We start from the raw sequence: 288358 nt of genomic DNA, 5'->3' as shown, positions 1-288358 counted from the left end.
CTTAATAATGAAAGAAAATACTTTTTCTCTAAGATAAAGAACAAAGAAAGATGTCCACTAAAATCACTCTTTTTTTCCTCTTTTTTATTTTTTTAAAAAATTTTTTTATTGAATTCATCGGGTGACATTGGTTAATGAAACTATATAGGTTTCAGGTGTACGATTCTGTAATACATCATCTGAATATTGTATTGTGCATTCACCACCCCAAGTCAAGTCTAGTTCCGTCACCATTCATCCCCCCTTTACTTGCTCCTGCCTCCCCACCCGCTTCCCCTGTGGTAATCCCCATGCTGTTGTCTGTGTCTATGAGTTTTTTTCTTTGCTTAATCTTTTCACCTTTGTCACCCAGCCCACTAACCCCCACCCCTTTGACAGATGTCAGTCCATTCTTTGTATCTATGAATCTGTTTCTATTTCATTCATCAGATTCCACATATCGGTGAAATGATATGGTACTTGTCTTTCTCTGACTGGCTTATTTCACTTAATATAATAATCTCCAAGTCCATCCATGCTGTCACAAAAGATAAGATTTTCTTCCTTTTTGTGACTAAGTAGTATTCCATTATAAAAATGTACTATAACTTTCTTTATTCACTTATCTACTGATGGGCACTTAGGCTGCTTCCAAATCTTGGATATTATAAATAACACTGCGATGAACACAGGGGTGCAATACCAATCTTGTTCAACATAGTGTTGGAAGTTTTAGCCAGTACAACAATGCAAGAAAAGAAAAGAAAATTTATAAAGACCATAAAAGAATACATAAAACTATTCTTATTTTCAAAAGGCATAATTTTCAGCATGGTAAAATCTCAAGAAATGTGAAAAAAAAACCTTCTAGACCTAACAGAGTCACAGGATACAAAATAAACAAACTACCCTCAATCATATTTCTATATGCTAGCAATGAACACATGAACATTTAAATTAAAAATAGAGTCCATTACAGTCATTCTAATAAAATGAAATACTTAGGTGTAAATCTAACAATACATATACAAAACTTATATAATAAAAATCACATAACACCAGTAAAAGAAATCAAAGAAGATCTAAATAAATGAAAAGGAATACCATGCTCATGGATTAGAAGACCCAATACAGTCAAGATGTCAATTGTCTCCAAATTGATCCAGTGGCTAATTGAAATTCTGAACAAATCTCAGGAAGATTATTTTGTAGATACATGATAATTTTTAAATTAAATGGAAAGGCAAAGAAACTAGAATAGTAACACAATTTTGAATAAGAAAAATAAAATAGGAGGTTCAGTTTAGCTAATTTTAAGATGTAATATAGCTACAATAACAAAGACCGTGACTATTTGTACAAGGATAGACATCCAGATCAATAAAACAGCATAGAGAACCTAGAGATAGATCCACACAACATACTTAATTGGTATTTCACAAAGATGCAAAAACAATTCAATGGAAAAAAGATAGCTTTTTCAAAAAAAATGATGCTGGATAGATTAGACATCTGTAGAGGAAGGAAGGAAGGAAGGAAGGAAGGAAGGAAGGAAGGAAGGAAGGAAGGAAGGAAGGAAGGAAGGAAGGAATATTTAATACTTACATGAAAATTAACTCAAAATTGGTCACAGACTTAAATGTAAAACATAAAACTTAGTAAAGTAAAGGGTTTTGGGGAAATCTTTGGAATAGAGGACTTATGTAAAGAGTATGTAGACAATATCAAAGGCATGAGTCATAAAAGGAAAATTTGATAAATGGGACTTCATCAAAATTTAAAACTTTTGCTTTGTAAAAGTTCCTTTCAAGAGTATGAAAAGACAAACTACAAACTGGGGAGGGTGGGGGTATGTTTGCAAACTACAAATTCTAAAGAGGACTAGTATCTAATATATATATATTTATATATATACATATAGATATATATCTGTCAAAATGCAACAGTGAAAAAAAAAACAGAAATGGTAAATAGAAAATTTAAAAAGAAGTAAAACCCATGAAGAAATACTTTACTGGAGAAGATATACTAATGGCAAGTAAGTACATGAAAAGATGTTCAACTCCACAGAATTATGCTGAATGAAAAGAAAAAAAAAAAAAGCCAAACCCAAAATGTTACTACTGGCCTGACCAGGTGGTGGCGCAGTGGATAGAGCATTATGTGGAGGACCCAGGTTCGAGACCCCGAGGTCTCCAGCTTGAGCGTGGGCTCATCTGGTTTGAGCAAGGCTCACCAGCTTAAGCCCAAGGTCGCTGGCTTGAGCAAGGGGTCACTCAGTCTGCTGTAACCCCCCCAGTCAAGGCACATATGAGAAATCAATCAATGAACAATTAAGGAACTGCAACAAAGAGTTGATGTTTCTTATCTCTCTCCCTTCCTGTCTGTCTGTCTGTCTGTATCTGTCCCTCTCTCTGACTCTCTCTCTGTCTCTGCCACAAAAAAAGAAAAAAAATGTTACTACTATAGGTTTCTATTTATATAACATTCTTGAAGTGACATAATTATAGAAATGCAGAATGATTAAAGATTGCCAGGGTGTAAGCAGGGAATGGGGCAGAGGGAAGCACTTGTGGCTATAGAAGAGCAACCGAGAGATCCTTATGGTTATAGAAATCTTCTGTTTCTTGACTAGTTCAATGTCAATACTGTATCCTGATTATATCTTACCATAGTTTTACAAGATGTCACCATTTGGAACAGCTGGGTAAAAAAATACGTAGCAATGCTATGTATTATTTCTTACAACTGCATGTGAATCCACAGTTATCTCAAAATTCAAAGTATAGTTAAAAAAAGTTTTAATAAGTAAATAAAAATAAAAGGTACAGCATTTAAAGAAAATACCAGAGGAAGTAAACAAAATAGATTAAGTGTCACCTCTGTTAACTGTAATATACAAGGGTGGGCAAAAGTAGGCTTACAGTTGTGAGTGACATTTTTTTTGAGTTAATAAAACTATGGTAATAATCATAACCTGCATATTATGAGCAACTGCAAACCTACTTTTGCCCACCACCCCCCCCCCATGGTTTCTACCTTTTGTTTTATTTTCAAACTACTAAACCTCTTTATTTTTCAGGATAAAACAAGAAGACACAGTAAGAGGGAGATTTTTGAAAGAGCTTGCAGACCAGTTGGTTCATTATAACATGGGAAAAGTTGAAAGTTATAGTACCCGTAAGATGTACATGAAAGTGAGAAAATAAACCAGTGAGCCAGTCAAAGTAAAGATATCTCACCCAACCTGGTAATTACATTTGGCCTATGAGCCTGCAAGACGTTCAGGAGATGTTTATGACAGGCAAAAACAAACAAAAAACAGGAAACAAATACATTTTTAATGGCGAGAAAAAAGAGCCCCAGTTTCAGATTGTATTTGATTTTCAAAGTCTTCTCTTCTTGGCCTTCACGTTTTCTGAGCATGATGGTTTTGCAATTGGAACCTATCGGTTGATTATCAAGATTATTGTACACAAAAGTAAAACTGGGCTTTCAGGTCCAGAAAATGCTTTGCTTACAAAGAAAGATTTAAAAACTTTTATAGTCAGCCTTGGGACAATATTACTATTGGACTATAAAAAATATATATCACCATGTATTTCCCAGCCACTCCAATTTTAGATATGATGCATCTGATAAAACTTGTCTTAAGTGTGTATCAATCATTAGTCACAACACATTGTTTTATTTGTGACTTTGCTGAAGTTGAAAATATTTCTCGCAGGTCAACGGTGCAGCATTCATTCGCATCACATCTTTGTGATGGAATATTCTCTCAGAATCCAGATGAAGCCAGAAAGAAGGGCATCTATAAATTCCTTCCCAAAGACATCGTGAAAAACAAAATGTCATTAAAGAAAAGCCAAATATTTCTTTAAAAGCAAGAAAATAGTCACTATCTTAACAGATAACAATTACGAACTCAGCCCCAGCACAGGGAACAAGGTAAATGGTAGAAGAAAATATATTTTCAGTAACATTTTGATTCTATAGAGATGAGACAGGCAAGTGCAAACCAGTTTCATTTCTAGCCTTAATCTGGCCTTTGAAGAAAGGAAATAATTTTAGTCACTCTTTCTTAGGTTTAGGTTTGGTCTGAATTATATTTTTGCTCCATTTTGTGATGGTCAACTAGTTTGTATTTTCTATTTCAAAGGAATTAAAAAAAAAACTGTCATTGTCTTAAAATAATTGTTCTATAACTGCTATCTATGATTTATTATATGCTTTTAATGCTTTACTTCATTTGTCATATATCAATCTAATGGCAATTGGATTGGATTTTTTTTTTTTACATATGTGGGGCATTTAATATGAATCAAGAGAAATGTCTCTTCATGTGGTAGGACTAGATAAAACTGAACGTTAGTTGGCCTGACTCATGGCCACTTGCTTTTTTTTTTAATTTTTAAATTTATTTATCCATTTTAGGGAGAGAGGAAGGGGAGAGACAGAGAGAGAGAGAGACAAAAACATTAATCTATTTATGTGCCCTGACCAGGGATTGAACCAGCAACCTTTGCATATAGGGACTATGTTCTAACCAAGCAAACAATCTGGCCAAGGCCCATTCACTATTAAAACCCATAGTAGAGAATCCATGTTCCTTGTCCCTTCACATAGTTTGAAATAAATGGAGACTAATAAACAAAGGATGAAAATGGAATCAGCTTGGACTTTTGCCCTGCACCTGCTACGTGAGTAAAAAGAAAATTTGGTCATGATTCAGATCCTTTTTTAAATGCCATTTTATCAGTGAGTGTTATTTTGAGCTGGAATTTAATAAAATTTTGTGAAAAACACATAAACATGTATAGTTTACTTGTTTCCCACCCAAAAGAAGTCCATCAGGAAGCAATTGAGAGCTGCTAAGGGAGTACCAGATTCCTTATACTTTTCATGTATCATTGTCCCTGATACACGACTTTCATGGCTGCATTAGGGTTCTCCAGGGAAACAGAAGTCACAGGATGTATGTATAATCTGTAGGAGGGGGGACATTTTAAGGAACTGGCTCACGTGATTGTGGAAGCCAGCAAGTCCAAAATCTGTAGGGTAGGCTAGCAGGCTGCAGACCCAGGAAAGAGTTAACATTTCAGTGTGAGTCCAACAGCAGACTGCAGGCAGAATTTCCTCTACTTTGAGGCACACCAGATTTTTTTCTCTTAAGTCCTTCAACAGATTGGATAAGGCCCACCCATATCATAGAGGGAAAGCTACTTTACTCAGTCTACTGACTTAAATGTTGCTATTATCTAAAAAATACTTTCACAGCAACACCTAGACTAGTGCTTAATCAAATATCTGGGTACTGTGTCCTATAAAAGTTGACACATAAAATTAACCACTACAACAGTATAGTGAACATAGAAGGCTGCTGAAACTCAGTCACCACGCCTCCTAAGTAGCAGGAAGGGGTAATAGGCAAAGGCAAAGGGCATACAATAGTGTCTATTTCTCTTAAAGAATTTTCCTGGCAAACCAAATCAACAAGTACTTACATCTCAGTGGCCACACCTCATTGCAAATGGTCTGAAAATTGTAATATTTCAGTTAGGTAAACTAGCAGTTAGCCAAAGTAAATAATTCAGGACCCAGAGTGAATCTTTGTATTTATTCTGCTTGAGGTCGGTAGCACTTTTGTATCTGTGCCTTGATATCTTCCATCAGTTTCAGAGAACTCTGATCATTATTTAAATCCTTTTTTTGTTTAGTATTACAACCCAGTAGCAAGGTACCTGCTGCTGTGCAGGGACCACTTTTACTTGTGGAACTGAAATGATAGGATCATCACTTCTGATATAGATGGAACAATAACCAAATCTGATGCTTTGGGACAGCTAGGTGAAGACTGGACTCATCGGGGTATCGCAAAGCTCTACCATGTCATCAATGAGAGTGGCTACAAGTTTCTGTACTGCTCTGCTCGTTCCATCAGCATGGCTGATGTGACTCGTGGCAAGGGCACGATCTTGCCCTGGGGTCTTCGGATGCTGTCCCCCAGAAGTTTGTTCTCTGTCTTGTACAGGGAAGTGACAGGAGATCAACCAGAGAAATACAAAATTGAGGGGTCTAAATGATATGCAGCATCTGTTTGCTCCATCTAAGCAGCCTTCCTGTGATGCCTTTGGAAACTGTCCAGATGATGTCTGTGGTTACACACAAGTTGGAGTTCCAGATTGCAGAATATTCACTGTGAACCCCAACGTGGAATTAGTACGAGAGAGGTCCAAAGGAAATAAGTCATCATATCACAGACTGAGCGAGCTCCTGGAGCACAGGTTTTCACTTCTCAGTAAGAAACAGAATTCTGCCTTTCTATGCTCAGAGTCCCACAGCTTCTGCTCCTGGTGAGATCCAACCCCCAAATGGACCTGGATAATCTGGCCTGAGGCAGCTGCTCCTAAAAGTCCTCAGTCTCTCTTCTTGCAGCTAGAGAAGGTGACCTGTCCTTCTGCTGGAGAGAGGACACTGAGCTCCCCTCCCAGCCACAGGGGCTGGGCAAGACCTGTGTTGACAGCCAGGCACCAGAGGGACAAGGAGAGCTCCTGGAGCTGGAACTGCCACCTCCCTCACCGTCAGGGCTGGGCGGAGCTGCAGCTCAGCGCCCCAGCCAGGAGAAGCGAGGGGAGCTTGGCCTGGGACCTGGTGTTGGAGGCCTGGGTTCCTGTCACTGGTTGGTTCTCCCACGCACTCTGCGTCAAGTCGTGTGCTGCGCGTTTCTTTAGTTGCATAATTTAAATGGAAGGAAAAGGAAGCTAAATAAGAGTGAAAGAGAATATTGGACAAAGTTATAATTTCAAAAATATATATATTTCCTTCTATCAAACAAGTTGGAGTAGATTCGTATCTACTAAATGCTTTCTAAAATCATACTTTTGGGAAAGGATAGAGTCTGGAACAATTGTTACCATTGTAATGAATAATTATAATAATCAGTTTATCATTAAACCACTTTATAACAAGATATCTAAACTGCAACAGGTGGATTGCTCATTTTAATCAAAAGAAAAAATACACAAGTAAATACTGCTTTTGCCCTATTCCCTCCCCCCTCCGGCCTCCAGCCACACATGGTGGACCCTTTCACTAGGTCCCAGGGTCGCTTGTATTGGGTTTTGTTTGTTTTTTTTATATATTGTTTTCTCTCAATTCTTCAGTCTGAATATTTTTTTCTGATCTAGCTTCCAGTTTCTTAACCTTTTCTTTGCTCTTACTAATGTACCCTTAAACCCATCTGTTGAATTCTTAATTTCAATTCTTGAAACTTTAAGATGTAAAACTACTGTTCAGCTTTCTCACATGGTTTCCAATTATCTGTTGAAGTTTTCCATTTTGCCATCTAATCTTTCAAACATATGTTAAAGCCTGTGTCTGCTACCTCAAATATCAGGATATTTTGTCAGTTTGTATATATCATCTAATGGGTTTTTTTCTTGATTTTTGATCATTTGGTCTTGTCTGCTAGTATTCCTGTTAGACTTTTATCGCATGCAAGACATTGAGAAGAGAACGCGATGGAGACAATTCCTTTTTGAAGTCCTATCTGGCTCTCTCCTCCCCCTTCAGTTTGGAGCCATGCTGCCTGGATATGATCCCAGCTCCAGGATCATATCCTCAGTTTCCTCATCTGTAAAATGAAGAGAATATAATACCCACTTCATAGGGTTGTTCTAAGGACTAAATGAGGGATTCACGCAAAGTTCTTAGAACAGGACCTTATGCATATAGTATATGCTCATGAATGTTAGCTGTCACAATCACACCTCCAGGCCTCATCCTGGTTGTTAGTTTCCCCTTTAAGCCTTCCCTAACCCTTCGAGCCTTAGATTAGGCTCCATCTTGGATGTTTCTACAACACCTCACCACGTAATGCCTGAGGTGGCTTGTTACACTTGTCCACGTTCCTGCCCTCCCCCAACTGTAATTTCTTTATTCACCTTTGGATCGTCAGTGTTTAGAGCAATATTTAGTATATAATGAGCGCTCAATAAACATTTAGTAAACTAAGTTATTATTTTAGTTTATGTTCATCCAAGAGTCAGGAGGCTGATTTAAAAGGAGAACTCTGAGTTTGCTGTAGAGCTCCCACTGGCACGTACAGCTCTTGTGCAAGCGATAAAGACATCCCACTAACCGAATACACTGAAAAGCAAAGTGCATCCCTGCTGGGTGGGTGATATTCCAAGCTGCTGCAGCCCCATGCCAGGGCACCCAGTTTGGCCAGTCTAGCTCTGGCTGAACTTTCAGCCCTGCGGTGATAATTCGAAGCTCTGTCTGATATTATAGTCATACAGAGATGGTTTACCTTTGCTTCTAGCAGGTAGTCATAGTAAGAACAGGTCACTTCAACCCATCGACTCAAGAGTTGAGCTAGCATGAAAAAGAATTTTGTTTTCTGTAAGCGTTGTCTATTTTATTCTGACTCTTGGGTTGCAATCTTTTGGGGATCCCAAATGAAAACCTGGAATGTTTACGAGAAACCCTCCCCCTGGGTGGGCCCTAGTTTCCAACGTTGTTCCTTCAGCTGTATACCAGTGGAAACTCAGCCTCTCAGCCACCATTTTCTGTTCCGCTTCTTTGCGTCCTGTCCTCCACTTGTGAATCAACCAGTGCCCGGAGGGGTATATCGGCAACAAGAAGTTGGATTCGTTTTTGTGTTTTTCTTCTCTCCAACATCTTGGCCCCTCAAAACTTCTCTGTCTTGGCAACTCCCAAATGCCTTTAAAGATATATATATATATATATATATATATATATATATATATATATTTCAATTTATCTATCATTCCAAATTATTGTCAGCTGAAGAACCGATCTTCAGTCTGGCATTACCAGACCTGTTCTGATGATTTTTGATGAATTGCCCTAGAGTAAGTCATAATCTCTCATAACCTACATTTGTCAAATTCTTCCACTGATCGCCAAATATTCATCTCAGTTTGTGCAATTTAAATAGCTTGTCCCTTATGCTGCAAGAAGTTTAAGACATTGAGACTTTTCTTTTCTTTTTTTTTTTTTTAGTTAATAGAGAACAAGAGGTGTTACATGTATGCTAAATTGTTACAGTACAATAGCCTACCTGAATTCATTTTCAAATAAGTCATTTTATCCTAAATCTAACCTTTCACTTTAGTTTGTGTCTGAGAACCCCATTTTGTTCCACGGACATGTTTACATTTTAGCAATGTGTAGATTCAAAGTCTGATACTTCCAAAGCAGTGCTCAGAACTTCATTTATCCAGACCTTCTCCCACACAGAGCACTGTGCTTTGGTTGTAAGAAACGATTACAGAACCACAGAGCTTTAGATCTGAAAGCACCTTAGAGATAATCTAAGTAGACTCATTTATTTCACAGATGACTCATTGGCTCCATAACAATAACTTTGGCTTTTTAACTCCCATTCAGTTGTCTTATCATGATGAAGTGCTAGTTGTTGGTAAAAAAAAAAAAAAGAGAGAGAGAGAGAGAGAGAGAGATTCCTTCCCAGCTCTCTCTCCTCTTCCACTATAGACTCAAACCTTTGAAAGATTTTACTAAATATGTACTTCTGAAATGACCATTCATATAATTCTAACATAAGAAAAGTATAATTTTTCCATCATGCTTTCTAAAATAGTGAACATAGTTCAAAAGAAAATTCATTACTATCTTCAGAAAACTAGTAGTATAGAAGATTGTCCCTTTTCACCAGAACTATACAATCTTTATGTAGAAAGACATATAACTGAATTGTCATACTCTAGTGCAATATATTATGGATATGATATATGCTACACATAAATCACATGTAGTTAAGTAACACATCATGTAGCTGAGTATATGATTAAGGTGGTCATGTTACATCTGCCTCCCCTGATACACTACTAGGAGCTCCTTAAGAGCAGGAATTCTAGTTTTTCATTGTCAGCCTCAACTTGAGGTCTGCAACATAGAAAAATGTTAAATGAATGAGATCTTCCGAATCTATGTATATAACTGGTCAAGACAATAACTATTTTAAGTATTTATAGGAGGATAGAAAAATTTGAACTGAGATCACTGAGTAAAAACATCAGGAAGATGCAGGTTGGGGTAGATTGCTGTTAACATCTGAGCTAAAGGGGTGGGATTTAGGTAGCCTGCAATGTGGGGTAAGTTGTTGTATCAGTTTCCAATTGCTGCTGAAACAAATCACCACATAGTTCAATGCTTAAAACAACACAAATGTATTTTCTTATGGTCCTGAGGTCAGAAGTCTGAAATGAGTGTTACAGGGTTAAAGTCAATGGATTAGCAGAGTATTGGTCTTTCTAGAGACTACAGGAGAGAATGTTCCTGGTCTGGTCCATCTTCTAGGGCAGGGGTCCCCAAACTACGGCCCGCGGGCCACATGTGGCCCCCTGAGGCCATTTATCCGGCCCCCACTGCACTTCCAGAAGGGACACCTCTTTAATTGGTGGTCAATGAAAGGAGCACATTGACCATCTCATTAGCCAAAAGCAGGCCCATAGTTCCCATTGAAATACTGGTCAGTTTCTTGATTTAAATTTACTTGTTTTTTATTTTAAATACTGTATTTGTTCCAGTTTTGTTTTTTACTTTAAAATAAGATATGTGCAGTGTGCATAGGGATTTGTTCATAGTTTTTTTTTATAGTCTGGCCCTCCAACAGTCTGAGGGACAGTGAACTGGCCCCCTGTGTAAAAAGTTTGGGGACCTCTGTTCTAGGGCCACCTGAAATCTTGGTTGGTGGCCCCTTCCTCTATCTCCAGAGCACATCATGTAAACTTCTGCCTCTGTCATCACATCTCCTTTATTGACCTTTGATTTCTTGCTTCTCTCTTATAAGGACCATTGGGTCCATCCAGATAATCTAGGATCATTGCCCCATCTCAAGATCCTTAATCATACCTGCAAAGTCCCTTTGCCAGGTAAGTTACCATATTTGCAGGTTCTGAGGTTTGGGTTGTGAACTTATTTCAAGGTCCATTATTTACTCTACCACAGATGTTTCAAACAAAGGTCCAATGCAGTGGTTCTCAGAGTGTGGTCCCTGAACCAGCAGTAGCAGCATTACCTGGTAAATTTGTTAGAAATGCAAATTCTCAAGCCTCCTCCCAGACCTACTGAATCAGGAACACTGGGAAGGCCCAGCAACGTGGAGTGCCGTAACATGCAGCCCAGGTGACGCTAACGCACAACGAACCACTCTGAGAGCCACTGCCCTAGTGTTTGGAGGAAAAGCCAGCAGGTTCAGAGGGCTGTGAATCGATGGGCATCACAAGGATAGAGGGTTCTAGAACGTAAGAACACCGAGACTACACAGATGGAATCAGAGAGCCTGGAACCTCAAGTGAAGGATCATATCACAGGCAAATTTCTGTCCCCAGATATGGATTTAATGACCTTCTGAAGGCATTTCACAAAATGAATTGCTTAACTGAATATCATCACTGATTTCATGAGGCATAAAATTAATCTGTTCAGGTTCACAAATTTAACAGCTTGACCTAGAAAATTTTTTCTTACTTTGAAAAATGGAAACCAAAACTTTATTATAGGGCTTTCCAGATTAAAGACATACTTCCTTACACACTAAAAGTAAATAAAACATAAAAACAATCAAAAGACTAGCTAATAAAGTTTTAGTTTCAGAAAGTCTTCCTTAAATTAGCTATAGCAGTAGCTGCAATTTATCAGTAACTTTACCACCTTCATTTTTTCCCTCGGACAAGCAGCACAGTGAGGAATTTTTAACAACAGTGTTATCTCTAGAAGGCTAGGCCCTCCGAAGCATCGCAGGTGACTTCCCAGGAGGGTTGATTAAGAGCAGAGGACAATTGCTTTTGCAAAGGCAGAGAAATGGAGCCATTTAGAATTGTGCTCTCTTAGAGGCAAACAGGAAACAGGAAACTTTCTGTCAGCCATTCTTACCCTGCCCCCAGAGCAGGAAAAGCAGTAGGAGGAGCCATATCAGTTACTTTGACCTATCCCAGGAAATGGAGTGGTTTACTCAGTCTATAGGCCTGGACCGGTAAGGACAGAGCAGAAAGCTTCTGCAACACACGGAACTCTCCCACACGTCAGATGACACCCATTCAGTGTTGATACTAAGGAAGTAAAAAGGAATGTCTACTGAAAACACATTAAATAGGTTTTAAACAAAAAGGGAGATAATAGCTTTGCCAAACAGCAGTAAACAAGCAGGCGAAAAGCTACATTTTGTCTTCAAAAGTTTTTTGTTCAGCTCAAAACTCCACTGGGTGGACACCATCCTAAATCACCATAGTATTCAACAATAAGAACTCAAAACAAGCATAAAAAGTAAGATTAATTACAGAAACCCTTAGCAAACAAAATAAGAATAAGAGTAGCTAGCCCATGCTTTCATACACTCACACACACACACACACACACACACACACTGCTGTACCTAACCTCCACAACTTGTGTTAGCATTTTTTCACAATATTTGACAATATTCCAGAATAAACTTAAGTTTAGAAGTAGAAAAGCATCATGTTGAACAGGTCAAATTGTATCAATACATAAATTTTCCCACTGTCTGACCAGTGGTGGCACAGTGGATAGAGCATTGACCTGGGACACTGAGGTCCCAAGTTCAAAACGAGGTTGCTGGCTTGAGCGCAGGCTCAACAGCTTGAGTGGGTTGCTGGCTTCAGCGGTGGATCATTGACATGATCCCATGGTCACTGGCTTGAGCCCAAATGTTACTGGCTTGAGGGGCAAGGTCACTAGTTTGAGCCCAAGGTCACTGGTTTGAGCAAGGGGTCACTGGCTCAACTGGATCCCCCTAGTCTAGGCACATATGAGAAGCAACCAATGAACAATTCAAGTGTCGCAATTACAAACTGATGCTTCTCATCATTCTCCCTTCCTGTCTCTCTCTCTCTCTCTCTCTCTCTGTCTCTCTCTTACACACACAGAGAGAACAAACAAACAAATAAGTAAATAAAAAAAACAAATAAAAAATAAATATCACAATTAAACATTTTAAAACGTCTCTTCAGGGCACTGAAAAGGTTCTATATAAGATCTATATTAAACAGATATAGCATAAAGGTTCTGTGCTTTGTAATCATGTGTGTAGAACAAAAAGGAGCAAAACTGAAGTCATGTATTTGGGGCTTTTAACTAACTTGAACTCTGGTTCTGACTGCTGCCAAGGTAAGCCAACTGATCATCTGATTTCAGGTGGTTCCAAATGTGTTCCTCCTCCACACTTCTCCATCAGCAATGGCATCAGCAACCGAGTCACCAGAAGAAGAGCACTTAGAGATATTCTTTTTTTTTTTTGTACTTTTTCTGAAGCTGGAAACGGGGAGAGACAGTCAGACAGACTCCCGCATGCGCCCGACCGGGATCCGCCCGACCGGGATCCACCCGGCACGCCCACCAGGGGTGATGCTCTGCCCACCAGGGGGTGATGCTCTGCCCCTCCGGGGTGTTGCTCTGTTGCGACCAGAGCCACTCTAGCGCCTGGGGCAGAGGCCAAGGAGCCATCCCCAGCGCCCAGGCCATCTTTGCTCCAATGGAGCCTTGGCTGCGGGAGGGGAAGAGAGAGACAGAGAGGAAGGGGGGGGGGTGGAGAAGCAAATGGGCGCTTCTCCTATGTGCCCTGGCCAGGAATCGAACCCGGGTCCCCCGCACGCCAGGCCGACACTCTACCGCTGAGCCAACTGGCCAGGGCACTTAGAGATATTCTTGTCTTTATTCTTTCCTTTTCCCTCTCCCCCATCCTTCACACACACAGCTTCAGTCACTTGAGACCCCTTCCCATTCTACCTCTAACATGCCTTCACCTCTGCCCCCCCTCCTACTGCCTGACTTTTGGCCCCAATCAACTCTCTTTCTGGACCACTAACCCTGCCTCTTGACTCATGTCCAAACACTTGAAACCTTGATCAGAAGGCCTGAACCCCCTCAATGCAGTAGGACAAATGTCCCTCATATGTGCATCTCATTCCTCTGCGAAGAATTAACGGTTCCCTCATCGATGTTACAGTATCACTTTCTTTTATTTTTTTCACTTTCTTTCATTTTTAACATAATTATTGCATAAAATTATTTTATTGAGACATAACTTGTATACAGTAAAGGGCACAAATCTTATCTATACAGCTTAATTTTTATAGATGTACACACCTGTAACTGCCACCCATATCAAGATATCAAACATTTCAGCAGCTCAGCAAACTCTCTTGTACCCTATCCTAATCAGTGCTTTGTCACCCAAAGATAACCATTATTTTAACTTCTATCATAATAAATGAATTTGCCTGTTCTTAAACTTTATACAAATGGAATTCCACAGTATGTACTCTTTTGTTTAGTATTCTATTCTATGAATATAACACAATGTGTCTATTCTTCTGTGAATAGACACTTGGATTGCTTCAATTCAGGGGCTATTACTATGAATAAAGCTGCCATGAAAATTCTTATACATATCTTTTCTGTGGACACACGCACTCATTCCCATTGGGTATACACCCAGAAGTGGAACAGCTAGGTCATGGGGTATATGTGTATGTTTCACTTGAGCATGCATTGCTAAACTGTTTTTCAGAGTGGTCGCACTTATCACTTTCTACATCTCTGAATTATTCCAATAGTTGTGCTCTTGTATTGTTAGTTTTTGTGTGTTCATTCCCCAACCACACCTGAGCTCTTAGAACACAGATTTCTATGTTGCCTTACCCCATATGTGTATTGTAGTTATAATTAAATATTTATATTACATACAAGTAAAAGATTAAATGCATTATGGAGCAAAGTGAGGGAAGCGAGCTTAAGACTTTTATGTTTACCTTTCTTCTAGACCCAGCCCGGGGGTGACACATGCCTATCTTAGCCCTGTCAACACCTCAGTCACTCAAAGCGAGGTGGAATATTCAGATCAGTTCCCAACATTCCCCAGGCCCCGATGAATTAATTGCCCAAACGCTCAGTCATGTCTCTCTGCCTGGCACTACTGGGTTTCAAATTTGCTGATCAGCATCTGGTTAATCATTAAACTGCTGGAAAATTAATAGGCTTGAAAACCTCCAAAGTTCAACTCCTTTTTCCCCCTGTAACTTCGTGCATTCTCATTCTGAAACGTGCTGAGGAAACCGTGCTCATTAACTCTCCATCCTGCCTTCCAAAGCGGGATCAATTAGGGCCGAAGTTCCCCGCCCCAAGCAACACCCCAAAGGATGAATGTCCCTTGATCTGTTTGTGCAGATGGAGGGTGTTACTTACACAAACACGTGGAGAGAAGATAGGATTACGGAGGAAGTCCTCCCGAGTCCTCCAGCTCTCCCTGAAAGTGAATTTCTTGTCCTTTCTGTTTTCCTTCTGAGTTTTAAATGTGTCAGTGTTTTTATATGTATTTCAGAGGTGTCATGGCACCAACCACTTTCTGCTCCTTTTCACAGGGACTATTTTCTGTGTTTTGATGTCACTTCTAATAAAACGTTGCCTCCAGACAGTGTCAGCGATCACATCCAAAAAAAGCCCTCTGCAGGACTGATACCGTAGCCCTCCCTAAGCTAACAGATAAAACCCCCCGAGATAAAGTTTTCTAAAACTATGCAAAATGAAAAATATATATGTTGCTATTATTTTTCTTTTACCCCAAGAGGTAAAATTCAAATGTCCTTCTAATTTTAAAGAAAGATTTTCTTTCAACCGAGAGAAGTGTCACGCGTCTGACCAAGTGACTTGCTGTTGTTATCCTATTCAACAGGACAGGTTTCAGGGGAAAATATCTAACCTGGGCAGACAACTGTTCTGTGATGTAGAGGCACCTCATTCCTCCACCTGAAGAGATGCTTCTAAAACAAGTCCACTAATAAGTAGTTTTGAACACCCTAAGGCTTTGCACCAGCCTCCACCACCTGCCTCCCCCTTTCAAAATCAGTTAAGAAGAGGACTGCTATTTTTTTTTCACTTTTTTTTTATTTTTTTATTTTTATTTATTTATTTTTTTTAATAATTTTTTATTAATGGTAATGGGATGACATTAATAAATCAGGGTACATATATTCAAAGAAAACATGTCTAGGTTATTTTGTCATTAAATTATGTTGCATACCCCTCGCCCAAAGTCAGATTGTCCTCCGCCACCCTCTATCTAGTTCTCTGTGCCCCTCCCCCTCCCCCTAACTCTCTCCCTCCCTCCCTCCTATGTCCTCCCTCCCCCCACCCCTGGTAACCACCACACTCTTGTCCATGTCTCTTAGTCTCGTTTTTATGTTCCACCAATGTATGGAATCATGTAGTTCTTGTTTTTTTCTGATTTACTTATTTCACTCCTTATAATGTTATCAAGATCCCACCATTTTGCTGTAAATGATCTGATGTCATCATTTCTTATGGCTGAGTAGTATTCCATAGTGTATATGTGCCACATCTTCTTTATCCAGTCGTCTATTGACGGGCTTTTTGGTTGTTTCCATGTCTTGGCCACTGTGAACAGTGCTGCAATGAACATGGGGCTACATGTGTCTTTACGTATCAATGTTTCTGAGGTTTTGGGGTATATACCCAGTAGAGGGATTGCTGGGTCATAAGGTAGTTCTATTTGCAGCTCTTTGAGGAACCACCATACTTTCCTCCATAATGGTTGTACTACTTTACAGTCCCACCAACAGTGAATGAGGGTTCCTTTTTCTCCACAGCCTCTCCAACATTTGCTATTCCCCGTCTTGTTGATAATAGCTAATCTAACAGGGGTGAGGTGGTATCTCATTGTAGTTTTGATTTGCATTTCTCTAATAACTAATGAAACTGAGCATCTTTTCATATATCTGTTGGCCATTTGTATCTCTTCCTGGGATAAGTGTCTGTTCATGTCCTCTTCCCTTTTTTTTTTTTGGATTGTTTGTTTGTTTGTTGTTGAGTTTTATGAGTTCTTTGTAAATTTTGGATATTAGGCCCTTATCTGAGCTGTTGTTTGAAAATATCATTTCCCATTTAGTTGGCTGTCTGTTTATTTTGATATCAGTTTCTCTTGCTGAGCAAAAACTTTTTATTCTGATGTAGTCCCATTCATTTATCTTTGCCTTCACTTCTCTTGCCATTGGAGTCAAGTTCATAAAATGTTCTTTAAAACCCAGGTCCATGATTTTAGTACCTATGTCTTCTTCTATGTACTTTATTGTTTCAGGTCTTATATTTAGGTCTTTGATCCATTTTGAATTAATTTTAGTACACGGGGACAGGCTGTAGTCGAGTTTCATTCTTTTGCATGTGGCTTTCCAGTTTTCCCAACACCATTTGTTGAAGAGGCTTTCTTTTCTCCATTGTGTGTTGTTGGCCCCTTTATCAAAGATTATTTGACCATATATATGTGCGAGGACTGCTATTTAAACCTGACAAACATTGTCATTCATCCTGGGCCGGGGTCAGGTTACCATTGGCAGAGCGGTAATAATCTGGCTGTTTCTTTATAATAACCTCAGGCAGTGTTTGTCCTGTGACATTTTTTTGTAGGTTTTACAAATGTCCCAGCCAATTTCCTCGGCCAGGTCTCTGTGTCACTAACCCCTCAGGATTCCCAGGAATGATGGCATGTAGTCTTCAACTCAAATATGCCTTTTTATTTAAATATCCAAAAACGTGGCAATGGAAATACAGATTTGGGGGCTGCATTAATTATCATTTTATAAAAAAAAATAGGTAATTCATAGTTGTCTGAATGTTTCCTACAACTTCTAGCCCAAGGAATCCCCTCTGTAACCTCTTTTTATCTTAGATCTTGTCTCCCCTCACCTCTCCCTTTTGTACTTTCTCCTGTTTTCCCCCTCTCTTCTTTTCTCCTCCAGCACGTGTGTGCACACGCGTGTGTGCACACGCATGTGTGCGCACACACGCACACACACACGCACACACTTACACACACCCACACACACCCCTCAGGATATATATCTGAACAAGCTCAGGGTACACAATTGTTCAGTCTAACCCAGCACATTGGTCTCTTGTGAGTACCCAGCAAGAACAACCTTTGCTGCGTTCTCCTGTCCCTGCCAGGCCCACGGTACAGGGGGACAGCCAAGTTCACACTGTCATCCTCCAGGACCACGGTACAAGGGGACAGCCGAGTTCACACTGTCATCCAACGGCTCAGCCATGGAATAGTTACCATTCAACCAGGCACCATATTTTAAAAAATAAATTTGACATAGAAAGGTTAAAGTAATAATAACAATACTAACAATAAGACTGACAGTGATAATTAGAACAAATTACACATAATCTTACCGCAGTGACGCTAATTTTATTTTGTATACTTAATTTAACAAAATCGAATATACTGCATGTGTATGTTGATTTTTACATTTATCTTTTTCTACCTAATATTGCGCTAAACATTTTCCCATGTTTCCACATAGTTTTAACATTTCACTTGTATAATGGCTGCTCAATCTTTTTTACCTAATATTCACTTAATTATGTCACCACTAATATCAACTGGCTATCTTAATCTATCCTAAGACTACACTAAGTTGCACCATTGATATCCAATAAAAGTAAATATGTCAAACTATTAATAAGTGGTGGCTCTGGGGGGATAAGACATTGAGTAGTTTTTCTTTCTGTTTTTGTACTTCTCAAGTTTTTTCAAATGAACATGTCCTTTTTAACTTAAGACTCTGTTTAATAATAATAATGGTAATAACTATCACTTAACCAGTAACTATTTTATAGAAGGTACTTTTCTAAATCCTTTATATAATACACAACTTTATAACATTTAATCCTTATAATAATCCTAAAAAGTAAATACCATTACCATCTCATTTTACAGATGAGGAAAGTGAAGCACAGAATAATTATGATATTTACCCAAAGTTACAGATCTAATAATTAGAGTAACAAGAATTTTAACTCTGGCAGTATAACTCCAGAGCCTATACTCCAACCTATATGCTATATTTAAAAAATATAGTATGTTTTCTAAATATGGTTAAGTTCTTACCGTTTTGAAATAGTCCACTGACCAAATGACCAAATTCAAGTTTCAGTGAGACTGTTATGCTTTTGATACTTTGAAATTGCTATGTGCCCAATATAGCACCATCTCTAGCATCATTGCCACCACCACCACTATCACTATCAACTCAGATACCACCATCATTTCAAAACCTTTATTAAGGTTTTAGTGTACGCAGAACACTGTACTAGGCACTTGGAGAAATACAAAGTACAGGAAACCCATGTTCTTTATTCCTGAGAATATCAGAGCTAGTCTGAGAACAATTTCAAAATGAAAGAGAGTAAGTACCCACAGAACTTAAAAAACTTACATAAATACCTGGAAATTATGGGCAAAACATAAAAACTTTCTCTACCTGAAATACAAAGGTAATTGAAGATAGTGCACAGTGGAAGGCTTTTATTTATTTAGGACAATAGCTTCGGTTCCCCTTTCCACCCCACATATACAGACATAAAGTTTTACAAAGGAAAAAAATGAAGATTAAAGTCAGCTGTACATATTACACTATTATTGTATGGTATTTTCAGCCTGGATCACATAATTCCTTAGTTCTTATGTCAAATTAAAAATAACTATTTTCATATGTAATGTGTAATTGTATGCCACAAATTTATGAAATAAGATTCAGACCCTTTATTTTCCAAAAAATTTCTGAACACTATTAGTAACAGGAAGATCTTAGTTCTCATCGTCAGATGCTAATTGCATAGATATTAAGCAGACTGCAAATCTAAAATTAAATGAGGGCTCTGCCAGTTTCTTCAAACGAATGTGCTCAGCCTTCAGCACTCGTCTTACATTTTGAAACCTACCTGATTTATTTGGTATAATATGCTAATGGTACATACACATACATTTTGAAAACTAAAAACCTGCTACTTGCACTAATTAGACTTTTTAAAAAGATTTTAAATATGTACATTTACCTTCAAATGTTTACTAGAACCATACTAATTAAAGTCAGGCTTAGAAAATGTCCTGAGAAAACGATGTTAGCTGATAATACAAATAATCTATAAGTAGTATATACATTGTATATAAAATGTTTCTCTGAAACACCTGGAGGTACTTAATTACGATGTGTGCTCTCAAGCACTTTAAAGGTTTTCCTGGCATCTTGTTTAGCTTATTAAATTATTTATAATCCTTTTCTTTTTTTCATAGCTACAGAAGTAGATTTCCATGAGTTCGGAATCCATGGTGTCCAATCAATGAGAATGTTTCCAACTTAGAGTAAAACTCCAATCAGATAACACTGCTCCGTCATTTCTCAACTCTGACTTTGTAGATATCTTCCGCCCTAGTTCTAGTGAAACATCCCTGAGTGAGGCTCTTCTTTGGAACAGATTTCTTTTCTTTTTATATCAGGTCAGTATTTCTTTCAGTTTTCCTAACATTTCATTTTTTGCTGTGACTTTAATTTTCATCAATCTATATAGCCAGATTCTCATTTATTTCACTTATAAATCCCTCCAAAAAATGTGTTTTATGCTTTATATATATTAAAATATAGTGATACCTTTAAGTAGTTTCCTTTCTGTGAAAAAAATAAAAGGATTTTCACATGTATTTATTTTTAGAATAACTTCTAAGCTTTAAAAGTCCGGGGAATATTATTTTCCTTATGGAAATAAACCTAAAAAATAAGAACAAACAAACAAAAAAAACCCTCCTATATTCATAATTATCTCTCAACTAAAGTCTATACTGTGTTACCTAGTTCCCCAGTTGATCCGTAACTGGACCCCTGATCTGCCTTCCTAGTCTTACCTTCTACTCCATCTCAAAACTATTCTCTTATGTACTTAAGTTCAATTTGTTATTCCAGGGTCCTCACCTGTTAAATGGGTTAATAACCTTTATTTCTAGTTGTTGCTATGTTAACTAAGCATGAGCTCACCTAGCATCGAAGCTAGCACTTGGTAAATGTTTAAAAAATGGGAGGAGGCATAGAAGTCATACAGAGTTGGGCCTAATCTCAGCGAACTGCGCATGGTAACATCATTCCTCTCTCTGAGTCTCCGTTTCCTTATCTATAAAGTAGACTTACACTATTAGATAGGATCAACACATAGCACCTGGCAGAGAGGAGCTTCCAAGTAGACACATGTTGCGAATAAATAAACAAACATTACTATTCTTCATAAAAAAACAAGAGACATAAATACAGGTTTCCAGAGATTCACTTTCAATCCATGGAGACCAGTTCACCTCTCTAAACCAGAGAACATGTGCTCTTAGAAGGTAGAGGCAAAGCAACTTCATTGAAATTGCTTTCCAAAATGTATTCCAGAGCTCAGCTCTGCTCAGAACAGCTGATCTAAAGTCTGGCTGCCTGTGAGAGCCGAGTTTGGACACAGTGAAAAATGAACAGTGAGGTACGTTGGCAAAAGCTGGCTTGGCCAATTACCTGAGACAATAATCAGACACAGATTACTCCGTTTATGAAGTTTCCTAGGGCAGTTGTTACCTTGAACAGACTCTGGGATACGGACTTTCCACCCTAGGTCGCCTTCCCATGGAGAGTGGGGGATGACAAATAAAAGGCACCACCTTATTTTTGTGTGTGTTTTTTAAAATAAATATAAACATTACATTCGCCTGTTTTAAAGTTTTGAGTCAGGAACATAAGAGTTTACGTAATAAATACAACAGAGTCTTAAAATGGAAACTTAAACCCCCCTTAGAGTTTGAGAGGCAGACATTATATAAGAAGCAGAGGGAAGAATAAACAGCAAGTTAACTGAGGAAGGAAAGGGTCAGAGAAAAAAACAGAAACCATCTGAGGGGAGGAGAAAGAGAGACCAAATGAGGAAAAAGGATAAAAGAAATGACCACGGAGCCTCAGAGGAAAGAATTAATTCATAGGAGAAAGAGGCAAAGTTCAGATGCTGAGGACTCAGATCCAACAGGGGAAGGAAAGACATTAACTTACTGAGTACCCGGGACCCCGAACAGGGCACTTTCCCCTGGATAATTTTGACTCCTCTATTTCTTTTTTTTTTTTTTTTACTTTTTTAAAAATTTTTATTTAGAAAATTAAATTTAACAGAGTGACATTGATCAATAAGAGTACATAAGTTTCAGGTAAACATTTCTATAGCATTTGAACTGTTGATTATGTTGTATACCCATCACCCAAAGTCAAACCATTTTCCATCACTTTATATTCATCTCTCTTTATACCCCTCTCCCCCACCTCCCCCTCATTCCCCCTCCCCCTGGTAACCACTTCACTTTTATCTATGTCCATGAGTCTCAATTTTATATCCCACCTCTGTGTGAAGGCATACAGTTCTTAGCTTTTTCTGATTTACTTATTCACTCAGGATAATATTCTCAAGGTCCATCCATGTTGTCATAAATGCCACTATGTCATCATTTCTTATGGCTGAGTAGTATTCCATTCTTATAGGTACCATACCTTCTTTATTCAGTCCTCTATTGAGGGACACTTTGGTTGTTTCCATGTCTTGGATACTGTGAATAATGCTGAAGTGAACATGGGGATGCATGTGTCTTTACATACCAATGTTTTCGAGTTTGGGGAGTATATACCCAGTAGAGGGATTGCTGGGTCATATGGTAGTTCTATTCTTAATTTTTTGAGGAACCACCATACTTTCTTCCATGATAATTGTACTAGTTTGCATTCCCACCAGCAGTGAAGGAGGGTTCCTTTATCTCCACAGCTGCTCCAACACTTGTTGTTATGTGTCTTATTGATAATGGCCAATCTAAGAGGTATTGAGGTGATATCTCATTGTAGTTTTGATTTTTATTTCTCAAATAGCTAGTGAAGATGAGTCCATTTGTATGTCCTCTTGGGAGAAGTGTCTGTTCAGGTCCTTTTCCCAGTTTTTAATTGGACTGTTTGCTTGTTTGTTGCTGAGTTTTGTGAGTTCTTTATATATTTTGGATATTAACCCCTTATTGGAGCTATTGTTTGAAAATATCATCTCCTCTATTTCAGATGAGGAAAATAAACAGTGACTCAATGGGCTTGTCATTATATATATATATAAAAACATATTCAGGCAAGTCTCTAACAATATCAGAAACAAACAAACAAACAAAAAAGACAAAGAACTACCTTATTACCATTATTGCATTTGACCCTCATTTGTGGTCTTTATCTCCTTAGCAGAATGTCAGTGACAAGGTTTCTAATCAAATACAGTTGTGGGAGTTAATGCCTCAGCTCTCCCACCTGTAGGTAAAAACAAGGGCAATTTCTTATTCATCATCGTACTCTAGAACAGTGGCTTGTACCTTACAGATAACTTACAAAAGTTAGTTGAATTTAATTAAATAGGTTATACATTACTGAAGAATGTTCATATTAAATTTTTTATAACCACAAATGAAGATTTAAGGCCTTCAATATTGCAAGCTCTCGCTTTTTAATCAAGTACCCCAGAAAATATCCAACCTCCTCTTCTGCTTTTGGCTTCCTTTCCTGAGTTGTTGATGCCATCTGAATGAAGAAAGCTAACTTAGTTCTTCTTATAAGAAAATAGATGGAGCCTGACCCGTGGCGGCGCAGTGAATAAAGCGTCGACCTGGAATGCTGAGGTCGCCGGTTCAAAACCCTGGACTTGCCTGGTCAAAGCACATACGGGAGTTGATGCTTCCTGCTCCTCCCCCTCTTTCCTCTCTCTCTCTCTCTCTCTCTCTCTCTTTCTTTCTCCTTTCTCTCTAATAAAAATGAATAAAAAACAAAAACAAACAAAAAAAGAAAATAGAGGAGAATGACCCTCCTTGACCATTTTATTATCTAAACCCCACATTGTATATAGTGTTTGCTATCTTTGGTTACTTCCTTATGAGACTGTGTCAGCTTCTTCAAAATAAACTCTCTGTTCTATAACTTTTTCTTTCCATGTATCTCTGGGGAAGGCCTTACAAACTCTAGGGTTTCAATAAATGCTTCGTTGATACTAAAAGTCTAACATAAAGTTTAGAAATACCCTCTTTAGGTACACTTTAAAAAAATTAAATTATCACCCTCATTCTTCAAGTATTATTGGAAGTCAACCTGTTTTAAACTAAAGGAAAGACCTGGGAAGATTATTGATAAAACAGTCTTGAGTCCCTTTTATTGTCCTAGTTCAGGCTCTCCTTATCTCTTGTTTGGATAAGATTCTTACCTGGTTTCCCTAGCCACAATTTTTTTTCTTCAACTCACCGTCTACACTGCTGCCAGAATGGTGTCCGTAACATACAACCTTGGTTAGGCCACAGTTCCCCTCAGAAAACTTTAATGGGTCTTTCTTGCTTGCATTACCAAGTTTCAATGTCCTTGATGCAATATTTAAGACCTTCCAAAGTCCAACATCAGCTTATTTTTTCAACCTCAACATTTTAGCTCTATTCATCCACCCCCCCATTCCAAGCTCAAGTGATCACTGACTGAGTAGACAACGCATTTTCAAGCCTCACTATCATGATCATTCCATTTCCTCATCTTAGAAGCTTGCCTTGCTCTCCATCTTTCATCTACCAAAGTCGAACTCATTCTCTAAGACCCACATCTCAGTAAAACCACCTCAGAGATCCCCAAGTAGAATTAATTATTTCTTTTCTGGGTTCCCATGGTACTGTCACCTCTAATAAATGCTCATTTTCTATGTCGTTCTGTAACAGTTGGTTGTCTAAGGGTTGTCTTTGCTACTAGCCCAGAAGCTCCTGGAAAGCAGGCATCAGATATTTGTTATTCATATTTGTTTCCTTCACAGTGGTGAGCCCAGGGTCTTGTACAGGGTAGGAGATTGATAAATAAAGAATAGATGAATGAGCAAATGATATAACGTACTCAGTGAGCCATCAGCAGTTTCTTAATCAGTGAACTGAGATATTAAAATTTTTAATTAGAACACTTGCCTCGGCCCCTTTAGGGCTGAGAAACAAATAGATGAGCTTAACCGTAAATACATGTTTTGCTCAAAGTAAGGAAAGGGTGTCACCTGGTGAAGATGAGGGCTCATCCCTGTGACTGGGCCCCTTAAATATTTAATGAAAGCAGTCTGCTTTCACCTCCATTTGCTTCTACCTTGTACTGTGGTTGCCCTTGGCCCAATTTGGTCAGTGTCCGGCACATGAAAGGTGCTTAATAAACACTGGCCCCCAACCCCAGCCTGGACCTGAAGCCCAGTCAGTAGTGACTCTCAAACCAAAGGTTCTGTGTGAAGGGCTCAAGGGTTTTCACAACAGGTCAGGGCCCCAGTGCCAGGCACCATTGCAGCCGCAACTTAGCCCAAAGAGAGGCTGGACAGAAATGAAAGCATTACAAAAGCGGTGGAGATCACAGAGGATATTAGGACAGGCAGGCAGAGAGAGCAGAGGTTAACAGATTCCTCTGTGATGGCTGATGAGCTGTGAAAACTTCCCCTTAAAGGCTGACTCTGTGCCTGGCTCCTGAGATACCCTATGGCAGTGGTCCCCAACCTTTTTTGGGCCACAGACTGGTTTAATGTCAGAAAATATTTTCACGGACCGGCCTTTAGGGTGGGACGGATAAATGTATCACATGACCGAGAAAGCGTCAAGAATGAGTTTTAGATGAATGTAACAGAGGGAATCTGGTCATTTTTAAAAAATAAAACATTGTTCAGACTTAAATATAAATAAAACGGAAATAATGTAAGTTATTTATTCTTTCTCTGCGGTCCGGTACCAAATGGCCCACGGACCGGTATCGGTCTGCGGCCCGGGGGTTGGGGACCACTGCCCTATGGCATCTGGTGACTTCTGGAAAACCAAGGACTTGTATCTCAGCTTAAGCAAAGCCATCCCTTGTTAGAAGCAAATGTATTCAAAGTCATGAGGGAAATTAAGTTCATTTTCAACCACCCACCATATCCTGCTCATGTGACTTTTGGGGAGCAAACAGGGAGTGAAGGGGAAGGTTGGAGAAATGGAAGGACTTTATCCTCCTTACTGTGTTAACGTATTGTGATGCTTTTAGTTGTATTTATTTTAACAATCTTAAAATCAGTGTGACATAAGAGAAGATTTCTAACTGACCAATGCCAAGTGAAATCGCAATCATACTAAGATGGGTAGGTGATTCTCAGCCATATGGCACTATGTACAAGAAGCTTACCCCCTCTGCCCAGGGCAGAATATAAAAAGAAAAGATAACTTCTGTTCTGGACTGTAGAATTTTGACTATAAGTAATTAAGTTCCCAAGAAACAAACACCCTATTAAACAGCCCCATGGCTCCCTGCTTCCTTAAAACAGGCCTGGAAAATAGATCTTCATGAGACAGCAGAAAGGAAGACGCTTAACAGAACTAATGATCAAAGTATCTGGCTGCCTGTTTGGGGAAAGTCTCTGGGCTGTGTTTATCAACTCCCAGCCCCTCTTCCTCCTAAACACAGAAGAAAAACAAAGTGGAATCTTGAAGTGCATTTCAGAAAACTCCATTCAAATTTCAGGATGAAAATCAGAGACTGTCAGAGCCATAGAAATAAACAAGCGCCTCGGTTACGGGGGATGCTGACATACATCACAGGAAATGCCAAGGACGAGACCTGCGACGTGGGGGGAAACATGGCCTCTTACATGTTTTTAACTGACTCTTCCTCCAAATCTTTCAGAGCTATAATTATATCATATATTTAGATGAGTGTTCTCCTTCTCATTAAGAAAGATAAGTCATCTAAAAAAAAAAAAACCATAAGAGGTAACCGGGGGAGGTAAGGTCTCTAAGATTTATGTGTAATCCATGTTTGATGCACAGAAGAGGGAGACTTTCCTGGCTGGGGGAGTGGAGGTGACTTCACTGAGTGAGTGGAGGTGGGGGCATGTGGACTGTGTCTTCAAGGATTTTGACAAGCAGAGATGAAAGTGAAGGGCACTCAAGGAAAACAAAGCAATGGGAATAAAGGTATGGAGGCAGCTAGCTCAGTCTGGTTGGTGGGTCAGATTCATGAGCTATAAGGGTAATGCAAAATTGGAATGGAAGGAAAGCTGAGACCAGATCACAAAAGGCCTTGAGCTCAGTGAGCCTGGGGGGCAAGAAGCTCAGTCTACACTTGGTAAGACTACACAAGGCCTTGAGCTCAGTGAGCCTGGAGGACGAGAAGCTCAGTCTACACTTGGTTAAGACTACACAAGGCCTTGAGCTCAGTGAGCCTGGAGGGCAAGAAGCTCAGTCTACACTTGGTAAGCAATAGAGAGTCATTGAAAGTTTGTGGGTAGTAATGTTATCCAAGTGATGACTTATTTTTTTGATTGGTTGTTTATTTTCCAGGTGAGAAGGCAGGGGATAGATTAGAGCAAAGAGGAGACTGAGGACGGAAAACCATATGGGAGAATATTGCAATAATCTGGGGAAAGAGGATGATGGTTTGAATTAGTGCAATAGAAACATCTATCATACTACATTGACATTGAAGGTCTAAAACAGGCAAAGAGCCATTAAGAGTGATTAAATCAGGCAAGCATGTCAGTATGAGCATCTCAAATAGGGATGGCAGTGGGCTCCAAAATGTGTTCATAGAACTAAAGGCAAAGTCCACAGTGATTGGTCTTCCAAAAGGCTGACATGGCTATTCACGAAAGGGCCATTCCCACTCCTGCGGGACTCTCTGCTCCACAGGCTTGGAACAGCAACCTCACATAGAAAATACAATAAATGTATTTTAAAACAGACGACTAAATAGAGAACTGTTCTACAACTCACAAAAGGAGAACTATCATGACTTATAATACCTCTTAAAACTATAAACCTCACTAACAAAGAAAAATAAATAAAAGGATAACACTTCTTACCTATTCAATTTTTAAAGATTTTCAAAACTTTTAATAGGTTAATGAGAGTACAATCATTGGTTAATGAGAGTATCTATCAAAAATCTTAAAATTGTTCTTATTCTTTGGGTCAATACTTTAATTTGTAGGAAATGGTGCTAAGGAAATAATCATTGATATTTATAAATATCGAGTTTGTTGTTTGTTTATATTATTGAAAACTAAAAGTAGCCCAAAAGTCTATAATTAGAAATTTTTTAAATTACTTTTGGTTCATCTGTACAATAAAATAGTATGTTGCCATTTAAAAGTATGTTGCAAAGCATTATTTAGTGACTTGGCAATTGGCTCATTTTATATTAATTGGAAAATTAGTGAGCAGAATAATAAATGAAATACATATCTTTTGAAAAACATAATGATATATGATTGAAAAACTATCTACCATATACTAAAGTTAGCTATGCTTATCTTTGAGTGGTAAGGTAATTAGTGATAGTTATTCATTTTTATTGATAAATCTTTTTGACAAAGTTTCTTAGAAAAACATTTACTACATAATAAGAAAATGAGGTATTTTTAAAACAGAACTTTTTAATGGGCCTTATTGCTCTAATTATTGTAAAAAATATGTTGAGCACCTACTATGATCCAATGATGGAAAAGTAGTCAATATTCCTGCTGTCATGAGACTTAAAATTTGGGTTTCATTTTTATTGCTCAGTCAGTGGGGAAGGTATGTGCCTTTCTACCAAGACTCCTTTGATTGCAAGCAACAATATCCAGTTCAAATTTGTTTGAGAAAAAAAGAAAATTTAAGAGTTCATGAAACCAAAGGCCATGAGTAACCGACTTCACACTTAGCTAAATTAGTTGGAATCTTCAGAACTTGATAACCCACGAAATTGCAACCTACTTTCCTCTGTGATTGCTCCATTATCAGTCAGGCCCTCCTGATAGTGTCAAGATGGTTGTCAACAACTCCAGACTTATAACCAATGTCCTTAAAAACCCCAGCAGAAATACAAATATTGTCTTTCTGATGGTTAAAAAAATACGAAGAAGAAGAAGAATTAAGTTCAGTTGGTTTTGACAGGGTCATGAGCCCATCCCTGAACCACTCACCGTGGCCTGAAACTGTAGTGCTCTGACAGGCCAGTCCTAGGTCAGCCACCCTGAGCATGAGCTAAGAGTGGAGGAGAGATTTGCCCCAAGGAAAATCATAAGGCTGTTACCAAAAAACAAAAAACAAAAAAAAAAAGATAGATGCTGAGAACCCCAAAATGCTGAGATGTCCGCACTAGTCTTACATCAGAGCACAGTCATCAGGCAAACAAGCTGGAGTCCTGGCTTCAAGCACGAAACTTAACCCAAAGACTAAGCTGCATTTTGACACTATATTTAATGTAAGCAGATGATGTGAATGTCACCAAGCAAATTCACTTTTAGACTCATATCAATCTAATTGTATACATACCTTGAAAGTGTACTTATATGTATACGTTGTCATATGAACTCTGATCTTATACATATTACAAGCCACCACTTAGCAGCAAGACCAAGGATCAGACCTTGACTTCTCTTTCTTCCAAGAGTTTCTGCTTCACCTTGCAGATTCTTACCCCATATAATCCCAGCCAACAAGAACTCTTCAGACTTTTAGGATTTCACTGTGAACAAAGCACACTTAAAACCTTATAGATCAGCTCATAAACACCTCAGTATTGTTCTGGCCAAAGATGAAACAGTGCCTATCCATAGGAATAAATAGCTAGTTAACAACATCTGACCCCATTTACCCCAAGGCTCACTGGAAGTTCTTTTAATAATTATTTTTCGTAAGTATTTTAACATTTTAAGACTCACACTTGGTAGTAGGAAATCAGGCTTGCGAAATATATTTACGGTAGAATATCTGCCATTCCATACCTAGTTCTATCCTCTGTGCACCTCATCTCTCCATAAGTGGGAACAATGTTCAATCCTAGGACTTGGGTACATGGGCAGCACTGGGTGGGGGGGTAAGATGAAGACCTAGTAATTAGGATTAGGGTGCAAGGTCAGAAGTGGTCCAACAGAAAGTCTGATTTGATGCTGAGTGAATGAGTCTAAGTCGTTACCCTTAATAGCTTCCTTTCCACCTGTGCACTTGGTCAAAGACCCTATAAGCAGCTGCGTCTCCGATTCTATGGCTCAGGGACTTCCTCCAGGTTCTACCTCCCATTCTTTACTTTGAACCTTATTGTTTCGGTCTGGTTTCCCTAATTCCTTCCTGTTTCCTTGAATCTGGATTTTCCCTCTTTGTCTATTCCCTTTGGGTTGCTAACTGGGCTCTTGGCTTATTTCACTTCATCTTGGACCTTTAGCAGTACGCTCTGCAGCCCTGGACGGTCCTGCTTACCCTTTCCTGTACCTCACTGCACAATTCAGCTGGGCAGAGGGCAGCCTGTGTTCAGTAGCCTGGCCTCGTGTTTGTCGCAGAGGAGAAACTAGACATGGGGTTCTGCTGGATGGACTTTCTGGAGTCCTTTTAGTTCAAGATGAGAACTGAATCTAGGCTGGGTGGGGGAACTTGGTCACAAACACTAACTGAGCACCTACTCTGTGCTAAGGATACCATAGGTAAGAGAATGAGATCTCTGATATCATGGAGCTTATATTCTAAAATGAGGGTAGCAAACACAAATATATAAACAATTAGACAAAATAGTAATAATTACAAGTCAAACTAAGATTGTGCTATAATGAAAATAAAGGAAAGACACTGTGAGGGGAGATATGAGTGAGAAAAAGGAGCTGGCCTCAGGAAAATATGGAGAAAGAGAGTTTGGAAGGAGAGGGAGCAACAGATATATAAAGGCAGGAATGAGCTTGGCACCTTCCAGAGATAGAAAAAAGGACCAGCGGGGCTGGAGCCCAGAAAATCAACAAAGAAATAATTTGCTTTTTAACATAAAAGGGGGCTTAAAAATTCAGCTGAAGAACGTGCCAATTTTTCTTTCCAAAGCAACCAGAAACGTGACATAAATATGATGCACATTTGTACTTGTTTGTGTGGTCACAAATCTTATTGGCAGTGCTGATAAATAAATGTAGAACCAGTTGAGGTCTCCTTAACGCCTATCACAACTGTGAACACGGCCTTAGATAACATTGTTTTGTCACTTTTCACTCCCACCAGCCATGAAGACAGATAAATGGCTTCCTGACAAATGGCCCTACTTCGCAGGGCCCGGGACTCTGAAGGAAGGCGACGTGAGCCGTGGAACATTTCTCAGGGTGAGCTCCTGGAAGGGCTCACGGCCACGAGCTCGCTGAGTCTGCTTCAGAAGGTGCCGCGGCTTTACTTTTTCTGAAAAAGTAGATTACGCTTGCAGCTCATTAAAATTTCAAAAGGCTTATGAAATAGATTCCAGACTAACTATGTGCCATTGTAGTTTGCAGCAGAAAATACCTGATCGTGGAAATAACAGGGATATCAAGTGAAAGATGCCTTATGGTTTGCTTGTGTCTAGCCACGGTGCCCTGGAAAAGGCAAAAAAAAATGTGTCTTTTCTGGGAATTGATTCACACCCCAGTAATAGTCTTTCTAGGGGTAACAGTTAAAGAGGGTTACATAGTGTCCCCCCCAAAAAACTATGTCCATCCAGAACTTCAGAATGTAGCTTTATTTGGAAATGAAGTCTTTGCTGATGTAGTTAAAGTCATACTGGATCAGGGTGGACATTGACTTCAATGACTTGAGACTCAGACACAGAGAACACAGGGAAGTGGGTCATATAAAGACAGAGACAGGCCCTGGCCGGTTGGCTCAGCGGTAGAGTGTTGGCCTGGCGTGCGGGGGACCTGGGTTCGATTCCCGGCCAGGGCACATAGGAGAAGCGCCCATTTGCTTCTCCACCCTCACCCCCTCCTTCCTCTCTGTCTCTCTCTTCCCCTCCCGCAGCCAAGGCTCCATTGGAGCAAAGATGGCCCGGGCGCTGGGGATGGCTCCTTGGCCTCTGCCCCAGGCGCTAGAGTGGCTCTGGTCGAGGCAGAGCGACGCCCCAGAGGGGCAGAGCATCGCCCCCTGGTGGGCAGAGCGTCGCCCCTGGTGGGCGTGCCGGGTGGATCCCGGTCAGGCGCATGCGGGAGTCTGTCTGACTGTCTCTCCCCGTTTCCAGCTTCAGAAAAGAAAAAAAAAAAAAAAAAGAGAGACAGATTGGAAAGATGCAGCTACAAGCCACGGAACCCCAAGGATGGCTGGGAACCACCAGAAAGAAGCAGAGGGAGAAAGAATTCTTCCCCAGAGCCTTCAGACGGAGTGTGGCCATGCCAATACCTTGATTTCAGAATTCTAGCGTCCAGCACTGTACAAAATACCTTCACATTGTTTTAATCGGCCAAGTTTGCAGTACTGTGTTATTGCAGTACCTGGGAAACTGACACACAGCCGTGGGTGCCTTGTGTCCGGCACCGGAAGAGAAGGAAACCACCGGATGACGGGACTCACCAGCATCTACACCAGCAAAGTGAAAAACTTGAGTAGTTATTTTGAATTTGACCATCGACACTTTGGGCATAGGGGCTTGAATTAAAAGTTGGGGCTTTGGAATTAGAAAGTTTTAACTCTGTCATTTACCTTGTATAAATTACTCGGCTCCAAGCTCCAGCTTTTCACATACTTCATTAGGTGGATATGAAATTTAAGAGGGGAAACCTCTGTGAAGAGCTTAGTACATACCTGTCCCATACAAATAAACCCTACCAAGGGTAGCTGCTTTACCATTATTATATTATCATCACTCCTCCACCATCAGAAATACCTCCCATTTCTGGAAGAAGGAAAGAGTGTTTGTAGTCAAATGGGTTTCAGCATCTATTCCTCTTCTGTCCTATGTTCAGCTAATACTCAGTGGGACCAGTTTATAAACTAAAAACACTACATGTTCACCAATTCTGAATGAGAGTCAGCCTTGCTATCTGCACAGTGATTCCAGACTTCTCAAAAAACTATAAGGTCTACTGGAAAGTTCTGTCCATTTCTATCACAACAAGCTTCAACACGTAAGGACATGTTTATTTGGTGCATGTGTGCCTCTCTATTTTTATCACTTAATGTATACATACTGATGTAGCAAATTAACTAAAACAAAGTTGATTCACGTTAGTCTTATGTGTGAAGCGATAGTGTACCCATGGCTACTGATAAAGTTCATTTACGCCACTGTAATTTTTATGAATTTCAACAAGGAAGAAATGCTACAGAAGCATGTCTGTCGCATCCACCATATTCCCCGGACTTAGCACCCTCCGACTATCACTTGTTTTTGTCCTTACAAAATTTTTTGAAGGGCAAAAAATTCAAAAATGAAGAAGATATCAAACAAGCACTGGTTTGATTTTTTGCATCAAAAGATAAAACATTTTTCAAAAATGGGATATACAAATTGCCCTCATGCTGGCAAGAAATCATTAATAATAATGATTTAATAAAGTTATATTATTTAATAAAGTTTATTGATGGTAAGAAAAATTTGTATTTTGTTTTATTCCAAAACGGACAGAACTTTCCGGTAGACCTTATACTTCTAAACAATTTCATTTGATCCTCGGTCAGGGCACACATGGGAAGCAACCAAAAGATGAGCCACTGAGTGGAACAACAAATACTTCCCATTACCCTCCCCTCTATCTCCCTACTTCTCTCTGTCTCTCTTTAAAAAAAAAAAAAAAATCAATGAAAATTAATCCCTGGCCGGATAGTTCGGTTGGTCGCACAGAAGCTGCTGGTTCAATCCCTGGTCAGGACACATACAGGAGCAGCTCAATGTTCCTGTTTCTCTTTCTCTCTCTCCCCCTGCCTCTCTCCAAAATGAATAAACAAACAAACAAATAAACAAACAAATAATTTCTTGCTTGTCTCAGAATATAAATATTTTTAAATGTGTTTTAAGGACGTTATAAGTATTTTCAATGACACAATTCAGAGCTCGCCATATGCCAGGCACTTCCTAAATGTTTTCTCGCTTGGACCTTACCACAACTCTTCAAACCAAGCTGTAACAACCTTGTTTTATAAATGAGGAGGCTGAGGCCCAGAGAAGATCTCGAGGATTCCGGACTGACTCAAAATTAACATAAGAGATAAAAACAGTGTTGAAGAAGGGAAGGAGGGAAGCAGGAATGTTGTTGCAAGTACAGTTGACCTTTGAACCACGCATGTTTGAATTTATATGTGAGTCCACTTATACATGGATTATTTTCAATAAATACCTGTACTGTTTTCTGCCGGCGGCTGGGAGTCCACGGATGCGGCGGGGTGGGGAGTGGGGAGCACTGTGTGCACCGATCTACACCATTTTTTCTAGAGGACTTGAGCATCCATGGATTTTTGTATCCATGGCAGGGGTTGTGGATCCTGGAACCTATTCCCCACAGATACTGAAGGACAACTTAGGTTTTAGGGGAGTCAAAATGTGGATTTTCAACTGTGCCAAGTGTCTGAGCCTCTAACCCCCAAGTTGTTCAAGGGTCAATTGTACTCAGCTTTCAAAAAGGTAGACTGAAATACTGACTGGGGAGCCAGAACTAGGCATCAGGAGGCCTGCCTGGGGGAGGCGCCATTTCCACTGGGCTTCGGGCTCCCGACCTGTGAAGTAAGGACTAGATGAGCTATGATCATGCTTTCAGCTGTTATTCAAAATCAAAAATGTTAAACATCAAAATCATGCGATTACAATTTTATGATAATGTGGTATCATTTATTTTAGTCTTTTTTAGCAATGTGATGTGGAAAAAATGATTAAAGATGTTGATGTTGAAATTTTCCAAGCAAATTTATAATATTTACAATACAGTATTGTAAGTTTAGTTTTCATAGCACTGATCTTGCTGTAGTTGGCTTATATCAAAACAAAAGTTGGAGCATTTCTCATGAAAATCATGCTTTTTTATGTAGGAAAGTCTGAGTAATAACAATAGTGAAAATAATAATGCTTCACATTTAAATAATATCTTTGATCTGAGGCCTTCCTGTATGATACTTTTGTAAGCCATGTGTGTTATTATTTGGGGGTGGCAGGTAGGTCACATTAAAGTATGAGGCTGTCTAGACCACCGACCAATATTATAGGAGTGCCTCAAAGTAACACAGTGACATTTAATAAATAATAAATAATAATAAACAGCTTTTTGCTTCAATTGTACCTCCCATCCCAGAAGTACTAAACCTTTTGATTTTAAATAATGTTTCATCACCTTGTGTGTTTTACAGTCAGAAAAACTGAATCAAGGCAGACAAAGAAAAATCCAGATATTGTAATGTTTAATAGTAAGAGTAGCAAGTGTTTATTAGGTGTCTACTCTGGTCTGGGCATCATCCTAAGTGCTTAACTGGTGTTAACGCATGTGAGCCTTACAGCCCTACGAGGAAGGTTGTGACATCTCTAGTTCACAGATGAGGAAACTGCGGCACAGAGAAGGCAGTAACTGTGTTTAGAGCCGACTGCTAGTCACTCACAAGCTGGAGCTCAGCTCCAGCAGTCTGGCTCCAGAGCACACAATCCATCCTCTGGGAAACTGAGGTTAATCAAAGTAGCAACCGAACACTTGCAAAGAATTCTCATTTACTTACAACACCATGATAACTGCCATCAGCTTACCCACTCCAGAAGGAAATAGATAGCGTACTATCAGTATCATTGACTGGCTCAATCAGTTTCCTTCGTTTCCTTCCCCTTTAGTGAGTACCACGCTGAAGACCCCACTGAAGCCACATTAATCTTTTGTATCTAATATTAAATGATTTGCCTGACCTGTGGTGGCACAGTGGATAAAGCGTCGACCTGGAATGCTGAGGTTGCTGGTTTGAAACCCCGGGCTTGCCTGGTGAAGGCACATATGGGCGTTGATGCTTCCTGCTCCTCCTCCTGCCCTTTTCTCTAGCTCTCTCCCCCACCTATTCATTTATTTTCTAAAATGAATAAAATTAAAAAAAATAATATTAAATGATTTGGCAGTCATAAATCTTATCCTCACGTCTTTGCAAGAAAGAGCAAAGGGTATATACCAGCCTTTATTTCTGAGCAGATTGTTTCATATCAAATATTTCATCTCCTTTCAATATATAATCCAATCACTTCCAAATCCCCATTATTATTTTCATCATATATTCATGCATTGTAAGGAAGCTTTTTAAAAAAAGAAACACCTGAAAAAAAAAAAACTTCGGTATTGGACAAAATCTATTCTGAACCATTTATTGCTATTTTTTATTCCTTAGACTTACTCTAGGTCACATTGGTTAAAATTGCTCTCATCTGTGAAACATTTGAAATCCCTTGATTCAGAGGCACACTGGTCAAACTTGAGTGTGGGTGAGTTATTTTAGCAGACATTACCATACTCCTACGAAGTCACCTCCAGCCCCACAGGAAGACAGAGAGACCTTGATGTGGCTGGCGGTAATGGCCGCTCTGTAATTACTCTTTGTGAAACGTGTAAGGACGCAGCATTTAGCCGCAAAGCAAGCTTCTGGATGATTTAATTTTTAAAAATTTATTTGATCATTTATTTCTTTATTCCATGCCTTGCTCCACCAAGGATTCAAAGTCCATACTTTTTCTTTAAGGTATGCTGCTTAGGAGTCTATATCTTCCAAGTGACAGATTTATTCATAGCTGCAGGCAGTGCTCTCCGCATATTTCTGACTTTCCTCCATTCTCGTGTCAGGTAAGAACTTAGATCCAAAAATATACAAATATTCCTCCCTTTGCAGCTCGTACTCCCCACTCCCAACCAATTTCTTAGAGATCTCTTTAAAGGAGTCCAGAAATTAAATTTAGAACTATCAGGCATAAGAAAAAAAAGGTGTGTGGGGGGTGTATGGGAAGGTTATTTAGTATAGAAATTGGCTTTATCTCTCATGCATTTGCTTCTTATTATTAAGGAATCCATGAGGCCCACCTTCTCCCTATCTGCCAAAAAAGGCTGACATCAGTTTGACGCAAAGTTATCAAGGGGTCTGAGAGGAGGAGGGGATATGGGTGGGGGGTGGACACGCAGACTCCCAGAGCCCGGTCATGTCATAAGCATTCTTTCCAAAGGAAACCAGGCTAAAAGGCTGATAAACCCCAATCTCTTTTCACAGCTTGCCTTCAGAGACCCTTAATGTAACTCCCTCATTTGTTCATCAGCACTTTATGAGAAAATAAACAAAAACATGGTCTGTTTCCTCATTGTCAGCACATCAGAACACTTCCTGCTCAGAAAGGCCACCATCCCACCCTAAGAATCAGAGGTTCACTCTCTGGTTTGCCTTGACTTTTTAATAGCTTATTTTGTAAGCTGAATTCCAAGGCTAATCAAATCTGAAGCCCCCTCAGGGTGGATTGGATGTCTTAGACCCCAGCCAGTACTTATCAGGGCAGGAGGCTTCTCTAGAAGAACCGGTGAGTGGCCTACCCTGAAACCATGGAGATTGCTTCTTTTTCCTGCATTCTTATTTAACTTAAAAAAAGGGGGTACACCAAATAAAAGGACAAATACTTCAGATACTTAACTTTTCACCAAATCATCAATTCTATTGGCTACCACAAATTCTATAACTGTTATAACATTTTCAAATCAATTCAGTCTTTCTAGATTCTTTACTAAATTTGACTGCAGAGAAGAGGGAAGCAAGGAAGAAAGGAAAAAAAGAGAGAAAGAAAGAAAGAAAGAAAGAAAGAAAGAAAGAAAGAAAGAAAGAAAGAGAGAGGGAGGAAGAAAGAGAGAGAGAAAGAAAGAAAGAAAGAAAGAAAGAAAGAAAGAAAGAAAGAAAGAAAGAAAAGTATAAAAGAGTAAATAATGGCAAATATAAGAACTGGAGGGTCATGATTCCTGTGTTTAAATTCTCACCTGGCTCAATGGTGCACTGAGATGGGCCTAGTGTTGGTATTTCCATTTTAGAAAAGATGTGAACACTTGAAGAGAAAAAACATGGACCCAGAGCCTAGCTGGAGGACATAGGGAGGGTTTTGGATGGACATTGGAATGTTTTAATAGCTCAGAGGTACGGCAGGTACTCACCATGCCAACTCTTAGGAGTCTAGCATTTAATATACACAAATAGTATGAAGCTGTGGTTATAGGCACAGGCTCTGGAGCCTGACTTATTGGAGTCATGGCATAACCCCAGCACGTGTTCTTTCTCTGAGAACTTAGACAAGTTCTTTAAACACTAAGCCTCTGTGTGTGCCTTATTCTGTGGTGATGGTGATGAAGTGAGGAAAAAAGCAGAGGCCTGTGCCGTTGGGCTCAAGAAATGTTAACTGTTGAGTATCAGATGCCCTTCATAAACTCCAACATTTCTCACCCTGTGCAGATTATGGGCATAATCTTAAGGTGCTGGTCTTTTAAAGAAGAAGAAGGAGGAAAAGGAGGAGGAGGAGGAGGAGAAGAAGAAAGAAAATACAGACATAATGAAAACTAACTTTAACATATTCACTAAGGAGTAGAATTCAATATAAGTTGCATCTTTCTTAGAACCCATGCAACAAGAGCTTTATCGTCACAAACCAAGGCCCCATGTGGAAACAAAGCAAACTCCTAGCATGAGCCTGGAGCATTCTTTGGAACCAAAATCCTAGGGGAATAACTGACTATTGCCACTAACTGTGATTATGCAGTCTTGGGCAAGGCACTTAAACTATCACTGTTCCCACTGAAAAAAAGAATGAGTTGGGTAAAAAGGTATCAAAGACTTCTGAGAGTCTTATTTCACCCTAACATTGTACAATCTACTTAATGCCAGGAACTGTCTTAAGAAGAATAAAACCAGAGAATAATAGTTATAGCCTCCAGACTGTCACCCTCTAGGATAGGCAATGTAGCACTGTATCATTTAGACTCCTACGAATATGCTATTGTTGAATGTTTTTAGTCTTGACTCCCCGACTAGATTAAAAACTCCTTGAAGACAGAAATCATGCATCATTCTTCTCATTCTTCTTGTCCCTGCCCATTATTTAACACATAGTAGCCATCAGAATGTGAGCCTAATTCCAAAAGCCATATACACCCATTCATATCATGACTTCGTAGTCATGCTTGGTATTTGTTGATCAATCACAGCAACTTAACCCAAAATAGGCATCAAGGAGAATAGCCAGGCATGTGACTCAATAAAGCATGTTTCTAGGCTTTCATTCATTTACAAATACATATTTAATAACTATGATGTACCAAGAACTGTGCTAGATTAAGGGTACTCTCCACTACCATCACAATCCTGGTTCTCACACAGGCAACATTTGAGGCGCAAATGTGTACCAGTGAAGTGTAACTAGAAACTGAGCTGGGCCGACAGCTCTTTTTTTCCCCAAAACATGCCTCCTCTCTTGCAGATGAAGGAGCTTCCCAGTTCATCCCTGGATGTATTTATCATGTCAACAGACGTGATTTTTACTAAGTCGAAAAAAACAACATGTATTTATAGGGCTTTGTATAGGTCTAAATCTAGAGTTTATTAACAGTATTTTGGCCCTTCTTAAGGAGGAAATATTATACTGTAGAATGGAGATTCCTTTTCCAACAAACCTTCTGAAGTTACCATTTCCTCCTCCTGTTTCTGGTCCTAAGGACGTCAGCAAAGCATTCTGTGGCCTGTAGATTATCTGTAAACCAACTGACAGGTATCCAGTACAGACCATGCGAGGACATTCCTTTGCCCCTATTGTTCCTCTCAGATGATGCTGTGAAAAGTAAAAGTTCATCAGATGCTGACCGGGTTCATGATAGACCCTCACTGTGAATTCCTAAGGCTGAAAGGCCCTTTGCGATTTATCACTCCTCCCGCTTATCAGAGTGACTTTCCTCCATTTAAATAGCAGCCTGGACCCCTCCTGTGGCTCCATCCCAGTTGCTAAGGTTCTCTAAATGCTAATCAGGAGATAGAGAACACTGTGATCTTGTAAAGTGCTCATCCAGCAATTCAGTAAAAACAGTGTAAACATCATGCCTGGATGGTTACCTGCATTTGTTGGTCAAGGACCAACGCAGAAATGCCCACCACAGAGGTTATGTCTGCCACTACAAAGAGAAATGGAATATTCAAACATTTTTCAAATAATAATAATAAAACCAAGACACTTATGTTAATGGTTACTTGTGACCTAAAGAGGAGGGGAATTGAAATGATAAAGCTCACAGATCTAAGGCTTATGTAGAGAGATATAACCTGTTCTGCGAAAAGTATTTGGGGTAGGAATATATGAACATTTTCAATGTGAATAATGGCATCTGGGTGCTTAGTTAATGAAAAAGATAATCAACAATTCTACGTCTGACAGTGTGTTTTAGAAAGTTGCTGTGATATTATAGATAGAAAATCTACTTGGAGTCCCTGGCCGGATGGAAAGTTGTCCCAGTGCAGTGAGGTCATGGGTTCATCCCTAGTCAGGGTACATGCGAGAAGCAACGAATGAGTGCACAGCTAAACAGGATAACTAAGTAGAACAATGAGTTAATGCTTCTCTCTCTCTCTCTCTCTCTCTCATCAATGGAAAAAGGGAAAAAAGGAAAGGAAAAGAAAGGAAAGGGAAAAGGGAAGGGAAGAGAAGGGAGGAGAGGGAAGGGAAGGGAAGGGAAGGGAAGGGAAGGGAAGGGAAGGGAAGAGAAGAGAAGGGAAGGGAAGGGAAAAAAATCAACTTGAAATTGAGAGGTCTTCAATCAGCATTTATAGAGAGCCTTCCTAGCTCTATCCCAAAATACAGTGAGTGAACATTATAAAGTCACACCTCCTTCTTACAGTTTACTTTGTAGAGTTATCCATGAAAAGATCCAGGTTGAATGAGTTTTTTTAAGGTTCTGAGTCATCACTCATATTTATACAAGTATATAAGATAATGAACCAACAGATTATTTCACTCAAAAGCTAGTAGGGAATTCAAATTCTGTGTGATAACTTCCTAAAAGAAAATCCCCAGCTAATTTTAGATCTATATAGAGTGTCACAGAATCTCAGAGCTGGAAGCATCCTCAAGAAGTCACTAAATGAAGTAACTTTTGGCAAATATCCAATATATAAGTAAATAAACCTAAACAGAACAATTAATGTTCAGCACTAATCAAATAAGGAATCATAAGAGACATGAAACTGTGCAGAAATCGAGATGAGATTGCTCACAGAAGGAAACAACAAAGATAAGATATTGAGCCAGGATTACAAAATCAGAGTTAACCTCAAAACCATCAGAGAACTATATCCTCTGGGGAGTGCTGGTGATTTCATTACAGCATAAGTTCTTTTAAATTTTTATTCATTAGTGTCAAGTCTGGTTTTAATATTAATTGTTAAGGGTCAAGTTCAGACACAAAAAGGCATAGGCATGCGAGTAGATACAACCCAATGTGTTTATCTTTTCAGCACACACTTTCTGCTGCAGGCGTGTGCCAGATGTAGCAGCAGCTGTAGGAAGTTGTTTATCTACCCCCTTGACCTTTGGTGAAGTGTTAGGAGATGGTAAAAATCGTGTTTTTAAATTATAGGCTTCTCTCAAACTAGCATTTTGTTAGTAGTAGTCAAAATACATCAATACAGGCATAAGAATTTCAAGAAGATAGGATTGTGTCCCAATGATATCTGTAAAAACATATTTCTGCAATGGTCTACAATGCCACAGACTCTCTGCTTATTTCCAAACTCACTTCATCCATTCAACATTCAGTAAATATTTATTGCACTTCTTCTGGGTGCAGGGCACGGCTAAAAAGTGCAAGTCAAATGAATCCTAGTATCTGTCACATTTGTATCTTGCCAGAATCTTTACAAATGTCAGTAGTGCTTTGCAAATTTATCCTTTAAAATTTTTTAAATCTATTAATATTCTCAGAATAAGAGATGGTTCCAAATCATTAGGCATACTAATTAAGGAAACATTATTTGGGAGGGGTGGTTCATAGCCAAATGTAAAATTGTCGGAGGAAAATGCCCCATCTTTCTTGCAGAGAAGACAGGTTTAGTGGACCTGTAGGGCCACACAGCTTCTGTGGCTCGCTGATGGGCTCACCACTCAGGTCTGTAGGGATTACATTAAATGCAAGTGGGATTAATCTATCAACCTAATCACTCATGAGAAATAATAACAATGTCATTAGCTAAGTTTCCAAAACAGCCCAGTTCCTGCTTGAAAGTCAATCCCTCAGAAGCAGGCTAAGACTGATTTTTGTTATGACATTCGGATGAAGTCACAAAGGTTCCCTTGGTCTTTCTCTGTCAACGTCAACGTCCCCTGGGGAAACCAGTGTGGTGATATCAAAAAATAACAAAGGGGAACGAGTTATGGTCTCCGAAGAGAAAGATACAAACAATAATTATTTTTAAGAAACCCAGTTAGTTTCTTATTTTGATCCAGAAAAAATATTAGAAAATATTTTATTTCTTTCCCCAAAAAGTTAGTGTATAATCAAAATCAAAATGTATTCTCATACATCTTTAAATCGCATTTATTGACTGTTCAGCATTCTCTTAACCTGATAAAACATTTCTAATCTTGGACATTTACTTTTAGTTATATTTAGACATATTTATTATAGGTATAATTCAGTTATACAGGCATAAATGAATTCTTTGAAATGCTAAAGAACTGAAAACTGACACAAAGTTTTCTTTCTCTCTAAGATGTATTTTTTTCCTTCTCTTTATTCCTTTTAAAACAACCATGAAAAATTTTAGTTACAGGGAAGTAACAAAATAGTGTGTAAATTTTATGCATTGTTTTTTATATATATACATGTGCCTGAATGTGTGTGTTTGCTAACAGTACAAAGATTGACAGACATGACCCTTTGCCTTCAAGGAGCTCTTAATTTAGTAGTTATACTTTAGAACTGATTCATTTGGCATATCTTTGTTTTTATAGTTAAAGATCATTCATTCACTGTTCAATTATATCTTATAAAATTTTGAATTTTCAGCTTCCACAACTGGCTCTTTCATTTCTTCTTCAATGTATACCCTGAAAGTAGCCCATAAACTCTCTCTGAGCCTCAACTATGCACTATCACTTCAACTTGCCTTAGAGAGAGGACATGTCTTGAAAATAAACAATTTTCAAACATTCTATTGTAACAGCAACCTGTTCCACTAATTTTCCCATCATGCAAATTGCATATACTTACTCTGCGAGAATGACTATAGTAGGACTAAAAGAAGCAAGAAAAAATTCTGAAAATATTTACAGATACCAAAGAACAAGACAACCATTCAATCATTTAATAAATATGAATTAAATGTCTATCTAGTGCTAGCTGTTATGACAGAAAATTGTTTCCAAATGTCTTTTCCACTCACTTCAGAGACATAGTGAATCATGATGTCCAAGTCTTGGCCATGGTCATAGAAAAACAACCCAAATCTCTTTCCTAAGACATTTTTGGTAAGATTCCTATAAGAGAGTGCTGTAGGGTAAAATTTTGAGTGTTACTGAAGGCAAAAATATGTGTATTATTTGAGTTATATGTAGACAGTTTATTTGGTGTGATATACACAAATATGGTGTGATTTTAGAAAAAAAAGTGAATTGTCTCTATGACACCAAGAGCATAAACAACAAAAGAAGAAATAGATAAACCACGTCAAAATTAAAAACATCTGTGCCAAAGAAACAATCAACAGAGTGAAAAGGCAAGCCAGGAAAAGAAAGAAAATACTTGAAAATCATGGATCTGATAAGAGGTTAATACCTAGAATAAAGAAATCCTAAAATTTAACAACAAAAAAACAAACAACCCAATTTAAAAATGAGCAAAAACATGAGTAGATATTTCTTCAAAAAGGATATAAAAAATGGCTAATAACACATGAAAATATGTTCAACATCACGAATCAATAGGGAAATGTAAATCAAAACCACAATGAAATATCACTGCACACCCATTAGCATGGTTATTATCAAATAAACAGAAAATAACAAATGTTGCTAAGGATGTGAAGAAATTAGAATCTTTGTGCACTTTTGGTGGAAATGTCAAGTGGTATATCCACTATAGAAAACAACATGGTGGTTTCTCAAAAAATTAAAAATAGAACTACTATATAATCCAGCAATTCCAGCTCTGGCTGAGTAGCTCAGTTGATTACAGCATCATTTCAATATGCCAAGGTTTCAGGTTCGATCCCCGGTCAGGGTACATACAAGAATTAACAAATGAGTGCATAAATAAGTGGAACAACAAATTGATGTTTCTCTTTCTCTCTCTCCTCCTTCTTTTCTCTCTAAAATCAATCAATAAAAAAATAATAATAATCTAAAAATTCTACTTCTTGATATATATACATAGAAAGATTTATTTTGAAAAATCAGTTTACATGATTTCAGGGTCTGGCATGTCAAATCTATAGAACAGGCTAACAGCTGAAATTTTCAACAAGAGTTGATGTTGCAGTCTTGAATCCAAAAGATATAAACTGAGACCAGGTTTCTATGTTACAGTGTAGAGGCATAATTTCTCCCTCTTCAGGGGACCTCAGTGTTTGCTTTAATAGCCTTCAATTAATTAGATGAGAACCACCCGTGTTATGAAAGGCAATCTGCTTTACTCAAAGTCTGCTGACATAAAATGCTTATCTCATCTAAATGAAAATGTTAATGGCAATCTCATGTAAATACCTTCACAGCAACATCTAGACTGGTGTTTGACCAAACAACTGGTACCATAGCCTAGCTAGTTGACACATAAAATTAGCCATCTAGCAATAATATAGATTTTCTTTACAACAAGCATACCTCTATTTGTGTAAGTAGAATTTTTAATTCTAAGTAGTCACCTTGGGAAGTTATACACTTATTCCATTGATGCTTTCTTTGTTCTCTTTTGAAAAGTCTCTTTCTGTGCCAGCCACAGAGCCAGTCCTAAAGTAAAAAAAATAAATAAATCCTTTTGCTTATAGTAACTTTTTAAATTAGCCAAAATGCTATTAATCAGTGTATTTAATTTTAATTTTTTAAAAATCTAATTCATGGCCCTGGCCAGTTGGCTCAGCAGTAGGACATCGGTCCAGTGTATGGAAGTCCCAGGTTTAATTCCCAGTCAGGGCACACAGAAGAAGCAACCATCTGCTTCTCCACCCCTCCCCTCCCCTCTATCTCTTTCTCCCTCTATCTTCCCCTCTGCAGCCATGGCTCAAATGGTTCTAGCATAGTGGGTTCTAGGTGCTGAGGATGGTTCCATGACCTTGGCCTCTGGTGTTAATATAACTTAGTTGCTGAGCAACAGAGCTGAGGCCCAGCCAGGCAGAGTATCACCTGGTAGGGGCTTGCTGGGTGGATTCTGGTCAGAGCACATGTGGGAATCTGTCTCTGCCTCCCTACCTCTGAGTTAATTTTTAAAAAAATCTAATTCACTCTCAGAGTTAAAAATTTACCACCTTTGAGAATCTTTAAAAATATCTGTCACTAGGCCCTGGCTGGTTGGCTCAGCGGTAGAGCGTCGGCCTGGCGTGCGGGGGACCCGGGTTCGATTCCCGGCCAGGGCACATAGGAGAGGCGCCCATTTGCTTCTCCACCCCCACCCTCTCCTTCCTCTCTGTCTCTCTCTTCCCCTCCCGCAGCCAAGGCTCCATTGGAGCAAAGATGGCCGGGGCGCTGGGGATGGCTCCTTGACCTCTGCCCCAGGTGCTAGAGTGGCTCTGGTAGCGGCAGAGCGACGCCTCGGAGGAGCAGAGCATCGCCCCCTGGTGGGCAGAGCGTCGCCCCTGGTGGGCGTGCCGGGTGGACCCCGGTCGGGCGCATGCGGGAGTCTGTCTGACTGTCTTTCCCCGTTTCCAGCTTCAGAAAAGTACAAAAAAGGAAAAAAAATTAAAAAAAAAATATATCTGTCACTAGAAACCATTGCACCAGCAGTATTTCAAAAACTGATCTAAATGTCACCATCATTAGATTTAGCATGACACTCCCAAAGGTGAATGCTTTCAAAAAACTGTCCTCACTTTTCGAGATGTGTAAGCTCGAGTCATTTATAGTTAAACCTTTAAGCTAAGTGGTCGCTGTGACATTGTAGCATGGGGAATTGTGTTGTGAAGGTATATTATATTATCATGATAAATACAAAAGATCTCAATCATATAGTTCATGATAGGGAAAAAATATATACAGGAAGAGATACAGAGAATGGACGATGGTCGCCAGAGAGAAGGGGGTTGGGGGACTGGGTGAAAAAGGTGAAGGGATTAAGAAGAGAAAATTGGTAGTTACAGAACAGTCATGGGTTATAAAGTACAACAAAGAGAATATAGCCAATAATATTGTAATAACTATGTATGGTGTCGTTGGGTACTAGAGATATCAGGGGAGCACTTCTCAAAACGTATGACTGTCTAACCACTATGCTGGACACCTGGAATTAATACAAAATAACATTGAATGTAAACTAATTGAAAAATAAAACTTGGAAAATAAAAGAAATTATAGTATTACCTTAAACATGGGTAGAATACTGTATAGCTGTCTATAATGGTATAAGTAGAGACAAAAATATGTATAGATAATTTTTAGGCAAAATTCCTAAAACTTGTATGCAATATTTTGTGTGCATGTTCACTTTTCTAGGGTGAGGGGCCCTAATTTGACACAACATGTTATAACACTGCTCCAAAATTTAGGACACCATGTAGAAGAAGAATATTTAGTTTAATGGAAAAATGTCCAAGTTTTATTGCTGAGTGAAAAGGTAAGTGATAAAAATCATGTGTGATATGCTATATTTAAAATACTTTTATGTATGCTTAGTAAATAATAAGGGAAAATATATACCAAAATATTTTTCAGGAATAATCTCTATGTAGTGAGAGTACAAACAAATTTTTGTTGTTGTTGTCTTACTTTGCTTGTCTGTATTTTCTTGGTTTTATACAATAATATATATTGTTTTCATGAAGGAAAAAGAATAATAGAAATTTAAGTTGTAAATGAAAAGTTGAAGAATTATTTATCAGTGTGTCATCAAGACAGTTCAAATTAGAATACATGAGTTCTGATAGCAGTCAACTGACCCTGTTTGATATTAATAATAGCTATAACAGTAAGCAATTATGATAGTAATAATAAACTACTTTAGAACAACCTGTGCAGATGATCCCCAGTTTCCTCATGTATAAATCAGAGTAATATTATGAAGTAACATCATTCTCTATGGCACTGAGTTATTGAAATGATTAGAAGAAGTAACACAAACAGAGCGTTTATCATAGTAGCTGACACACAATAAGTCCTCAGCAAATGTTATTAAGATTATTTGGTATAAGCCATTAGTTCATTTTAGTTTTGAAGGTCAGAGAAATTAGATGTATTATATTATATATCCTATGACAATCTTTGTCTCATGGGCAGTAATAATATCTCAAATGTTATTACTCTCAGACTCAAAAGCTCCTCTGAAGTAAGTGCACATTAATACCACTGCTTGCCAAAGATGACCCAGTCCTGTGTGATAACCACTACACTGAGATAACACGCAGATTTACTTTACCGATCACCCATTCTCAAGTTTGCCCCTCTGACAGAAAGACATGCTTGGATTTTCCCACATAGTTTGTGACATCTGTTCTTCATGGATTATTATTATCACCATGAAAAATAATAACAATGAGGCCCTGGCCGGTTGGCTCAGTGGTAGAGCATCAGCCTGGCATGCAGGAGTCCCGGGTTCGATTCCCGGCCAGGGCACACAGGAGAGGCTCCCATCAGCTTCTCCACCCCCCCTCTCCTTTCTCTCTATCTCTCTCTTCCCCTCCCGCAGCCAAGGCTCCATTGGAGCAAAGTTGGCCCGGGCGCTGAGGATGGCTCTGTGGCCTCTGCCTCAGGTGCTAGAATGGCTCTGGATGCAACAGAGAGACGCCCCAGATGGGCAGAGCATCGCCCCCTGGTGGGCGTGCCGGGTGGATCTTGGTCGGGCGCATGCGGGAGTCTGTCTGACTGCCTCCCGTTTCCAGCTTTGGAAAAATGAAAAAAACAAACAAACAAACAAAAAATAATGATATGTTTTTACCTGAAACCTTATTCTTTAGGTATTTTTACTTAGTTTTTTTAGCTTCAGCTAAACATTTAAAATGTAAACTGTATTCATTTTTTGTTCTCTTTATCCATTAATTTTGCCACTGCTGAGTTATCACTTGAAACTTCAGAGAATGAGGGACAAGGCATTATGGAAGAGGGGAGAAGAAAAATGGTTTAAAACAAGGAAAAACAGTAGAAATATAAGAAAATAGGAAGCCAGTATATTCTACAATCACCAAAAGGTAGGAAGGGAATAGTCAGGCGGTGACAATGGAAGCTTCCAAAAGCAGAACTGCAAACTCTCCTCTTGACCGCTAAGGATTAGAAAATGAAAGATGGGCATAGATAAGCCCAGCTTTTTCCTATACATTTCACAGATTGACAGTTTCAGATTTCACCAGGCTAGACCAGACTGTGCTAGTTAGTCTCTAGACACTGGGTGGGAAGACTTCCTTCCAAATTAAGAAGAAAAAAATAAAGGAAATCTCATTATGTTCAGTCTTTAAGCTCTTGGGTAAAACTGTTGTTCAAACATGCTTATTCCTGATAAGGAAATCAATTTGATTAGAAGTGCACTAAGACCACAATCTCTTTTCTCCTACAGCTAGTGAGTAGTTGTGAGTAATGATTTTTCCATTAAATCAACACAGCTTGATTACAGCAACTAACTCACGCATAAGCCTTATATGATATTAAATAAATTATTGATTTCAAAATCTATTATTTAAAATCTGGAGTTTCAAATCTTTTATTCCAAATATATCATATTCCACCCTCACAGATCACCAAGAATTCAGAAGTACTGATCACCTCTGACAAAATGCAACACAATGATATGAATACCAAGCTTAGATAATTTTTCACAAACTAAGAGTCAGGACCCAGCCTTTGTTCGAGGCCACATTTTACCCAGCCCTCTCTCACAGACATGAAGGTAACTCACTGGATAAGAAAAGTGGGCTTTGCCTCCCAGAAATGGAAGGGGAAGAGAGAAGAAGCTAGAACAACAGAGGTTGATAACAATTTTGACAATGTAAACTCCTAATAAAAGTCAACTTGCTGAGCAGAGGAATCCACAGATGGTTTGAGCAATTGGCAGATGTGTATCACTCTTCCATTCCATCATCAGGCATTAATTGTATGCCTACTGTATGCCCAGCTCACCTGGAGCTGAGCAGATCTAACTGCACTTTCAGGAACCCTGAGGAAGACCAGTGTGGTACCAGTTACAAGTTTGATTCCTAATAACTGGTCCCCCCTCTATGAAAATGGATTCTTTCTGCTTTACAAAATGACTCAGAAAATAGGTAATTTCCCCCAATCTTTCAGATGATAAAATGCACTTCAAGATTTCTGTGATTTAAGCTTTTTTCAGATATAAATTGAAGACCTAAACCACATATTTTTGTATTGAGCCCTAAAGAAAAATAAGTTAAGTGAAATACGGTAATATTCTTCTCCCTCTCTACCTCACTCCAACATGCAGATTCCTACTAGACACACATTCCCGACATGAGTCACCTGGCCCTCTCTCTAAAACATGTCCTGACTGAACAGAGCAAATACAGGGGGAGGTGGGTTAGGTTTAACCTAACATCGTTGCTCAGAAAGCTGAAGTTTTCCTGTAATTTTGTGTTTGAAGCTTGGGCTATAAAGAAATGAGTATGGGAGGAGATCGAATTCGCAGTGGTCATGGCATAACCCAGGTGCCTGATCACTCTCCCAGAATTATCATAATCACAGGAACTGTAAAGCCATAGAGAACTGTTTGCTCTCCGTGTATGCTGCCATTTCAACAAACCCCAGTATGTGTTCGGTTCCCTTTGATGGAAACAGCGAAATGCCCTTAGCCAGCACAAGTCACTAGGAGGCCGCAGAGGACAATTTAAGTGTCGGTTTTCATTTTCATCCCAATGACCCTCATTCTCGTCATCCTGGCCTTCAAGCAAGGAAAAGCAATTCCCTAGAGGAAACTGAAGGAAAATCAAAACTGATAAGGCACTTGAAGAAGAAATAAAAGTGGGTGAATAGAAGGTTCAGAGCCCCACAACCCCAAAAATAAACAGGTCGGCTCAGAAAATCTGCCCTTCGTTTGCAATGTGTGGCAGAATGAAAAAAAAGCAGCTTGGCCACAAAGCTGGCATGACTTCGCTTCCAAGAGAGCTGGCAGGTTAGATTGGGGGCAAAGAGACTAAAACAAAAATAAAGAAAAATGTTAATAAGCAATTGTGTTTTCGGAGAAACTTTATTCAATTCCAGACAACCACCAATGTCAATAACTATTATCATAGCTAACAGTTAGTCAGTGCTTGTAAATGCCAGGTACCGCATTAAGCCCTTTATATGGATCATGTATTTAATTCTCACAAAAATCCTATAAGAAGTGTATCATTATTATCCGATTTCACAGATAAGCACACTGAGATGCACAGATGCAAAGGTACTTACATGAGGTCAGAAGGCTAGTAAGTTTCAGGTTCTAACTCCAAAGCCTCACTGGTCAACTCTAGCCTAGGAGTCTGGCCTCTTCCCAGAGAAATTATTCTACTTATCTATTGCCATCTAACTGTAACAACCAACTCTAAACCTAATGGCTTAGAGTTTTAATTTCTCTCTTATGGTTCTTTGGTTTGAGTGAGCTCAGTGAGGCAGTTCTTGCTTAAGGTCTCTCATGTAGCTACAATCATATATCTATGACAACTGGACAAAAAGTTATGTGAGGGCATGACTGGGCTGGCCTGAATGTCCAAGATGGTGCATTCACATGGTTGTGGAAATGCTAGGTGTCAGCTGGGAACCCAGGTGGGACTACCAACCAGGGCACCAACACATGGCCATCCATGTGATGGTGGCTTCCCATGGCTCAGCAGACGGGTTCCGAGAGGGAGCATTCTGAGAAGGACACATCCTAAAGACAGACAAACCCAAGCAGTGGCCACAAGGTTTCTATTAACCTCGTTTCAGCATCATTTCTACCAAATTCTATTGGTCAACAGTGAGTCACAGGTACAACCACATCGAAGTGGAGGAGACTATCAAGGGCATAAATTCCAAGAGGTGTTGGTTTGATCTCTGGAGAGCAACTACATAGTTGTATTTGTGAAGCACAAATCTTTATGCCAGAGAGGGATGCCGGCCCCTCAGGAGGCTCTGAGAATGACGACGTTCTTACGAAAACATTCAGCCATTTCACTACGAAGGGCGATTCTGAAAACAACGACAAGGAAAGCAGATGCCAGTTATAGACAGATACAAATTTAAATCTAGTCCTTCCCTGTGACCTGTGTAGAACCAACCACTGATTGCGCACAAATAATGGACTTTCAGCACCTTTTCCAAATCCCTGCCTTAAAGGTACTCCTCTGAAGGCTTCATATATATTGTGGAATACATGCGATTTCTTTTTTTTTTTTTTCACTTATTCTCCCTCTATAGAGCCCACTGAATTAGAGGCATTACGGTATAAATAGAAAGAGAGTGGGTGTTTTTGAAATCAAATAGGCCTGAATTCAAATTCAGACTCTACCAGGACTCCGAGTCCTTAGGTAAGACTTAACCTTTTCGACATTCTGTTTCCTCACCTAAAGAACAGGAATACTAATATCTGCATCTCCAGTTTAGTATATATCTGTGTCTCTGTTATTGATATACATAGTTATTATATAGATTTAATTCAGTATTACAATGCAATATACACATTCTATTTCCTATATAGCTCATAGCACTTAAGAGAAAAATAAAAACAACTAAGTCTCCCTTGTATCTCACTTTATAAAGAAGAAAACCAGGGAAGAATTAAATTACTTGTTGAGAAAAAAAAAAATTACTTGTTGAGAACTTTAGCAGATCAGCAACCTCAAAGCTCTCGCCCTTTGGAACCATCCCTGGCTCGGGAGGGGCCTCTGTCCAGCAAGGCCCTGCATCTAGGAATGTATGTATGGTCCTCAGAGTTCTATACCGAGGCAGGAAAAACATGTGAGATAGGAATGGGGGTAAGAAACAACGGCATAGTATGAAGATTATTCTCATTGCACAGTATGTGTCTCAGAATAGATATATAGTAATACTTGTTGAGTAGGTGAGAGGGAGGGTGAATGAACAGACAGACAGACAGATGGGTAGGTTTTAGTTGCAAATTTTTTTCCTCATGCTGATGGCAGGAGATGGACTCTCACTTCTACCTCAGGAAGTTCCCAGCCATTCCATACTCCTTAAACAGAGATAGAGAAAAGACCATCTCTCCCTTCCCTGTTAGTGTTCTTTCTCTCTCAGTTTGTTTTCTCAACCTGCACTCCCCACCACCACCACCTGCCATAGAATATCTAAAGGGAAAAATCAACAGCCAAGGGAGACAATTGTGAGCTCCTAGCCTATGAAGGGGAAACTTCCCTTTCTTCTTCAGTTACTTCTGACAATGTGGTCGTATCCTTCAGTTTCTAGCATCACAACTAGTGTCAAGACTCCAGAAGTTTTCCCCCGGTATGCTGTTCCTGTGTCAGAGAAGGTTGAGTTGGACTTTTCCTTTTGCCCTGGAATAAGGTCAAGAACTATTCCAAACTGAGGACACGGGAACCTAAATACACCACATTTTAAAGTGAGCCACAACACGAGGACTTTCTGAAAATCGGCAAAAGCAGCCCTGCCACAATCACCACCGCTGCAATCACCCTACCCCCACATACACCAAAACTTTTTCCAGTATAAGCTAGAAAGGAAACAGAAGAGTTAGTTGTAGTTGAGAGCTCTGAGCCTCCTGCGGCCCTGGTGACACATTTTACACAAGACTGGAGAGATGTGACTTCCCCACCCCTCACAAAGGCAAAAGGGGGACAGCACTGCAGGGTCATCACTTTTACAGACTGAGGGCATCTGAAAAAAGAAGCAACTGGCACCTCACCCTTAGATGGATGCTCACTGAATCGTACAATCTGAAGTCCCATATTGGCGTTCCCATGTAAAGTGTGGTAAGATGTCTCCTAGTAGTGTTAAACATGCTTCTCCTGGAGTTTGGAGATAGCCATGAATGTGCACCCTGGTGTCTGCTATTCTTCTGGGAATGTATGAAGGCAGAATCCTGCTGATTAGCTCTTGGAAGAAAATAGAGACAACAACCGATTAGAGGGTGAACTAAAAAACTCCATGGGACATGGAGTCAGAGACAAGGAGTTAGAAGGAGCAGAATTTGGAGGCTGCCCAAGGGACTTTCAGGGGAAAGGAATGAACCCCCCCCCCATTTACTCCAAGGCTACCTCTTCTCCAGAGTAAGTGTTGGAGACATGGATCACTGGTGGGAGCAAAGAAAGTCACTGATGGCAGAAAGGAAGATGCAGCTACCCTCTCTAAAGTGGTTCTCAGTGAGAGAGAGGTCCAGAGGAAGATAAACACTATCCCTATAAATTCAACCACACTGTCTTTACAGAGACTAACACACGGCAGCAGAAAGATCTAAACGAAAGCAGACCCAGCCAAAGGACAGCCAGGGAGTCCTTTCCACCCTTGACTCTAGCCCAGCAATCTAAAATCTTGCTCTTCCATTCCTTCTCCCTGGCCCCACCTGAGGAAGGTTCTAATGGTTCTCCACCAAAGCAGAATTGCTCCCCAATGAGGGGCATTAGGAATGGTGGGAATGCAGTTGGTTATCATAAAGACTGAAAGGTGCTATGAGAATTTATGTTGGGGATGGAGGTAAAGAAATTTTAAATATTCTCAAATGTGCAGAGCAGTTCTACCCTAAGAATTGTCCCATTCAAAATGGGACATAAGCCCTGGCCAGTTGGCTCAGTGGTAGAACATCGGCCTGGCATGTGGAAGTCCCAGGCTCAATTCCAGTCAGGACACACAGGAGAAGCAACCATTTGCTTCTCCACCACTCCTCCCCCCCGTTCTCTCTCTCTCTCTCTCTCTCTCTCTCTCTCTCTTTCCCCCCACCCCCCATGCCTCCCCTCCTGCAGCCATGGCTCGAATTGTTTGAGTAATTTGGCCTAGGGTGCTGAGGATGGCTCCATGGCCTTACCTCAGGTGCTGAGATGGATCCAGTTGCAACGGAGCAGCAGCCCCAGATGGGCAGAGCATTGCCCCCTAGTGGGCTTGATCCCAGTTGGGCCACATGCAGGTATCTGTCTCTCTGCCACTCCACCCCTCACTTAATAAATAAATAAATAAATAAATAAATAAATAAAGCCTGACCTGTAGTGGCGCAGTGGATAAAGCGTCGACCTGGAAATGCTGAGGTTGCCGGTTCGAAACCCTGGGCTTGCCTGGTCAAGGCACATATGGGAGTTGATGCTTCCAGCTCCTCCCCCTTCTCTCTCTCTGTCTCTCTCTCTCCTCTCTCTCTCTCTCTCCTCTCTAAAAATGAATAAATAAATTAAAAAAAGATTCAGATTTTTTAAAAAATTAAATAAATAAATACATAAATAAATAAAGGACATAATGGCACTCTCCCCCCCCCCCCCACGTCATCACAGAAACAGAAGCGTAGACCCAGGAGACAGAGAAGGTGTGTTCACAGGGTAGATTATTTCTCCTCCATCTCCTCACCTCTTGCTTATCATTCCCCTCTCTATTCTAAGGTGCTGGATTTGAGGAAAAGAGAAAAGGCAGTTTATACACACCAGATGTCCCAGACCTCTTACGTCAAAAGCTGTGGTTTGAAAGCAGAAAGAGATTAAATTTAAATTGAATCTGAGATTGACAATTTAAACCAAAATGACCTGAAATTTTTATAACTGAAAGAGAATAGAAAGTTACCAAACATGTGAAATGGAAATGAAGTGGGAATTCAACTGAACACTATAAAATCAAAAACTGGAAAAAAATAATAAATACAAGCATTTCATATTTATACCCTCCCTTAGCTAAAACGCCACACTTACCGCCTCCATGAGGGGCAGTAGGGCCATGGTTTTCAAACACTCCAAGGAAGGAAGGTCACAGAGAATGTTTCTGTCTGCTTTGCTGACCACTGCAGATAAGCAGCTGCTGCTCACCCACTTGGAAACATTACATCCTGCTTCCGCCCAGGGTCCCGGTGGAGCCCAGAGGCTGCATGGCAGGGCTGTAGAAATTGGACAGAAAGCTCATCGGAAGCCTAGCAGGGGTTCTGGCCCGTGGGCACAGATGCGACACTCCTGTTGAAAGGTAACAGTGGGTAAGTAATAATCACGAGGGGGCTTTTCCTCTCCTCCTGCCTTGGTGGATGCCTGGTATCAGAACCCACTGCCAAATGACCCCAGAGGGAAAATGCCCAGGTCACGGCAAGCTGGCCCAGGATGAGGAGGACCTGGGGAGCCTCTGCCTCGGATGCATATCGGAATTAGCTCTGAACGTCCACCTCTGCATCCAGCTTGGGCCGTCTCGGCTCACACAAAACACACAGCTCCAACTCCATTTCTCCTTAGAACTGATTCCTCCTACCTCCCTGCCTTCCCATCCTCTAATCCACATTCAGAGAAACAAGTCGTTGGAAATGCCCCCACTCATACCACATTAAAAATACCTCACCAGATAAAAAAAATACCAGTTGGCGTAGACTTTTGGAAGACAATTCAGCAATATCTATTAAGATTTCAAATGTGTCTGACCTGTGGTGATGCAGTGAATAAAGCGACGACCTGGAACGCTGAGGTCGCCAGTTTAAAACCCTGGGCTTGCCTGGTCAAGACATATGGGAGTTGATGCTTCCTGCTCCTCCCCTCTTCTCTCTCTCTCTCTCTCCCCTTTCTAAAATGAATAAATAAAATCTTTAAAAAATTTTTTCAGATGTGCTTACCCTCTGACCCAGCAATTCTTCCTAGTCATTTATCTGTAGGCTCATCATTCATGGCTGTGCTCCCAGTGCCTGGAGCCCTAGAACACTACGAGGTATATAGTGGGTGTGCGATAAAAATGTGCTCAATGATTAAACGAATGAATATGCAGTTTTAAAAGATAAATTGACAAGCAGACTAACACATAAATTGTAATTTCATCTAGATTTAGACAAAGCATAAATTAATATTTTTTCTGCTGTTTTAAAGTTTTCTGTCAACCTTTTCATTTCACAAGACAGTATTGGAAGTGCAGTATGCTGTCTGTGCACAGTCCCTCTCTCACCTTATTTTATTCTAATGTGCCCCTTTTCCCCTTCATATCCTTCATATCCCCACTTCCATTTTCTGCCCCACTTTAATGTTCATAGTAAATGTCTTTGCATCTGTTTGTATGATTGAAAATAGTGTTTTTATGTATGTATTTTTGTGTTACATAAGTAATAGTACATATAAATCTCACTCAATTTCTTGCCCTTCTCACTACATTTTTAAGATCAATCCATATTAAAGCATGGCTACATCTAGTTCATTGAATTGTTACTGCTTTGGTTTACTTATCCATTCCCATTGTGATGAACAAGTCCCTCCCATCTTCCTACCATCACAAATTGCATTGCAATTGCCTGACCAGGTGGTGGCGCAAGGGATAGAGCATCGGACTAGGACGCTGAGGACCCAGTTTGGAAACCCAAGGTCGCCGGCTTGAGCGTGGACTCATCTGGCTTGAGCATAGCTCACCAGCTTGAGCACACAGTCGCGGGCTTGAGCATGGGATCATAAACGTGACCCCATGGTCGTTGGCTTGAAGCCCAAGGTTGCTGGCTTGAGTCCAAGGTCGCTGGCTTGAGCAAGGGGTCACTCACTCTGCTGCAGACCCCTGGTCAAGGCGTGTATGAGAAAGCAATCAATGAACAACTGAGATGCCGCAATGCAATGAAGAATTCATGCTTCTCATCTCTCTCCCTTCCAGCTTATCATTCTCTGTTGTTCTAAAACAAACAAACAAATTCTCCTATGTGACACCTTTCAGACTTGTGCAAGAGTTTCTCTGGGGCATATGACTAGCAAATGGATTGTGGGTAAGAAAGGATAAGGATCCTTCTCAATTTCACTAATGAGCAACAGCATGCTGTCCAGAATGGCTGCACCAACCCACACTCCCACCAACAGCACAAGAGGGTTTCTCTTTACCCATGTGGAATTCTTTGACTGACAGTTGGAATTATCAAACCTTGCAATCTTTTGTAATTATCATTGTAAAGTGGTATTTCATGGCTTAATTTGCTTTTTTTATTTCAGCAAGATTCATGTTCTTTTGTATGTTGCTCTGCTTTTTCTTTCTGAAAGATCTAAAAAAAATTTTATCTTTGTCTTTGAGGATCTTTATTTTTACTTTAATATATATAATTCATGGGTGTCGTAGTGTCAATGATCTTGAAGAATGATAAGTGGCTGAGATTATCCATAAATTTGTAATGGAGACTAGATCTGAGTGGTCATTCATCTTCTATTCAAACTGCTCAAGTAATGCCATAATCCCTTCTAAAATACCTTCGTCTAGCAATAACCTAGTCTCTGCTTGAAATGTCCAGTTCCTCACTCTGTTATATTGATGGACACTTCAGCTGCTATTCTCATCTTCCTCATGTTGAGTTTAAATATTTGTCCTGGCCCTGGCCGGTTGGCTCAGCGGTAGAGCGTCGGCCTAGCGTGCGGAGGACCCGGGTTCGATCCCGGCCAGGGCACATAGGAGAAGCGCCCATTTGCTTCTCCACCCCTCCGCTGCACTTTCCTCTCTGTCTCTCTCTTCCCCTCCCGCAGCCAAGGCTCCATTGGAGCAAAGATGGCCCGGGCGCTGGGCATGGCTCTGTGGCCTCTGCCTCAGGCGCTAGAGTGGCTCTGGTTGCAATATGGCGACGCCCAGGATGGGCAGAGCATCGCCCCCTGGGGGGCAGAGCACCGCCCCTGGTGGGCGTGCCGGGTGGATCCCGGTCGGGCCATGCGGGAGTCTGTCTGACTGTCTCTCCCTGTTTCCAGCTTCAGAAAAATGAAAAAAAAAAAAAATAATAAATAAATAAATAAATAAATAAATAAATAAATAAATAAATATTTGTCCTAGACAGACTGACACACAGTAAGTCTCAAAAAATAAATGCTTTCTTCTCTTCCCATCTGTTCTCCATGCACTGTGTTGGGCTACAAATCCTCATATGAGCCGAGCCCTTTAAATATCTGAACACCATCTCTCTCTAGTGTTCTCTTCTTCTAGCTTACTATCTCCTGCTCACAACACACCTCACACGTCGAATTTTCTAAACCACTCAATGTCCTATTTGTCCTCTGATCTGAAAGCTTTCAAGTATAATTTAAAATGTGGTGACCAAAATTTGGACATCCAGATAAATTTTAAACAATACAAAGCCCAGTAGGTCTGTGATGTCCTATGATCTTTCCGTGATTCTATTATGCAAACTAAGGACACTTTCCCTTCTTAGTAGTAGCGGCTGCCTGACGGCTCAGTGAACTGAGGTCAGCTCAATCCCTCAGGCCTTTTTCATGTGAACGGTTGCTTCTACCAGTGGAATTCATTTGGGAGACTGCTTGGATGGTTCAGAGCACAAAATAAAGTCAAAATCTATGGCTCAACCTGCCTTTCAAGTGCTCTACTCTGATTTAGTTGATTTAACTCTTAATTTTTCTTTCTTCTTTCTTCCATTCAACTGCTGTATGATCGATCAGACTTAAGAACTGGATAGACCAAGGTTCAAATTCTCTGCCTCTTCCTAATTCTGTGAACTTGGGAAAATTATTTATTCTCTCTGAACTTGTGTTGCTTTGACTGTCCGCTCAGAAGCCCCTCAGCACGCTAGTTGCTTTCTCCTGACTTTTCCCTTTCCTTCCTGAGCTTCAAAGGAGAAAATGAAGCACCCAATTCTTCCTGGAAATATCTGGATTCCTGATTCCCACAACAAAATGTGATTACCTGCCCCATATCTCCTCAACTGTATGCTCTCTGGTACCAACCCCATTAATCGATCCAACACTGTGCAGGAAGAAGTCACAGTGAATCAGGTGTTCCTTTTCCAGGTAACATTTGCAGCTTCACAGAAGTTTCTCAGACTTTCAATGTTTTAATGCTTTTGGGAACAAAGTCAGAATGTAGAGCACAAAGTCAGACAAAGGGGATTCTCCACACCTTAGCAGTTTGCTGTTGTCACAGCATGACAATGACATGCCTCAGGGAAGAGGCAGAGATGGGGGCATCAGCCAAGAGCCACTCTAGTCCAGTAGCCTCTCCAGCAATGAAGAACCTTGCATGGTTCACAGGGGTCCAGAGGTTTTTACACCACATATTTTTGTTCCAGCCACATGATTACAATCATACTTGAAGTCCCCTTGCACATTATCAAGAATTTTTGAAGGTATGAGAGGACCACAGCAAATAGTTTTTGTGGTCCTCACCACTCTTTCCATGTCATCTGATTTCAACACAGCTATGATGGGCTGCTTTGGGTAAAACACCAGACTTCAACTCAAGCTCCTACCAAAGTATCTCTAGCTTTTCTGCTCATGTATATACTCTAAAACCAAGAAACTCTACTGAGCCTGCATGTAGATACCACCCAGAAGAGAAAGAGAATGAACATCCCCCCCCACCCCAACATACCTTCGCCCAATGAGTAGGAGAGTTGGTGGATAAATGTTCAACTTCCTGCCCATTGGAAAAATTCTGAAGTGCCTTCTCTAAATTCCTTCACAGCCCCAAAGTTCACTGCAGCAACCAGATCAACAAAATAGCTTTACTGGATTTTCTTCCTTCCCTCTCTCCTCTTCCAACTTCCTCATTGTGCTTCCTAGGGTTACTTCCTCAAAACCACTGGCACCCTGGTTTGTTTTCAGACTTTGCCACCAGAGATATCCAACCAAGGTTTTATATCAGTTAGAGAAATCATGACTTTTTTCCTTTCTTTTAATATGATACCACTTTATTTTCAGACTGATGTAGCCTGAGAGATATAGAAACTTCTTGAATAATACCGGTGACACTTGGTTATTTTCCAACTCAGTAGAATGGCTACCAATAGAATTAACTGTTCTTTCTGCTGTAATCTTTAGCATGTCATACATACTTTTATTACGCACTTAGTACATTGTGAAACAACTATTTGTTAAACATCTGGCTCCTTTTAGATCATGGAAAGCTATATCTGATTCCATTTTGGATCTTTAGTGCCTAACCCAGCACCTGGCATATAATAATGTGTTCAAAAAGTATTGGTGAATTAATCAGTTCCAAAAGATAGTGAGGGGGCTTTCAGGTCAAGACAATAAGCTAAAAATATTTATTTCTTCTCCCCCTTGGACTCTATTAAAATGACAAGGAAACATATTAAAATGACATACATTCTCAATAACCAAAGAACACTGCAAAGCCTAGGAGCACCCAGGACAGTTCAGCATATTTCTAGAAGATGAAAAAAAAAAAAATACATGAAAATCTGGTGACTGACGGAGAGAAAAAAAAAGCTACAATTTGGGATTTATGCTTCCTCAGAGGTGGGAGCAATCTTTCTGGAAGAATTCCAAGAAGACTCTGGATTCAGTGATGGCAGGTACAAAGATAGGGAAGTGAGAAGTGCCACTAGAAATGAGGTGTAACTAAAGATCAACAGAACAATAGAACGATTAACACATCCCCCTACTCTTCCACTCCTTGCCAGAGAGCTGCCTATAGCTAAACTCAGGCAAAAATCTGAGCATTCTGTCAAGAAAATTGAACAAATAGGGGAGAATTAAGTTGACTACTGCAAGCACCAGTGCTCCAGAATAAAAGCTGACAAATTGCGTGTGCCTTCCACTCCTGAATTGGCCAGCTCTCTAGGGACTCATACAAAAGCAAAACATGACAATCAAGAAGCCATGCTAAAATAAAAGGTGCTCCCAGACAGCCTTTCAGTCCACACATTTGAGGAGAGCCTATAAGATAAAAGAGAAATATTAAGGCAGAGAGAGAGAGAGAGAAAGAGAGAGAAGAAAAAGAAGAAGAAGAGGAGGAGGAGGAGGAGGAGGAGAGAAAACCCAGTACAAAAAGAGGAGGTCTTTTGTGAGTGTGTGTTGGGTTTTTTTTGTTTGTTGTTGTTGTTTTTAGAGACAGAGAAAGAGAGAGAAACAGGGACAGACAGACAGGAACGGAGAGATGAGAAGCATCAATCATTAGTTTTTGTTGCAACACCTTAGTTGTTCACTGATTGCTTTCTCATATGTGCCTTGACCATGGGCCTTCAGCAGACCGAGTAACCCCTTGCTCGAGCCAGTGACTTTGGGCTCAAGCCGGTGAGCTTTTGCTTAAACCAGATGAGCCCGTGCTTAAGCTGGCGACCTCGGGGTCTCGAACCTGGGTCTTCCGCATCCCAGTCTGACACTCTATCCACTGCGCCACTGCCTGGTCAGGCAGTGTGTGTGGTTTTTTTGAGACCATTTTTTAGTTGTTGACATATTTTAGATTTTAGAAGATACTGTATTTTCTAAACATAACAAGAAAAAGATGTTATTAAAAAAACAGTACAATCAGAGAATATAGAAAGTTAAATACAGGTGTTGGTAGGCATACCTGCAGAAAATTCTCAAGAGGTAGAGAAAACTTTCAGAAGGTATTTCAGACACACATAAAATATACATGAAATGTGAATATATATGAAAGAAAATATGAGACATAGAGATCAATCCAGAATGTCTACCATTCGATGAATATCAGTTCCAGAAAAAAAGAACATATAATATAGAGGGATATAATTATTAAAGAAAACAATATTAAAAATGAATACTAAAGAAGAAAACCTTTGTAAATAAGAAAGACATAACTATTTGTACTGAAAGGAGTATGATGTTCTGTGAAGGATGAGTGAAAAAAAGCTTGACAGCTAGAAATAGTCACATCAAAATTTTAAACTATCTATATATAAATTTCAGAGAGAAAAAGCAGGTCACTTATAAAAGAATGAGAACCAAACTAGTATCAGATTTCTCATCAGTATTACCGGATGCTAAAAAACAGTAGAGTAAAGCCTTCCAATTTCTGAGGGAAATGTATTTTCAACCTAGATTTTTATACCAAGCCAAATAATCAGGAAGAAGAATAAAAGCCATATTCAGTCATCCAATGATACACCAAAGATAAGAACATTTTTTCTTCAGAAGTAGTTTCAAGTATACTCCTATAAAATAAGAAATAAAAATGAGAAAAAGGTTTAAATTTGTTTTTGAAGTTGAATATAGAGGTATAACTACATTGAGAAGAAAAGCATGCATTAAGTAGGTAGTGAAAGTGAACTAAAAAGTATTATCAATAGAAAGTGCTGGCCCTGGTTGGCTGGCTCAGTGGATAGAGTGTCAGCCCAGCATATGGACATCTCATGACTGAGTCCCAGTCAAGGCATACAAGAGAAGCAACCATCTGCTTCTTTCCTCCTCCCTCTCCTTCTTCTCTTCCTCTTCCTTTTCCACAGTCAGTGGCTCAATTGGTTCAAGCATCAACCCCAGGTGCTAAAGATAGCTCAGTTGGCCCCAACACATCAGCCTCAGGTGCTAAAAAATAGCTCAGCTGATTCAAGCATCAACGGGAGTTGCCAGGTGTATCCCAGTACTGGTTTATATATTTACTTTTATTGTTATTTTAGACCGTAATTTTTCTACTGAAAAAAAAAAAGTTTGCTGTAAAACAATGTGCTATGTTATGTTGGAAGCAGCCTCATACTCCTCATGTTTACTATGTCTCTTGATTGCATCACTTTCTCTTGTGCTTGATTTTATCTCATGTTGTTTAGTAGTGACATGCTTTGCAGGCTTGTAGCCTAGGAGCAATAGGTTACATCATACAGCTCATGTGTGTAGGACTGTACCATCTAGATTTGCGTAAGTACACTCGATGATGTTTACACAGCAATGAGATAACCCAAAGGTGCATTCTTCAGAATGTGTTCCCATCAGCAATCAGAGTCCATGATAGCATGCAATAACAATTAGTGGACTTTTTATTGTACTTCCTTTTTCTAATTTAAGTATAATCGGTATACAATATATTTATTCTATTAGTTTCAGATATACAATATAATGATTTTACATTTTTTCTTAGCTTGTGAGCAGAATTTTTTCTGAGTGCTCAGAATAAAAACACCTATTCTCTATCATGTGATTACTAACTAAAGGCAGGAAGAAAAGGACGCAGACATTTCACATGTATTCTGTGCCAGACACTTACAGTTAACTCATTTAATGCTCACAACAAACCCTCGATGGATGAATGTTTGACCAATGAGGTAAATGAGGCTCAGAGACATCAAATAACTTGTCTAAGTTCATGTATCCGGTAAGGGTAGAACAGAGACTTGAACTCATGACTCCAGAGTCTATACTCTTTCCACCAGACCTCCCAGGATGTCAACCAGACCTCTGCCACCTCCCAGAGTGCCCTAGTTGGGGAATCTGGAGACAAGGGTTTAATTCCTGGTTTGAACACCAAGTAATTTAGGTCAATTTATCCTTTTAAGGGTTTTACTGACTCCACTCAAAATATGACTGTACTTTGCATGGCATCATAAGAACACAGAAAGAATGAACTCATGTTTATAAAGTACTATGGAAAGCCTAAATATAGTCTTATTTTTAAATATTCTTTTATGCAGATAAAAATTATACTTTCAAAAAGGCATTTGAGGACCCCAAACTAAGATTAGATTTCTTGTCTTTATTTCTTCACTAACCAGACACCAAATAATGTCTTTCCAAGCGACATAGATAATGTTTTCTTGGAGCCTAGAAAATAAATGTCAATACTTGTGGTAGTTTCTGAGAATTTAAGAGTGCTAGCCCCAGAATAAATATATATTGGGGGGAGAGGTAATACAACCCAGACCAATAAATATTCATCAAAAATGCTCACATAGAAAACCTATGGGAATCTAAGTGTGCTGATTAAAAGGAAAGAAAGTAACTTGATGCTAAGATGGAGTAGTGATGGGACTTTAACAACAGGCCCTCCTGACTGCCTGCTATGAGACTGTTCACCATAGTCCAAAAGTCAGGACCAGGCAGAAGACTCATATGCTCCTACTGGCACGGAAGCACGCTCCAAGTGTCTAAAACAGTCTCCCGTTACTTTCCCCATACTTCTAACTGAGGGAGGAGCACCTCAGCCATACAGACACGATCCCTGAAGTCCTCACCTTGTCTTCATCTTGTCCCTTTCTCTCACCAACCTAACCCCGACCCTCAGAACCTATTCATTCTATGTCCCCGGCATCTTTTTAACCTGGGCTTTATTAACTCATTCATTCTACAAATATGTACTGACCACTGTTTCTGGGCCTGACCCTGGGCTTGGAAGTATTGTGAATACAAAGAGAAATAAACAGAAGCTGGCCCTGGCCAGTTGGCTCAATGGTAGAGCATCAGCCTGGCGTGCAGGAGTCCCGGGTTCTATTCCCAGCCAGGGCACACAGGAGAGGCGCCCATCTGCTTCTCCACCCCCCCCTCCTTCCTCTCTGTCTCTCTCTTCCCCTCCTGCAGCCAAGGCTCCATTGGAGCAAAGTTGGCCCGGGCGCTGAAGATGGCTCTATGGCCTCTGCCTCAGGCGCTAGAGTGGCTCTGGTTGCAGCAGAGCAACGCCCCAGATAGGCAAAGCATCGCCCCCTGGTGGGCATGCTACGTATATCCCGGTCCAGCGCATGCGGGAGTCTGACTGCCTCCCCGTTTCCAACTTGAGAAAAATACAAAATACAAAAAAAAAAGAAAAGAAAAAAAAGAAAGAAATAAATAAACAGAAGCCAAGGGCTGTACAGCGGAGGGGCCTTTGCACTCCCACTGCCCCTGCCTTTAGTCACCCTAGTCCTCTTCCTTGGATTATTGTGGGAGCTTCTTAAGCATTTTTCCAACCTTTTCCCCCTGCAACCCATCCCTTACCATAACACGTCACGGGATTAGGTCAAGTTGCTTTTCAAGGCCTGTAGAATAAAGTCTGTGACTGTCCCCAAACAATCTTTATTTCATTGTCTCCCAATAATATTCTCACAGCAGGCTTTCTGACTACTGCCCCAAAACTCTGTGCTCCCTGGTGCTCTGTGGCCCTGGTCCTGCAGCTGGCCCTCACCCTGATCCCCTGGCAAATATCTTCCTTTACCTTCGCAATTGGAAGTAACCGTTTTTCCCTCTCCCTGTCTTTGTCCTTGCATTTGATGTCTGGTTGTTGTTTATGTAGCTCAGGCTGGTTTAAGCCCAGTCCATCTTTACTCCAGGATCTAGACAGGGCCTGGGAAAGTCTGGAGGGTTCCTGGGGTGGGTCTACCAAGGTTCTACTTGCATGAGGGTCTGAGAAGCCAGCTGGGAAATGAACTCATCTTGAGAGAAAAGAGGGCCAAGTCACACAAATATGTTTCAAGGATAGTCAGCCAGTGTCCAAGGAAGGTCTCATCTTGATACAGTATAGTGTCTACTATTCAACTGTCCTTGGCCAAGTTCACAGGGATGCGTGCTTGAGTCCTGTTGTCACCCATTTGCACACACGAAAACATTCAGTGAGTGTGTGTTCTGGGCCAGGCTCTGGACTAGCCACTGGGGATATTCAGGTGAGCAGGGCAGACCCATTCTCTGACCATAGGAGTTTCACTTAAAGCTTACTGGGGATTCTAAAGAGAGGAAAGCTGCAATCTAAAAAATGAGTGGTCTCTGTTTGTTTTCTTTTTTTATATATAATTAAAATTTTTACATTTGTAACCTGAACCCCCAAACCACTGAGAGAATAAGAGGCAGCTCTGCTTTGTGGGCTATGTGTGAGAGTGTAACAGGGTTAGGGAGAAAGGTTGCTGTTCCTTCTTGCTGTGCAAGTTGGGAGAGGTTGAGGCAAGAATTTGCTCCACAGGCTGCGAGCTGTGTTTCGAGCTGGCCCAGCCAGACAAAAAAACAGGACATGACATCATCGTTTACAGTATCAGAGCATCTGGGATGACCAGCTTCCACCTCCGCAGTGTGAGCAGGGGATAGACAGACAGCATGGGGCCAGAGGAGCTGCACTAGGCAGGGCTGGGCCTGGAAGTCCTAAAATTCTGTGCTGGTCAGGACTCTATTTCTGCTTCAGGATAATCACTTAGGGAAAACAGCATCTTTTCATTTCTCATCCATCAGTTTATCCTTTCTCTAAGGGCAGGAACTGTGTCTTATTGTTTAGGGAATCAAATCAGTAGCTAGACAAAAGTAGGCATGGGACAAAGTTTTGTTGAATTAAAGTGAATATGAAGAAATAGGGATACAAAGGCCTAGAGGACGAGATATAAAGACTACTTACAATTAGGTAGGTTGCTCTCCCTTAGATGAAAACACAAATTCTGCACTCATAATTTATTTCACTTTGGAGGCTTAAGGCAGAATTTAAATAGAGTTCATCGGTTACTGGTCATTTTATATTAGTTCTTTGTTGTTATTACAAGTATAATACATTCTCACAGTGAAAAAATAAAAAGTCTGATGTAGGATGGAGAGGGGAAAATAAACGTGAATATCACACAAACACAGGGTAGTATATTCAACACTGGATTAGGATGTGGTTATATCATTTGGAAGTTCCAGAACAATCTTTCTCCTCCTGCTTCTCTATACTTCACGTATAACAGTTCTCCCATCACCTGAGACAGAAATGGAAATAAGAACAATGTGATAAAGTGACTTTCTCACAATCCCACAAGCCAGTTGGTTTCCAAAACCCAGACTAGTGACAGAGTCAGCCTGATTTCCAGACAAACTGATTCAAACATCACTGGTTTAACATCCAAAGCCGTGGCCCTTTCTGAAGTCACTCATCACAAATCCCAGCCGTAACCTGCTGGAATGTGTCAATGAGAGGAAAGGTAGCAGCAATAGCCACGCCAGTCAGCAGGGACTCCCAAGTTCATTTTCCATTCTTGTTTTCTGGGGAAGCAACAAAAGAAAAAAATTTTTGTTTGTTTGTATTTTTCTGAAGCTGGAAACGGGGAGGCAGTCAGACAGACTCCCGCATGCGCCCGACCAGGATCCACCCGGCACGCCCACCAGGGGGCGATGCTCTGCCCTGCAGGAGGGGAAGAGAGAGACAGAAAGGAAGGAGAGGGGGAGGGATGGAGAAGCAGATGGGCGCCTCTCCTGTGTGCCCTGGCCGGGAATCGAACCCGGGTCCCCCGCACGCCAGGCCGACGCTCTACCACTGAGCCAACCGGCCAGGGCCAACAAAAGAAAATTTTAAACTGTAAAGTGGACTACGTGTGTTTTCATTTATTGTCTTCTCATACAATGATGGAGGGAAAAGGGTGCTGTAGCAAAAACAGAACAAGGAGACAGAAGTGCTGGACCTGCACACTACTTAGCAGTAGCTGGGTGACCTGGAAGGAGAGAAACAATAGTTCCTACCCTGCCTATCTCACGAAGCTGTTGTAAAGATAGATGAGTTTCTGTTTTTTGAAAATTCTGAAAAGTGACAAAATTGGAAGGTGCGAAGCCTGCATTGGTCTCCAGAAAGGGTGTCAGATATTTTTCCCTGTATTCCCCCCACGTGCTCCACCCTAACCCTGTCCCGCACTGCTTGCTGCCGTCACTGCATCCTCCCTCCAGCAGGACTCTCTTACTTCTGGAGAAGCAGCCTGGTACTGGAGGATCACTCAGCACGAAGTCAAGAGCTGACTATAATCAAGAGAGAAAGGCAGGTGGGAGAAATGGAGACACATGAGAGAAACACATTTGTTTTCGTGGTTCTGCCTGGAAGGCAGTGGTGAGATTCAGCCAGTTTGCACCTACTGGACAGAACTGATACCTAATTTTTAGTTGAGTTTGGTGACCTGGTTGTTAAAATGGCACTTGTAATCAGGGTGCTCTCTAAGGTGGGCGCATAGGCAGCCGCCCAATGTGGAAATCACAAATTTACATTTCTTATTCTTTGTTAATGTTCATCTGCTCAACAGCATATGCTAAGCAGCTGTAGTAATGTTCATTCCGTCCACAGGTAAAAAAAAAAAATTGCAAGTGAGGACACCAACCAAGAAGCAATATGGAAATATCTTAAATAACAGTTTTATTGGGGGTTTTTTTTGTCAGGTGTTACTTAATATTTTTATATTAATATTTAAAATTTTTCTTATAACAATCTAGTTTTGTGTATCTTTTATTGTTCTTATCTAAGTACTAAATGTATGAAATAATAAACTACCTTTCAGAATATCATTTTTTTATACTTAAAATGGTCATTAAGGCAGAGAACCAGTTGTTAAATTATTTGAATTTAAATTACAGCACTGCTGTAAGGCCCAAATGAAGGTGAGTATAATATCAAAAAATCTCTGGCAGCTGGAGCTAAGGTTGTGTGGGGTGGGGGGGAGAGAGGGGGGAAGGTTCGGGATATTTGCTATCATAACAAAGAAAACAGAGAGGAAGTTTTCCCAAGAAAAACTCGGGTGGATGTAACGCACTGGCCTAGAGACAGACTACAAGGGTCATTTGGTAGCTCTGTTACCTTAAACAAATGAAACTCCTTCTGTGCCTCAGTTTTCTGCTCTGCCAAAGGAAGAATATAATCATGGCACCTACTCCATAAAGCTGTTTTGAAGATTCAGTGAATGAATATGGGTACAGTACTTAGCAATGACGTGAAGCAAGTAAGTGACGTGAATGTTGCTGGTGGCAATGGTGATAATGGTGATGGTGACAGTGATCATGGTGATGATGGTGGTGGTGGTGACAGAGCAGAGAAAGAAGTGTTCCAGGAAAAGGCGGAAGGCCTCTGCTTTCTGCAGCCTGCACTGAAGGAAACCAGGTGTCTCAGTCCATTTGGGCTGCTCTACAGAAATACCACTGGTGGTATAGACTGGGTGGCTCAAACAGCAAACATTTATTTCTCACAATTCTGGAGACTGAAAGTCCAAAACTAAGACATGAGAAGATTTGGTGTCTGTTGACAGCCCACTTTAGGGAAGCTTACTTCATAGACGAGCACCTTTTCATGTGTCCTCACATGGTACAAAGGGTGAGGGCGCTCTCTACAATCTCTTTGATAAGGACACTAATCCCATTCATGAATGCCCCACCTCCCAAAGACCCCATCTCCCAGTATCATCACATTGGGAGTTAGAGTTTCAACATATAATTTGGGGAGACACTAACATTTAGTATTGCCCCAGGCTTCTCCAGGGTCAGCAAGAGCCCAGGTTATAGAAATAGCATCATCCTTAGACTGTGGACTTCTCACAACTTTATTCAGATACACTGAGAAGTCCTATCAACTTCTATTAAAACTCTGAGAAAAGAAAGAGTCCCTTCCATCACACACAAGCATGAGTGCAGATGAGTATGGCACCGAGAAGAGCCTCTGGGACAATGCAAAGCCAGGGCCAGGAAAGAAAATGAGGCAAGACATGGAGAGCCAGGGCAGAGTGATTCCCCTGCCTCTCTTCCCTGAAGAGGTCACTGAGTTCATAGTGAGGAGAGACAAGTTAATACCAGACCCATACTCTCCACATACTTAACATTGGGCCTCTCTTTTATTGGGACATTTGCTTGAGCTAACAGTTTAGTAAAATGTTTATAAGCTCATCTCACAGTTTTCATTTGTCAATGAATTGTCATTTGTTCATTCAGCAGATATTGATGGATTGTTACAGAATTCCACACCCTGTGCTCAGGAATGAGTCCAGAGCCTTCAGCTTAACAGGGGAGACAGAGTAGCCAATAAGAGTTACAGTCAGACTCAAGGTCCAGGTGAGTCCTCAGTACTCGGGGCTAGGGAAGCCCTGGGATGGTTCGAAGAGTATGAACGTGAAGGGCCCTGAGGTCTTGTTATGGAGTTTACATTTTAATCTAAGGACAATAAGAGGCATGGAAAGATAAATCAAGTTAAAGGGTCTTCCAGTTTGTTACAAATGCTCGCTCTGTAGGTGAAGCTGAAATATCTCATCCAGATTCTGGTACCAGAATGAACAAAATAAACCATCCCCCTTGCAAAATTACTACCACTCAAGGGGTTTTTGTGGAGGATGGATGCTCAGAGTTACATTATCCTCACCCAATGGCTAAGCCAGGGGTCCCCAAACTATGGCCCCCTGAGGCCGTTTATCCGGTCCCCGCTGCACTTCCAGAAGGGGCACCTCATTCATTGGTGGTCAGTGAGAGGAGCATAGTTTCCATTGAAATACTGGTCAGTTTGTTGATTTAAATTTACTTGTTCTTTATTTTAAATATTGTATTTGTTCCCGTTTTGTTTTTTTACTTTAAAATAAGATATGTGCAGTGTGCATAGGGATTTGTTCATAGTTTTTTTTATAGTCCGGCCCTCCAACAGTCTGAGGGACAGTGAACTGGCCCCCTGTGTAAAAAGTTTGGGGACCCCTGGGCTAAGCAATGGCCTTCTGAACTCCCAGTCCCACATAGAGGTAAGATAGACTGAAACCGAGAAATCCTCTTTTTAAAAACAGGAATCACATTCAGGCAAACAGCACTTTCATTTACAGTAAGATCCCCAAGATTAGCCCCCTGATAAGATCAGAAGTGCCCAAGGCCAGGGCTTTGCCAGTTGATTACAAATATTTTAAAGGCAAAAGGAAGGAATCTGAGTCATTTTAGTGGTAAAAATAGAGTATGCTGGATGGTAGCCAGCCACCCATTGTAGCCATCAAAGACACTGCTCTCTCTGTGTCTAAGGGATAATGTCAAAACCCAGGCGAGAGTTGTTCCTTCTCTAAAACTTTATGAGAAACTTTTCTCAGCGGCAGCTACAGAGTTTCCACAAAGGAGGCGCGGAGGGCCAAACCACCTGCTTGGAAGAGATTTGTCCTGAAGCTGCTTTTGTTTTCATTCAGATTGTATGTTTGCTTGTAATGGCTTGGAGATTAAAGACAGGGGGTTAAAATACTCCTGAACTATCTATCTACCCTTCTGTCATGCAACCACTGCCCAACAACAAATGGGATGTGTTTCACTAAAGGTAATTAACCTATGAGATTGGTAAATATGGCTGCTGGGCAATCAAGGCCACACTACCGGGAGGAAACGTGACCGTGCCTCAGTTGTCTTGCCCACTGATACCCTCTTTGCATTCTGTGGAGATAATTTTTGCATCTAGGAATGAAATGGAAGAATAAGTGCTGTTACTTGTGGGTATGACATCTAGTCGGAACTAAATAAATGTGAGGTGTAATCAGAGGAGCACTGAGAGATCTCCCTGAATTTCTTTCTAACCCCTTCACCCTGTCTGCTGCTGGAAATTCCCACATTTTTTTTTCTTCTTTCTCTTTTATTTACTTTTTTTGAGTGAAGACATCAAAAGCTACTAAGAAAATGCACATTTTCTCTGGGAGGGGTAGCACATTAAGTCATTAATAATAACAATTACTCAATGACTTCATCTAGTTATCCAGCCAGTTACTGGGCAGTTTCCCAATAGTAACGATGCCTTTTGATCCTGGAGAGAAGGCCAGGGATGTCTGTATGAAGGAGTCTGGGTGTGGGCCCAGGAAGGCATTAAAAAAAACCTTACTGCTTCCCCATTTTTCTGGGACTGGTCTGGTCTCACTGTTTGAGTGGTTTGGGCTCAGATCATGAAAATTAATCTGGCTGTAGCTAATTGCTTTATTGTAAACTTCAGGCCATGTGAAGAGACCGGATTAAGTGCCTAGGTTACACGTTCACCAGCTATGTAAATTTATGTTTTATTTAAACTCTTAGAGCCTCAGTGTCTCATTTAAAAAAATGTGGAAATACTATGGAATACTATTCAGCCATAAGAAATGATGACATCGGAACATTTACAGCAAAATGGTGGGATCTTGATAACATGATACGAAGCGAAATAAGTAAATCAGAAAAAACCAGGAACTGCATTATTCCATATGTAGGTGGGACATAAAAGTGAAACTGAGAGACATTGATAAGGGTGTGGTGGTTACAGGGGGGAGGGGGGAATGGGAGAGGGAAAGGGGGAGGGGGAGGGGCACAGAGAGAACAAGATAGAGGGTGACGGAGGACAATCTGACTTTGGGTGATGGGTATGCAACATGATTGAACGGCAAGATACCCTGGACTTGTTATCTTTGAATATATGTATCCTGATTTATTGATGTCACCCCATTAAAAAAATAAAATTATTTTAAAAAAAAATAAAATAAATGTGGAAATAATAATAAAGACCTCACTTAGCTCCGAGAGCTCTTGTGAAAATTGAGTAAATGAATGAATGTGAGAATGCTTTGCAAATAAAACGATTATTCAAAGGATCATGTTTGATCCAGAAATAACCCTCCTTACTATTTACCCAAATGAGTTCGGTCCACAGAAAAGCCTGCATATAAATTGGCAATTACAAAATTGCCAATATATGGAAGAACAAATATGTCCTTCAATAGGTGAATGGATAAGCAAAATGTGGTACACCTATACAGCGAAATATTATTCAACAATATAAAGCAGGGGTCGGGAACCTATGGCTCACGAGCCAGATGTGGCTCTTTTGATGGCTGCACCTGGCTCGCAGACAAATCTTTAATAAAAATAATAATATTAAAAATATAAAACATTCTCATGTATTACAATCCATTCATTTCCTACCGCTCATGTTCATGGTTGCGGTTGGCTGGAGCCAATCACAGCTGTCCTCCGGGATGACACCAAATTTTTATTGGATAATGCATAACGTACACGGGTCGTTGTATAGCTCTCATGGAATTACATTTTAAGATATGTGGCGTTCATGGCTCTTTCAGCCAAAAAGGTTGCCAATCCCTGATATAAAGGAATGCGTTATTAAGCCGTCTAAAGACAGGGATGAGCCGTAAAAGCATATGACTACATGCAAGAAGCCAATCTGAAAATGGTATATACTATGTGATTCCAACTAGCTAGCATTCTGAAAATGGCAAAAGTAGGGAAACAGTGAAAAAGACCAGTGATTGCAAGGGGTGTGGAGGTAAGGGAGGATGAATTGGTGGAGCACAGATGGTTTTTAGGGCGCTAAATTACTCTGTATGATAGTGTAATGGTGGGTACATGTCAAAACCCATAGAATATACATTTGTCAGCATCCACAAAATGTACAACACAAAGAATGAAAACTATGAACTACAGTTACTAAAACTGTATCAAGGGACCATATTACCCCTGATGGATCCCTTCAGTGACACTCTACTGCACACCAAATAAAGCTCATACTTTGCATAACAACATCCAAAATCTTCCATTATTTGGTCTCTCGCTCTACCCATCCTGGATTACTAGGAGTTCCCTAAATAAACTGTCAGATTTATCCGCTGTTTTCACCTGTCCAATAGCCACTTTTCCTTCTGCTAACGCCAGCCATTTTCCAACAGCAAACTGTCCTAATGCAGGCTCTGCTCAGTCTATCTGGTTTGGTTGGGGCTGCCCCGCCACATTGGTATTCTGGGTTGGGCGTGTGATTCAAGTCAGTCCAAACAGCAAATTTAAAGTTACCTTTCCATGGAGCAAGCTCAGAAACTAGGTTGAAACCTGAGTGTTCACGACTGTCTCTGCCACCCTCTGTAAAGATCCTGCCTAAATGAAGCCGACAGAGAAGAAAGCATTGCCCAGAAAAGGCAAGAAGGCCAGGCCGAATGGCATGCTTTGCACACCTGGATCCAGTTGACTCCACAGCTGCCAGGCATCCCCCATAGACTTTACAACTGTGCCAGCCAACAAATTTGCTCTTTATGCTGAAGCTCCCTTGAACTGGCATTTTCTTACAACCAAGATTCAATGTTTTTTGTGTGTTTCATTCTGGTTCTCTTCCTCACCACATACTCTTCGTCTGCTAAACACTTTCTCTTGCTCCTCAAGAGTCAGTTCTAGCAACACCTCTATAAACCCTTCTAGAGCAGTTCTCATCCTCACTCTAGTTAGGAAAGGTCCTTCTCTTCTTGGAGACCCACAATACTCTGTAGTGACTTCCAACAAAGTATATATACCATCTGTTCTGTATGAACACATTGATTTCAAATGCATGTTTGCCTAAATATGTTGATGGGGTCATCTCCTTTGGAGAGTAGAAAACCAAAAAATCCCAAGTATTCATGAAAATATACATTTATAGTAGTTAAAGTAAATTTGAATATATCCCTGTGTTTAACATAATGTCATCAAACACATTAAACCATGAAAACTAATGTTTATAAGGATATGTAATAATGTGGAGAATTACTACAATGAAAAGAGAAATAAGGCATAAGACCAAACTGTAAACACAGTATGATCTCAAGTATATAAAAAAGATTGGGAAAAAAAAACAACAGTCATGACAAAATGCTATCATGTATTAAGCACTTTCTGCGTGCCAGGCACTGGCATGTATTTCCTTATTGAATCCCCAAGAACCCTATGATGTAAGTATAATTGTTATTTCAAATTTATTAATGAGAAGAGACTTGAGGAATTTAATCAACTTTCCCAGAATTTCCCAGAACACCAACTCAAGTAGGTAAATCTGAAACCGACAGCCACGCCAATTGTGCTATGCCACCAGCAAACTTATTCACCAAGTATGTGAATGATTTTAAAAATACTTTCCTGCTTTTCTTTAGTTTCTAAATTTTCTAAAAGTAGTATATATTACCTTTCCAATTAAAAACATACACACAAAATATTTTTTTGCAGAAGAAACAAGTATCGAGACACAAACAAAATGTTTTGCTTTTTCTTAAGATGGAGTGCTAGAGCGACACGGCAGAGCCTCAAAGAAGAGCCAGTGGAAGAGAGCTGACAGCTGAGTGGGGTTATAATTCTCAAATTTCTTCATTCACCTTTCAACGAGGTCCCATCGCCAGAAACTTTGAGAGTCTCGAGTACTTAACCTTTGGGGGGGTCATGACTCCTCTGAGACTCTGTTGAAAGCCACGGACGGGGTCTCTTCTTAAAGACAATGCAAACAGCACATGCGTGCATCACACATGCACACATTTTGCACACAATTTCAGGAGACTGACAGATACAACCACACCCCTGGATGTGCCCCTAGTAAAGGGCCCTTGATATAAAGTAACAACAGAAGAAGTCAACTTTGGTCTGATTTGTTGAAGCTCAGCTCCGTCTCTGGCGTTATAGCCTACACGATAAACTACAGATGGCAGCTTTTGCCAAAATGCTTTACGGTCAGTAGGAATGTGCTCTGAGGTCTTTATTGGTGGGAAGAAGCATTTCAGTGGATTTTATCAACATTCTTGTCTGATTCCTTGATAAGAGCCTGAGGATGACTCAGAGGAAAACTAACAGGCCTACATGGATATGAACTATTGAGGAAAGTCATGAAAACAACACGAGGGAACTCCCAGGAGTGTATTACTTTACAGTTAGAAAACATTTCATACCCTTGATCTCAGTTGCCCCCCACCCCAGCTCTACAAAGAGAGGGTCATTATCCTACTTTACATATAACCCAGGTTTCTATTCTCAACTTCATCTCTAAGAGCTGACTATATTTTGGTCAAACCTCAAACTTTTGGCCCTGGCTGGTTGGCTCAGTGGTAGAGCGTCGGCCTGGCATGCAGAAGTCCCGGGTTCGATTCCCGGCCAGGGCACACAGGAGAAGCGCCCATCTGCTTCTCCACCCCTCCCCCTCTCCTTCCTCTCTGTCTCTCTCTTCCCCTCCCTCAGCCGAGGCTCCATTGGAGTGGAGATGGCCCGGGCGCTGGGGATGGCTCCTTGGCCTCTGCCCCAGGCGCTAGAGTGGCTCTGGTCGCATCAGAGCGACGCCCTGGAGGGGCGGAGCATCACCCCTTGGTGAGCAGAGCGTCGCCCCCTGGTGGGCAGAGCGTCGCCCCATGGTGGGCGTGCCGGGTGGATCCCGGTCTGGTGCATGCGGGAGTCTGTCTGACTGTCTCTCCCCGTTTCCAGCTTCAGAAAAATAAAAAATAAAAATAAAAAAAACCTCAAGCTTTTTACAAGCTCAACCCCTTCACCATTCCAGTGAGAAATCCAGTTGATTTAATTAAGCAGGTCATATTTTTTTAGAATTACTGAAGATTTATGGAGTCTCTGGAAGAATCATCTGACATAATACACAGCCCTACAAATTCCCAGTTAGACCTACTTGAATCTCTCCTCCTACTTCACTCCCCAGGTTGGGCCCACACCCCCATAATCCTCCTTGCTCTTCTGTATAACACAGAATCTATAGATTCCTTCTTTTATACGAATAAGGGGCTTATTAAAGAATCTTATCAACCAAACTGTTGTGTCAGACATTTGTGAGGACTTTTTAATTTTTTGTTTGTTTGTTTATCTTGCCATTCAGCATCTACCATCCTTCCCTGTGGTAATAGCATTTTTCTTTGGGAAGCCATTCTTCCCAAATTTCTAGTTCATGTGGTCCCAGAAGTATTGATACCATGATTATGTGACTCAGGCCAAGCCAATCAGAGCCTCAGATTGCCTTGGTCACAGTGATTGGTTTGTGAACCTCAGATGCAAGAAGAAGTGACTCCTCATCCTTGTGACTCCAAGGATGTCACTCAGATGACTGACTCCTCAGATGCAAGGAAGCCCATTAGACTTTCAGCTGAGGCTGCTAAGAGAGAGGATTTGATTCAGAGATGAAGGATATAACATATAGAGCTGCTGCCACCATCTTGAAATCAATGAAGACTTCGACCAAAGCTCCAAATTAAAGATAGCTGAAAGATGGTATGGAAACAAGTCCTGATGATATCATTTGGGCCAGATATCAGCAATTCTGAAGCCAACTGTATGGATAGTGGCCACAAAGATGGATACGCCCCCTATCCCCTGGACCGTGTAAATGTTACCTTATTTGGCAAAAAGTGAATATTATCTTACATGGGAAAAATGTGATTAAGTTAAGAATCTTGCAAGAGGTGCTCATCCTGGATTATCCAGCCCTAAATGCAACCACATGCGTCCCTCTTAGAGAGAGGGAGATTAGATGCAGACAGAAGAGAAAACACAGACACACCGAGGAGAAGCTGATATGAAGATGAAGACCGAGATTGGAGTGACATGGCCAAAAGCACTCGAATTGTGGTTCTAATTATGGTTTCAAGGAACACCACAGAATGCCAGGTAGCCACCAGGGCTAGAAGAGGCAAGAGCCCCCAAAGCCTCTGGAGTGAGTGTGGCCCTGCCAGCACCTTGACTTCAGATCAGGCCTCCAGAAATGTGAGACAAGGAGTTCACCAAGGTTGTACTAATTAAGAAACTACTACACAAACCCTATCCCTGACTTTTCATGTACAGAGCCAATAAACTTCTTTTTTTTTCCTTAGGCTATTTTAAGTTGAACTTTTTTGTCACTTGTAGCAGAAACACTTTTAAATGACACAGCTGGTCTACCCTTAAAAATGGTTAAGGTGACAAAAATTTTTCTCCATCTCATCTCATACAAATGAGAAAACTTTTCAAAAAAGATGGTATTATTTTCTTGAGGTGATAGTGTGAATACATCCAACACAAGATTCACAAGTATAAAATCCAGGCCCTCATCGCTTGGCTCAATGGATAGAGCATCGGCTCAGCGTGCAGACATCCTGGGTTTGATCCTCATCAGGGGAAACATGAGAAGTGACCATCTGTTTCTCTCTCCCTCCCTCTCCCCTTCTCTCTTCTCTGCCAGTGGCTCAATTGATCTGAACATCGGTCCCAGGAGCTAAGGATAGCTCAGTTGATTTAAGCATCAGCTCCAGGCAGGGGTTGCTGGGTAGAACCAGTTGGGATGCATGTGGGAATCTGTCTATCTCCTCTCCTCTCACTTAGGAAAAAAAAAGGTATAAAATCAAAGACTTTGGGCCTTGGCCAGTTGGCTCAGTGGTAGAGCATCAGACTGGCATGTGGAAGTCCCAGGTTCAATTCCCAGTCAGGGCACAGGAGAGAAGCAACCATCTACTTCTCTACCTTTCTCTCTCTTCTTTCCACCCCCACCCCCCATCCTGTTCCCACAGACATGGCTCATTCAAACAAGTTGGCCCCACTGAAGATGGCTCCACGGCCTCACCTCAGGTGCTAAAATAGCTTGGTTGCCGAACAACAGCCCAGATGGTCCAAGCATCGCCCCATAGGGGTCTTGCTGGGTGAATCCCCATCAAGGTGCATGCAGGAGTCTGTCTCTCTGCCTCCCTACTTCTCACTTAAGAAAAAAAAGCTCAAAGATTTTGGAACTTGACTCAAACCTAATTAGTCCAACTCTATATGCCATGTTCTTCAGGGTGCATTTTCTTCATACATAGTGATCATACTAACTAAACATATGGGTCCATATGATACAGACAGCAACATTATCACCACTGTAATTACCCTAATTTCTGAGCTCTCTGACTCCTATCAAAATATCAGCCAAAAAGTGCATACAGCCGGACTGGTGGTGGCACAGTGGATAGAGCATCTGCCTGGAACACTGAGGTACCAGCTTCACAATCCCAAGCCCAAGCTCACTGGCTTGAATGCAGGTTCACCAGCTTGAGTGTGGGGTCACCAGCTTGAGAGGGGGATCATTGAAATGATCCCATGTTCACTGGCTTGAACCCAGAGGTCACTGGCTTGAAACCCAAGGTTGCTGGCTTGAGCAAGGGGTCACTGGCTCAGCTGGAGTCCCCCCAGTCAAGGCATATACGAGAAGTGATCAATCAACAATTAAAGTGCTGCAACAATGACTTGGTGTTTCTCATCTCTTTCCTTTTCCCTTTCTCATTCTCTCTCTCTCTCTCTCTCTCTCTCTTTCTCTCTCTGTCTCAAAAATAAATAAATAAGTAAAGTGAAGTACAGGAGAAATTCTAATCCATCCATTCTCTACAGCCTCTAAATTCCAGGCTTGGAATAAAGCCAGACCCACAAAATATCTCTTATTTGAAACATATAACCTTAGGTCTTTTCACAATTACCTTCACTGTATTGTGTTTTAAGATCATGACCCTGACTTTTATGAAGAAATATCTCTTATTCCTTTTACCACAAACGTATTGTCAGGATCTTTAGGTACTACCCATTTGGGTATTCCCTATGTAAATCTCATGTGAAGAATTTATTATATAAGTACTAGAAAAGTCTTTTATTTTCCCCATAAGAACTGATATGCTCCCACCATTTTGGTCATGAGGTGTATGCCCCTGTGTGTGTACACACACACACACACACACACACACACACATTGAAATATCCCCTGATTTTTGTGCAGTATATATATAGTTGGTTTCATAGGCTAGGGGCTAGCTTTTGGAAGAGTTGGTGAAGATTCTTATTTTGCTTGTAATTTTGGCCATGTTTTAATGGGAGGACTCAATGTTTGAGACTAAGATGCTTGTGCTGGATTATAGCCCTCAGAAGGGAGCTCTAAACTCCAGGGTTAAGCACGGTAGGATACAGGTCAGCCAGCCAAATACTTCCTTTTAAATGGTTCCCTTGATATCACCTCACGTGTAACAGCCTTCAACTTGAGTGTTACACATCCTTGCATAACTGCCTGTACGAGAAGAGAGTACGCTCCTCTTTGAGCTTCTGGTCACTCTCTGGTTCCACAAGGGAGCTCAGCAATGAAGCCACGAATGGTCTGGTCTCAAGGGCCCTCACTGCTCACCCCTCCAGGGTTGCACTAGTCTAAATGACACCTTACTAAGAATTCGAAAAGCTCATGGGGGCTTGAGGTGCCCTGTGCCTTGGTGAATGGAAACTGGGTGACATCAGAACCCACTTGTCCCAAACCGGAGGTCTTTGCTAATGCTGGGCAGACATTGACACTGAACTTCACTACTTTTACCCCTTTCCTTTCTCTTCCTCCTCCATTTCTGATTATTTCCCTCTTTCTCCTCTCTCATTGTGTCTCATCCTGCACCCCCATCTGCTTTAAAGTGGCCCTTCCAAATCCACAGTCACACATGATACCTATTTGGCTGGCTGACCCGTAACCTACCATGCTCACCCCTAGAGTTTAGAGCTCCCTTCTGAGGGCTATAATCCAGCACAAGCATCTTAGTCTCAAACATTGAGTCCTCCTATTAAAACATGGCCAAAATTACAAGCAAAATAAGAATCTTCATCAACTCTTCCAAAAGCTAGCCCCTGGCCTATGAAACCAACCTCCATCCTTGATGCAATGCTTGGATCCAGCTCAGCTGGGAACCACTGCTTTCAGCCCCTCAACCCAGGGATATAATGACACTTGTAAACAACAACCAATATTGAGAAATGAGCCTTTATTGTTAAAATAATTTCTGCCAGAAATCACAAGTGGGGGATTTGAGAAAGCACTTCCTATATAATAGCACGAGACCATCTGTTCTGAAGCAAACCATTTCAGTCATCACTTAATGTTCAGAGTCAATTAAATAAACTTTGAATCAAGAAAGAAAAAAAGTAGCAGCCAACAAGTAATTTTCACAATAGAACTGAAATGAATCAGGGCATTTAATTCAACTTTTCTCCTAATCAACTGTGAAAAATGATGCAGCCTCGTGCATTTATCTTAGCCATAGTAAAGAATAATCTTTTGTGCTGATGGAGGAAGTTGGTGTGCCAGATAGCCAATTGACTCTTCCTTTGGCTGCACTGGGTAGTCAGAAGCAAGAAGGTATTTTTGTCTCCCAGCTGGCACAATCTAGGAGGCCAATAAAGAGCTAGAACATTGGGCGAGCATATATTGAACCTGGAGCTGCTGTTCTTCCACATTCAATCTGGCCTACTAAGGTAGCCTTCTTCCCAGGTTGCTTGGGCCTCTCCTTAAGTCTATGTTTTCTGACACCAGTTGTGGAGAGGGTTTGTTTTCTTGCCAGTTGGGGTTCTTGGGCACTGTATAAATTAGAGGGTGTTCTTGACCATGCTGTAAGACAATTATGAAATCACCCTATTGTGATCTCCAGTGTAACTTTTTTTTGTTCTTTGAGTTTTGTTTGTTTGTTTGTTTGTTTGTTTTATTTTTTCCCTTCTTTTCCCAACTGAGAAGAGAGGAGACAGGGAGACAGACTCCCGCATGTGCCCTACCGGGTTCCACCCAGTAAACCCCTTACAGGGCGATACTCTGCCTATCTGGGGCCATGCTCACAACTGAGCTATTTTTAGCACCTGAAGTGGAAGCTCAGGAACCATCTTCAGTGCCCACGGCCAATGCACTCAAACCAATAGAGCGATGGTTGGGGAAGGAGAAGAGAGAAAAAGAGAGAGAGAGAGAGAAACGGGAGAAGGAGAGGGGTGGAGAAGCAGATGGTTGCTTCTCCTGTGTGCCCTGACCTGGAATCAAACCCAGGACATCCACTTACTGGGCCAATCAATGCTCTACCATTGTGTCAACTGGCCAGGACCTGTTTGTTTGTTTTTAATATTAAATTTAAATAATTTCAGCCTGACCAGGTGGTGATGCAGTGGATAGAGCGTTGGACTGGGATGCGGAGGACCCAGGTTCGAGACCTCAAGGTCGCCAGCTTGAGCGCGAGCTCATCTGGTTTGGGCAAAAAGCTCACCAGCTTGGACCCAAGGTTGCTGGCTCGAGCAAGGGGTTACTCGGTCTACCGAAGGCCCGTGGTCAAGGCACATATGAGAGGGCAATCAATGAACAACTAAGGTGTCGCAATGTGCAACGAAAAACTAACGATTGATGCTTCTCATCTCTCTGTTCCTGTCTGTCCCTATCTATCCCTCTCTCTGACTCACTCTGTCTCTGTAAAAAAAAAAAAAAAAAAAAAAAAAAAAAAAAAAAAAATTTAAATAATTTCAGACATAACAATTATATTAAGTACTTCAATATAAATATGAGCCCTGGCCAGGTAGCTTAGTTGGTTAGAATGTTGTTCCAATACACCAACATGGCGGGTTCGATCCTCAGTTAGGGCACATAGAGGAATCAACCAACAAATGTATAAAGAAGTAGAACAAGCAATTGATGTTTCCATGTCTCTCTTAAAAATAAATAAATAAATCAGTAAAAATAAAATAATACAAATAGGAAAAGCTTGACATGGTACATCTCTCCTAATTATAAGATGTGTTCTCCACTCTCGCTTGGTTTAGATAGCCCACTACACACCTAGGCAGTGTAGAATATAGCCTGTTGCTCCAAGGCTACAAGCCTGTACAGCATGTGACTGTACTAAACAACATGAGATTAGCTTAAGAGGCCTGTCTACTCCCAGGACACACAACACCTCATGGCCTGAAGTCCCACTTAGCCAAGACAGTAGCATAAGTTAATGGACCTTTAATAGACATGTTGAAGGGGTGGCCATTTCAGGCTAGGTTTAATTAATAACACAACTATAAAGATATAGTATAGTCTGAATGACCAACACTGAAACATAGTCATAAACAAAATAATAGAAGAAAGAAAGATAAAATGATCTTTGTGTGTGTCTAAAAAAATTAGTACAGCAGACATTTGGAGAACATGAATGGAAGATAAGAATGCTTATATCTGAAAATGCATTTTCTTTAAGACATATATTTTTACCTTACTGATAATGGTTGCCTCTGACTGGAAGATAGTTTTCTACTTCTTTAAAGCTTTTTCAAGTCTTAAATAATGCTCATGTAGTGTTTTCATAATCAAAAATACATATGTACTATTGAAATTCCACAATGTAGCTCCTCATATTTAAAAACAATTGACATATTAGGAGAAAAATACATCTTCAATACAGAAATAAACAAGGGGAAAGTGAGCACGTAACCATTAACAGCATCTCTGAAGAACTTTTAAACACAGCCCAATACTCCAGAGGTGGACCAGAGATTGACGTACTATCAGAATTTCCAACGTAGGATCCAGAGCCCTGAGAGAGTGAGGTTGTATGTGGAACTCAGGACCTTACCGCTGTTTCAGGCCTTCGCTCTAGCCTGCATCTAGGGGTGCGGAATGGAATAGATCTGGGGAAGGACTCCCTATTGCTTAATGAAGACATAAGAACTCCTGAAGGAGGCCATTTCTGCCATAAGACAAAAATTAGAGTAAAAATACAAATTAAAACAACAATGAAATGTCATTTTCCCTCATCTCATCAGCTTGGCACAATGTTTAATGTTTGAAAATAATAATAAAGAGAAAATAATGAGTGTTGGTGAAGGTTTAAGGAAATAGGTTTTCTTATACAGTGCTGGCAGGAGTGTAAGTTGGTTTAGCCATTTGAGAGGGTAATTTGGATTACTATATTATTAATCTATTAACTATACACCATACACAAACAACTCAAACATGTCAAATGCAGAGTTGATTATTGCAAGAGTAGTGTAAACAATATTTTTTACTCAGACTATGATATCACAAAAGCACAAAAATAAAGATCACAAAAATTATAGGCCCTGGCTGATTGGCTCAGTGGTAGAGCATCGGCCTGGTGTGTGGATGCCCCAGGTTTGATTTGCAGTCAGGGCACACAGGAGAAGCAACCATCTGTTTCTCCGCTACTTCCTTACCCCTCTTTTTTTTCTCTCTCAGCCTCCCAGAGCCATGGCTCGATTGGCTCCAGTGAGTTGGCCCCAGCTCCTAGTGGCCTCAGCCTCAGGTGCTAAAGATAACTCAGTTATCCAGCAATGAAGAAATACACCAGATGGGCAGAGCATTGCCCCATAGGGGGCTTGCTGGGTGGATCCTGGTTGGGGTGCATACTCTCACTTAATTGAAAAGAAAAAAGAAAATCATATTATTCAAAACTGATAACCTGCTGGAATGAGAGAACTCCAAGTGATTACGGTAAGTAATTGTCTTTTGAGAACAGTAGTTAGGTTAGGCCAATAACCAATTTTGTTATATTCGGACTCATAATGTTATAGTATCTACCCTAGAGAAACGCTCATATCCAAGGACAGAATTGCTCATTGGAGAACTATTTGCAAGACAATGGAAGCCACCTAAAAATCCATCAGTAGGCGAGAGCTTAAATTACAACGGCTTCATACTATGAAGCAGTAAAAGAATGAAGCCAGTATATATGTCCGTCCAGACATAGAAATATCTCCAAGATATGTTATTAAATAAAATTTTAAAAACAAGCACAGGAATAATAAGTACAACTGATACCACTCGTGTAAAAATTAAGTATATGTATTTATCTCAATAAGTGTGTATAAATTTATTTTAAAGTTATTGAAAAAGTGTTATGTGCCACTTAACAACAGGGATGCATTCTGAGAAATGCCTTGCTAGGCAAACATCTTAGTGTGCAAACTCAGGAAGAGCACTTATATAAGCCCGGACAGTACCGCCCACTACACACCTCGGCTCTACAGCACAGCTTGTTGCCCTAGGCTACAAGTCTAGACAGCATGTTACTGTACTAAACAACATGAGATTTTAAATAATAAATAAAATAAACAACATGAGATTAAATCAAGCACAAGAAAAAGTGATGCAATCTAGAAACATGATAAACGGGAAATGTATGAGGCTGCTGCTGGCATAACATGGCATAGTCTCTTACAGCAAACTTTTATGATCAGGAGAAAGAGGACAGTCTAAAATAACAAAAAAAGTGGATTACATACATCAGCCAGTCATTTATGGTCATTATCAAGTATTATGTATGGTACATAATTGTATGTGCTATACTTTTATACGACTGGCACGGCAGTAGGTGTGTTTACACCAGCATCACCACAAACACGTGAGTAATGTGTTGCTTTATGACATTCTGACTTCATGGCGTGACTATGACATCACTAGGCGATAGGGATTTTTCAGCTCCATTATAACTGGCCAGACCACCCATGCCTGTGCAGTCTGTCACTGGCCAACATGTCCGTATGCCGTGCATGACAGGAACCACTAAAAGGACAGAAGGAGCTGCGGGTGAAGTAGGGAACAGGATAGAGGGGTCAAAGGAGACTGTAAACTGTAATGTTCAGTTTTAAGAATTTACAGTAAAAATCATTCAATGTGGTTTCGTTATAAGGTTTTAGGAGGGAAAAAAAATCCCCGGCCAAGGCCACTGTCTGTGTGGAATTGGCACATTCTCCCACAACTGCATGGTTTTCTCTCTGGGGACTTGGTTTCTAAGCCCCTTCCCAAAGCTGTGCATGTCAGGACCCCCTCACTTAGAATCCTGACCCCTCACTTATAATCCTGTCCCCCCACTTAGAATCCTGTCCCCTCACTTAGAATCCAGTCCCCTCACTTACAATCCTGTCCCCCCACTTAGAATCCTGTACCCCCACTTAGAATCCTGTCCCCTCACTTAGAATCCTGTCCCCCCACTTAGAATCCTGTCCCCTCACTTAGAATCCTGTCCCCCCACTTAGAATCCTGTCCCCTCACTTAGAATCCTGTCCCCTCACTTAGAATCCTGTCCCCTCACTTAGAATCATGTCCCCCCACCTAGAATCCTGTCCCCTCACTTAGAATCCTGTCCCTCACTTAGAATCCTGTCCCCTCACTTAGAATCCTGTCCCTCACCTAGAATCCTGTCCCCTCACTTAGAATCCTGTCCCCTCACTTAGAATCCTGTCCCCTCACTTAGAATCCTGTCCCTCACTTAGAATCCTGTCCCCTCACCTAGAATCCTGTCCCCTCACTTAGAATCCTGTCCCCTCACTTAGAATCCTGTCCCTCACCTAGAATCCTGTCCCCCCACTTAGAATCCTGTCCCCCCACTTAGAATCCTGTCCCCTCACTTAGAATCCTGCCCCCTCACTTAGAATCCTGCCCCCTCACTTAGAATCCTGGCCTTCCCACTTAACAACTGAGTGAACTGGAGCAAGTGTTTTGTTTCTAGACCCTCAGTTTTCTCTTCTGCAAATGAGAGTGTTGGTAGGAAAGCCTAAGGAAGCCCAACTTCGTGTCTGGTGTATAGTGGGGAGTAAGGAAGTAGTGCCTCCGACAGTTGAGGCTACGTAAACAAGGTGTGGGCTCTTCTACGTTGCAATATGATTAATCTATCTGATGAAGGCTGACCAAGTCCTCCCATCTGTTATATGACAAAGAGAAAGAGGGAAGGAGATTCCATCAGCAAACCCGAACCTGAGATCTGCAGAAATCCAGACATGAGATTCATCCATTCCTTAGGTTATCGCTATCACTGGACTTGACATTTGCAGCACTCGATAACTTACAAAGCTCTTTCCTTTCCATTACCTAATGTGATTCTCACAACAACTTGTTTAGGTTATCAGGGAAGATAATATTTGCATTTACCGAAGAGGAAATTAAGACTCAGAGAAGTAAGTGACTTCCCAGGGTCACTTAGGAGTAGAGCAGGGATTCAAACTCAGTTTCATGAGGTTACAAAGCCTGTACTACTTTCACTGCACCTCTCTCCCTCACCACTGGGCACTCAGTAATATGAGCAATGTGAATGCCAGTAGAGTGGGCAAGGGAGAGTTTGGGGCCACGGGGGTGGGGGCTAAGAACAGTACTTTCTGCATGGTGTCCCACTACCAGTTTACACACATCACTATGCTGATCTGCTCGATAGAAAGGACAGCAAACACCCGCTTCCTTCGTGGGGGAATTCCCTGTCAATTCAACCTGGTGTCTAATCCAAAACCATCATGGCCATCATGCTTGCATCTCCCTTATCTGCTTTGAGACACCATTCAAGCCAGGCCATTGTCTGTCTTTCTCCTTGATGAAGTTTTCCCTCTTTCTGCGGCTCTCCACTTCTCCAAACACGTCACACTGGGAAGATGTCATACTCCATATTTGTTTTGGGCACCTCTGAGTCCTTGGAGGATATTCTGAGATCCTGTTCCATCCATGAATCCTTTTTTCCCCCAAGATCCCCTTTCAGTGTCAGAAGCAGGCTGTCCCTTCATCTTTGGGGAATTAAAATAAATTTTCCTTTTCCTTATGTGTGAAGTGAACAGTGACCGCTTGGCTTCAGTGGCTTTGTTCCTGGCCAGCAACAAAAGAGGGAATTTGATTTGGGCTGGCTTTCAAGAACCCAGTGAAAAGTTTCAAGATTTGTATGTTCTCAAATGCAGTCACATGCCATCAAAGATGGAAAACGGGAAGGAGGACAGAAAGGTGAGGGGGAGAGAGAAAGAGAAAAAAAAGAAACAAGAGGAGAGGAAAGAAAAAGAAAGGAAAGGGGGAAAAAAAGGGGATCCCTTTTATATCAGAAAATGTTGACTTTTTTTTAAAAAAAATGTATATGTTTCCACCTGTGAAACGCATCCAAGTCAGGACCTATAAAAGTCAGCCCAGAGTCACGTTTCCGTAATGTCTCTTTGCTTCACTAATATGCTAAAGTAGTTTTAAATCCTTTGTCTGAAAGAGGGGAAGGGAAGACAAATTTTTCATCCAGGCGACTTGGATAAGATAGGAAGCCAAATACCATAATGTCTTCATAAGCCCTTCAACAAGATTACTTAAGAGACTGGTTTTCACTGCCAAAGCAAAGTAGAGAACTGAAGCAGTTTGCCGCAGAAACTAGATGAACTTGGCCCAATTTCATCAAAAAATGGAGAATTTGAGGAGTTAAGCAAAGTAGATTTTTTTTTTTTACCTCACTCTTCTCTGTTTATCACTGAATATAAATCTCCTTTAAAATGTAAAGTACGCAGGTAGGAATGTAACTTATTGGTATTTTTATATTATTGTCCTACAAAATTAACATTGAGTATTGACTATGCGCTCGAGACTTAGCATATACCATCTCGTCTGATTCTCATGACATGTGCCCGGAAAAAAATAACCCGTACCTTTATTTGAGGAAACTGATGTTCCAGGAGACTTACTCAAGATAATAAAGCCAGTGAGTGGCAGGAAAAAAGAAAAAAGGGACCTGAACTCAATTCTAGCTCTCTCTTACACACACACAGTGTTTTGTATTGTATACATCAAGAAGGGAACACATAAAAACTGCTAGGAAATCCACATGTGATACAATGTAATGAATATACTTTTACAATGGTTATGTGCGAAGAATTTGTGATGTGAGTTGTCATGCAGTCGTGTCATATATTTACCCTACACTCATGAAAGAAATTCCCATTTCACTCTGTATAAAATGAAGTGTGGTGGCTTGGCTTAGGCCGGGCATCACGAGTCAAAGGAGAACTCAGAGCAGACGTGCGTGAGTTTTAGGCTCTCTGGCCTTGTTTTACACATGGTATGGCTTATCGTTATAAAAGGCAACCCTCTCCTTCATGATGGATATTCTAGACTTAGATACCATAGATCAGGGGTCGGGAACCTACGGCTCGCGAGCCAGATGTGGCTCGTTTGATAGCTTCATCTGGCTCGCAGACAAATCTTTAATAAAAATAATAATAACGTTAAAAATATAAAACATTCTCATGTATTACAATCCATTCATTTCCTACCGCTCATGTTCATGGTTGCGGGTGGCTGGAGCCAATCACAGCTGTCCTCCAGTTCAACACCAAATTTTTATTGGAGAATGCGTAACGTACACGGGTCGTTGTATGGCTCTCACGGAATTACATTTTAAAATATGTGGCGTTCTGTTCACAGTGGCCAAGACATGGAAACAACCAAAAAGCCCTTCAATAGAAGACTGGATAAAGAAGATGTGGCACATATACACTATGGAATACTACTCAGCCATAAGAAATGATGACATCAGATCATTTACAGCAAAATGGTGGGATCTTAATAACATTATAAGGAGTGAAATAAGTAAATCAGAAAAAAACAAGAACTACATGATTCCATACATTGGTGGAACATAAAAATGAGACTAAGAGACATGGACAAGAGTGTGGTGGTTACCAGGGGTGGGGGGAGGGAGGACATGGGAGGGAGGGAGGGAGGGAGAGAGTTAGGGGGAGGGGGAGGGGCACAGAGAACTAGATAGAGGGTGGCGGAGGACAATCTGACTTTGGGCGAGGGGTATGCAACATAATTTAATGACAAAATAACCTAGACATGTTTTCTTTGAATATATGTACCCTGATTTATTAATGTCATCCCATTACCATTAATAAATATTTATTAAAAAAAATAAAAAATAAAATATGTGGCGTTCATGGCTCTCAGTCAGAAAGGTTCCTGACCCCTGCCATAGATTGTAGTTTTTGTTAACTATTTTGTTGACTGATTAGCAAATTCAGCTTAAAACAGAAGAATGGTACTTCCTCCATGTAATATAGTAGCTAAGGGAATGAATTAAAGTGAATCTCCCCCTCTACGCTCTCTACCTCTTAATGGTCATGTGCCCAGAACAAGTTATTTAGTCACTCAAGCACCCATTTCCTCACTTGAAATGTGGGGATAATAAAAGTATCTACCTCACTGGTTTGTGGTGAGGATAAGTGAACACATTTTTAAACCACCTGTTCATGATACCTGACATATTTTACTTATCATTAGAGGCACATTCTTAACAAAGAAATAATATCAAGCTTTTAAAAAATTAGAGCACATACCTTCTGAAAGCTAAGCAAAGTATTAAAATTATTCTTCCAGAAACCATAATCCCTCAGGAATAGTATGTCTGGAATACAGACAAAATTACAGAGTTGAAACTGAGACTAATTTTTATAGTCATCATTTCTCTTTCAGAAAATTCAACACATAAACCGCCAATACAAAGTGCTAGTCATTAAACAACTGTGTCACATAGTTATTATTGAAATCTAATATATACTGGTCAGCAATTTTCCTCTTTATGCTTTTGCTCTGTTAAGTAGCTAGTCACCATTCTGTGTCTAAAAATATTATATAATCAGAGATCAATATTATATGGTTTCTCTCTCCAAGAGTGGATAATGATGACTTTGTTCCCTCCATAATTTAATTAATGATAATTTTATTGAGTTCTGATTATTGCACAAAGTTACAGAGAATAGAATATACTTAACATTATTACATTTGTAAACATAAATTAAGGAAGGAAGGGATTAAGAAAAGTGACTAAATGAATTAAAAAAATAATGTTAAGTGGCCTTTTATATTGCTCTCACCCAAGGAAAAAATAAATTTTCAAGGATAAACCAAAGAACATTTGCGCCACCTGGAGGCAGGATTCTATTTGAAATGTAAGGTAGATATGAATTGTAGGAGAATGTTATTAGCACTGAACAGGGCTGCAGAGATGGTCTAGCCCTGACGGTCCTAAATGGTGGGTATCACACATGTGGCTATTGAACACTTGAAATGTAGCTAGTCCAAATTGAAATGTGAATTAAGTGTAAATCTGATCTGATTTCAAAGGCTTAATATGGAAAAAATAATGCAAAATATCTCATTCATAATTTTTACATTGATGACATATTTAATATTTTATTATGAGGTTACAAAAAATGTTATTACAATTAATTTTAACTTTTATTTTTACCTTTTTAATGTGGCTTCTAGAAATTTAAAATTACATATGTAACATTATCTTTCTGTTGCACAATCAGTTGATCTCGCCCTTGTCACTCAGAATGTGGGCCATGGACCAGCAGCATGGGTATTCATTTACTGCCTGAGAGCTTGTTAGAAATGCAGAACCTCAGGTCCCATCTCCAACCTACTGAATAGGAGTCTTCATTTTAACAAAATCCCCAAGTGACTGCCTGTGTATATTAAGTTTAGAACTTGCTGGTGCAATCCACCCAGCTTGTTTAACAAATGAACAGACTGAGACCCAGAATGGTAACATAGTTTGTTCATGGTCAGCCAGCTGGTTGCACTAAAGTCTGATTCCCCAGTGGTCTTGAAACTTGCAAATACCCCACCTTCCACTGCCTCATCCTACAGACCTTCCATCTCTCAGAGTAAAGATAAAACACTGTTGCTTCACTAGCAAAAAACCAAAACATATCATTGTAAATAGATAAGAAAACATTGTGTCCTCAGGGATATTTATGACAGAATTTTAGGGTATTCTTTAGCACCTGTGCAACTAAATTACTCAATAGGAATGTAAAAATCCTGTGCTTTCTGAATTTGTTTCTACAAGTAACCTCTTTTGACTGTGAAAAAAGCCCAAAGTTTGGAATCAATAATGTGCTGAATCAGTAAAATCAATTTAGAGACTGATTATTTTAGAATAAGTGAGAGAAAGAATTTCAGTTTTGTAATTCAGCTCCTAGCAAGAGGGTCTTATTCATTCTTTGAATGTCCAGCTCCTTACAATATGTTTTGCACGTAGAGGCTTTCAATAAATATGTTGAATGTGCAGATTAGTTTCCGTAGATTGGGTTCTAAACCTCAGGAAATGTTCCCTCCTTTACATTGTCTGGTAACAATGTAAAGAAATTCAGGAAAACACTTAAGTAAGAACTATAGCTAAAATTAGTACTGCTTTTATGTTTAAAAAATGTCTTTGTAATTAAGCACATTATTAAAAAAAATCAAATAGATACTAACGTTGATCATAAAAATATAATCCACTGCTTAGAAAGAAGAGATTCCAGGTTAATTAATATTGACAAGTAATTCCAAGGAGAAATTGTTAAAATATTTTCACTCATTTTTGTAAAGGTTTTTACTAAAACAGATTAATCAAAGCTAATCAATTTCCAGTGTACTGTGACTGTGCATATGGCCCAAACATTTTCTCATAAAAGATCACATTTTCTGTGTGCCAACTGGAAAATGTAGATTTAACTTAGGAAATGAATTTCTGTGTTATGTGAATTGAATATACTAAGTAGAATAGGAAGCACATTATTGAAACGATTTTTTAAAAATGATGTAAGTCATATAGGAAGGAAAGTTTAACTCCCACTCTCTTCCTTTCAATTGTCTTATTTCCTCATGTTTTATCCATTACTCATGTCAGGTTTTGTTATTAACCTAAATAAAATAATAGGACATCAATCCTGCTTGTTACATATAATAATGAACAATGACTTGCACATAATTATTAGAATGGTAATAATAATAAAAATAATAGGCCAAAATATTAACTTACATATCATTAATTTGGCAATGACATTATGTCCTGCCTTTTTAGCATTTCTTCTACTGATATCTTGAATAGCTATGAAATGGTTCATTCATTCATTAAACAATATTTGCTGAGCACCTATTTGCCGAGCACTGACAAAGGCACTAGAAAAAGAAAATAACCAATAAACCAATTTCTGCTCTCCTGGAGCATTTCTTCTCATGGAAGAAACAAATAATAAACACATAAATGATAAAATATCTGGTACATCAGATTCTGACGAGTGCTGTACAGAACATTAAGGAAGAAAATGTGAAGGAGGGGGATCCTGTTTTATATAGGGAGTGGAAACCGAGGAAAAGCAAGGGAGCAAGGAGGCCACGCCGGTATCTGGGGGGGGAGCACTGCCTGGTTAAGTGGAACAGAAGGCCCCAGGCCCAAAGGCAGGGGCGTGCTTAGCGGGTTGAAGAACACGACAGAGGCCAGTATGTGTGGTGTGGAGTGAATGCGGGCCATAATAGGAGGAAATGAAGTCGAGAGGTAGCAGGGGCCAGACCAGGTAAGACCAGGTACAACTTCAGATGCACCTCTAAGTGCAAGGAAAAGCCACTGAAGGGTTTAGCAGAGACCTGACATGATCTGGCCTAGCCTTTAGAAGGAGTCACTCTAGCTGCTGTGGAAATGGACTTTGAGGGCCAAGGCAGAAGCAGAAGTTAGAAGATTATTATAATTATCCAGGCAGGAGATGAAGGTGACGTGGATCAGGATGATAGCGGTGGAGATAATGAAATGGTATCAAGTTTAGACATATTTTGAAGGTACAACTTGTAGGACTTTCTGGTGGATTAGATGTGGTGTTTGAGAAGATTTCGAGTTTTTTGAGCATGAGGATACCTGTTCCTGGTGAAACTGAGACATGAGTGGATTTGGTTGAGGGGAGGGGCAGAGGAGGAAAGATCAGAGATTGCTTTTAGAGATGAATTTGAGATGGCTTTTTAAATATTTATTCTTAAAAGTTAGATAGACTAGGATAGAGTTCAAGGGAAAGGTTGAGGCTGGCATCCTAATTTCAGTCCCTGAGACATGAGGATCACCAAAGATGTGTGTAGAAATGGAGCCGAGAACTGTTTCTGGATTGAAACTTGGCACTTCCAACATTGAAAGGGGCTGATCCTGGTTTCACTGTTCAGATGTTTAGCGTTGTCATCCTGCAACAGAATGGCTAGCTCCCTGGTGACAGCCATCTACGTATTTCTCACTGCACACTTTGCCCGTGGTGGATGCTCAGTAAATATTTGGTCAGTGAGTGCAGTCAGTGTTTGCTTAGTACCAAGCAATGTCTGGAGAGATTACCAAGGGAAAGAAAGAATGGAAAGACCATATCTGGCATTCTCTTCAGTCCCCGTCACTCACTCCTCCCCCAGGGAGAATGATTGACTTGCCTGCTTGATGAATTTGGGAAAGGAAACCGAGGCTGGGAGGCTAAGCAGGTTCTGGGCTCTTGCTTTTCCCAGTGGATGGGTCTGAAGCTCTAAGTGAGATTGCCACTTGGGGTCTAGGAGAAGGAATGGAGAGCATAAGTCATCTCCCCCAAATCTCTTTTGTGACTGGCTTCTTTTACTTATACTATTTTTAGGGTTCATCCATATTGTAGCACACATTAGTCCTTCACTCCTTCTCATGGCCAGATGTTTTCCTCTGTAGGGATCTACCACATTTCGTTTCTAGACATTTGGCACCTTTGGCTGTTCTGCATAGTGCTGCTATGAACCTCCATGGTCAAGTGTTTGTGTGGACAGATGTTTTCAGTTCTTGTGATTATATACCTAGGAGTGAAATTGTTAAGTGGTACCTTTATGTTTAACTTCCTGAGGAAATTCCACACTATTTTCAAAGTAGATGCTCCATTTTACACTCCAACCAAAGGTGTATGAGGCTTCTGATTTCTCCACAACACTTGTTATTATTTGATTATAGTCATCCTACTGGTTGTGAAGCTGTATCTCAGTGGGGTTTAGATTTTCATTGTTCTGATGGATAATAATGTTGGAGATCTTCTGATGTGCCTATTGGCCATTTGTATATTTTTCTTTATCCCCCCCCCCCCCCATACACACAGACTGGCTTGAATCCTATTTCAATTGTACTGCTTGATCTTATATTTTTAACATTAACTTGAGGCTTCAAGTCAAACATGATAGTTCTTACCCTTTCCCCAAACACAGGGATCTTAAAAGCAATTACCACTTCAGCCCATCTTAATTTTTACCTACTATTTTATTCCAACTTTATTTTTTATACCTTGTCACTATTGCTTTATAAAGTCAGTGCTTACTTAGTAATTTAAGTAAACACTCACATCTACCAATTACATTGGTCACTGCATCTCTCTCTTTCGGGGTTCAATTATCTTCTTCCTGAAGAACACGCTCAAGTATCTTTTTCAGTAAGACCCTATGAGTAATACATTTTATTTCTTCAATTTTTAATAAATTCTCTTATTCTTGAATGATAGATTTTTATAAAATCTAATTGACAGTTATTTTGCTTTAATATTTTAAAATATAATTCTATTGATTTCTAGATTGTATTATTGCTATAGTTGGTCTAATTATTACTCTTCTAGGTAATTTATCTTTCTTGTCTGGCTGCATATTTTTTTTTTTTGGCTTCATGTCAAATCTTTATTCTGGAATGTAAAGCTCTTTTTATATGAAAGTATAGTTGACATATATCGTATTAGTTTTGGGTGTATAACATAATAACATTTCACATTTATATACCTTACAAAATGATCACCACAAAAAGTCCACTATCCATCTGCCACCATACAAAGTTATTGTGATATTATTGATGGTATTCCCTATGCTGTACTTTACTTCCTTGTGACTTTAAACTGTAATTTTGTACCTCGTAATCCTCTTCGCCTTTGTGTCCATACCCCCACTGCGCAACCCTCTGGCAACTACCAGCTTTTATATGTCTATGAGTTGGTTGGTTTTCTTTGTCCATTTGTTTAGTTTAAGCTGCATTTAAGAGTTTTCATGTGTGTTTCATGTCTGATGTTATTTTTACTTCTGTATGTTGATGTCTAGTTTTATTTATTCTACTCGTTTTATTATGTTTCTTAAATATGAAGATTTCACAATTTTAACCCAATTCTAAAAAAATCTTTTCAAACTTTATTTTTTGCATTTTTCTCTTCTATTTCTTCCTAGCATCCTACTGATTATATATTGGCTCTCTCCTTTACTCCCTTATCCCCTTACTCTTCTTTGTGTCTTCTTTCATTTTCCATTTCTACTAATTTTGGCTGCTTATCCACCATAGATTTAGCTTCCAGGTTTCTAACTGGCTATTCAATCACTTTTTTCCTTCTATTTGGTTCTATAAAACTTGTATAATTTTTTTAATGTTTAGTGTATTGATTTTTTTTTTTAGGGAGAGAGAGAGAGAAGAAGGGACAGAGGGAGAGAGAGACAGGAACATTGATCTGTTCCTGTATGTGCCCTCACCAGGGATCAAACTGGCAACCTCTGCACTTCAGGACAATGCTATAACCAACCAAGCTATCCAGCCAAGGCACAAGATTTTCTTCTAATAGTGCACTCTTTCTAAGGTTTTGATTCCTTCTATTGTGTCTTTGGTAATTTGAACATAGTTATTTTATATCTATTCATTTTAGAGAGGAGAGGGAGAGACAGAGAGAGAGACAGAGAGAGAGAGAGAGAGGAGAGAGAGAGAGAGAGAAGGGGGGGAGCTGGAAGCATCAACTCCTATATGTGCCTTGACCAGGCAAGCCCAGGGTTTCAAACCAGCGACCTCAGCATTTCCAGGTCGACGCTTTATCCACTGCGCCACCACAGGTCAGGCACGTTATTTTATATCTTTCAGACTTTGATTCAATTATCTGTTTCTTAGTGTTCTATATTCCTGATTTTTGTCATTCATAATAGGCTGATTCTAAATGAGTTCTATACTTTTTTAGGAACTCATCTTTGTCGCGAGTTCTTTTTCTCTGACAATATCTTCCAAGTGATGTGACACTTGCTTGTGTCGGGCAGAAGTATCAAAACCTTAGATAGATTTTCATGTTATTTTCTCAACTGAGAAAGACAACTAAAAATAACACTAGAACCAATGGCTAGGAAATTGGATCTGCGACAAACACCTAGGAAACAGACAGGTTGATATTTTTCTTCCACCCAAGGCCCAAGATACTTCAGACAAGCCTATTCTCGTCTGCCTCTGCCAAGATGTAGAGTTTTTAAAATTCATCTTTATACATTTCACCATAGAAGGTGACAGAGAAATTTTATAAACTATTTACTGTATGTGCCATTAAAAATAGGGAAAAAAATAGAAGCAAAAACACCTTGCGGCTTTCATCTTCATACATCAGGGTGGTCAACTCTTCTGTGCACTGGTACAAAATTTCTGGCGGACCTGTACTGGTCCAGGGACCTGCGGTTGAAAAACACTGCATAGACTATTGGAGGTCCATATTATCTTCAAATAACAACAGTTTGCTTCTGACTTTGCAGTCCTTAGACCTTTAATTTCTTTTTCTAATTTACTGAACTGGCTAGGGCTTTTAGTAAGGCACTGGCTCGAGAGGTGACTGAATTTTAGATTCATATTTTGAAGGTAGAGCCAAGAAGAATTGCTGACAAATTGTATTTAGGCTGTGACAGGAATCAATGTTGAGTTTGTTTTTAGCCTGAACAAGTGGAAGAATGGCATTGTCATTCACTGCAGACAAGGCTAGAGGTTTGCTGATCTATCATGAAAGTAACTAAATGAAGGAAAGCAGCCCGACCTGTGGTGGCGCAGTGGATAAAAGCGTCAACCTGGGAGGCTGAGAGCTCCGGTTTGAAACCCCAGGTTTGCCCAGTCAAGACACTCACGAGAAGCAACTATGAGTTGGTGCTTCCTACCCCTCCCCTAACCCCTTTTTTTCTCTAAAATCAATAATAATAATAATAATAACCCTTTAAATTAAGAAAACAAAACTGATCCTTATTGTTCAATGAATGTTCTAACAGACTTCAGCCTGGTTTTCCAGTTTTGAAATAAGTCACTCCAGGAAGGATTTAAACATTTGCACAGTATACTCTGTCAGGTTTGACTTGGGATTTCCTGTTCAACCACTGCCCTCTATAGGGGGCTTGTCTGAGAGCTGTACACTCTGATTAAAATCCAACTAAAAAACTGGAGATAATTTTTCCCTTCAGCCCCAATCTTTCCTGTTTCCAACACACACACACACACACACACACACACACACACACACACCCCTGCCCATCTTGTTTTGCAATCTCTCCCTGGGTCAGATAACTATAAGAGAATGTTCCACCCAGGAAACTTGGTTCCTGCAATGCACTTATAAATAGCTTGTCTGAAAGGATGTCCTAGAAAGTCCAGCTGCGCTTTGGGGCAGTTAACCTAAGACAGTGAAGAAACAATGAATGGGATGACCCCTGCAGAAGAGATACTTGGTCATACGAAAGTCCTCATTGTCCTAGCTGGACTTCAAGTCTCATCATCCTTTATCACGGGTTTCTCGAGATGTTGGTAAAGGTTTAGGTGACCTTTCACAAAGAAGCAAGACTCTAAAAAGCTGGTATATTTAACAATCCAAACCATTCAATTCCTTGGTATAATTACACACACCTGGAGGGTTACCAATCATTGCAGTAAGGGTGACAGTTCCCTACCTCTCACCTTTTCCACCCCTCACCTGCCACCCAATCTCAAATAGGTAAGGTCCATAAACAAAGAGACACTATCCTGTAAACTTCAGTCAGTGACTGTCATATAATAGGCATACAATAATAGTTTTTGGAATTAACATCTTAAAGTCTTTTTTAAAATCACCTAAAAGAGTTAAATTTTCATTTATTGTAATTGAAAATTAATGTTGTTCAAAATAGATGTGTCAAGATATAACACTGTCACTACATGAAGCTAAATATCAGAAGAAACAGGCGAGGGAGCTAAACCCTTTACGTTGGGCAGTGGAATTCTAGTAAAGAGAGGACTAATGCTTTTTTCTGAGAGAGATGAGAAGCATCAATCGTTAGTTTTTTGTTGCGACACCTCAGTTGTTCATTGATTGCTTTCTCATATGTGCCTTGACTGGGGCCTTCAGCCGACCAAGTAGCCCCTTGCCGGAGCCAGCGACCTTGGGTCCAAGCTGGTGAGCTTTGCTCAAACCAGATGAGCCCGCGCTCAAGCTGGCGATCTCAGGATCTCGAACCTGGGTCTTCTGCATCCCAGTCCAACGCTCTATCCACTGCGCCAACGCCCGGTCAGGCGACTGATGCTTTATAAATACAATTTTTACCGCTATCATTTTTGTGTTATTTGAAATTGCTTTGATGATTTTCTATTTTACATGTTTAGATTATACATATTCCAAAAATTTATTCATTTTGCATATGGTCTGCTTTTGTCATCCATATATACACACATATATCATATTAGTAGCTGCATGTTATTGTACAACGTGTTAATGTACACGTTGGCTAATTTAGCTAAGTAGTCTAATGTGGAACATTCAGGGTTGTTTCCATTTTTCCACTGAAAATAATGCAGACATGAAGACTTGAAGGCACGTGGTCTTGCTAGTTTTGCTTCTTTGAATCATATTCTGGGGTCCCATTTAGGCGTCCCTGAGTCACATTAGGAACAGAAAGTGACCCAGTCCCTCGATCCTGCGCGGCTCGGCGACGCCTTTGCCAGGGCAGCCGAATCCCGGGAGGGGCGGAGCGACACCCGCCTACCGTTGCGTCACCGATGTCCCGCCCGCTTGAGACCGGCGCGCGGCGCGCGAGGGGCCGGTCCTGCGCGGGCTGGCTGTGCGGCCCGGGAGCGCGGAAGCGGGCGCGCGGGCCATGGCTCCCTGGGCTGGGGCCGCGCCCTCCATGCTGAGCCCACTAAGCGCTGTGTGGCTCACACTGGCCGCCGCGTTCCTGCTGACGCTGCTGCTGCAGCTCGTGCCGCCTGGCTTGCTCCCTAGCTGCGCGCTCTTCCAAGACCTGATCCGCTATGGGAAAACCAAGCGGGGAGCGCCACCACGCCCGGCTGTCTGCCGGAGTTTTGATGTCCCCAAAAGGTAATGCCCCAGCAGGAGTGCTGGTTGCCAGCGCGCCGAGAGCGCAGGTCGCCGGGCTCGTGCAGCCCGCAGGGGGCAGCAGAGGCGGGCGCGGGGCCGCCGGCCCACCGCAGGTTCCCGAGGCGGCGAGGCCTCCGCCGGCTCGCCGAGTACTGGCTCCGCGTCAGCTTGGCGGCCCTGGGGCGGAACGTCCCGAGTGTGGGCCGACAGCAGAGAGCTGAGCAGGAACGTGAACTTGTGGCCGCACTGGGAAGTGGCAGCGCTTCTGCATTTAATAAGCCTCTTCACCTGGCGGGGAAGTAAAGTCTCCTTTGTCTCCAAATTCTCCCCTTTCCCCCCCGCTGCACTCTAGGGCAGTGATGGGCAATCTTTTGAGCTTGGTGTGTCAAAATTCACCAAAAAACTGAGCATAACTTGGATGATGTGTCACTTGGAGAAAAGCCTAACCGGAATTCCCAGAACTAGACGCTCTGTGCCAGGAGTTCTGTTGTTTTGGCCTACAGACCTCGACACAGAGTGTCTACACTACAGCAAACGTTTTATCCTCGGCTACTGCACCTGGCCGTGCAGGAGCCGAGGATGAAACGTCCTTCTCAGCATGCGGCCCCATACTTCTCTAGCATGCGGCTGCGTGTAATCGAAAATGGCTACGCGTGTCAGTGCTGACACGCGTGTCATAGGTCCGCCATCACGGCTCTAGGGGCTCATAATCTAACTCGAGGTCGCCAGGACTCACTGGAAATGAAGGCAGGCCCGCCCTTTGCGCCTCTGTTTCCCCTATTCGTCTTACCGGTCCTCGACTCTGAGTCAGGACCACGGGCGAGATGCTGGTCCCCACACTGGGCGCCACCTCCTTCCACTGCACTGACCCTCTTAACCAGACCAGGGCAGAAGCCGCTGGAGAAAACGCCCAAGTGGCGCATGGTAGGCAAACCGGACCCCGAAGCTCCATTTGACTTAACAGATTTCATAACCAATATTGACGAAAGACGACATCATGAGGGCTTAAGTAGAATTATTTCAGGAATTGTAAGGGTTCCTAAACGTTTTGTGGGGATTTATTTATTTCTTTTTACTTTGAATTCAGAACATAGCTGATAAGAGGCAAGCAAACATTTCTAGATGGTTGGAATATAGCAGTTGGGTTTGCTTTTGTTTTTTGGATTTTTTTTTCCAGTTTTTTAAGATGCGTCTTAAATTGGCATTCAGGAAGGAATCTGGAGGAATGTGAGTGATACGGTTTCTGATGTATTAAAACACCTGGGTTATCGCTTAATCCTCTCATAGGCAGTGCCAGAGATCCGCAGATAGGGGGCTAAGTCTAACTTGGCTTCTGAGAGCTGGCTAAATCCCCTACTTTTGAGTATTGGAGAAAGATTCATTAGGTGTTCCACTGAGGTAAAAGGAATGAGACCCTGGGGAAGAGCAGTCAAGACAAGCTGGTTAAACCTGCTAGTTCTTTAAAGCTCTTTTTAAGTGAAAAGTTATGTCATCTTTTTTTTTTTTTTTTTTCAATCGGGTTTGATTGTACTGTGTGTCCTTTACTACTTTATATAGCAGGGCATTCCTGGTTGTCACTTTTTAATGTTATAAAGTGAAGGGGAAAAATTGTGTCTTAGAGTTGTGAATTCTAACAATTTCTTTTCTAAATTTTGAAAGAGTAAGTATTAGTGTCCCTGGGCTAAAGGACACATTTCAAGTCATTCCCTACACTTACCTATTTCTCTGGCTCCCATACCCTCACTGTTACTATTCAAGTCTGTCCTCAAATGACAGCCAAGAAACAGACTTGTACCTCCCCTTATTTAGGCCTTGGTACTTTTGGGGCTTCTTGTAATTTTTACTATATTATTTAATAATGTATGCTTTTTCTTCCAGAGTTCTAGAGAGGAACCTCTCTGGTGTTTTGTTCTGTTTTTTCCTCTAAATTAAAAAAAAAAAAATTTTTTTAATTCACTGGTTGATTGCTGTATGTGCCCTGACAGGCAATAGAACCCACAACCTTGATTTATGGAGAGGACACTCTAACCAAGTGAGCTACCCAGCCAGGTCTCTAAATTTAAATAAACATTTGTTTTGGCCTGACCAGGTGGTGGCGCAGTGGATAGAGCATCGGACTGGGACGCAGAGGACCCAGCTTTGAAACCCCGAGGTTACCAGCTTGAGTGTGGGCTCATCTGGTTTGAGCAAGGCTCATCAGCTTGAGCCCAAGGTCGCTGGCTTGAGTAAGGGGTTACTCAGTCTGCTGTAGCCCCCTGGTCAAGGCACATATGAGAAAGCAATCAATGAACAACTAAGATGCCGAAACAAAGAATTGATGCTTCTCATCTCTCTCCCTTCCTCTCTATCTGTCCCTCTCTCTGTCTCTGTCACACACAAAAAAAGAAAGAAAGAAACATTTGTTTAGAAGGTACAGCAAATCCAGACCAATCATGAAAGGTAAAAATGCCTGGATATTATATTTAAATATTTTTCCTTGTACAGAATACAGAATTCAATAGTACTTTTAAAGGTGAAAATAAACCTACAGTTTTACACTTAGAAATAGGCAGCTGGGCCCTCTCCCTCCCAGGAGCATTCCCATGCCTTTCTTTTCCCCTCTTCTTCCCCTACACGTGTGCATCTACTAAATCCTAAGGGATCCCACGAGGCTTGCACCCAGAGGTGCAGTGGGCGGCAGCTCCTCCCGGGCTAACCCCCTGAACCTGTCCCAGGGCCCCTGTTCTCTGGCTCCAGTGAGCTGACAGCAGCCCCGACGAGGCTGTCCTGTTGCTTCTACCCTAAGCCTTTCATTGTTCCACTGCCCCCAGCTTTAATAAATGTCCTCTTAAATTATAAATAAATAAAATAAAATGAGAAGAAATAGGCAGGTGAAAGTCAGGTTTCTACACCTAAAAACAGTGCTTAGGTAATTTTGTTTTTTTGTTTTCCTAAGGAAGAAAGAATAAAACCTTAAATCAGTTCACGGAATGTATATATGTTTGATTCCATTACCCCTGTCTGCTAGATTTTTTTTTAAAAAATTGAAGTGATGGCTGCTTTTCTTTGATTAATTTTTAGTTCCTAGAATTTTGATAGCCCAGAAAGTTTGAATAAATATGTGACCTCAAACATAAATCACAATGCATAGTGTATATGGAAGTAGTCCTGTTTCTAAAATTTCAAAATGTTATGGAAACATTGCAAATGGATTGAGCTCTAAAGGCAAAGAGAGCTGTCCAGACTTTCCCCACTGGGGGCCAGGGTTTCTATCTAGAGGTCCAGGAGATGTGTGGAGAGCATTTAGGGCAAACTTGGATTGGAAAAAAAATTACATCTTTATTTCGCAAATCTCTGGCTGAAATTCAGCATTTCATTAATGATGAATGTAATCAACAAACCACAACAGAATTAACAGTACCTGCAATTTTGTAACAGTTCTTTAAATTACATTAAAATATTGGACACCTTGGGGAGTATTTGAGACCTTGTTCTCTGACATATCGTCAGTTTGGCTCAAATAAACTCTTTATAAAACTTAAAAGCTATATACTGGAGACCTCAAAACATTCTTTTCCTTTTTTTTAATTTAGGTGAGAGGAAGGGAGATAGTGAGGCATACTCCCCGATTGGAATCCACTAAGCAACCCCATCTAAGGCCAATGCTTGAGTACCAAGCTATTTTTAGTGCCTGAGGCTAATGCACTAGGCCCAACTGAGTTATCCTCAGCACTAGGGGCAATGCTTGAACCAATTGAGCTACTGGCTGTGAGAGGGGAAGAGGGAGAGAAGGAGTGGTGGGGGGAGAAGCAGATGGTCGCTTCTCCTGTGTGCCCTGACTGAGAATCAAACCTGGGACATCCATTGCCAGGCCTATGCTCTATCCACTAAGCCATCGGCCAGAGCCAAGCAAACATTATTTTCATCATGACAAGAATACTATAGTTATTCCACACTAGATCATTTTTTTTGTTTTTTGTTTTATTTTGTTTTTAGAGAGAGAGAGACAAGAAGGGAGAGAAATAAGAAGCATCAACTCATGGTTGCGTCACTTTAGTTGTTCATTGATTGCTTCTCATATGTGCCTTGATCCAGGGGCTCAAGCTGAGCCAGTGATACCTTGTTCAAGCCAGAAACCTTGGGCTCAAGCCAGCAACCACACTCAAGCTGGTGACACTGAGCTCAAGCTTGATGAGCCTGTGCTCAAGCTAGCAACCTTGGGGTTTTGAACCTGGGACCTCAGCATCCCAGGTCAACACTATCCACTGCACCACCACTGATCAGGCCCCACTAGATCTTGTTATTCAGTACATTAATTAAGAAACATATGTATTACTATATCACTAATTTGTTATTTAGTAGTGTTACCTATATTTCCAGATAGTTGGTTTCCTTTATAATCTCTATGCATTTTATGCTTGTAGTAACATTTGAGAAGAGGACGGTAGCCTTCGACTATACTGCCAAAGGAGTTTGTTCATGGAAGAAAAATAATAAGAACTCCTGCTTAGACTGTCTACTTTTCTTTCTTTCTTTCTTTTTTAGACTGTACACTTTTCATACATTAAATTTGTCTTGTTTTAATCATATTCCTGGCTCAATACCTGACAAATAATTAAGTTCTTGATCAATATATTTTGAAAGAATTTTTTAAAAAGCTTTTAGGTTTAATCAGTTTATTAGTTAACTTGAGTGCTTACTCTGAGAATTACTTAGGTGTGATAGCCTCTCTTTCATACATTTTTTTTAATTTTATTGAATTTATTGAGATGACACTGGTTCATAAAATTATATAGGTGTCAGGTATACAATTCTATAACATATCATCTGTATATTGCATTATATTTATATACACCACCCATCAAGTCTCCCTTCAGCTCCATCTATCCCTCTCTACCCTCCTCCATTACCCCCCACCCCTCTTTTCTCTCCTTCACTCCCCACAATGTCTGTGTTTATAAGTATTGTTTGTTTCCTTTGCTTAATCCCTTCACCTTTTTTCAAGTTTATATAGAGGACTACTGTGTGCCAGGAGCTATTCTAGATCCTTGGAGCTTTTGTTCTTGTAAGATTGACAGTAAATATGTAAATAAATCTGGTAAATCAAGCAAACTAATTTCAGGTGTTGATAAGTGCTTCAGAGAAAATCCATTAGGGTTACTTGACGGAGAGCAAGACTGGTGGGTGGCAGTGACAAAGCTGGAGAGGCCAGGGGTGGGGGAGGGGGCAGGAGATGAGTTCACTGCTCACCGGAGCCTCACAGGCCCTGACGGAGATTAGGGTTTAATCTGAGAGTGTGGAAAGCCTTTTATGGATTTAGGGTGAGGAAGGGAGCATGACATTATGTGCTTTATGGGCTTTTTTTCTTAATCCCTTCCTCTTTTTCACCCAGCCTCCCAAACTCCCAAACTCCCTCCCCTCTGACCACTGTCAATCTGTTCTCTGTATCTATGAGTCTGTTTCTATTTTGTTTGCTAATTGTTTTTTTGTCGTTGTTCATTAGATTCCACATATCACTTCCCAGCCTTTTGGCTAAAATCAAGTGTAGTGTCTGTTCTGATCAGTTCATTAGGTTCATGGGTGAAATCCTATGGTCCTTGTTTTTCTCTGACTGGCTTATTTCACTTGACATAATGCTGTCCAGGTCCTTTCCTGCATCACAAAGGGGAAGATTTTCTTCTTCTTTTATTGCCAAGTATTTCATTGTGTAAGTGTACCATAGCTTTTTTATCCTCTCATCTACTGATGGGCAGTTGGACTGCTTCCAAATCTTGGCTATTGTAAATAACACTGCAATGAACATAGGGGTGCATATATTCTTTGGAATTAGTGTTTTGGGTTTATTTGGATATATTCCCAGAAGTGATTTATGTTCTGAAAGGATGACTAGCCATTCTGTGGAGAAGACTGGAGAAGAGGCTGTTATGGAGTCCAGGCAAGAGGTGGACTTGAGTGTTGGCATAATAGCTGCTGATCAAGTAGATCCTGATGACATTGAAACACTCAGCAGGGGCCAGGCACTAGAGCTCCAGAAACATTAGTTCCCTTTCTTAGTTAACCCTATAAATATGTATTAAGTTTGATCCTGTGTTATAGCTCAAAACCATGCAGTGGCTTCCAGCCAACTCTCAGAGCCCAAGACCCTATACAGTCTTGTTCCCACTACCTCATTGGCTGTTTCCTCTAGTTTACCTGCTGTGTGGCTCCACCCAGTCAGTCCAGTTTGATAGACCTCACTGCTAGTCCTTTCCCCTACCTCAAGGCCTTTGCACTGCCTGTTTGCTCTATCTGGAAAGCTCCCCCCCCCAGTAGCCACATGGTTTATGCCCTCACTTCCTATAATTCTGCTGAAATACCTTTTCAGTGAGGTGTGCCCTATCCATGCTGTTTAAAATGTAATTCTGTCATCCCAGCATTTCTTCTTCTCTTCCCAGCTTTAGTTTGCTCAGTAACAATTATCATGTACTTACATGCTGTAAAAATTACTTTGTGTGTGAGTATAAACTCCATGAAGGCAGGAATTCATTGTTTTATCCCCAGAGCCTGGAGCAGTGCTTACAAAAAGCACTAAAATGTGTGCTGAATCAAGTGAGTGCTTGCTCAGCGTTAAGCCCTAGGTTACCATAACGATCACCTTCTATGTGTTCCCAAGGGTTGGGAAAACAGTGCTTCAATTAAGCAAAGAGCCAAGGGAGGATAGAGAGGGAGAGTGCCTGAAACAGAAGGAAGTGGAGTTTTTAGATCTGCTTTCTGAGGCTAGAGCTGTCTTTTTAAAAAGCAAGAGATAAAACCTTATATAAAGAGTAGAACATGTTTCCTATAGAGGGAAATAAGGCAAGCAAAATAAGAAGTACAATGTACAAAATGTAGGAATAAGAAGAACGGTCTGGCCTGACCTGTGGTGGCGCAGTGGGTAAAAGTGTGGACCTGGAACGCTGAGTTCACCAGTTCGAAACCCCAGGCTTGCTTGGTGAAGGTACATATGGGAGTTGATGCTTCCTGCTCCTTCCTCTGTTCTTTCTATCTCTTTCCTCTCTGTGTCTCTTTCTCTCTCTGTGTCTCCTCTCTCTAAAAAAAATGAATAAATAAAATGTAAAAAATAAATAAATTGTGAAAAATAAAAGAATTTAAAAAAAAAGAAGAAGAACAGTCTGCCTGTGACTCAGAAACACCATGGCATTAGTAGGACACAGCGAGGTGTGGCTCAGCCGCTGACACCAAACAGTTTCAAGTGATTGCAGGCGTGGCATAAATGGCAATGTAAGGTCAGGCCAGAAGAGCAGCTCAGGCAAGTCTGAATTGCAGGAATAAGAGCACAGCAGTGTGGTTTCAACCTCAGAGTCATCAGGGCTGTGTATGGAGCAAACACTGCCATTTACTGTGTGACCTTGGATAAGTAATTTAACCTTGCTAAGCCTTAGTTTTGCCACATAAACTTTACAGGATTGTTGTGAAGATGAAATGAAATAATCATTTTTTAATCTTTTTAATGTTTATTTATTGACTTGAGAGAGAGAGAGAGGGAATGAGAGAGAGAGAGAGAGAGAGAGAGAGAGAGAGAGAGAGAGGAACATAGACCTGTTCCCGTATGCGCCCACCGGGGATCGAAACTGCAATCTCTGCGCTTCGGGACAATGCTCCCACCCACTGAGCTATCTGACCAGGGAGAAATGAAATAATATTAACTCATCCCCCCAAAACTAGACTGTTCTCTATTTAGTTACCAGAGGGATTTTTTTTTTAATTTAAAGAGTGAAATGAATGAACAGTGCTCTTTTTTTCTTATTGTGGTAACATTTACATGACAACATTTACCATTTTAATCCTTTTTGAGAGTCCAGTTCAGTGACTAAGTGCATTCACATTTTTGTGCAAACATCACCACTGTAGGTTTCCAGAATTTTTCCATCAGCAGAGGGAGTTTTAAAACAAATGATCACTTGGGGCCACTCTACTCAAATGGCCCCCCTTCACATTTAGTAGAAGTCAGTGTCCTTACGAGACCCTGTGCCAGGCGCGCCTGCCCCTAACCACATGGGCCGTCCCTTTCCACACAGTGTCCTTCAGTGCTCCTCAGCACCTTTGTGCTTGTCATTTCCTCTACCTAGAAAATGCCTCCCCTCTCAGACTCCAAAGGGTTCCTCATTCTAGACAAATGTCACTTCGAGAGAGGCCATCCTTTCCCCACCTGTCTCGAAGGCCTCCCCTCCGCGCCTTCTGCCCACCCCCAGCATTACCCGGCTGTCCACAGGTTCAGTTGTGGAGAGATCACTGAAAGGTCAACTTCGTCCAGGCAGGGACCTGGTCTGATCGCTTCCCGCTGAGTCCCCAATGCCAGCAATGTCACCTGGCATGTTTTAAGTGCTCAATAAATATGTATGAAAAAATGAAGTAGGTGAAGTGGCTGGTCCAGAAGTTGCTCTTCAGGAATGGCCCTGTCTTTTTCTGTGGAAGCCTACAGAGCAAGGAGCTACGACAGTCTGCTCAGACCAGACCTGGGCTCAGTTCCAGGAAACGTGTCTTTTTTCTTTCTTTTCTTTTTTAAATTTATTTTAGGGGTGGGAGAAGGAGAAGAAAAGAAGACATTGATTTGACCTTCCACTTATTTATGTATTCATTGTTTGATTCTTGTAGGTGTGTGCCTTGACCAGGGATTGAACCCACAACCTTGGTGTATCAGAATGATGCTCTAACCAGCTGAGCCACCCAGGGCTTAGGAAGTGTTTCTTAAGGAAAACACTGGAAGGGAACCAAAGGCCAGAGGCCTAGGGGTGGAAGGGGCTGTGGAATTAACACCAGTGCACGAACTTTTGAAGAGACTAAGCTCTGAGAAGACCAGAATTAGGGGTAACAGGATGGCTCAGAGGGCAGATCCAGTGATCCAGTTTTAACAGTGGTTAGGAGAATTAAGCAGATTACTATGGAATGATCAGATTCGATCGGTGTTCAAGTTATGGGTATGGTCTGGGAGTGCTGTGAGTTCTGGTGTGAGAATATTCTGGATCACCTGGAAGAGGAGTCCCTGAGTTTAGAGTTAATCCTCCTTACTCCAGGTGGGTTTACTTTGTCACAGTCTAATGAGACAAGAGGGAGGGGGGCTTAATATATGCATTGAAGATCAGGGAAGGCCAAGGGATCTCCAGGCACCTTGCAAAGTCAGAATAATTCGGAATTGGTTTGAACAGGGAAAAATAGTAAGTGGACCTCAAAAGAACCTGTTAGGCCTTGTGCCATATTAGGTGATTTTGTTTCAGCAAACCAACATCATCTTTCACATCACATCAACATTGCTAGTTGCAACTTTTATTGGTTTTGTGGTACTTGCATTTCACTTGTAGCTGTTGATTGCAAAATAAGGATTGTGCTTGTCTGAGAGTTGCAACTGTCAGGAGTTGACAGTTTTGTGAGTTAATATTTGTCATCTAAGTAAATTAGAAGAGCACTGAGTCAGAGGACCTCTGAGGTTCCTTACAGCCCCAAGAGCCTGGATTGTGCAAAGCTTGTGGAACAGATACATGGCCATTGCGGCAGTTCAGCCCGGGGTTTAAAAATCTTTCCCAGATTTGGCTGTGTTAGCACAATCTAGGTTCCCTCTGCCAGGACCTGGGGCCCCGTGTTTTGGAACTTGAGCCCAATCCAGTTACCCAGAGATAAGAGGAATTGCTAATTGAACCTCAATCTAGGTTGAACGATGTCAGTCGTATCCTTGTTAGCCTCAAGAGGCCTCTTTTTCCTATGAATTAACCAGTCCAATCATTTGAAAGAAAATTTTCTTAAATGTATTGGGGTGACACTGGTGAATAAAATTACATAGGTTTCAAGTGTACAGTTCTATGATCCATCATCTGTATATTATATTGTGTGTCACCACCCCACGTCATGTCTCTTTCCATCACCATCTATCCCCCCTTTATCTCCTTCTAACTTCCCCACCCCCTTTCCTTCTGGTAATCCCCGTACAGTTGTCTGTGTGAAATGAAATTTCGGAAATCTGAACATGTGTAGGATTCAGATTGTATCGAATAACTAGACTTCCGGGGGGGGGGGGAGGAGAGGACATTAAAAATAGCCTTTCTGCATAATGAAATGACTCTACCCTGATGATTGCCTAACTTGTTTTCCCTTTGTAGGTATTTTTCTCACTTCTATATTATCTCAGTGCTGTGGAACGGCTTCCTGCTTTGGTGTCTTACTCAATCCCTGTTCCTGGGAGCGCCTTTTCCAAACTGGCTTCACGCTTTACTCCGAACTGTGGGGGCGGCGCAGTTCCGAGGTAAATCCAACCATCACAGCCTGTTCCTGCTGCGGGGAGCGGTTCCTGGTATCTCAGAGCCACTCACAGGCTCCCCAGGAGAAGAGTTCTGGAGGGTTCAGAGCCTTCCCTGAGGAGATGTTCCCAATCCTTCAGTGAGATCTTGGCACAGCTAAGAGTTTGCTCCAGTCTGATTTCCCAGCAACTGCTGGGCTGTGTACAGGACTGGCTGTTCTCCCGCTGATATTTTGTGTACTGTCGATAAATATATATATATATATATATACACACACACACACACACACACACACACACCTTTAGACTTAGGGGAAAACCTTTTTGGACTCCCTCGTGTTTGCGTTGAAATATTCATCATTTATATAGTCCGACCAAAATCATGTCTCAATACTACTCCAGAAATTTGATAGAAAATTACTTTTTGATCTCCAGTTAAAAGTGTTATGCCATATGGCCTTGGTTTCATAATAAAATTGACTACAAATAGATGTTGAACAAATGATCACAGAACAGACATTAAATTTGCCTCAGATAAAGACCTACTACAAGGCCCTGGCCGGTTGGCTCAGTGGTAGAGCGTCAGCCTGGCGTGCAGAGGTCCCGGGTTCGATTCCCAGCCAGGGCACACAGGAGAAGCACCCATCTGCTTCTCCACCCCTCACCCTCTCCTTCCTCTCTGTCTCTCTCTTCCCCTCCCGCAGCCAAGGCTCCATTGGAGCAAAGATGGCCCGGGCGCTCGGGATGGCTCCTTGGCCTCTGCCCCAGGCACTAGAGTGGCTCTGGTCACAACAAAGCGATGCCCCAGAGAGGCAGAGCATCGCCCCCTGGTGGGCAGAGCGTCGCCCCTGGTGGGCGTGCTGGGTGGATCCCGGTCGGTCGGGCGCATGCGGGAGTCTGTCTGACTATCTCTCCCTGTTTCCAGCTTCAGAAAAAAATACAAAAAATAAATAAATAAAAAATAATAATAAAAAAAAAAGACCCACTGCAAAATAAGGACTTGAAGGTGCAAACAATGAACTGGCCTCATAATGCCAGGCAGCGGGGGAGGGGCAGAATTAGACACAGATTGTTCTGGGCTGTCTCTGTCCTTTGTTCTAGCAGCCAAGCCACAGGCTCCCTAGAAACAGTCCTTCCTGGTATAACCAGAGGAATTTGTTGCAAAAGATGACTGTCACAAGGGGAAATGTATGCAAATCCTATTTGGGAGTGGAGGATACCTCAGTGAATCCCACTTCACGAATTCAAACTTCATCTTTTCATTTGTTTTGTTTTGTTGATGATAATTTTTTTAAAGCACCCTAAATTTTATTTTTCAATTGTAGTTTCTATTCAGTATTATTTTGTATTCGCCTCAGATGTACCGCATAGTGGTTAAACAATCATATACTTCACAAAGTATACCCCCCGATATTTCTAGCGTCCATCTGACAGCTTACAGTTATTACAGTATTATTGACTGTATCCCCTATGCTTTACATCCCTGTGACTGTTCTGTAACTACCAGTTTGTACTTCTTAATTCCTTCACCTTTTCACCCAATCCCCCAACCCCCCCTCCCCTCTGGCACCCACCAATCTGCTCCCTGTGTCTGAGTTTTCATTTTGTTTGTTCGTTTATTTTGTTCTATAGATTCTACGTATAAGTGGACTCAGAGTATCTGAATCTTTCACCTCTTCATTTGTTTTTGTGGGGCTGGGTGGGGTTCTGGTATTTGGAGGGTTGGTTGTGAGGAGTTTTATTTGGTTATTTTTTTAACCTATTCCTAAAGTGTTTAAACTAGGTTTTACTGTATTTAACATATAAAAACAGGCAAAGCTAACCTAAGCTCAAAGAAGTCAGGACAGAGCAAAATCTAGGTTTTATGTCATTTTAAAAACCAGCATTTTCTCTGACTTAATTTGGGGTCGGGGGATGAAAGGTACGAAGCTAGATCTCGGGGATCCCAGTCTCCTATAAGTGTAATTCTTTGTTTAATATGGAAAGGAATGCATAATTCTCCCTGTCTCCGTTCTGTCCCCTTTCTGTGTATTTTGGTGCTTGTGCCCCCCGTCTTTCCTGAGCTCAGAGACGCCCCCCACCCTGCCGTGGGGCTGCTCAGAGGCCACCCAGGAACTCATCCTGGCCATCCTCATTGTTATTAGTGCCAGCAACCGGAGGAGACCCGCAGAGCCTGGTCTCTGAGCACACAGACCCCTCCCCGGTGACGGCCACACAATCTGGGGGCTTTCACATGATGGAGCAGAGTCAGGAGACCTGAGTTCGTCCCAGCTCTGTCACTAGCTGACTGTGTAACCTTGAGCCGATTTTTTTTACTTCACTTGGCCCACTTCACCATTGCTAAAAGAAAAGGTGTAAAACTGGATGGTATCTAGGGCCCTTTGGTAGTCTAATTTAATACTTTGTGTAACAGTAGGGGAAAACATAACGTTGGATTAATCATGGAAAGAAAAATGCTGACTGTGCTGCTTTCTGAACTGTAGGAGGTGAGCTGGCGCTGTCTGCATTCCTAGTACTCGTGTTTCTGTGGCTGCACAGCCTGCAGAGACTCTTCGAGTGCCTCTGGGTCAGTGTCTTTTCCGACGCCGTGATTCACCTCGTGCAGTACTGTTTTGGACTTGTCTACTATGTGCTCGTGGGCCTAACTGTGCTGAGCCAAGTGCCCATGGACGGGAGGAATGGTGAGTGGTCCCTGGGGGCTGTCACCCGAGTCCCTGGGTGCAGGAGGGGCTCATACTCTTCAGGCAAAGCGCTCCACCCAGCATTATGGAAGTTCCAGAGTAGGAGACCTGCCCAATCCAGAACGTCTTCAGTAAAGATGGTGAAGTGCCAGGGATTCAGGAGGGTCAGTTTGAGGACGGAGAAATGGGATGAGAGGTTTCCCTCCATGGGAGTGAAGTCAGCGAACTCACGTGGAGAGAAAGCGGGAGTATGGGCAAGAGTTGAACAGGAAGCAGGAGACACCCAAGAACAGGAGAAGGAGCCGGCAAAGAAAGTTGCTTCCCCAAAGCCGCAGCCATCCCGGGATGTTTGTGCGGAAACGTAGGGGTGAGGCTGGGGAAGGGCGAATTGTGATGCAGCATTCAATCCTAGGAGACCGGAGAAGCGGGGGGCCTGGACTCATGGTGGAGACTTGTCACTTGAAGAAGGAGTAGGGAGCCATTTTGTGGGTGTTTGGGTCTTGTGATTGTTGCCATTACACCAAGCTTTTCCTTAAGTGAGGGAGCCTGAGGAGAGAGGGCAGAACAGTACGGAGGCAAGTCAGAACTGTGTCTTCACATTTCTGAGCGCCTACTAACTAGGAAGAGGGAATCATAATCCTGACTTTTGTGGATGAGGAAGAAATTAATTGGGGTTTTTTTCTTGGGGGAGGAGTCAGTATCTAACATATGACTATCGCTTTTGTAAAAACAATGCATGCTTACGATAAAGAATCAAGTTATCTGGGGTGATTGAAATGAATGTTTGGTGCTGAGGCCAACCCCGGTGCAGCCGAGGTCTCCATCAGCCCAGACACTGTCGGGCAGAGCTCTCCTGACCGTTGCCTGTCAGTCCAAGGCTTCAGATCTTCATCCTCATAGACTGAGACCAAGATTAGATCTTTCCAATGGCCCGTGAGAGAGCTTCCCTCCCAGGCCTGATTCCAGCGTCAGCGGGCCCCTCCGCCGGCCCCTCTCTCTTGCCGTACAGCGCAAGGCCTCCACGATTTGAGGAATGGTTTTTGATTACATCTTATTGATGACATTTCTCAATTCATGATTTAGTTATTGGCTCCAGCCACTCAGCTAGCATCTCTCCACCTAAGTCCTCTGAACCTAATCAAGTCATCCTCTCCTCCCTTTGTTTCTGCTGAGTCTTCACGCACGTCCCGTGTCACGGTTTGAGCTGGCACTCCGGGTGGACGGTCTGTATTTTCCACCTGAAGGGACTTGCCGAAGCACATCGGTCACTCGACAGCTTTTGGTCTGTTAGTTCGCAGAGGCATTAGGTTTCTCTTCTGGAGTTTTCTCTGATGGCTGGACCCCACTTTCTGCCCCCCCTCCTGTTTAATGAAGGAAAGGCCACGTGGCGTCCACACAAATAACTTTCTAGACACTCCATTCTGAAGCTCTTTTGTTTCACCTGTTTGTCCTTCAAGAGGTCATCTGTGGTCATGTGGGACAATACAGAGAGGACTGGGTTCAGTAGTTTACTGAGAGGGAACACACTGGGGCATTTGTCAGCTGCAGGATCTGACAGGAGCGGGCTTGGGGGTCAGAGGGGCCTGAGTCTGGATCCTGGCTTATTTAATCTTTCTGAGCCTCAGCGCCGTCATCAGTAACAGGAATATATACTGATTCCAGACTGTTCTTGTGAACAGGAAAGGAAAGGATATCTGTAAACTACCCAGATCTTCACTAAATCTCCTTGTCAAGTGTAGAGACTCTCCCCATTTGCTCTCCATCACATGGTTCTATTTTCTTTTCTTCAGAGTACCGTCTCTACCGGAATTATCTGGGCTATTGATTTGTTTACTTGATTCTCCTGGTGGCTGCCACTAGAACGTGAGTTCATGAGGACTGGGATATGGCCTGGTGTGTTCACTGCTTTATGCCTCATGCCTACAAGTGCCAGGTTCAGTTCCCCATCTCCTTCCTTCTCCCTGCATAAACTGTACAAACTCTGCCCAAACTGGCATCTCACTCAGCACTCCGCCATCTTGGCTGCTTCTCCTGGACACATGGCCTCTTTCCGCTGCTCTCTGCTCTGCTCCCTCTGCTCTCTCATGCTAATCATCCCAGGAACCAAGAGCAAGCTCCCGTTCTGCCTCTATTTTATAGTGTAGAAATCCAAACCTTTAATCCAATATACAAAATAGGGAAGTCTCTAATACAAAGTCACTTCTCTGAGTTATGATGGGATTGTACCACCCCACATCAAAAAGGGTGGGAAAGGCTCAATCCCAAAACCAAGCCCCAGGCTACAAGGCTCCTGCCTGCCCCCAACACACATTAATATCACCTGGGCAACGGCCACCACGTGGGCAGCGTCATCTTTAACAAAGTGAGCATAATATATTTTATCTGCCCAACAACACTTATCAAGTGACTAATGAATAAATGGTTAATTACTACACAGATTAGACTCTCAATAAACATGAGCCTTACACCTGCTTCTCCTCTTCTGCATGGTAATTCCAACTTACCCTTACAGATCTTTATTCCTCACAGGTAGTTTCTCTGCACTTAGAGTAGGTGACTGGGTAAGCAGTGATGTGAACTCTTAGGCACTTGCTTTAATTTTTAATCCTTTAGTGACTTGTTCTTAAAACCCTTTTGATTTAAAACTGTATTTTTCCTATTTTGCTTATTTTTAACTGATAAAAAATAACCTTTTGGTTAAATGGCTAAACCTAGAAAATATTAAGAGACTATAAGTGGGCCTGACCTGTGGTGGCGCAGTGGATAACGCGTCGACCTGGAAATGCTGAGGTCGCCGGTTCGAAACCCTGGGCTTGCCTGGTCAAGGCACATATGGGAGTTGATGCTTACAGCTCCTCCCCCCTTCTCTCTCTCTGTCTCTCTCTCTCCCTCTCTCTCTCCTCTCTAAAAATGAATAAAGAAAGAAAGAAAAAGATCCATAAAAAAAAAAAAAGAGACTATAAGTAGATTGTTTCTATAGAGCTGGTTTTTCAAAGCAGTGAATACAGGTGGACTTTGGTGACTAGTCAGCTGTCGTCAGGTACTTCCGGGTGCCGGGTCCCGTGTGGAGTAGGTGACCCTTGCTTCTCTTACCTGAATCACCTCTGTAGGGGCTTTCTCTGGCTCCAGAGCCTCAGGCTGGCCCCTGTTGTCAATGGACAGCTTTGTTTCTTGAGCCGAGCCCCTGACTAGCCTGACTGCTTCCTGCTGATCATAGGGAAGTCCTCAATTCCTTTTCTGATGCCAGTTCTTAAAAGACCTACAATCTTCTCTTCTTCCAGATAGCTGAAGAAGAAAGAGGGATACAATACATTGAGCATTTCTCTTCCTAAAACTAAATCTCTCTGATGAGGGTCTGTCTAATCAGAAAGAGATACTGTTGATTTCCATCTGGGAGTTTACCTGTCTCTTTTTGAGAAGTCCCACTCTTAGCCTTCACGTCCAGTGGTTTTCTCCATTGGCTGGAGCCCATCAAGTCAGCATTTTGCCTTCAGGGTCTCTCTAGCAATAGCTTAGGATAGTAGGTCAGGGAGAGGTTTCAGAAAGTGTTTTCCTGAAAATAGAATATAAGAAGGCATAAAACCAGGCTTGGAAATAGAAGCACAGCGTTGTCTTACTACACAAGAGTACATCACAAGAGCAGGAGACAATTGAAGAAGGAACAAGAGAATGTATCATCACAGAGTTATCTGCTAGGGGCCACTGAAGCTGCCCCAGCTGAGGAGCAAATCTCCATTGGTGTTCTTCCTCCTGTACTTGGGAAGTTCTATCAGAATAATTTTATAGTCATGAGGAACAGAGTAAGTGGGTAATTGTGTTCTACTGACTTTAGGATTTTTTTAATTCCCTGAGCCTCTGAAATTTTGCAACATTGGCTAATAAGATAATCCTTATTTCTGTAGTCTATGTGACAGGGAAAAACCTCTTGATGCAAGCTCGGTGGTTCCACATCCTCGGGATGATGCTGTTCATCTGGTCATCTGTCCATCAGTATAAGTGCCACGTCATTCTCAGCAGTCTCAGGAAAAACAAAGCAGGTACGATATCGTTTAGAGCCATTGCATTGGCTTTTAACTCTCAGAAGTTAGTTGTCCGTGTTCCTTCATTCTTTTCCTTCATGCCCTAATTAGTTGGTTAATGTATGAAATATTCATTTTGGATAAGACACCTCTCTGGGTCTTGATCTTCCCATCTATAAAATGAGAGCATTATACTGAAAGATCTCTCTGGACCCACTAATCCTTATATTTCTGATTCTACTCTGTGCCCACAACTTGGGGCCTGTATTATATATAATATTATATGTGTCTAACCAGTATGAGAGCACTTGTATAACCCTGCTGAATTAGTATCATCCAGCCAAAGCAAAAAACTGGACTTTTTAGTTAGCTTGTGTTGACTTGTCACAGGTACGGTTTTCGTTAGGTCTTTTGAAATATTAAGAACGGAATAGTATTCAACATTTATCAAGTGCTTATTTTGTGCCGAGCCCTATCCTGAGTGCTTTACATACAGCTTCACAATACTTTAGGAGCGTACAGTCTTATCCCTATTTTACAGATGCAGAAACTGAGTTATCCAAAGTTACATAGTAAGTGAGGGTAGAGCCAGAATTTGAACTTGTGCAGTCTCATTCTGGAGTATAAAATTCTTTTTTTTTTTTCTTAATATTTATATCAATACAGTGAAACTAAATTTTAAGAGATACTGGATGTCATTAGTTTGTATAATTATTTTATTATAGAAGAGGCGTGGAAATTATTTACATGATGAAAGATTTCAGAACTGCAGTGGAAGGGACAGCTTCACGTGATGCCATTTCAGGAGTGATTTATTTCAGTCTACATACTTTCCATGCATGTCACCATCTCTAAATAGCAAATAATCCTAGGCGTCTAGAACTACTCTGGTGCCTCTGTATCCTGGAAGAAGAACTTTATCTCCAACCTGCACACTAACTGGTTGTATCTCTCTACCCTTTCCTTTGGAGCCAGATCCAACAACGACTACTGTTGCTTGAAATACTTTTCCTTGAGATTTTTCTGGGAGCATAATGCTTCCTTTGGTTACAGTGTCCACAGTTCAACTAATACAAGGTCAAAGAGGGGCAGAAACTTTGTAACCACCTGTCCTGCTTTGAGTGTAGCCGCCGTAGTTGTACTCGGCTCCTGTGCCCTCAAGGAGAGACCCACAGTTCAAGGTCAGCCCACTGGGCACATGAACTCAGGAAAAGGCTGCTCAGCGCCCAAGTGCGCTCACCCCAGCACCGCCCCTTCCAAGACAGGGCAGCCACGGTGGCACGAGGCCACACGTAGTCCCAAGGGCTCCCGGCAGGCCACTGATGTGATGACCAGGAGGTAGAAGAGGACCTCTTTTAGGCTTTGTGGAGTGTGAGCTTTTAATTTCTAGCTTGGATGATTGATGGCATAACAGGCATTCCTTGTATCCTTATTTACAGTCATGGTATAACCCAGGGGTCCCCAAACTTTTTACACAGGGGGCCAGTTCACTGTCCCTCAGACCATTGGAGGGCCAAACTATAAAAAAAACTATGAACAAATCCCTATGCACACTGCACAGATCTTATTTTAAAGTAAAAAAAACAAAACGGGAACAAATACAATATTTAAATTAAAGAACAAGTAAATTTAAATCAACCAACTGACCAGTATTTCAATGGGAACTATGCTCCTCTCACTGACCACCAATGAAAGAGGTACCCTTCTGGAAGTGTGGCGGGGGCCGGATAAATGGCCTCAGGGGGCCACATGTGGCCCGCGGGCTATAGTTTGGGGACCCCTGGTATAACCTAAGCTTGTGGTGTTTTTTAACTCTTGGTAGGTTAATAATGGAGGCAAGAGATGATGGAGGTTTGCATCCAGGTCTGTCATCCTCTCTTCTAAATACGAGTTTTCATACATGATTTGGGGAGTGATAAGGTAAACCTTTCTTTTCGCAGCTTCAAATGATCAGAAAGTTTTCTTTTTCTCATTTCAGGAGTGGTCATTCACTGTAACCACCGAATCCCTTTTGGAGACTGGTTTGAATATGTTTCTTCCCCTAACTACCTAGCAGAGCTGGTGATCTACATTTCCATGGCTGTCACCTTTGGGTTCCAGAACGCAACCTGGTGGCTAGTGGTGACCTATGTCTTCTTCTGCCAGGCCCTGTCGGCTTTCCTCAGCCACAGATTTTACAAAAGCACATTTGTCTCCTACCCCAAGCATAGAAAAGCTTTCCTGCCATTTCTGTTCTAAGATAACCCCAGTCCTGAAGAACGCAAGCCAGGTGGCAGGCTCACTTCCTAAGGACAGTGAAGTCTGGAAACCAAAGTACCATTTCTGCAGAACTGTTTGACATCTCTGTGCTATTTTTACATCCAAAAGTCTTCACTGAATGAGCAAAGTGATACCCCTCAAGAAAACAAAGGCTCAAAGAACTACTTCTGGCAGACCAGGGAGTGCTGTGTCTGCTTTCTGAGATGCTTTACAGAACCAACCAACTGCTAAAAACTGGACAAGACTTCTCCAAGCTGCTCCAAAGCAAACTAACCAAGAAAATGCAAATTGCTTCAAACATACACATATGTACATAGAGGCAGAGAAAAGATCATCTGTGACTTTTTGTTAGGGAGAAAATAAACTGGGCTTCATAATAAGCAATACAGAAAGTGCTCAGTAACTGTCTGTTGCAGCATTTTAATAAGGGCAGAATAGCTTTTGAAAAAACTAACAATGTATAATTTCACACCAAAGCACCCAGGGAATAATGAGTTTGTTGGAGTCAGTTTGTACTTTCACATATTTCCACAAAGATCTCTAGTCATGGAACCGTCGCTAGTCACTTCCACTCATCTCCCCCAAATCATAGTCCACAGGAAGTTTGAAGCCTCTTTTATTTAATACATTTTTGACATCCCTTTCAAGGGAGTATGTTAAAAATGAAAGCATCTGAAAATAAACTAATTTTATATTCATGCATCAAAAGCCTTCCTGAATGGATCTGACTTACACTCTGGATTAGACAGTGCTCTAGCCTCATGCATATGTAGTTATTCAAATTGGATTAATGTCTGCCTGAGTTTATTTTAACTAATAGAATGAATCTGAAGCTATTTAGGAAGAAAATTTACACTTAAAATAGCTTATGTTAAAATATGCATGATGAAATCAAAGGGAAATAAATGCATTATGTGAAAGAAAAAGATAAACTTGGAAAGTTATACTATAGCCTGAACAATGCAGCAAAAACTTCACATTCATTCGTGCAACGTAAGATTTACTGGCTTCCTGACTGGGGTATTAATTTTATTTCTGTTATGTAGATGTATTATAGTCTACTAGGTACTAAAATTTTACGTTAATATGTACCTTGCTATGGAGAAAACCTAATTATTAATCAGGCACAGATCAAACACACAGTCATCCCTAGAGCAGTAAACCAAAACTGTTCAGCTGAGATTCTTTTTTACTCTGGATGTTAATATATGCATGTCAAAGCACATTAAAGTTCTTAAAATAATTCTGCTGTAGCATTTTCCCTCCCATCAATCAAATACCACTTGAATCAGTTGCTCAGTCTATTCAAATAAACGACGGATTTATTTCACTTATCATTTAGATTTGCCACCTTCAGGAACAGGACTCAGGAGTCAAACTTTCTACATTGGAAATGTAAAGCATATTGTAGTTTGGTCTTAATTTCCACGCAAATGGCATGAATAATTTTTAATAGCAAATTACTTGGGGGGAAAATGCATTTTGCTTTAGCATGCCATTTTATACCAAGTTAGACTAGGAATTGGGCAGATGTTCTGGAATTGCATTGTACTTTTAACTAAATGAGTGCGCCTCCCTGTGAAGAACCACTATCAGGGCCCTTGAGAAAGCATTCCCGGTCCCTGCTGTCCTTGCTGTCCCTTGCACACTCTTCCATGTCCCTTACTTCACTTTTCCCTTTCTTGCCCAAACATTGCATTTTTATGTCAAGATAAAAGAGGAAGTCATGATGTCCTCAGAGGGGTTCAGCACAAAGTACCGTGGTCTTTGATGAAAGCTTAGCCATGGAGAATGATTGAGAATGGAGCTGTGCTTGCAAGATCGCAATCAGCACTGCTCTTTGTGGGGATGAAAATTTTCCATGTGCCTCAAGGGAAGGCACCATAGAAAGTGCAGATTTTCCACTTGGGGTGGAGACTCTTGATTTTCCTGAGAGTTGAAGAATAACCTCATTTCATTCCATATATGTTTCTATTAAGGAAAAATGATACTGAACTACCTCATCACAGCATTCTCTAGGTTAACTACTGGCTATGAAATGTGTAGAGAAAATAGCCTTTGCTAAGTCTCCAAGTTGTAGCTCCTCCCCTAAGCTAACATTTGCTTTCAGCAAGCATGGATGATTTTGTCTCCACAAACTGCTGTATTATGTTTTCAGTTCAATGAGTGGTTATGGCTAAAATTCATACCAAGGATAAAAGAGCTTTTGTAGATATTTTATACGAAGCTTAATAGATTAAGGACACTATACTGCTCACCAATATTAGGAGATATTTCAAAATGAATATGAAGCGATAAACTATCCCCTAATTTTTGTGAGCAGAATATAAACATTTGCATAACTGAAGTACCTGGAAACTCAAGGACCAATTGCTCAGTAATGTATCTCTAAATGAACTGATATATTAAAGAAGACCTTCAAATAGTAAATGAGCAAGTAGAAAACTTTTATACCTCCGTAAGCAATTTCTGCCCACTCTTTCACATTGCTTATCAAAAAAGTCATTAAACTGGATTTTATAAATGTCTTATGTTAATCTAACCGTCTAAGATTTTTCTGATAAATAGACAAGAAACAGTGGCGGTGGCAGTGATCCAGAAATAATTCATGTGACACAAACCTCATCATTTTTCTCAAAAACCAATGATTTTCTAGAGGGACATGTATTAGTTAAGGGGAAAGCAAAATTTAATTATTAAAATAAAAACTGTACTATAAAGAAGGAGCACTGAATTGAGAAAGTATAATGCTGGGTCTCTTTCTTCAAACAGTCTGAAAGCTTAAAGCACAAAAGACTCAAGGGGTTTCTCAGCGGAAAGACAGATAAGTCTGCTGAGTCCAGCCCTCTGGGTAAAACCTGATAGCACCTTGCAGTTCTTACCAGGGCTCCCTGGCCTACAGAGCACCTTGCTGTGAATTAGAAAGACGTCCCTCTAGGAACATCGCCCCGATAGCAGGGCAGAAGCCTGACGGTGGGCAGAAAGGCAGCTGGTGATGGGGCTGCCGCGCAGTGGGCGAAGCTCAGGCTGAACCGCAGCCCTGCTCACCCCGTCAGCTGGTGTCCTTAACCGGCACAAGCGGCACGGCCTTCATCACCACCTTGCTCATCGTGCTGCCTGTCTGCAGATTCTGTTCACGCTTGAAAAACACAAGACTTGATTTTTATGGAATTGTCTCACTGAGAAGGCCCAAGAGAAGAAAACTAGGAGAAGGGGGAAGTAAGCACTCCATGCAAAACATCTGTGCTCCGCACACAGAAAGAGGAGTTTGGTGGTTAGCATGTAAGTGACAAACAATAGACAGTGTTCAGATACTAGACTACTGGCCCCAGAGACAATATTTTGCTTCTGTTCTGTGTACCAACTCCTGTCTTTCCATCTTCTAGCTTCTAGTACTGCAACCCCAACCATCTCCATCCTATCAGGACCTTCATTCTCCTGACCTCAAGGCATTTTTATTGCCCTACTGTCCTAAGTCTTATCTCCTTACCCTGCTTAAATTCTAGGTAAATCACTACAGTCATTCCTTTGTGTTATCCTCAACTGTATTGCCTCCCTATGTTGCTTTTTCCTACTGATTTAGCCAAGTCCCAACCCTGATAAATTCAACTCTCCCTCCTTTCTGTGTGCACCTGTGCAACTGAACTGTGGCTGGAGAAATACAGTCCACGGACAGCCCATTTCAAATTCATGATCACTAACTGCAAGTGGTCTGGAATGCTGTAATCATACTAAAATTCCCCGGTCTGTTCACTCTCCCACTCTGCAATGTTACATCTTCTCCTGTCCTTAAGAAAATGAAGCCATTAGAGAGAACTTTCACCACCACCACCTCCACCCACCTAAGCACCTGTGCCATTTATACTACCTTCTCTGCTATTAGTATTGAAGGATACTTTCTAAATTTTATTGGGGTAACATTGGTTGATAACATAAATTTCAGGAGTGCAACTCCATCAGAAGACATCACGGTCTGTGTACTCTATTGCGTGCTCGCCACCTAAGGTCCAGTCTCCTTCCGTCACTATGTACTTGACCCCCTTTGCCCTCTTCATCCTTCCCCGTCCCCTTATCCATCTGTTATCCACAATTCTGTTGTCTGTATCGATGAGTTTGTTTTTTGTTTGTTTTATTTGTTCATTTGTTGCTTTCTGTTTTATATCCCACATATGTGTGAAATCATTTGGTTCTTATCCTTTTGCATTTGACTATTTTCACTTAGCATAATACTCTCAGGATCCATCCATGTTGTCACAACTGACAATATCTCATCATTTTATGGCTGAGTAGTATTCCATTGTATATATGTACCTGTTTTCTTTAACCATCTGTCGAAGAACACTCAGGTTGTTTCTATGTCTTGCCTGTCGTAAATAATACCGCAATGAACAGAGGGGTACTTAGAGCTTTAAAAATAAATGTTTTCCAAATTCTGGAGTAGAGATCCAGAAGAGGGACTGCTGGGTTGTATGGTAGCAGCTAAATTCATAAGAGATATTAGCCTGTAATTTTCTCTTCTGTGTTGTCCTTGCCTTGTTTTGGTATCAGGGTGATGCTGGCTTCATAAAGTGAGTTAGGAAGTAGCCCCTCTTCTTCAGTTTTTTGGAAGAGGTTGAGAAGGCTTGGAATTAAATCATCTTTGAATATGTGGTAGAACTCTCCAGTGAAGCCATTTGGTTCTGGACTTTTGTTTTGGGGGAGGTTTTTGATTAGTATTTCCATTTTCTTATTAGAGCTTGGTCTAATTAGGTTTTCTACTTCTTCCTGATTCAGACTAAGAAAGTTATATACTTCTAAGAATTTGTCCATTTCATCCAAGTTATCAAAATATGTGGCATATTAACCTTTCCTATCTGTAGTATTCATGCATCATCCTTTGTATTTTTGTGGTGTCCATTTTAACTCCTCTTTCATTTCTAACTTTATTTGAATTTTCTCTTTTTTCCTTAGTGAGTCTAACCAGAATTTTGTCAATTTTGCTTATCTTTCCAAAGAACCAGCTCTTTGTTTTCATTAATTTTTCTTTTTCTTTTTTTATTAAGCAAGAGGCGGGAGGCAGAGACAGACTCCTACATGCACCCCAAATGGGATCCACCCAGTAGCCCCTACCAGGCAATGCTCTGCCAGGCTGGGTTGCAGCTCTGTTGCTTAGCAACCAAGCCATTTTTCACACCTGAGGCCTAGGCCATGGAGCCATCCTTGGCACCCGGGTCTAACTTTGTTCAAGCCGTTCAAGCCATTCGAGCCATTCAAGCCATGGCTGCAGGAGGGGAAGACAGAGAGAGAGAGAGACGGTGGCTGGGGGTGGGGGGAGAAGTAGATGGTTGCTTCTCCTGTGTGCCCTGATCAGGAATGGAACCCAGGACTTCCAAACGCCAGGCTGATGTCTACTGCTGAACCGCCGGCTAGGGTCTTTATTAATTTTTCTATTGTCTTTTTGTTCTTAATTTTATTTCCACTCTGATTTTTATTCTCTCCTTCCTTCTACTACTTTGGGCTTTGTTTATTTTTTACTGTATAATTAGGTTGTTTATTTGAGATATTTTTTGTACCTGAGGTAGGCTTTTAAAACTATAAACTTCCCTCCTTAGTCCCACTTTTGCTTCATCCCAAACTTGATATATTGTTTTCATTTTCATTTGTTTCTAAGTATCTTTTGATCCCTTATTTTTTCCTTGACCCAATAGTTCAGTAGTGTGTTCTTTAATCTCCACATATTTGTGGTTTTCCCAGCTTTTTTCTTGCAGTTAACATCCAGTTTCATACCATTGTGGTAAAAAAAAAAAATGCTTGGTATGATTTAATTGAAATTTTTTGAGAATAGTTTTGTGTCACAACATATGTCTATCATTGAGAATGTTCCATGTGCACTTGAGAAGAATGTGTATTCTGTCATCTTGGGATGGAAAGTTCTATAAATATTAATTAAGTCCTTTGCTGGAATGTGTCATTTAAGGCCATTATTGACTTTCTGTCTGGATGGTCATCTATTGCTATCGAATGAGATATTCAGCTCCCCTACGATAACTGTATTTTGTTGATTTCTCCCTTTAGGTCTGTTAGTAGTTGCTTTATATATTTTGGTGTTCCCAGGTTGGGTGCATATATGTTGATATGTTATATCTTCTTGATGAATTGACCCCTTTATCATTATACAATGTCCATTTTTGTCTCCTTTCCTTTTTTATATTAAAATCTATTGTGTTTGATGTAAGTACTGCCATACACACTTTTCTCTGGATGCCATTTGTTAGAGTCTGATCTCCCACCCCTTCACTTTGAGCCTGTGTTTGTGTTCGGAGCTGAGATGAGGTTGCTGCAGCCGATATACAGTTGGGTGTTTTTTAACCCATGACTTTACTCAGTGCCTTTTGGTTGTGAGTTCAGCCTGTTTCCGTTTCCGGTGATTATGGATATATGAGGACTACCTACCGTCATTTTACCTTTTGTTTTCTTGTTACTTTGTATCTCCATTGTTTCTTTTCTCTTGTGATTCTGTCACTCTTTTAGTATGGTGGGTTTTTATTTATTTTTTTGAGGGGGTCTGTTTCCTCTTTTTTATGTTTCGTGTCTCATTTGGCAGTTTCTTAATGATTATTTTGATCTGTTTCCTCTTTTTTTTTGTTTTGTGTCTCAGCGCTTGATTCTGTTTTGTGGTTACCATCAGTTATGTGTAAAATGTCTCATACCTACAACAGTCCTTTTTCCTCTGACTGCCTCTTCTTTCATCTGTTCAGTCCTTTATTCTCCACCCCCATTTTTTTTTTTTAGTTTATTTAAAAAATGATTGATTGATTTTAGAAAGAGAGGAGGGGAGAAAGAGAGAGAGAGAGAGAGAGAGAGAGAGAGAGAGAGAGAGAAATTGATCTGTTCTTGTATGTGTCCTGACCAAGGATCAAACTGGCAGCCCCTGTGCTTCGGGGTGATGCTCACCAACCGAGCTGTCAGTCCAGGGCTCCCCTCCCTTTGATGATTTTGTTTCCATAAATTATTTTTTATATTGTGCATTCACAACCAAATTGCAGTTATTACAGTTATTTTTAATGCCCTTCCCCCCTTTAACCCTCATGTTATAACTAAGTGTTTAGAATTGCAATTTCCAACTTCTGTCTGTTAGTCAACTTACTGAAGGTTTTATATACTTTTTGTTTCCACTAGTACACCTCCTTTCAACATTTCTTGTAATGCAGATCTCATGGTGGAAAGTTCTCTCAGCTTTTGTTTGTCTGTGAAAGCCTTTATTTCTCCTTCATATCTAAAGGATAACTTTGCTGGATATATTATCTTTGGCTGATGGTTCCTCTCTTTTAATATTTTGAATATTTTCTTCCATTCTCTCCTAGATTGTAATGTTTCTACTGAAAAATCTGATGAGAATCTAATGGGACTTCCTTTGTAGGTGGCAGTTTTTTACACCCTGGCTGCTTTGAGATTCTTTCTCTGTCATTAATTTTTGTCAGTTTAAATAAAATGTGTCTCGGAGAATGTATTTTTGTGTTGCTGTTATTAGGAGTTCTGTTAGCTTCTTCTGTGTTTAAAGTCCAGTTCTCTCCATTGGCTAACGAAGTTTCTCATAGGCTCCCTGTTCTTTCTTCCCCTCCCGGTATATCTCTTAGACTTAGGTTGCTGGTTCTAATGGATTCAGATAGCTTTCAGTAGAACTCTTTCCTTTTTATTTTTCCTTCTTCCTCCTGGGTAATTTCTAGGTTTCTTCCTTAGAGCTCACTAATTCTTTCTTACATCTAGTCTGCTCTGTTTCCAGTGCTCTATAATGCATTTCTCATCTCACATATTGAGTTCCTACAGCTCCAGAGTTTGTTTAATTTTTTTTATACTTTTAGTACCTTGGTAAAGTATTGCTTTTGTTTATTAATTTAATCCCTAAGCTAATGGAGCTATCTTTTTTAGTTCTCTTATATTTTATTGAGTGTCTTCATAATTGCAATTTTGAATTCTAAGTCATTTATATCACAGTCTTCCATGATTTTGAGTTTGGTTTCTGGAGACTTTTGATCTTCTTCCTGTGTTCCTAAATTACCTTGGTTGTTCTTGGTATTTGATGGATTGTTTCTCTGCCAGCACATCTGAGGCAATGAATTCTTGTTAGATACTGTTTTATTCTCAACAATGCAGTGGGTTGATAGGTAGGATACAATACTTTCTTTTGTTTTACTATAGATGGTGTTATAGCACAAATTTTTGGTTTTTCTTGCCTGCACTGTTAGTGCCTTTGGAATCGCAATGGAGCAGTGTTGTCTAAGTTAAGGAAAATGCCACATACACAATGGGATGGCAGGCGTCTCTTCTGTGACCAGCTCACCTCTGTTACAGGGCACCATCACTGAGGTGATGGAATGTGGCAAGTGGTGGAAAACTGGTTTTGCAAGCTCCTAGTGTTACCTCCTTCTTACTAATGGCTGCTGGTCCTGCTGTGTTTTTGGAGGCATCTCCACTGTCTGTACCGGGCTCTGATGAGATGGATGGGGCTGAGGAGGCAACATCATGATTTCTCAGCTCCGCCCCCATGCCAGCAGTAGCTGTTGGTACCACTGTTTAAGGCTTCCCAGCCACTTCTACTGTGTATGCTGTGATAGGGTAAGAGGTAGGAGGAGATGTCTTTTCTAAGAGGAACATTGATTCTGCCCCTTACACTCCAATAACCATACTAAGTAAAGTGGTTGCCTCTTGGTATATTCATACCAACATCACAGCAGCAGCTGGTCACGTCACCATCATACACTTCCTTTAATTGACTCCAACACACTACACACTTTGGGTTTTCCTCCTGCCTCTCTGGAGGCTCCTTCCCAAGCTCCTGTACTGATTCCTTCTCTTTTTCCTTACTTTAGAATGTGGAGGTGCATCAGTTCTTAGTTCCTGGTCTCTTTCTCTATCTGTAACTGGCAATCGCATTCAGCCTCATGACTTTAAATCCTATTTAGATGCTGACAACATCTAAGTTTATATATTTAGCCTAAACATCACCCCTAAACTCTAGACTCATATATCCAATTGCCTACTTTATCTCTACTTGATGTATGACAAATGTCTCAAGTTTGACATGGTTAATTTCTGATTTCCTCATCCCACACACCTGATCTACCTATGGTCTTCTCAGTTTTTACTTCCTCAAACCAAAAACAATGGAGTTTTCTTGTCTCACACTTCACAAACCAATTTGTGGTTCTGCCTTCAAAATGTAGCCAGAATCCATCCCTGTTATAATAACTTGACTAACATCTTGATTTGAGCCAGCATCATTTCTTGCCTAATTTTCTGCAATAGATTCCTAATTCGTCTCCCTGCTTTCTTCCTTATTCCCTATAGCTGATTTTCAAAACAGGCCAGAATGATCTTTCAAAATATAAAAATAAATAAATAAATCAGATTATGTTCCTACTCTCTCAAAACCTTGTAATAGCTCCCAAATACTCTCAGATTCAGGCCAAAGTTCCAACAATAAGCTACTAACCTACTAGCCCCATATGATCTGGCCCCCAGTCACCTCTCTTACCTCATCTCCTGCTATTACCCTCATTCGCTTCCTCTACACACTGATATTCTTTCCTCCCAGAGCTAGCCACATAGCTAACATCCTCACCCTCCTCCACTGGATTAGTTACCTGTTGCTGTGTAACAAAGTACTTCAAATCTTAGCAGTGTGGTGGTGAACCTTTTTATAAAAATGGCCCACTTTTGCAGTGCTTGGCAACCTGGTCCCTCCCGCCCACTAGTGGGTGTTCCAGCTTTCATGGTGGGCCAATCACGGAGCCATTTGCTCTGCTACTGCACACCATGAAAGCTGGAACACCCACTAGTGGGCAGGAGGAGCCAGGTTGACCAGCACTGCAAAAGTGGGTGGTTTTTAGAAAAGGTACGCCATCACAGTCTTAGCAGCTTAAACAGCAACTGTCTATTGTCTCACAGTTTCTGCACATCAGGGTTTCAGGTATAACTTACCTGGGTGGCTCTGCCCCAAGGATTCTCTGCAGTCAAGGCGGCAGCAGAGGTGAGGTCTCCTCTACAAGCTCTGCCGAGGGGGCCATACCTCCAAGTTTCCTCACACGGTTGTTAGCAGTTCCCTGCCACATGGGTCTCTCCATGGAGCAGCTCATATGGTCCTCAGGGTCCATCTGAGCAAGCAAGCAAGGGTGTGCAAGACACAAACAGGCTCTTTGTAACCTAATCTCAGAAGTGACATCTCATCACTTGGCCATATTCTATTTGTTATAAGGGAGTCAGCAGGGTCAGCCCAGGAAAGGAAACTTTAGAGCTCAGGATAATCATGCAATTCAGGATTACAGCAGTTGGTATGGGGCAAGGAAATGGGAATATGGGTCCCCTTTCTTTTCTTCCATATTCCAGTCTACAATTCTGAAAGTGAAATACACTGCTCACAAAAATTAGGGGATCAGGAACATGCAGATACTCTAGTACTTTCAGCCTTTTGTATAGTGCACTTTCACCAATGAAGTAAAAGTTGATTTTGCATCTCATTTGCATAATCAAATGACTTTCTTTGACTTGTCGTTTGCTTTTCTGATGTTCTTGTTTAATAAAAAAGGTCAAATGCTTTTTTTTTATCACTCCATATTCCTTTTTTTATCTTATTATTATTTTTTTTTTACAAACCCTTATGTCGAGGGCTCCCATATTCCTTTTGAAACATCTCCTAATTTTTGTGAGCAGTATATGTTAGCTGAGTGTGATCCATGAAATCAAGCTCGAAAACCAGAATGGAGGAGACACCAAAATTCCTGATTTTACTGAATAATTTTTTGATCTATTAAAAGTTTACCTAAATCCATTTAGAGTCTCTTGTTCATAATCAGTTTCTTTGGTGATCTTGTATCCTCTGAGTTTATTATATTGATAGATACGTGTATTCCAAACTGCCCTCTTGATGTTCTGTTTATCTGTCAAACCTCACCCTCACTGGACTATTGCCCCTGAGACAGAGGAATTCCAAAAAGCTGACAAGCCGCCCCAAGGAGGGGCTCAGGACATACCAGGACTTTTGATTCAACACCCATATGCTCGAAGCCCCCCAAGGAGGAGCATTCCGGACATACCAGGACTTTTGCCTCAGTATCCCCTCAGGCTCTATATAACTTGCCCCTAGTCTGTAACCCGGTGCACTTCTCCTGGAGGAGTGCCCCGGCAGGTCTTTCTCCTCTAATAAAGCTTGCACATCTGGTGATCGAATGCCGTCTCATTCTTACATATATAACTTTTATCTTTTATAAAACTCCCTATTTCATTGTTCAATGATTTTGTTTTTCCATTTCAGAATGTGTAGAATAAGTCCTATCCACAATGGTGATTTTATATGCTTTAATATTTCCCCTCTCAGAACAACTTTCCAGGTTGTCATATTGTTAAATTGTGTTGTTCTTATTGTTGTTTTACATAAGAAGGACACAGGCTCTTTTAACTCAGATGAATGTTATTTGCATTTCCTGGGTTGCATTCTCTGGAATGTCTCTATCAGGGTGTGGTAATTTAGTTGCAGAAGTGCCTGATACTATGAGGGTGTGTCAGAATAAGTAACATCTGAGTATGCCATTTTGGGCATGCCTCTTAATAAATTTTACTTATTCATAGGGTGTAGACTTATCATCAAGATCAAAGATGTTTTGGATATGGAGAGACCCTAAGACTGGCACGTAGAGGTTCACAAAGGGGATGGCTACCTACAATCTGAACACTCGCTGTAACTTGCCTTACAATATCCAGGCCTATTTTCCATTCTCATGACTCAACAAGGTCTGTGTCCTTTACCATTAAATTCAATCTTTTATATAGTAAGAAACAAGACCTCCAAGGAAAGGACTTAATGGTATAATAGCACACTGATTTGCATACCAAAGGAGACAGTTTTAAATATAACATTATAGACACTGTTACAAACCTTGCCCCTTCCTTTATCACCTCCCACTTGCATACTGTGTATTCTGATTAGATTTCCCTAGTCACCACTCTTTCATAGTTTGGTCTAAGATAGTATTTACAAAATTACATTGGAAACTCTTGATGAAGAATAATGCCATCTTAATCTTGGATCTGGGAAAGAATCAAGTCCTTTTAGGGAACAAAGGGGAAAACATGGAAACCAATTATGAGATTCTCTGTAAGGACAGGTAAAGGCAGAAAGACTCCTACCGAACTCAGGAATCTGACATACACGCACACTTGTGGAGGGCGTACAGGAAATACAATGCTTACTTGTGATCTTGTGATATTCCTCCTCTTGTATCAGACAATCAGATCATATTTTTGCACTGACTGGATCAGTTTAGTGCCTTACAGAAAAAGAGCACCTATTTTCTCTTTACATGTTACTCCTTTGAAAATGAAAAAATAACAATTTATCTATTTATCCCAATTCACTTAACATCTACTATATGCAAGTGCAGAGGCAGGCTCTGTGGTGAACATGGGGTTATATAAGTTACGATTCTTGATCTCAAGAAGCACACATTTCAGTATGAAGATGATTCAGATTTATCAAAACCTATTGCCTTAATTTAAAGTCACGGAGGGAAAATGTCAGTGCCACCCTCACCACCCCATGTTCTCTTCTAGGTACAGCTTGAATCCTGATGCTTGATAGACTGTAGGACCAGCTACAGGGCCAGCTTCACGAGCACATAACCTCTGCCACTGCACAGGGTTCCAGTCTCTAAAGAGCTCCATGCTTCATTTTTGACTTTGCATTCGGTAATTGAAGCACGCATGTGAGCAGTGGAAACACAATGGAAGGTCACGCGTGCCTGTGTGCAGAGGGTTCAGGCAGTACAGGCACGCAAGCATGCACGCACACACATCAGAGCAGTTCAGGGTGCTGCTGTGTGGTGGCCTGGGCCCGTACTGCAGTGTTGATGGTGGCAGCGGCAGCAGAAGCAGAGGCAACAGTTGTGGCAGCTCTGTCCCCAGAGATGGGAGGGGGCTCTGCACGGGGACAGCACCCAGCCCCACAGTGGTAGGCCAACTTGCCAGTCCCTGCATCATCTACACAAACATCAACCCCGAACCTGACACGGGGACAGTAACTGCTGGCATTCAGGCAGCAAACTTTATCAGTAAATTAGTACAAAATAAAAATGTATCTATGAGCATTGCAACAAACCATTTCAGGGAATTATTAGAATTTTTAAAAGGTGTAGAATATCTAGTTTTGAAAACTGCTGCAACCTTGCAAAACAATAACCATAATTGGAAAAATAGAAATTAAATGTAAAAATCATCACATTCTAGTGAAAATAACACTATTTTCATATGAAGGTTTGAATGAGCCAATTTTTTCATTAATGCGAAAGACAGTTAAAATTGTTTTCCCTTGTGCCTGACCAGGTGGTGGCGCAGTGGATAGAGTGTCGGACTGGGATGCGGAAGGACTCAGGTTCGAGACCCCGAGGTTGCCAGCTTGAGCGCGGGCTCATCTGGCTTGAGCAAAGAGCTCACCAGCTTGGACTCAAGGTCGCTGGCTCCAGCAGGGGGTTACTTGGTCTGCTGAAGGCCTGCGGTCAAGGCACATGTGAGAAAGCAATCAATGAACAACTAAGAAGTCGCAATGCGCAACGAGAAACTGATGATTGATGCTTCTCATCTCTCTTCGTTCCTGTCTGTCTGTCCCTGTCTATCTCTGCCTCTGTAAAAAACAAACAAAAACAAAACAAAACAAAACAAAAAATCCAGCTGTTATTTCAAAAAAAAATTTAAAAAAATTGTTTTCCCTTGTAATTGAAGATACAATGACAGAAGGCATAAACAGGTCTTTTGAATTACACCCAAATCAGAAACTTTCAGTTGTTTCTACAACCTCCACAAGTTTCGGAAAACATTTCTTCATGTCTGAGCAAACTCTAATGCACCATTGTATAAATGTATATACTTAAATATAGACTAACAAAAACTAATTCATATGGAGAAGTAAATCTGTTTAGAAAAAATATTTCATAAGAATTATACTCTATAAGTACTATAGTTTATAGTTCAAAATAATTTATTAGAAATTTATAGTGTCACCACCTATAAATATTCTTAACAATTGCATCAGCAGAAAGATCATTTTCAAAATGGAAATGATCAAAATTTATCTGTGATTGTATATTTGCCAAGAGTGACTGATATAGTTTTAAGTCATATCTATTGAAAAATAAACTGCATGAAATGAATTTATTTGTTGAAAATGAAAATAGCCTGACCTGTGGTGCATAAAGCGTTGACCTGGAATGCTGAGGTTGCTGGTTCGAAACCCTGGACTTGCAAGGCATATATGAGAAGCAACTACTACGAGTTGATGTTTCCTGCTCCTTCCCCCTCCCTTTCTCTCTCTCTATCTCTCCTCTCTAAAAAAAAAAAAGAAAGAAAGAAATGAAAATGAAAATAAAATGACAGCTACAAATCTTGATGAACTTTCAGACCAGTAAGCCAGGAAATTTTCATAATCAAGATATCACATTAATAAACTATTACCATTTATTGGATTATATAGAATTGATACCAAAACTATTATTTTTTGCAATTTTTAAGTTAATTGAGTTACGAACATATCACTATTACTCATATTACATTAGTACCTTTAACTGTACTTCATTTTCCTGCTTTTTGAACAGGGATTCCACATTTTCATTTTGTACTGGGCCCAGCAAATTATATAGCCAGCCCTGACCATGGGTAAGAGTATGACGAAAAATAAAATAAAATTTTTATGTATTGATTTTTGAGAGAGAGAGACATAGGTTTGTTGTTCCACTTATTTATGCATTCATTGGTTGATTTTTGTATGTGCCCTGATGGGATCAAACCCACATCCTTGGCATATTGGGGTGACACTCTAACTCAGTAGTTTTCAACCACTGGTCAACCAAAAATTTTGTGCAGGTCCGTGAAAGAGATGTATGAGAATTATACAATTGCAGACAGGCAATTGAAAACCACTGCTAACCTGGCCAAGGCAAGAGTATGACAAATTGTTATCATCAGCTATTATGGAAGACAGTTCATGGTTATGAATACTTAAGTGTAGAAAAGAGCAAGGAATGCAAGAAAATGCATGTTCTTGATGTGTTCCATACACCTCTATCAGTTAGTCGGCATTTAATCTATGTTAAAACCATGTAATAATATGGACTAGAGTGCAGAATTTGGCATAAGGAAAAATCTGTTTATATTTGATTCAATATGGATGTTATACAAAATAAAAGCAGTTTGAGACAATGCCTACTATGGGTTGGTATCCTCATTAAAACTATGGTTTTTCAGTTTCTGCTATCACGATTGCAGGGGCTTCCCTGATCCCTTGCCCTTCATGGGAAGAGCTGGTTTTCTGCTTTTCCCTTGTCTTCTTTTGTGGTTTGCCTGTCTTGGTGAGACACCAATAAATAGGATGGCCCACCAAAAAAAAAAACAAAACTATGGTTTTTGCCATCCAAAGCATGACTTTAACATCAAATTGAATGAGGATCAAACTCAGGTATATTATCAGCAGTAAGCATGTCAGATTGTCCTTCTATCAGCATTCTGAGATTTTCAAGTAAGGAGAGCTATTTTTCCAAAGAAACAGCACTACACTGTGGACCCCCTTCTAAGTTCCTTCAGAACTAACAGCTTTCAATAAACTTCTTTTTTCTTAAGTGACAAGCAGGGAGGCAGAGAGATAGACTCCTGCACACGCCCCAACTGGGATACACCTGGCAAGCCCCCTATCAGGCAATGGACTGCCCATCTGGAGCTGTTGCTCCGTTGCTTGGCAACCAAGATATTTTAGCACCTGAGGCTAGGCCATGGAGCCATCCTCAGTGCCCAGGGCCAACTTGCTCCAACTGAGCCATGGCTGCAGAAGGGGAACAGAAGTATATAGAGAGAGAAGGGAGAGGGGGAAGGGTGGAGAAGCAGATGGTTGCTTCTCCTGTGTGCCCTGACTGGGAATCAAACCTGAGACACCCACACACTTGGCCAATGCTCTACCTTAGCCAACTGGCCAGGGCCTCTAATAAACTTTAAAATCACAACAGAGATGACTTACATTTGAAAATGAAACATTAAGGGAAAGCACTTAAACCAAATTTTCTTCCCACAAAGCTAAAAAGAATTTACTTAATTATAATTGTTTTTATGTTTAGCCCTGGACAGATGCTGTATTTCCCCATGTATAAGATGCTCCCATGTCTAAGACACACCTTAATTTTGGGGCCCAAATTTTGAAAAAAAAAAATTACATAAAGTTATTGAACTCAAGTTTTATTCATCATAAAATTCATACAACTCCTCATCACTCTCAAAACTCCTATCCATTAGCTTGTCCTCATCTATGTCTGATGACAAATCACTGTCTTTAACAATGAGCACTGCCTGACCTGTGGTGGCGCAGTGGATAAAGCCTCGACCTGGAATGCTGAGGTCGCCGGTTCAAAACCCTGGGCTTGCCTGGTCAAGGCACATATGGGAGTTGATGCTTCCTACTCCTCCCTCCCCACCCCTCTCTCTCTCTCTCTCTTTCACTCTCTCTCCTCTCTAAAAATTAATAAAAGTAAAAAATAAAAATAAAAAAATGAGTGCAAAAACAAGCACGAAAAAGCAGGAAATGCAAGTAGAAAACAACTACAATCACTGTATAAGATGCACCCAGTTTTTAGACCCAAATTTTCCTCAAAAAGGTGCGTCTTATACATGGGGAAATACGGTAGCTCAGATGGTTAGAGTGCATCCTCCTATGTAAAGGTTGAGGGTCCAATCTCTTATGAGGGCACATACAAGAATCAACCAATGAATGTATAAATACATGGAACAACAAATCGATGTTTCTCTCTTTCTTTCTCCCTGTCCCTTCCTTTCTTTCTAAAATCTAAATTTTTAAAAAAATTAATTTTATATTTTTATTTTTGTATGATGATTGTTATATAAAACCAATTTATTGCAGGAATTAAATATAAAGAAGATGCATATTATGCAAGAACAATTTTAGCTCTATCTTCTTGTCTTTTAATGAAACTATAGATTTCTAAGTAATATAATTTTGTGTCAGGGCTTGAAATGGACCCATTTTAGCCACATTTCTAATTCTAATACTGTTAAGTAGATGGAGAAAAGCCACAAGCATGTACAGAATTACAGTGAGAGACATCATAAACAATGCTTGAAAACTTAGGAAAAATATCTGCAATACATATGAGAATAGAATGAGAAGATACTCATAATATATAAAGCCCTCTTACAAATCAGTGACATATTTTGTGGCATGCCTTTGTTTTATAGGCCGACTGTACCTATGTTAACTTTGAAAGAGAAAAGCAAGTGAAAGGAACTGAACGAGGAGAGAGTGGAAAGGCATTGCTGTTTGGGCGGAACGGAGGAGACTGGTGATCAGAGGCTGAGAGCCCTGGGCACCTGTTAGCTCCAGCTCCCTACCTTCCTTCCCACTCAGCCTTCCCTCCTGTGACTCTGTATCACTACCTAGCACCAGAGTTTGGTGTTCTCTTTATTATGATTATTTAGAAATTAAATTTAATGGGGTGACATTGGTCCACAGGAACACAGGATTCCGGTAAATATCTCTATAGCATTTGAACTGTTCATTGTATTGGTGTGCCTATTGCCCAAAGTCAAATCATTGTCTATCACCGCAGAACTTCGAGTTGTAAAGTGAAAATAACGTAATGACTTAGAACGGGGTCAAAGAGGAAAGTCTGTTGTTTGATAGCATCCCATCAACACAGTGGTTACATTTAAAAAATAAAAAAATGAGACAAGCTATTTATGTAGGTAAAGTATCGCAGAAAGGGTGGGACTTTGGCAGTTTGCTGCAGGCCTCTTGGTACCATGCAGGTGTGATTCCAGTTGTATGGAGGGTGTATGGTGAGGGTATTTTTAGATTGTGGGTCTGTAAATTACTATGTATGGATGTGAAAGTTAGACAGTGAAAAAGGCCGATAGGAAACAAATTGATTTATTTGAAATATGGTGTTGGAAGAGAGCTCCATGGATATCCAGACCTTCAGAATGACTAATTTTAAGCTGAAACATTGCTGGAGGTAAAAGGGACAAAAGTGAAACTGTCCTACTTTGGGCGCATGAAGAGAAGGCAGGGTTCTTTGAAAAGGACAACAATGCTGGGAAAAACAGAAGGCAGCAGGAAAAGAGGAACATGGACTATGAGATGGATCGACTCCCTAAAAATAATCTTACAGGAGCTGGGTAGGGCTGTTGAGGACAGGACACTGTGGACAGACATCACTCCTTCAGAGGGAAGCCAGGAGTCAGAGCTGACTCAATGGCATGTCACACACACACACACACGCGCACACACACACACACACACACACACGCACGCACACGCCTGCAAAGGACCAGACTCCTTGCTCCAGCATGCAGACAAAGGGTTGCAAACTACTGGCAGACTGCAGGCCAAACCTGACTCAGGTAGGTGTGTTTTGCTTGCAAAGTTTCATAAAATTTTGAAATGCTGACTGTGATGGTTAACTATGTATGTCAACTTGGATAACTTATGATGCTCAATACTATTGTTCAAATACTATTCTAGATGCTGCTGTGAAGATATTTGTATGTACGATGAACGTGTACAATCAATTTACTTTAACTAACCAAGACTACACTCAATAATTTTGTTGGTCTTCATCTAAGATGTTGAAGGACTTGAGAGCAAAATCTGAGATTTCCTTGAGAAGTCTACCCCAGGACTGTAATATAAAAATATCACCTGAGTTTCTAGCCTGCTGACCTGCCCTGAAATAGACTTGCCAGCCCCAACAATCACATGAGCCAATTCCTTAAAATAACTCCCTCTATATATGTGTATATACACATACATACTTATATATGTACATATGCATATATCCACACACACATATATATGATATATGTGTATCATATATATATGAGATATATATAACTGGAAAGGAAGTTGGGAAATGTCGCATTTCCCAACTTCCCTTCCAGTTAGCTATGGCCATGCAGCTAGGTTCTAGCCAATATGATACAAACAGATGTTTTTTTTGTGGCAGCTTCCTTAAGACACATATTCTGTGTCCCCCATCTTTTTTCAGCCAGTCCTGCCTGGAACAGGCCATTTGAGCTCTAGCAGCCATACTGGGTCCTGACGATAAAGGCCACACCCTGAGAATGACAGAACAGAAAGCTGGAAGGAACCTGGGTCCCTGACCACCGTGGAGCAGCTGGATTTGTTCTGATATGCCTCTCTTGAAAGAAAAACATCTTCTTGAATTTTATTCTAGTGGTTGTTTTGGATTACGATTACATTTAGTAAAATGTAACCCTAATTTTAAAACTAGAAAATATCACATAAAAATTTAGATCTCTTGTTTCTTCCTTGACACATTGGGATAGCTGGTAAACTTGGGGTCATGCTCCCCATTGTGTTCATTGCTTAGGGCAGAATAATGGATGCTTGCTTGCCTTAGACAGGGCTGGAGACCCCAACCAGGTTCTTTTCATTTAAATTCCTAGAGGCATTTGAGCTTCCCATCCCTGACTTGAAAGTTGGGGTTTTACTTCTACAAGGTGATAGGTCCTTGCACAGACTTATTTTGTCCCCTTGGGCTATTTCTCTAGCTACTTTTGGGGGGACTGGGACAGGATGAAAAAAATCTCTTTGCATCCTTTTCAGTAAGAGGATTGCCAAATTGGTGTAGCCCACACAGAAAGATGTTGCTGATGGAAGCAGGGCTGTTCCTCTACCTTTTAGAGACCACATCAGTCATAGTCCTACAGGGTCTGCCTGTGGAGGAAGGGAAGGTCCCAGTGTCCAGACTGTTCACGGTGGGAACGCTCTATTCCCAACACATGGGAGGAGGAAATCAGAGGCTCTCCCATTGCATGGTTGCAACTTCACTCATTGTAAGGACCTTCATCTATTCTAATGAATTAATATTCCTCCAGTCCATACAATTTTGACTCAATTTCTCACTAATTCTCAGGATTTACTTTATTTTTTTTAAAATCAAAGTACTTTATTGTTGTTACAAACTTTGTTCCCTTAAGAAACCTCTGTCCAAGAATTTCCATACCACCTGTGAGAAAAAAAGCACTTATTCCACCATGGAAAAATTTCAAGATTAATATTTTGGTGACATTACAATTAATTTGCAGAATTCTAGCCTTTTAAATTAGTTTTCAACATTTGATAGTTCCTGCTAGATTTTCTTGAAAATTTGTATTTTGGTTTTTGTTCTCACTTTATTTGTGCTTCCATAATTGTTCTGACTATGTAATATACTTGTTCACTTCAAAAACAAAGTGATTTCTCCAATTTATCTTATTTATGTTAATGGAAAAATGTTATGGAAAAAAGAGCACATGGAACTTTGTAGACATGGATTAGAACCCTAGCTCTGGCATTATTAATGACAATGCAACTGTGGACCTGTCTGAGCCTCACTCATTTACAAAATCCCATGAGGTTGCTGTAAAATTTTAATTAAATAATGACTTTATTGTGGATAAACATCTGTGTAATAGTGGATATCCAATAAATATGCTCCAATACTGTCTTAATTTAAGCCTTACTTTAGTGAAAGAGCATCACCCTCTCCCAATCTCCAGCCAGCTCTCTGCCCTGAATCCCATCCTCAGACTTCCTGCACTGATTTGATAGTGAAGAGAATGGCCTGAGAGGAGTTCCCTAAATCTGGGAGAGGCACTTAGAGAGTGGAGGCTGGAGTCTCGGTTGCTGTCAGCAATCATTTGGGGAGAAGAGATATTCTAAGTTGAAGGATTCTTGGTGAGTTAAAGAATGATTCTTGTGTTTGGCTATGAATGAACTCAAGGCCACTAGGATGTGAACAGAAAGTAGGATGAACTCTGTCTCTCAGAATCAGGCTAATGACAGAGAAGGCATAGAAACCCTCCCGAGCTGCTCAGGCCTTTTGGGAGGAAGGTACGCATGTGGAATTAAGCTGACCTTTAAAGGGGAAGGTAAGACAAGATCAGAAACCCCTGTTTTTGAGCCAGATCATCTCTATGTCCAGATTTGTCTTTGTCATTTTTTCATTCTCAAAATTTCATTAAATGAGTGATTCATCTCTAATATATATATACTTTTTATGACGGAAACAAAGAGAGGGACAGACAGAAAGGAGACATGAGAAGCATCAATTCTTCATTGCAGCACCTTAGTTGTTCATTGATTGCTTTCTCATATGTGCCTTGACCAGGGGCTACCACAGACCAAGTAACCCTTTGCTCACGCCAGCGACCTTGGGCTCAAGCTGGTGAGCCTTGCTCAAACCAGTTGAGTCCGCACTCAAGCTAGCGACCTCGGGGTCTCGAACCTGGGTGTTCTGCATACCAGTTAGACGCTGTATTCACTGTGCCACCGCCTGGCCAGGTGAGTGATTCATTTGTATCTGCGTATTTTCCATGGCCAAACACTATTTTATTTTAGACCTTGGGAATACAGTAAGCAAAACAGATCATATTTCTGCCCTGGTAGAGCTTACATTTCAGCTGAAGGATACTGATAATAAATATAACAGGTAAACAATTTCATAATCAAGATAATTTCAGACAGTGAGAAGTGTTATGAAAAAAGCCTTATAAAACAACATTAAAAATTATGAGAGAGAGAGAGTGACAAGGTGAGGGGAAGGGCCTTCTTTAGAAGGATGAGCAGGAAGGCCTCCTGAGGAGATTATATTTACCCTAAATGATCAGAAGAAGACCTGGAAAAGGAGTGTTCTAAGAAGAGAAACAGCAAGTACAAAGGTCTTTACGTGAACACAAGCGTGGCTGGGCCTAGCACATGAGGTAGAGAAAAGCAAGAGATGAAGTCACACATCTTCTTAGATTACACAGAACTTTACTTCAGAGGTAGGAACTTTGGACTTTATTCTAAGGGCATTTAGAAGCCATTAGATAATGTTAAGCAGGAGAACAGAGTGATTTATTTTAATTTTGAAGGCTCCCCTGGCTGTTGGTTAGATCATAGATTGACAAGAGGGGAGGCAGGGAGAGCACTTAGGAGCCTATGTGAATAGTCCGGGTAAGAAATGACACCAAGCTTGGATAGGGTGGTAGCAGTAGAGATAGAGAGAGGCGAGCAGATTCAGGGTCAATTTCTAAGGTTGAGCCAACAGAATTTGTGGGTAGGAGAAGATAAGAGGAATCCTACAGGGAGATGCTGGTTTCATTAACTAAGATGGGGAGCCTGAGGAAGGAGCAGGTCTTCGGAGGAAATCAGATCTGTTTTGCCCAGGCTTTGTTTGAAAAGCCTGTGAACACCCAGAGGGAACAGTAAACAGATAGTTGGACAACTGAGAACACTTGGAGCTTGCATTTAGCATTTCTTTTCAAATTTTCTGCCCACTGTAGAAACTTAGAAAAGTCCAAGAACAAGCCTGAAAGAGCAGCTCGCCCTTTCCCCTGGACCAGCAGAGGTCCCATCCAAGGGGCCAGCTCCCCTTCTGGAAGGGTTTTAGTGTGCCCATGGGTAGCGGTATGCTTCGCTGCACATAGCAGAAGTGCTTTAGAGTTGAGGAGGTCATGCAAGTCGCAAACTGCTATTGGTCATTAACTTACATTGTAATTTGCCAAGTGCCTTCTCTTTAATTATGAATATGTTCAGTTGAGTCAGTATGAAGTTTCTGGTTTTTGCTTCCCCCTCTCTCATCACTCCCTGCTGTGGCTTCTCTAGCCTTCCTTCTGTGGACTGTGTCAAGTTAAAAGCTTCAATCCACTTTTCGATGACTGGGGGGATGCAGGGAAAGATCTCAAAGAAAGCTCAGGAAATAGCTTGCCTCTTCTCTCCTTCAGAAAAGTTGGAAAAACAGGCCCAACCAAGCTTGTGTTCACGTCAGGACCTTCGTACTTGCTGTTTCTCTTCTTAGAACGCTCCTTTTCCAGGTCTTCTTCTGATCATTTAGAATAAATATCTCCTGAAGAGACATGCCTGGCCATCCATCTAAAGAAGGCCAGCCAGGTTGGAAGGAGCAGCCTCAGGTCTAGTGGCTTGGGGTGCTGAACTAATATGGCTGACGGAACTAAGAGCTGTCCCACTCAGTTGCGGGCAGCACTGGGCTGGGAGCAGGCAGCCTCCAGGGAGAGCAGCAGAGACTTTTTCCCTCCGGGCTGCACCCCCTAAGAGGAGAAAGGGGCAGAGCCAAGCCCAGTATGCTGTTACTCAGTGTGCTCAGCTTTGCTTTACATCAGCAGAGGAGAACTGGGTAAGGCTCTGAGAGAGGCCAGAAAGCAGCCCTCCTCGTGGAACCAGAAAGTGGAGGTACAACTGTTGTGCCTCCCAGTTCAACTCTAGAGTGCAAATGTTGGCGCTCTCACAAACCAGTAAGAGAAGACCCAGAATTCCCAGTATCCTTCCTCCAACTCCTTCTCCTTTATGCATACAAGATTTGTTGTGCTTAAGAGGTACCTGAGAGTCTAGTAGATCCATTTCATGGCTGACACAGAAGGGTAAAGGCAGCAAAACTGGCCGTGTGTCCCTGATTCCTGGAAGGTGCTTGGCATATTTTCTAGAGTGGGCCTCCCACACCCCAGAGCTCTCTAACAGGAAGTGCTCCTGGCTAAATTCTCAATCACCTCAGCAGATGAGACCGCAAGGACTTAGAGTTACAGAGAGGGAGTTAGAGGGAAGACAGTCTGGACTTTAGGCTTTCTATTACTGGTCTGTGAGGGCTCCAAAATTTCCCCTCTAGAGTTGAACTGGGAGGCACAACAGTTGTACGTTAAACTGTGGGAGAGGTATCCTGGGTATTTCCACAATTACACAAGCATGCGTGTGTAAGTTACATAGCAGAAAGCAAGGAATGATGAAATCTGTAAGAGGTATTGGGGGAAGACTTCTGAGAGGTCAGGCCTAAACAGGTACTGAAGTCTGAGTAGTTTATAGTGATAGAATGGAGGAAGTTAATTGCCAACAGGAAGAACAGCATTGGCAAAAGCTTTACTAGCCCATGACATAACATGGGTCTTCAGTGAACTCAAAGTACCCTGTCTATTTTGCCACAGTTTTGGTGGATCTATTTCTTGTTCCAGTATTTAGTGATAACCTTCCTCAGCTCATCAGAAAGTACCAGTTTAATGTATGTAAAGTATTTAGAAGCGTGCCTGGCACATGGTTAGCACTATCCTAGTCAAAGTTTTTTTTTAATAAATAAATTTTTATTAATTTTAATGGGGTGACATCAATAAATCAGGGAACATATATTCAAAGGAAACATGTCCAGGTTATCTTGTCATTCAATTATATTGCATATCCATCACCCAAAGTCAGATTGTCCTCTGTCACCTTCTATCTAGTTTTCTTTGTGCCCCTCCCCCTTCCCCTCCCCCTCTCCCTCCTTCCCTCCCCCTGCCCCCCGTAACCACCACACTCTTGTCCATGTCTCTTAGTCTCGTTTTTATGTCTCACCAATGTGTGGAATCCTGCAGTTCTTGTTTTTTTCTGATTTACTTATTTCACTCCGTATAATGTTATCAAGATCCCACCATTTTGTTGTAAGTGATCCAATGTCATCATTTCTTATGGCTGAATAGTATACCATGGTGTATATGTGTCACATCTTCTTTATCCAGTCTTCTATTTTTTTTTTTTTACAGTGATTAAAGCCTTTAAGCAAACTCTTGGCCAATACAGCAAGAATTCATAAAAGAGTAGTGTCCTTAACAAGTTCACCAAGTCCAAGTTGGCCCCAACACCATGCCAAATCCCTGATAAATGGAACCCAACCCCAGTTCAGTCTGTTAGGAGCTGTCCCAAAGAGCAGGAGTCCAGGAAAAGTCCACATGGCACTGGAATTGTTGTCACAATTCTATACTTTGCAGCTCATGTCCAAGTCCCAATGACTGCTGCTTCTAGCTGGTAATGATTCAGGTAGATTGGAAAAGCCATCTGCAGCATGTGTGGAGATGGAACTTCTGTTCTCCTCTGCCTGGAGAGATGAGACCAGGTTGCTTTTCCCTGGAGCTCTGCGACTGTGGCTTGGTAAAGAGAACCTTGGGATACACTAAGCTGGGTGGCAAAGGTAGATTCATAATAGAAGTTGGCAAAAGGGGGAAAGAGAACTCTAAATTAGGAGTAGGTCCCAGCCTGAAATATGAGTGGGGTATTGAGGTAGGAGGAATAAAGGAAACACTATATATTGAATATTAAACAAAGCAGCAGAAAATAGGACTATCAACACCCACAACAGAGATCTTCGAGGGAAGAATAAAAAACCTGACTATTCAGGCAAGACATAGTTAAGTGGCCCTTGTGCAAATGATATCAGTTTACCTGCTTCTTAGAAGAAATACCCTAGGCTCGTCCACAGTGTCGTAGATGGGGCCCACGGCCCTGGGCACTTTCAGCCTTCAGTGGCAAACCCCAGCATTCTGGGCAAGGTTAGGTCATAGGTGGCTGGAGCAGGGCTGGAAGAGACTGAACCCTCCCTTAGAGGAGCGAGGGGGCTAGTCAAAGTTTTGATAACTACATAGCTCAACTATTAAAATATAAAATGTAAAAACACTCTTCATCCCAACCAACCATGTTTCCTGTTTTCTACTCTTGTCCATCTTAATCTCCATTCTTCAAAAATTCTAAACACTCAATTTCAAAAGCCAAACAGTTTAAGAGGCCAGTTTAAAATAGGTGCAACACAAAACATCCAAAACGGAAAGGCGTTCCAGGACAAGGCCAATGTTCAATGTTTCTGGCCGTGTGGGGCAGGGGGAGTGATTGTTGGCAAACAGTGTCTAAAACAAGGCTTTAAATTTTTCGTCTGTTACTTCCGAAGCCCTATCTCAGAGGTTTGTTTCACATAATCGCATCTCGGCCCTCTAAGACCCTTGTTCTCAGTAGATCCTCAGACACTGAGAATTGCTGACGGAGTGTGGCACTGGGCTAGGTGTGGTTCCGGCAGCAACTGCCACGTAACCAGGGCGCTGGAACTAATTTGACATCTGGGAAGGGTTAAGAGAAAGGAAAGGTCGGCCTGGATGTTAGAGCAGAAAATTCAGGAAGAAGCCAAAGAAAGGAGCCGTGCAGTGTGCTGGGAAGAAGGGCAGCGACTGAGAAAGACTGTCCGACGTGGGGCGCGAGAAGGATGCAAGGACAAGAAGGTAAAGTGGCCACGGTACCTGCCGGGAGCGCCGCGTCCAATGGGAAGAGAGCGCGAGCCGCACCTCAACCTGCCCGAGGACGTCACGACGCCGAGGCGGACGCCGGGCCAATGGGAGGCCGTCAGGGGCAGAGGCGGGGTCCGGGGGAACCGGGGCTGGGGCGCAGGGAGGCGGTTGGCGGAGTGGAGTGGCCATCGCGGGAGCTGGGAGAGCCCAGGCGGCCGCCCCGCCGCGGATGCCGGCCTGTCCGAAGCCTCCCGCCCGCCACTTGCGCCTCCCGCATGGTGCCGAGTGCTCCCTGAGCGGCGGCGAGGCCTGAGGGGCGGCGCCTTGGGACGGAGGCTTCCCGCTGCCCACACTTCCTCCCGCGCCGGCCGTCTCGGTGGGCGCGATGGCGGCGGCCCGGCGATGGAGCGGCCGCGCATCTGCGCCCCGGCTGCTTCTGTTCCTGCTGCTTCCGCTGCTGTGGGCCCCGGCCGGGGTCCGGGCCGTCCCCGACGAAGACCTGAGCCACCGGAACAAGGAACCGCCGGCGCCTGCTCAGCAACTGCAGCCGCAGCCCGTGGCCGCGCAGGGCCCCGAGCCGGTCCGGGCCGAGGTGAGCCGGCAGGCCGGGGCGGGCCGGGTACCAGGCTCGCGGCTGCCAGGGCGCCGCCCTCGGCCCCCGGGGGCCGGCGGGGGAGGGGAGCCCGGCCTGGCTCCCAGGGGCGGGAGCCGGCGGAGGGCGCCTTTTCCGGGGCCAGGCCTGGCCTCGCTCGGCTCCTGGGAGAGCGAAGAGGAGCCCCCGCAGGGAGCCCAGCCCACAGGAGTCCTCTAGTTCCGGAGGACGGAGGTGCTGCCGAGGACCGGGAGTCTGTTGGTCTGATGTATTCTGTAGAGCTGAAACTACTCAGCCCAAGTAGGAAGTTTAACGGAGAGGGCAGTTGGGATGCTTTTCGTCTTCTCCGAGGATAATAACAGCGGGCATTGCATTGTTGAAACAGCTTATCCCGAACTGTTCACCCAAATTTAGCTTTGCACGACTTTCTCTCCCTCTCTCCTTCCCCAGGATACACGGATTATTAAGCGTGACTCTCACTTTTTAAAACGTGCTCTAGCTTGTAGGGAGTAGCCCTCAGGAGCGCAGATGCATAATCATTCTTTGGCAGCAGTACAGAGTGCTGCAGCGGTGTGGGATGCCAAAACTAGATTTATTAGTATTCCAGAATTGTCCCTGGGCCTTCCCTAAATAGGTATTGTCTTAATTTATGTTAATGGAACCACTTCGTCACTTGTATTCAAAATCTCGGCATTTGAATACCGTTTTTGAATTTTTTACCGTCTACCAGCCCTGGGATTTCTCCTAGTTTCCAATTGGGACTCCTTAATTCGGGCCCTCTGTCCTCTACCCTAGTTGGGGACGTTTGGCGCTCAAACCCTCCTCCCCCTCCACTCATCACCGGGCTGTATTCAGCCTGTCGCCACCCAGCGAGTCTTCCTAAACTTTGAATTCTATTTCACTTCTCAGAAATCTTCACTGGGTTGCCCCTGCCTATTGATTTCAGTCCAGCCTCTTCGGCAGGGTGTTCAGGTTTCTTCCTCATCTGGCTCCAGTAAACCTTCAGGCTTTTTAAGTCACCGCCTCTTTGCTCCTGTTCTGTCCTCAAACCGGAGACCTTGCCATGTGCGCGGAGGCTAGTCTCTCCAACAAAAGGTCTGCCTAGAAAGGCTTCGGTGAGCTTGAACTCCACTGGTCAGAACCTTTTCACCTTCCAAGAACCAGCAGATACCTCCTCTCTGTGAAGACTTCCCTACCTGGTTAAAAGTGATTTCTCTCTTGTCGCTCCTGGGCTTAGCTGACTTGACCCTGCTTGCCACTTCCAGTAATGAAATTGAACTGAAATGCTGATTCATGACATTTATTCTTAGAGTTTATTATAACTCATTGGAAGTTGTTTTCGTCAAACTTAGTTTGGGTTAAGTAATTTTGTGAGTGTGAGAGAGCTATTTTGAATGTAACTTTTTAGGCCTTTCAGTAAAGTTTTAGTCATGCAGTGGTTTTTGAGATATAAATAGTGATAGGTATGGCTATGTACAGTAATACCCTTTCGACAACTGGGGGGGGGGGGGGAATCAAGCTATTTAAAATAAAGACAACAGTATCTTGTTTTTGAGATATAAGTAGTGATAGATATGGCTATTAATATTATATGTACAGTAATACTCTTTCGACAACTAGGGGGAAAAGTCAAGCTATTTGAAATAAAGACAACAGTATCTAGTGACCATATTTAAGTGGTCTTAAGGATTCTGGTCTTTAAAATTGGGGATATGGAGGGAAGGGGCAGGTACAATATAATATGTTTTTTTCCTTAATATATTCTTGATGGTTCTTTTTCGATGGGAACTTAATCTCTAAATTGTAACAGAATCCAATCGTTTTAATTGTATTTTCCTGTAATTGTTTGATATGGTTCATTTATTTTTTCTCTACTTAAAAGACTACAGCATGTTGGAAGACTTTTTTTTAATGGTAGGATATTTAAAATTACCCTTTTCATGCTGCTGTGAGAGTGGAGTTTTGAAAATGGAGGGAGAAGAATCTCCTTTATCAGTAGGCAGTCAAGTGTCAGATGTATCATTAAAATGTAGCTATATGTTATAGGGTGCTTTGACCCAGATAACAGAATTTCTAACGGGTTTCAACATTGGGTATGTAAGCTTTTCATTTTCATTCAGTTGCAGTCCTGCTCCATCCAGTTCTATCCTCTGGGTAGCTAGGATGGAGGCCATCAGGTGTGAGGACTCTTGCTCAGGATCGTTCTGCCAGAATGATGTGAACATTATGTTACTGAATTCATTTTTTGGTATTCTGTCACCAAAGCAATTCATTAAAATAAAGTTAGTGAAACATTTAATACTTTTCAAATGTCAGAATTTATAAACTCATTATAAACAGCATTCAGAAAAATAAAGTTGTTAAATATAAAGTACAAATCTTTGTTTTCTGACCTATGGTGGCTCAGTGGATAAAGCCAAGGACCTGAACTGCTGAGGTCACCGGTTCAAAAACCTGGGCAAGACACATAGGAGAAGCAACTACTACAAACTGATGCTTCCTGCCCCTCCCCCCGCCCTTCCTGTTCCTCTCTCTAAAAATCAATAAATAAAATCTGTTAGATATATATTATTCTAATATGAAGTAACAAGTAACACTAATAAAAAATAAAGCATTTAAAAAACAAGCTAAACCATTCATAAAAAGAAATGATAGTGAAAATTTATAATAAAATATAATTTTATCTTTACTGTAATGCATTTTTTTTAAACCAGGTTTATCCATGATTTTTATTATATAAGTTGAACATATCTTTTTGTGCACATTTTCAACTTATTAAAAAAGGTTTTTCTCTCTATAGTAAATTAATGGCAAGGAGACAGTTTTAAGCCAATTCTAAGCATTTCTGTCTTACTCTTCAAGTAATCTCCCCTCTTGTGTGATAAATTTGTGTGACTTTTTGTGTTTTTTGTTTGTTTTCTGCAGAGGAATGGTACTTTTTGCTAGCAGGCTATAAATTTCTTTCAAAGAAAGCATCCTCATCTTTCCTAGTTTCATCATGCATAGATGGAGATTCTGATATCAATAGTTAGTTAACTGCTATTTCAGTAGTTAACTATGTGTTCATTTGAACTCTAGAACTAGAGTAGGAATTTTTTTTTCATTGTTGACTGTCATTTTCTTCTTGACCATCATGAAAGTATAAAAGAATACTTTCTAAATGAATGTACCTTTTTTTTTTTTTTTTTAGTTTTTCAATTTGGAACTAATTTTAACTTGAGTAAAGAAGAGTTATTCAGCAAAGTTTTTTTATTTTTTCCCCAGCAAGCATCTTTTAAAACTATAAGTTATTGACCCTGCTTTCAAGATGTAAATAATTTGTGTGTCAGACCCCAAGTAAAATAATGAAACAGTGCTATTTGTACCCAGGAAAACACAGTATTTCATTGCACTAATTGAATAGTGGAATACCAAAATTGGAATTATAGTCACCACATCTGACCCTCTTGTATACATCTAAGTATTTTCTTCTCTTTTTTCAGGTACTAGACAAAACTATCATTCTTTCCATATCTGTTTTCTCTGTCCATGTGCCTATTCTCTGACCTCCAGTATTTTCCTTCCTCAGTATCTTTATTCTTTTCACAGGTTCCTTTTTATCTGCTTACACTTCTCCACAGGTTCTTTTCTATTTGGGGATAGAAAAATGACCATTAATTGAGCTCTTGACTGCATTATAAGCACACCGCCTTTCATTGTGCTCCACTTTGTTGTGCCTCACAGCTGTTGCATTCTTTTGTATTTTTCTGAAATGAGAAGCAGAGAGGCAGAGAGATACTACATGCACCTTACCAGGATCCACTGGCATGCCCACGCTCCTCTAGTGGGCGATGCTCTGCCCATCTGGGGCGTTGCTCCCTTGCAACTGGAGCCATTCTGGTGCCTGAGGCAGAGGCCACCACTGAGCCATCCTCAGCGCCTGGGAAGAGAGAGAAAGGAGAGGGGGAAGGGGTGGAGAAGCAGATGGGTGCTTCTGTGTGCCTTGGCTGGGAATTGAAACCGGAACTTCCACATGCCTGGCCAACTCTACCACTGAGCCAGCCAGCCAGGGTTAAAGGTGTTGCATTCTTTACAAATTCAAAACAAGATTCTCCACCAGCAGAAAGGTTACAGCTTATTTTATGTGAGGTTTGCTTTATTGCTATAGTCTGGAACTGAACCCACAGTATCTCTGAGGTATGCCGGTAGTTTCTGTTCTTCAATTTTATAAACCAAATTTCTGTCTAGGAAATTAGCTACTTTTTTGCTTTGCTTTAGTCTTCATTGCCTGACTTGAGCGCACCCCCATCTTCATTTTCGAAGGATGCCTATAACTTCCCTAATTGCTGATCTAGGCTGTCTTTCAGTTCTTATTGACACTGAACTTTCTGAAGAGCTGGACCCCATCTCTGCTGCATGAACTTGGGAAAATTATTTAACTCACTTGGTCCTAGTTTCTCCTCTTGTATTAAGTTGGGATAATGGCTCTTAAGGTTTTTGAGTATCAAATGAAACAATGTATATAAAAATAGTAGCATTTATATAGTTAGTAGCTCAGTGAGTGGTGTTTGCCCCTATCTTGACTATCTGTAGTGTTCTCTTGCTTGGCTTTTTTTTTTTTTTTTTTTTAATTTTTCAATTGATTTGAGAGAGAAGCATCAACTCGTTGCGCTTAGTTCCATTTAGCTGTGCACCCGTTGGTTGCCTCTCGTATGTGCCCTGACTGGGGATCAAACTCATGATCTGACATGCTGGCACAATGCTCTATCTCCTGAGTCACCTGGCCAGGGTTGCCTGGCTTTCTTAAAGATCTAAGACAACTTTTGTTTTCTTTCTCCTCACCCTCACCTTTTATAGACGTCCCCTAAAGCTAATAGTTTTCAACTCAGTCTCTACCTTTTCCCTTGGAAATGTTATCTATTTTCAGAGCTCCATCTGATAAATTTCAGCTGCCACAACCAGATAGATACCTTGAGGCTATATTGGCCTAAACTCGGGTCCCATTTTTGTGACCTCTTGGAAATGCTTTTTATCATCTCAAATAGAACATGTCTGAAACCAAACCCCTTATTTTTATCCCTCTTTCCCACATACCTTGTAGGAATACTAGCATTCCTCTTGACTAAGAGGAAGTCAACCAGGTAGAAAACCTTAACCATCATCTCTGGTTCTCTCCTCTTTCAAATTCTGTTGATTGTCCTTTCCATCATGTACAGAATTCTTTTCGTTCTCTATTTTCAACATTGGTCTTGTGCAGCTGACCTCCTAATTAATCAGTCTAGTGTCTATTAGTTTCTCCTTTTAACTCTGATTTATTAGTCTCAGTGCCTTAATCATGTTTGCATCTTCTACTAAAATTTAAAAAAAATTTTTTTTATTGATTTTTTAGAGAGAGCGAGGGAGCACACAACAGGAACATCATCTGTTCCTGTATATGCCCTGATTGGGAATCAAACCAACAACCTCTGTACTTCAGAAGATGATCTAACCCAGTGGTCCCCAACCTTTTTTGGGCCACGGACCGGTTTAATGTCAGAAAATATTTTCATGGACCGGCCTTTAGGGTGGGATGGATAAATGTATCACGTGACCTAGACAAGCATCAAGAGTGAGTCTTAGACGGATGTAACAGAGGGAATCTGGTCATTTTTTAAAAATAAAACATCGTTCAGACTTAAATATAAATAAAACGGAAATAATGTAAGTTATTTATTCTTTCTCTGCGGACCAGTACCAAATGGCCCATGGACCGGTACCAGTCCGCGGCCCGGGTGTTGGGGACCACTGATCTAACCAACTGAGCTACCTGGGCAGGGCTAAAATACTTTTAAAGGCTTCCTCACTTTCCTTTAGGCTGGGCCATCTGTAACCATACAGGATTATCAGTCTGGGCCCTATTTATCTTACATCACCCCAACCACTCATCTGATGGTTTACTTCCTGTTTTCAGAACATGCCAATATCCTTTTAAATTGTCAGTCCATGAAAGGAAGTAAATGCATGCACTCCAAAGCATTGTCAAGTTAGCCATTGCATGAGTATCTAGTACTGAATTCAGCTGAGACTTTGAAGGAGCCTTAGGAAATGAACCTGAGAACCAACTTCCCTGATTGCACCACAGTAAACTCCTCGATACTTCTGGGTAGTGAATGAGTAAGTGCAGAGCACTTACTTTCTGTTTGGACCAACTTGAAGACATTCACAACCTACAGGGCATTGGTTTCTCTCTGGATGTATGTGTGTGTATATATATGTAAAATTTTATTTCCCCATCCCTGTTCTCAATATGCAGTCTGTTTTATTTATTCATTTGTTTTGGGGTTTTTTAGATTCTAAAAGTAAGTGAAATCATACTGTATTTGTCTTTGACTTATTTCATTCCAGGTCTATCCATGTTGTCAGAAATGATGGGATTTCATTCTTTTTTATTGCTCAGTAATATTCTTGTGTCTGTTTGTGGGCATGTGCACAAACCTTATCTTTCTTTATCCATTCATCTATTGATAGACATCTAGGTTCTTTCCATATCTTGGCTATTACTAATAATATTGCAGTAAACACAGGGGTGCATGTATCTTTTTGAAGTAGCTTTTTTGTTTTCTTTGGATAAGCACACAAAAGAGGAATTGCTGGATTATATGACAGATCTACTTTTAATTTTTTGAGGAATATCTATCCTGTTTTCCATAATGGCTGCACTAATTTACAATCCTTGCAACAATGCACAAGGGTTTCCTTTTCTCCATACCCTGACGGACACTTGTTTGTTGATTTATTGACAATAGCCATTCGGACAGATGTGAGGTGACATCTCATTGTGGTTTTGATTTGCAGTTCCCCGATAATTAATGATGTTGAGCTTTTTTTCATGTGTCTGTTGGCCATTTGTGTATCTTCTTCGGAGGAATGTCTGTTCAAGTCTCTGCCCATTTAATTACATTGTTTCTTTGATGTTAAGTTGTATAAGTTCTTTTGATATTTTAGGTATCAAATCTTTATCATTTATGAATATTTTTCCCCTTTAGTCTTTTTGGTTTGTTGATGCTTTCCTTTGCTGTGATCCCCTGTGTGTTTTTCTTGAGTTTGCCGGAGGAGACATATCCAAAGAGATACTGCTAAGACAGGTGTCAGAGTTTACTGCTTGTTTTTTTCTAGTAGTGTTATGGTTTCAGGTCTTACATTTAAGTCTTTAATCCATTTTGAGTTTATTTTTGTATGTGGTCCAATTTTTTTTTTTTTTTTTGGCCTATATCTGTCCAGTTTTTCTAGCACCAATTATTGAAGCGACTGCCTTTACCTCATTGTATTTTATTGCCTCCTTTGTTATAGATTAATTGGCTGTATAAGCAAGAATTTATTTCTGGGCTCCCTGGTCAATGCTATTGGGGGGGTGTATTTTTATGTCAGTACCATACTGTTTTGATTATTGTAGCTTTTTAGCATAGCTTGATTATCAGGTAGCATGATCTCCATTTTGTTATTAAGAAGTTTTTGGCTATTCAGGATCTTTATGGTTCTGTATATATAAGGTCTACTGGAAAGTTCTGTTCGTTTCTATCACAACAAGTTTCAACACGTAAGCACATGTTTATTTGGCACATGTGTGCCTATTTTTATCACTTAATGTATACATACTGACATAGCAAATTAACTAAAACAAAGTTGATTCACGTTAGTTTTATGTGTGAAGCGATAGTGTACCCATAGCTACTGATAAGGTTCATTTACGCCACTGGATTTTTACGAATTTCAACAAGGAAGAAATGCTACAGAAGCATGTAGAAATTTATTGAAAGTGTTTGGTGAAGGTACAGTTTCTGATAGGACATGCAGAAGATGGTTCGAAAAATTTGAAGCAGGTGATTTCGACCTTTCTGATAAGCCACGTTCTGGGTGACCATCTTTGATCGATGACGATATTGTTAAGACCGTGTTGGAGCAAGATCCTTTTCTGGCAACATTGGAGATTGCAGAAAGGCTTAATTCAGCTCAGCAAACCATTTTGGACCATATTCGGAAAATAGAATTGGTGTGGAAATATTCAAGATGGGTGCCACATGAATTAAGTCAGAAGAATTTGTATTTTGTTACAAAAACGAACAGAACTTTTCGGTAGACCTTATATTTAAGGATTAGTTTGAATTCTGCAAAGAATGCCATTGGAATTTTAATAGGGATTGCATTGAATCTTGTATTGTATTAGGTAGTAAGTACATTTTAACAATATTGATCTTTCCAATCCATGAGCAAGGTATATCGTTCATTTGTGTCCTCTTCGGAGTCTTACCGTTTTCAGAATACAGGTCTTTCACTTCTTTGGTTAAATTTACTCCTGGCTTTCTGATGCAGTTGTAAATGGCATTATTTTTGTAATTTCTCTTTCTGATTGTTACTGGTTTATAGAAATGGAACAGATTTCTGTATGTTGATTCTGTATCCTGCAACTTTACTGAATTTATTCTAATAGTTTTCTGATAAAGTATTTTGGGTTTTTTTGTTTTGTTGGTTTTTGGGGTTTTTTTTTTTGTATTTTTCTGAAGTGAGAAGCGGGAAGGCAGAGAGACAGACTCCCACATGTGCCCGACAGGGATCCACCTGGCATGCCCACCAGAGGGTGATGCTCCTGGGGCATTGCTCCTTTGCAACTGGAGCCATTCTAGCACCTGAGGCGGAGGCCATGGAGCCATCCTCAGCACCCAGGCCAACTTTGCTCCAATGGAGCCTTGGCTGTGGGAGGGGAAGAGAGAGAGAGAAAAAAAGAGAGAGAGAGAGAGAGAAAGGAGAGGGGGGAGGGGGGAGAAGCAGATGGGCACTTCTTTTGTGTGCCCTGGCTGGGAATCGAACCTGGGACTTTCACACACTGGGCCGATGCTCTACCACTGAGCCAACTGGCCAGGGCTAGGGTTTTATGCCTTTTTTAATGTGGCTACCAGAAAATTTAAAATTACATTACGTAGCTTGCATTATTTTCTGTTGGACAGTGTTGTTCTGGCTTATCCTTCATTATAGAGCATAGGTTCATTTTGAGAACTGTTGTTATGTGATTAGATGGGAGATACTGGATAGTTACCAGGATTAAGTATTTGCATTTTATGTACTAGGCATATGAAGACCATAATAGTTTCTTAAATAGTGAAGTAACCTAATAAAATTAGTTTTAGGAAGATTAAACTGGACAGGTTATGTTGTACTATAATAACTGAGTTCATAGTGTGTACTAAGCACCATCCTGAGATCTTTATGCGTATTAACTCATTTAATTCTCACAACAACCCTGTAAAGTGCAGATATCCCTCATCTTACAGATGAAACTTACACAGTAACTGATAATGCCTTGGCTATGAACCCAAGCAGGCTGATGCTTGGCCCACATATTAAACAACTACATTGTGTCACGCGGAAGGTGAATTAGGAAAGGAGCTGGTCCTTGCAGATAGTAATGAGCATTTAGGCATTTGATTGATGACAAATGACTGAATGGTAACTGATCATTTTTTTACCCTGTTAACATTTTAAGTTTTAAAAAAATCTACATTATGTCCTGATACTTTTAAATTTTTATCACAGTGTCCTTGACTGGTGGTGGCATAGTGGATAGAGCTTTGAGCTGGCACACTGAGGTCCCAGGTTTGAAACACTGAAGTCACAGGCTGGAGCATAGGGTCATTGGCTTGAGCTGATAGGATCAGCTTGATTCCATGGTTGCTAGCTTGAGGCCAGAGGTCGCTGGCTTGAAGCCAAAGGTCACTGGCTTGAACAAGGGGTCACTGACTCAACTGAACCCCCCCCCCCCATCAAGGCACATATGAGAAGCAATCAGTGAACAACTAAAGTGACACAACTATAAGTGGATGCTTCTCTTTTCCTTCCAGGTTTCTCTCTCTTAAAAAAAAATTTATCACCGTGGTTGGTGGTTAACACTGATTTTGGCTATCCAAGACCAGCTCAATATATTAACAAGCTATAAGTTGAGTTTTCCTGTTTTCTGAATATAAAAAGGTTTTAAGAACACATAGTGGCCTGAACTGTGGTGGCACAGTGGATCAAGTGTCAACCTGGAATACTGAGGTTGCTGGTTCAAAATCTTGGGTTTGCCCAGTCAGGGCAATATGGGAGTTGATGCTTCTTGCTCCTCCCCCACCTCTCTCTCTTTCTCTAAAATGAATAAATAAAATCTTTTTTAAAAAACACCGTGTTGTTTGTTTTATTTTGTTATACTTGTAAGGCAATTTTTTTATTTAATCTTTCATTTCACAGAAGAACAGAGAGATGAAGTCAAGAGGCCTGTGTTTATGGTTGGGAATTATAAAACTCTAAGAGTACGTAGTTTTGATCACTGTCTTTGTTTTTATTTTTTATTTTTTTTAATTCAGTGAGAGGAGAGGCAGAGAGACAGACTCCTGCATGCACCCTGAACCAGAATCCACCCGGCAAGCCCACAAGGGGGCGATGCTCTCCCATCTCGGGAATTACTGGGTTGCTGAGCAACCCAGCTCTTCTTAGAGCCTGAGGCAGAGACCATGGAGCCATCCTCAGCACCCTGGGCCAACTCACTCCAATTGAACCATGGCTGCTGGTGGGGGGGTGAGAGGGGGGGGTGAAGAAGCAGATGGGTGCTTTTCCTGTGTACCCTGACCAGGAATTCAACCCGGGACATCCATACGCCGGGCTCTACCACTGAGCCAACTGGCCAAGGCTTCACTATCCTTGTTTTTAAAAGAAAACATTTTTCTGTTTGAGCATGGAGCTAATTGGTCATAGTGGTATACATTTCTAAGAATTCTTCTGGGTTTCAGATTCTAAATATTTTACAGTGAAATTTCTTCATACAAAAGGTATATCCAAGAGGAGCATGCTGAATTGGTGAAAGCTGAATTAGTGAAAGAGAATGCTTACAATTAAAAATAAATTTGAAGAAAAAAATACTTATTTTTGGTGCTGGCTGGTGGATCAGTGGATAAAGCATCACCTGGCGGGGCCGAGGTCACAGGTTCGACCCCAGCCGGGGCATCTACAGCAGTCAGTGAGGGCACAGTACACGGAACAACGAGAGGGATGCCGAGTCGGGAGCTTGCCTCTCGGAAAAAGTGGGAACATTTTTAAGCTTATTTTTTTTAATGATCCTTAATGCTCAGGATATTGAAAGAGAAAGTTCAGTTTAAAGGAATTGTCAGTGTGGATGGAACAAAAATGGTAGTGGAGAAAAAGCTAGAATCCCTTAAAATGGTATTCTGATCAAGAGCTGGCTTCCAAGGCTGCCCTTTTGATTTCTCTAAAACCAAATATTTTCTAAAATGTTAAATTCATTTTTTGCTCAAAAGATCTAGGCTAAGTAATTCTTAAATTTTCCTCATCTTTACTCTGGACTTTGGAGTTTAAGTCCAGCTAAAAATACTTTTTACATTTTTAAGTTGTTGCAAATAATGGGGAGAAGGAAGAAGGAAGGAAAAACTATGCATCAGAGCCCTTCCTTTCCCTTTTTTATTCTTTTGCACCCCTTAAAAATGTAGAAAGCATTTGTAGCTGGACCGGGCCCCAGCAGTGGCTTGCCAGACCTGGTCCTGGAGTCTGTGGTCTCGGCTGGCCTTCAGAGGGCAGCTCCTTCAGGGTGGTCCTAGGACCCTGTACAGAACTCCGGGTGAAAATGATGGGCCGGGCACTAACCCTTTCAAGTGCTGAGCTGCTTGTGGCCCTTCTGGAGCTTTGTCACATTTTCCAGTTAAAATGACCTTACTACCAGCCAGACCTCTGGTTTGTCTTTTTGTATCAGGCCACATTATCTCCTGGGGTGTTCTAGGTTTTAGTGTAGGCCCGTCCGTAAACCCAGCTGTAGTAGACTCAGCTGGAGCCAGCTCTTGCTCCAGCCTGTTGAGAGCTTTCTGAATCTTACTTTGTCCTCTACAGTTAATGAAATTTATCTCAGCTTCCTGGTATTTGAATGTTTGCTAAACATATATTGGTCTTTCATACAAGTTACAAATAGAAAGCTAAGAACTTAATCTCAACTCACAAATTCCTAGAAAGGAATTTTTTTTTTAAAGATTTTATTCATTTTAGAGAGGGGAGAGTGAGCGAGAAAATGGAGGTGGGGAGCAGGAAGCCTTAACTCTCATATGTGCCTTGACCAGGCAAGCCCAGGGCTTCAAACCGGCAACCTCAGCATTCCAGGTCAATATTTTATCCACTGCGCCAGCACAGGTCAGGCGAAAAGAGTCATTTTAATGCGTGGATATAGTTCAGGGGTCCCCAAACTTTTTACACAGGCCAGTTCACTGTCCCTCAGACCGTTGGAGGGCCGGACTATAAAAAAAACTGAACAAATCCCTATACACACTGTACATATCTTATTATTTTTTTTTTTAATTTTTTAAATTTTTTTAGAGAGAGACAGAGTCAGACAGGGACAGACAGACAGGAACAGAGAGATGAGATGCATCAGTCATCAGTTTTTCATTGCGCATTGTGACGTTGCACATTGCGACGCCTTAGTTGTTCATTGATTGCTTTCTCATATGTGCCTTGATCGCAGGCCTTCAACAGATCAAGTATCTCCCTGCCCGAGCCAGCGACCTTGGGTCTGAGCTGGTGAGCCTTGCTAAAGCCATATGAGCCCGCACTCAAGCTGGCAACCTCGGGGTCTCAAACCTGGGTCCTTCCACATCCCAGTCCGATGCTCTATCCACTGCACCACCGCCTGGTCAGGCTGTACATATCTTATTTTAAAGTAAAAAAACAAACAGGAACAAATACAATATTTAAAATAAAGAACAAGTAAATTCAAATCAACAAACTGACCAGTATTTTAATGGGAACTATGGGCCTGCTTTTGGCTAATGAGATGGTCAATGTCCGGTTCCATATTTGTCACTGCTAGCCATAACAAGTGATATGACGCGCTTCCGGAGTTGTGACGTGTGCATCCCACGTCACTGGAAGTAGTACTGTATGTGAGCGACGCCACGCTTTGCTTTTACTGACCACCAATGGAAGAGGTGCCCCTTCTGGAAGTGCAGCGGGGGCCAGATAAATGGCCTCGGGGCTGCATGTGGCCTGCGGGCCATAGATTGGGGACTCCTGATATAGTTGGTCTACTCCAGGGGTTGGGAACCTATGGCTTGAGAGCCAGATGTGGCTCTTTTGATGGCTGCATCTGGGTCGCAGACAAATCTTTAATAAAAAAAATAATAACGTTAAAAATATAAAACATTCTCATGTATTCCAACCCATTCATTTCCTACCGCTCATGTTCATAGTTGTGGGTGGCTGGAGCCCATCACAGCTGTCCTCCGGGACAACAACAAATTTTTATTGGATAATGCGTAAGGCACACGGGTTGTTGTATGGCTCTCATGGAATTACATTTTAAAATAAGTGGGGTTCATGGCTGTCAGCCAAAAACGTTCCAGACCCCTGGTCTACGCTGTTGTTTTTTTAATAGTTTTGTAGAAGTGTGCTGGGATCTGTGCTGTGGCAACAATCAGTCAAGGGTTTCTGTCATTACTAATAGTTTCCAAAGTGATTAGAATGATTAGAATGTAAATAAGTTTAATGACCACTACAGAAAAACAATTCACACACAAAATAAAAGAATTTTAAATAATGACATCTTTCAGAAAGTAGCTGATGTATATATTTTTATTTCAGAAAGGACCCACACCAGCTGCCGCGGTTCATACCAGTAAAGAAGATCCAGCTACCCAAACTAATCTGGGATTTATCCATGCATTTGTTGCTGCCATATCAGTTATCATTGTATCTGAACTGGGTGATAAGACCTTTTTTATAGCAGCCATTATGGCGATGCGCTACAACCGTTTGACAGTGTTGGCCGGTGCTATGCTTGCCTTGGGCTTAATGACATGCTTATCAGGTAAGTGTGCTTTTCCTCCTAATACATTTATTGGATTTAGGCAAAAGCATGGTGTTTGGCATTGAGTCACTGCATCATTCAACGAATTACGTTGGAATTTGGTTCATGTTCCACAATTTTGTAAACAGAAAATGATTTCAGTACATATATTCCTAAAAACTGTATTGCATTTTTAAAATGAAATGTTCAGCCATTCAATCATTTATTCACTGGTTTGGAATCCTTGCTTTTCCTGTGTACTCTTTTTTTTTCTTTTCAGTCCAGATAAGCTTATTTATGTCTGATATCTTAGAAGTAGGATGTAAGCAGCCACAGAGAATTGCATATTCTGTTGAAGGATGTTTGAGAATCAACACTGAAGAGTCACTTCCGGTTTATCGTGTTCTGTTAAGCTAGTCTTGCCCATTATATAAAGAAGTGAAATGATTTTAGATTCCTAGTTTGTGTTGCTATTATATAAGCTTCAATTTTTCGAAGAATTGGACCATGAGAAAGTAAACATACCATTATATAATGAAACATTAAAAAAATAGTGAAACATTATTTAGTCTGATTCAGAAGCAACCTTGAGCCACTTGGTTGGGTAGAAAATAGTAAGCTTTCCCCTTAGAGTCAGACTTGGGTCAGCATCTTAACTATGCCATGTATTAGCATAATGATAAGTCACTTACCTTCTTTGAGTTTCAGGTACCCATCTGTAAATGGCAATAATATTTACCTACCTTACAGGGCTGTGTTGTGGGTTTTTTTATTTTACTATTGATTGATTGATTGATTGATTTTTAGAGAGAGGAAGGGGGGAGAAAGAGAGAGAAACATCAGTTGTTGTGCCACCTATTTATGCATTCAGTGGTTGATTCTTGTGTGTGCCCTGACTGAGGATCAAACCTGCAACCTTTGCCTATCAGGACAGCACTCAAATCAACTGAGTGACCAGGCCATGGCCCTTAAAGTGAGCTTTTCATTTGAAGTGCTCATTCATTCACTTCAAGTTCCTTCTTCCCTCAGCAAGTTCAATTTCTGGCTGCTTGGATGGTTGTTAAAAGTTGAAGTCTTTTTAAAAATATGTGTATTTCAATGATTAAAATAATTTGACTACTTTTCACACTTTAGAAATTAGTATTTGCATGATTCATATTTCACAGTAAAAGTTATCTCTTCAAAAGTAAGTTTTGATTATAGGAAAAACGGGGAGAATTGTATATGGAAAGTTATTTGTTTAGAATGGGTTTCAGTGATATAAGTGAATTTTATTTTTGAAACTTGGAGCTACATGGATAACTGGAGAGCTGTCCTGTCTGCCCGTTATGTGTATTTTCCGATGGCTTTAGGCGACCCCTTTGTTTTGGTCCATCGACCCCCGCCGGGGTCGCGACCCACAGGTTGAGAACCACTGCTCTAGCTGCTGGTACTGGCAGCTCTTCTCACCTGTACTGTTTGAAAGAAGAGGTGGTCTGTGGTCTTCAAACCTTTTCTCCGTTTACCTCTTAAAATAATTTTGTAGAAGTATGTACCTGTCACACGAAATTATCTAAAACTTGTCATCGTAAGTTTAAAACATTGCAAAGATCTCATTTCTGGTATATTGTATAAAAAATAGTCATATGGTATTCCTTTAAAATATTACTCAGTGGAATCTAAATGCCATTAGCCATTTGATACCCATGGTCACCATCATTCCCTCTGAAAAAGCATGAATAAACTCAACATTTGAAAACTTACATTGTTCTTTTTTCTTCTTTAATTCTTACGTTTCAGTCACTTTCCTCATAGAATATATTTTTTAAGATTTCACTTTTTATTTATTTATTTATTTTTAGAGACAGGAGAGAGAGAAGGGGGGAGGGGGAAGCATCAACTCCCATTCTCACGTGTGTCTTGACCGGGCAAGCCTGGGGTTTTGACCCCGTGACATCAGCCTCTCAGGTCGCTTTATCCACTGTGCCACCACAGGTCAGGCTCCTCGTAGAATTTTCTTCTAACAATGAAAAGTTTTTACTTAAATCTTTTATGGATCACACTGTCATATTTATTTGGAGCAAAAATATGCATGTAAGATGAATTTTAAATGGTGCTGAAAATTTCCTTTAAGTCTCTAAACGTTAGAGACTTTTATGACTGAAATTATAGTTATTAGTACTTGATTGATCAAAGCAAAATATATCACAAATATAAAATTTTTTTAAAGTTTGAAATGTATCTCTTAATGAAATACTAGAACTAATTTTAAAATTAGTTTATATGTGCTTGTATAATACTTATTGCTAGTATGGAACTAGGTTTAGAATCAGTTCTGATTCTGTTTATTTTTTTAAGTAGCTATAAGAGCTGAGAAATTTAATTCACATAGATAATTAAGGAATTTTGTTAAAGTCCCTTGTCACTCAGTTCTTTGGACTTTGGGGTTATATGCTAAAAATCATATACTGGTCTTTCATCAAAAATTCTATTTAATGATTTACTAGCTGATAGTAACTTCTGTTGATTTTGTTGAAAGCAGAGAATTAGAAACTATCAAGTATGCTGAAAAAGTTTTTCTGAAATATATCAAATGACTATTATACATATTAGTCTTATACTTAGAAGTACTTTGTATAAGTAGATATATTTAGAAATGATTGCAAAAATTTAAAGTTAAGTTCAGTGTACTTTTACCAATTATTTCATTTTAAAAATTGAATCACATTACATGTATTAAGTATGTTTTCATGGAACCTTGGAACTATAAATGTAGCTCATTCAATTTTTGGAGAATGCCTACCACATTACCTAATTGCCAGAGCCGTTCTAGTAAGTCCATAGTAAATCATCTTCAGTAGGCTTATATTCTGACAGTAAGCATTTGACTTGGCTTTTGAATTTAAATAAACATGATATACACCCCATGATAACCATCTACTTTAGAATTCTAATTCTAAAATGGGTGGATAGGTAGATTGGCATGGAGCCCACCTCTGAGTGTGGCATCTGGAGCTTCAGTATATCTTTCTGATGTTCTTGGCTGTGACAAGACTCTGCCATAGGGAAAATGCATTTGTTTACACCAACTAGGGATGGATAAGGCATGGTTTTTAAGTGAAAATTATTCCTACTGAGGCTCAAATACCCTACTTCTGATGCCATAACCATTATTTCCAATGACCATCATGCCATTATTACTAATGCCATGATCTTGTCAGAAACTTATATAAGACAGGGAAGACCCAAAGCCATATCTGGTTTATGATGCTTTGATTAAGGACACCAATATTTCAAACTCCCTGTTTGGTGCCCTAAAATATTTCGACTGTAGGGAAATGCACCTTAGGAAGTTGGGTAAAAGTATCTTCATAAAGTGGACAGAGTATTATTTCTGAAGATAACTGTTCCTTTATTTGGTTGTGACTCTTGCTAATTAATTAACTGGATACACTTTGTGTTTTCTCCCAGTTTTGTTTGGCTATGCCACCACAGTCATCCCCAGGGTGTATACCTACTATGTTTCAACTGCATTGTTTGCCATTTTTGGCATTCGAATGCTTCGAGAAGGCTTAAAGATGAGTCCAGATGAAGGTCAAGAGGAACTTGAAGAAGTTCAAGCAGAATTAAAGAAAAAAGATGAAGAAGTAAGTCATACAGTATTAAATATCTGGACCAAAAAGGCAACTAAGAATAAACACTACCCAGAGGTTTTTCAGTGGTCATCCACACCCATGTGATGTGTGGGACACACAAAAACAGCTTTAGTTTTCATTCTTACAGCTGGCTGTGACATGACTCTGTCCAGGTTAGTATGAATGCGGTAGAGGACAGATACTAAACGTGTGACCATCAGGTTCCTTAGTAAAATTGATTATAAATTTCTGAAAAGTAGGAACTGTAGTTTATAATTTTATAGTTTACCTCCCACTGTATCTAGGCTAGCAAATGATCCGTAAATACTGTTTGTTTTGTTGGGGAGCAATGGAAGAATTGAGAATATAGCATTTTGTTGCTCTGTGAGACAGTGGTTCAAAAGATAAGTTTCAAGTCACATACCTTCAGTTTCTCAGAGTGGAGCCCATAGAATTTAAACACATTTTAGAATAAAGATTAAGTAATTATGTGCAATTTCGATTCCTTCCTGGGATTAAAGTCTTTTTTTATTTTAGTTTCAGCGAACCAAACTCTTAAATGGACCAGGAGATGTTGAAACGGGTACAAACACAATACCTCAGAAAAAGTGGCTGCATTTTATTTCGCCCATCTTCGTCCAAGCTCTTACATTAACGTTCTTAGCAGAGTGGGGTGATCGCTCACAACTTACGACGATTGTTTTGGCAGCTAGAGAGGTGAGTGGTAGTGGAGAGGAGACTGCCTCTCTGTTAAAACTGAGCATAACTGTGTTACTTAGCTCCAGAGCACACTGGACAGATGGGCCAAGGGATTATTTTGCTAGACTATTTGTTTATCTAGTAATCCTACTACTCTAAAATGAATCTTCTCCCATTTCCTACAGTCTGTCAGTTACGGTATTCTGGTGTGCAAACTTACTGCACTCTCACCTTTCCTGCCGATTCCTCTTCAGTTTTGCCACAGTGATGCCGTGGCAGTTGTCTTGGCTTACCTTTCTTCTCTCAGAACTTTCCTTTGTGTACTTGAGAATATAAATTGATGTTATTGAAGGCCAATTTGGCATTAAGTATCTAAAACCATAAGGTGAGTATGAGTTCTTCCATTCCTTGTGTTATAAAGAAACACGAGTGTTGCAAACATGGCTTAGAAACTTTGTCTTAGCCTCAGAATAAGAAGGCCTAAGACAGTAAGTCAGACCAGATCTCAGTCATTTGCATGCAGAATCTGAGGCCTACAGAGACGGGGTCATCTGTCTGAGGACATGTGCTAGTACAGGGGTTGGGAACCTATGGCTCACGAGCCAGATGTGGCTCTTTTGATGGCTGCATCTGGCTTGCAGACAAATCTTTAATAAAAAAAAATAATGTTAAAAAATATAAAACATTCTCAATATTACAATCCATTCATTTCCTATTGCTCATGTTCATGGTTGCGGGTGGGACAACACCAAATTTTTATTGGATAATGCCTAGCATACACAAGTCGTTGTATGGCTCTCACAGAATTACATTTAAAATACAGTGTGTTCGTAAAATACAGTGTGTTCATGGTGCACTTTTGACTGGTCACAGGAAAACAACAAAAGACGATAGAAATGTGAAATCTGCACCAAATAAAAGGAAAACTCTCCCAGTTTCTGTAGGATGATGTGGCAGCATGTGCGCATGCGCAGATGATGACATAACACCGTGTATACAGCGTAGTATATATACGGCCATGCCAGTCGAGATGTGGACGGTACAGAGGAAAGTTCAGCGTGTTCTGTGGCTCGCTAATTCAAATCCATGACCAAAGTGCAACGTGAATATCGGCGCGTTTATGACGAAGCGCCACCACATAGGAATAACATGACTCAGTGGGGTAAGCAGTTGAAGGAAACCGGCAGTTTGGTGGAGAAGCCCTGTTCTGGTAGGCCATCAGTCAGTGACGAGTCTGTAGAGGCTATACGGCATAGCTACCTAAGGAGCCCTAAAAAATCTGTGTGTGAGCCCACATCGAACTGCACTGAGTAGGTATGAAACTGGGAGAGTTTTCCTTTTATTTGGTGCAGATTTCACATTTCTGTCATCTTTTGTTGCTTTCCTGTGACCGGTCAAAAGTGCAACATGACTTTACGTACACACTGTGTGTGGTGTTCATGGCTCTCAGCCAAAAAGGTTCCCGACCCCTGTGCTAGTGGGAGCCAAAGTTGCCTGTTGAGACCTTTTCTACTGTATCTTGTTCATAGTTTTCAAATGCTACTGCCTACTTAAAAAGCAGTTTTAAAATTTTTGAATCTATTTCTTTTGAGGGCACCAGTTTTACACGGTCTGTTAATGCTCACAGAGGTGTCCTGAGATTAGCAGAGCAGATGGCTGTGGAAGTTTTGGAATGCTGCTGCTACTTTTCAGGCTTTTCTTGATTTTAATATTGTGTATCTGTCTTTATGTCTGTTAAATTACATTGTTTTTATGATGTCTGCATTTATATAACAACCTTGATTTGAAATTTTTAACTCCTAGAAAATCTCATAAAGAACAGGTTCCTTAACAAAGGCTGCAGTTTAAAATCTGAGGGGAAAGCCAGGCCTACGATAGCTGGGCAGGGTTGTTTTGTCAGCAAAGCAAGTTTTTATTTGATTCCCATATTTTAAAATCAAGTTTCTTTTACAGTGTCACTTTAATGTCTTTGCCCTATCATTTTCTTGATTTCTAGTCTTTCTTATCGGCTTTCAGATTCCCAGAATTGGGACATGAAAGTGGCCATTTCGTTGTGGTGGCGGCGGCGGTCCTGCCGTAGTGATATCCTGATGTCAGAGTCACTGCGTTTTTCCTCACGCTGCCATCTGAATGGCACGCTGACCTGTGAGGGGCTCGGGATCCCGTCTGGGAGGCAGTTTCCCTGGCCCAGCAGTTAGGCACGTGCCAACTGGCGTCAGTCTCTTGTCCTGGGACCACATTACTGCAGCACCTTCCCGCGACCTCGCTCATGGATTGTTCCGTGAAACAGGATGATGCACGTAGGGTCCCCAACGCAGTGAGCACTGGGCGTTAGCCACCTCTCCCACCACCAGCACCCTGGGGGTTCAGAACGAGCTCTTCAAGGGCAGAAATATGGTTACTTGTTTTTGTTCCCCCCCCTTTTTTGTAATTTTTTGTATAAACCATGAAGTCTGGTGCAGTCTATTAGTGTGAACTTCCTTTCCGCTTCCAGCATATTTCACTACTCCCACACTGGACTTCACAGACTCCTAGTGTCATTTGATATGTGAAATGGTTATTAAGCAAAGAAAGAAAAGGTTGAGGAGACAGTTCGAGGGTCAACTAAATTTGGCAAATAACATATACTGGGTTTTTTTGCTTTAAATCCTGGCTTTTTGTTTTGAAGATTGAGTATACAAAATAACAAAGACTGAAAATCCTTTACTAAAGGAACTATTTAATTTTATTTAATGCAGTGATTTTTCAAGTATCACTGAAGCTACTTCTGGCTTCTGGTTGGAGAAGTTACATCCAGTTTGGGCAGCACAGTGCATGTTCCAGGCCGTGTCTGTTCCCCAGGTCTGCACACACTGCCTGCTCAGCGAACAGCCTCAGCTGCCCCTTGCAAGGGCAGAAACCACTCTGCTGCATGCCCACCCACCCGGTGGCAGTCCTTCCCTCTGGTGTTTTGGAGCCCAGCCCTCCCTGCTCCCACTTGCAGCTTTCTCCCCACCCAACTGTGTATCTTAGCACTGCACAAGTTTTTCTCACCTAAGAAAGTTGTCCTCCTTCAGTTGTATGTCTCGTCCAAATTCCATCCTCTTCCTCCCTTCCCCTCAGTCTCAGAGGGCTTGACTGATGCTACAGGCGTGGCTCGACTTCCTTGCTTACTAAACGTAATCAACTCCAGTTTCTGGCCTCACCAGTGATGATATGGTGCTTTCTTTGAGTTCACTGCAGCTAACAACGGGTCCTACTGTGGCCGTCTCGGGAGGCTGTTTGCCTGGCCACCTTTTCAGTCTCCTTTAAGCACCTCTTCCTCTGTCATCCCTTCAGTCTTGCTTTCCTCACAACTGTGTTGTCAACGTCCTCCTCTGCTCTGCCTTCTCCCCCAGGGTCATTGGATTCAATCTCAGTTTATTCACCACTGAACTCAACTGAGCCCTGACATTCTCCACTTTAACTTCTGTCGTCATCCCTAAACTCTTCCTCCATTGCTTCCACTACCTCTTAAGTCACGCTGGCATTACCATAATTTATCCAGAGACTTGTAACCAAGAAACCTGGGTGTGATGTGGGAGGGCACTGTGGAAAGGGATGCAGGGTCTCTGTTCTTAGAAAGCCGTCAGACTAGACTGGAAAGGCTGACTTAGTTTCCACCTGGTATCAAATACTGCTTCAGGGAAGAGATGTCTGGGTTAGGTCTCTTTAGCACTGAGCTGTTGCCTGTAAATTAAGTTTAACAGTTGAAAGGTTGAAGTATACAACCTTACACATTATTGAAGTTGACCTTACACGTTATTTCCTTTTATCTCTAGTCCTATGTATTATGTAATTGAAACATATTCCTTCAAGCAGCTATTATACATTCATAAATATACATCTTAATTTTTAGAACTGTTCTGTTGTTGACCTCCATTTTCAGTGCTTAAAAGTAGTTATGTGTATCAAGTAGCAGTTTCAGCTCTTGTTTTGAATGCCTGTTACTTGTCCCCAGGACCCCTGTGGCGTAGCAGTGGGAGGGACGGTGGGACACTGTCTCTGCACTGGCCTGGCTGTGATCGGAGGGAGAATGATAGCACAAAAAATCTCCGTCAGAACTGGTGAGCTTTCTCTTTTTTTAATTATAATAAAGAAAAGACCATGTTTTAACTCTTGGAATCACTGCTTAAAAAGGGCAGTTTAATTAAGTTTCTACTTTTGAAACAGACTTGGTCTTTGTAATAATCTCTTAGACGTCCCTCGTGTTCCCCCTTGTATTACCACCGCCAGCATGGACTGCTTTCCACGTGTGTAGATGTGAAATATAAATTCATATATGAGTATTCTGGATTCATGGTAGCTTTTTAAGATTAATTTGTCAGTAAAACAATCATCATGTGGAAATATGAGAACTTTCTGGCCTAAAAGCATGTCTTACAAGATTGGAAATCAGGTAGAGACTGTATTTACTGATTCTGCTGAAAATTTACTATGTACTTGGTAAACCCTAAAGATGTCTCTGGTTGCCAGAAAATGTTGGACATGCTCTTTTATAATTGGGTTTTAAGATGAGTTCTAGTTCTACTGTTGTTGGTCAGCACTTTCTGAATATAACTGTCATTTCTCACAGTAGTGCTGGAGAAGATATTTATTCTTACTATTTAAAATCAGGCTTGTTAAATAAGTGTTCTTTGCTATGAAAATGGAGTTTAAGTGTTTGTTTTTAAGGTTAATTTCCTAGATTAGAAGAATAATGGGCAACAGCTTCCTCATAGAGGAATTTTGACTTATTTAACTTTTTTTCTCTTTTACAGTGACAATCATAGGAGGCATCGTATTTTTGGCGTTTGCATTTTCTGCACTATTTATAAGTCCTGACTCTGGTTTTTAAAAAGCTAACTTTATTCATTTGTACTTAGTTTAAGATCAGTAACTCTTGTGTTTATGTACATAGTGTACATTGAAACTAAAAGTGATGGAAAATGCTGTATTTTGTAGCAATGACTTATTATGTCCAAAAGAAATAATCATTGATTCTATTGATTCTATTTGCAACATGGATTTTTAAAAGAAACCAGATGTCTAAGTGTGGATTTTTCTTTTAGCATAATTATGTTAATAGGGTCTCTGTTCTGAGGACTTTTTTTGGCTTTGGATGCGTGTATACAGAACCATTGTGCAGTGGGACTGCCATTTGTTTTCCTTTCAGCACTGACCCCTTTTATAAGGAATACATTCTTTTCCCTGGATCACTGAGGTGCTTTAAGATGTTTCTATTGAATTTTTCCCTGAGGGAAGAATGAATTAATTTCTGTCTTTTAAAGATTTTTCCAAACCAGTAAGCAAGCAATAGTTTAATCCTATGTCTTCTCAAAATTAGCTTTAAAAAAAAAGAAGAAAGAAAAAGCAAGAGAAAGGTATTAGCTCTTCCACGGGTTCCACATCCAGGGATTCAACCAGCCAGATTGAAAATATTTGGAAAAAATGTTACATTGTGGCTGATGTATACTCTATAAGTTAGGCCTTCAGTAGATGGTTGTGTCTGTGCTGAGTAGGTACAGACTTTTCCTGTCATTATTCCCTAAATATAGTATAACAACAATTTACATAGCATTTATCCTGTATGAGGTAGTATAATCTAGAAATGATCTAACAAGTAGATGCGAGTAGGTTATATGAAAATAATCTGCCATAAGACTTGAGTGTCCTTGAGTTGGAGGGGGAGGGTCCTGGAACCAACCCCTCTCAGACATCAAGGGACAACTGTACTGTTATATCAATAATATGACAAAAACTGTTTGTCAGTCTTCCTTTTTAAAAATTGGGTAGGAAACCCAATATAAAACAGTCAATATTTGACAATGTGGAATTACCAAATTAAAGGAGAATACTATGAGTGTATTCATATTTTTTCTATATTGAATAAACAATGTAACAGGTACAATGTAAATAAACATGGTATGACCAGTGCTTGTTTTCCCTTTTGTGTTATACAAGCTCCCAATTTGCTGTTATCAAAGTCATATTAATATTTATAGACCAGTTTCTAAAGTTGACAAAAAACAGGGCCAAGCATTGTTCTGATGCACTCTTACTTAACCCTCACGTAGTTCTATGAGGTAGTAAGTACTAATAAAAGGTTTCGCCCAAGGTTACACGATAGAGCAGGATGTCAGATCAGTTGAATTCTGAGGCCCGCAGTCATTGATTATGGTAAGGCGCCCTCATTTCATCCCAGGAGCTACAATAATCAGTGTAGACCAGTGGTCCCCAACCCCTGGGCCACGGACCGGTACCGGTCCGCAGAGAAAGAATAAATAACTTACATTATTTCCGTTTTATTTATATTTAAGTCTGAACGATGTTTTATTTTTAAAAAATGACCAGATTCCCTCAAAGACTCACTCTTGACGCTTGTCTCGGTCATGTGACACATTTATCCGTCCCACCTTAAAGGCCGGTCCGTGAAAATATTTTCTGACATTAAACCGGTCCGTGGCCCAAAAAAGGTTGGGGACCACTGTGTTAGACTATGAACTCTATTCCGTCCGGGCAGTGTGACTGCTCTTTCACAGCCTGATGTGTTCAGTTACCGTATGTAGTAACACTGACATTAATTAACAGCCTTCCTTAGATTATTGTAAACAGAACAAAGAAGGAATGACATTCTTTTCCAATAAAGGATAATTCCTTGTTAGAAAGTAGCTTTTACTGTTGTAGCCCAAACTTGGCAATGAAGGCAGCCTAGTTCTAGGACTGGCTTAATATATGTGAATAACAGCATAGCTTTCTGAGGCACCACAGTTTTGTAATGGGACATAACTACTGAATTCGGTAGTTCAGGGCTAAGCTACAAGGTAGGTATCGCTAATGCAGCTGGACTCCATTGCTGAAGAAAAGAAAGGAAAATATCATTGGTAGTAATTTTAAAATATTTAATAACTCTTCTCTTTAAAATCCAAAATAATGTAATTCTTACAAGTTAAGTGCCACATAAAGCAGGTGTTATGTTTTGATAAATGTAGGTGATACCGAAACAGCACTGAGGTATTTTTTATTTTTAAGTTGGAATAAGGAAACAAGGTCTGGACCTAATTTTTTACATTATAAAAAAACAACAACAAGGCTACTGCTTGGCTCTTGCTGTAATTTTAGGTTCTGAATACATCACAAGAGTATGGGAAGGAGCATTGTAATAGTACATGTAGTTTTAAAAAACTATGCACATAACCTGGAAAAATGATCCTATAATAGCAGAGGCCTGAGTAAAGGTAGACTGATAACATTTTTACCTCTTAAAAGATAGCTTTGAAAAAAAGTGGAACCAATTTTAACACCAAATTAAAATGGCAATATTAAATCGGTAACAAAATGACCCACATTTTATACAATATTGTATTTCCACACACAGCTCATGAAAATCAAAAGAACCAAATATAGCACCATTGAAACCATTCATTATCCCTTCCGGCTTCTGTGCAATTTAGGATTTGGGCTGAAGACAATACCTGGATAATGTCAGTCTCGTTTTTTTGTACATCAGTTTGGATTTCATTTAAATGTTGGCTTTAGAAAAAAGAGGTATTCTATGTCAAAATCAGTTAGCCATTTATATAGCTCCACCCTTTCAGAAGTAAGAATGTTAGGGTACATCTCAATTTTATTTAAAACCAAGAACCAAGCAGTAAGGACAGCAATGTAGCACACAGAACATTAGAAAGAATTCGGTGTATGATTTTACAACAACCAACTGGTGTTAACAATTAAAAATTTACAAAGATAAAACTTTTTCTTTTTGCACTAACTGGTTTCAAACAGCACTGAATTTAACTTATCTTTGGGCTTCAATCTACACAGAGTGAATGTGCAAGTGCCACAGGTCTGTCCCTAACTTACACCACAGTGAAGTAGTTTTCAAAATAATTCTAAGTGGTCTAAGTTACAGCTGTTCACGGCCATTGAAAAAGTGAAAGGACATTTCCTAGTCACTTTTTCTTTCTTTTTTTGCTTGATGATGATTGTCTATATAACATCAATCTGAAGACAATATACACTATAGCTGTTTGTACATCTTAACACTAGTGCTGGCACAACCATTGCCAGTAGTGAATTTGTACCAGTACAGACCAATTCAATGATAAACATTTGAATTAAAGCGATGTCACAGTTTGTTTCCTCAGAAATTTAAAAGCATACATTTGAAAACATCACATCTTCAATTTATCCCTCAGAGTTAAACATACTTTACATCACTAAATCCAACTTGTTTTAATTACCATTCTCTAAGGGATCCCAAAAGCTAGACGGTGTGCCCTGTACCTGACCTGTGGGACTCAATAGCTATTCTGGGACCCTAACGTAGAATTCTGTTCCAATGCACACCAGCAAGAGGTATCCTCAAAGTTCCAGGCTTCTAATGTTCAAACACTGCTTTATTTACAGTGCTGTGTATGGAAGTTCGGTTTTGTTTTTAAAGGACCAACATTACACTATAGAAACAGCAAACATTTTCTGTAGACGAGTCTATAGTGTGTATACATTGTTCACCTACATTTAAAAGACTTTAAATGGATTTTTAATATGGATATGATAATGAGGGTCATTAGAAGATGCTGATCATTTTTACCAACAATTCCCCAAATGGGCAAATCAGGTGATGTGTGCCATTTGTTCTGTTATACTGGCCTTTGGCTATGATCAGAATTGCCCCCAAAATGGAAAAGGCAGCAAGTAAAACTAGAAGAGGGCTGGAGCTATACGAAGAAAATTTGAAAGGAGTTACCTTTAATTTTGTGTTAAATGAGCTGAGAACAGGGAAGTGCAGAGGCACGGGGACATGGGCCTCTGCTGGAGACAGGGACGGCCATGCAGAGTCGTGTAGAGCGAGAGACTGCGCCCATGTGAGAGCCAGCTCTCTAAGAGATTTCCAGGCACAACAACTACAAATACACAACACTATGAGATCACTTTGATAAGAAAACAACACAAAGATACTTAAAAATATAAATAAATACATTTAGCCATTTTTATTCAAGAAACCCAGAGAACTGCTTACAAAGCAATTTCTTCTTTAAAACCACTTTCTAAATTCTTCCATAAATACTCACTATTTTGATTGTCACTTAATGCAGCACCTCAGTGTTTGCTGGTGGTGGTGATGGAATTTCACTTAATAATCTTCATAAACTATGTCCTACTTAATTATAGGACGTTTCCTTAAGAAAACCAGGCAGCTTACAAAATACGTTATTAAATACTCAAACAACCTGCAAAGTAATTTATTTAAGAAAAACAAGGAATGTAGTGTTAAATTATGACATGGGGTAAAATATGCAAAACAGTCACATGGAAAGAAAGTCTTAACTTTTAAATATCCACGGTTTAATTTCTTGTGAGCTGTTCAATACTGTTTTAAATATCCTGAATTATAACAAAATTCATCCCCAGTGTTTCCACACGCATCATAAGACCAAATTATCCTTTTTTCTTCAACCAAAGTAGTCTTAGTCTTTTTTGTGCAAAAATATGACGAGCAATTCAAATGGGAACGCTGAAATGACATGCCAACATTTCAGAACACATTTAAAACACCCAGAGTAATTCTTGAAATGATTGTATTCTAGAATATTTACTAACAATCACTTTTAGGTTAGTTCTATACATCTATTCACACTGACGTAATTTTCCTAGACCTCTGAAAACAAACAGGCTCTTTTGGTGTCCACACAATAGGCAAGATAGGTTTACAATAGTGTCTAAACGGAGCTAGCATCAACAATCTCAATTCCACCACATTCAACACAAAAGTCAAAGTTCATTTGGCTACCTTGAAATCACTCCCATAAACCTACTATGGTTCACTGGATCTAAACATTTCTCAGAAATGTGTCATTTTAAAATTTCACCTAAGTGATGATTCGGGGATCCTATAGAAATGGTAATGCCTAAGATAAACTTTATCAAAATGGATAATTGCAATAAAGTGCTTGTTACATTTCAAAATGATGCTTTTAGACTGTGGTATGTTGTTGTAAGTGTGTGCTATTCCTATATAGAGGATCCCCAGGCATGAGAGTTGGGTCTTCTCACCTGTCTCAGAAAGCAGCAGCACTATCTTTTGGTAGGCTGACAATAGGCACGTTACCCATGCGGATGAGGCTATACTAGTGCTATGGCAAAGGGGGAGGAAATTAGAAAAGTGGGAGGTGTGTGGAGGATTCCTACTATATTCAGAGTTATATACAAATATATTAAATATGCTATAAAAATAGTCGACTCTTCTCCTTTGCAATTACTTCAGAAGCTCCTTTTAAAAGAATGCTCACCCAACCCAAACAAACTTAAAGGTTCTCTCTCTCCAACCACTACTAAAATGGCAAGTGCCTTTGTGCTGTTTCTTTTCCACCATCTAAATATCCCGGTTTGCTTACTCCTGGCTAGACTCACTCAGCAATAGTAATATCCAGTGTTTACACCTTCCAACATTGACTCCTGAGGGCCTATGAACAGGGTCACAGACATTGGAAAGGTTATACAGTCTTGAATGAGTTTTACACAAATGTTTATCAACAAACTTTCAACCACCAAAGAAACATAGAAAAAGAAATATACAATACTAGAGTAAAATGCTATTTGCATCCCACTTAAGAAAAAAAGGTTTACCTCAATGTAGTGGAAACATTTTTAAATGCCTTGAGTAATATCCAGTTAAAAATAACTTGCACCTGTCTGTAGGACCCCTATCTAAGGCTTCTGACCAAGGGTTCATCTCCAACACACATGCCCTTTCTAGAGCTGCAGCACTTCAGTGCCTGAACAAATGCAAGCACACTCTGTTAAGGCCATGACTAACAACTGCGGCATTCTGAAGAATCCAAATGATCACTCGTACTATTATTCTGCACGCAGTCTTCTGTAATCATTCAAAGTCACTGGCATCCTTTTATTACTACTATAGTACATTCCTAAACCAGATTTAAGTGACAAAGAGCACAGGACTCAAATCACCCCCTCAACTTTGAGACAGAGTTTGGAGAGCGAACTGGAGTATTTACTACCCCCATCCCCTTTTTCTGCCAATATTTTCCACTCAAAAAATAGAGTACTTTTAAGTGTCCAGGCTCGGATTTGACAGCACTCCCAGCAGCAATTCTATGAGTCCTTGCAGTCTTCACTTGTGACAATACTGGCTCCCACAGTGCCACAGCGGTCCAAAGCTAGATAACTGCAGGACAGCTAAAATTTTGCCTGATTTCCAAAAGTTTCTTACTTAAAAAGTGCCATCCAGAATAAAATAGTTGTTTGTTTTTTTTTAAAGAAAAATGATTGACTATAAGAGTAAAGTAGAGAAAAGATGACTTTTAAGTAGCTAAACGGTTCCTATTTGGTGTTTTTTCATGACTTAGATTTTTAGAGTTTTAATTAACAACTTTGGCTACAGAAATGAATGAAGAACAGGCAACTGCTGAATCATCATCAGAATGCTCAAGTCTCCACTCATGGGAGAGGGGCAAGGACAGCTTTATAATCCAAGCTCAAGAACAGTAGAAGAAAACAGAAGGAGCTAAGAGGCAGTTGGTGCTTGCTTGCTCTTCCAACACAACGCCTACTAACAGCAAAGGAAAAGCAGCTGGCTGCTCCTTTAAATTTAGCAATCAATTCTAAGTAGAAAAAAGTGAGCCTTGACAAACAACAGGAAATATATACACAAAATTTTGCCTAATTTTCTTTCCCTAGGCTTTGCTTTCTTTAATCTAAGTACACAGTACTCACGGTCCACCATCTTTACGTATGGTACTTGGAGGATAAACCTTAATATAACAGTTCTTCATATATTTAATTAGCTAAATTCGTATCACTAGATATCACCAATCAATGAATGAGGCACAACTCAGATATATATGGAATGGTATGATAAGGTTAACAGGCAATTTGAAAGGGGAGAAAGTCAATACTGTTGCCATATTTTACAAAATCAGTTTTTTCTATGTTTATGTATGCTCAAGTACACACACATTCTGATAACTATCCTTGACATTCACGAGAAAGTTAAAAATCCCTTCTGGATGACCATTTAGCTAGAAGAGGAGCTCTTTGATATGTTAATTATTGATCGGTATCTAGTGACACTTCTTTTATAGAAGGGTAGATACCAACTTTCTTTGGTTATTTTCATTTTCAACATTTTCTAATTTAAATGTGGCCAGGTATAGTTTTCTACAGAAAGACAGGATATCCCTTAGGATAATAGCAAAGCTGAGGACAGAAAAGTCTTAAGAACTGACTTAAGAGTTCCTCTGATTCCTTTATCTTGCAATTCTGGATTACGTTATTTTCATTGCTCAAAGCCTTTTCTGTTTAACAACCTCGATTCTGTCATACATTTCTTTAAGGTCAATTTTGATTTATTACAGCTTACTGTCTTCTCTTTCCTCAGTAATAAAGTTTGAAATTCTAGTAAGATATTTTCCATTAATTTTCCTTTGCTCTATAGTTGTAAATTTAATAATCAGTACCACAGAATGTATAAAATACTTTTTCATGAATATAATTTCTGTTGGAATTTATTACCTTTGAAATATGATATTGCCAAATGAAATCTTAGTTCATGTTTAGAAAGCATGTGAGCTACAATATTCTAGTGTAGTGAAGGTAAAGTAAATTCTTACACTTCTTTTTTTCATTGTAGAAATCATACTGAGCAAATATTTACTGGTAATTCTTCAATGATGACTTAACTTTAAAGGAAGATGCTGATTTAGGAAAACAATTTATGGTCAAATTAGTGACTGTGATAGTGTTAGAATATCATCTTTTATTTCTAAATTATTTGTAACTCCAGTCCAAGAGACTCAAAGCTATCTCCATAGGAATTTAGGAGAATAATGGCACTGACACCCACATGCTATTAAAAATGTACTAAGGTTTCAAAACTGCTACTGAAACCAGATAATGAGTTCAAGATGGTGAGTTATCACCTGAATCAAAATCAAGGCACTATGGGTTTTTTTCCCCTCAAATAACCCTGAATCTTTTCTGACTAAAAGAAGCATTGAAATTGTGAAGGATAATAAAAAGATTCCAACAAATCCTAAAAGTTAAAATTCCCACCAGTGAGAATGTTAAAAAGTGCCTAAAATGTTTTGTGTGCAAATTTTACTCCCGTAACTGAAACATTCATTAAATTACTTTCAGGTTTGTTGAAAACCACTTACACAACTATTTCCAACTATCAACTATATCAAAATATGTGATCAAAACTCGCAACCTTCTAAAATAAAGCAGTGCAAATCCTATTTCCAAACATTATTGAAAGATAACGAAATGAGAGATACTTCTGAGTAACTTGAAAATCCTGTTATTTCAGTCATTTAACCTGAAAAAAAAAATCCATTCCCAGCAGCACATCATACCTCACTGAACAAACTGTGACATCACAGCAAGTATGAACAAAAGACTTGTGCCCCGGAAAAGTGAATAGAACACTATTGTGTTGTAAACAAAAGGGAAAATGAGGATGTATTAGTTTGCACATGGCATCAGAATCTAAGGAAATGTATTCATACCTTTAAGGAGATAATGCTTTCATGCAGCATACAAAATGTTTTGCTTTCTTTCCTTTTACCCAGACATATATATAATATTTTTACAGCATCTGTACATAGAGAGTTTGAACCCACACAACATTCTGAAATTACGAATCCATCATTATGTGGAAAGGGGAAGGGGTTGGGGAAGAGGGCTGTGGGGTCTACTGGACTGTCTTCATGGCATCATTGTAAGCAAAGCCCTGACATGGCAGTGGTGCGTCCTCTGTAACACTTGAAAACAGGCACAGAACCACTAAAAGTTACTAACATTGTTAGTGCCTTTCAGATTCACTGGAGGTCATATTTCATAGCTGAGCTTCTTAACATTTGGCAATATACTCTTTTTCCATCAAAAATACCTGGGCAATTAAAACACTGTCAGAATTGGCTATGGCCCTATGATCATTTCCTGCTGGCTGGTATTTAATGTACATCGGTAGCACTAGGCAGCATTTCCCCTGCTAACTAATTCGAGGAATTAGAACACTCGATATTGCAACTCATGGAACTGCTAGAACTCTTCCTCCTAATCTCAGATCATCTGAGCAACTCTTTATGGTCCAACCCCTTCCTCCCTTGAGGTCAGAGAGGAGACATGTGCTATTGCGGCTGAACCTTGGAAGGATCGGTCAAAGCGTCAGTCCTGTGCCGACTCAGTTGCTGCTGCTGCTGAGCCTGGTGTTGCTGGTGATGTGACTGAGGGAAAGTGCTCTGTTGTAGTGGAAACGCAGCAGAGAGGATCAGCTGAGTCGAAGGGTTCCCGTGGAGCAACCTAGGAGTCTAAACACAAATGGGTTATGCAACACTGCTTTACTCCCATTATGCTGTGCACATTAAGATTTGCTTAAGTTTTCCACACTCCACTGGGACACTCCACTGGGACAAAATCTTTAAATACCACATAACCTACATAATTTTTGCTTTCTCATTTAAAAATAACATTTTTAGAAAATGCTTAGGAGTCTTTCCCTCTTTTTAAAAATATGACAAAATTGTATTTTTTTAAAAAAAACTCTGAGCTGGAGATGCTATGATAATAGAAAGCAATCTATATCTTTTTTTTTTTTTCTTTATTTTTTTTCTTCATTTTTCATTTTTCTGAAGCTGGAAACAGGGAGAGACAGTCAGACAGACTCCCGCATGCGCCCGACCGGGATCCACCCGGCACGCCCACCATGAGGCGACGCTCTTGCCCACCAGGGGGCGATGCTCTGCCCATCCTGGGCGTCGCCATGTTGCGACCAGAGCCACTCTAGCGCCTGGGGCAGAGGCCAAGGAGCCATCCCCAGCGCCCGGGCCATCTTTGCTCCAATGGAGCCTTGGCTGCGGGAGGGGAAGAGAGAGACAGAGAGGAAGGTGCGGCGGAGGGGTGGAGAAGCAAATGGGCGCTTCTCCTGTGTGCCCCGGCCGGGAATCGAACCCGGGTCCTCCGCACGCTAGGCCGACGCTCTACCGCTGAGCCAACCGGCCAGGGCGCAATCTATATCTTGAGACAAACCACACACTCCTTTCTCTTTATATGTCCCAAAGACCACAATTTTAAACAGAAAATAAATGTTAAGCATAGCTAGGAACACATGAAACACAAGTACTGAGGCCAAAGAGATACTGCCTTTGCAAAGGTTCGTTCAGTGGCTACGCACAGGCCCTGTGGTACACTGTCTGGGGTCAAACTGGCTGCCCCATTCACTCAATGTGCGATCTGATCAAGCTACTTACCTCCCTGGGCTTCAGTTTCTTCCCCTACAAAATCAGTGTAATCATAGGGCCTCCCAGGATGGGTATTTAAGATTCAATATTAAGGACAGAGACTTGACCACTCTATGTAACAGTGTGGTGTAACAACACAAAACCAAGGAAAGCGCACAGGAGCTCAAGTTCGAGTCTGGGTTCGAGGTTGCTCCACAATAGACCAGCTATGTGAATGTGGGCAAATCTCAACTCTGATCATTTGTTTCATCTAATTTCTATTTCTGGAGGTCCAAAGGAAACTAGCCAAAAGAAAGTGAATTTTAAAAATGAAAGTCCTTCTTTATTATTATTATTTGTATTTTTCTGAAGTTAGAAGCAGGAAGGCAGTTAGACTCCCACATGCGCCCACCCGGGGATCCACCTGACATGCCCACCAGGGGGCGATGCTCTGCCCATCTGGGGCATCGCTCTGTTGCAGCCGGAGCCATTCTAGCACCTGAGGCAGAGGCCATGGAGCCATCCTCAGTGCCCCAGCTAACTTTGCTCCAGTGGAGCCTTGGCTGTGGGAGGGGAAGAGAGAGGTAGAAAGGAGAGGAGAAGGGTGGAGAAGCAGATGGGCACTTCTCCTGTGTGCCCTGACCGGAAATCGAACCCAGAAGTTCCACATGCTGGGCTGATGCTCTACCACTGAGCCAACCAGCCAGGGCCCTTCCTTATTATTGATAATACAACTTGACGCAGGGCTCCTAATTTAAAAATGAAAATTGTGATGGATGATTTTTGCAAATAGGTATGAAGGACACCTATATACTTTTACACGTATGGATAGATCCTTGAACGTTAAGAACTATTAAGGTTTGCCAAGGATCTGCACAATTTGCTTTCTCTCTCATTAGGAAAAGCCTTTGTAAGATAAAGAACTCAGGATAGTCATGAGCCTTTCAGGGTTACAACAGAAGTTCATTCGGAACTAGGTATTATATGAGAAAAAGACAAATTGTATATTCACCATCTACATGACTGTATTTCTGAAGGATATTACCTATCCTAGTTCTTTAAGGATCCCATGTCTTTGGAATGCTGTAGAAGTAGAAGGTAAGAGAAGGTTCATTCTTTTAAGGGCCCATTTTCTGACAGAAGACTAAGCTCTTAAGGCGAGCCCTCCCTTTTCTAAGCTTTTACTTAATTCTCATTACATATATTTCCCCAAAATACTAGTTTATAATATAAATTCTGATTATTAATTCATTTATAACAATATGTAAGCCATTCATTAATGGCTGCAGTACATGCTTAAGGTCTAAGGGACTATGTCTGACATACAGAGAAATTTAGGCAACTATCCTGTTCTAGTTTTCCACATCACAAAGTTAGGAATTTTACTTGGACCAGAACTCCAAGGGTGATAAATTAACTCTGTATTTATGCCTGAGTTTACAGTGTGATACTAAATCTTCTAATTATACCCTATGTTGTATAACTATAAAACTGGCATATGCCTGGCCTACATGGATTTGTCTCTAGCACAAATCTAGACTAGCCTACATTCAAAATTGCTGCCCCTAGGCCAGAAGATAAAAGGCTAGATTTCCAGATACTGTATCTGGTACTGTGCACCTCAGTGAGTGCACTAGAAATCTGTCTTGATTTCCTTGCTGAGTGTACTGATCTAGATGGCCTTCTTCTGTATCTTTTAGATAGGTAGATCCTGTCTAATATCCCACATGATATCTGTGTCTTCATTTTGGTTAATGTGTTTATGATTTGTAGTCATAAACAACAGCTAGTTAACATGCCTTATACTTTGTTCAGTGATTTACATGCATCTTTTACCAGCAGGACATGAACTATTAGCACAGCCACATTATAGATAAGGAAATTAAAATTTAGCAAGTTCACACCGGGACGTGGTACAGTAGTGACTAAATCTCAGGGCAGCCTGACTTTAGAGTCCAAGTTCTCAACTACAACATATACTGTTTTCCACATTTCTCCTTTAATATTAATTTATAACCAAAAATTTATTATAAAACTTAATCTCCACCCTGGCCAGATAGCTCAGTTGGTTAGAACATCGTCTGGAAGAGCAGAAGTTGCCAGTTCGATCCTCTCTCTCTCTTTCTCTCTCCCCCTTCTTCTCTCTAAAATCAATAAAAAACATTAAAAAAAACTTAATCTTAAAAATAATGCCTATCCTAATTTTTAAAAAATCCTGTTTGTCTGCCCTTTAAAGGGCAGAGTTTGATGGGCTGCTAGAGAAAAAAGGAAGAAAGAACAGTGCCTTTGCTTGAATTGCAGAAACTCTAGCAGAGGCCTCTACGTAGAAGGCCTTGCCATGGGCAGGAAGTAGCCCCTTCTTCCATCCAGCCGTTTGATAACTGGGCTCTTCCACGGCAGGGCTAAACGTCTTCAAAGGCCGAACAGGGAAGAACACAGAGCTAACCGGGACAAACTTGGTCTTCATAGAAATGTAACTTGTACAATAAGCTCTTATGGATTTTCCAGATCTTCACAAAAGTGTGCATTAAACACCTGACATCATGACATAAAAGTGAATGGGTTTGGCGCAGACTGCCTATGAGGAGACAGACCTGTAAAAATTGCTGCGGTGCCTGGGTCAGCTGAGCCTGAGACGAGTGCTGAACTGATGTGAGCTGCTGCTCCTGGGAACTCTGCTGCTGCTGCTGCTGCTGCCCCGACAACGTCTGGGACTGCTGCTGCTGCGTAGCGAACGTCGGGTAGGCAGTCACCACCTGACCCATAAGCATAGTGCTGGGTACCATGACTGCCCCACACGCTACGGGGGCAGTAACTAACTTGGTCACGAGTTGCTGACCTTGAGAAAATCTGTAAGAGGAAGGAAAGAGAAGGGGAGTCAGAAATACAAAATATACATTATAAAAGGCAGTGGCTGAATCCTTCTCTAAGACATGGCCAATCTGATTTTTTTTTTTTTTTTTTTTACTTTACAGAGACAGAGAGAGAGAGTCAGAGAGAGGGATAGACAGGGACAGAGAGAGATGAGAAGCATCAATCATTAGTTTTTTTGTTGCGCATTGCAACACCTTAATTGTTCATTGATTACTTTCTCATATGTGCCTTGACCGTGGGGCTACAGCAGACCGAGTAACCCCTTGCTTGACCCAGCGACCTTGGGTCCAAGCTGGTGAGCTTTTGCTCAAACCAGATGAGCCCTTGCTCAAGCTGGCGACATCGGGTTCTCGAACCTGGGTCTTCTGCATCGCAGTCCGACGCTCTATCCACTGCGCCACCGCCGAGTCAGGCGGCCAATCTGATTTTTTAAAAGCTGTTATGTTCCAATTTTGTTTAATGTTTTTAATATTTCCTTTGAGATGTCAGTAAAACAAAAATGTATATATAGCACAATGAAATGATCACAAATAAAAATACAAACTTCTCTTGCATATCCACATGCAAAAGAGTGAAGTTGGACTCTTACATTACACCAGTGGTAGTCAACCTGGTTCCTACCATCCACTAGTGGGCGTTCCAGCTTTCATGATGGGCGGTAGTGGAGCAACCAAAGTATAAATAAAAAGATAGATTTAACTATAGTAAGTTATTTTATAAAGATTTATTCTGCCAAACTTAGCAAAAATCCAACATAAAGTACTTGGTAAGTAATTATTATATGCTTTAACTTGCTGTAACTCTGCTTTATAAATTTTATAAAATAAAGTTACTTCTCTACTTTATAAATCACCATTACTGTGGAACTGGTGGGCAGTTAGAAAATTTTACTACTAACAGAGATACAAACTTGGGCAGTAGGTATAAAAAGGTTGACTATCTCTGCATTACACCAAATACAAAAATTAACCCAAAACAGACTAAACACCTAAGCATAAGAGCTAAATATAGCACTCTTAGAATAAAACATCGGGGAAAGGTTTCATGACACTGGATTGAGTAATATTTCTTGGATATGACTCTAAAAACACAGGCAACAAAAGAAAAAATAGATAAATTATATATCATAATGAAAAGCTTTTCTGCATCAAAGGACACTATCATCACAGTGAAAAGATAACCCACAGAATGGAAGAAAATACTTGCAAATCATGTTATCTGATAAAAGGTTAATAACTAGAATAATAAAGCAATCCTACAACTCAACAACAAATAATCAGATTAAAAAATGGGTCTTAAATAGATATTTCTTCAAAGAAGATACACAAATGGTCATTAAGTATATGAAAAGATACTCAACATCACTAACCATTATGGAAATACAAATCGAAACTATAATGAGAAACTACTACCTGAGTGGCTATCATACAAAAAGTAAATAATCAGCGGTGGTGAGGATTTGGAGAAACTAGAACCCGTGTATACTGCTGGTGGGAATGTAAAAATGTAAACTAGTGCTCTTACTGTGGAAAACTGTTAAAACAGTTACTCAAAAAATTCAACAGAATCACCAAATGACCCAGCAATTCCAATTCTGGGTATACACTCAACAGAACCGAAAGCAGGGACTAGACCTATGTTTGTATGCCCGTATTCACAGCAGCATTATTTACAGTAACTAAATAATACATATAGCCAAAGTGTCCATCAGCAGATCAATGGACAAACAAAAATGTGAAATATAAATACAATGGAATATTATTTAACTTTAAAAATGAATCAAATTCTGACACATGAACTTCAAGGACATGATGCCAAGTAAAATAACCCAATCACAAAAGATATATATTGTATGATTTTACTTATATGAGATATCGAAAGTAGTCAAACTCAGACTTATGTGCTTCAAGGGTAGAATGGTGGCTTCCAGGAGTCAGAGAGGAGGAGCAATGGAGCGTTACTGTTCAATGAGTCCAGTTACAGTTTGGAAAGATGAAAAATGTTCTGGATATCAATGGTAGTGATGGTCACAATGATCTGAATCTGTGCAATGCCAGCAACGTATACATTTAAAAATTATTAATATGGTATATTTTGTTACATATATTTTACCAAAATAAAAAATTTTTAAGCTGTTAAAACTTTTTATAAAATTACTACGTTCTTGGAGTCAAATATGTGGCACATGGTTCATTTGCTAATCATGAATAAAAGTTATCGCAAGGGAGTAAAAAAAACTCCAGGTTTATAGGAGATTTACATTAAGTCATATCTTACAAACATAATTCAAAAGCAAATGACATGGTACCAGTGCATAAAAGTACTCTCAGTTCATCAATGTATCCATGCAGCCTAGTACACACTGAGTTAGAACTCACTGATATTCCCTCCCTCCCCACCTTCCCTCTATGTTCTTTAATGAAAGAACAACAACAAATAATGCCTCTTCAAGAAAGAATATTATTTCTCTTTGGCTTTGCTGTGAGATGAAGTCAGTTCCTAACACTGGCCACTACAGTGAAACACACTGAGACGCACAGGACTCTACTGCAAACGTCACACAACTGCAGCTGCTGACTAAAGAACAGAGAACTAAACTTAGTGCAGATACATATTTTATTATTCATGTGTTCCACAAGACAAAATAAATCCATTTTAATACCATGCCAAACTTGAAAATAAAATACAGGATTTTATATGCTCCAGGCCCAAATATATTATTTAATGCAAAAATATATATAAAATAAAAATGTAATTTATATATTTAAAAAGCCCAAAGAAAAAAGTACCACTTATAAAGTAGCTTAGTCACAGAAATGCTAAGTGTTAATTTTTCTGTAATTGTAGAAGAAATTAGGATCTGAATTGCCCAGCTGCTCACTGATGAAATGTGATGGGGAATACTTTATCCATCTCTGGAAACAAGAGACATTCTTCCATCTCTCTCTGCTTAACTTGCACTTCCATGGCTATCTCTGACCCGCGGCCTAGACTACCTCGCAGACTCCCCGCCACCCCCCCCCCCCAAAGCTGAGCTCTTTACGACTCAGGCTGAGTGTCTCCCCATTGCCATACTCCTCCCTTCTTTCACCTGCTTGCCTCAACTCATACACTGTTCACTTCCTCCTTTCTGAAGATCTACAAAGTATTTATGACAAAATAATACTGATCTGTGTACCTTTCTATGGCTACTACTAGTTTGATATTTTTCTTGGGACAAGTATGTGCCATACTCACTTCAGTAGGTACTTCAAATACTTGCTGAATTAAGTTTTTCCCCCTCAAAAAACAGATGTTTACAAATATTTGATAAACTGTCCTCCAACATGCATTGCAGCCTTCTAGATGAATGGATTAACCTCGCTCAGTTAATTCTGGATGAATGGATTTCTTCTCCTCAGGCTTTAAAAGTAGCCTCTGCATTTCTATGGAGCATGTTCATAATACTTCCTTTCAGAACGTTCCAGCTAAAAGATAGGGACTTTTTAACTTGAAAGAACTAAGTTGCAAAAAGAAGCAAGTTCTTCCCGCTGTTTCTTTACTCTCTGGAAATAATTAATAGGATTTTAATTACACGGTCTAATACAAGAGCAAACTTGTATTATAAAAGTAGCAGCCTACTTGCATTCCAGTAAAATAAGTAAAAAATAAAATGTATTTAAAATAGAATTTTTAAAACAATAAAGATTCTTAATTTAAAATTTTCCCAAATATAAGAAAATGCCATTTCTTCAAAAACTTTGTTTCTAAGTCAGCTATTGCCACTAAAATAATAGATGTCTTTTTTGAATGGCCATAAAAGTTTAATGTCATACATGTTTAAGCACTTGAGCTTTGAGAACAGACACCAAGACTTGAATTCAAGACCCTTTTCCACCCCCCTTAACCTGCTATAGGTCCTCAATTAAATTACTAAAAATTCCCTTTTTTCTTATCTGGAAAATAAAAGATCTTTTTTAAAAAAATAAGAATTAAAAAAAATAAGAATTAAATAACATGTTTTGAGCACTTAGTATAGTACTAAACATACTCAAGAAAGGCAAGCTACTTTTATTCCATAAAGAATATAAAAATATGAAAATGTACACCCTACCCACTGTTACTACATGAAAGCTCCCCAGTATCTGTACTAAAATGATGCAAGTTTCATAGTGATACAAAGCCTGTCATAACACTTGTATAAAGTATACTGTTAAATCTGGATTCTACAGTATTTAGTAGCACATTTTAAAGATTTTATTTACTGATATTAGAGAGAGGAGAGAGAGAGAGAGAGAAAGGCAGAAGGGAGGGAGGAGCAGAAAACATCAGCTGACAGTCTCTTCTTACACGTGCCCTAACTGGGCAAGCCAGGGGTCTTGAACTGGCGACCTCAGCAGTCCAGGTCGACACCTCATCCACTGCGCCACCACGGGTCAGGCAGGAGCACAGTTTTGAACAAGAAACAAAATTTGTAGCTAACTTTTTATTATAAACCCCTTAAACAATTGAATACATTCTGCGTTTTTATTTCAAATTCAAGAATACTGGCTGGATTGAGTAGCAAACTAAAATGTTTTTAAAATTAAATTACTGGTTTTTTAATCAATTAATTTGCAACTTTGGAATGACTAATAAAATACGCTAACGACCTTAGCTGTCTGTCCTGAGTGAAGGCAGTGACTGCGGCACTCTGGGTACTGTGCTGTGGCATACTAGACGGAATCTGCACCATGCTCCCGGCCGCCGGCTGAGAAATCACCATAGTGTTGTACAGCGGGCCCGTGAGAGTGCCCTGCGTCTGGCTAGGAAGAGATGTTTGTTGACTGTGCCCGCTCAGGACATTGTGTTGACTCTGCTGAAAAAGAGGAGAGTTTAATGACAGATTCACTGGAAAAATTTACACCAAGAAGTATGCTTCTACATTATTCTAACACAGTTGACCTGGCAGAAAAAGAAGTGGCAGGACCTACTACCCTGGGAGAATCCTGACCACAGAGGAATGACTGGCAGTAATTGAGAATGAACTAGTGTTTAACATCTTGCTGGAAGGTAAGTTACAATTTTTAGAAAAGGAGCATGATTTAAAAGAGACAATATAAAATAAACATAAATAATTTCCATTAAATGCTCAAAACGAGGACCCAACATTTAGTCAATTTTATATACTTCACTTGAGGCCATGGGATTTATACTCGCAGATGTACACCAATTGCCGCAATTTCTTGAAATACTGATTAAATCATCACTGCGCCAATTTATCCTTTACATATAGTGACATGTTTCCTGGTCAACCTCCTTTACAAACAAACCTTTTTTAACCTACAGAAGTAGTCTATATATTCACTTTTTAAAAATTGCATTAAAAAAATTTTTTTTTAGAGAGACAGACAAGAAAGGAGAGAAGAAAAAAGAGAAATAAAAAGCATCAATTCATACTTGAGGCACTTTAGTTGTTCATTAATTGATTCTCATATGTGCCTTGACTGGGGGGGGCTCAAGTTGAGCCAGTGACCTCTTCCTCAAGCCAGCGACCTTGGGCTCAGGTAGATGATCCTGCTCAAGTCAATGACCCCACGCTCAAACTGGCAAGTCTGTGCTCTAGCCAGTGACTGAGGTTTCGAACCAGGGCCCTAAGCACCTGGGGCTGAAGCTCAATTCACTGCACCACGACTAGTCAGGCAAAAATTGCAAAATTTTTTAAATGTCATAATATTGAAAATATTTAACATTCAAGTTTCACAACACTTTTGCACAAAATATTTTAACAATGATCACTCTCAATACTCTCTAATTATTACTATTAAATTCTTAAATATGGTGTTCAAAATAGAGCTTAATTTTTGTTTCAGCAATAATACAATTTCCTTTTTTTTGTGAGAGGAGGGGAGGCAGAGACACAGACTCCAACTGGGATCCACCAGTAAGCCCACTAGGGGGCGATGCTCTGCCCATCTGGGGCCCTTGCTCCGTTGCAACCAGAGCCATTTTTGGCACCTGGGGCAGAGGCCATGCACAGCACCCGGGGCCAACTTGCTCTAGTCAAGCCATGGCTGCAGAAGGGGAGGGGGGAGGAGAGAGAGAGAGAGAGAGAAAGAGAGAGAGGGAGGGAGAGAGAGAGAGAGAAGTGAGAGGGGGAGGGGTGGAAAAGCAGATGGGCGCTTCTCCTGTGTGCCCTAACTGGGAATTGAACCCAGGACATCCACACGCTAGGCTGACACTCTACCACTGAGCCAACCGACCAGGGCTGAAAATACACATTTCATTTACTGAACGCTCCATACACCATTATAGTTGATAACATTACCTGACTTGATGTACTTTGTAAAGTCTGCTGTTGTATCATATGCTGAGTTGTGCCAATGTGTCCAGTATTCATGCCACTTTGAATCTGGTTAGTCTGAACAACCTGGCCTTGCATATTTATAGGTGCAAGTTGCTGGATGTTAGATGAATTTCCAGAAGAAAGTTGGACAGAACCAAAATTCAACCCAGGGGTTGACTGTTGTAAAAACATCTTTAAAAATAAAATTTACATTAAAATAACCTTTGTAGATTCAAAGCAAAGACAAATGAGAGCATTAAAGTAAAAACAAGCTACAAACTAAAGTGTAAAAAGTAAGTAACATGATTAAGACATTTGAATAAACAATTAGTAATAAATAATTACTGAATAAAAGATAATCATTCCTCTAGTCCTATCCATATCATGTTTCCAATTGTAGAACTGACAGTTCTGCATCACTTATTTATAATTTGATAAAGGTAGTTTTCATTTAAACTTTACCTGTACCAAAGGCCTAGTTTCTGACAGACAAAACTTTAGAGTGACTGACCAAATAAAACTATACATAGACTTGTAATACCTATGGGCATTTTATTAAAACAATGATTGATAATTTATTAAAAATTCGGTACCAATGTGTACCTACTAAAAGTCTATGTAAAACATAATTCTTACATTATAGATTAAAACTTACTAAAAAGTGATCTGCTAAAAGATGACTCTAATCTGGAGAAAGAAGGATGTTGATGGTTATACTGCACTACTAGAAATGAACTGTCACTGGAGATTATAAATGCAATCATACTGAGTGGGTATCCAATGAGCATTTACTGAATTACACTGATGAACTAACTGTATCTCTTGCATGTTATTGAAAACTTTTTTTTCAATTACAGTTGATGTACAATATCATATTAGTTTCAGATATACAACATAGTGATTAGACATTTTTATAACTTACAAAGTTATCACCCCAATAAATCTAGTACCCACCTGACATCATAGTTATTAGAATATTGACTGTATTCCTTATGCTGTACTTCACAATCCTCTATTTTGTAACTACCAATTTGTACTTCTTAATCCCCCCTCACCTTTTTCACCCATCCTCTTAACCCCCCTCCCAGCTGGCAACCATCAAAATGTTCTCTGTACCTATGAGTTTATTTGTTTTGTTTGTGTATTTATTTTGTCTTTTAGATTCCACATATAAGTGAAATCATGCAGCATTTATCTTTCTCTGTCTAACTTATTTCACTGAACACAACACTAAGACCATTTATGTTTGTGCAGATGACGAGATTCCATTTATGGCTGAATCATATTCCCTTGTATGTATCCACACTTCTTTATCCATTCACCTATGAGGAACACTTAGGCTGCTTCCATATCTTGGCTATTGTAGTTAAAGCTGCAGTGAACATACGGACACATGTCTTTTCAAACTAGTGTTTTGGGTTTTCTCGGATACACAGAAATGGAATTAGTGGGTCCTCTTTGTCTTTTGTTATATCCCAGTGGTCCCCAATCTTTTTTGGGCCATGGACCGGTTTAATTTCAGAAAATATTTTCACGGACCAGCCTTTAGGATGGGACGGATAAATGCACAAAATAAAATTATGTGACCGGCGTAAAAACCGTGGTATTTTTAAATATAATTGTCAAACTTACGACACAAGCGGCAAGAGTGAATCTTAGACGGATGTAACAGAGGGAATCTGGTCATTTTTTAAAATTAAAACATCGTTCAGACTTAAATATAAGTAAAACAGAAATAATGGAAGTTATTTATTCTTTCTCTGTGGACTGGTACCAAATGGCCCATGGACCGGTACCGGTCCGCAGCCCAGGGGTTGGGGACCACTGTTATATCCTTTATTTTAAAGTCTATTTTGTCTGGTAAAAGCACTGCTAGCCTAGTTGTTTTTGTTTTGTGTTTTTTTTTCATTTTCATGAAGTATCTTTTTCCATCCCTTTGCTTTCAGTCTATATCTTTTTAGCTGAAATCTCTTGCAGACAGAATATATACGGGTCGTGTTTTCTTATCCATTCAGTCACCCTATGTCTTCTGATTGGAGCATTTAAATCCATTTACATTTAAAGTAATTGATGATAGAGATGCAGTTATTGCCATTTTATTATTATTATTATTATTCTTTTTTTCTGCCTTTCAACTCTAAATGATAGCTTTGCTGGGTAGAATAATCTTGGCTGTAGGTCCTTGCTTTTCATCACTGCATATTTTGTGCCAATCCTTTCTGGCCTACAAACATTCTGGTGAGAAATCATCCGATAGTTTTATGGGAGCTCCCTAATAGGTCACAGCTTTTTCTCACTGCTTTTACAATCCTCATTTTTGACCTCTGGTATTTTAATTATGATGTGTCTTGGTGTGGGCCTCCAAGTCCATTTGTTTCAGACTCTCTGCACTTCCTGGGCTTGTATGTCTGTTTTGTTTGCCAGGTTGAGGAAGTTTTACATCATTATTCCTTTAAATTGGTTATCAATTCCTTGTTCTGCCTCTTCTCCTTCTGCTCTGCCTATAATGTGAATGTTAGTATACTTGATGTTGTCCCAGAGGGGCCTTAAACTACCCTCATTTTTTTGCATTTTTTTCTTTTTGCTGTTCTGATTAGGTGTTCTTTTACTACCTTATCTTCCAGCGTACTGATTTGACCCTCTACTTTATCTAATCTAATGTTGATTCCCTCTAATGTAGCCTTCATTTCAGTTACTGCCTTCTTCATTTCTGACTGGTTCTTATGTATTCTATCTCCATTTTTATATTTTCTGTCTCTGTTGAAGTTCTGAGATCACCAAGCAATCTTATTACTAGTGTTTTGAACTCTACATCTGGTAGACTATTTGTCTCCATTTTGTTTAGTTCTTTCTCTGGAGTTTTGCTGTTCTTTCATTTGGAACATGTTTGTTTCCATATTTTGGCTGCTTCCCGGTCTTTGTTTCTATGTATCAGGGAGAGCCGCTAAGTATCCCAGTGTTAGCAGACTAAGCCTCGGGCAGTAGGTGTCCTGTGGGGCCCAGTGGCACAGTCTCCTCTAGTCATCTAAGTCAGGTGCTCCAAGTATGTCCCATGTGCGGGCTGTGTGTGCCCTTCTGATGTAGCTGAGTCTTGATTTCTCTTGGCATGTGAATGGGAGGGATTGAGCCTCAGACTGATTGACGGTGAGGACTGGCCACGACTACAATGGAGGAGCTGTCATGCAGAGGCTAACCCTACAGTGCAAGATCCACTTTGGCAGGGCTCTGGTCCTTCTGAGTGTGTCATTTGTGGAGGTAGTTGGGTGGTGCTCTTGCATGGTATGAAGCTGACCACCAGCTGTGTTAGTTCTGAAGCCTCTTGGGAGGTGCAGGCCAAGGTTAGCCGCTGCCCTGCCCTGCCCAGGGCCAGTTGGTATACTTAGCCCTTCCTTGTGCTGGGAAGGGCTAAGCTGCTAACTGAAGCTGCTACCATTAGTGCTGGGCTTAGGGCTGCATAGCAAGAAGTATATGGCATGCTGTGATTATACATGCTGCTTGTCTGAGGTTTGTGAACCTCTGAGAGGTTTTACGAAAGTCCTCCACATGAGTTAAGACAGGCCATTTGTAGGAAAAAGCCACTGGAAACAGCTTTGGTGGGGCAAGGTCTTAGGGAGTCACCAGGGCAGGGGGAACAGTGATCGGCAGGTTGGTGGGCTCAAGATATGGCACCCGCCTGTGCCTGCAGTGGAAGTGCTCAGCAAAAGGGCACTGGCCTCTGCCAGCCCTTGCGTCTGGGAGAAAGCTGCCCCTCTAATTCTCATCCTGAAGCCAAACACTTCAGTTCCTCCCTGAATGTCTCTGGCACCTTTTTGAGCTGCTGCCCTGGCACTAAAGCTCAGAGAGAGTGCCAGTAAGTCTGTGCATGGGCCCTTTTAGAGGAAGACCTGGCACTCCAGCAGCCCTCTATTTCACTTAGCCACAATATCCGCTGGTTTTCACAGCCAGAAGTTATAAGGACTTCTCTTCCCAGCAGTGACCCTATGTTAGTATGAGGCTGGAACCCCTTGCTTCTCAGGAGGACCTCTGCAACTGAGATATTCCTGCACATTCTCAACTGCAACACGTAGGTATGGGATCGGCCCCTTTTCTATCGCTGTGCTCCCTGCCACTCCCAGTCCGAATGTGGCTTCCTCTGTAAATCCTTACTTATAGGACTTGTGTTCAGCTAGAACTCAGGTGGTTTTCAATGATGGCTGCTCTGTAGCTTAGCTGTAATTCTGATGTGGTCATGAGAGAAGATGAATATAGTGTTTACCTACTCCATCATCTTGACCAGAAGCCTTTCTTGCTTGTCACTTTTAATTAGAAACTGTCAATTTCCCTAAGAAATTAAAATGTGAATGGCATGCTTTGTTTAAATCAAATATAGTAATATATTACCTGCAGTCCTTGACCATGCACCATCTGAAGTTGTTCTTGAATTTTTCTTAGTTCTTCTTGTTGCCGATGAATATTTGCCTCTATCATTCGTGTCCGTTGCTCCAATTGGTCTTTCAGATGCTGCATGGCTCCTAATTGTGCTGAAAACTGAAACTGAAGTACCATGTATAGAAAAAAGTATTAGATACTTTAGAATTACTTATTCCTCATAACTATGCAATGCAAAAGATAAGCACTAGAGCAAAAGCTAAGACTATTATGCTAGTCACCAACATTATTGCCTGCCTCTCAGCTAATTCACCCATCTTTGCTTGGCTTTGCTGTACTGGAGCTGGACTCTACAAACATTTCTCCTTTACCAGCAGGCACAAACTTAGCCACACCAGTTGATGATGCTGAAGGGATACCACAAAGGTAGATGCTTATCTTTCTGGTTCTAGTGATTTTCCTTCTAGCTCTTCTGCCAGTGGGTAGCTTCCTGAGTCTCATCAGCACCCCAGCAGGTGTTTCTCCAGCAGGTCTCACTAGGATCCAGGTACTCAGCTCCCCAGCAAAACTGACTGGTACTCCAGCAGGTGGCCTCCTGCTCTCCACTCCTAGTCTGTGGCACCTCAGTGAACCTCTCTAACATCCAGTGGTACAGCCACACCTCCCCCAGTGGAATCTGATTCTCAGCCTGGCCTGGAAGAGGAGACGTTTAGAGGTGTTGGGAAAATCTTCCAAGTTGTTTCTTCCTTGGGTACTCTCTCTTTCACTGCAGTTAGAGCTGTTTCTATAACTGTTATCCCTACAGGCTTTAAAATTTAGTATTTAATCCCTGTTAACAGTTAACAATTTTTCATATTACCCCTGTTCAATTTTCTGGTATAGCTTCTGACTTCTGATTGCACCTTGACTGATTAAAAGTATACAATGGTGTTAAAAGACCTGAGCAGTTATTGTGGCTACATCAGTTGATAGAACAAGTTACTTAGCTTTATTGCTACCCTTTAACAAAGCCTGCAGCTAAGTTATCATGGCCTCTTTGTGCACAACATTAGAAACTTACAAAACTGACAGATAATCAACCACAGTATTTCTCTCATATTTTCAAATGAAACTGTTCTCAGGTAAATACCAAACACAAGCTTTTAAAGACTAAGCAATTAGGAATGAATGAATAATAAACAAATGAAAAAAAGTTATTCTATTAACAGGGGTTTCAATTTTACTTATTTGTCTATGTTTCACTGAGTCATACTCACCTTCTATTTACTACTGCTTGAAATTTGGCAACATTTAGGGATTCACCACTTAAATCTACACTTAATTATTTAAATTACATTTATTTAATTTTTTCCATTAATATTCAGCACAGGATACAGTATAAGAGCAGAAAAAATTTTACTTTATTGGAAATGTTTTAGTCTTAAATAGTTTTCTCAAATAAACCGCATCTAAAAGTGAGAAATGCCTCCCCAAAAGCTTTTACTCTACTACAAAAGTCTGTACTGAGGATATGGAATATTACTTTGCAAAGTATACCACCCTCACTTCTGAAGTTGATAATAACCAGACCCCATCATATATAAGATTATGTTAGGTGTGACAAAATATTACAAATTTAGTACCTCAATTCCCTCATTCCTTAATTTTTTAATATTCTCCAAAATGTTGTGTGTATGATACAAATATATTGTATCCCAAGCGAAGTTATTTATACCTTTGAATAATTACAATGACACCACTTACAGAACTTCTATCAAGTACAAATAAGAAAATAGAAACAAACATAAGGCAGAATAAATAAAACCATAGAACTAAGAGGCAAAGTGTTTATCTTTGTCACTAAACAAAAAATGAGATTTGAATACTTAACATTTTTTATAAAATAGGTATTCTTTATTTCATAAAAATATTCCTTTAAAAGTTAAATGTTTTAAGGCCCTGGCCGGTTGGCTCAGCGGTAGAGCGTCGGCCTAGCGTGCGGAGGACCCGGGTTCGATTCCTGGCCAGGGCACACAGGAGAAGCGCCCATTTGCTTCTCCACCCCTCCGCCGCGCCTTCCTCTCTGTCTCTCTCTTCCCCTCCCGCAGCCAAGGCTCCATTGGAGCGCAGATGGCCCGGGCGCTGGGGATGGCTCTGTGGCCTCTGCCTCAGGCGCTAGAGTGGCTCTGGTCGCAATATGGCGACGCCCAGGATGGGCAGAGCATCGCCCCCTGGTGGGCAGAGCCTCGCCCCTGGTGGGCGTGCCGGGTGAATCCCGGTCGGGTGCATGCGGGAGTCTGTCTGACTGTCTCTCCCCGTTTCTAGCTTCAGAAAAATGAAAAAAAAAAAAAGTTAAATGTTTTAGTATCTTGAGATTAATGAAATAATATTAAAAATGTCTACATTTTTAAAAACGGATTCTGTTAACTTTCAAAGTAAGCATTTTAAAACTCTGCTGATAAAAACAATTACAACTGCATATAATATTGAGTAATAGTATAAACACCTTACATGATCAGATGCTGCTAAAAGTCAGTTATGACGTTCAGAAAATTTATAGCATTGTCAATATATTTGTATTAGTGTTATATGGACAATTAAAAAATTAACCATAAAAGACAAAGGCATGTTTGGAAAAATATTGTTTTTACCTATTGTTAACTATCATTATTTGAAATTAAGATACTGTTAAGTCAAAGTATATTTAATGCCAAACAAAACAGTAAAAAAATTTAAATTATTTTGACAACTACTCCGTAGTATTTTTAATGTGTTTGAGGTACTGAATGGGTACAGAGTCATGAATTACAAGTTGGGAATTTGTAATCAAAAGTAATTTCTTCTTATTTTTAAAATACTTCTCCTTTGTCTCATTAATGTTTATATTTAGGCCTCCTTCAGGACTCAGCTTAAGCAAAAACTTCCAGAAAGTTTTCCTTCACTTCCTCGGGATACATTAAGTGTCCACCTAATGTGTCCACCTGTCGGTCTGTACACCTTGAGCACAGACTAGGTATTATATTGTAGTTCTCTGTCACTGTAATCAAGTCTGTTAGTATAGATATTACATATTTTTGTACTGCCAGCACCTGCAATATCTGATGCATACAAGGACTCAATAAATGTTCTATATATGAACAAATAAATGAATACATGAATAAAATTACTTGATGCTTCCAATATTCATAGGAAAAACAAAATAAACAGCTGTATTTCATTTTTAATTATCTGTACGTCTGTAGTGTTTCTCAATAGAGGTGATACGGCATATTAAGCAGGGTAATTCTTTGTTATGCAATACTGTCATGCATCTAAAAAGACAATTAGCATCCATGGCCCTTGTCTATTAAACTAAGGGCTAGTGGAACCCTCATGACAATGACAATAAAAAATATCCCCAGGTATTCTCAATGCCCCTAGTTGAGATTTAACTGCATCTGTAAGAAAATATATTTTTTAAATCTATATTAGCTTAAAAACAATTTATCATTTCAAAATACTCAACTGAAACAAACAAAAGTACCTGTGATATGCCTTGTGGAACTGATAAATTTGCGGCTTGAGACATCATTGGCTGTGTTAATGACTGACCAAGAGACTGGGAATTTATTGACTAAAAGCAAAATAAAAACAACACTGAGTGATGATCATTCCTACACATGAGTACTTCCACCAGAAATATCACTATGATACCTTTATAAACTTTATAACTAAATGACAATTTGCTTCACACTTTTTTTAACCTAGTACAGACATGTCTCCCCTTCTACAATGAAAATGCCTGTGCCCTACTTACCTTTTAATCATCCAAGGCCTCTGCCACATTACCCTGCATGGGCTCTCACTAAGAGTTGACTGGACTTAACAGAAAGTCATTCGTATTTAAACTCAGATATAGAATGACTCTAAATTATCACCATTTCATAACTGTTAAAATACATACCGTTATATAACATTTTACTTGAAAAGTAAGTATAGGACTGATATGTTGATAACCACTTCATAAAAAAATAAAGTTCTTGAATAAGTGTCATCTACCAACAACTATTTTTTTTTTAATTTTTTTTAATTTATTCATTTTAGAGAGGAGAGGGAGACACAGAGAGAGAGAGAGAGAGAGAGAGAGAGAAAGAGAGAGAGGAGAGACAGAGAGAAGGAGGGGAGGAGCTGGAAGCATCAACTCCCATATGTGCCTTGACCAGGCAAGCCCAGGGTTTCGAACCGGCGACCTCAGCATTTCCAGGTCGACGCTTTATCCACTGCGCCACCACAGGTCAGGCTTACCAACAACTATTTAAATCTCTATAGACAGGGATAATAAATCAATGAATTTCTAAAGATTTAGATAATTTTTATTCCCCTTTCATAAACCTTTATTCAGAAGAATGCTAAGTTATTTACCTGACTACTAAATGATGACCTTCTTTGTGCCATCTTTTCATGAGCTGGTAAATGCTGTCTGGGAGGAGTGCTAGTATCTGTTGGAATCTTTGTTGGTGTTGCTAGGAATAGTCAACAAAAACAGAACAGTATTAGTATTTTATAAAATACAGTTTTCAAAAATGAATCTCAAAATGCATTTCAGTGAATAAAAATAAGGTATTTGGGTTCTTTTCTAAAATATTTAACATAAGTGGTCTACACAATACAATTTATTTTAATTACTTCTTCTTTAAGGACAGTGAAATCTTAATAGAAAAAAATCTTAAATATAATAATGATTACAACTCTTGTAACTCAATAATAAAAAAACATAATTCAACTAAAAAATGGCCTAAGAGATTAAATAGACATTTAAGAAGATATACAAATGACCAATTGGCATATGAAAAAATGCTCAACATCACTAATTACCAGGGAAATGCAAATAAAAATGACAATAAGATATTACCTCACACCTGTAACAATGACTATTGTCAATCCCCCCCCCCCAAACAAAACAAATGACCCTGGCTAGGTAACTCAGTGTATAAAGCACTGACCCAGAGCACCAGAGGTCATAGGTTCAACCCCATTGAGGGCATGTAAGAAATGCAATCAACAAGTACACAACTAAATGGAACAACTAAGTGAAACAAGTTAATGCATCTCTCTCTCTCTCTCTCTCTCTCTCTCTGTCTCCCCACACCCCCTCAAATCAATGAAAAAAAAAGTGTTTAAAGAAACAAAACCAAAAGACAAGTGTTTGCAAGAATGAGAATGAACTGGAACTCCTGCACATCATCAGTAGGGATACAAAATGAAACGGCCACTGTGGAAAACAGTCTGGAGGTTTCATAAAAAATTAAAAACAGAACTACAATATATGATCCAGCAATCCCACCTGTGAGTATTTATCCAAACAGGCTGAAATCAGGATATCAAAGACATACTACCACTCCCATGTTCACTGAAGCACTATTCACAACTGTGAAGATGTTGAAACACACCAAATGTCCACTGACAGATGAATGGATAAACAAAATGTGGTATACATAAGGGTAGACAAATGTAGGTTTACAGTTGTTTGTATGGAAAATACATTAACAAATAAACAATAATACAAGAATAAATTGTTTCATGCACTCACAACTGTAAACCTACTTCTTCCTACCCATGTATATATAATTAATGGGATACAACCCAACCTTAAAGGAGGAGCAAATCGCCTGACCAGGCAGTGGCACAGTGGATAGAGCGTTGGACTGGGATGCGGAGGACCCAGGTTTGAGACCCTGAGGTCACCAGCTTGAGTACAGGCTCACGTGGTTTGAGCAAAGCTCACCAGCTTGGACCCAAGGACGGTGACTCGAGCAAAGGGCTACTCAGTCTGCTGAAGGCCCACAGTCAAGGCACATATGAGAAAGCAATCAATGAACAACTAAGGTATCGCAATGCACAACGAAAAACTAAAGATTGATGCTTCTCATCTCTTTTTTCCTGTCTGTCTGTCCCTGTCTATCCCTCTCTGTAAAAAAAAAAAAAAAAAAAAGGAGAAGCAAATTCTACAATATGCAACACCAGTATGAAATCTTGAGGACATCAGGCTAAGCAAAATAAAGCCAATGACAGAAAGACAAGGGGTGAATGACGCCATTATCTGAGGTATCTAAAATAGTCAAATTTGTTAAATCAGAGTAGAATGGTCATTGCCACAGGCTGGGCAGAGGGAAAGTAGGGCTACTAAGCAACAGGCTAAAGCTGCAGCTGAGCATGATGAATAAGCTCTAGAGATCAGCTGTAAACACGATACCAACAGCAAACAACAACGTACTGTACACTTACAATTTTTTTAAAATTTATTTGACTTTAGAGAGAGGAGGGGGGAGGGAGAGAGAGAGAGAGAAAAGGGGGGGGCGGGGACAGAAGCATCAACTCCTAGTAGTTACTTTTCATCTGTGCCTTCACCGGGCAAGCCCAAGTCTTCAAACCAGTGACCTCAACATTCCGGATCAACACCCTGGCCACTGCAAAACCACAGGTCAGGCATTTGTTTTTTAAAAGATCTACACTTAAAATATTTAAAAGGTAGGTCTCATTTTAAGTGGTCTTACCACAAAAAATTAAAATATTTTAAAGAAGAAAACAGCTACAGTAGTATAAAATTTTTTCCCTAAGATTTCAGAAATTGTATGTTTAACTTCTGATATTTTACCCACAATGTTGAGTAGTTCATCACAACTCTTTTCTCCTTACTAGTATATATAGTTTTAATACCCTGAGAAACAAAATTACTGTTTATAAAGAAAGGTTACTACTTTCATGACAATTATGCAAGTCTTCATAAAGACGAGACTCTTAGAAAATACTTTCAAAGAGCAAACATAAAGAATACTTACTGGCTCTACCAGTTTTAAAAAAAGGGAGTAATTCTTTCTTTTTGAGGGATGCTTAAAAACAACACCAGCAACACTGTTACCTATATATTTTATAGGCTATCTCATAAACTTAATTCTTCGCTAATATGAGCAATGTGCTTCTTACTCACTGGAAAGTTTAATATATACTGCAGAAGTGAAAAAACTTATTTTAAAGTAGCACTGATTAAAAATGGTGATACCAGTTAACAGTTTACAAACACTGTCTTCTGAATGAAGTCTGCTTTCAAGCTGGAGTACTCACAGGAAGGGTCGGAGACTGCGGTGTGAGATGATTTTCTTGAACTCCGGGAGGAAGCAGAAGGGGTGGGGCTGTGATCAAACCTTTCCAATGCTTCCTTGAGACTGACTGTGTTTATACGATTATCAGACCCAGAATCCTGGCTCTAAGAAGAAAGAATAAAATAAATGTTTTCTTATGGTTCAGTTCAGTGATCCCAAATTATCAATATTGCTTACAAACCCCTCTTTCCCAAAATCAATGCTGGTTGTCATCTTTCTCTACATTCATTCCCTTGGTGATCCTGTTTAGACTCATGACTTTAAAACCACACATTGAAGTTTATCAGAAATACATCTCAAGTAGACTTCTTCCCTAAACTCCCTGGTGGATCAGGGTGGTAACAGCAAACTCAGTGAGAAAGCAGACAGTTGGAGTATGTTTTGGAAATAGGGCTAGTTGAATTTACTAGACATGAACACTGGCAGGAGGGAAAATAAAGAAGCAAGGGGAACAATCTATGTTACTTTAGTTGTACAATGGTACTCATTTCAAGGAACTCTAGAGTTAAACACTTTTCTAAGAAAATTTCTTTTATTCAAACATACTGGATCTTCTTCCTCTATGTATACAAAGCTTCTTTGAAACATTCTTTCACACAGAATCCTAGAACAGAGAGCCTGTTTATGTTATTCACTGCTGTATTTTCAGCCTCTAGAACCATGTCTGGTACCTTCCTGGCACTATTTAGTCATTCAGTAACCTTGTTGAGTACTTCCGAAGTACTCAACAAGGTTAGTGAATGACTAATATCTCCCATATTGTCCTCTGGCTTGCTGCCTGCCTAACATACTTTTATATAAATTCTTTTTTTTTTTTCTTTTTTTTTACTTTTTTGAGAGACAGAGAGGAACAGACAGACAGGAAGGGAGAGAGATGAGAGGCATCAACTCATAGTTACAGCATCTTAGTTGTTCATTATTGCTTTCTCATATGTGCCTTGACCAGAGGGCTCTAGCTGAGTCAATTACCCTTGCTCACGCTAGTGAGACCTTTGAGGTCAAGCCAGCGACCATGGAGTCATGTCTATGATTCTATGCTTAAGCCAGCAACCCCGTGTTTAAACTGGTGAGCCCTTGCTCAAGCTGGCAACCTCAGGGCTTCGAACCTGGGTCCTCAGCATCCCAGGCTGACGCTCTATCTACTGTCCCACTGCCTGATGGAAAGGGCCTCCTAGAAAGCAACTGAGGGTAACCTCTCATCATCAGCCAGCCAGGAATCAAGGCCCTCAGTCCAAATGCCCATAAGGAATCAGATCCTTCCAACAACCAAAGTGAGTCTGGAAACAGACTGTGCCCCCATTGAAACTTGAGATTACTGTGGCTCCCAATGACACCTTGATTACAAGCTTGTAAGAGACCCTAGGCTGACACTTTAAATGCAGCTTCATGACCAGTTCTAAACAATCGGTCCCAACTAAACTGTGCCTGAATTTTTAACCACAGAAACTATGAGTTAATAACTGCTATTTTATATCATTAAATTTTGTTACACAGCCATAGGCAACTAACACACTACACTTCTACATGATAAATGAAGAGAAACCAGAGTTAAAATTCTTGACTATAACTTCCCAGTCATGTGTCTTTAGGGGAGGCTTCTCCCCACCCCCAAAGTCAGTTTCAATATTTTCAAAGTGGGGATACAGCCTACTAGATAAGGATGCCTGAGGAGTAAAATATATTTTGTAATTCACATAAAGAATATAGCCAGAGCCTAGCATATTATAGGCCAGGGGTCAGAACCTTTCTGGCTGAGAGAGCCATGAACGCCACATATTTTAAAATGTAATTCCGGGAGAGCCATACAACGACCTATGTACATTACGCATTATCCAATAAAAATTTGTTGTTGTCCTGGAGGACAGCTGTGATTGGCTCCAGCCACCTGCAACCATGAACATGAGCGGTAGGAAATGAATGGATTGTAATACATGAGAATGTTTTATATTTTTTAAGTTATTATTTTTTTATTAAAGATTTGTCTGCGAGCCAGATGCAGCCATCAAAAGAGCCACATCTGGCTCACGAGCCATAGGTTCCCAACCCCTGTTATAGGCAATTAATAAATGGTAGTTAAAATCTGAGAGTACACGTCTCTTATCCAATTATCACTAAACAGCATACCCTTCTTACCATTTTCAGAAGTAGAGTAGATTTTAAAATATTAATATTAACGTTTATAATTCTATCAGAAGTAAAATATTTAAAAAATAATTTTCCTATAAATTACTGAACCTGTTTTTCATTGCAAAGAAATGCAGTATCTTTTTTAAAACTGTAAGATACATACTTTATCAGCAGCTGTCTCAGGAAGAGACTCTTCAATGCCAAGTTCTCGTCGTCTTTCAGCCCTAACTTCTGCATAGCTACAAATGAAAAAAGAAATAGAATTTCAATGTTCGGTTGTTCATTTAAAATGCTGCAGAGGTGCGGAGGCGCACCCATTCAGTGTTTATGTGTCTTACTTGCTTCCTAATTTCAGACTATTTTCCATGCACTGCATAAACCTATAACGTGTACAGTACCTTAATTCAAACTGCATTTTTCCAGGTATCTAATGTAAGTGACCTGTAATTGCACAGTTATTAAATTAACCGAATTTGAATGAGCCCTGGCCAGGTGACTCGGCAGGTCAGAGCACTGTCCTGATATACGAAGGTGTGTAGCTTTGCTCTCCAGTCAGCACACGTACAGGAATCAACCAATAAATGCATAAATAAGTGGAGCAAATCGATGTTTCCCACTTTCTCTCTCCCTTTCTCTTTTTCTAAAATCAATAATTTTTTTTTTTAAAAGAGAATTTAAATTAGAAAGAGTATGCTTATCTACTCCAGGTTTTCCTTTTATATGATTGAGTTTGGTACATAAAACACAGTTACAACGTCTCTAAACCATAAAATATATGCCAAGAATTATTTATGTATATATGCCTGCATTCTATTTCTACATAATGTAAGTTTATAATACATTAAAACCATGAATACAGGGAAAAATCGCTTTGTAGTTCATTAACAAGTCAAGCACACAAATTTCATTATCAATATCACCATGGTTATTTTGTAATTCATATCAAGAACACAGTCAGAGCCTAGCATATTATAGTCAGTTAATGGTAGTTTAAATCTGAGAGCATACATGTCACTCATCTAATTATCACTAAAGAGCAGAATCTTCAAATCATTTCAAAAATCAGAGGTTTTTAAAATATTAAAGTTTACAACCCTGTCACAAGTGAGAAAATAAAATATTTAAAAAGTAATTGTCCTATAAACTTCTACAGTTCCAAAACTCTATAAAAGAATTTACCTTACTACAGTGTGAGTACAAACAATAAACTCTGGCCTCGAATTCCACTGATGATAAGTGATATAGTAATGAGTCTGAAGCCAAATCCACTGTTGTCCTTTGGTCAGGAACCTATAATAACATGATTTGCCTTTCCCATACTGCATCACTAAAAACAGAAAAATATTTTTGATTTATATTATGTTACAAATCTGCTTTTTAAGCTAAAGCTATTACTTACTTTTATATCTACATACAGAAAATACTTCTGGCTTTTTTCAATAACATATATCAATTATTAAAAAATACTATTTTATAAAGATAGCTTAAGGTCTCAAGCAGTGAGACCTTAATCTTCAACAGTGTCCAACTTACTGCAAATTACTGCTGATCTTATGTAACTTTTATACACAATAAATTTCCAAATACTCAAGAATAAAGTATTCATATACTGACTTCCTTCTATCCAGATATATGATACTAAGGGTAACGGCATAAGTAATCACACTTGAGTTTTTCCCCTACTTGTATCCTGGCAGGTGCAGCATCTTTAAGGCATTTAACTTGATACCTTAACTTAATCTAATAAACAAAATCAGATTAATTTGTTTGAAGTAACTGACAAGTGCAGTATTTCCCAACTCACTAAATTCTGCAGCCTTTTCATATTAAGGCAAAAAAAGTGATTGTGGTTAAATTAACTTAGGAAACTGTTAAATAGGTTTATTTAATCTTTTTTTTACTTATTTTTTTATTTTTATTGAATTTATTGGATTTCCATTGGTGAATAAAATTATAGAGGTTTCAGGTGTACAACTGTATAATCCATCATCTGTGTATTGTAGTGTGTGTTCACCACCCCAAGTCAAGTCTCCTCTGTAACCATCTATCCCCCTTACCCTCTTCTATCCACCCTCACCACCTTTTCCCTCTATTCATCACCATGCTGTTGTCTATGAGTTTTTATTTCTATTTTTTTTGCATAATCCCTTCAGCTTTTTCACCCAGCCACCCAAGCCCTCTCCCCTCAGACAGCTATCAGTTTGTTCCTTATATCTAGAGTCTGTTTCTATACAGTTTGTTAGTTTATTCTGTTCATTAGATTCAACACAGAAATGAAATCACATTGTACTTGTCTTTCTCTAGTTTATTTCACTTAGCATAATACTCTCCAGGTCCACCGCAAAAAGGTAAGATTTCCCTTTTTATATCTTTTTTGACCAAGTAGTATTCCAGTACTACAGCTTTTTTATCCACTCATTTACTGATGGGCACTTGGGGCTACTTCCAAATCTTGGCTATTGCAAAACAAAATAATAATTTTTTTATTTAATGATTTTTAGAGTGAGAGAGAGGGAGTGAGGGTGAGGAAATGGGAGAGAGAAACATTAATTTTTAAAAATATATATATATAAATTTTTTTTATCTCATCTCAAGCAGGCCTTTTTTTGTTTTACAAAACAGAGTCAGAGAGAGGGATAGATAGGGACAGACAGACAGGAACGGAGAGAGATGAGAAACATCAATCATCAGTTTTTTGTTGCGACACCTTAGTTGTTCACTGATTGCTTTCTCATATGTGCCTTAACCGTGGGCCTTCAGCAGACCCAGTAACCCCTTGCTCGAGCCAGCGACCTTGGGTCTAAGCTGGTGAGCTTTGCTCAAACCAGATGAGCCTATGCTCAAGCTGGCGACCTCGGGGTCTCAAACCTGGGTCCACCGCATCCCAGTCCGACACTCTATCCACTGCACCACCGCCTGATCAGGCTGTATATTAATTTTTATTGATTGATTTTAATGAGGGAGGAAGGGAGAGAGAGACAGGAACATTAACCTGTTCCTGTTATGTGCCCTGACCGGTGATCGAACTGGCAACCTCTGAACTTCGGGACGCTGCTCCAACGAACTCTGCCATCCAGCCAGGGCAAACATTAATTTTTATTCCACTTATTTATGCATTCGTTGGTTGATTTTGCATGTGCCCTTGACTAGGAATCAGACCCCCAACCTTAGTGTATCAGTATGATGCTCTAATCAACTGGGCTACCCAGCGAGAGCTTAAATAGGCTATCTTTACTCCAGTGTATGCTATTGTCTCCTCTGGCAAATACTAATTGACCATAAATTTGTGGATTTATTTCCGGGCCCTCTATTCTGCTCCATTTATCTATATGTCAAAAATGCCAGGATCATGCTGTTTTGATTATTATGGCCTTGTAGCATAGTTTGATATCAGGTAGTGGGATTCTTCCAACTTTGTTCTTCTTTCTCAAGTTTGCTGTGGCTATTCATGGCCTCCTGTGATTCCATATAAATTTTTGGAATATTTCTTTAGTTCTGTGCAATATGCCATTGGTATCTTGATAGGAATTGTGTTGAATCTATAAATCATTTTGGGTAATATGGACATTTTAATGTTGTTAATTCTTCCTGTCCATGAAAATGGTATATGCTTCCACTTGTTTGTATCTTCTTCAAATTCTTTCTTCAGTGTCTAATAATTATCTGTGTACCAGTCTTTTACTTCTTTGGTTAAATTTAGTCCTAGGTCTGCCTAACCAGGCGGCAGCCCAATGGATAGAGCATCGGATTGGAACGCAGAGGACTCAGGTTCAAAATCCCAAGGTTGCTGGTTTAAGCACAGATTTATCTGGTTTGAGCAAGGCTCACCAGCTTGAGCCCAAGGTCGCTGGCTTGAGCAAGGGGTCACTCGGTCTGCTGTAGCCCCCCAGTCAAGGCACATATGAGAAAGTAATCACTAAATAGTTAAGGTGCCATAACAAAGAACTGATGCTTCTCATCTCTCTCCCTTCCTGTTTGTCTGTTCCTATATGTCCCTCTCTGTCTCTCTCTTTCTCTGTCACAAAAAAAAAAAAAAAAAAGTACTAAGTCTATTATTCTTTTTCAAGTAATTAAGAATGGGATTATTTTCTTAAATTATCCTTTCTGATAGTTCATTATAGGTGTATAAAAATGTAACTGATTTCTGGATATTTTTGTATCCTGCTACTTTAGTGAATTCATTTGTCAGTTCCAGTAATTTTTGGTGGAATACTTAGGGTTCTCCATATACAGTGTCATGTCATCTGCAAATAATGAGTTTTATTTTTCCTTTCCAATTTGGATGCCTTTTATTTCTTCTTTTCTCTGACTGCTGTGGCTAGGATTTCAGTACTGTGTCGAGTAAGAGTGGTGAAAGTGGGCATCCCTGTCTTGTTCCTGGTCTTAAAGGAAACACTTGTAGTTTTTGCCACTGCATGTGACGGTGACTGTGGGTCTGTCATATATGGCCTGTATTACACTGAGGTACATTCCTCTATTCCCACTTTGCTCAAAGTTTTTTATCATAAATGAGGGCTGGATTTTATCAAATGCTTTTTGTGCATCTATTGATATGATCATGTGGGTTTTGTCCCTCATTTTGTTTATGTAGTGTACCATGTTAAGTGATATGCAGATACTGTACTACCCTTGCATCCGTGGAATAAATTCCACTTGATCATGGTGTATGATTTTTTAATGTACTATATTGCTGGATCCAGTTTGCTAGTATTTTCTTGAGGATTTAGCATCTGTGCTCATCAGGGATGTTGTTGGTCTATAATTTTATTTCTATGTAGTGTCTTTATCTGCTTTTGGAATTAGGATACTGCTGGCCTCATGAAATGAGCTTGGGATTCTTACATCCTTTTGAATTTTCTGGAATAGTCTGAGAAGGAGAGGTGTTAGTTCTTCTTTGAATGATTGGTAAAATTTAGCAATGAAGCCATTTGGTCCAGGACTTTTGTTTCTTGGGAGTTTTTTGATTATTGCTTCAATTTCACTAGTTGTAATCTGCCCAGATTCTCTGATTCCTCCTGATTCAGTTTTGGAAGATTATATGTTTCTAGGAATTTATTCATTTCATCCAGATTGTCCAATTTGTTGGCATAGTTATTTGTAATATATTCTCAAAATGTTTTGTATTTCTTTGGTGTCAGTTGTTACTTCTCCCCTTTCATTTCTGATTTTATTTGCTTAGGTCAGTGGTTCTCAAACTTTTTGAAGTTGAGGCGCATTTAAAATCCTACAAATAATTGTAGGTGCACTATATACAAATTTCTGAGAAATAGGTTATAATAATTAAGTCAAATATTAAAGAAAGAAATATAAAGTCCAAGTGTGCTTTATGGTAATTAAATGAAATAAATACGACAAAATTAAATTTATTCTGACATTAAAAAACATTTTTATGTTATATTTTTTGAGTTATGCTTTTTAGAATTTGTAAAAAAGAGGGGTTAAAAAATAAAAAACAACAAAAAAGTTATCTTTTTATAAGGAGAGAGACATTCTTAGTAATATTTAGTAAATTCGGCAGGTCCCGGCACAAATGTGTTAAGTTTTTTTACTCTTGTGTTTATGAGAAACATGAGCCTGATGTGTCCTAGTGATTTCTTCAACGTTTGGGCATATATTTGAAAGACAGACTCTCATTTCCTCATCAGTACACTGAAGAATTCTTCTCTTTTTACTCTTTTTTTTTTTTTTTTTTTACAGAGACAGAGAGTCAGAGAGAGGGATAGACAGGGACAGACAGACAGGAATGGAGAGATGAGAAGCACCCATCATTTGTTTTTCATTGTGCATTGCGACACCTTAGTTGTTCATTGATTGCTTTCTCGTATGTGCCTTGACCGTGGGCCTTCAGCAGACCAGCGACCTTGGGCCATCTGGTTTGATTTGCTCAAACCAGATGAGCCCCGTGCTCTAGCTGGCGACCTCGGGGTCTCGAACCTGGGTCCTTGGCATCCCAGTCCGATGCTCTATCCACTGCGCCACTGCCTGGTCAGGCCGCTTTTTACTCTTAATTGTGTTGAGAGTAGAAAATCCTAATTCACATAAATAGGATGTTAAAAATTGTAGTAAAATGTTCAAAGCTTTTTTAGATATTGCCACATATTCTTCTTTTATAGAAATCCAAAAGGCTTTAAGAGACAATTCCTTATATTTAATCATCAATCCAAAACCTTCACCATACATGTCATCTTAACTTTACACCAAAGAATAGAAGAAACTTGCCTCCAGTATTTCTGGAAAACATTGGGGGTAGTGTAAACAATCCAGCACCACAGTTTAACAGCCTTTTGCAACCTAATCCGGCAAGTGAGGTGGGGGATTGGGCAGACGGTCAGTTTACAACCAATTCCCCATACCTCTGTCCCCCAAAAATCTAAACTCCAAAAACCCTGTTGGTTTTTTGGTTCCCAACACACACATATTTCTCTGGAATACCACAGGGAGCGCCTAGAAATCTTCTAGGACGTACCAGTGCGCCCTGGCGCACTCTTTGAGAACCGCTGGCTTAGGTCCTCTCTCTTTTGTTCTTGGTGAGTCTGGTTAAAAGTTTGTCAATTTTGTTTATCTTCTCAAAGAACCACCAGCTCTTGGTTTCACTGATTTTTTTTGTACTTTTTTTAGACTCTATTTTGTTTATTTTTGCTCTGATCTTTATTATTTCCTTTGTCCTACTCACTTTGGGCTTAGTTTGTTGTTCCTTAAAGTGTAAAGTTAGATTGTTTGAGATTTTTCTTGTTTCTTGAGGTTAGCCTGTAATGCTATGAATTTCCCTCATACAACTGCCTTCACTGTGTTCCATAGATTTTGGTTTCTTGTGTTTTAATTTGCATTTGTTTCAAGGTATCTTTTGATTTCTTCCTTGATCTCCTTGTTAACCCATTCATTGTTTAGTAACATGTTATTTAGCCTCCATGTCTTCACGTGTTTTGTAGTTTTATTCTTGTGACTTCTAGTTTCATAAAATCATAAGAAAAGATGCTTAATAGGATTTCAGTTATCTTAAATTTATTGAGCCTTATTTTGTGTCCAAATGTGGTCTATCCTAGAAAATGTTCCATGTGCACTTGAAAAGAATGTATACTCTGCTGCTTTGGGATGAAATGCTCTGAAGATATCAATTAAATCCATCTGACCTAGCATATCATTTAAAGCCACTTTTCTTGTTTTTCTGTCTGGAAGATCTATCTATTGATGTCAGTGGAGTTTTAAAATCCCCTACTATGACTTTATTACTGTTGATCTCTCTCTTTATGTCTATCAAGATTTGCTTTATATATTTAGGTGCTCCTACATTAAGTGCATATATGTTTAAAAGGGTTATACCCTCTTGTTTGACTGCTCCTTTCATAATTATGTAATGTCAAGACTGGAGGGAGGGGTAAAATAATTACGAAGTGTTTCCTAGTCTTCCTTGGCCATAAATTCCATTTTGAATGGACTGGTATTCAAAGGACCAAACCTTAGGAAAGGCTTGTCAAAGCCAATACCTATCTCTCTCTCTGTGCATCATCATAAGCATAGTGCCAAATTGCCTGAAGTGAATGTTTTCTTTTGTGTTGAAATGACTTTAAAAATCTTCCATGTAGTGGATATTACCATAAAACATGCTTAACTTTCATATGAAGAGTTTTATTAGACCAGCCTAAGACATCATGAAACTACCTTAAATATCTAATTAAGTTTTAGAGTATATCCAAGAAAATAAATCTTGGGAGGAGGATAAGGAAAACAGAACCTATCATTGAAACAATCCTCTGAAACAAAGTATGGCCAGCATATAATCAAGGGATAGGTTTAACAAGTGGTCAGCAAACTCATTAGTCAACAAAGCCAAATATCAACAGTACAACAATCAAAATTTCTTTTGAGCCAAATTTTTTAAACTTAAACTATATAGGTAGATACATTCCTTATTGAGGTAGCGCCCGCATGTGGAAGAGCCACACTCAAGGGACCAAAGAGCCGCAAGTGGCTCACGAACCGCAGTTTGCCAACAGGGGTCTAGACTATAATACCCTTGCTATCACTAATGAGTTACCAAATTGTGGGCAAATTAACTTGGCTTAGGTGCGCCTCAGTTTATTTGTGGAGATAATAGTTTCTACTATCTAGAACTGTGGTGATGAATAAATTGTTTAGAATAGTGCAGAGAACAATAAGATAGTGTTTTTGCTGTTAATAACAGTAAGAACAGGTAACATTAAGCACTCACTCTGAGCTTTCTAAGAGCTTCTTTAAATGTGTACCTATCTCACAGGTAAACTTATATGTCTTTAAGTCAAAATTTATAAAATATTTTGACATTATTTCAATTTTCAAAAGAATCTACTTCTCTTATTGCAACACTTACACACATTAGACCAAGATTTAGACGCTATATTATAAAATTGTTCTTACTGTTACAGCCTGAAATATGTTAAACTGAAATAAGTTTAATTTAAACTTGACCTACGATTTCTACTGGATTAGTTATACATATAAAGTAAAATCTAGTATATTTCAAAAAAAATGCAAAAATGGTTATGTCTGCATTTTACCACCTTCTATTAATACAACAGTTGTTTATGATTAAAAACAAGTATCACCAGAAAGATTAAAGTCTACTTACAGTGCTCATGACATTTTGCCAAATTTTCTAGGTCATCCACATGATAGTAATCATAGCCAGACGTTCCCAGAACTTCAAATGGCAAATATCCTATTATGGGTGGTGCCCTAAATTACATATAAAACAGTATTGTAACTTTTTTCATAATGAGAAATAGTCCAACTAGAAATCAACTTTAGGGGGAAACTTTTTTTTTAAACTTGATCACCCAGATTAGAAAAAGTTTGTCTTGAAATCCATCAATTTAAATGTCAAAATAACCTAGAGATGTTTTCTCTGTACCTATGTACCCTGACTGATTAATGTCACCCCATTAAAATTAATAAAAAAGTATAAATAATTTTTATTAAATATAAAATCCATCAATTTAAAATTTATATAACTATTACCCTTCTTATGAAATTTTAAAATAGAGTTACCTGTGATCTAGAAATAGAAATTTCCATTCTAAACTATGTCTAGATGTAAATTCTTCATTGGGTTCTTCAACAGTGCACATTTCCTACAAATAAATTAATAATTAAAATTCAGAAATACTTTTCTGTCCTTAGAAAAATCTTAAATATTGCTAGCCATAAGTCATTATTACATTTCCCTAAGCAATTTTTAAACACATTTTAATTTAATTTAATGTGGCAATAAATAAGTACAGACTTCCAGGGGAGTATTTCTTTATACCAATTTCTCCATTCTCTCACAAGCCTTTAAACCCAAATACTGAATTCAGATCTCTCTCCTGAACTACCACTCTATTTTAACTGTCTTGATGTCCCCACAAATCACAAACTCAGTATTTCCTAAAATGAGCAAATTGCCCTATTCCTCATATGCAGTTAAAACAATTTTCCACCTCATTATAAGGCATACCTGTGTCATATCTTCATCCAAAAACTTGATAGTCACAATACACTTTTGTCTTCACTTTCCACCATCTAAATGCCTACTACTAAATCCTTTCAAATTCACCTTCTAAGTTTAAAAAAATCTACTTGAGCCTATTCATCTTCTGTACCTTAGTTTAGACTCTGGGCCCCAGCTACCACTGGTTCACATCATTGCCACAGCATCTCCCCAGACACGTCTCCCTGTCCCTCAACCCATCTTCTACTCTGGCCATAATTATCTTAACTAATACTCAAATATGACTATATAACTTATCCTTAGTGATTCCTCATTCTGTTAGGATAAAGCTTGTTTCTTTAGCATGGAAAAACAACAAAGAAGTAAACACATTTCAGTTCTGGCCTCGCTCAGACTCTAGTCATATTCAACACTGTACTCCCCCTACCTGCCTCTGAATGATCTTCCATAGCACAATGCAGTGATTGGTTATGGGGGGGGGGGGGACGGGACACAAAGAAAACCAGATAGAAAGTGACAGAGGACAATTTGACTTTGGGTGATGGGTACGCAACATAATCGAATGTCAAAATAACCTGGAGATGTTTTCTCTGAACATATGTACCCTGATTTATCAATGTCGCCCCATTAAAATTAATTTAAAAAAAAGAGTTTGGGCTTAAAGAGAAAAAGAATTAGAATCAATCCCAGTTTTACTACTTAACAGGTTCAACTTTGGGAAAGTAATTTAATTTACCTAAGCCTCAGTTTCCTTACATATAAAATGGGGATCACACTAACATCTATCATGTAGGGTTAAAGTAAGAATTAAATGAGATAATGCACATAAAGAATACAGCATGTAATAAGCACTTAATATTAGCCACTGCTATTATTTCCTTAGATCAAAACAAAAAGATCAAGACTGGCTTAATACCTTCTAACTGCTAATTGAATACTTTGTCCATGATCTCCCTAAATATAAAATCTTATATTCTTCTACTGTTTGAATTATTTCACTTTCCCACTTCCCTACTAATCATCTGCTTGTAAAGCCCAGGAAATAAAAATAAATTATTTAAATTTTAAAATTGAAAAGTTACATGCAGTAAAAAACCATTGTATAATATATTTCTAAAGAAAGTTTCAAAAACAATCTTTAAAATTACCTACATTTTTGGCCCTTCCCTTTTAATGTAAGTTGTGAACTACACAAAAAAAGCATCCTAATACTTTGCACAGAAGCAATATAGCAGTGATATATAACCAATGGTTACCTACAAAAGATATACATCTCAAAATGAATTGTATAATTTAATGAAAGCCTTGATAACTCATTTGTTTCAAAAATATTATGATCATGTATATTCAAAGACTCATGGATATCACTACCTTTAATGTTTGCAGGAAGTTTTATATAAGGTCTATTGCAGGCATCCCCAAACTACGGCCCACGGGCCGCATGAGGCCCCCTGAGGCCATTTATCCGGCCCCCCGCCGCACTTCCAGAAGGGGCACCTCTTTCATTGGTGGTCAGTGAGAGGAGCATTGTATTGTGGCAGCCCTCCAACGGTCTGAAGGACAGTGAACTGGCCCTCTGTGTAAAAAGTCTGGGGACCCCTGGTATTGGAAAGTTTTGTCCGTTTTTGGAATAAACAAAATACAAATTTTTCTTACCGTCAATAAACTTTATTAAATAATATAATTGCCATTATTATTAATGATTTCTTGCCAGCATGAGGGCAATTTGTATATCCCATTTTTGAAAAGTGTTTTATCTTTTGATGCGAAAAATTGAACCAGTGCTTGTTTGATATCTTCTTCATTTTTGAATTTTTTGCCCTTCAAAAAATTTTGTAAGGTCAAAAACAAGTGATAGTCGGAGGGTGCTAAGTCTGGGGAATATGGTGGATGCGACAGACATGCTTCTGTAGCGTTTCTTCCTTGTTGAAATTCGTAAAAATTACAGTGGCATAAATGAACTTTATCAGTAGCCACGGGTACACTATGGCTTCACACATACAACTAACGTGAATCAACTCTGTTTTAGTTAATTTGCTACGTCAGTATGTATACATTAGTGATAAAAATAGGCACACATGCACCAAATAAACATGTGCTTACGTGTCAAAACTTGTGATAGAAATGGACAGAACTTTCTGGTAGACCTTATATATTCTGTAAACAGATCATTCTCACAATATGAAATTATATGTCCTTCAGGAAATAAAATTAGAAACATTACCTTGATGAACTGAGGTGTAGCTAATCTGACAGTAGCTACAAAACAAACTCTATCTTCATAAGAAGGCCTGTGTGCGCGCTGTATAGTTCCTTCAAAACCATTGTGTGCTGAAGTGGATACTAAAACAATAAGGAAATATGTATCATCATTTAGTCCAGTAAAATCTAGCTATTATTGATGTTCAAACATATCTATGTCTTTGAAAGCTTAAAGGAATACCAGATTTTAAAAAATAAACAGATTAAATTACACCATAAGAGAAGCATTTTAACTTACCACTGTTTAAAGATTTGAAATTTCCTATAAATTTCACATATTCATAGGTAGATGGCTCCTTTGGGTCTATTGTTCCTCGAAGCATATGACAACAGAATTCTAACTGATTTTTTGCTGAAGTGGGTGAAAAAATATATTTGTGATTAATCATGAGTGACGTATCACATAGAAAGATTACATAAGTTGTATAAGTTTACAATATTTTCTCCAACAACAGTCCTCAATGACATTTTATTTAGTCCATAGAAGTAAGGTAACTTTAGGAGATGATCTCATATACTTAATAGAGAAAACCAATCTTCTAATATAAGCAACTCCACATTTCCCCATTTTTATCTGTCTTTCTTTCTCATTCTTGATTATAATTTCAAATGGTTTTGCTTCCCATTCTATTAAATGTAATGCTCTGATGTATACTGTGAACATTCTTTCCTATTTTCTCTAGGACCAAGACCACACCACTGTTATTCATTCCTTTAGCATCCACACCTTCGTTTTTTTCTACTTAAAAGGTCTTCCCATCTCAAACCAACAAGGATTTTTCATGCTACTCTTCTTAGTACCACAGATCGCCTTCCTTTTCATTACATGCTCTACACATATTGATTTCCCTTAATTTCATTTATGGTAGTTTTTGTCCTCATACCGATATAGAAATTGCTCTTCTAAAGATCACCAATATTTGTACAGTAGTCCCCTCTTATTTGGCGATATGTTCCAAAACCCTCAGTGGATGTCTGAAGCTACGAATAGCACCTAACCCTATATATATATATGATAAAGTTTAATTTATAAATTAGGCACAGTAAGAGATTAACAATAACTAATTGTTAAAAACAGTTGCAGGCATACCTCATTTTATTTTACTTTATTTTACTGCACTGCAGATATTGAGCTTTTTACAAATTAAAGGCAAGACCCACCACCAGCAAATAGATTACAACTTGCTTTATGGTGAAGGTCTGGAACCTTCACCATAATACTTGTAGTATTTCCAAGGTATGCCTGTAATAAAAGCTATTAAAGTGTGGTATCTCTCTCAAAATCTCCTATTGTACTATAGGTACAGAAGAGATATGCTGGACAGAGAGATGATTCACATCTTCTGTGGGATGGAGCAGGAAGGCATGAGATTTCATCACACTATTTGGAATGCCATGCAATTTAAAACTTATGAATTATTTCTGAATTTTCCATTCAGTATTTTCAGACCCAGGTTGACTGAAAATAAATGAAAATATGAAGAGTGGAACTGCAAGTAAGGGCTACTACTGTACTGTTAATTTCAATGGACATTCCTCCTTGTTACTACCTCTTCTTAAAACTCACATTTCTTCATTTTTATAGCTTGGAACTTACCCTCCTATCTTACTGTATATTTTTGTACCTTTGCTAATCAGTCTTCAAACTGTGAGCCTTCACAAACATTGTTTTGATCTTGATCTATTATCCTTTAAATTTTTATCTGCATTTACTAAGTTTATTTACTCCTAAATCTCTCTCCCCAACTCTAACATTCTATATAAAACAGTCTCGGGCCACCGCATACTTTCAGGACATTTCTACTTGATTGTCCCATCAGTAACTCAAACTAAAAATATTTCAAAGTGAATTTATCCCTCTTCCTTCCTAAGCCAGCTATCCTTCTCCTTTGTCCTATGTGAGCCTATTTACCAAGAAACCATATTAATTTGGTCTTTTCTTTTACACAAGCCCCAAACTAATTTGTCATCCGGACCTACCAATTATGTCACCAAAAAGCTCTCATAAGTCATTTTTTTCCAAATGAGCTCTAGTACCAATTCAGTATAGATGCAATGCAAATCACCTTGCCATCTTAAGTAACTGTAAAAATGTATCTTCTATGCCTTCATGCTCTTGACACTAAAATTTAACCTTCCTTACTTTCAGACCAATGTTACTTTCACCTTATTATTTCAGCACTCAAGGATCAGTAACGTCTCTCCTTCGTTCACAGCATCAAACTCATATTCTCCTGTCGTTATCATGAGTGACTTTATCATCTAACTCAACATGTTCAAAATCTAACCACCTTCTTTCTAAAATGTTGTCCAATGACCTTAGCCATGTAGTCCATTTGTGCCTAATACCAAGTCCTATTAAGTTTATCTCATCAACCCTCATATACAGGTTTTCCTCTCCATCCTTACTTCTATTGCTAGAATTATATAGTTTTTATTTTTATCTCCAGTCAATTCATTTAAAATTTTTCCACGTGAGATTTATTTTTTTATTATTATTATTTTTTTTTACCAAGAAACCACACGTTCACTGGCTCCTTACTATGTAAAAAACAGAAAAACTTGTTAGGATGAAAGAATAGGCCCTATTTCCTTTTTTAGACACAAATCACACCACCTATACCACTTACCTTCAATATACTCAAATTACCTACTTGCAGAATCGTAAATGTTTTAGCAATTTCCCCTCTATTATAAATCATGTTTAATCTTCTACCATAAAGCACATTTTCCTGGAGAAATAACTTGTCGTATATCAGTTGTTTAACTAGGGGATCTGCAAGTCATTTACTTAAGGCCTTGCTCTATCAGAACAATGGCTGCCATCCACCCTTTGACTTTAGAAACCAAAGCCCAATGTCTGCCTTTCTGCCAGAGGTTTTCATTCAGTTCTCCTGCCAGTTCTGCCCCATGAGGATCTCTGAAGTAGACTCCTCCTCTGTCAACTTCTATGTCCCAAGCTCCACCTTTCTAATTCTTCTCTCCTCCTCTACATAATTACCTCAAGCAATTTAACTCAACCCATACTTCAAATATTATTTACAGGCATATAATTGACCTCTACATCATTATATTCAGCCCAAATCTTTCTCCTAAGTGAAAAACTAGAGTGGTCTGTTGGAAATGTCATAAGAACTTGATTTTTAAATTATTTTATATCGACTTCAAATGGACTCTCATGGCCTCTAGTTCTCCTCACTTTCTGACAGGTCACCCATTCACATCAAAGATATACATACATACATACATGGTTACACATATATGTGGGTGTGCATATGGGTATCTCAATTCTTGAACAGTTAGTATTACCAGAAAATTCAAAATTTTTAAATCATAAAAAAGTGATTAAAGTAACTAGTAACTAATAGCCAATTAGAGTTGGTAGAGGATAAATTAGTAAAGAAAATAAACTATTCTAGTCAAATTAATTTGTCCAATGAATCTAGGAAAAATGCCTGACTATATCATATTTCATACTTCTCAAAGGAAGGAACTATTTTTTTTAATATTCTTGGCACTTCTATGATATTGTACAAGTGCTGGGCACATAAGATATACCTAAGAAATATATTTTTAATTAGTAAAGCAAACAATGTTCTTTATTAATAATTCTGAACAATATAGAAGCTACTTTTTCCCAGTTTCAGTATCCAACTGGCTGATTATAGTGAAAAAGAGAATGTTTAACTTTCTCTCATCACATAAGATTTTATTTTAAAATTAATAAAAATAAATTACAAAGTTCCATTTTTGTGTAAAATACAGTTTTATGGAATAATTATTGTAATAGGAAAAATGAGATTTCAATATACTCAAGAATAGAGTTCAGGCTTTAAAAATACCAAATTTCCCATGTATAAGATGCTCCCATGTATAAGACGCATCTCAATTTTGGGGTCAGAAATTTGAAAAAAAAAATGTATTACATAAAGTTGTGGGGGTTTTTTGTGCCCCAGGCATGAAACAGCTCTGGTCACCAACACAGGCATCAAGCTAGGATGAACTAGGGCTGAAATCTGCTTTGCCCCTGACTGATTGATATAAGAGTAACACCACCAATCAGGTGCCTCCTTGTCCATTGCCAGAGGCTACATAAAGTTACTGAACTCGTTTTATTTATCATAAATTCATACAACTCCTTATCCGCGCAAAAAGCGGGAAATGCAAGTAAAAAAAAAATCTACAACCACTGCATAAGATGCACCCAGTTTTTAGACCCCAAATTTTTGGAATAGGGTACATCTTATACATGGGGAAATATGGTGGTTATAATTTCGTATTACACATATTTTTAAAATCTGAAAACTATCTAGTAAGGTATATGGAATGATGTTGTATGCTAATGTAGTTAGCACTGTGTTTGTTGCAAAGTTGCAAAAGCAAAGTATAACATGAACAAATATATTTAGCTATTTGCTTAACAGCTATTACTTACACTTTAAATATTCAGGGGTTAATGAGTCACTTTCCAGCAGATGGGTAGAGAGTATTTTATAAACCTCTGAATGTTCCCCCTCTGGAATAAAATTAAATATACTTTGATCCACAAGATCAGACTGAAAAAGAAATTCAAAAAATAAAATAACTTTAGTGACTCCAGTGACATGAATTTTAAAAGTATGTAATCACTCTTAAAATATCAGGTGAACACATAATTAGCTTTTGATCATTTGTAACAGCTGATTAAGATCAAGTTAGAGTACAACTCATACAAGGAGAAGGTGTAAGAGAGTTAACATGATGCCCATGCCTCTGACACTAGTATCTGTATCAGATCCATGATCAGTAAGACCTTGAAAGTCTGATAAATGATTTGCAAAGGTGAGTTCTACCAAATCCAAACATTTAAAATATAATAGGACTAAGAAACTCTATTAGAAAAATCTCTGGCAGCCCTGGGCCGGTTGGCTCAGCGGTAGAGCGTCGGCCTGGCGTGCGGGGGACCAGGGTTCGATTCCCGGCCGGGGCACATAGGAGAAGCGCCCATTTGCTTCTCCACCCCTCCCTCCTTTCTCTCTGTCTCTCTCTTTCCCTCCCACAGCCAAGGCTCCATTGGAGCAAAGATGGCCCGGGCGCTGGGGATGGCTCCTTGGCCTCTGCCCCAGGCGCTAGAGTGGCTCTGGTCGTGGCTGAGCGACGCCCCGGAGGGGCAGAGCATCGCCCCCTGGTGGGCAGAGCATGCCCCTGGTGGGCGTGCCGAGTGGATCCCGGTCGGGCGCATGCAGAAGTCTGTCTGACTGTCTCTCCCCGTTTCCAGCTTCAGAAAAATACAAAAAAAAAAAAAAAATCTCTGGCTACAAGACATAGCCCTACCATATATCTAAACCTACAACAAAAGACCAAAGAGTTAGCCACATGCTAAGCCAAAAGATTTGACTTTGGTGCATTTCAATTGTCCAATGAGACCTTTCCTTTTTTTTTATTTCATCTTTTCCAGCCATCTATCCTAATACTCATTATCAAAAAGCTCTGCTGTTAATACCCCTTCTCCAAAAAGGCAAGTAATATATCAAATGTTATAATCCTTGCTCAAATATGGCTTTAATTATGATTCATTAATCAAGAGATGAACACTGTAAGAGTAATTTATAAGTAACAGAATATTTATATCACAAGCCCTATCCTAGATAAGAACATTACATATTAAATAAAAACTTCAAATTCGTTAAAACCATCAATCGTAGTAGAGCACCTAACACAGTGTCTGGCAGAATTGATATTTAAAAAATGTATGGTTTTTTTTTAATCTTTTTTTTTTAAATTTTATTTATTCATTTTAGAAAGGAGAGAGAGAGACAGAGAGAGAGAGAGAAGGGGGGAGGAGCAGGAAGCATCGACTCCCATATGTGCCTTGACCAGGGTTTCGAACCGGCAACCTCAGCATTTTCAGGTCAACGCTTTATCCACTGTGCCAACTCAGGTCAGGCCAAAAAGTGTATGTTGAATAGAACAACAAACACGTAATTCAAGTATTCACCATCTTTATCAAAATTACACAGTGGGCCTGACCAGGTGGTGGTACAGTGGATACAGCATCGGCCTGAGACGCTGAGGACCCAGGTTCAAAATTTACACAGTATAATTATTTTCTAAATCTGTACATTTAACATTCTATTGATAAACTAATATGGCTACTATAAAATTATCAATTCAAGCCACAGAGCACCAGAGCTCTACATCTATTATTTTTAGTGTGTTCTTTTTTTTTTTTTTTTTTGTATTTTTCTGAAGCTGAAAATGGGGAGAGACAGTCAGACAGACTCCCGCATGTGCCCGACCGGGATCCACCCAGCATGCCCACCAGGGGCGATGCTCTGCCCCTCTGGGGCGTTGCTCTGCCGCCTGGGGCAGAGGCCAAGGAGCCATCCCCAGCGCCCGGGCCATCCTTGCTCCAATGGAGCCCCGGCTGCGGGAGGGGAAGAGAGAGACAGAGGGGAAGGAGGGGGAGGGGTGGAGAAGCAGATGGGCGCTTCTCCTATGTGCCCCAGCCGGGAATCGAACCCGGGTCCCCCGCACGCTAGGCCGACGCTCTACCGCTGAGCCAACCGGCCAGGGCTATTTTTAGTGTGTTCTTATTAGTCATTCCTTTGATAAAATTATTTGAGTTTCTCTAGCTGCAACAAGTGTCTCAGTAGGAATTTAGTTATTCTCAAGTTATTCTCAGTGATTTAGCAACACCTTCACCAGGCTGATTAAAAAGAAAACGCTGAAAACAGCATTAGAAAAAAAAAGGGCAGGAAGAACAGTGATTAAAGTGGTATCTGTGTAGTTACTACAGATAACAGAGTCATGACTGAGAAAAGAGCCATGTTAAAACAAAGATGTATTTTGAGCTCTCCTCCCTACTCTACTCACTGTTCAACACTGCTCCAGAGGTACATTTCCTAGTGCATTAGAACGTTAACAGTAGGCATTAAACAAGAAAGAGATCACAGGATTTTTATACTTACTGGTAAATGTTCAAGTAATGAAGTTACACTTTCAGACACGTATATTATGCTTCCATCTGTCATGATTGCTAAAAAAAAACCATCAAGAGCCTGAAATTAAGCATAATGGTCAGTTAAATAAAAAGAGAAAAGCAGCTTATAGGACAGAAACAAAAATCTAACTTACTAAATGGCCAAGGATGTAATGTGAATATTTCCAGAGCATCATCAAAATGCTAGCTTTTCCCCTTTACTGCAATATATAGTATATAACTTTGTGCATTTTAAAATGCTTCTGGAGAAAAAAAATCACTGCATGACCATATACTGGATAGCTGGTTTCTAAGACAGATTTAATATTCTACCTTTATCATTCACATATTATATGAAGATGGACTTATTTGAAGATGCTAATATCTCTGAAGCACACACCCCATCAATATGTCTTTGGCACATAAAAGAATACATTATCACCTTTTGCATATATCAACAGAGAGGTATATGACTGAACTGTAGGAAGATAAGTGAGGAATAAAGTGAACAGGAAATAAAGGTGACAAAGTTGGCTGAAGTCAGACTATGAAAGGCCTTAAAATACTAGGTTAAAACATAAGGACTTTGTTCAAGAGTAGTCTGGAAGCCGTGTAAAAATGGATTTAGAGGTAAAAAAGAATTCGGGAAATCTCAATGGCTTTTGGAATAATCAGGGAAGTTAATGAGAATCTGAATGAAATGAAGAATAAACAGGAAAGAAGTCAGGCAAGCATTGAAAAACGTGAAGCATTGAGAAATTCAGGACAGAAGCCAGTGCAGGAAATTCAATACTTAATAATAAAGCGATCCTATACTTTATATACTATATTATAAAGGATTTTCATTTGAGAATCCTAGGCAGAGAAGTGACAACTAAAGAAATCAGATCTGCATGCTAGACAATTCCTTGGGGAAATTATCTACATGTGGGGATGAGAGGGACAAGTGCCAGAGAAACTAACAGAGAAGATAGAATACACAGTTGACAAGGAAGTCAACAGAAGAGAATATAATATGACAGTCAGTGAGGAGGAAGAGGGATGATTCAATGTAAAAGGATATCAAACAAAAATAAATGAGAAATAAATCTGGTGACTTTCAAAAGAGATGTCAATAGGAGGCTGAGTCCAACTACAGTGAGTCTGGAGATGAGTGGATGATCAGAAGGCATTTACAAATCACTTTACCAAGAACTTTAGAACAGAGGAAGGGAGAAATGAAAGTTTTAAGGGAATAAAGTATCAGGAAGCAATAAATAAAAAGAGTAACTGAAGTATATTTGCAGGCTGAGGGAAAGAAAAATCAGTGAAAAGTGAACTACTCACGAAAACTAGGGGATATTTTATCGCTTCATATTCATTTTGAAATATCCCCTAATTATACGTTGAAGACATACAGCAGAAAAGACACCAAGAGGAGTTCCTCTTCTATCAAAAGTTATCAAACTAAATTTAGATTTCTGTGTAATTATAGGGCTCTCTCAAAGGACAGCAATCTTGGGTAAGAATCGCATGTATCTTTAACTCTGTATTTGCAGCACCTAGCACATGTGTAGCGCACAGCAGATAAAAAAACAAAAACAAAAACACTTGCATGTAATTTATGGAGCTGGAAGTTAGATCTACTTCCCTCTATTCTAAGTAAGTATTGAAATATATGTTGAATGTAGATAAAAAGGCACCCCCTCCCCTTCTATTAGGGGAGAGATCTGGATATTAAAAAGAATTTATTTTGAGTAGATGACTACCTTCTAAAATGGCTCAGACAACCCCATTCCTGGCTAATGTAGAAGAAGGGGATGAAAACCTTGGAATTTATGCAAATTCATGAAATTATTTTTTTAAACTCCTTATTTTAATAATTCCAGTGTTATTATTTCATAAGGGTCACATGATGTTATTAAGAACTAGCTTTTCTCATGTGAAGTTAGATTATATCATCTTTGAAAGTAAATTAATATCTACTATGATGATCTGAATTTGCATTTAGGATATTTGCTAAGAATCAGGGTACAACACTCTTGTGTGCAGAGAATGAACTAAAATCAGAATTCTTGATGGCTTAATCCCATTCCCAGGATCACAGCCTGCCCTTGACTCTTTCCCAGCAGGCAAAGATTAACCAGAGAAAAGCCTCCAACAGTATCTCGCCAAATTCTTTTTTTTTTTTTTTTTTTTTGTATTTTTCTGAAGCTAGAAACGGGGAGAGACAGTCAGACAGACTCCCGCATGCGCCTGACCAGGATCCACCCGGCACGCCCACCAGGGGCGATGCTCTGCCCACCAGGGGGCGTCGCTCTGCCTCAACCAGAGCCACTCTAGCGCCTGGGGCAGAGGCCAAGGAGCCATCCCCAGCTCCCGGGCCATCTTTGCTCTAATGGAGCCTTGGCTGCGGGAGGGGAAGAGAGAGACAGAGAGGAAGGAGGGGTGGTGGAGAAGCAAATGGGCGCTTCTCCTATGTGCCCTGGCCGGGAATCGAACCCAGGTCCCCCGCACGCCAGGCCGACGCTCTACCGCTGAGCCAACCGGCCAGGGCCACGCCAAATTCTTAAGACAAGTAAGGCCCAGACTACTTTTAAGTAGAAGGACGTACCTTCCCAAGAAGGTAGGTGGGCACACCAAAAACTAAAGGGGACTGAAGAGGGACTTGACAAGGAAGATAAGGAAGATATGGAAGAAGGAGCAAGATGGAGAAGGACATCCTCATCCCAAGACTGAGAACTGTGCAGTTTATCCCTCTTCCAGACTGTATAAGGGGAAGGCTTATTAGTTAAAACTCCTTATCTTCCTGTTTGATATCTACTTGACCCACAATAAAAGGACTACGTAAACCTTGTTAGTGAGTGTTTAATCTGGGGAAGACTGGAATGGAGTTCTAGGGGAGGGGACAGAACCTCTTTGTGGAGCTATATCTAGCTCCACAGGGCACCAGCACTTCTCGTATAGATTACCAGGGAGAGCTGCTGGCTTTCCAGGGAAAGAACTACACACTGAGAAACGACTTCACATAAAGATGACTTTGCATCGAGGTCAAGCTAAATTGTCCTGATTCCTTTACTATTCTCTACCCCCCCCCAAAGGTTGCAAGTAATAATCCTTGCAACCAAGTAAAAGAAAGAGAGGGACAGATGGCAATGGAGGAATGGAGAGAGAGACAGCCAACACATAAGTGAATTTTAAGATCTCAATCCCAGTTCTTCCATTAATTAGCTATCTGACCTTGGACAAGCTGCAATTTCTTTGGGCCTCATCCATAAAATGAAGAGGTTGAGGTGGATGATCGAATAGTAGCTCTAACATTCCAAGATGTAGCCTACATCTGAAACTCTGCTGAAAATGGTATCTGGACTGCCTACCTATAATCTGATCAACACGACTAGCCAATAGTAACACATCTAGGTTAGTTGGACCCAGACTGTAATATATACCGTATTGATGTATACCCTTCAATCTTGGCATAATGATGTTAGAATACGTATTTACTTGATAGTTACAAATACTCACTAGGTATAAAAAATGTGCTTGACATATTAAAAATAAATAAATGTAACATTTTCAGGAATGTAATCCTAAATGCTATGAGGATACTTATGAGACAATTGTTTTATATATATTTAAATATTGTATTTTTTTAATTGATTGATTTTTAGAGAGAGAGAGATGGAGAGAGAGAAAGAGAGAGACAAAAACATCAACCTGTTTTTGTATGTGACCAGACCAGGAATCGAACTGGCAATCTTTGCATATCCGAACGATGATCTAACCAACCGAACTATCTGGCCAGGGCTTAATTTTCTTTTGTATTTTATAAATAATGTTATAATATCTAAAATCTTTGATTTACTTTTTTAAATACAAAGAATGTACTACATGTGACTTGGCATTAATAAAGATCTGTCCATTGTGAAGAAAAATTTGAAAACAATGCTTTTGTTTAGCTTATTAGTGAACAGGTAATTTATCTTAAGGTTATTAATGAATATAAATATGACACTTTATGAATTATTAAAAATTTCTTATACTAATGAAGCAGGGTATGTAGTCCATGATTACCAGATCTTATTAAACAATTCTGCTGAGAACACAAGAGACTTTGCTTTGGGGGGCACAGGTGTAGCACCATGATGCAGTGTGTATGGTATTATATTGAGTTGCACATTTGAAACCTATAAGGTTTGGCAAACCCTGTCAACCTAATAAATTAAAAGATATATTTAAAAAAAATTTAAATTAAAAGTAATCAAATGAGTTATTTCCTTTCTCTGTTGTAGACAATAGCTGTATGCACCCTCATAAACATATTACTTATTACCTAAAGAGACAATTTTAGACAATGCCAAACTTTTTTAGAAAAAACATTTAGGAAAATCAGAAACTATTTTTTGGTTTACAACAAGTAACCATTAATTTAAAGAGCTAATTGCTAGTTACTAAGCTACAAGTTCCAGGCCATGGCTAGCTTTCACTGAAAAGAAGTTTTATACGCTTCACAGGGGCTAAAGCCATGGAATCAAAGGCTAGTATACCTGCAAAAAACCCCAGCTGAGCTACTAACTGCTAACTCTGGGCAAATTTCATAATCTCTTTGTTCCTCAATTTCCTCATCTGGAAGTAAGAAAAGGATACTAATAGTGTCTACGTCATAAGATTATTGTGAGGATTCACTGAGTTAATATTTGAAAAGTGATCATTATACTTAGATTTTAACTGCGTTTTTAAATATACACGATATATTTATAGTCTAACAAATTTTCATGTAACATTTCTGCTGAATATACAGACTTAATTAATCTAGCAATTAACTTTTCCATCCAAAGTATAAACAGAAAAAATAACTTATTAATTTGCAAAATACTCTGTCACTTCACACTTTAGTCACGATACAAAGACACATGAGACATGGTCATTACATATACAGGGTGGGGCAAAAGCATATTTACAGTTGTTCATATGGAAAATAATACATTAATAAGTAATAAGACACATATAAATTCCATGTTTTGTGTACTCACAACTGTAAACCTACTTTTGCCCTACCCTGTACATACATGACATAGAAAAATGTTTCAGGTATAAAAGAATAGATCCAAACCAGCAGGATAAAAGATATAAATTACTTAACAATGTCTACATCCCATCTCAACGGCTTTCCTCTATTCTTTCTACCTTACTTTATGTTATGTATCTATTTTTCTTGTCCCTAATACTAACTGCAAAGTGTACCACCTGTGTCCTATTTATTTTGTTTTCATGGAAATTTGATACTGGATTCTGGGCACACAGGTGACACCTATATTATTCTATACACAGGAGACAATTAAAAGGTAGGAAAGTAAGATTTATAGGTATGAGTGACTCAAAATTTTTGTAGATTTTGTAATTATTGCATAAAGTATGAAGTTGGCAATTACAAGCAAATATGCTCTGAATTGTTTTCAAAAACAAATTTGTCACAGAAGAACATTTACTTATTTCCTTTAAAAGTTTCTACTTGAATTAAGAAGAGTTGCCTTTCAACGTATATTTGTCCTACATTTTCAAAATACTTCATTTATTTCATTTTATGTTGTTTTAAGATAGACTTTAACTTGTTAAAAAATACTGTTGCCATTTCATAATATTTAATCTGTGACATACATATTATTTTTCATTAGGCTGTCGCTAGTGTGGTCTCAGATAGAGAATTTGGTAGCTATTAGGTTTTTTTTACTTTTATTAAACCTCTCAAAAATTCAGATAATACTAAAAATATGAAAATTTGGCATTCCTTTACCAGATAGTACTATTTGCTTACAATATTTGCATCAATTTTAAATGAAGATATAGTTAATGATTTACATGGAGTTAAAACTTTTCAACATTAAATATTGTTAAAACTATACTAAATATTGTTAAAACTATACTAAAGTTAGTCAACCCTGTGATATATTTTTTGAGGAAAATAAAACTTTCAAAAATTAAATCTGGACATACCTCTAACATTAATTGTGTAAACTCTTCATTACTAAGGAATGTAGGTTTCCAGTCCTGTCGAATTTCACTAGCATCTGACTGTGCAGTTATTTCTGTAAACAGATTATTTGACATATTAGTGGTATACTCCAACTACAGGGTGTGCAACTGGGGCAGTGCAAGATTCCTACAAGTTGCTTCTCTCTACCCACTCTAATTCAAGATCAGAACCATAGGCTATAACCTTTATTAGTCTAGGTAGGTATCAGGAGGTCAAATTTTTGGTAATGTGAAATATTTGAGCTACTATGTCAAGTTATATCATTGGATTTGGCTTCTTGGAAATACCAATCTCTTTGACTTTTCTCTGGGGTGCTGTGATAGCCTGTTGGTTAAAGGCCTGAGACTGTTTTCTGCTTGGCACAATGACTGAACAAGATTCAGAATAAGCAAACATATCAGACATTAGTAAGATATTCAGATATTCTTTTTCCTCCTTTCCTTGCCATTCAAATGGTAGAACCTAGAGCGTATATAAGGACATGGGCCTGTAGGAAAAGAGCCAAGTAGGTCAGTAAGTCTGCTTTTAACAAAGAAGACTACTTTCAACCTGCCTATTGCCAAGCAGAAAGATACCTCCCAATCAGAGGTGCTCTATTCTTAATTAATCAAGAATAAATTAAGATTTGGGACAAAACTTTATAGCAATAATTCCAGAGTGATTCTGCTTAGTGTCCCCTTATATAAGGTCTACCAGAAAGTTCTGTCCGTTTTTGGAATAAACAAAATACAAATTTTTCTTACCGTCAATAAACTTTATTAAATAATATAACTGCCATTATTATTAATGATTTCTTGCCAGCGTGAGGGCAATTTGTATATCCCATTTTTGAAAAATGTTTTATCTTTTGATGCGAAAAATTGAACCAGTGCTTGTTTGATATCTTTTTCATTTTTGAATTTTTTGCCCTTCAAAAAATTTTGTAAGGGCAAAAACAAGTGATAGTTGGAGGGTGCTAAGTCCAGGGAAGATGGTGGATGCGACAGACATGCTTCTGTAGCATTTCCTCCTTGTTGAAATTCGTAAATATTAACGGTGTAAATGAACTTTATCAGTAGCCATGGGTACACTATGGCTTCACACATAAGACTAATGTGAATCAACTTTGTTTTAGTTAATTTGCTACGTCTGTATGTATACACTAAGTGATAAAAATAGAAAGGCACATATACACCAAATAAACATGTGCTTACGTGTCGAAACTTGTCGTGATAGAAATGGACAGAACTTTCCAGTAGACCTTATATATATTCTTAGACATAGGAAACTGCTAAAAAATTTGGGGAACCCTGGATTGGGACAAAATTTTAACAAAATTTTTAGTTTATTTTGCAACTACTTACTAATGGATTTAGTTATGAGAAAGCTATCCATAAATGATGAAACAAGAACACATTAAAAAACAGGCAAAATAAAAATCTATGTCATCAATTTTACTCTACAAAATATACTCTACTTTGCAGTGAAAAGAATAAATTTTGTTTATATTTTTCTATGACCAGGTATATAAATATAGTCTATTAAACTGTCACCTCAAATCTGCCATATTAAAAATGACTGTACTAAAATACAAAGAGAGTATCTAAAAAGTCTAGCTAATAATTCTGTGAAATATGATCACATTTTCAAACTCACATGAATTATAAACATTTAGAAAAAAGAGTTAAATCCACAAGTAAATTCCATCATGTTTTATTAAGCACAGGCCAATTTTAGAGTAATAATTATATAAGAATTCCTTTCCAATTTCAGGTGAATTTTATTTTTGTGAGAATTTTATGCCCAATTTTGGAAAAAAAGAAAACCCTGATCTACTTAATGCCAAAATTAATCCTGTACTGTCAAGAGGGGAAGTGGATGTATATAATTTCATTTCATTCAACAATCATTTATTAAACTACAATGTCTGAGGGGCTGAGTGTGCTATTTATTTAGTAAGGGATACTGAAGTAGGGAGAACACTATTTGTAGAGGTCAAATGTAATGAGAATGGTGACAATAAAAAGAAGACAATTTTGACACACAGAAGAGTCAAAGAGAATTTGGCCACTGTGATATAGTACTAAAAAAGCTGAAAAAAAATGCAAGTCTTTTCAAGTTTGAGTCCTGGAGGAGTGAAGGATGGTAGTATAAAAATAGAAAAAGAAAAGATGATGCTTAACCAGTGTTGGCACAGTGAATAAAGGATCAACCTGGGATGCTCAGGGTCCCAGGTTTGAAAGTCCAAGGTCCCTCATCTAGCTTGAGTGTAAGATCATCGACATGACCCCATAGTTGCTGGTTTGAGTTCAAAGGTCGCTGGCTTATGCAAGGGGTCACTGGCTCAGCTGGAGCCCCCCACTCGGCACATATGAGAAGCAATTAATGAACTAAAGTGATGCAACTATGAGTTGATGCTTCTCATCTCTCTCCCTTCCTGTCTCTCTCTCTCAAAAAAAAAAAAATACATGAGAGAAAGATGACTGAACAAAATGAAAATAAATCCAGTTTCAGATGCGTTCAGTTTAAGGACATGCAAAAGAAAGTTCCAGAAGTTATCTGGAAATAAAACCTGAAAAGTTTGGATCTAAATACATATTTAGTGCCTGGCTCGTGGTGGCACAGTGGATAGAGACTCAACCTGGAATGCTGAGGTCACCAGTTTGAAATCCCCAGCTTCCCAGTCAAGACAAATGTGATAAGCAACAACACACACTGATTATTTCCTGCTCCTTCCCCCACCTCCCACCTTTCTCACTCTAACATCAATAAATAAAATATTTAAAAATAATAATAATAGCCTAATCAGGCAGTGGTGCAATGGATAGAGCATCAGACTAGGACATGGAGGACCCAGGTTCAAAACCCCGAGGTCGCCTGCTTGATCGCAGCTCATCCGGCATGAGTGCAGGCTCACTAGCCTGAACAAGGTTGCTGGCTTGAGTGCGGGATCACAGACATGACCCCATGGTCGCTGGCTTGAGCTCAAAGGTCGCTGGCTTGAAGCCCAAGGTCACTGGCTTGAGCAAGGGGTCACTCGCTCTGCTGGAGATCCCCCTCCCCCCCATCAAGGCACATATGAGAAAGCAATCAATGAACAACTAAGGTACTGCAATGAAGAACTGATGCTTCTCATTTCTCTCCCTTCCTGTCTGTCTGTCCCTATCTGTCTCTCTCTCTGTCTCTGTCACAAAAAATAAAAATAAAAAATATAGATTAAGTAGTTTAATAGACAATAGACAAAGCTATGAAATGAGATAACCAAGGGAACAAGTCTAGAGAGTAAGAACACAAAAGACCTTGAGAAATGTCACATTGAGAGGGCAGAAGAAGAAAGGAATGAAGAAGTTAGTTTTAGTTAGGACAGGGGAGGTCAATGAAGAAGTGCAGTACAACAAAGGCCAAAGGAAAAGAAAGCCAGTGGAGAATGGATTAAAATTTCCAGTGCTTCATACATGAAGAGGAGAATGTGGTATAAGGAAAAGCTGTTGCTTTACTGGCAGCAGAGGAGGTAGGGTATAATACATTAGTCAAGTTAACAAAATAATTTCAAAGACTGGTGGAGCATGAATTAGGCTAGTAATGCATTACTGAGTGAGCTTGGGAGAAGTAAATAGTCACTAACTGAAAATTCTCCTGAGAAGTTTTGCAGTTTCATTTACATCTGAAAAAGGAAATGTCCTTTTACAACTTTTTCACATATTATGTTACTGAAAATATTTAATATTCTTTAAATTTCCTTTTCATGATTTATGTAGTCAAAGTAATTTTCTTTAAGAAAAAAATCACTTTAATTTACACACACTGTATATTTCCTAGATATACATAGACACAGTATTTTAAAATAATATACAATGCCCTTACCACCTGACTCTTGGCTTTCTTTCAAATATGCCGATAACTTTCCAACTCTATGCTCTAGTTATATCGAACGCTCCCCTGCTTCTCTGCGTTTTCACACATGCTATTTCCTGTGTGAAATGCTGTTTGCCCTACTCAATCTAAAAAGAAAACTCAGTTTAAAAAATCAATTATTTTTAAGCCTTCCCAGACACGTTCTTCCCCCTGTGTTTCCCTAACAAGTTGAAGGTTTATAAGCACTCTACCCATTATAATTATTTGCACTGTAATTAGCTGTTTAGATGTTTGTCTCCCTTAGCTTGAGTTACCTGAGGGCCAGAATTGTTACTTGTACCATGAGAATTTAGGATGTACTAGGTGCTAAATAAATTGTTTGTTGAATGAAAGAAAAAACATACCAGGAAATCTTTTAAAAAGCCACTGACTTCTTTCTCTTAAAAAAAAGTAAAGAAGCATCCCATCTTAAGCATCACTGCCAAGAATCTATCACATTATGCTTTAAGGGAGAGAGCATTATTTTTTTAAAAGTCAATTTTAAAAGTTAAAATTTTACCTTTATGTTTTCGTAAAAAATCAATGCTCTTCTGTAGAACGGTAGATTTGTCCATCTTTCTAGCATTACCAGGAAGCATGGATCCCAATTCTTTAATGAGAACATTAAATTGATCTCGACGTTTCTTTTCAGATTTGTTTCTAGATACTCTGATGAAATTTTTAAAAAATTAGTTTTTAAATAATCCATTTAATTACACAAGTAGTTTAATACAATACCAATTTGGACACAATCATACATCATGTTCTGATAATCTAGATAGTAATAAATATTTATCTACCAGTTTACCAACAATATATAGTTAACATGGGCAATAATTTTTCTTCTTTACCACTACAGAAACTTTACATATTAAACATATGGCCTACATGTTTTTTTATGGTAATGCCATAACACAAATGGCATTCAAATCTCAGGTTTTATTTACTCAAATTATTGAATAGGAAAAATGCTATCCATCTCCTGTTAGTTTTAAACTACAAAATAATCTAAAAGAAAAATTTCCCTACCCCAAGGATTACCCACACATTCTTTCTCTTTATTCTGATACCCCAGCCTCTAACACAAAGCTATAATCATTTGTCTGCATTTCTCCATTAGGTTGTAGTCTCCTTTATAATAGAGCCCAATTTTTTTTCATCTAAGCACTTAAGCAGAGCCCTAACAAACAGAAAGCACTCAAAATATATGTGCTAAATAAAAATTACTATTATTCTATGTGGAGCAGTAACCAGTAAACAAATACTTATTTGCAAAGAGATCTCTTGACACAAGTAAATACAGTACAATTATTTATAGAGCAAATAAACATTCTATAATACCTCTACTTATCTGCTTTGTGAAGTTAGATTTTAGAATTCAGTTTTTGTTTAAATATACTACTTTCTCAAAATGTCAGAGAATAATCTTATCTATGTTTTTGTTTTTCTGTAAAGAGCAAGTGTTTATTCTGTATTAGTACTGGTAAAAAAAAAAGACATAAGACAAGAGATAGTTACATATACAGATCTAGTTATATTTCTCTAGATAAGAGTAAACAAGAAATAAGCATCTGAGATTCAGTATATATGAAATATCTGAACACACAGGTAGGGGGTAAAAATAGTAGCCAATATCTATTTTACATTTATGTGCCAGGCACTAATAAACATTTATGAAATCTCACTGAATTCCTATGAAGTAGACTTTATTATTTTTTCATTTCACAGGTGTGACAACTCAGGCATAAAGAAAACCGTGTCCAGTGTCCTAGAGCTACCATGAAGCAGGAATTCAAATCAGGCATTTTGATTCCAAGGGAAGAAAATATATAGAAAGCAAATACCCTTGCCAATTCTACCACTGGATCACACCCATAAAAGCAAACTTGACTCGCATTGTACATTCAGGTCAGAAGTAATTAGTTCTTATTATAACCTCACTGATAACAGGTCACAGATGTTCTGTTTGGGGAAAAATATAAAACTCCCTTTGTTCTGGGTTCAACACTAAGGTCTTTAAAAGTCATTGTTCTCAGTCAGAGTTCAGTGTGGGCCTGAACTCTGACAGCATTATTACACGATTCCTTCTCTTTCTCCATGGTTTCCTATATTAACAGTATTTCTGGTTTACTGAAAACATGATCAGATCTTCGAAGTCTTTGCAAACAGTAGCTCACCATATCCATCTATAAACTTTAAGGTATTTGCAACTGCCCTGGCTGGTTGGCTCAGTGGATAGAGCATCCACCTATCCTCAGGGAGCATCCATCCCTGGCGTGCAGATATCCAGGGTTCGATTCCCAGTCAGAGTTCACAAGAGAAGCATCATCTGCTTTTCTCCCCTCCCGCTCTGACTTCTCTCCCTCTTCCCCTTTCACAGCCAGTTGCTTGATTCAAGGTTTGAGCACTGACCCTGGGCACTGAGGAAAGTTTGGTTGGTCCAAGCATGTCAGTCTCAGGTGCTAAATATAGCTCAGTTGATTCAAGCATCACATGCTGGAGTCTGTTTCACTACTCCCCTCCTCTCACTTAAAAAAAATAAAAAGTATTTAGCAATTTATGTGGTTATTATGAATATCTTTCTCATCCCAGTACCTTCTGTTTTGCTCTATGCAGATATTTAGGAACTATTACGTATTACATGTTTATCTTTTATGGTATATCAGTGTATCTGTGTGTAATGCTACAAAACCTCGACCGTATCGATGTATCCACATGGTCAGCATGGCTGGTAAAAACACAAAGTGTCTACTGCTCACTCTCAGTGACTACAAACTTGGCTGTACTGCTATCTGGACCCTCCCTCTTGATACTATAATCAACTGTCAAGACCCTTATTTAAGGTCAAAGCCCCGACTGTTACCACCATGGCTCTAGATCCCATTCCCTCACCTACTCGATGAAATCTCTCCAACAATTCTTCCCTCCTTCTCTATCATACACTTTCCCTTCTACTGGCAAGTGGAGGCATGTTAAAGGACACAAGAGTCAATCTTGAAAGACCTCCCAATGGCCAAGGCTGGTATAATTTGAACAACAAAATGAGTAAAATAGCCCTGAAGTAGAGCCTAAAACATAAAATAAACATGTGTGTCCATACAGATATAAATAAACAGGAAAGAAAAAATATTTTATAGAATTTCAAATATATGTGGAGGTAAAGCTTAATTCCCTAATCTCTACTCTGAAGGTCGAATATACTTAACTTGCTTCCAAAGAATAAATTAGGTTAAAAGAAAAATAATAACTTCAATGGTGAATCTAGGCAAACCCTATTTTAGCCAGGTAATGAAGGTTAACATCCCTAGTGATGACACAGAGATACTATGTACCCATAATATGATTTGATGAGAACAGCACAGTTACAGAATAATTTTATTTAACATAATAACTGGATATTGAATAATCTAATCTCTTCCATATAAATACTAAGTTCTTAAGGCAGATAGCTTCTGAAAACTCTAATTTATACATGACATTCACTTATTATTCATTTACTTATTATTTTATATCTTAAATTGAACTACCTTTTTGCTTTGTCCTTGTCATCTTCTTCCACCAACCCATCAAAAATACTACCATCATCTCTAAAAGAAAAAAAAAGTGGATAGAAAAAAAAAGAGCAGACTCATTAAGCAACAGCAACACCAGAATGACATGTAAATCTATCCGTTATATCATCAAGTTCTATAAATTTAGTAAATTGCACAAATTCAAACTCTGCAACTAAGCTGTTTTCTAATAAATACTTGAAAATTAAACTTTAGTCATTTTTACTACATTTTAAAAACTTTATTAAAATGTGCACTTTAAAACTACTTATTTTGTTGTTCTACATATAACATACTAAATCAGAATTTAATCACAAATTAAATATCTTGCTTCAAACTTTTAGTAACCAGTGAAAACCTTTAGAAAGTCAGTGTATTTGCCATTATGTAGTGATTCATTTGAAACTATTTTTAATTATAATAGCATAGTTACAAAAAGTATTTTCTGAGATATTTACTTTATAAAATCATAAGTCATTCACATCACATTTAACATAATAACTTAAACCGCTGCTTTAAGATATCTAGCGCAATAGCACAATATCTAGCTTAATACATTTTCATTCCTTTCTGATTCATTTGACAAATACTTACTAGCACCCATATGCCAGGCCCTGTTCTGGATGTGATTACAGAGCAGTTGACCAGATATATAGGTCACTGCTCTCCTACATCTTATTTTCTAGCAGAAAAAAAAAAAAATAACACAAAACTGTATGGCAATTAAGTTTTATTTTTAAATAAGATGTTTTAATTACTGGGTGGTTTACTTTAGTCTGAGAAGTTAAGGAAAAACTTGTTGAGGTGGGGAACATTTCAGCTGAGCTATAAATCACAAGAAAAAGTTAGTTATGGGTAGACCTAGGAGAAGAACACTCTAACATGTAATCTAGAGTATTGGTGCCTAATCCCTTAAGCTAAGAGCAATATTAAATAGTTCCAGGTGATTTATGAGCTTTTACATCAATTCACTATTTACTCCTTTAACCACAGCTTTCTGTGGCCTATAAAGACCTGCAAAGTGTCTGTTAGACCCACACTGAGATCATCTGCAAATATTGCCTCACAGGGGTCCATGTATGAAGTTCGATGTATGCACCGAAATTTATGAAAAATTCTGTATGTGTATGATTTTATTGAGAAGAGTCTATAACTTTCATCATAATCAGAGAGATGAATACACAGATGTCATCCTTGGTAGATGTGATATTGTCTGGAATGAGAACTGGCAATCATTCAGAAGTATAATGCCCAAATCCTATTTCATCTCTCAGCAGCAATGAAGAAACATCTTTTCAGAGGAGAAGACTACTCAGAGATCCCAACTGAAGGTATGCTACAGCCCAAATCTATGGCAGTGATGCAAGCAGGCCTCTCTAAGGAAACTCCCTGCTTCTTAGGTCATACATTCTGGTAGAATGCAGATCTTCACTGTTTATCTCATAGAAAAGGAAGAAGTGCTGCCACCAGATGTCAAACTCACCTCTGTATACAACTCTAGCTACAAAACTGTTCAAGAATCCCATATGGGAGGATCACACAGTATATACACTACAGTAAAAGCACAGAAACTTTATAGTGTCAGACAGACCAACGCAGGTCATAATTCCTGCTCATCACTTACTATGTGACCTTAAACACATTACTTAACCTCTCTAACCTATAGTTTCCTCACCTGCAAAATCTCTCCGAGTAAGTGGGAGTTTAAATAACTTATAAAAAATATTCTGCACATTAGCTAGCAAAAGTAGTTGCTTTAAAAGTGTTACTGTATATTTTGTGGAATTTAAGCACCATTCACTACTTATCAGTATTTTTATGTGACACTAAGAAAGAAAACATGCTACCAATTAAATAAGCCAATTTTAAGATGTATCCCAGTAACAAAGAAGTAACAAAAGAATTAAAATCAAAGAAACAAGGAGGTTTATCCTTTTCCCAAGAGTGAGATTTAAAGATGATGATTTCAACTAATAAAATCCTAATTATAGTTACTTCATCAGTCACAAATACTAAAATGCTTAATGGATTAGTTAGCACCAATAAGTAAAGAGAAAAAGGACAAGAGATAAGGAGATAAGATGATTCCAGAAGGCACCAAGGAAACATTTGCAGTTGTCATAATTCCTTTCAGAGCAACTCTGACCAAATCACTCAAAATTATAACTCACGGATCCATTTAAAACACAAGCCATACACTGTTGACTTTAGCTCTAGACAATATGAATATACCTTATTTAATACACTGTTTGCTCAATATAGAAATTAAATATAATAGTAATTGTATTTACGCATAAAACTCCTTTTATCAGTTTGATATAGACCATCACTCTAACAGTGAATTTTAAAATAGCTTTATATAATTCAAAATAAGAGTCTCTAAATACATACCTGTCAACAATTGAGCTCATTTTACTACAGCTTACGGTAAACAACATAACATATTACGTTTTCGTCTTGTGGTAGACATTTGTACTTCTCCTTGGGTGGAAAGACAAATAAAGTCATTAGGTTTCTAAAAAACTTATTCTACAAACAGTAATCTTGAGAAACACTATATGTTGTTATAGAAACTTCAAAATATTCTTGTTTATACTAAAAGGCTAGAATATTTTTAAGCAAATAGCTTTACTTGGGGCACATTTGAGGTCTCTTTTTTTTGCTTCTATAAAAGGACTAAAGAAGAAAATTGAGGTTCACAATGCATTTTCTTTCTACTGCAGCGGTTCTCAACCTGTGGGTCGCCTAAAGCCATCGGAAAATACATAATGCATATCAAGTATTTACATTCCGAATCATAACTGTAGCAAAATTACAGTTATGAAGTAGCCACCAAAATTATTTTTTGGTTTGGGGTCACCGCAACATAAGGAACTGTATTGCGGGGTCACGGCATTAGAAAGGTTAAGAACCACTGTTCTACTGTAAGATGATGAAATTTTAAAAGCTTCATTCAATACTCAGTATATTAGACTAGTAACTATAAATAGGCTGTCTAGATCTGAACATAGCAGGCACAATAAATGGTGCAGGATCAATTAATAAAACAAAAAATTTTTTACACAAAACTTTCTTCAAATTATTGTATTAAGATAGTTTATGGATTTTTTTATTATTATTATTTTTTTTTTTTGTATTTTTCTGAAGCTGGAAACGGGGAGAGACAGTCAGACTCCCGCATGCGCCGGACCAGGATCCACCCGGCATGCCCACCAGGGGGCAACACTCTGCCCACCAGGGGGTGTCGCTCTGTTGCGACCAGAGCCACTCTAGCGCTTGGGGCAGAGGCCAAGGAGCCATCCCCAGCGCCCGGGCCATCTTTGCTCCAATGGAGCCTTGGCTGTGGGAGGGGAAGAGAGAGAGAAGAAGGAGAGAGGGAGGGGTGGAGAAGTAGATGGGCGCTTCTCCTGTGTGCCCTGGCCGGGAATCGAACCCGGGACTTCTGCACGCCAGGCCGACGCTCTACCACTGAGCCAACCGGCCAGAGCCAGTTTATGGATTTTTAATACACTTATCTGGAAAAATGTCATTCCAAAGTACAGTCCAAGATATAACCCTATCATTACCTTTTGTAGTTTTTAGATCTTTTGAACTGATTCTTCAGAAAACTAGAGGTTCAATACAATCTTCTATATGGCTGACGACAAGTCTCAAAACTCTGTTTAACCAAGAAAAAAATTAGTTAGATTTATTCAACTTACATATTTTATCATGAAAAGTTTTAAATATTTGAAATACAACAAAATTTAGAAGTCACAGAATATACACAATAAATGCTAAACTATACAAATTATTTCTATAATGAAATAATTTAAAAATAAAACAAACTAAAAAATAATCATTTAATTTTAGTACAGAAGTCAAAAATAAAAATATAAAAATATAACTACAAAAATATTTTATGGATATATAACATACAAGATGTAATTTGTAGATGTTTAAGATGAAGTGTTGGGTGGAAAGAGTACAGTTTTTAAAGTTAGGTTATGGCTTAAAAGAGACTGTTAAGGCCCTGGCCGGTTGGCTCAGCGGTAGAGCGTCGGCCTAGCGTGCGGAGGACCCGGGTTCGATTCCCGGCCAGGGCACATAGGAGAAGCGCCCGTTTGCTTCTCCACCCCTCCGCCGCGCTCTCCTCTCTGTCTCTCTCTTCCCCTCCCGCAGCCAAGGCTCCATTGGAGCAAAGATGGCCCGGGCACTGGGCATGGCTCTGTGGCCTCTGCCTCAGGCGCTAGAGTGGCTCTGGTCGCAATATGGCGACGCCCAGGATGGGCAGAGCATCGCCCCCTGGGGGGCAGAGCACCGCCCCTGGTGGGCGTGCCGGGTGGATCTCGGTCGGGCGCATGCGGGAGTCTGTCTGACTGTCTCTCCCTGTTTCCAGCTTCAGAAAAATGAAAAAAAAAAAGAAAAAAAAAGAGACTGTTAAAATTTTAAGACCCAGGCTAAACACAAAGAAAACACCTATGGAGGATACACAAAGAAAGGAAACAAAGTATGTCACTATAATATATATATATATATATATATATATATATATATATATATATATATATCATTAAAAATTAAAGGCAGAAAGAAAGAGGAAAAAATGACAAAAACTATTTTTGACAGACAAAAAAGCTATTTTTGACAGAAAAAAAGAATGAACAAAAAAATAAAAGTTCTTCCCTGTTTGAAAAAAACAAAGTAGAAAAGTTTCAGGACATTGGATTTGGCAACAATTTCTTGACTATTACATAAAAAGCAGAGGAAATAAAGGCAGAAATGGACAAGACTACATAAAACTAAAAACTTTTACACAGCAAAAGAAGTCATCAACAAAAGGAAAAGGCAACCTATGGAATGGCAGAAAATATTTTCAAGTCATTTATTTAATAAGGCGCTAACATCCAAAAATTATTAGGAACGCCTACAACTCAGCAGGAAAGAAAACCAAAACTTTATTTTAAAAACGGGCAAAGGATTTAAATAGATATCTCTCTCCTAAGAAGACATACAAATGCTGACAGTACGAAAGAAAAGATCCTCAACATCATTAATCATCAGAGAAATGTAAATCAAAACTATAATGCGATATCATTAGGATGATATCTGTTAGGATGGCCATTATAAAAACAAAAACAAATCAAAGATTAACAGATACTTGCAATGACATGAAGAAAGGAGAACCTTATCCACTGCTGGTAAAACTATAAAATGATTCAGCCACTATGAAAAAACAATAAAAAGGTTTCTCCAAAAATTAAAAACAGAAATACCACATGATCTAGCAATCCCACTTCAGAGTTTTATACAAGAGAACTGAGAATAGGAACCTAAAGAGATCACTGAACTTCCATGTTCACTGCAGCACCTTCACAATAGCCAAGAAGTAGAAACAAAAGTCCATCCATGGTTAGAATCGTTAAAGAAAATGTGGTACATACATATAATAGAATATATGCGGCCTTATAAAAGCAGATCCTATTGTATGGATGAATCTTGAGGATACCATAAGTGACATAAACCAGTTACAGAGGACGAAAAACACATGATTCCACTTATATAAGGTTATATAAAGTAGCCAAATTTATAGAATCAGAAAGTAGGATGATGGCTGCCCAGGCCTTCTGAAAGGGGAAAATAGAGTGCCTATTCAACAGATACAGAGCTTTCCAATATAGGTAAGGTGTACTTTTTTCCTCAGGCTTCTTTCAAAACTTTTTTCTTTATCTTTGATTTTCTAAAGTTTGAAATTGATATGCCTAAGTGGCATTTGGGCTGGGGGCAGAAGGCATTTACACCGTTTGGTGAACTCTGAGCTTTCTGGATCTGTGGCTTAGTGTCTGCATTAATTTAGAGAAACTGTAAATCATTATTGTTTCAAATTATTTCCTCTGTTCCTGTCTCTTACTTCTTCTGGTATTCTCATTACACATACATCACAACTTTTGTAGCTGTCCCATCATCTTTGAACATCCTTTTCTTTTCAGTCCTTTGTTCTTTTTGCTTTTCAGTTTTCAAGGATTCCACTGAGATATCCTGTAGCTCAGAGACTCTTTCCTCAGTTGTGTCCAATCCACTAGCAAGCCCATCAATGTCATTCTTCATTTCTGTTACAGTTTTGATCTCTAAGATGTCATTTTGGTTCTTTCTTAGGATTTCGATCTCTCTGCCTATATTGTCCATCTGTTCTTGCATGCTATTTACTTTATCTATATAGCGCTTAGCATGTTAATTCTAGTTTTAAATCACTGATAATTCCAATATCCTCACCATGTCTGGTTCTGATACTTGCTCTCTCTCTTCAAATTGTGGGGGTTTTTTGTTTTTTTGCCTTTTGGTATGGTTTGGACATGATGCAGTAGGTAAAAGGAACTGCTGTAAATAGGCTTTTAGTAATATAGTAATGAGAAGTTGATGGGAGGGCATGCACTATATAGTCACATTATTAGGTTCAGTCTTTGAACTTTGTAAGTGCGTCTCAAGTTTTTTTTCTCTCTCCATAGGTGGGATAGAATGGTGCGAGTAGGCTAAATTGGGTACTTCTCTTTTCCCACATGAAGGCTAAAGAGGGTATTTCCCTTCCCCCAGGTCATTTAGGTTCTAATAATACCTACTCAGTTTAGGCTGTGGTTAACTAGTTCTGGCTGAGTGCAGGCCTTGTTAAGAAGAAGAGAATGCTCTGGTCTATTTCAAAAGTATCCTTTTTCTCTCCCTCTGCTGGAAGCAAGAGCAGGTTTTTCTCTAATATTTACTGTAGGAATCTGGTCGAGTTCTGCGAAGTAAATCTCTTAATACTGTACAGGTCCCTTTATGACAAGGTCTCCCTGAAGTTTTTATCGCTAATGTAGTCCACAGTAAGTCTCCAGCATGTTGTTAATCCAGCGCAGTTTCTGAGGTGGTTTCAGCTGACAAGTCTGCACTGGGAAGCTGTGACTCCTTCTATCTGACTCTCAGCTCTTGCCGGCAATGGTTTGCCCTGTGTCTTCCCCTCTCTTGTGGTTTTAAGAGGAGTTGTTGATTTCTAGGCACTTAATAATTTGAAGGAATTAGTTAACAGCAAATTTACTGCTCACAAAAATTAGGGGATATTTTATAGCTTCATATTCACTTTGAAATATCCCCTAATTTTTGTGAGCAGTATAACTTCTTAGGCCTTTCCTATAACAGACCATAATAGAGACTAATGATCCAAACATAACTGCACAAGGATTGCCATAGTAGCTACTATTTATATTTAACAGGTTTCCTATAATAGTTACAAACATACTTTTTTTTTTTTTTTTTTTGAGAGGCAGGGAGAGAGAGAGACAGGAACTCTTGTATGTGCCCTAAGAAATCGACTGAGCAACCTCCACGCTCCAAGATGACGCTCCAACCAACCGAGCTATCTGGCCAAGGCTTAACTTTTATTCATTTTTAGAGAGACAAAAAGAGGAAGAGAGGGGGAGGGAGAAGGGAATTATGCATATGTTGTATCACTCAATAGTGCATTTTTTGGTTGCTTCCCATGTGTGCCCTGACCGGGGATCGAACCCATACCATGTCATTTTGGGACAACACTTCTAACCGAATGAGCTAACCAGCCAGAGCTCAAGCACACATTCTTTATAATGAAGAAAGTACTCCCATGAACACACATCATTTTTAGAATCAGAAAAACTTAAGTGCTGCTTGTTTCTTTCCTTTTTCTTTAATTGTTTAATAAAAGAGCCCTGGTTATACCTAAGGAACACATGATACATGCTTATCCATTGCAGAGATCAAAACATGAGTAACAAAGTAGTATGTTACTGTTATAAAACATGAATAATAGATTTTATTTTTTATGTAGTATTCACATAAAGAAAACTTTTCATTTCATTTATTAGTAACTTTTAAATTATTATTAAAATGTTTAACCCAGGAACTTGGATTTTAAAAAATAGAAACTACAATTAATCTGTTTCTAACCTAGTAACCTGCTAACCCACTGCCCTACTTTCGAATTTAGGTTAAATCTGATATTACAGATATCTCTAAGACTGATAGATCTATCAGCATTAATTAAAAGCCGTGCTGAAATTTAACAGACTGGTATAAAACCAAATCTCAGCAACAATCCTTAACTATGTTTATCACCATTTATAAAAAATTCTAATTTGCTTCAGTAATTTACCAAGTATAGTATAGCTAAAAAGATATTTGAGAATAATTTTAACCTAGGAAGATGCAAATCTTTTTAAAATTAATTGTTTAATGTATGAGTATAGATAAAATTAAACAGTAGTTCTCAATCCAATACTGAATGGGAACATTAGCCTACCTCTACATAATGGACGTAAAATATTATTAGTAAGATGAAAATCATTCCTGCCATAGCAGTTAAGACCAACTTAAATTAAAATGTGACAGAGGAAGCACGCCCATACCAAAGTCTCCTGGAACAGACCTCTTAGAACCAGGAAAGACTCTAACTCAAGACAACATCAAGTGTTACCAGAACAGCAGCCTGTCAAATTTCTAGATGTGAGATATTTTTGAAGCCTCATTAAATAAATGAAAACTGAAAAATTAATACAGCTTAGTGGCACACAAGACTATTACAATGACTCAATTAATGTATTTCTTCAAACAATGTCTGAGCTCCCTATTCATGTAATGGACTGATCTGGTCCACCAAACACTTAAGTACCTCATTCCTTTTTTAGAGATGAGATTGAGGCCTGACCCTGCCCCCAACCTCAAATGAGCTGTATAGAAGATCTGAAGGTTAAGGGCAAGCCCAAGCCTGAGTCTCAAAGTGAATTACACAATGAACCAGGTACCATACCCTGAACCTCACTACCCCAAAACTACATCCTGAACGAGGCCTCGACACTAACGATCAGCAGGAAGAAAGAAATGAACCTGTGGTAGGCAAAATAATGGCCCCACTGAAAGAACCATGCCCTAATTCCCTGAAACCTGAAAATATGTTACCTTATATGGCAAAAGGGAACTTTGCAGATGTGATTAAGATCTTGAAATGGAAAGAATATCCTGGGAATGTTTGGGTGAGCCAATGAAATATGAATCTTTAAAATGAGAGGACTTTTCCTGGCTCTGGTCAGAGAGAGAGAGAGAGAGAGATGAGACAGGAGTGTCACAAAGATGCAGCGTTGTGGCTTTCTAGAGTGGAAGATGGTGACCACAAAGGAAATACTCAGCTTCTCAAAGCTTGAAAATACAAGGATACAGACTCATCTCTGAAGCCTCCAGAAAGGAGTCCAGTCCTGCCAACACCAGTGAGCCACATAAGGAACTTCTGAGCTAATCAATTTGTACTGTTTTAAGCAATTAAGTTTCTGATGGTAGGCATGGCAGCAACAGAAATTTAATACAGGTCTTGGCAACACTTGATAAATCTGACTTTCCCAAACCCTCTCTCCCTCCCTCAACATTTACAATCTGCCTAGAAGACCATCAGCCCTAATCCCACTATGCCCTCCTTTCCCTTTTTATCAGTCACCGGGAGAGGCCCAAGGCTCTCAGATCGTTCCCCACCACCTAGACTCTTGCTCCTATATACTCTGTATATCCCTTCACTGACCTCTTTTCCTTCCTTTCCCAATCTCCAAATCCTTTAACCATGCCCCCTGGAGCTCATGGTACCTCATTAGAAAAATATCCTACTTCTTCCAGTGTTGCTGCATACCCTCTTCACCTTTCTTACACAAATGGAAATCTCTCTCTCCTCTACCTCCAGTCCTTTCAAATAATGGCTGTTTTTCTCTGCTCGGTCTCATAGGCTAGGCTCTGGTGGTGAGGTAGACTTCCTTGTTCCTCACTGTCATTCCTGAATTATTTCATTATCCCTTCCCTGACATTTCCAGCTTCAAATATTATGCGTCTAGACTGTATTAGCTATCACCCTTTCCTTGTAACCACTCATAAACCCCAAGAACAAACCCTCTCTTTCCCTAAAGGCCATTATTCTCTCCAGTACCTCTTCTGTCATTGTTTTTGAATGTTAATATCTACATAACTGATTCTCCCAATAACTTGGCCAGTCAGTTCCTTGGTCTCCTATCCTCCAACAATCCTGTGCTCCTTCCTATCTCCTACCCATTTCCCTGGAGTTACACTCTATCTCACCTTTACCAATAATCACACACCTCTCCACAGTCTCCATTTCAAACACCTTACCCCCTATACCTCACACACGCTAATAGAGCATTTAGTCAGTTGGAGTCAAAACCTCAAATATAAAAACAAGCATTTTTGTAAACTGGCAATATAGCTCTAATTTATGGGTCTTTTTCCTCCTAGTTTGTGGGGATTTTTTTTTCTTAAACCTGTCTAAGCCTCCCTAATCTTTGCTGGGCCCTCATAGTTCCCCATCCCATTCAAGGCACAAGGGAGCAGGATGAGTGCATCTGAGATGGTCAGGGAATATCAGGGATAGTGACAGTCAAGCTGTTCATTATCTTTTTTTTTTTAATTTATTGATTTTTAGAGAGGAGTGTGTGTGTGTGTGAGAGAAGAGAGAGAAGGGGGAGGAGCAGGAAGCATCAACTCCCATATGTGCCTTGACCAGGCAAGCCCAAGGTTTCGAACCGGCAACCTCAGTGTTCCAGGTCGACGCCTTATCCCACTGCGCCACCACAGGTCATTATCTTTTATCAGAGATGGTTAATTCTTTTTCATGTTTTTCTAAATGTTACTCTTCCTTTTTGCCAATGATTCCTCTGTATGCTTATAATATAGATCAATGGTTTTCAATCACCAGTCCACAGACTGGTGCTGGTCCACCAGAAATTTTGTGCCAGTCTGCAAAAGAGATACCCTAATGTTGTATGAAAATTACAGACCCAATGATTATAGACTCTATATAGCCAAACAAGATTAATTAAATTCCAGCCTTTGTGGAATAGCCTATTTTAAAAAGTTTATATAAATTTTTGAGATGTATCTCCAGAGAAAAAAAAGGAGGAATTAGAATGAACTATATTAACCTAAAAGAAGTAGAGAATTTTATTAGTACCATAAATCTCTAGAAACTTGTTAAGAAACTTGATTATTAAAAGTAGTATTAGGAAAATACTAAACTTAGGACAGCTCATGTTCAATAATTTAAAACTAATATACACACAGAGAGACACAGGGCAGCAACAGCCAGAGGGAAGGGGGGACAGAGGTAGAGGAGGGGGAGCAAAGGAGGAGAAATGGGAGTGGAAAGAGACTGCATGGGACATGGGGGCACAATGAGGGGGTAGAGGGTAGTATATTGAGTGGGACACTTGGAACCATGTCAACACAACAAATTAATATGTATAAATATAATGGCATTTTTGGCATATTAAAGGGGGTGGGCAAAACTAGGTTTACAGTTGTGAGTATGCAAAAGTTTAATCTTGTGTTTTAATCTTGTATTATTAATTAACTAATGTATTATCTTCCATACGAACAAGTGTAAACCTACTTTTGTCCACCCCTGTATACAACTTCATTATTGAGGTCACTGGGTCCACAAAAATACCACTAAAAATGTATTAATTTTTGAGGCTACAAGTATTCCTCTAACTTTTTGCAGCATAATTACTTCATAAAATGACAGCTGTTCTAACCTATTAAACTTGGGTAAACTACTAGGTCACTTTTGTGTACTCAAACAGGTCAAACAAGTTCACAACCAACTGAAAACTAGTTCAATTAAGTTTAGATGTATTATGAACTACAGATTTTCCAGAAAACAACCACAAAGCATTTCTTCTTCTTACATATAATCAATTTATCTACATTTATATGTAAGATAAAATTTACTTCCTTTAAATTGTAAGATTTTGCAATGAGATATAAATGTATATATGCTATCCATTTCTACTTATCTCTCTACACCTATTTATTTTCAAAGCTTTCAAATAAACAAATATTTGTGGATACGTTTATCCCTTAGTTAATATTATTTTTTAATCCACCCTGAAATGACAAAGTCTAGAAAAACAGTAGGCCAAGACCCTATGTGGATCTATGGAACATCAAGGGAGATGGGACTCAAATGGCGCAGACACATCTGTGTAGCATATAAGTGCACGATAGTAATTACAAATAAAAGAGGATGCATAAATGGCACAAAAATTCACAGCCAGAAGGCTGACAGGTAGGTTTCACAGGGCATAACCTAGACTTAACAAGTATTACAGAACAGAGATATACCTTTGATACAGAAGACATAGGATTTGAGATTTCTACTGATTTACCTTCAAGCCTGCTACTGAGCCCATGCAATAAATTTCATTTCATATACTATTGTATTTTTCAGGTCTAAAATTTCTATTTGACTCTTTTATATGATTTCTCCTTTCCAGAGAAGAACTATCTTTCCATTTAAGAGTGTTCATTTTTATCTCAGTGAACATGGATATAATAGTTGCTTTAAAATCTTTTTCTGATAATTCCATCATCAGGATCATCTCAGGGTTGGCATCTGATAACTGTCTTGTCCCATAAAAAAAAAGGGGGTCAGATTTTCCTATCTTTTTTTAAGCAAGTAATTTTAGATTAAATCCTAAAATATTAGGTTATAAAATTCTAGATTCTATTAATATCTGAAGAATTTGACTTTTTGTTTGTTTTTTCGGTTAACCTTAGACTGGAAGTATTATATTGCTTTCTCTAAGTGGTAGTCCAATGTCAATTTCAAAGTCTTTACTATGATATTTTGACTTGTCTTCTGTATGCATCACCCTAGGGCAAATCTGAGATTTGAAGAGTGGCTTATATTGTTGTTTGGTTTTCTAAGTCTTTGCTGTGTTTCTTTAGGTCTGTATGTGCATGTGTAGCTCACGTGTGAGGTGAGACTTCTGCGGGTTCACACTCATAATTAAGGAGTATCCTCACACAGCAGTTCTCTTCTCTCTGAGGATCCCCCACCATGCTCCTGTTTTCAGGGAACTCAGGCCAGAGAAATGGTTTTCTCTTAGAGTTTTAAGTCATTGTGCCACCATGGCAATGCAACGTTCTCTACAGGTAGAGATGGTCTCAGGGCAGACTTGAGAGAGAAAAAGAAAAGATCCCTTTGCTTTGTGTTCTGGCTAGAAATAGGGGTTTCTCCTGGATTTTTCTAACTGCTAAACCCACCCACACAGTTCCACAATTTAGCCCATTCAGTCAAAACTGGAACATGGTGGGGGGAAGGTACAGTCACCATTATACAGACTATTCTTCAAATTATGACTTCCCTTCTCAATTTGTCCACTATTATTAACTTTCAGAATCTTTAGATAGTTTTTTTTATTATATTGGCAGTTTTTAAATTAAATTTATTGGTGCAACACTGGTTAATAAAATGATATAGATTTCAGTGTAAAATTCTATAATATATCATCTGTATACAGCGTTGTGTATTTACCACCCAAAGTCAAATCTTCTTTTGTTACCATATATTTGATCCCTTACTACCTCCCCCTAACTCCCCTTCCTCTCTGGTAACAACTGATAGTTTTTAGTTTCAATCAGTCATAGAGAGAGGCTTACTCCACTTTGGCCTATCCATTGTATTATGTCCATTTCCCAATAGACATTTATTTATCTAATGGCTTTAGTAGTCATTGACTGATCATTATCTGGATTCATAATTTTATTAGAGGATGTACTGTGGTAAGTTTCTGATCCTATCATTCTCCTAGCATTTATTGGCTGTGATTCTTCAGTAATGGTAAACTCTCCCTCCTAACTATTTAGTTATCTTGAAATATAATTTGTGCAAAAAATAAATAAATGGTTGATTCCTTCATTTACCAATGAATTTCTGAGTAATGAACTGGTACCTATGAGGGTATTTTGTAAAAAAAGTATTATGAACTTTTAGATTCTTATAAGAACATGTATTTCAACCTATGCAGTCATTACATTTTTTTAAACCAATTTTTTTTTCTTTATTCATTTTTAGAGAGGAGAGAGAGAGAGAGAGAGAGACAGAGAGAGAGAAGGGGGAGGAGCTGGAAGCATCAACTCCCATATGTGCCTTGACCAGGCAAGCCCAGGGTTTTGAACCGGCGACCTCATAAACCAATTTTTAATGAAAAAATTCAAACCTACAGAAAAGTAAAATAAAAATAATAAAAGTATTAACCCATATAACCATCATACATTGTCAACAATTACCAAATCATGGTCAATCTTATATAATTTATTTTGCCTCTTCCCCATTCCATCCCCCTTTGAATTATTAAAAGCAAATCCCAAAAACTATATCCTTTCATCTGTATATACTCCAGTATGCTCTATAAATTGCAAAGACTTTTAAAAAACATAACTAAAAAATCATTATCATACCTTTAAAAGTTAATAGAAGATATGTAAGAACTCTACACACAAAATAACTAAACATTTCTGAGAGAAAATATTAAAGGCCTAAATATATGAAGGTGTATTATATACCATGATTTAATGTATTGGAAGTCTCAATATTAACAGAAATCCAATATACCTAAATTAATCTATAGATTCAAAAAGTTAATAATATGAATAATAAAAAAAATTAAACTTGCTTGATATTAAGCAGAGTTTGGTTGTTTATTTACTGTGATACTGGTAGACTGAATAAAAATTTTTTACTGAAATTTAGAAGTACCAAAAGAAACAAGGTAATTTTGAAGAACAAAGAGAGAGATATAAAGCTACACTAATTAAAAAGAGTATTGCGCTGACACAAGAATGAACAGACCAATGGAAGAAGTAGAGTTCAAAAATTGACCCACAAATAAAAAGTCACCTGAATTACAATAAAGAACTACTGTATTATAGTAGGGAAAGGATATTCTTTTCTATAAGTAATGCTTGACCAAATAGATTTCCATATAGAAAATAAAATGAGGCCCTGGCCAGTTGGCTCAGCAGTAGAGTCCGCCCCGCAGTGTGGAAGTCCTGGTTTGATTCCTGGTCAGAACACACAGGAGAAGCAACCATCTGCTTCTCCACCCTCCACTGAATAAACGATGATTAAATACAGACAGACATAAAGTGCAAAAACAGACTACTAATGAGTAGTGAATGAACTCAGAGTAACAGTTACTTGTGGGAGTGTGTGATGACTGTCAGGGGGCATGAAGGAGGCTCCTGGATTGATGAAAATGTTCTATATCTTAATCCCAGTATTGGTAAAGAATGATGACTTCATACAATTTCATCAAAATGACACTCAGGATTGATACACTTCATAATATTCATGTTTTAATTCAATATAAAAAGTTTTTAAAAGCTGGCATTATATCAGTCCCTTGATTTTTAAAATTTTTATTGTTTGGTTATTTTAATTGAAGTTGCTAGTGGATATGGGTTTCTACATCAGTCTGACTTTTGGGTTACTGAAAGTCATATTTATTTCCTTTTCCAGTATAATTACTAAAGAATTATCTTGATATGTGGATTCTTTCTACATTATGAAAGCAGTGGAAAGTCTAGCTTGAAGTTAGATTTATCCCATTGCAAACTAGAAAATTCTAAGATAGTATTTTTTCTTAATGTAAAGTACAATTGATCAATTTTTCTATATTAAGTTCTAAGTCACCAGTTCCCACAGTTCGCATCTAGCAAAAAGAAGTAAGAAAACCTGAGGCTTCTGAGGTTTCACCTGGGCTGTTTCAGCTGGAACTGAAACAGCAAATCAAGGCAAGGTTTCATCAAAAAGTGGTGGAAATAAAACAAATGATTAATTATAAGGTGCTTAGTACATAAGCCTAGCACAAAATAAATGCTCAAAAATGTCTGCAATTATTACCATTTTGAGAAAGATATATCCTTACTGTTGAATTTCCTTCAAAATATAATAAATTTAATAAAAAAACCAGATCCACTTTTAAGAACAAAGTATATTTATGGAACTTAGGGAATACTTAATAGATACTTAAGTATCTATTAAGCTGATGTGAAGAAAAGTACAGGATAGAAGAAAAGTTGAATGGACTAACCCTCAAATTTTTCAAAATTCTAAATTACACTAATTCGTATTTAACTATGATTTCATGATTAAAATAACCAATGATATCAGCAAGAATACCATTACTATAAAGATCTTATCTTTGTAAAGTAGCTTTTACATTTGCAAAGCTCTATTTCATTTTATCTCCATATTACTCTAAAATAACTAAATGTTTCATAAAATATTTATGTAGAAAACTGATTAAATCCAAGAAAGTGTCATAGAACAGAGCACCTGCACTGATGACAACATAGTTAATCATAAACCACCCAACAAAAACCACTGTTCAATAATAGTACCACTATGTAAACAGAGCATGTGTAAAAGTGCTTTGAAAAATATACTGTAGTAAATACAAGGAATGTAAGTGTATTTTTAATGGAAGGAAATAATTTAAAAGCAACAGTATTCGGATATAATTTCTAGGGGGTTTTTTGAGAGGGAGGGTAACTGCTAGACATTTCTTTAAACTTTTAACTTGGAAATAATTTTAAACTTCCAGAAATGTTTAAGAATAGCTCAAAGTATATACTTTATCCAGATTCACCAACTGTTACATTTGCATCATTTGATCATATATAAACATCTTCTGATCCATTTGGGAGTTAAGTTGTATATATATCCTGCTCTTTTAACCCCTAATTACTTCAATGTGCACCTCCTAAGGACAAAGACATTCTCTTAAATAACCTTAGTATAGTTACTAACTTCAGGAAACCTAAAAATTGTAAAATATTTTTGTTTAATGTCTTTTTTCCAACTGTTTTAACTGAGCAAATAAAATCCTTTACGGTTTTCAGAGGATCCAGTCCAGAGTCATGTACTGTCATTTAGTTGTCATATCTCCCTACACTCCTTTAATTTAGAACAGTTTTCTTCAGCTAAATACGTTTTAAAGTATCCGACCTTTATAAGATACTCTGCAAAATAAAATTTTAAAAGCTGGGTTCTTCAGCAAATTATATAGGGAAGTTTCATTAAAAAAAAGAGGGTCGGTGGAAGAGTTAAGAAAAGTTGCAGCCTGACCATGGAATTGGTGTAGTGGATAGAGCATTGGACTGGGACGCAGAGGACCCAGATTCAAAACCCCAAGTTCGCCAGCTTGAGTGCAGGGTTGCTGGCTTGAGCGTAGGATCATAGATATGACTCCATGGTCACTGGCTTGAGCCCAAAGGTTGCTGGCTTGAGCAAGGGATCACTCACTCTGCTATAGCCCCCAGTCAAGGCACATATGAGAAAGCAATTGATGAACAACTAAAGTGTCACAACGAAGAACCGATACTTCTTATCTCTCCCCCTTCCTGTCTGTCTGTCCCTATGTGTCCCTCTCTCTTTGTCACAAAAAAAAGGTTTCAAAAGGCTTAGATGAGAGTATATGTCTTCCTATTCAAAAGTAGTTTTTAGTATGTATATATATTAAAGCTTTACAATGAGGCTTCCACGTTTCTTTAAGATTGGTAATTTTTGGATTAGTGGTTCATCTAGTCTCTTAAGATTTCAAAAATATAACAATATTTAATCAACTTAGACAAATAAATCTGACCAATGATTTCATAACGAATCCAAAGAAAACTCAGTTTTCAACAGAATTCTCTCCTACAGTTAACAAAAATATCTAATCCCAATATGGAAACCCTTTAAACAAAAATGGAATTACTGTGATGGTATTTAGTTATCAGACTACAGAAGATTCTGTTCTTTCACTCAATAAACATTGCCTTTGTGCCAACTATGTGACAGGCCTATGACAGCTATGGGGGATCTAGTGTCTAAAAAAAAGGCATATTACCTACCCTTAACAAACTTACAATTTAGTAAATCTTGACAGGTATTATTTTCCCCTTTGAAAATGAAGCAAGTAGGATTCAGAGTGGTAAATGTTTCCAAAGTCACAAAGAAAGTGTTCTAGAGGGACAAGAAAGGATACTAAAATCGTGGCCTTTTATCTCCTAATATAGGACTTAACTTGTCTGTGTTAGACTGCAGAAGAGTGCCTTAAAATTATCCTCTAAAAGCTTATCCATCCACTCCAAAAGGGACTGCGTACCTTCATCCCCAATACTGAGTGAGTCACCAAGTTTCCAAATAATGTATTAGTACTTTCACTTAAAAATAACAGGTACTTTCCATAATTAGAAACAAAGAAACTGTACAAAAGGTATAAAAAACCTTTTTAGAGCTTAAGATGTTGTGGTAACATGAAGTCCTTGTAACAACTGAGAGTACTATACTAATTCTCTTTATATATACACATTTCTTTTAGAAGAAGGGTAACAGAAGAATCAATTCCTCTTGATTTATTTTCTATTTTAAAATAGTAACAGGCCAGTGTAATCACAATATGGGTTGTTACACTTTCTAGGATAGAAAAAAGTGTAAGTAAGTCATTGAGAGTTGGTATTGACTCTCACCTCCCTCTAATTTCTTCCCACTCATGTCTTTAACCTTAGCACCCAATCTAAAAATACTTCTCCTACCATAGAGCAGAAGTCAGATAACTCATTCTGGAAAGGATCACCTAGTCAATATTTTTGGCTTTCTAGGCCCGAAGATCTCTGGTGCAACTTCTTAACTATGCACCATAGCCTGAAAACAGTAATACACAATATGTAAAACTACTAGTGGCTATGTTCCAGTAAAAGCTTTATTCTGGATGCTGAAATCTGAATTTCATATCATTTTCACAGGTCACAAAGTAGTATTCTCCTTTTAGATTTTTTTCCCTAACCACTTAAAAATGTAAAAATTATTCTTAGCTCACGGGTCAGAGACCTGATCTGTGGTGGCTCAGTGGATAAAGTGTCAACCTGGAACACTCAGGTCACTAGTTTAAAACTCCAGGCTTGCCTGGTCGAGGCACATAAGAGAGTTGGTGTTTCCTGCCCTTCTCCACTTCTCTCTCTCTTCTCTCTCTAAAATGAATAATATCTTTAAAAAAAACTTAAAAAAAAAAACACCCTGGCTGGTTGGCTCAGTGGTAGAGCGTCAGCCTGGCGTGCAGAAGTCCCGGGTTCGATTCCCGGCCAGGGCACACAGGAGAAGCGCCCATCTGCTTCTCCACCCCTCCCCCTCTCCTTCCTCTCTGTCTCTCTCTTCCCCTCCTGCAGCGGAGGCTCCATTGGAGCAAAGATGGCCCAGGCACTGGGGATGGCTCCTTGGCCTCTGCCCCAGGCGCTGCTGGAGTGGCTCTGGTCACGGCAGAGCGACGCCCCGGAGGGGCAGAGCGTCGCCCCTGGTGGGCGTGCCGGGTGGATCCCGATCGGGCGCATGCGGGAGTCTGTCTGACTGTCTCTCCCCGTTTCTAGCTTCAGAAAAATACAAAAAAAAAAACAAACCCAAAAAAACAAGCAGCAGGCTGGGCTGGTAGTGTGTACAGACCCCTAATGGACAGACTTGCTTCTAAGATGGAGAGGCAGTAGGTGACTGGCCCTCTTTAACCCTAACCAACTATTCCTTATCTCTAAACCTAAAATCTGACAGGAAATAATTCTTATTCTACTTTTTAGTCATTTGTAAATTACCTTTCTTTATCTCAAAAAAAGGTAAAAAGTTATAAAGATTCCTTTTGAGCAGTAAATTTGAAATATTCCAGGAATTGCTGAAAATACTTTACATCTGGATATCAATGATCTTACCAATGAATAACTTTTCACTCCTTATAAGAATAAAAATTCTAAAGATAATTAAAAGCTCTCAAGGAAGGTAACAGATTATGCCCTAAATATTTTTATAAGACTTTGTCCTATGTTCCTTGCCAGGAGATTTCAAACCTCACTATACTCAGTAATTATAGGGGGGACAAAGGGAAAGAAAGAAAGAAAAACATGGCATACCTCTGAGCTCAAAATGGAGACGGAAGGTATCTAGTGAAACTCACCAAGTTCTAAAGATTCACCTAAGAGGAATGCAGAATTTTCCAAAGGCATCTTACACTGTGACAGAACCAGCTTCTAAATTTCAGCAGCTTTACAGGAAAAAAAAATAAAATAAAAATTCTGTAAAACAAAGGCAGCTGTGGAAATAATATTAACCAAATTCTAAGTAACAATATCTACAGTACTTTTTCCCCATCCATGTTATACAACATTAATAGGGGTCTCCTTTGTGCCAGGAATTAGGAATATAGTAATGAACATGTCAGCTACCATCACTATCAGGGAGATCAGTCTGTAGAGAAACTCCAAATGGGATGAAAGGCTTTAAGAATCATGATGGTGCCTGATTGGTGGTGGCACAGTGGATACAGTGTTGACCTGGGACGCTGAGGTCCCAGGTTCGAAATCCCAAGGTCACTGGCTTGAGCACAGGGTCATCAGCTTGAGTGCAGGGTTGCCAGTCTGAGCATGGGATCATTAACATAACCCCATAGTCACTGGCTTGAGCCCAGAGGTCACTGGCTTGAAGCCCAAGGTCACTGGCTTGAGCCCAAGGTCAATGGCTTGAGCAAGGGGTCACTGGCTCAGCTGGAGCCCCACCCTTATCAAGCCACGTATGAGAAGCAATCACTAAACTAAAGCGACGCAGCTACAAGTTGATGCTTCTCACCTCTTACTCTAAAAAATATATACATATATATTAAGAATCATGATGATGTCAAGAGAAAGTATGGCACATATGCAAACGTAGAGAAGGCCTCCTAAAAGAGGGGTGTTTAATGCAAGCATGAGTAGGACCTGGCCAAATAAAACACAGGGGAGGGAAGAGAAAGAACCTATTAGTCAAGGGAACAGCATGTTCAAAGGGCCAGAGGAATATGGCATTGGTGTAGAAGTAAAAGAAGTCTAATGTGGCTGCTCAGAGTAAGAAAAAGGATGAGAGAAGGCATCTCAGAAATGAAACAGGCAAGGAGGAAAGAGGCAATTTGCCCTGAGTCACACAGTTGCACAGGGCTGAAACCAGAGCCCACTTTAAACCCTAACCACTTGACAACACTCTACTTACTAGCCATTCTGAAGCTCTTCCCATCTCCCTACCCTCAAGGATCTGAGAAGGAAGCTGAGGGAAAATCTTTGTGGAGGATCCTTTCAGGGGACTATATAACATCACTATGAGGTAGGGATTTTTATTAACCATTTTATTTATTTATTCATTTATTCATTTTAGAGAGGAGAGGGAGAGACAGAGAGAGAGAGAGAGAGGAGAGACAGAGAGAGAGAAGGGGGGGAGGAGCTGGAAGCATCAACTCCCATATGTGCCTTGACCAGGCAAGCCCAGGGTTTCGAACCAGCGACCTCAGCATTTCCAGGTCGACGCTTTATCCACTGCGCCACCTCAGGTCAGGCCTATTAACTATTTTTATTACCCTGTATTTCCAGTATAATTTTATGAAACAGTCCAAACATTAACATTAACTTTTATTAATAATTACAATAAAAATTATCAGAAATGTTAACTTCTTACCACAATATTAAAAGCATTTTAATTACCTTTCTATCAAAAAAGTACTATTTTAACTATCGATTAAGAAAAATAAAAGATAAATAACCAACTTATTCATTTGGTTATTTCTTTTTTAATTAGCGCTATTCTCCTTTTTAAGGAAAGAATAGAGAAAGTCTGTTCCTTGTTTGTTCATTTATTCATTCATTCATATGACAGCTTCTACACTTGAGGAAAATAGACCAAATTCCTCCTTCATTGAAATACAGTGAAAATGGATACCCTGTGGCAATTATATTTTTGCAACATATCCTGTTTGAATGAATGAAGAACCAACCAACAGATAAAATTTGATGCAATAGAGAAAATCAAAACTTGAGGGTAGTGAACTGAGAATTTAAAAAATCACATGTTAAAGGTGGACAAAGAGAATAAAAAAACTGCTCCACTGAGAAACATACTCGGGAAGAAAGGAAAAGAATCCTCACCCAAAGAGCAGAGAAATCGCAGTAATCAATGCACTATAATGAAGGTCCTTAAAGTTATAAAATTAAAAAGCAGATGAATATAATACAGAAGATTCAAGACTATAACCTAGTGATGAAAGAGTAAACCTTTATCCAGCAGTCTTTACATTGCGGTCCAGATGGTTTTAAGGAAATCAATTTCCAGATCCTTAATTTCCATAGTTAACAACCAGTTACTAGAATTTAATATCAAGGTCAGAGCATCATATTGGTTTCTCATTTTCTACATTTTATTTTATAATCCTGTTCCCTGTTCACCAGAGAAAGATCTACCTCTCACATATCTAAAATCTCACTACAGTGAACTTCCCTGAGATGTAGAAACATCCAGAACACCAAATAAATCATTTAAAATATTGCTTTGGGGGGGAAAAGGTAATCTTTAATGGAATCACCATACATATATCCAAGGTGGTCCTGTCTTTCCCTGTCCCATGTACTTCTGCTAAGGACAATCCCTGACATTAAAAAGGAGATAATTTGGCCCCAGTGGGCTATTAAAACTTTAGAAAATGAGAATAATACAAATTTTAGAATAAGAGGCTCACCTGAGAGAATAATCCAATGAAAACAGTGATAATAAATATAGACGACAGCTACAACTTAGTTCACTCAGGTAAAAAGCTTATGGCCAGACACCTGACATAATTATCTAGAATTATTTAGAATTCAAGATATGGGAAGCATCTTGAATTAGAACTCAAGATCTGTACTTTAATCACTATTGGAAAAATGAGAAAGGTTAAAACATTCTATCCATCATCTTTGTCTTGTGTCTGTGACTTAGAAATTTAGTATGATTTCAAGGAACTGAAAAGAGGCAGCCTTACTTCTGTCAAATCCATGTCATATCTTCCAGCAAAAGTAACATACAGCAAAGTCAGTGTTTTATATTTTCTTGACCATTTATTGAGAAACATTTTTATTAACTTTTGGGCAAAAGAATGCTGGATATAGTAAATCCATGTGATTTTTTTCCGTGGACAAGTATTACTCTGTTCAGTTTTTCATTCCTACATGGACTTATTATAGATTAATTTGGCAGGAATATACTATAACTTTTACGTAATTGATATCCTTAGTACGTACCAATAGACCTTTTGTAAACTTCACATTCACTAATGTGTGAAGTTCCACATACTAGTAAGTTCATTTCCAGTGGAACCAGTCTCATTCTGACTTAAGTAATATTCATCTATGGATACACACATTCCATGAAAGATGCAGTATGCTCTGAAAAGATGCATTTATGTTTAGTAATTGTTTATAATAAACCAAATGAATTATAAATGTATGTTGTACTCATAGTAATGATAATTTAGAAGAAAACTTCTTTAACACTTAAACCATTATGGTCACAGTTAATAAACACTTTACATTTCAATTTATATTCATATTTTTGATGTCCAGAAGCATTTTGCAAGTGCTGAAAGAAAAGAACTGCCAATCCAGAATCCTATACCCAGACAAAATATCCTTCAGGACAGAGGGAAATGAAAATATCCACAGATAAAGGAAAACTAAGAAAACTTGCCACCTACCCTCAAAGAATGACTAATGGAAGTCCTTCAAACATAAAGGAAATGATAAAAGACAGAATACAGTACTGGAAAATCAGAAAGGAATAAGAATATGTGTAAATACAATAGACCTCCTTTCTCCTCTTAAGTTTTCTATATTATCTTTGATGGTTAAAGCAAAAGTTACAACACTGTGTGATATGGTTCTCAGTGTATGTAGAGAAAATATAAAAAAGCAATTACATTAGACATGGGGGGGTAAAGTTGATTTGACCAGTAGACCTTAATAAGTTATATATACATAATATAATGCTTACATCAAACACAAAACAGATACAGAGATAGAAATCAAAACATTATAGATAAATCAAGATGGAATCCTAAAAAATGTTTAACCCACAGGCTTCTTTTTCCCTCTCCTCCTCCTCCTACTGATAAAGAAATTAAAGCACAAGCGCCTCTATCCACAGGCAGGCCAAGTGTTGCCCAAGTGTGAGCACACTGATGAATAACATACTTGAGAGGTAGAATTTTCACAGCACTTATAATATCAGCTTTGACAATACTCATACATTTCAGTTGGGAGTAGAAACTCGTACAATTTTATAAAGAACAATATATCAACATCCTAACAAAATTATATATGCTCTTACCCTTTGGTCCAGCAATACAGTGGGTTATAACCAGAATTCTAAAAACGAAACAAGATAGGAAAAAAACTCAAGACTACAGGACACCTAGTAATCGTTAGGGGTATTCCCCGAAGCTGTTGTTTCAGGTATGTGCAGATGAGTGTGTATACTGTATATACGTAATGGGTCACAGCATAAAATATATTTTTATACTATAGGTTGTGGTCAACTAAGTTTGGAAACCATTGTTTCAGCTCCTAAAGACAGCCTGAGGCAAAGGAATAACTGATACTTTGGAAAGGAAGGGTTCAATTCCAAGATATGAAGAAATAAAAGGGAAGACATATAAAAAGACAAAGCAAACGCAAGGTAGTATGTTACCAAAGTAGACGGAGCCATGAGAAAACATGGCCTATTTGGGGGTGAAGGCAGGGGAGAAGAGGAGGGAAAAGAAGTTAGTGCCCCTAACTAATAGTCAGGGATTGCATGCTTTAAAAATTCTTGCAGCACACTAGTTGAAAATTGCTGGCTTACAGATATTCACAGAAAGGCAGGAACATACAGTTGAAGTCAGAATACAGAATAAAAAGACAAAAACAGAAGAGATAAGACATAAGGATCAAGCCAGAAAGCCAACATTCTGCTGGTAAGCATTCCAAAATGGGAGAACACAGAAAATAGAATAAATAAAAATTACCAAATAATTTTTTTTAATTTCCCATACCTGAAGGAGAACACATTTCAACCAAAAAAGCCTTTCAACTCCAGAGTATTGACAGAATGACAAGAAACATACCTAGATACATAACTAAGAAATTCTAGCATTATAAGAAAAAAGAGAAGAGACTAAATATTCCAAAGAAAGAGTAAAGGGGTTATTTAAAAAGTACCAAAACTCAAGAGTGGCATCAGACTTCACTCCATCTTGATCAAACAGAATATAGCAAAACCCATGTTTTAAGAGAAATTTAATTTGAACCTGAATTTCTATACCCAGCCACATATCAAGCAATTATGAGCCAGGCCAAAGACATTTCCTGACATGGAAGAATTTAAAACATTTATATCTCAAGTACCTTGCATACATACTAAAGTTAATTTAGAATACATTCCAATAAAAAGAGGAAGAATACACTAAAAGAAAAAGATGTAGGATGAGAAACAGAAATGCATTAAAGGAATATTACAGAATAACTATACAGCAGGCTTCCAATCCTTGAGACTGAGATTAAAGGAAAATACCTGTAGCAAAAAAAGGAAAAGAAAGAAAAAAAAATCAGGCCCTGACCAGGAAGCTCCAGTGGGTTAGGGACAAAATAACAGCAAACTGGATTCAGCAGCTCACTAAGAGGATCATACAGCGTGTGTGATCAAATGGGATTTATCCATAGGATGCACGAATCAGTAAGTGTGATACATCGTCACAGAAAGTTCTACTAGACAATAATGGTACAGAGAAATCCTAGTGTAATAAAACCAGAAAATTAACAAAAAGTGAAAAATAAAAAGCCTGCCTTCCTTGTAAATTAGTGTTTGTTATCTACTTGTTTTCTGTTTTTCATACACTTGGTATTTCTTTGCTGCTGTACTGTTTGTGTTTATTGAATACAAAACATATTTTGCCTGAAGTTTCTTTCCATTTCCTAAAATAGGTTTTATTCTGAGGCACTTGTTTGTATGTTACATTTCTGTTCATTTACTTTGGCAGTTTTACTAAGAGCCTGTGTAAAGTTTTGGTTTTTAATTGCTAATTTCACATCATTTTTTAATGGTAACTTACATTAGTTTCCTAGTGCTGCCAAAATAAGGAAACATGATTTAAAATACTTCCTCTCCCACAGTTGAGGTACAAGCCTTCTATACCCAATTCACTGAGAGTTGAAGTCATGAAAGGATGTCTAATTTTGTCACATGCTTTGTTTGCATCTATTCAATAACAAATATGTAATTTTTACCTTTCATTTTACTAATGTGGTGCATCACACATTGATTCACACATTCCACACATAAATCCTACTTGATCATACAGGGTGTATGTATGATACTCTTAGTGAGCTGCTGAATTCAGCTTCCTACTATTTTGTTCATTCTTGCATCCATATTCATCAGGTATATTAACCTATAGTTTTCTTGTAGTATATTAATCCGGCTTTGGTATCAAGTTGTTTATTCATGATCTTTTTTTCTTAATCTAGGCATTTATCTGCTTTTGCTACATGTCATATGTTTTGGAATGCTGTTTCCATTTTTATTTCAAGATATTTTTTTTAATTTCCCTTTTGATTTCTTCTTTAACTGATAGTTTAGGGGTATATCATATAATTCCTATATATTTTTGAATTTTCCAGTTTTCCTTATTATCATATTGTGGCTCAAAAAGATACTTGATATGATATCATTCTTCTTAAATCTGCTAAGGCTTGTGACCTAAGTATGACCTATCCTGGAGAATAGTCTGAGTGAGCTTGAAAAGAATGTGTATTCTGCTGTTGTTGGGTAGAATGTTTTGTACGTTATCTGGTAGATCAATTTGGTCCAAAGTATATTTCATGTCCAGTGTTTCCTAATTGATTTTCTGTCTAGATCTATCCATTGTTGAAATTGGGGTATTTTAGTTTCCTATTATTGTATAGTTGTCTATTTCTCCCTTAAGATCTGTTACTTTCTGATAAATATATTTCAGTGCTCCAATGTTGGGTAAATATATAATATATTCACAAGTGTATATCCTCTTGATGAACTGACTCCTTTTCATATAATGACTTTAGTCTCTTACAGTTTTTGACTTGTCTATTTTACAGCTAACCTTGATCTCTTTAATTTGCATTTGCATGGATTACCTTTTTCCATCCCTTCACTTTCAGCCTACATGGGTCCTAAAAGTGAAGTGAGTCTCTTATAGGCTGCATATAGTTGGGTCTTTTTAAAAAATCTATTCAGTTGCTCTATGCTAGGGGTCCCCAAACTACGGCCCACGGGCCGCATGGGGCCCCTTGAGGCCATTTATCCGCCCCGCCGCACTTCCGGAAGGGGCACCTCTTTCACTGGTGGTGAGAGAAGCATAGTTCCCATTGAAATACTGGTCAGTTTGTTGATTTAAATTTACTTGTTCTTTATTTTAAATACTGTATTTGTACCCGTTTTGTTTTTTTACTTTAAAATAAGATATGTGCAGTGTGCATAGGGATTTGTGCATAGCTTTTTTATAGTCCGGCACTCCAACGGTCTGAGGGACAGTGAACTGGCCACCTGTGTAAAAAGTTTGGGGACCCCTGCTATGCCTTTTTATTCAAAAACTTAATCCACTTACAATTAAAGTAATTACTAATTGGTAAGAACTTACCAATGATGTTTTATTGTTTTGTAATCCCCATACTCCTTTCTTCCTTTTCTGCTCTTTCTTTGTACACTGATTTTCTGCAGTGGTTTGCTTTGATCCCCGTCTTTATTTTTATGTATCTACTGCAGGTTTTGCTTTGTGGTTACCATGAGGCTTACATAAAATAAATGTAATGGTCTATTTTGAGCTAACAACTTATATCATAAGAATTCTACTCTTTTACCTCTTCCCTTCCTGTATTTTCTTTTTGATGCCATACCTCTTTTAATATTGTATACCCATTAACAAGTTATTACAGCTGTATTTTTAATATTTTGTCCTTTAAACCCTTATACTAAAAGAATTTAGATACCACAATTATTATAGTATTGGAATACTTTGAATTTGATTATACACTTACCTTTAACAATATGTTCATATTTTCACGTCTTTGTTACTAACTAGCATCCTTTCATTTCAACTTGAGGAACTCCTTTCAGCATCTTTTGTAAGGTAGATCTAGTGGTGATAAACTCCCTTAGCTTTCGTTTGTTTGGGAAAGTCTTTATGTCTACATTCAAAATAACTTTATGTGTAAAGTACTTAGTTGGCAGGGTTTTTTTATTTCAGCATTTTGAATATATCATCCTTTCTCCTGTCCAGTATAGTTTCTGTTGAGAAATCTGCAACCTTATAGGGGTTCCTTTATATGTAAGAAATTATATTTTCTCTTGCTGCTTTTTAAATATTGTGTTTGATTTTAGGCAGTTTTATTATAATGTGTCTTGAAGAACATAATTTTGAACTGGAAAATATTTTTATTTGAAATTTTGAGATGACCTATTAGATTCATGAACTTGTATGTTCAATTCTCCTCCCATACTTGGGAAGTTCTCAACCATTATATCTTTAAGTTAACATTGTGTTCCTCTCTCCTCCTCTTCCCCTTCTGGAACTCCACTAATGAGTAAGCCATGTCTTTTAATGCTACCCCTATAGTCACGTAGATTTTCTTTTCACTTATTCATTCTCTTTTCTTTTCATACCTCTGATTGGATGATTTCAAATGAAGTGTCTTGCCATTGACAAATTCTTTCTCCTGCTTGGTTAAGTCTTCAGTTGAAGTTTTATTAAAATCTTCCTTCAGTTCTGTCATTGTATTCTTAATTCTATGATTTCTATTTTTCTTTTAATAGTTTCTATTTCTTGATTCTTCATGATCCTATGGTCTTATGGTCTTATGTTAGTGTCCATACAATTGAGGAAATAGGCACCTCTTCCCATCTTTACAACATGCTTCAGCAGACAAAGTCCTTAACCAGTCAGCCCATCCAGAGATTATGAGTGGTTTCTGAGGGCAAGTTTGCTGCAGGTGTTGCGCCTGGGTGAGCAGGTGGGCAGGCCTGGTGCTTGCATAATCGAGGACCATTACTGGTGCTTGGATCCAAGGGCAGGTCCTGGAGCCGTCTTCACTGGTTCAGGCCTATGGCTTGAATCTGTCTGTGGTGATGAGCCCACAACCTGGTTTTGCATGGGTGGACTGGGATCCTAGGTCCACAGGGACAAACAAGGCACCGAGTACCAAACAAGGTACCGAGTACCAAAGGGGCAGGCCCAGCATCTGGGTCCTAGGGGACTGGTACAGTACTCAGGTAGGCCAGGAGATGAGTTTCATGGGAGCTGGCCTGGAACTAGGGCCACAGGGACCAGCCTAGTGCTTGCTTAAGCCTAGCACCTCTGGCTGTGGGAGTCAGCTAATCTGGGGCCTTGGGGACAGGTCTAGCACTGAGGTTGGCCAGGAGTCTGGGTCCATGGGAGCTGGCTTGAGGCTGGCACCTTGAGGGCTGGCTTGGGCTGAGGTTGGGCCAGGAGTCAGGGTCCATAGGAGCTGCTCTAAAGTCTAAGTCCTCAAGAGACCAGCCTAACGATGGGGGTTTGTCAAGAACCCAGGACAACAACAATCACCTTGGCACTGAGCTCAGCCAGGAACCTGGGTTCACAGATTGGGAGATAGGGGCAATAGAAGCCATCCAGGCTCATAAGAGCCAGTTGGCGCTGCAATATGCCAGAGCCTGAGTTAACAGAAACCCAGTAGCCTGATGCTACAGGAGCCACCCAGAGCCTTAAGAGTCAGTAAGTGGTAAGGTAAGCTAGGAACCTAGGTTTTCAGGATCCTTCTGGGAGCCTGCTCCCACAGTAGCTGGCTGACACCAGGGTGTGCCAGAAGCCTGGGTTCACAGAACCCGTCAAGAGCCTAGGGCCATAGGAACAAGCTAGTGCTAAAATGGGTAGGAGCCTGGAGCTCAGGAAGCTGCCTGGAGTCCCAGGAGTTGCCTGGAGCCACTGGAGCTGGTGGACTCTGGGGTGAGACGGGACCTGGCTTCACAGGAGCTAACTTGACATGTTGGCAGATGATGAGAGTTAAAAATTCCTACACTCCCATTTTGCTTCAATGATGAAATCTTATATACTCTGATGATAATACTGTGTCAACTGCTCATCTTTAATAATTAAGAATTTTAGAGGTTTAAAAATTAAGTTTTGAACATATGGTTTAACTTTTATTGCTTAAATAAAATGACCAACTAAGGTTGTCAGAGTTTAATTTTCTTTTTTTTTTAAATTTTATTTATTCATTTTTAGAGAGGAGAGAGAGAGGAAGAGAGAGAAACAGAGAGAGAGAAGGGGGAAGGAGCAGGAAGCATCAACTCCCATATGTGCCTTGACCAGGCAAGCCCAGGGTTTCGAACTGGCGACCTCAACATTTCCAAGTCGACGCTTTATCCACTGCGCCACCACAGGTCAGGCTAATTTTCTTAAGTGGTTGATTAGTAGGCTAGTATAAGTGAGAATTCTCAACTGGCATAAACTAGAGTACATTTGGGCAACTAAATTATAATGTTAGCATATTACTCCCACTTATGATTTAACATTCCAGTTGTAAATTAATCTCAAACTCCTTAAGAAGCTTAGCATCTAATTAGATTATGTACAGCTAAATGCTCTTTTAGATAGGAAGATAAATTCACAGTCTATTATTTGCAATACTGTTAAAATATTTAATAAATATGTGAATAGAGCATAAAATATATGCATAACATACATGCATCAATAGTCTCTGCATTTAGTTATGTTCAAAAACTAATTATTGACTATATACTATGTCCAGGCATTATCTGGGGGTACTAGGATTATATCACTGAACAAAGTCCCTACCATTTGAAACTTATCACTTATACTACGAACATAGTATTTTCATTTTTATTCTTACGATATCCACAGAAAGTACTCACAAGTAGCATCTTTAGGGAATTCCAAAATCTCAAGGCTTTCAACAAAAGGTAGAGGACAGAGGGAGTCCTAAGGACAAAGAGATGCCTTCGTCTAATCAGATACAGGTGTATGGCTTGATTATAGTTGACAGAATAGAATAAGCACTTGTTTCTGGTTGAGTATTATTATAATGGTGCGTCATCAGACTTTTGCTGCCTATTGTAAACCATATTTATTAAAGTAATTACTTTAGTGTGGTAATCATAGGTTAACTGGCAAATAAATTTCAAGAACATTTCATTACCACTGTTTTTTTTAAATGTACATTGTTTTAGGACACAAAAAAATCAAGAATTCATGGAAAAGCAAACTGTTAGAATACATCTTAAGATCAAAAGCAAGTATTCAATCTTCTACACCTTCAGCAAACATTCAGTAATTGATTTAAGAATAATCATAAAGACCTTTAGTTATTAAAATGATTTAAATTACATTCCAAGACAGAAAAATGTACTAATATATTTCTAAAATATTTAACTTTTAAATGTTTAAAATAGTATTTGGAGTCCAAGAATTTTAGATTATTATAAAAACAAATTATTATTAACACTATATTCCCTACATCTTCCACTTAACTGGTGATTCATTTTTGGTTTTTGATGATTGCTGTGTAATGCTACTGTTCTAAACTAGGTGCTTGAATTTAATCCCTATATGCTTAATTGTTTTAGTCACATGTAAAGCTTACCTGATTCATCAGCCTACAACGTATTGACCGTTTCAGAGTGTCAAGCCGTCAAAACTGGCTAAACCAGTCTATTTGGGAACTGAAAAATAAGTATTGTACTTATTCAACAAATGACACTATGTATTAGTCTAACCATATGCTTTCAAGTAATATTCTAAGGTGACAGGGCAAAATCTCTTTCACTTTTGCCCTAAATTTTATCTACAATTCTTCTCATAGTGACTCTGCAATAATATGTAGTAATATTTCTCAAAATAGATAATAACTATCGCAATATGTTGTGAATAATATATATATAAACATAAATATAAAGTGACATCCTAAATAACCAGTACCTTCATTATATAAGCAGTAAAATTTCATACATTGTATGTCCTTGTTAAAAACTACTCTTTACTTATATTTAAAATATTCTCTAGAAATTATAAGAGGGCTATGAGTATATGTTTTGATTTTTATTTTCTGACTTACGGGCCCTTTTGTTGTTTAAAAGATGTTTACTTAGATCAAAATTTTAAGGTGATCCCAATATTTTATATGGACCTTTTATTGATTACTGAAATCAATATTTTTGTCAATAGAAATAAATAGTAGCTACCCAACATCACAGAGGACTAACTGCTTGCTATCCTCATTTACAAGTGGAAGAGAAGACTTGGCTGACTAAAATGTTTTTAATATTTTTTCAGTATAAATTGTAATCAAATCTAAAGTGAACTAGTTAATTTTTTTTTTTACTTTATGCAATGGAATAAAATTACACTTATTTATTTCGTTTATTTACCCTATCCGTTTCTTAAAACTTACATATTACTGATGTGATAAATGCTCAAATGCACAATATTTTTTAAAGAAGTGTAAAAAGCTTATAATGGAAAGGCAGCTGCCCAACTGTCCTTACCTGCAGTCCTGCTGCCTAGATGTAATCACTTACAACTATTTGTAGTTTTTTTATTTTATCTCCATAGTTATAGATAACGTGTCTCTGTCTCTCTCCCTTTTCATTAAGTTCTAATTATGTCTACTGACTCCTAGGTAGGAAAGAAGTTTGAGTTCACTTAGACTGTCTTCAATCTGTGCTATCCTCTCTTCTTTCCAGTGGCAATCAGTCCTATTGAGCACTTGATATATGGCTAGTAAAACTAAGAAACTTAATTTTAAATTTTATTCCACTTTAACTTAAATTGTTAGATATCTCTAGTGGTACCATATTAAATAGGAAGCTCTAAATTATTCCTACCTTTAAGAATGTAAAGATTTCTTTATGAGATAGTATTATAATCAATTTTGTATATATTTTTAGAAAGAAAGTATTGTCTCTATTTTTAAGGTAGGATTCAGTCTACCCATCAAATTCTGCTTAGTAATTGGGATATATATTTAGCTGTTCTATAGACTTAATATATATCTTGTTCATTTGCTACACTACAGTATGAGAGCCATTAAACTCTTCTAACAGTGAGTCTTCTTCTGAATAGGTCTCCAGTATCTTTTTTGCCTTTTGAATATTAATGCTCTGTTATTTTATACAGATAATTGGTATTTCTTCACTATAAATTACAACTTTTGTACTGGCTCATTTAATTCCATCTTCTCTTTACATTTTACATATAATTGTTATTTTAATAAGGCTTTTATTTTTGTACTAGTGGATATCTTTATAATCATATAAACTTAGTCTTCATTTCTTTACATATTACCTGTAATAGCTCTCTACTATAAGCTATCTGAAGATATGTTTATTTTGCCTTCCCCCTTTCTTATCACTAGATTTCAACCAAAAACATGATCTTTCTTAATGTTTACCCTCTGCTGTTAGGTATACTCCTATTACAATACTTGTTGGTTTTAAATGCTATTGACTCCAACTAATTATATGGGAGGCAACTAGCATAAATAGCCCACTTATTCAAGCTCTCACCTTCTTTCCCCTTTTCCTTCTGAAATTGTTAGCTGTTTTATTATTAGGGTATATCGCAGACTAAAGTCTGCTCAAATATCAAACTCTCAATGAAGACTTCTGTGTCCATTCAATTTAAAATTGTAACACCCCCTCATATACTCCTCCAACCCCCTATACCGTAATAACACTAATGACTAGTACTAAGATATCTGATTAGTTGCTCATCTGGTTTACCCAGTTGGAATATAACTCCCCAAGGACAGGGCTTTTTTCCTACTTTGTTTACTGTTATAAAACACTAGCAACAATAACAATGCCTGGCACCATGGAACACAGTAGATGCTCAATAAATCCTCAATGCATAAACAGGATCAAGTCCACTACTAAAAGTCTATTCAAAAACTATAAAAGCATTGCTGAGAGAAACTAAAGGCCTAAATCAATGCAAAGGTATATTGTTTATAGATTAAAAGACTCAAGATTGTGAAAATGTCAATTCTTTCTCAGACGATCTATAGGTTTGATACAATCATAATCCCAGCAACCATTTTTGTATAAAGTGAAAAGTTAATTTTAAAATTCCTATTAAATAAAGGAAATCTAAAATCCAAAAACAATTTTGAAAAAGAATTACAAAGTTGGGCCCTGGCCGGTTGGCTCAGCGGCAGAGCGTCGGCCTAGCGTGCGGAGGACCCGGGTTCGATTCCTGGCCAGGGCACATAGGAGAAGCGCACATTTGCTTCTCCACCCCTCCGCCGCGCTTTCCTCTCTGTCTCTCTCTTCCCCTCCCGCAGCCGAGGCTCCATTGGAGCAAAGATGGCCCGGGCGCTGGGGATGGCTCTGTGGCCTCTTCCTCAGGCGCTAGAGTGGCTCTGGCCGCAACATGGCGACGCCTAGGATGGGCAGAGCATCGCCCCCTGGTGGGCAGAGCGTCGCCCCTGGTGGGCGTGCCGGGTGGATCCCGGTCGGGCGCATGCGGGAGTCTGTCTGTCTCTCCCTGTTTCCAGCTTCAGAAAAGTGAAAAAAAAAAAAAAAAAAAAAAGTGAATCACAAAGTTGGAAAACTTCCACTACCAGATTTAAAGCTACAGTGATCAAGACATTAAGGTATTGATGTAAAGGATAGACATCCAGTTCATTACATAAAATAGAGAGTTCAAAAGAAGATCCATACATATACGGTTAACTGATTTTTGACAAAGTTGATAAGGTAATTCAGTGGAGAAAGCATAGTCTTTTCTCAGCAAGTGATACTGAAACAACTATATATCTATGTGGAAAAAATATATTTTAAAGAATCACAACCTTTTCTTAAAACCATACACAAAAACTAATTCAAACTGAACCACAGACTTAAACAAAGAAAACTATAAAACTTCTACAATAAAATAGTACATGAGAAAATCTTTGAGGTAGGCAAAAATTCCCTAAAACACACACACAAAAAGGAGCATAAAAGAAATAAAACTGGATTACATGAAAATTAAAACTTTTCTCCTCAAAGACACTATTAAAAATTAAAAAGGGAGCCTGACCACTGGTGGTACAATGGAAAGTCAACCTGGGACGCAGGGGAGTCAGATTCAAAACCCCAAGATCACCAACTTGAGTGCAGGCTCATCCAGTTTGAGCACAGTGTCACTGGCTTGAGCAAGGGTTCACTGGCTCAGCTTGAGCTCCTGCCCTGGACAAGGCACGTATGAGAAGCAATCAATGAAAGAGCCACAACTACAAGTTGATGCTTCTCATCTCTCTCCATTCTTGTCTTGTCTCTGTTTCTCTCTAATAAAAAAATAAAAAAGGGAAGTCATAGTTTGGGAGGTAATTTTCACAATTCAAACAGCTGACAAAGGCCTCATATCAGAATACATTAAAAGAAAAAACACATCTCAATAATAAGAAAAAACCTAATTTCTTTAATGGACAAAGGATTTGAGCAGACTCTTCACAATTTAACAGAAAACAGATTAGTGATTGCCAGGGGAGAAAGAACTTTGCAGGGTGATAGGAATTTTCTGGATCTTAATTGGGGTAGTGTTTACAAGAATATGTTTGTTAAAACTCAATCTGTATACTCACAGTGGGCAAATTTTAACATATATAAATTGTACCTTGATAAATATGATTTAAATAGTATACTAGGACCAAAACTAAAATCCAACTACCTAAAACCTAACAGAAAAATAGTTAAACAAAACAGTTCATGAAAATTGAGTATTCTGGTAGCTTTTAAATAACAAGGAATTGTCCACATTCAAATAGGGTGGAATACATAGCAGCATGCTAATAATCTTGCTGTGAACCAGAAAAGCTAAATAAATGACAAAAGTCATATTCTTAAAGGCAGCAGAGATGTGGAAGCATGGGGAATAAGAAGGTCTAAAACTCCAAAGGGGAAATCTTTTAAAGGTGTTTAGACGATCTGCGGTTGTCTTTTTCCTGGGATTATTTCCAAACTACGACCATAGGTTAGAGACTAAAAACTAAAACTTGACCCATACAGGAACATTGCTGCTAGGAACGGAGAAGCCAGGACAGCTTTCGTTGTTCACACAGGGCAGAAGAAACAAAACTAGCAGACTGCAGGGACTTCAAGCTCAAGGCTAGCATCTCCCATAGGACATCTGCTTAATTTTAAAACTGTACAGAATAAGAAACTAAAGCCAAGTAAATTTTTCCACCTTAAGGCACTGATAATGGTACAAAGACCATCAAGCTTCCAACTGAAAGTACTGGAAAACCCCACTCTACAATATGGCAAATTAGAGGAGAAGCACCAAAAACCAAAAGAGCAACCCAGCCTCCACATAAGGTGATTAGTGCCGTATTCTATCTCCCTAGAAGAAGAGGTAAATGCCTCCAGCAGAACATACTTGGCAATGCTTGCTTTATTTTGTTTCTTAATTCACAGTGTCAAACATTCAGTCAAAAACTATAAAGCAGCCTGACCAGGCGGTGGTGCAGTGGATAGAGCGTCGGACTGGGATGCGGAAGGACCCAGGTTCGAGACTCCGAGGTCGCCAGCTTGAGCGCGGGCTCATCTGGTCTGAGCAAAAGCTCACCAGCTTGGACCTAAGGTCACTGGCTTGAGCAAGGGGTTACTCGGTCCCCTGAAGGCCCGCGGTCAAGGCACATATGAGAAAGCAATCAATGAACAACTAAGGTGTCGCAATGCGCAACAAAAAACTAATGATTGATGCTTCTCATCTCTCTGTTCCTGTCTGTCTGTCCCTATCTATCCCTCTCTCTGACTCTCTTTGTCTCTGTAAAAAAAACACACACACAAAAAAAAACTATAAGGCATAAATAAAACAATCAACTCATTTGTCCTGACTGAAATTATAAACTAAACAAATACACCCTCTTTTTCAAGTACAAATAGATTACTTACCAAGATCAACCATATTCTGGGTCATAAAACAAATTTCAATAAATTTAAAAGGTTTCAAGTCATTATAAAGTATGTTTTCTTTCATCACAACAGAATGAACTTAAAAATAACAAAAAGATCTCTGGGAAATCCTCAAATATTTTGAAACTAAATAATACACTTCTAAATAATCTATACACCCAAGAAGACATCAAAGGGGAAATAAGAAAGTATCCTGAACTGGATAAAAATTAAAATATATATTAAAGTTTGCAAGTTATACTTAGAAGAAACTTCATAGCACACCTATATTGGGGCGGAGGAGAATCACAAATAATTACCTTAACAGAAAAAGAAAACAAATGAATCCCCAAAGAAAGTTGAAAAAATATAAAAAGAGCAGAGTAGAAATAAGAAAAAAACAAACAGGAAAGACATGTTTTTCAAAACATGGCTGTTAAATCAAAAGCCAATTCTCTGAGAACCTTAATAAAGTTGATAAATCTTTAGTTAGACTAATTAGAGATAAAGACAAAATTACCAATACTAGGGATGATACTGAATCTTTTTAGATTATACAGATATTAGACTCACTACAAAGTTTAAAGCCATTTAAAGGACAATAAAAGAATATAAACGATTTTATCGATATATTTAGTAACTTAGATGAAGTGGACAAGTTCCTTAAAAAACTTAGCAAACGTGAAAAACAAAACCATAACACTACATGACCAATACCAACAAAAAGCAATGTAAGTACACCAATGAATGATGCAGATATTGAAACTATTAATAGATAAGCATTTAAATAACTATAATCAATATATTCAAGAGAATTGGAGTCTATTAAAAATCTATAAAATAGGATATTCTAGAACTCAAAGTTGCAATGTAAAATTAGGAATACAATATATAAGCTTTAATAAAAGACAAGACAGTTGTGGTATGCTGGAAAATGGGTCATTAGAAGACACCCGAACTGCCTGACTAGGCGGTGGCGCAGTAGACAGAGCGTCAGACTGGGACACGGAGAACCCAGGTTCAAAACCCTGAGGTCACCCAGATTGTGCGCAGGCTCATCTGGCTTGAGCACAGGCTCACTGGCTTGAGCATGGGATCATAGACATGACCCATGGTCGCTGGCTTGAGCCCAAAGGTCGCTGGCTTGAACAAGGGGTCACTGGCTTGAGACCAAGGTTGCTGGCTTGAGCAAGGGGTCACTTGCTCCGCTGCAGTCCACCAGTCAAGGAACATATGAAAAGCAATCAATGAACAACTAAGGAGACTAAGGAGCCACAAGGAAGAATTGATGCTTTTCATCTCTCTGCCTTTCTGTCTGTCTGTCCCTCTCTCGGTCTTTCTTTCTGTCTCTGTCACAAAAATAAAATAAAATTTAAAAAAAGAAGACACCCAAACAAAAGTATAAGGAGAAAAAAAAATTTTAAGTGACACATGATCATTAGGTACAACAATTATTTATATTAGAATCCATAAAGGAGAGAAAGTTGAAGCAATAACTAAAGAGATAATGATGGAACTTTTCAAAACTAAAGGCATCAAGCTATAGATGCAAAAAGCTCCATGAACATAAAGCAAAACACTTACAAAGAAAACCATACCTCAGCACATCATAGTCAAAGTACAAAAAAAAGAAAAAGGGAAAGTCTTAAAAGTCACCAAAGAAAAATAAGACATTATTCTCAGAAAGACTATCAGCAGATACATTACCTTCAATAGGACTAGTTGCTGACTTCAACAGAAAACCAATGACAACGAAACATTTTCAAAATGAAAAATAATAACTACCAACATAGAATTCACACCCAGTGAAAATAATATTCAAAAAAGGCTAAATTAAGATATTTTCAGACAAAGAATGGGAAAATTAACTGTCAGTAGGTAGGCCAGTATTAAAATACATACTAAAGGAAGCTACTCAGAAAGCAGGAAAATAATCCCAGACAGATACACAAATACAGGAGCCCTAGAAAGGGTAATATTAACAAATATTGACAATTCAAAGATACACTAATAATGTTTTCTAGAGTTTAAAATACATATAAATAGAATGCAAAATAATACTGTAAAAAGACTGGAGTAGGAGTTCAAGTGTAAGGAATAAGCATTACTAGGGAATGATACAAGTAGTAATTGGTATTATACTAGTAAGTCAAGTATGCTTGTTATAACCTCTGTAATAGCCACTGAAGATATAGTGAGATATTACTAACAAGATAACAGTGGAAAAAATAAAATGGAAATAATCTGATTAACACAAAAGAAAGAAAAACAGAAAGGATACAAAGAAATGCAAAACAGATGACTCAAAGAGATGTCAAAATGGATGGTAGTTACAAACTTAACTATTATCAGCAAAAATGTAAATAAACTACATAAATACTCAAAGTAAAAAACTAAAACTAGATTAAAATAATGAAAATATATATTTATTCACAAGCAACAACATCCAGAGAATGAGAGAAAACTAGTTTACAAAACTACACAATCTACTTGCTTAAAAACTGTAATATGTACATATACATACACATATAAATGCCTTGCAGGGGTCCCCAAACTTTTTACACAGGGGGACAGTTCACTGTCCCTCAGACTGTGTCACATACAGTGCTCCTCTCACTGACCACCAATGAAAGAGGTATCCCTTCAGGAAGTGCGGGGGGGGGGGGGGGATAAATGGCCTCAGGGGGCCGCATGCGGCTGGTGGGCTGTAGTTTGGTTTGGGGACACCTGCCTTAGAGTATGTTAAAAAATATTTTAACAGAACTTAGCCCTAAAATTTTAGTTAAGTTTTTATAGATTTTTCTTTGTGGTTTTTGGTATGTTAACTCTCTTCCAAGGAGTAAGACTCATTTTTATAAAAAACCACAAAACTATTTTTTAAAAGAAAAAAATCAGATTGCAAATTTTAATAACAATCAGCTCCCAGAAAGTAACAGATATACAAAAAAAGAAGACTATGATCTAAGACTAAAAAGAAGACAAACAATGGAAACTTATTTCATGCAATAAACTAGAGGTATAACTAATACACCTTTATAATTACAACTACTTTATATCATCACCATTTCTGATGGAGACAAAAAAAATGTAAGGGAAGAGTTGGAAATAGCTTTTTCTTTCCCCCCCTTTTTTTTAGTGAAAAAGAGCCGGAGAGAAAGGGAGAAGCATCAACTGGTAGTTGCTACACTTTAGTTGTTCATTGATTGCTTTTTCATACATGCATTGATGGGGGGTGGGGGGCCTCCAACTAAGCCAGTGACCTCTGGGTTCAAGCCAACAACCATGGGGTCATGTCTATGATCTCACGCTCAAGTCGGCAACCCTGCACTCAAGCAGGTAAGCCCACACTCAGGTTCTTCTGATTCCCAGTCAGGGCACACAGGAGAAGCAACCATCAGCTTTTCCACCCCTCCTCCTCTCCCTTCTCTCTCTCTCTCTTCCCCTACTGCAGCCATGACTCAATTGGTTTGACTGCATTGGCCCTGGGTGCTGAAGATGGCTCCATGGAGCTTCCACCTCAGGCACTAGAAATAGCTCCCTTGCAGGCATGTCCCCAAAAGGGGGTTGTCGGGTGGATCCTGGTTGGGGCACATGCAGAAGTCTGTCTACCCTCCTTCTTACTTGGAAAAGAAGGAAAAAAAATTGTTTTGATAAAAATAAAAATAGACAAAACACATTAAACTATTACATTAAACTTTAAGATCATATCTATTTATCTTGAAAATAGTTTGTCATAGTTTTTCTCCCCAGTTTAAACTGGAGGATATAGATACCTAGAAACTGAATAAAATATCACAAGAATTCTGTATAAAACTGATGTCAATTCTTTGGGTGACACAGAACTGTTTCTTGGTATTTAGATTTTCCTTTTAATGAAGTGTTTTGGAACAATCAAAAACCTCTGTATTGAACTTAAACTATTATAAAAAATGTTATAGCTCAAATTTTAATTTTGCATGTAGACTGCTTCAGACGCCTATCATACTTAAAAGGCTTGTTCAAGACCCTCGCTATCCAAATGATTTATGCTCGTGAAATGCAAAGTTAATTTAATATACTTCAAAGTAAAACATACTTTAAAAAGAAAATATGCCATTATAAAAATCTTAAATTCATTACTATGGATCATTAATAATTTATTATATATTTATGGCATTTTTTTCATAGAAAGCACTAAATTTGATTAATCTGATATTAATACAAATTCATTACCATTCTACTTGAATTCTAATTCTTCTGAATATTATCCTCTTGAAATTTTCTTCAGGTACCAACTCTGTATGATTACTGTTGTCACTTCTAAAAGGGTTATCATTGCCCTGCCTCAGCTGGTTGGAACATTGTCCCGAAGCACAGGGGTTGCTATTTCAGTCCCCAGTCAGGGCACATACAGAAACACCAAGCTTTCTCTCTCTCTCTCCCTTCCTATTCGCTGAAATCAATGTTAAAAAAACCTGATATCATTACTTTAAAAATTGAAATGTGTTCAAAAGAAGAAGATCAGTATACTGCACAAAGACTACTAACTACATAGCTGTTAAAAATAATAATACAGAAAAGTACTGACATAAAAAAACTCAAGATTCACTGTTAAGTGAAGAGTAGTCTGCACTACAATGGATGCCTTATAAGCCCTTTTTATAACCTTATGCATCTATAAGTGTACATACACTTATGTAACAGTTCAAATGCAGGAAGAAAATATTCTATAAGTTTAACAGCATCTCTTTATGGTGGGATTTTCAATATCTTAAATTTTTAATTCATGCTTTTTTATTTCCCAAATTTTCTGAGATGCACTATCTTTATAAGAGATTAAGAAAGAAATGCCAGATTTAGAAAAGAGATTAAGAAAGAAATGCCAGTATTTACATCAAAGCCATATTTTAATACAAATGATAAATTCCACTGGGGAAAAACAATTTTTTTTTCATTTTCTGTTGCATGAGGTTTTAAAACTGTTTCTATATATTTCTGCATCGCTGATTCCAAATCTGAAATCCATTTTTTGGTGCATGCTCTAGTTTTTATGCAATTTTAATTTCTTTTTGTTACAGTAAATGGCATGCATTGGTTTTTAAATTGGAGTTAAAGGGCAACAACTCTTGGACTGAACATAACTTCCAAATCTGAAATCCGTTTTTTTGGTGCATGCGCTAGTTTTTATGCAATTTTAATTTCTTTTTGTTACAGTAAATGGCATACATTGGTTTTCAAATTGGAGTTAAAGGGCAACGACTCTTGGATTGAACATAACCACAAGGCAATTAATGTTTTACAAACATCACTTTTACATAATTGTAGTTTTTAAATGTAAAAAATTATTATCTGATAAAAACACCCTTGCATTTTGTTATAAGATTGAATCATGGCTTCTTTGTGTAGGTGTAAATGTAAGAATAGTCCTGACACCTCTGTTATATATGTGGCTGTTACACACTTCAATGTCAAAGGCGCAATATTTCATCATTTGTGACGTGCATATATTGCCTATTTTCAAGTTCCCTTGGTGATCAAGACAAGAATTGGGCTCCTCATATTTTGTGTCATAATTGTGAGGAAATGCTTCGTGACTGGACAAAAGGAACACGCAAAGGAATGCCTTTTGGTATTCCCAGGGTTTGGCATGAACCTAAGGACCGCAGCAGTGACTGATATTTCTGTCTGATCCATACAAAGGGCATCGGCAAGAAAAAATGGCATATAATTGCATATCCTAATATTCCTTCAGCAATACGACCTATCCCATACTCTGAGACACTCCCAGTTCCAGTTTATAATGGTTTTATTTCTTCTAAGAATGAAGAAAGTAAACATGGTGATCAAGTGTATTTTGATAAGATGCATGAGGAAATGGTTGTAGAATCTGAAGGGTCTTCTTCTGATGCCAAGTAGTCATTAACCCCTCAGCAGTTTAGCCAACCCGAATTGAATGACTTAGTAAGAGATTTGGGCCTATCAAAGAAAGCAGCTGAGTTATTAGCCTCCAGGCTTCAAGAGAAGAATGTACTTTACCAGTCAGCTAAAGTATACCATTTCAGGAAGCGTAAACAAATTTTTGTGGACTTTCTTTCTGAAGACAAACACTTTGTTTACTGTCATGATATCAGTAGTTTTCTCAGCCAGCTAGGTGTTACCACTTACAGTCCAACAGAATGGCGGCTAGTTCTTGACAGCTCTAAATGGAGTCTGAAATGTGTTCTCCTAAACAATGGTAATGTTTATGCAGCGGTTCCAATTGGTTATTCAACTCATCTGCGAGAAGATTATATTGACATAAAAATTGTCCTCCACTTTCTGAGGCGCATAACTGGATCATTTGTGTGGATCTTAAAATGGTAAATTTCCTGCTAGGACAACAGAGAGGTTTCACGAAGTATCCTTGCTTTCTGTGTTTGTGGGACAGCCAAGCTTGGGAGAAATACTGGACACAGAAGGAGTGTCCAAAATGTGAAACTCTGGAAATAGGGATGCAAAATATTGTGAATGAACCTGTAGTTAATTGAGACAGGATCATTTTCCCCCCACTTCACATCAAACTTGGCTTAATGAAGTAGTTTGTTCAGGCTTTGAATAGTGAAAGTGAATGCTTTCAACATATTATTTCTGCTTTTCCTGCCTTGTCTTTTGAGAAGATAAAAGCAGGTATATTCGATGGACCTCAAATTCGAACCCTCATACGTGACGAAGAATTTGCATGAAGATGAATAAGGAGGAGAAAGGAGTATGGCAGTCTTTTGTGGCAGTTACAAAGAACTTCCTTGGCAACAAAAAAGCAGAAAACTATGAACTTATGGTTCAAAGGATGCTGTTGGCTTTCCGCAACATCAGGTGTAACATCAGCGTTAAGATTCACTTCCTGAACAGTCACCTTGATATGATTCCCGAAAATCTTGGAGCTGTTAGTGATGAGCAGACTACTGCTGGAGCATCAAACGAGAGTGTCCTCAACAAGTACACAAACGCAAGAGCTACAAATTTTTGCCTGAATAGAATTTAAATAAGTTTTGCGCAAATTTTATGATTAAAATAAGTGTTTTAATATGTTCTATTTCAAAATTGTAGACAAATTCTGATGCAATCATATCTTTTACTGTATTAGTGTATTTATTGCATTATACAAATTATTATATTTTCACATTAACATAATGAAGTAGAATGCCCCAAAAGGCATTCTACTTCATTATGTTAAACTAAATGTTGAAAATTTTACAATAAGATGAAAACCTAAAATCTTGAATTGCAAAAAAAAACTGTAGCTTACAGAAAAAAACTAATGTCAGATTTGAGATCAGCACACTCAAATTAGGTAAGAACAAGTGTTTTTGTGGATGCAACAAAACTTGTTCCCCAGTGTTCTTAGCCTAGGCATATATATGGTTTAACCCTCAACAATGCAACCACCATTTCAGTTTTTATTTTTATTTTTATTTTTTTATTTTTTATTTTTTTTCATTTTTCTGAAGCTGGAAACCAGGAGAGACAGTCAGACAGACTCCTGCATGCGCCCGACCGGGATCCACCCGGCATGCCCACCAGGGGTGACGCTCTGCCCACCAGGGGGCGATGCTCTGCCCATCCTGGGCGTCGCCATGTTGCGACCAGAGCCACTCTAGCGCCTGGGGCAGAGGCCAAGGAGCCATCCCCAGCGCCCGGGCCATCTTTGCTCCAATGGAGCCTTGGCTGCGGGAGGGGAAGAGAGAGAGACAGAGAGGAAAGCGCGGCGGAGGGGTGGAGAAGCAAATGGGCGCTTCTCCTGTGTGCCCTGGACCATTTCAGTTTTTAAAAAACACAAAACCTTTAATTATGAATCAACCTATATTTTCATCTTCTACTATTTTAAGAATTAAAAATTTAAGTATCTGATTATATTTAAGTACCTGATGAAGTACCTCTTTGAAAGAGGTGGAAATTTTGGTCATACTACTGGATTCTTATTAATGTCAAAATAAAAAAAATCTTTCTTAAAAAGGTAAATGACATTCTAAATAGTATCCTATAAAAGTCTAATGCAAGTCATAAAAATTTTTTACAAGTGATTTCTTTCTTTAGATTTCTAAGACTTAAAATGATAAGTAGAACTACATCTTCATGAAATACACACCTAAAACAAGTAATAACTCAGAGTTGAAACTATACTTATGAGGATGCACTTAGGTTAATTTAACATTTGCATAATCGAAAACATGGAGAAAAACAGAACATCTTATCCACCTGATTTATAGAAGTTACACCTAACAGAGCTATAAAAATGCCTAACAAATGGATATAAAGCAATCTATAAATACTAATGCCATTATAATAATTACACTTAATTAATAAGATTTCATTGTTCTGACACTTAAAAGTATTCTATAAATAAATCATGCAACTCCATCTAGAATTTGACTCAGAATAGAAGAAAATGCAAAGTTCATTGGTACAATGTCTATAAAAAAACACTTAGTTTTTTTACTTTATGAAATCTGCAAAGAACTGAAAAAATAGACAAAAATAAAAGATAGTTTTGCAATAATGTGGACTGATTGACTTTTCACTGTTGTGTTCATAGTTTAAAATATTTAAAATAGCCCTGGCCGGTTGGCTCAGCGGTAGAGGGTCGGCCTAGCGTGCGGAGGACCCGGGTTTGATTCCCGGCCAGGGCACACAGGAGAAGCGCCCATTTGCTTTTCCACCCCTCCGCCGCGCTTTCCTCTCTGTCTCTCTCTTCCCCTCCCGCAGCCAAGGCTCCATTGGAGCAAAGATGGCCCGGCCCGGGCGCTGGGGATGGCTCTGTGGCCTCTGCCTCAGGCGCTAGAGTGGCTCTGGTCGCAGCATGGCGACGCCCAGGATGGGCAGAGCATCGTCCCCTGGTGGGCAGAGCATCGCCCCATGGTGGGCGTGCCGGGTGGATCCCGGTCGGGCGCATGCGGGAGTCTGTCTGACTGTCTCTCCCTGTTTCCAGCTTCAGAAAAAAAAAAAGAAAAAAAATAAATAAATAAAATAAAATAAAATATTTAAAATAAAATAAACAGTATTTGACAAAGTACCAGAAGTTAAAATGTGAGGGAGAAAGTACACTAAATATGTACTTTGAAGAACTGAAATGTGATAGGAAGAAACGATTTACCTTTAATACTAACACTGCCTGACATATTAGATGGACAATAGCTGACAAAATTAATTTCCTAACTTAATATTTGACAATCCTGAAATTTGAAATGCTATATTATAATTATTAAATAAAACATCAAATGGCTCTTTCCAGTGGGGTAAAGTGAAAACAAAGAACAAAAAGATCCTATCAATTAGTCTCATAAATGCCTGCTATAAGGATGGAATTCTTCCTTACTCTTTAAGAGCTAAGATTTGAGCTTTCAAAATTTGTCTCACCCTCCCATAAGTATCTAAAAGGTTGAGAGATACACTCTCCTTCCAAATCCATATCTGTAAAAATAAAAAGCTGGAAATAGTCTCATTCATACAAACTTTATGTATGATTTTTTCTTCTGGAGCCTATCATATCCTGTCTTGTGTTGTAATCATTATGCACATGCTCCTTCAACCAATACTAGATTTCAAACCCACCAAAGGCAGTCAACTGTATCCATCTTCCTTTATCTTTCACATAGCTTAGTAAACAGTCTTAATACTCTGAACATCCTACAAACTCTATCCTAAAAAGAATTAAGGCTTGGTAATTCCCTCTAGTTTGGTCTAAAAAACAAAAAACCTCTGAAACTATTAGAAAAGTAGTGTTCCCTTTATAGGAAAAATAGGGGGCGGTGGGAGTATGCATACTACTTGTTTGCTGTCAGTTAAGCATAAACCAGACCAAAAGATCTCTTCTCCCTTTTCTCCTTCAAACGCTGAATTTCTTCCACCCAAGTCAATCAATGTCTCTTAGTTAAGGACATGGTCTACCTCAGCTCAGTTCAGAGGACTTGGAAAGCCTGATGTAATCTAGGAGATTTTCCAGTGGTCTGCAAGTATAGGGAAATAAAATCAATGTTTAACCTGTGAGCTAGTAGCCAGGTGAAAACCCTAGAAGGTGGACTCTAGATTCCTTTAAAAGCATGGAATCCAAGTCATTCTCCTGAATTCAATCTACACCAAAGCTCGTATCAGAGCAACCTCACTGCAAACTCAGCAAATGCATCCCAACCTGACTGACTCCTCACAAGTGCCTCACAAGTGAAAAATTATACAGTATATGTCCTAAGGTATAAATCATCTATGAATCTTCCTAACGTAATCCAAGTCATTTCCCTGTCTTATGCGTAGCAACACAGCCCACAGTGGAGATAAATGGGCAGAGCAGATGATCAAAACAATTCAATTTTCAAGATTAAAAAAATCTTTGAAAATGTACAGTAAAAAATATATAGAAGGTTATACAACAGTGTTAACAGCAGTTATCCCTGGAAGGGCTGTGAGATGTAGAAGTATGCAAAGGAGGTTTTTACTTATTATACAGGAGTTGGCAAAAGTTTACAGTTGTTTATATGGAAAATACAATAATTGATAAATAATACAAGAATAAACTATTTCACAAACTCTCAACTATAAAGCTACTTTTGCCCACTTCTATATGTACACTGTATTAATTTTTTAAGAGCATAAATTTATTTCTGTAATTTAAAAAAAAATAAAAAAAAATAAAAACAAAATTTTGAGACTTGGCATGGTAAACACATAATACAATATACAGATGATGTATTATAAAACTGGACCCCCTGGCCTGACCTGTGGTGGCGCAGTGGATAAAGCGTCAACCTGGAAATGCTGAGGTCGCTGGTTCGAAACCCTGGGCTTGCCTGGTCAAGGCACATATGGGAGTTGATGCTTCCAGCTCCTCCCCCCATTCTCTCTCTCTGTCTCTCCTCTCTCTCTCTCCCTCTCCTCTCTAAAAATGAATAAAAAATAAAATATAAATAAATAAATAAATAAAACTGGACCCCTAAAACCTACATAATTTTATTAAGCAATGTCACCCCAATAAGTTCAATAAAAAAATGTTTTGAAATGTTGATTCTATTTCAAAAAGATTATATAGACTGACATAGAATTCAAAGAAAAAAATAAATGCCATTTTGCGGAAGTATGGCTACAAGAGACCTACAGATCAAACAAAAGTAACACAATTATTCCATCCTATAAAATAAAAAGGAATACTGGTCAAGGAACAACAATGTTCACAGCAACTGTCACCCGCTACTCAACATTCACTACTTTGATTATAAAATACTGGCAGTAGTATCCTCCCCTCAAAATTATATCCACTCTAACAGCCAAACCCCTTTTCAATTTTAACCTAATTTAAATGGTTAGACTGGCAGAGCTAAAAAAAAAATCTCAATACATAAAAATTTTTGGTTTTTGCAACACCAGAACACTGTCAGTTTTATTTTAATTTTTCATACAAATTATATACACACACACACACACACACACACACACAAATTTACATCTTACTGGGGTTCATGTCTATTTCTTTAAGAAAAAAAAGTTTCCCAATCTAAAAAACAAACTACCTGGACAATCAATTCTATTATCATTTTATTATCATTTTAACGAAGTATCCTTGTTCTCCAATTATTTTGCCATTATAACTATGGGATTAAAAAAAAGTATAAATCCTGGCCAGTTACCTCAGTCAATTAGAGCATCTTCCCAAAACACCACCTCAGTCAGGGCACATAACAGAAGTGACAATGAATACACAACTAAGTAGAATAACAAATCAATACTTCTCTCTCTCTCCCTCCCTCTCTCTCTCTTTCTCTCCCTCCCTCTCTCTCTCTCCCTTTTTCTGTCCTCTAAAGTCAATCAATAAAAATAAGAAAAATAAAAGTAAAATTATATATAACTCTGACTCCTGAAAAAAGGGGAGGGGGGACACAAACTATAATCTGAAAACAGCATAATTCAGCCACAATGCCGAATGGTAATGTCATTATATACCTTAGCAAAGCAAAATATGACTAAACATCTTTAAAAGTTAAATTTGTAACTTCAGCATCTTAAAAACTAATGTATAAATAGCCAACTTTATGCTAAACTTCCTTTCAATTTCGGTTCATTTTCCTAAAAAATATTAAAAGCTGTCATACTGAAAATGGCCAAAAATCACCAAAAATTAGGGAAGAGAGACACACAGGCAAAAACCACTGAGCAGGATTTCTGTTTCATCTAGTTTATGAACCCATAATATAGTCACGAATATTTTAAACACATAGTGTATTTCTCATTTCCCACCCTTCCCTCATCAGGCCACGACTTCGTTATTAGTTTTACAGTATCTTACCAGAGTTCCTTTATACTTAGAAAAGCAAACACAAGTTCATATTCATATTCCACCCCTCCCTTAACACATAAAGTACTTATCATTCACACTGTCCTACACCTCGTTTTTTTCACTTTATAACATACTTTGGAGTTCTTTCCATGTCAGTACACAGAAAGCTTCCTCATTCTTTCTTTCATAGCTGATCAAGACTAGTTCTACCACAACTTTCATCTACTTACTTCGGGCTAATTTTAATGGTGTTCTATTCAGTCAACTAATTAACACCTGAGTTAGTATCCTTCCCCTAACAAGATTTTAGAACAAACTAGACTTGAGTTGTTAAAAAAAAAAACAAAAAAACTTATCTAAATTATATCCATTTTAGAATGTCTGTTTTTCAGTCACTCTGAGGGAAAACATCCATACAATGTTCTCCTCTTCCCACTTCAAACTACAAATTACAGGTAGAATGCAATCTTCAAGTGAAATTACCTTTTTTATTTTAACTTGGGGGAATCAGCGTAATAGGCAAATCAACAATGACTGTAAAAGTTTCCTTATTTCTTGTGCTTTTCTTTCGCTGTAAAAGAAAACATTTTTTTTTTTAAGCCTTAAAACAAAAAGTCGCACAGAGTGGCATACTTAATAATGACAAGAAACCACCACCTGATTCGATCTTTCATCTGCTGGGTCACAGGCCTAGGCTTTTATCTTTGGGGATTCTGGTCACGATATCAACAGGACTTCTACACCAACAAAAACACACTCAAGCGTACAAGCTCCGCGACGCTACGTGTTGGAAAATTTCACACCAGGGGCCAGAGCGCCGGGACCCGCTACTGAAACCGCGGCTTCGCAGGAGGAAGGAGAGCGAGAACGTCCGGCGCGGCGGCGGCCGGGAGTGGAGAGGCGCGGGTTCGCGGAAGGAAGACCCGGCGCCGCGCCGGGAGCCCTGGACCCCGCGCAACAGCTCGAGCCGGAGGCTCGGAGCCGCGCTCCCCAGGGACCGAGCCCGGAACCACGACCACTAACGGAACCAACCCAAGGGCGGCGGCAGCCGCCGCTCGGACCGAGGCGCGCGAGTCGGGCGCCGGGAGGGCGGGGGTTCCCCGGAGGAGCTGGCCGCCCTGGCGGCCCATTGGGCGCCGCTCCAAACGTGCCCAAGTTGTGACAGGAATAAAGTGGGTCACAAGGCCTAGCGGGTCCCAAGCAACAGCCCTGTCGGCACCGGGTCTCCGGCTTTCCCGGCTGCTCCGCCGCGGGAATCGGCGCCAGCCCCGCGGCGCGCACCAGCCACCGGCCCCGCCGTGCACCTCAATCCCGCCCCTGCCCCGCAGGTAACCCCAGCTACCCCGGAGGGCCCCGCAGACAGGGCGGGCCTCCGCCCCAACTCCCAGGAAAAGACACACTACAGCGACAGTCAAAACTTGGGCTTCAGCTGCCGCCTTCCCCTCCTCGGCCGCCGCCCCCGAACCCCACACACGCCGCCCCCCGCTACCTCCCCTGCCCCGCGCCCTCACCGTGTGGCTGCCGCGGCTCCGGCTTCTTCCCTCCCCCACCCGGGAGTCAGGAGCGGTGACTCGGAACCACTAAAACAGCCGCATCCAGGAGACACCGCGGCTCCCAGCACAAGCTGCACCTGGGGCTGTGAGTGGCGCCCCCAACCCACCCCCAATAAATTCACTGCTACTGCAACCAGCTCCTCCTCCCCCTCCCTTTCCTTCCCCTCCTCCACCGGCACCGGGAGCACGCATGCGCCACCGAGGCAAGCCTACCGGCGGACGCCACTCACCGGGAGCGCGCACGCGTCGGTGGCCAGATTTCCTCCGCGCTCTCGCTTTCGGGGGTTTCCTTTTTTAAGCCGGTAGCCGCAAGCTGTGTCTGTGATTGCGCTCCCTCCCGGCGCATGCGTCGTCAATGACCCCGCGGGCTCCGACGTCCGGCGCTCTGCATTCGCCCCTCCCCTCACTCTCCCTTTCTCCGGCGCGTCTCCGTGCGCATGCGACTTGCCCCGTTAGGCTGCGTGTTGCTGCGGAGGGTATCCCGGGCTGCCGAGGAGGCTCCCGCTCCCTTGGGCCGCGTGTTTTCGCGGTCCGCGGCCGCCGCCAAAGGCGGAGGAAAACCGGGATCTTCCCGGCGCCCTTTTTCCCGCTCCGGTTACGAGAAAGCCAGGGAGAGGCGGGGCCTGATGGGGTGGAGGGTGCGTCCAGTTGGGGGGATCGTGAGCGTTAGGTCCGAGCGGCTTCGGTTTTCACCCTGGATGCGGGGTACGAGAAGGAGCTCCCCGCTCGTTGAAGGATCCGGAGGCCAAAAAGGGGACCCTCTCTCCCTTTACAAGAAAGTCACTTTGCGCACGCCAGGGAAGATTTTTTTCAGATGTTCCGGACGAAAGATGCCCTCTACCCCAAGCAGCCTCGCTGGGGTTTCTTCTCCTGGGGCTGGGAAAGGGGAGTTGAGGAGGTGACTAGACTTAAGGACAGAGCCTTTATACCCTCCCCCCGGGAAGCACGTCTTGGGTGGCTTTTTATTGATGGGTAAACCTGGGGAGACAGAACAGACCCCCTTGGCCGTACGGAGGCAGAAGATGGTCAGGATGTGTTCACTTGGCTTTTCACCCGGCCTTTAACCCTAACTTTTCTTTTGCCTCTGTAACTTGTTTCTTAAGCTCACGCAGCCCAGCTGGCTTACTTCTCCTAAATAAACTTCTGCTTATATATGTATATTTGAATCTTGCTTCTGAATTCTCGCTTAGCTAAAGCTTAAGTACCCAGGAGATCCAATCTGGTGCTGTTTCGAACCAATATAGCACTGCGAAACCTTCAAGACCAGGTGATAGTATAGGGGAAGATGAGGGACGCAGTAGTGGCAGTAAACCAGGATCCTAAATTTCCATGGTTTCCCTTTTTTAGAAAACTGGGTGAATACTCAGTTTATTTTAGGGAGAAATTATCCACCCATACTATTATAAATACTACTATAAATTATCCATACTATTTTGCTGTATGCTGGGAGCAGGTGGGAGTGGAGAGGACATAAAATTTTAATTTATTCAGATCCCTGATCTTTCGCCTGAGGATTTTTCAGTAGAGAGTGGGGAAACATGATTTGTTAACTTACTCCAAAATATAGCAGCATAGCAGAAGGGATTTTAGTACACATTTTTGCCTGCTCAGTATTCATTTCCTATTCTGATAATTTCCTTTGGAAAACTATCCTTTCTTCACTCTTCAGTCCATATGGCTGGGTTAGGACTCCAGAGGGGAAGCATGTTTGAGTTAATCCTCTGCCTTAGGCTGGAGTTACAAAGAAGGGCTCTCTTTTCCAATGTACTTAAATCTGGAAAAATGAAGACCTGAAGCCATCTTTCCATTCCAATTCTGAGAAAGAAGGAACAAGAGGAAAAGCAGATTCAAAAATGGAGGTCTAGCCTGAAGACATGTTTGATGCCCTGAATCCAATGTGGACTAGATAACTGGAAATTTACTTAGTCAATTAATTAATGTGTTTGTTTTATTGCTTAAACCAGTGAGAGGTTTTCTGTCACTGGCAATCCTGAACCCTGATACTGGAAGCAAGGGAGGAAGCAAGGTTCATTATACTGATAAGGTAGATTGCATCCAGGCAAGAGGGTTTAAATGCATTTCCTAGGATGTGCATGTCGATTTTATTCTAGAGAAAGTGATCCCTCCTCTTCTGCATCATCTAGAGCACATATCTTCAAAAATACCTTTGCCCCTTTTAATGGTTCCATTGTCCTCTTAGTCACCAGGATCAAATCATGTTGACTCTTTCTCACTTTCTATATTTAATCATTTACCAAGAACTGTTGATAATCATTTTCTGCCAGCCCTCTGATACTGATTTAAGGAAGCGTTCAAGCTCAACAACTCATACATCTTAATTACATGCATACCCAACAACTCCTAATTTAGTACTGGACTATTCTATCATTGAATAGAAATAATACTGTTAAATAAGTAAGATCACAACATATCCATGATTAAGATCACATTTCCTTACTCCCCTTATTCTCTCCAAGGATAAAACTGGATGATATTTGTAATAACTTTTCCAATTTCCAGATTCCACTTTTCCCTAAAACAAAAATCCTGCCTCGTAGTTTCACAGACCCTGTTTGTCCTCCTGCCTAAATCCTCTAGTTAAATACAATTTATGTAATTCAAACATTCCTTCTTGTATGCCTTACTTAAACTGAGCATTTCAAACTCCCCAACTGATTCCATTAGTTGATATCTTGGTAGAGGCAATATAGCACAGTGGTTACGCGTACAGAATCGGGAACTAAATTGCCAGGATTTAAATCCCAACCCTATCACTTAATATCTGCCTGACTTTGAGCAAGTTATTTCTCTATTTTTCAGTTCCCTCATCTGTAAAATGAAGATAAGAACAATCCCATCTCATAGGATAATTGAGAGGAAATATAGTAGATAACAGATGAGGTGTGTGTATAATTGTACATGGTACATAAGAAATCCCATATTAATATTGGCTACTATTAATGATGTCATTTTTTGTGTAATTCTTACATCTCTTTTGCTAATATTCTAGTTCCCCATGTCCCATCTATCACAAAATCCTATCTTTCTTTCATAATACCTCTCTTATCCATCCTTTCATTGATATTCTTAGTTTTGCTACCCTAGTATAAGGTGAATGGAACATAGGAAGTTTAAGATATGCATAATAGGAAATACAAAGTAAGCTTTCCTTTTAGAGAGACCTTTATGGTTTAGTCAACTACTCACATTCTTTCTATACCCTTTAAAAATAGAGAGGAGTACAATAATATAAGGTGGTATTATGGATTTTGTAGTAAAAAGTCTAGGCTTAAATCCTAATACTAAGTTAAGAAAGTTAAATAATATCTCTGAGCTTCAGGGTGTTTATAAAGTTTGAAAAATAAGTGTCTCAGAGTTATAATGCTCAAGTGTAAATTACAAACTGCTACATAAAGGTTGGGTGATAAGGATGGTGGTTTTGGACTTTAACAATATTTGTTGGAACCCTAGGAATGGTTTAAACGACATACAGATTTGTAATTCCAGCCCACACTGCTCCTTTGGACTCCATACACATATGTTCAGTTGCCTATCTGATGTCTCCTTTCAAGTGTCTCAGATATCTTGGATGCTCCCTTCAATCTATTCTTCACAGAGCAGCAAGAATATTCTTTTGAAAATATAAATGAAGTCATATATTCCCTTTTAAAACCTTTGCTTCCCATTCCATCCAAAGTCTTAATAATGGTCATAACAGCCTATTTGATCTAGCCCCTGCTCTCTCTCCAACCCCATGTCTTAATATTTCTTGTTTTTTCATAACACTCCCAACCCAGAAACTTCCTTCAGTTCCTTGTAAATCTCTCTCTGTTCTCAGGCTCTGGCACATGCTGTGCCCTTGCCTGGACCATCCTCTTACTGTTCTCATGGCTGGCTCCTCAGTCTTTATTTCTCAAAGCTCTAACTACTCTATTTAGATAGGTCTCCCTCTCACGTCTCAACCTATCCCCTCCCTACGTACTACCCAGAGTTATTCTCTATTGCTGTGCTGTTTCCTCTATAATATAAATTTAAATTACACATATATTTATTGGATATTTGTCTCTTATCTATTAACTATCTTTCCCACCACCACATGGCAAACTCCAGGAGGCAAGAACCATGTGTTTTGTTCACCATTGTATATTATTTTCCATTTCAATTCTTGAGGCAAATGAATGATTAAATGAGATAAAAGGTAAAACATAATAGAAAATTTTTAGGATCATTTTTATATCCCAAATTATGATTGTAGGCAGATTATAGTCTTGTCAAGAGGTAGCCTTACTAAGGTGTACTAAAATACAAAAGAGAGATAAATTGACATCAGTAAAATATGATGTACCAGTACTGTGTTAGTAGTAGAGTATTTGAGGGCCCACAAGAGTATGTAACACTATAATGGACACAGCTATGACATATATAAAGGATGCTGAGTGAAGTCCACAATAGGGAAAAAGAGCATGAATTACTCACCTTACCTTCTAAATACCTGCCAATATTTGGGGCTATACACCTAATCCATTAGCCAAGACAAAAGCTGAACAAAATGATCTACCATAGTCAAAACCTCCAACACTCACCCTCACGTCACATAAGCAGAACATCTGGGAAGAGTAAGATGAATCACTGGAGCCAGTCAGGTTCCTGGACAGTACTGTGGCTTTGCCTTTTGCCTTTCCCCCATCCCACTCCAAGTTAAATAAACAAGGCTCCAATAGAAACAGCTAGAGAAACTGGAGGTGACTGTAAGAAGAAACTGACATCTCATCCACTAGCAGATTTGTCTATATACCCTACACCTAAATAAACAGGAGAATAAAGACTTGGAGAGAAACAGCTGGCCAGGAAGTAGGCTGAGGAAAGCAGTATGTACTCCTAAGGACGTGTATGTTTCTCCTGGGTCCATTGATGCTCTGTGGAAAGTGCCATCCAGGTGTGAACCATCTTGACTCTTAAGGGGGAAAGAAATTCTAGCAGCAAGAGGCAGGGTAGACTTCTGAAAGTGGAAACTGAGACATTAAAAAAAGGGGAGAGGTGCAGGCTGATCTCCCGTGACAGGGAACTGTGCAGTAGAGAGGCTGCCTCAGAGTTTCTAGAACTCAGTGTGCCCATTAATGAGTGAGCATTTAGATATGGGTTGTACTTAATCATAGAGAAAATCCCTTTCTTCCCTAATTTCCCTCCCAGTCCTCACCCCACACCAGAAGGAATGGACCTTAAAAAGAGGGAAATAATTAGTAAAAACAAACCCCGCCTTCTGTCTTCATAG

General features: G+C 39.3%; 3 protein-coding genes and 2 pseudogenes across 16 annotated transcripts; 2 read left to right on the top strand and 3 right to left on the bottom strand.

Annotated features, from left to right (window-relative positions):
* Positions 1–98158: 98158 nt before the first annotated feature.
* On the top strand, positions 98159–118089 carry SRD5A3 (steroid 5 alpha-reductase 3). Its single transcript, XM_066280600.1, has 5 exons — positions 98159–98449; positions 108559–108701; positions 111179–111376; positions 115279–115413; positions 117374–118089. Exons 1-5 carry the CDS (start codon positions 98229–98231, stop codon positions 117631–117633), a joined length of 957 nt encoding a protein of 318 aa, XP_066136697.1. The 5' UTR covers positions 98159–98228; the 3' UTR covers positions 117634–118089.
* LOC136338064 (10 kDa heat shock protein, mitochondrial pseudogene) lies at positions 116213–116838 on the bottom strand (annotated as a pseudogene).
* A 25897-nt stretch (positions 118090–143986) lies between the features above and the next one.
* TMEM165 (transmembrane protein 165) lies at positions 143987–180350 on the top strand. 2 transcript variants are annotated; one of them, XM_066280038.1, is made up of 6 exons: positions 143987–144343; positions 157967–158192; positions 161622–161797; positions 162323–162502; positions 166464–166569; positions 180235–180350. In XM_066280038.1, exons 1-6 carry the CDS (start codon positions 144137–144139, stop codon positions 180255–180257), a joined length of 918 nt encoding a protein of 305 aa, XP_066136135.1. In that variant the 5' UTR covers positions 143987–144136; the 3' UTR covers positions 180258–180350. The 2 variants fall into 2 exon arrangements, with proteins under 2 accessions (XP_066136135.1, XP_066136134.1); XM_066280037.1 differs by lacking the exon at positions 180235–180350 and adding an exon at positions 167263–168418.
* CLOCK (clock circadian regulator) lies at positions 171610–284100 on the bottom strand. Of its 13 annotated transcripts, none has more exons than XM_066280030.1 (25): positions 283317–284100; positions 282017–282104; positions 263964–264042; positions 252443–252529; positions 236210–236301; positions 235035–235124; positions 232620–232679; positions 229613–229761; positions 225180–225271; positions 219196–219285; positions 216681–216801; positions 212484–212597; positions 212208–212326; positions 209542–209624; positions 209123–209229; positions 201697–201844; positions 200681–200756; positions 198353–198494; positions 195653–195753; positions 194775–194864; positions 191285–191437; positions 186887–187096; positions 185232–185437; positions 180321–180576; positions 171610–176817 (listed from the first exon to the last, which is right to left on the bottom strand). In XM_066280030.1, the coding sequence occupies exons 6-25, from the start codon at positions 235079–235081 to the stop codon at positions 176638–176640; spliced, it is 2544 nt and encodes an 847-aa protein (XP_066136127.1). In that variant the 5' UTR covers positions 235082–235124; positions 236210–236301; positions 252443–252529; positions 263964–264042; positions 282017–282104; positions 283317–284100; the 3' UTR covers positions 171610–176637. The 13 variants fall into 13 exon arrangements, with proteins under 13 accessions (XP_066136127.1, XP_066136124.1, XP_066136126.1 ...); XM_066280027.1 differs by lacking the exon at positions 283317–284100 and adding an exon at positions 283045–283243; XM_066280029.1 differs by lacking the exon at positions 263964–264042.
* On the bottom strand, positions 216189–216335 carry LOC136307285 (small nucleolar RNA SNORA48; annotated as a pseudogene).
* Positions 284101–288358: the final 4258 nt, after the last annotated feature.

Source organism: Saccopteryx bilineata, chromosome 5 (assembly GCF_036850765.1).
Source record: "Saccopteryx bilineata isolate mSacBil1 chromosome 5, mSacBil1_pri_phased_curated, whole genome shotgun sequence".
NCBI classification, from domain to species: Eukaryota; Metazoa; Chordata; class Mammalia; order Chiroptera; family Emballonuridae; genus Saccopteryx; species Saccopteryx bilineata.
This window is presented reverse-complemented; position numbering and strand designations above follow the sequence as displayed.

Excerpts from the sequence above, each read along its gene's own strand:
- TMEM165 (XM_066280037.1), top strand. The coding sequence starts at position 144,137 with ATGGCGGCGGCCCGGCGATGGAGCGGCCGCGCATCTGCGCCCCGGCTG. Across the intron at positions 158,193-161,621 it reads CTTAATGACATGCTTATCAG|TTTTGTTTGGCTATGCCACC; the intron begins GTAAGTGTGCTT and ends GTTTTCTCCCAG. Across the intron at positions 162,503-166,463 it reads TTGTTTTGGCAGCTAGAGAG|GACCCCTGTGGCGTAGCAGT; the intron begins GTGAGTGGTAGT and ends ACTTGTCCCCAG.
- CLOCK (XM_066280030.1), bottom strand. The coding sequence starts at position 235,081 with ATGTTGTTTACCGTAAGCTGTAGTAAAATGAGCTCAATTGTTGACAG. Across the intron at positions 200,757-201,696 it reads TGTACTCACACTGTAGTAAG|CTATGCAGAAGTTAGGGCTG; the intron begins GTAAATTCTTTT and ends TTTCATTTGTAG. Across the intron at positions 185,438-186,886 it reads TACAAAGTACATCAAGTCAG|CAGAGTCAACACAATGTCCT; the intron begins GTAATGTTATCA and ends CCTCTTTTTCAG.
- SRD5A3 (XM_066280600.1), top strand. The coding sequence starts at position 98,229 with ATGGCTCCCTGGGCTGGGGCCGCGCCCTCCATGCTGAGCCCACTAAGC. Across the intron at positions 111,377-115,278 it reads GCCCATGGACGGGAGGAATG|TCTATGTGACAGGGAAAAAC; the intron begins GTGAGTGGTCCC and ends TTATTTCTGTAG. Across the intron at positions 115,414-117,373 it reads TCTCAGGAAAAACAAAGCAG|GAGTGGTCATTCACTGTAAC; the intron begins GTACGATATCGT and ends TTCTCATTTCAG.